At 32.0% G+C, this 254,148-nt stretch overlaps 4 protein-coding genes across 10 annotated transcripts; 1 reads left to right on the forward strand and 3 right to left on the reverse strand.

The window, feature by feature from the left end:
* Positions 1 to 101,797: 101,797 nt before the first annotated feature.
* On the reverse strand, positions 101,798 to 131,187 carry LOC132741649 (protein FAM184A-like). The gene is made up of 17 exons (XM_060729872.1): positions 130,829 to 131,187; positions 120,324 to 121,196; positions 119,884 to 120,004; positions 118,462 to 118,643; positions 115,859 to 116,065; positions 115,408 to 115,530; positions 114,538 to 114,699; positions 113,851 to 113,972; positions 112,780 to 112,930; positions 112,090 to 112,302; positions 111,593 to 111,746; positions 110,801 to 110,928; positions 110,017 to 110,201; positions 109,435 to 109,581; positions 107,606 to 107,723; positions 106,427 to 106,534; positions 101,798 to 104,974 (listed from the first exon to the last, which is right to left on the reverse strand). The coding sequence occupies exons 1-17, from the start codon at positions 130,967 to 130,969 to the stop codon at positions 104,831 to 104,833; spliced, it is 3,279 nt and encodes a 1,092-aa protein (XP_060585855.1). The 5' UTR covers positions 130,970 to 131,187; the 3' UTR covers positions 101,798 to 104,830.
* LOC132741660 (uncharacterized) lies at positions 124,596 to 127,395 on the forward strand. Its single transcript, XM_060729883.1, has 4 exons — positions 124,596 to 125,169; positions 125,723 to 125,782; positions 126,228 to 126,406; positions 126,633 to 127,395. The coding sequence occupies exons 1-4, from the start codon at positions 125,119 to 125,121 to the stop codon at positions 126,670 to 126,672; spliced, it is 330 nt and encodes a 109-aa protein (XP_060585866.1). The 5' UTR covers positions 124,596 to 125,118; the 3' UTR covers positions 126,673 to 127,395.
* A 7,764-nt stretch (positions 131,188 to 138,951) lies between the features above and the next one.
* Positions 138,952 to 214,949, reverse strand: LOC132741669 (protein mono-ADP-ribosyltransferase PARP14-like). 7 transcript variants are annotated; one of them, XM_060729910.1, is made up of 26 exons: positions 214,666 to 214,945; positions 214,285 to 214,377; positions 213,053 to 213,280; positions 211,915 to 212,172; positions 211,193 to 211,501; positions 209,370 to 209,615; positions 208,736 to 208,969; positions 205,054 to 206,817; positions 203,948 to 204,203; positions 201,506 to 201,726; positions 199,639 to 199,749; positions 197,671 to 197,771; positions 196,313 to 196,549; positions 195,062 to 195,283; positions 193,938 to 194,043; positions 181,235 to 181,435; positions 180,990 to 181,055; positions 177,353 to 177,532; positions 175,236 to 175,436; positions 174,588 to 174,805; positions 173,249 to 173,373; positions 171,384 to 171,566; positions 167,466 to 167,569; positions 165,111 to 165,253; positions 146,501 to 146,678; positions 138,952 to 143,853 (listed from the first exon to the last, which is right to left on the reverse strand). In XM_060729910.1, the coding sequence occupies exons 1-26, from the start codon at positions 214,835 to 214,837 to the stop codon at positions 143,567 to 143,569; spliced, it is 6,444 nt and encodes a 2,147-aa protein (XP_060585893.1). In that variant the 5' UTR covers positions 214,838 to 214,945; the 3' UTR covers positions 138,952 to 143,566. The 7 variants fall into 7 exon arrangements, with proteins under 7 accessions (XP_060585893.1, XP_060585912.1, XP_060585886.1 ...); XM_060729929.1 differs by lacking the exons at positions 138,952 to 143,853; positions 146,501 to 146,678 and adding exons at positions 148,913 to 153,895; positions 155,752 to 155,929 and having other exon boundaries at positions 199,660 to 199,746; positions 214,666 to 214,944; XM_060729903.1 differs by lacking the exons at positions 138,952 to 143,853; positions 146,501 to 146,678 and adding exons at positions 148,913 to 153,895; positions 155,752 to 155,929 and having other exon boundaries at positions 199,639 to 199,746; positions 214,666 to 214,944.
* Positions 214,862 to 221,445, reverse strand: LOC132741638 (uncharacterized). The gene is made up of 4 exons (XM_060729862.1): positions 221,250 to 221,445; positions 217,521 to 217,642; positions 214,918 to 215,330; positions 214,862 to 214,871 (listed from the first exon to the last, which is right to left on the reverse strand). The coding sequence occupies exons 1-4, from the start codon at positions 221,443 to 221,445 to the stop codon at positions 214,862 to 214,864; spliced, it is 741 nt and encodes a 246-aa protein (XP_060585845.1).
* Positions 221,446 to 254,148: the final 32,703 nt, after the last annotated feature.

Genomic DNA, 254,148 nt, shown 5'->3' on the forward strand with positions numbered 1-254,148 from the left:
ATCCCCAAAACTGCTTACGCAGAATTAAATATTTAAACTGAGTTTTTTTGAAGCTTTATGGGTTTTCATAAGACTTTCATGTGTTAAAAATTTAATATATATTAAAATGCAAAAATAATCATTCAAAAAATCCAAAATCATTCCTTTGCAAGGAATATATAATCTAATTTAAAAATTAAATCAATACCCCTATAAAACCCCCCCAAATATATTTCGTTACAGCAACTATTGCCATTTAATGTTTACATTTGATGTTATTAACTTTGATTTATATAAATCAGTTGTATACCACACCCTTCGACCCTTTTAATGTTTTTAAAACTTTAATTGCAAATTGTAATTTTTACTCAAAAGCTGATTATACCGTATATTCTTTAAAAGTGTTTTTTCCTTTTGGCGATATATTTACAATAGTCCCTTACTAAAAAAATTTACAATTTTTGGATATAATATAATACACTAAAAAATTTTGAAAAATAGGGGCGAATTAAATCATTTTTGCATTATGTTTTTATATTTTGCTTTTATTATGTTTTTTATTTTATTTATGTTTTATATGATTTATAGTATGTTTAATACTATACTATGTTGTATAAATTATGTTTCTTATAACATATATAAGACTTTTTTATATTGTTTTGGTATTAAGTTTTTTGAATCATATTTTTATTTATATTAGGCTTTGTATGATTTAAAACCCTTGCCACCCTTTAAACAAAACATATTTACATACTGTATGAATTTCCTGTTAATCATGTTTTGTGGCAATTTTGAAATGTTTCTAAAAATTAAAAAAAAAACTTGGTATTAAAGTTGCATCCTAATCACATGATTTATAATACAATAACCATGAATAATTTATAAAATAATCGATTAATTATAATAAAATAAGCAGGCATTTGAAAGTGGATCTTTAATTCTCCAATCGCTACCGTTACATTGTCAAATAATGTGATGTCCTTTTTAACAGCTGCAAGTGTGGGCATAATTTCAGTTTTATAGCGAAAAAGTTTCAAAGATGCATTGCCGGAATGAAGGAGAATGCCAATTCGTCGAATATTACCCAGATAAGTTTTTCTTAGCGTTTAGTTTTTTCACAATTACTGCATTTAAGCTGTAAATTGTTTAACAGAAAAGTGCCTTAAAAATTTTGTTTATAGATTCGTAGGTAATTTAAACGTAGATTTAGATTTGGATCCTTACATAAGTTTCAAACTTATCACTATTTTTTTATTTCCAAAATGAATTAAATGACGTATTATCTATCTAGATGTATGGATTTATTTTTTAATTGTAGAGTTATTCAATTTTTACATCGTTCGGAATGAAAAAAGCCCTAGAATCTTTAATAAAAGCCCTAGAATCCCTTTATGTGCTTTATGTAAGCAAATAGGCAAAGATAAAAGCAACCATGTTTCAAAAATGAGCAGCATAAGAAATGTACTATTTACATGTTCAAATTTTGTCCTAAAAAAATAATGATAAAATAAACAAAACATGCCCCGTGCCAACAGGCTCCATTTATTTTGTTTAACATAGACCACGCCCCAGGAGTGTAATAAATAGAGGGTATTGAAGAGTGTAGGTTTTGTTAAAAAAAATTATTTCATTCATCGAGTTGATAAAATTTTGTGATAGCCAACATCAAATAAAATTTAATTATCAAATATCCAAAAAAATGACTGTTTAGGCTGTTTATTTTATAGCCAAAAGTCGTCAGTCAAAAGTATGCATCCTACATACCTTTTTTTCTCTGAGTTGCAAAAGGGGGCAAAAAATTTAATCAACGAGTATATTTCACTTCTGAAAATAAGTAATGCTCATAATATAAAACTGTCAATCAAAAAAAAGTTTTGGTTTTGAATGTAACTTTTAATTTTATAACTTTAATGAAAAAACATGTTATTGTACCTTTTTGTATAGTTTAGTTTAAACATATTTATTCTCAAGAATATGTACATAAAAACTTTGAAATATATACACATACAAATTTGACAATATTCAAAAGAAGAGGATTAGAATGAAAGACTAGGTCTTATAGAAATTCTTTCTCCGTTAGTTGTTAAATATATCGGTGTCGAACTGGTGATCTAAAAATTTTCTGAGAAAAAATATATTTACCAAATGTATAATAGAAACAAATATCACAGTCGCATTCTCAATATCAATTTACAAATAGATAAAAACGCTTTTCTACGCCAGGCATAATTCATCTTATTATGTGCTATATATTTTATCTAAAGCATCTGATCCATTAAAACATGTTTCCGTTTTTAATTAAATCGAGCAACAAAAAGTGGTCAACTTCATGATTTTAAAAAAATGTTTATCGCACAATAGTAAAAAAATAAACGTCGTACTGTCTCCATAAGAAAATGAAACTTTAAATCTTTAATGTTTTTCAATTGGTCTTTTATAAAACAATTGTTTGGTTTTTTTTTGTATCTCACGATGTCTTAGCGTAAATTTAACAGTGGAACATACTGAAAAACTGTGATAAAAAATGTAACAAATTGTTGTTTCTTCCTTTATTGATATAAAAGAACATGTAAAAAAGTGTATCAAGTATTGAATATTGCAATATGATTTGACCTTTGAAGAAATATTTGTTTTTTTCATCCCCATTTAAACTTTTAAAACGAATAGATTATAATTGTATACAATGCATCTCTTCGCACTTGTAAAGAAATCGACATGACTCATATGCCTAAATATGCAGCACAGTACAGCATTAACAAATTTCAAAAGTTGTAAATTAGATATCGAATGAAAACTTTACAAAAAATTGAATTGATTCACTACAGTTTAAAAATGATTTTAAAAGAGGGAACAATTCCCCTTTTTTTCCAATCGTAGATTGTTGTTCTTTAAATAATATTTAGCAAATGCGGGTTACTTTCGGGAAATTTTTGATTTTCATGCTATTTGATAATTGCCTTTATAACGGGGACATTTTCGGGAAATAAAACGAGGGGAAATTGCCTTTGTTTAAGATTTTGATGAAAAGGAACAAAAATTGAAAAAAAAACAAAACTTTTTTTTTTAAAAATTTTTCACAAATCTTTTTGTAAATCAAGCTGTTTTAACAAAAAAACAGCGTTTAAATTTAAATTTTAAGTCTTTAATATTTTTAAAGGGTACTTTTTAAAAAAGGAAAATTCATCACCCTTTTTTAGTGCTAATTTTTTTGGGAACGTTTCATCGAAAATATGCTGCGGAAAAATTGTTTTAGCTCCGACAAAATAAATCAAACGTAATGAACATATTTACTTTTATAGCATAAGTTCTCTGTAACATAATACAGCTAGGAATAGACATTTTAGTTATCATTAGTTCGATATTTGCGATTGAATATGAAATAGTTGGTCATAAAAGTACCAAAATATATAAGTACAAATTAACTTTAACTGTACAAATGGCCAAAACAACGACAGATGTAAAAGCGGTGGTTAAAGTTAATGACTAATGAGTAATTATTTGATCTATAAAGAATATAAAATTTAAAAAGCTTTTGAGGAAAAAAATTCTGAGACATGCTGTATTCGATTTTTTTTTCCACTAGTCAGTTTTGTTATACAATTAGTCGAAGTAACTTGCAGTATAAGCTGTATTTTCCAGTCTTAAATTCCGTGTCGCCATATGTGCAACGGAAGTTAAAGTTCCTAAAATATGAAAATGTCCCTTTTCATATTGCCTTGTATATCGGTGTAACCGTAAATGTTTCGTTAATGCTAAAATTAATTCACTTTTGCTCAAACTGAGACTTGTATTTATGGGGTTTGGAATAGGAAGGGCAGGATTTCAGATTGGAAATGGTAAAATTTAAAAATTTCTTGGGTGGATAAAATGGGAACTTTTTTAAGATAGCAAATGTCTTGAAAAAAATATAAAAAAATTTCAGTCTATCTTTAAAAATACAAATTTAAAATTAAAAAAAAGAAGGGAAAAGTTTTGCGGAGAATATGCAGCAATTTATTTTTTTCTTAAAAGGGTTTATGGAATATTTTTAAATACTTTTACACTTTCTAATAAAGTTTTTTAAAAATTAGATATGTTTGACATTGGGGAAAAAAAAGCAAAAAAAAACGGGGCCCCTTGCTGAGCATGTCCTTTTATTTTAAACTATCTGTTTATTTCACATACTAATGGGATTTGGGTTTTTGTTTTATATTATTCCCATATATTTTCAAAATCGTACCAAATACTGGATACATTTAAAGCATTTTTTTAAAAAAAAAAAAGAAGGGACTTTATTCCCGAAAAATTTACATTAATGTTTCCATGTTTATGAAAAGTATGGATGACAGGGCCAAAAAAAAAATTTTTTTTTTGAAAAAATTTGTTTGTTACAGAATTTTTTTTATACTTTTCTTAAAGATGAACTATTTTTCAAAAATTTTACATGATAATGAAAAGTTAAAGAAAAAAAGATCAATAATTTATCTTTTACACATTTCAATTTGATTATGATTTTGAAAACGCTTTTTCTTAAATTTAAAAAAAAAGCAGAAAAAATTTTTTCCATATTTGAAATTTTTACCAAATTTTAAACCTTTCATGGTATTGTTTCAGTAAATTTTCAATTATCAAGTTTTTTCAGGCAATACTATCACTGCATTGGTTTTTACACAACAAAGACTTGAAGAGATTGTAACAATTGTTTTTTTTATTTTGATATCTTTTTGAACACTTTTCACAAAAGTGCTCATCTTATTCCTTCCATCACTTTAGTTCCCATCTGAATATCAGATTGTCATCTTTAATACTGTCCTGGAAAATAATTATAAATTGATGAAAAAGCTTGATTTGCCTACGGGAACATAAAATACAACAGCAAAAATAAGATTCCAAATATAACACAGTCTTAAGAATTAATCTCAATATGATCTTGGTAGCCTAAAGTCTTGTAAATAATAATTATTCATGTTTGTTATAATTTTAATATATAGAGTACTTGTTGAAAATTGTACATTTCAGAAAAGAAGGTTTAGACCTGTTTAATGTTATTAGTTCATATTAGAGACCTGAAAGTAATGGAAACCAGCTTAATGAAATAATTGGAAAGTTGTGAATTGTATATAGATATGGCATTTTTAAACTTGAGAATGTGTGACGGGGTCCTTGAATGATCTTGTGCAAGTTATCATAAACATCAGTAATATGATTTAAAGCTTAACGCATTCATTTGGGACAATATAATGTTAAAGGATTAACGAAAAAACTGTACAAAAAATTATAACAGGACAAAGCATTGTTATTGTTCATCATGTGAAAATTGTTGGGTCGCAAATCGATTTAAAATATTCCACTTTCAACATGATGTATCCATATACCAACTGAGTTCAACAGAAACCATCTATTTGAATTAACTAAACTTTTAAACTGGACCGAGTAAACAAATGATGTCACTCGAAAAGTAAAGTTGCCAAAAACAGTTTTTAGTGAAGAAGACAAGAGGAAAGTTATGAAAAAAAAACAGTAATAGAAAATCTCAATAAATTCGACATACTGTCCACAAAAACGTTGAGTGTTAAAAATATATACATGTACATGTATAAAATATCACTCCACATAAACCTTCCAAGAAACAGTTTTTCTTTCCTTTTGATGGCTTAAAAATCGTGATAAATATAATCCATTTATATATCATGAAGACACAGTTCATTCTTAAATAGTCGAGACAGGTAATTTAAATTTAGGAATATTAATGTATTTAGTATGTGAAGATATGTCCATTTTATTTTAATTTTGAGTATTTTTTAATTATTATATTTAACCAATAATGAACAAACATTTAAATGTTTGTTTGACAATGCAAAGGACTTTAAATGAATATAATATACTATATGCATTTATATAAAGCGTTGTTATATATGTGTTCTCATAGACGCCAGGAAACCTAAACGTTTATCACTTTCTTACATTACGAATATAACCTCAGAATAATTGTTGAAGTATTGATGTACACAAATATTCAAGAAACGAGAGACGGTTCACCCCTTTTTTCTTCTGTTCATAAATTTTGTGAAGTAATTAAATGCGTTTGCTACAGTTTCGTGTAGATATAATTATAGGCTGACTGACAAATGTGGAAAAGAATTTATCTGAATCATAGAATTTAAATTTAATTGGGGTTGACCAAGTTTGTTTTCGAGTTATCGGCCATTGATTAGAATTTTGTTTGATATTTGAAAGGCAAATAACGTAAAAGTCTCTCGCAAACTTTATTTTTACAATAGGTTTTATGGTTTTCCGTTGATTTTCTTTGTCGAAATACAAAATGTCTGTAAGGGTATGAAAAGAAACCTTTGTATTTCATTTTTAGTTTGTGAAGAAAGACTGAACATTCTTTAAAACAACAACAACAACAACAATTTTTTAAGACAAACGGGGAATATTAAAAATAAAACCAAAGACTATTGACAAACATTTCAGTGAAGTTTAATTTAAGGGCAATAACTTAAAAACCTAATTGAAGACCCCAATACGTTCCGCTAAAACTATTTCTAATTATCATATTTTTTAGATTGTACTATTTCATTTATACAGTACCCCATATATAGTTTGAATACTGAACGTTTATAACGACGTTATTTGATTTCGAATCATATTTCTTTCCCCCAACTTATGGTTAACCATTTGATGATAATTAACAAAATGTTTTATTACATCAGCAATTCGTTATTTTTTTAGTTTAATTACAACAATTGAAACGCGTCGCTCCATAACAACACGCTACTACCTAAACAATATTTCAAGTCGAACCTTTTAATTGCTGTTTATTTGCACCCCAGAAGATTTAAAAAAACTGTTTTTGCTGATAAAACAATAACCTGGATCAATTTTGAAAAACACATTCGTGGTTATTACCAATAAAATCATTTTAATGATTGCAAGAAACGTGCTGTATAATTTTAAATCATGCTTTTAACACAGTTTGTTTCTTTTTTTTATTTACATTATTCTGAAGTTCAGGTTTTCACATTAAAAGAAAAAAAACAACATCATGGGAAGAAAAGTGAATTCATGCTTATGATTGATGTGTTTTGATGTTTGTAGAATGTTAAAATGTCATATTATAGGTTTTATTAAATTAAACAAAATTGTAGGTCCAATACGTTTCATGTAGTATATGCATCAAAGAATTTAAACAATAGACGGATTTTTCTAATTTAGATGTTGTAACATCTAAAGTCTTATCGTAATTATTTTATGCCTTTTTTGTTATGAAATTGAAAAGTGTTTTTCAGAAATTGCAATGTAGGGGAATTCAAAATCTTAGAGATCTTTGGACACTATTTGTAACGGGGAATGTTTTTATAATGATTTTATAGGTTCTTTGCAACATATAACAAAAAAATGAAACTACTTACTTTTTTATTTATAAGGAAATGCCCGGTTTTATGGCTTCTTAAACACAAATTAGAAATTAAATTAATCGAGTAACGGTAACAAAACTGACTGTACATAGTTGTAACTTCGAAACATTCCAATGCTCTTAAATAACGGCATAAAAGTAAACGTGCTGATTCTATTATATATTTTGAAAGACAATATAATATGGAATTTTTCTAAAGCAGTCAATGATAAACATTTACCCGGGCAACTGTTGTACTTCCTTCATTTTCAGTTCTGATGATTAAAAATTACTGCACTGTTCAAATGTTCAAATTTGTTGCAGCTATAAACATACTTTACCAGAATAGTTTGAGAAAAGTTTGAAATATTGTACTAGATACAAGACAGATTAACACGAAATTTCCGCTTGTCTTTTTTAACGCAATCAATGACTATATGCATTACAAATTTAAAATCTGGCATATAGGAGCAGAAAATGGAATTTGAAATACATATATTCTGTAAAACAAATTGATTGAATTAGTCTGTTGATCCATACATACGGAAAGTTCTAATGCCCTGACGATACGCGTAAATGTTATTGTAAATACGTCAATATGCTTTAAATTCAATGCAGAACTGATTTAACTGATCGACGTTTGAGTGGTGGATGTAAATTATTCAAATTGCATCCACACGACTTTGTAGACTACTTGAACGGGCGAGAATATGATGCGTGTGAATGTCAGCTATGCTTACTTGATTATTTAATGCTCTGAATCTGAATTTACTGAATTTACAGAATATATACATATTGTGTCTCCTGTAGTCATCCTAATGACCGAATCTATTACACGTTTCTAAAAATATACCTTTGTAAAATAACTGTGTGATTGAATTCGGATATTTTTATTTTAGTCATGTATCACATTCCCTTTACAAAGAAATTTGGATTTTGTTGGAAAAATACACCGATGTATGCTCTTTCAAAATTAAACAAGGACAATTGTTGCGATTTGATGAATGTTTTGAATAATATATAAGGTTACATAAGAAGCAATGGTCCAAAAGGCAAGATGGAAAATCAAATATATAGTATGGTTTTACTTCTGACATTAAAGTTTGATAGTTCAGGAATGTTTTTACATAACTGTTTCTGTATTTAATTTACAGTAATCAAAAATGCAAATAATAAATACAAGCGTATGATTAAAAGCTATGAAATATATAATTATATATAAATGATGCTCTGCAACGTTAATTAATATATATTAAATATACTGTAAAGAAAAGTGAAATATGTAAAGAACGCCAAAAGCGATAAAATGAAAATGTTGCTAGCTCGATTTGATTGTTTAACCTGTGGACACTTGATATAAGAAAATATAGACTAATTTATTAGTACAAAAATTAATTCCAAATTCTATTTCAATCTTATATTTAGTGTACTACTAGTAATCTACTTTTCTATAATGTTTGCTTAATTTTCTTACAACCACAAATGCATTCATGTCATTATTTTGTCCTCTGACACTTCTCTTTAGAGTTGATTTGACAAAAAACAATTTACTGATTCGATACCGTCCAAAATACCTTCCTTATTTCTTTTAACTTCATATTGAGGTTGATATTTATAAACTAAAATATTATTCACTAACGAAAATTAAAGTGTCTCATGCTTCGTTTTAAACAAAATATGTACTATAAAGATTTGGACAAAGTAAAGTTGGGCTGACTATCTCACTAATCCATAACGTATTGTATTTAAGAATTTTTTTTTTCAAAGCAATTACAGACCGTGCATACAGTGTGCTCTGTCATTTCAGGAAAGGAGAGTGTGAATTGGTAAATTGGTAAATCATAACAAGAGATTGAATATCATTTTAGAACAGCTCTTATTTACCAAAAATATTTTGTAACTTTCGTGAACTTTATATTTGTAGTAGGCTCTGTGATATCATATAGATTTGATCTTCAACAATACTTAAGTGTTTAATTATGGCATGTATTTAACTGCAAAATGTTCCGTAATGCCATCTATTCAAAAACGTATAAACATGTCATGGACGAAAGATGATTAAGCTCTGACAACAAATGAATTAAACGTAATCGATATATTTGTTTTTTATAGCATAGGTTACTTAACTTTTTGCCGTTTTTGACTTCTAGGATTCCTATTTTCTCTTTTTCATCAGCTTTGTTTGTTCCGTTGAGGTCGTAATAAGTCGCCCGAATATTCAATCAGAGATGTTTATATTTCCTATCCTTGAAGCTCGTTCAGCACGACAATATTGATGTGTTTGCGGTACATTTAAGTTCTTTACTTTTCGGGCATTTTTCTACTTAGGTGGTTCCAATATTCCTACTTGAAAAATGTTTAATCACCATTAGGATTTGATGCCTGCTTTTTATATTTGTCTTTGGACGTCTGTCTGTGATATGCGGGCTTCATAACCTCAGTTCCCTTTCTTAATTCCATTCTATTTAGTTCCGCCCATTGTTTTTCTCGTTTAGGGCACACGCATTCTTTTGCTTTTGGACCATATGCCGTTTTCATTGAATGGTACGAAACGTGCCACATTGAAGGTTCCATGATAACCGCCATAATTATGAACACATCTGTGGATGTTTCAAAATTCAAAATTTTACCAGTTCATGTTAAATGTTGAATTCTGCTTAAGCAGGTGCTAGGATTGTGGACGGTAGTTTGTACCAGACAGGACTGTCCATGAACAGACTCAATCAAACCGAGTATGCAACATTTTCAATTTTGCCGTTTTTGCACTTTAGGGATTCCTATTTTGTCTAGTATTTTAAACATGTAAAGATGTATGAAATTTTATGACCTCTCATTCATATATTCATTCTGTTGTATGTGTACGACAAAAATACATAAACTAACTACAATACTGACACAAACTGTTTTTAAAGTGTTCTATCTATATGTCTTGAAAAGACGTTTCAATATACAGGAAAATACTAAAAAATGCCCAGCAATTCTGTAAATGTACGCCTGTTGGAACTTTTATAAATGCGTATACTGCTGATCTAAATGATCTGGTTGACATTTAAATGTCAACTTCTAGTAGTTTCTTACACATGTAAACAGTTATGACTATTCAAAAATATTTTTCTACGAATCATCACTCAATGACTTGCATTTTTAGTTCTAATGTATAACCACCTAAAATTGTTTGACAAAAACAGGAAATGTCAAAGTCATATGAAATTTAGACAGAAAAGATAAATCTGATCATAATAGTAAAGAGTAGTTTTTAAAATTATTATCATTTAAAGATCATCAAATGTCTGAAAAGATAATATTTGCTCGTGTTAATTACGTTGTACTTTACTAATCAACTGTGTTATACAATAAGTTCGCAGTGTCAGCGTTTTGTGTAGCTGTATTTTCCAGTCTTTAAATCGATATCGCCATGTTTGCAACGGAATGAACACTTGTACTTGTTATTAATGAGTAACCATGAATGTTTCGTTAATGTGTTACTTACATCTCACTTCTGATCATCAGAGACTTGTATTTATGCATTCCGGAATAGGAATGTCAGGATTCAGGTTAGATTGGTAAATGAAATTGCTTCATGACATACAAATGACATATAAATTCTTGCCTCTGTAAGACACGTTAATGTCTCTCTAGCAAGAATTGATAAAAATATTTGCAGTCTACATTTAAAAGTAAAATGGCATGTTTTAATAAGAAGTAATATAACTGCAGAGAATATGCAGCAATAATTTCTTTCTTGATGGAATCTGTCACGTGCTTTTGTCAGTATTTGCCTTATGTCTGCTGTCACTTATTTGCATTGTTTCTATTTCAAACACATATCTAATATCAATTAGATATGTGTTTGAAATAGAAACAATGCAAATCAACGTGTATCTGATGTCAGTGCAATTGCATTGAAGCTGATCTGTTGATCTTATATACTTTATATACAAATGTGGCATAATTCTAATTGATATCCGTTTCGTTTTTGATGAAATTCGAGGCTTTTATTCAAAAGAAAGACAGGGTATATTTTTTCTACTCATCTTGCACATACAGTAATAAAAGAAAAGTAAAGTTAAAAGCGTGATATCTCTTTTCTTATGATAGCAATAGAAACGATATGATTTTTTATGTTTACAAATGAAAAATTATTTCTATCATTTCTTAAACATTGATGAGTTAGAGTAATTCAAATCGTGTTAAAGAACTTGTTACTAAACTGTTTATATTGTGAATGAAGTGGAAATTAGCTTGTGGCTTGTTTTGGAAAAAAAGAAATAGCAGTATTTTAGTCATTACAGTACATAATCCTTAGCATAGTAACTGTCATCATTTGATTGTTCAGACTTTTATCACAGAAGTTGCACACGGTCGCTCAGTGCGATTAGGAACGAGCGCAAGAATGTATACTAGGTGTTGAGACAATTATAATTGTTGAGCATTTTATTACAGAATTAACATAACTTGAAGAAATCTTTAAATCACTATTGGATCGTGAAGGGTTCATTATAGTTAGAAGCGTATTGCTTAAACTAATGGGTCCATTCCTGTTTGTTTTTATTTTCCTACTGTAACACACTTAACTGGCTGATAAAATAACGGATAAAGAAAATACATTAGGAGATTATTTTTCCCAACTTTCTGCAAAAGGTATTATTTAAGATTTTTATAATTGTCATTCATAAATTTTGTAGGAAGTTAAGATGGTTAGTTTAGAAGTTGAATAACAAATGAATGACTGGTTAGAGCACTACTGGAGTAAGATTTTGACCTGTTGATTGATAAATAATCATGATTATCAGACATAAGATTCACATATTAAGTAAACAAGAGTGTAAAGAATGATCCAGTGCATAAACAGTACATCTAGTTCAAACTTATCAGGAGAAATGTTATGTAATTAACGAGATAAATGAATATGAGTTGTGGTATTTCATACTTAAAATAGAAATGTAACCGTTTTAATAAGTATCTTTTTATAATGTTCACACTTTGGTGTGATGTTTTATAGACATCGGTACATGAATAAATGCTGGTATAGTTACAGTTCTAGTATGAAAGATGATACAACTTGATACCTTCCATACCCCGTAAACTACTTATTAATATTTCTGTTTTAGAACTTGCAGCAAGACTGGCGAATTCGCAACAGAGACAGTGATTCTGAAAAAAAAATTAATTTAAATATATAATTTGAACATTTTTACATGCATAATTACTGCAGACAAAAGACAAATTTAGAAGGCAGGCCACATATCCAACAGTATTCAAGTGAGGAATACTGGAACCACACAACAAGAAAATAAATAAATAATAAACAAAAATAAATAAATAAATAAGAAACCAAGCCAGCTTTCATATTCTTGCAGTCACTGTAAATTGTAAAAACTTAGGACTAAATTGTGCTGACCATTTGAGTATAGGTAAATGTTCCGATCCGATAAACTCATGCTTGATCGTGTTTGTCCGGGTTGTGTACCTTTGTCTGTATCCTACCCATAAATCTTCAAGTAAGGATCACAAAGGCCAAGCGAAGCGCTGTCAGATAATTTATTGCGTAAATCGGACAACGATTGAAAAACGGTTTATTTTAGATCACGTTTAACATTCGCTGATGTATTTGTTTAGTAAACACTTGTAAGAGCCGACTTTTGATCATAAAGATCGGATATAGATTATATTGTTTTACGGGTTGACGTTGAAATCGATAGCAAAGAAGTCATGTACAAGTTTGCACTTGGCCGGTGAATTGTGGCGGTTTCGTTCGGTTTGAACGTTTAATCTGATCGGATTGGCAATGTGAACACCTGTTTTTTTTATATGTATGCGAAACCTATACAACATGGCAACATTTAAAAATTTGTGTTTGTATGTAAGAAGTGAAATTCAAATGATGTTAAGTACTTCAATATTTTTATAATATATTCTTGTTATTAAGTAACTATGTGGACATTTAGCGTATGCAAATACTTATAAATCCTTCAAAAGGTTGTTGAATTATATCAATTGTAAGACGTAAGCACCACCCACTCCCCACCCTTAATTGCCAATTCCCCTTGTGAATAAACCAATGAAACTCCATTCAAAACAATTCTGGTCCATTTTTGTACAGACAGAGATGAAAAACAACATCCAGATAAACTTCATATAACCTTTTTTCTGTCATACAAAAACTGTAAATACTACAAAACTTGACAATCAATGGCGCTTTCAACATCTCGAGACTGAAAATTTTCCTTTAGGATATTGATATTTTTCTACTACAATAATTTTAAAATTTTATTTTGTCTAAGCCACCTATGGCATGAAAAAGATTCTTCCAACCTTTATAAAAAACAAACCAAAAAAAAGATATGTTTTTTGTATAAATTTTGTTTTCATTTTTACAACCTCACTCATTTGGAATAAAAAACAATTTTCCCAAATAGTCAAATTTTTAAAATAGAAGGCATCTGTATTATAAAAAAGGGGAAATCTTTTTTCAAATTCCTTTGTAATAAAAACCAAAATCTCATCTTTAAAATTGTCATTGAAACCTTAAAAAAACATTACCATAGCATTTTACGTTCATGGTCACTTAAAAAACTCTAATAAACATTTTTTTTACTTTTTAGTTTTTCAAGAGATTCTTTAAACCCCCTTAAACGATCCTGTATTAAAGTACAGAATGTTCTATTGATAAGCGTACCATACGGTGTATAAATGTACATATACATGTATCAATAAAAAGTTATGCGTTCAGTTTTAAGAATTATTTGTCTATCAATCAAGATTGGAATCTTCAAATATGGCATAATTTAAAATGTTGCATACTCGGTTTGGTCAAGCATGATATAATATGATGTGGTTAATGCAAGGTATCGTCCACGTCCGTTTAAACCCCCACCCCTCCGACTTGCAACTGCATTGTGGCTATCATGGGACCTTCAACGAGCAATTTAATAAAACAATCATAAAGTTATGACTATGACCAAATGCAAAAAATATAGTGTGACTAAATGAAAAATAAACGACGGACTGGATTAATTATAAAAATAAGGGAAATAGTGTTTATTAAGATCAAACATTGCGGCGATGATTTTGTTCTGCCTAACTTCGTTATTTTAAGAGTTAAATAGAGAAAAACGGAAATCTAAAGACGACCCAAAGCGACAATTTTCCAAAATTTAAAAAACGTTGCAGGCTCGGTTTGATGGACGTTACTGGAAAGTGCAATTCACATCCACATCCCCAAGCACATGCTTACGCAGAATTCAAAACAATTAAAACTTGACATTTGATTGAATCTTTATAGGATTACATAAAGACTTTCATCTGTGTTAAAAACTTAATATAATATTAAAAAACAATGCAAAATCACAATTGATTTATTAATACAATTACCCCCATGATTTAGTTATAAATAATTATGAGTTATAATAAAATAAGCAGGCATTGAAAGTGAATCTTTTAAATTTTTCCAATCGCTACCGTTACATTGTGAAAAATCGTGATGTACCTCACTCAGCAGCTGGCAAGTGGGCATCATTTACAGCTTTTATAGCGAAAATGTTTTAAAGATGCATTTGCAGAATACGGAGAATGACAATTCTCATATATAAAGATAATTAAGTAATCAGGCTTTCTTAGCGTTCTAGTTTCTTTCCCAATTACTGCACAATACCTTTTGTCCAAAAGTAAGTTATTAAGCTGTAAATTGATTAACAGAAAGTAGCCTTAAAATTATGTTTATAGATTAGTAGGTACAATTTACCATATATCATCTTGATAATGAACATCAAAGGGGAACAACAGATGACTTTGATTTGTAATTGTAAAAAAAAGAAGAATGATTATCGTAAAACTGTTGACCTTGGGTCGGTGCAGGAACTGTCAATCCAAAACAAGCTTTGCGTTTGAATGTAACATTTAAATTTTCTAAATTTTAGTGAAATACATGTTATTGTACTTTATTAATATAAATGAACCATTTAAAAAGAGTATCAGTTTGAAGTATGCAATAATGATTTGACCTTTGAAGAAATATTTGTTTTTTCCTTTCGTTTAACTAACCTTTACCCCATGAGCATATTGGCGAAAAATTGCCGTTTTCATTGAAAAGCCTCCTGTAACAAGTTAAAACTGCTATGAAACTATGAAAAATGCTTCAATACTGATGAAACTTAGCACAAATGTTGACTACACCATAGCCTCTATAACAGCATGCTCAATAGTAAATTTTCTGTTACCATGGCAACGGGGGCACGTCTCAAAATTGCCAAAAATCAATATTTTGCATTGGTTTTTTTTTTCACAAAAACTGATTTCAAAGTAAAGGGCTTTTCAGCGTCGGTTACTAGTTACCCTAAGATCGACCTGAGGCCATTTTAGCCTGTCAAATGTCCAAACTTTTCTTGGCGATGAGGGGGACTCCGCCCCCCCCCTTCAAACCCCATAACAGAAGGGGGGCACATCCCCCAAACTGGAAACCCCCTGATGTAACATTTGGATGGGGGACGGCGCCGAAAAAGTGGTCACTTTTTTAACAACATTTCTCAAACGAAAACCAGTGTTTGGGCCCAAAAAATAGGCATTTTTTCACTGTTTGAGCGCTCAAAGGGTGGGGGGGCAAAAAGCCCATCGAAACACGCTTATATAAGGAAAAGGTTAAAAAAAGAATAGCATGATAATTGTATACATATCATATCTCTAACTTTTAAAGAAAATACGACATAATCATATGCCCAAATATGCAGCACATTATAGCATAAACAAAATCCTACAAAAGTTGTAAAATAGATGTCGAATGAAGACTTTACAAAAAAATTGGAATATGATGTCACTACAGCTTAAGAAATGATTTAATAGAGGACAACAATTCCCTTCTTTTCCAATCGTAGATCTGTTGTTTATAAATAATATTCAGCGAATGCAGGTTACTTTCATGAATTTGACGTTCATGATATTGATAATTGCCTTTATAACAGACAGTTTCTGCAATAAAACGAGCGAAATTGCCTTTGTTTAAGATGATTGATGTAAGGAACAAAAACGAAAACAAAAACAAAACTATTATATTACAAATCTTCAAAGAACAGAACAGAACAGAACATTATTTTATTTCGACTTGTACATAGTACATAATCATAATAATACATAGTGTGATAATACATTGCAATACATTACAATACATTTTCAATACTAATTTCCAATGCATTAAAACAAACTTTAAAGACAATGTCACGTTACTTTAGTATTATTCTAGAATGTTATTTCAAATTAACAAAAATTGATATTATAGTGTTGAGGGATAAACTGTTTTAAACATAATTAAATATACATGTTTACATAGCAGACATATCTTCAGAAAAAATCTATACATAAAAATGTTGAATGGAATGTCTTTAATAAGACATATATATTCATAAATCAAATTTATCTGACAAAATTAACAATAGTATTTCTGTAATTTAATGACTCTTTTATATATTTTGCCAGATTAAATAATATATTCTTCTTATTGCTACATAGTAGTTCAATAAAACTTTATCATGGAAGGCCTTTTATAGTAGTATTTTTTAATAAACTTTTTCTAATTTCTAAGAAACATGGGCATATCAATATGAAATGGTACTCGTCCTCTATATCAACATTGTTACAGCAAAGACAATATCGTTCATTACGTGGCAATCTATTTTGACCATACCTTTCCAGTTTTGAATTCTCAGTGAATGAGCCGACATTCTCATTCTTGTAATAAAATATCTATAGTGTTTTGGTAAAATATCTAAATAATTTTCATATAATAGTGTTGTTTTACAACTTTTATAAAGATCCAATACTAAACTGTTTTCAATCGCTGTATTCCATTCTTGTCTATAATTATCCAACAGTCTTTGTTTAAACAATCTTGGAAACATTTTACAATCAACTTTATTAATATTAATAAAATAATCGGAAAACCCATACATATCAAGCATATTCTTAACATCAGTAACCCAATTATTACAACCTTTATGACAATCGTATAAACTTTGTTCATAAACCTTCTGTAAGATAATATTATCTGTAACTAACAATCTACACCAAAATTTTATAATTCTAACATATCTATTTATGAAAAGAGGATATCTACCTAAATCTCCGTATACGCTTGCGTTACATGTATTTTGTCTAACATTTAAAATTCTTTTACAAAATTTCATGTGTATACGTTCTATGTCTTTGGACTTATTATAGCCCCAAATCTCCGAAGAGTATGATAAAATTGATCCAACAAATGCATCAAAAAGCTGACACAATAATGTAGGCTTAAAATCAAAATCTTTACAATTATACAATAACATATTTAAAGCTTTTAAAGATTTACCAATCAAATGTTCCCTGTGCAACGAAAAATTACCAGTGTAGCTGAAAACTGTGCCAAGATAGTTAAAATGGTTTACAATTTCTATTTCTTGTCCGTTATAAAACCATTTTTCATTGTTAAAAATATTTCCCCTTTTTCTAAATATCATTATCTTGGTTTTTTCAATATTAACTTCTAATCCCCATTCTATACAATAAGTATACAATAAATCAAGGCTATTTTCACATATCATTGTGAATCAAGCTGATTTTAAGTCTGTCTTAACAGAAAACAGTGAAGCAGAGATTTGTGGTTACTAGCACTATGGATAGAAGGAAGCCCAGAAACCGCTTGTTTTTGGTTCCATAGTTCCTGATATTTCTGACTGATCAATTTCTTGGAAAGTGATCATCCGTCGTTTATGTAACCTTATATGAATATTACCCATGACCAATCCAAGGTCAAAGTTCAAGGTCAAAATCAAATTTGGTAAACTATTACTGTAGGATCAATAGCACAAAGCCTTTTAGGCTGAAATTGAGTAAGCACAAGGTCAACGGCGAGCAGATGACCCGTTTTGATTTAAAAGTCATTCTATTTAAGATCAATGACACAGATACTTTTTGTAAAATCCGTGTCCGATCAAGAAGATTGAGAAAAAATAATCTAAAGTTTTCTAAGAAGGGACGTTGCACCAACAACCAGTTATTAACTCTATTGATTTTGAATTTATTAAGTCAAAGGTCACAGTGGCACGTTATTAATATTACTTGTCTGATTATGATTGCTTGTCTGATTATGAACTTATGGAGTTTGATAAAAAAACCTTACCAGGGACCAAGAGGAACCTTCATTAATTTTCGCTCATATGTCAAAATGGAAGGTCACAATGCCAATTCGTGTAAAATCGTTTTGTGTTTTTACGATTAATAACTTCAAAAAAGATAACCTTAGTAGAATCATTGCCAATTGCAAGAAGATGTCACATCCTGAAAATCCTGGTCTAACGAATAACTTGGGTGTTTTCTGTCAGAGGGTATTTGAATCAAAGAATATTATAATTTTATACATGTATATATTTCTTATAAATATAGTTTAAGCACTTGACCTTCATAATATATATAAGCAACTTTGACAGGAAATAACGTGGGGAAATATGTGTCTTTACTTATATTATTATTTTGTACATTGAACGTAAAATATGAATTAACTGGACAAAGTGCAGATGTCAATCGAAAGAAATGTTGTTTTTTTTTTGTTGGGGGAGATTAAGTTGATCTGCAATCTCAATTCTAAATTAATATGAATATCAAAAGAAGATGGAAAGGTTTATATACCAAATTACCAATGAAGGCTGTTTCACCCCTGGCCACATGGCGTTTCTCATTGAATGCCAGATCATGCCAATCAGATATAAATTTCCTAAAATACAAGCTTGTATTGATTCACTTAACTTGACAAATGTCAATTGTAATGTTTTATAAGGAGACACAAATGACAATTTTTAATGAATTAAATTGTGAATGCTTTGGTATTGACACATTTTTAGATATGCACTCAATAAGAAACTTTTGTTTGTTTGTTTTGTTTTGGGTTTTACGTCACATCGACACAGTATAGGTCATATCGCGACGTTCCAGCTTTACGGGTGGAGGAAGACCTCAGGTGCCCTTCCGTGCATTATTTCAGGCACGAACGGGCACCTGAGTAGAACCACCGACGTTCCGTAAGCTAGCTGGATAGCTTTCTTACATGAAAGAATCCAAAGTCCCTGTCGGGATTCGAACCCACAGCGGTGAGGGGCAAGTGGTCAATAAGAAACTGTAAATAATGTAGGTACAACAGTACTTTAAATAGCACAATATATTGTTCTTTCAAAAATTATTCATTTTTTTATGGAACGAATTCAATCTTTTACATGATTTTTAAAATCACTTCAATAGATATCAAATTAAACTCTTCAAATTGGCCTTCTAATTTTAGTCATCTTTCAGAATGCTGAAGTTATAAGAGGACAAAAACTCCATTGTTGACGTTGCTAACTTAATTCTATTATTTAAAAGTGTGAAGCCAGACAACCGAAAGCAATTTATTTACTTTCTCAAGCTTAATGATACTTATTTTTGGCAGGGCAGACAGATTCATCTTTATAATTATTTACTGACTAGATTCCACAAAAACAACGATAAAACTACATACATGTCACCAACATCTAATGAACAGAAATAAATACAAACTTAAAGGATAAACTTACTTTGTATCATAGTTTGGGGACCTTTCTGTTGAAAAAGTGTCAGAGTTAAATCGTATACATATACATGCACAGTGCGGTAACTGGAGTGCAGGTATCATTTACCCGCACTCCAGATAATGCCCGTTGATTGGTTCATTTTTGCGGGGGTTTACTTATTGTGGCGCAGAGAAATGGAAAGGGGCAGAAATATCATATTTAAATGCCCGTTCATTGGTTAATTGTTTATGGGGTTTCATATTATGACAACAGGGAACGTGCTGTCATGTTTGACTATGATACAAAAGAGAAAGAACACCAAAACACTCGGCAATCTGATTTATACTCGGGGGCTACGCCCCCTCGTACAAATCAGATAGCCTCGTGTTTCGGTGCTCTTTCTATTACATGTCCTCTTGTTTTACATATACACTATCAATAAAATGTTGTTGATGTAATACAATTTTCATTACCTGATCGTATTGACTTCTAATTTTTATATTCGCAAATGCTATATATACAGTTTTATTGATAATGAAATTTCGAATCATTAAGAACGTTGCATATGTTTGCTCTTTAATCAATGGCATTGATTTATTTCAGCAATCAATGTTTACGTTACTTTCTTGATCAAAGGTTAAAAATAAAACAGCATTAACAACTGTTACTGTTTTTGTATTTAAAACTTCAGACTGTACATAGCTATTTTAGATTTTAATTAAATCGCATTGGGCATTTTGCAGCAACATATTATTTGAAATTTGATTGTTACCCTATGATCCGCTTTATGATCATGCCATTTGACCTTAGTCGTGTATTTTCGCAATGCATGTGATATACAACGATGTAGCATTCGTGTATTACTTTTGATTTTTCAGAAGACTTACAGGAGTACAAAAATATTTTTTCTTGAATACATTTCCTTTATGATCTAAAAGTGCTCTAACTAATCTTATATACACATTATGTATAAATTTATAAATTTTCTTCATGGTCTAACAGTGCTCTAAATAATCTAATATACACATTTTGTACAATGTGACCTACAATTGTATGATATTACAATAAATAATATATAACCAAATAATTCAGAATTTGCGTCGTCATTTAGTTCTGGGCCCCCGGAAATGAGTAGTGTTTTACTTATGCCAGAGAAAAACAAAACATAAAATTTATTATTTCATAGATCAAGGACTTCAGAGTTTCGTACTTTACAGTAGCAGGTGTGAAATGCCGTATAAAAGTTGTCACGTACTTCACGTAAGTGCTGTTATTTTCTTAGATATCAATGATTCCAGCACGTTAGTGTTGAAGACTGAATAACGCTCAAATCGGTGCTAGGGATCGTTAGATAAGTTACACATTTACATCATGAACAGTCAGAAACAAACCTAGTCTGCAAATTTCATTTCTTCCGATGGCTCAACCCTTTATCGGATTTTTGGCCGGGTTGCACTGGTGCAGTATGGTGAATGTCGGGCGGCGGGCGGTCGGGAAAAACTTTTCGTAACAGTTTTTCTAAGCAACTTATTATAACAGCCTCTTGATATTTAGCATACAACATTGACACGTGGTCCCATACAGTGAGATTCGATTTCAGGTTTGTTGCTCGTCTTCTTCCTGTTTATCGACTTAGTTAAATATACGTCATTGATGGTCAATGGTAGGCAATTTTCGTAACAGTTTTCTCAGCAACTACTTATCACAGCGTCTTGATATTTGGCATACATCATTGACACATGGTCCCTATACTGTGGGATTTGATTTCAGGTCTGTCGCTTATCGAGATCCAGTTTACCGACTTAGTTTAATTTTCGACATTAATGGTCAGTTGTAAATAAATTTCGTAACATCACAACATCATGATCTTTGGTATACAAATGCAACATTTTCTGTCTTTGACCCATTTTCTCTATATTGAGACAAAGAATTGTGCCATCAGCGAAAACTTGTATTGCATATTCTACACTTATTTCTGTCCATTTGCATTTTGTATTATGTATTTCTAAGTAATGTCTTAGTTAGCCAGAACTGTTATCTTTAGCTATATTCAAAAATAATGCCATTATGATCGGTATAATAATTCTTATTGCAGAAATGTCATTTTTGACATATCCAAAATAAATGCATTTATAATCGGTATTACAAATCTTTTATTGCAGGAATTCCATATTTGACATATCCGAGGATAATGGCATTATGATCGGTATAATAATTCTTATTGCAGGAATGTCATCTTTGATAAAACCGTTGAATATTGCCATGAATATCGTTTATTCAGCCTTTATGGTGCAAAGTAATATTCAACAAGAGTGGTTGCCGTTTTGTTGCCTGGAACAACAGTAAGGCTACCGATGTAAGAAAGTTATGTAAGATGAACCCTAAATACACAAATGTTCATTGGTAAAATAGTATTCCTAGCACATGTAAGTAACTGGTTAAGAGGTCCAAACAGAAACAATGACCTGAATAATTAAATATATATTGATAGAAAGATGCAGACAAGAGTGTAAAATACTGTGTATATACAGTGCAGCTTGTTAAATAAGCTAATTAAGAAAATTGTTGAATGAGATTTTTAATACTAAAGGCTTAAAACAAGCAACCGTTTAAATTTGATTTTTTATCATAGTACTGTAATCTGAAATTTTGTAGACATAGTTGTATAGTGGTATAGTAAGTAGATGTAAAATAAATTATAACTAACACTTAATTTAACATAATCATTGCCATGTTGATGTAAAGTTAAAATTATTAAATAAAAAAATACATTTGTTTTACATGTACATAATTTGTTGAGTATAATTTGTATTATTATTTCATATTAATTAAATATGTTAAAACAGATTGACAAATATAATTCATTAGTTTTGAATTATTATCTACTAGGAATAGTTAACATAATAAATGTTCCATTTATTTCTGAGTATATTGCTTTATAATCTTTTGCATATTTTTTGTTATAAGTGTCCCAACTTCAATTTTACATTTTTAAACTTTGAACCTTGCTCTGTGGCATCATACATATTTGATCTTAATTTCAATAAATATTTAAGTCATAATATGTAGTTAAGGTACGTTTTAATAACGTGTTCATCATCTCCTTAGTGCTATCTTTTTAGGAACGTGTCATCGGAAATATGCTGCGGACAAAATGATTTAGCTCCGACAAAAATAAATCAAACGTAATGAACATATTTACTTTTATAGCATAAGTTCTGTAACATATACAGCTAGATTAAATTTTATGACATTTTAGTTATCATTAGTTCCATATTTGCGATTGATATGAAATAGTTGGTCATAAAAGTACCAAAATATATAAGTACAAATTAACTTTAACTGTACAATGGCCAAAACAACGACAGATGTAAAATGTGGTTAAAGTAATGACTAATGAGTAATTATTTGATCTATAAAGAATACAAAATTTAAAAGCTTTTGAGGAAACAATTCTGAGGCATAATGGATCTTTAAGAAAGATTTCACTTCTAAAATGCTGTATACGATTATTTTTCCACTAGTCAGTTTTGTTATACAATTAGTTCGAATAACTTGCAGTATAAGCTGTATTTTCCAGTCTTAAATTCCGTATCGCCATATGTGCAACGGAAGTTAAAGTTCCTAAAACATGAAAATGTCCCTTTTCATATTGCCTTGTATATCGTGTATCTGTGAATGTTTCGTTAATGCGTAACTTATATCTTTTTTGCTCATGTGAGACTTGTATTTATGTGTTCTGGAATAAAACTGTCAGGATTTAGATTGGACTGGTAATTGAAATTACTTTATGGTATACAAATGGCACAGATATTTGTACTTTTGTAAGATACGCAAATGTCTTACAAGAAATGATAAAACAATTACAGTCTATCTTTAAAAGTACAATTATAACACATAAAATAAGAAAGAAACTTTACTGCGGAGAATATGCAGCAATGCTTTCTTTCTTTAATGTTGATGGAATATTACTAATACTTTCACACTTAAGTTTTTGAATTAATTTTTTACATTAGATATGTTTGACATGATAACGACGCAAATAAACGTGCCTCTTACTGTCCATGTCTTTGTATTTTAGCTGATCTGTTTATTTCACATACTGATGCATGGTTCTCATTGATATTATTCCGATATATTAGACAGTCGTTCAATAATACTGGATAAATTCAAAGCATTAAGTAATAAAGGACAGAAGTTATCTCATCCTGAACAATTTATCATTACCATGCTGATAAAATGTATGGAAATACAGGATCAAAAATGTTTTGTTTTTGAAATAAGTTTTGTTAGTTTCAGATCTGTTTGATACTTTACTTATGCAGGCGTCACACTGTCCCGAAATTGACACCAGATGGGCATACGAATATGATTTTTTTTTAATTTCGTGCGAAGATAGCCCCGAAATTGGTCGACAGTCTCTCAACAGCCGAAACAAGTACGATTCCTACAGAAGGTCACACGATCGCATCTGAGCCACACACGGTTCCTACCGAAGGTCATGCGATGGCATCCGATACACACACGAAGTCACCTCAAAGATGCAAGTTTGTACCAAGTAGTTTACCAGCAGGACACGCGAAGGTCACAGGATAGGTACACGACGTCTTATTTTGAGTACGATGCCTTCGTACGTTGTTACGAAGGTGTCAAGTGACCTTCACCTCCGGGTGGTATACAACCCACGGCCAGCAGCGGCAAATTTCAGTTGCAGATAGTATTGGGAGCTAATTAAACTACGTTTAAACTTTATTTTGGCTTTTCATATTACTATCAAATACAATTCTATTTGATATAAGTGAGAACTTTGATTATGGTATAGTAAACTATCTACATTTAGATGGAGACGTACCGCATGCAACATCTGACGGGGTATATGTATCTCAGTATATAAGATTCGCGAGAGCTTTTAGCAACGTGAAGGATTTTAACAAGCTAAATATTTTCATTACTAGTAAGCTACTCAAACAAGGCTACCGCTATTATAAATTACGTAAATATTTTACAAAATTTTACAATCGTAACTTTGATTTAATCTCAAAATTCAGTAGTGATTCAAAAATGATTTTAATGGAGATGTTATTAACAAACTTCGCAAGATCTTTGGTGATTGTAATTTTTCTGTTGCCTTTACTAAGATTATAAAACGTTTAACCAAAAGAGGTTTTGACCCTACTTCTTTAGATATGCCGCATGCTTAGTGTTCAACACTTTAACAATTGGTCCTTTCCTCTTTTGATTACATCTGACGGACCAACTATACCGCATGCTATGTGTTCAACCCTTTAACAGTTGGTCCTTTCCTCTTTTGAATACATCTGACGGACCAAGTGGGATACTCTATGATGCCCTTTGGGACTGAATTGCCTTAATGTTCGTCTTCTGCCTGCCCTTGTAGGTGATTTTTTGTTACTCTGTCTTCCTTTAAAATATTGAGTACTTTTGTTATGATCATATGGGTATTCCTTTATTCATTGTACATGATCATTTCGGTGTTTTACCATAACAACTGTTATAAATTTACCGGAACTTGGCGGGGATTCATTTTATTTACACCGTCTCGTTTATAGGAACATGATGGGCTAAGAGTGAGGTTTGGTGCACCATTAACCGGTTTTAACTGCCCAGTAGTACTAATGCTGCTGACCGGACCAAGGCGGCGCCCCTCTTTGTTCCTCATATGCATGTCTTTGTTATTTCATACTGTTTTGGTGACACTTTTGTCGGTGTCCCTTGTTGTTTTCTCGTCTACGGTAAGTATTTTCCCTTTTGCCCCTAGTTTTATTTATTGAATAAATCAATCATTTATTTTTTTCTTTGATTTCCTTGTCGTTTACCATTAATTCGTCTTATGTGTCATTTAAGTGATAGGCCTATCCGTGCTTTACCTTGCGCCCTGTCCGTTTTTCTGGGGGGTCCTCTTGTGTTACTTGGTTCTTGTTGCTGGGTCGTGTCGGGGTTGGGTTCATTGAATGCTGCCTTTCCTTGTTGATCTTGTTTATCATATTTGATAAAACTTTATCATGCTACCCAAGGTGGGCCTGTGGGCCTCATCATGTTTTCTAAGGTGTCTTAAAAGTAACAATGCTGCTGCCTTCTTTTTCTCGGTTGACTCATCACCAAAGCATGGAATTCTGTGGGAAATAAACTGAAAATAATTGTAAATTAATTGCAAATAATGGAAGCTATTGATGTCTCTGTAGACATGTGCAAGAGTGACAGATGAGGAAGATGGTCCACCATGATAAACATGCAACGCTTGAGCCACTAAAAAATGCTTTCTTCGGCCTCATCGTGGTCCCATCTCGATGACATCATACCAAAATACGATGGTGACACGACGGTATTGCGAGGGCTTCACGTAGTCGTGTTCCCTTTTAAAGACTATCGGGAATCTTCGTGTTTACTTCGTATTGTCTCCTTGAGGCTAAAAATGCCAGATTGCACCGATGATGACGAAAACAACACGATTTGACAAGATGGCTTCACGATGGCCTTGCGAAGGGCCAAATTGACATACGAATTCAACACGAAAATGAACCTTCGCAATGTCTTCGGGCAATTTTTAGGCATGTCAAAGATTTTGGAACCGCTCACAAAGTTGCTGCCGGAGCTGGTAATATTTAGCCGGGGATCATACGATAACAAAAGATGCCCTCACGAATGGCACGATGTTATTACGATCAGATCCGAATTTGAACATTTTCTTATTCGTGTGTCTATCTGGTGCCAAATTCGGGACAGTGTGACGCCTGCATTAAAGATGAACTATTTATCATCATAATACATGATAATGAAAAGTTAAAGAAAATTTATCAATTATTTATCTTGTTACACATTTATATTATTTGATTGAATCTCTATTTTTATTTTAGAACAAGCAGGAACGTTTGCATCATTTGATTTGTACAATTTAATCTTACATGGTATTGTCTTGGGTAAATTTTCAATTATTAAGTATTTTCAGGCAATACCATCAGAATGCATTGGCAAATTTACAACAAAGACTTTAAGAGATTGTAACAATTGTTTTTAATTTCGATATTTACTTTGAACACTTTTCCTTTGTTTTTGCAGAAGCTCATCGTATCCCTCTTTATCTTTCGATCTTGATATCAGATTGTCATCTTTAATACTGTCTGGAAAATAATTATACATTGATGAAAAAGCTTGATTTGCCTACGGAAATATAAAATACAACAGCAAAAATAAGATTCCAAATATAACACAGTCCTAAGAATTAATTCCAATATGATCTTGGTAGTCTAAAGTCTTGTCAATAATTATTTATGTTTGCTATAAATAGAGTGCAGTTTTCAAAATTGAGACATTTAGAAAAGAAGGTTTAAACCTGTTTATGTTTTATAAGAGAAAGTTATGGAAACCATCATAAGCATCAGTAGTATGATTTTAAGCTTAATGTATTCATAGGGACAATATAATGTTAAAGGATTAACAAGAAAAACTGTACAAAAATTATTACAGTACAAAGCATTGTTATTTTCATTATGTGAAAATGGTTGCCTTAAGATACTCTGGTCGCAAATTGTAGATTTACACGATTTAAAATATTCCACTTTCAAAATGATGTATCCATATAACAAATGAGTTCCAAAGAAACCAACTACTTGTGGAATTAACTAAACTTTTAAACTGGACTGAGTAAACAAGTGATGTCACTTGAAAATTAAAAGTTGCCAAAAAGCAGTATTTAGCGAAGAAGACAAGAAAAAAAATTATAGAAAATCTCAATAAATTCGAAATATTGTCCACAAAAAAGTTGAGTGTTAGAAATCTATACATGTACATGTATAAAATATCACACCACATTAAACTTCCAAGATACAGCTTTTCTTTTCGTTTAATTGATTAAAAGTCGTTATAATATAATCCATTTATATATCACGAAGACACAGTTTATTCTTAAATAGTCTAGACAGGTAATTAAAATTGAGTAATGTATTTAGTATGTGAAAATATGTCTATTTAATTTTAATTTTAGTATTTTTTAATTTATATATTTACCCAATTATGAACAAATATGTTAATGTCTGACAATGCAAAGTACTAGAAATGAGTATAATATATCACACGTATTTGCTATAAAGCGTTGTTAGATATGTCTTCTCATAGACGCCAGGAAACCTAAACGTTTATCACTGTCTTACATTACGTATATCACCTCAGAATAATTGTTAAAGTATTGATGTACACGAGTATTCCAGAGACGAGAGACGGTTCATCCCTTTTTTCTTCTTTTTAATCAATTGTTTTTTTTTATATTGCCAAATTGTCTTAAAAATTGTTGTTTTTTTAAAGAATTTTCAGTCTTTCTTCAAATTAAAAACATACATACGTTTCTTTTTATGCCTTACAGACATTTTGTATTTTGACAAAAAAAACATGACAAGTATTATGAAAATAAAGTTTGCGACTTTATTTGCTTTTCAAATAGCAAACGCAAATCTATTTAATAGCAGATAACTAAAAAAACAGTTTAACTTGGTTTCGTCTGAAATGTTTTTGTTACATGTGTATCAAATTCTAAGATCCTGCACATTTCAGATAAATTCTTTTTATATTTTTAGTCAGCCTATATATCTACACGAAACTACATGTAGCATACGCCTTTAATATTGACATAGATTTCGGTGAAGGGGAAATTTTATAAAAAAAAATTCTCTTAAATGGTCCCTGAAATTTTGCAAATTGACTTGTACGGAAGTTACATCAAAAGTTGAATGCATATAGCTTTTCTAACCTTATCTGCCCTTGAAAAAGAAAAAAGCTTAATTTAAGAGCAGATAACTCAAAACAGCTCGATGACCCCAATGTGTTCCTCTTAAACAGTATCAATTACAAGTATCATATTTTATGATTATACAAATTCATAAATACATATCCCTTATATATTTGTATACTAAAAGTTTTTAACGACGTTACATTGAATGACGAATCGTGTTTCTTTTCCCAACTAACGTTAACATTGATTATCATTAAGAAAATGTTTTTTCATATCAGCAAGCGTTCGTTATATTCTTTGGTTATTACAACAATTAAAAAGCTTCGCTCCCTAACAACACGCGTTTGAGCACAATATTTCATCTCAAACCTTAATTTGCTGTTTATTTGCACCCCAGATAACTTGCACCCCAGATAATTGTTTTGCTGATGAAATAAAATCCTGGAATAATTTGGAAAAGATATTTTGTTATTAGCCATAAAATCATTTAAAGGATTGCAAGAAGCGTGCTGTATAATTTTAAGTTATGCTTTTAACACAGTTTGTTTCTTTTTTCCATTTACATTATACTTATGTTCAGGTTTTCACATTAATTTAAAAGAAAAAGCGTCACTTCTTAAAACAACGTCATGGAATTATTAAAGTAAATATATGCTAATGATTGATGTGATTTGTTGTTTGTATAATGTTCAAATGTCTATAAACTGTAAGTATATTATTAGGTATTATTAAGTTATACAAGTTTGTCGATCCAATACGTTTCATGTAGTATATGCATCAAAGAATTTAAACAATAGACGGATTTTTCTAATTTAGATGTTGTAACATCTGAAGTCTTATCGTAATTATTTCATGCCTTTTTTGTTATGAAATTGAAAAGTGTTTTTTCACAAATTGCAATGTAGAGGAATTCAAAATCTTAGAGATCTTTGGAACACTATTTGTAACGGGGAATGTGTTTTGTTTTTCTGTTAAATGATTTCATAGGTTCTTTGAAACATATAACCAAAACATGAACTACTAAACTACTTACTTTTTAATTTATTAGGAAATGCGCAGTTTTATGGCTACTTAAACACAAAGCAGAAATTAAATTAATCGAGTCACGGTAACAAAACTGACTGTACATAGTTGTAACTTCGAAAAATTTCAATGCTCTTAAATAACGGCATAAAAGTAAACGTGCTGATTCTATTATATATTTTTAAAAGACAATATAATAATGATTTTTTCTACAGCAGTCAATGATAAACATTTACCCGGGCAACTGTTGTTCTTCCTTCATTTTCAGTTCTGATAATTAAAATATTACTGCACTGTTCAAATGTTCAAATTTGTTGCAGCTATAAACATACTTTACCAGAATAGTTTGAGAAAAGTTTGAAATATTGTACTAGATACAAGACAGCTTCACGAAATTACCGCTTGTCTTTCTTAACGCAATCAATGAAGTCAATATGCATTACAAATTTAAATCTTGGATATAGGAGTGGAAAATGGAATTTAAAATACATATGTTCTGTAAAGCAAATTGATTGAATTAGTCTATCGATCCATACATACGGAAAGTTCTAATACCCTGACGATACGCGTAAACGTTCTTGTACATACGTTAATATTCGTTACATTCAATGCAGAACTGATTTAACTGATCGACGTTTCAGTGGTGAAAGTATATTATTCAATTGCATCTACACGACTTTGTAGACTACATGAACGAACGATAATAATTAGCGTGTGAATGTCAGCTATGCTTACTTGATTATTTATATCTGAATTTACTGAATTTACAGAATCTATACATATTGTGTCTTCTGCAGTGATAATAATGACCAAATCTCTTACACGTTTGTAAAATACGTGTGGGATTGAATTCTAATGAATATATATATTCTTTATTTTTATAGCTATATGTGTATCACCTTTCCTTCACAAAGAAATTTGGATTTTGTTTAAAAAAAATGCACCGAATTGTTAAATATTGTATTATGTTTCATACTTTAACATCAAGGACAATTTTGCGATTCGATGAATGTTTTGAACAATATTAAGAGTGTATTTTTTTTTTCGTGAAATATGGAATATATTTTCACGAAACATGATAAAATGCCAAATATTTTAACGAACCTTTTTATTTAATTTCATTATGAAAGGAAAATGGTGACGAATCCCCTTGCTTGCTTGTACAGCGCGCAGTAATATATTGTTTTGACTGTTTTTGCACGCGACGTTTGAGCTACATTGTGACGTCACGTAAAAAACTCTTTAAACGTCTGTACAGCGATAAAGAATGAATTAAAGATATTGGTGTTCGGATTTATTTTCTTAGTTAGACCATTTTCTATCGTTCTAGACAGTTTTCAAAACAAAATTCAACAAAAGTTGTTTTTATTTTTTTATTCTTTTTTTATTCAAACAAAATGGCGAAACAAATATGTAATATATTTGACTGATATAGCACCATATTTCATGGGTAAAATAAAAAAAAATATTGTTACAGTCCAAAAAGCAAATCTATAATATTCTTTTATTTTTTGCATTAAAGTTTCATAGTTCAAGAATGTATTTTTGTTGATTGATATTACTGCTTCCCTTTTACAGAAATTTAACATGCAAATAATAAAGACGAGGGCATGTTTGAAATTTATGAAATATATGTCTAAATGGTGCGTTGTAACGTTAATATATCGTTAAAAAATACTGTAAAGAAGTGGAATCTGTAAATAACGCTAAAAGCGATAAAATGAAAATGTTGCTAGCTCGATTTGATTGTATAGCCTGAAGACACTTGATATAAGAAAATAGAGACTAATTTATTAGTACAAAAATTAATTCCAAATTCTATTTCAGTTTTATATTAAGTGTACTAACCTACTTTTCTATAATGTTTGCATTAATATTTTTAACCACAAATGCAGTCATGTCATTACTTTGGTCCCCTGGCACTTCTCTTTATAGTTGACAAATACAATTTAATGACACGATATCGTCCAGAATACCGTCTGTTTTTTCCTTTTACTTTATTTTGAGATTGATAGTCCTAAATTAGAGTACAGTTTACTTACTTATTTTAAAGTACTCATGATTTGTTTTGTACAAAATATGTACTTAAAGATTTTGACAAAATACAGTTCAGCTAGCTACCTCACTAATTCATAACATATGTTGAGAATGTCTTTTGCAAAGCAATGTTGTAATTTTTTTTATTATCACGGACCGTGCATACAGTGTGCTCTGACATTTCAGGAATATGTGTGAATTTTTAAATCTTTACAAGAAATTGATTTATTTTCAAATGTTCCAAATTTAACAATAATCCCTTTTTAGAACAGCTCGAATTTACCAAACAATATTTTGTAACTTTCGGAAAGTTCATATTTGTAGTAGACTCTGTGACATAATACTAAGGTAAAAAAAAAAAAAAAAAAAAAAAAAAAAAAATATCCCTCATAATGAAGGTATTGAATCTTGTATATATTTTTTACAGAAAGATAAAGGAAACAATAACATCAAAGCTAATGATATAAGGAAATTGTTAAATATTGTTTTACATAATAATTGCTTTGAGTTTAACGATCAGAGTTATTTACAAACCATGGGCACAGCAATGGGAAGCCCTATGGCACCTTCTTATGCTTCATTATTCATGGGTAGACTAGAAGAGCTGACGGTACTTTTAAGCAGTCTTTAGATACGTTAAATAGATATTTTTCTGATAGAAATTATCCTATATCTATTATTGAGAAAGCGTTTTCTAAAATTGAAGGCATGTCCCAAAATGATGCTCTAAGTCCTGTCGTTAAAAATACTAGTTCAATAATACCTTTTACTGTATGTTTTAATACATCTCTGCCTAATATTGGTGAAATCTTAAATAAATATTGGGATCTATTACTTTTGTCTGATAAGGTAAGCGTTAAAAATATACATAACAAGTTCAAACCTATTTTAGCATATAGACGTCCTAAAAACATTCGAGATTATCTTATTAGAAGTGCTTTACTTGATCGCACATTTTTATCTAGCCAATGTTTACGAAGTAGATGTTCACATTGTAACAATATAATTGTTGGTTCCCAATTTAATAGCAGCATAACAGGTAGTTCTTTTGATTGACACAATGATGTTAATTGTACTACGCGTAATGTAATTTACCTCATTACATGTAAAGGCTGTAAAAAGCAATACGTAGGTCAGACTAATCAAAATGTATCATGCAGAATGAATAAACATAGATTTGATATAAGAAATTGTGACGTTAATCCAGTTTCACATGTTGCGATCCATTTCGGATCAAACGATAATAAGTGTTCATTGTCAGATTTTTCATTTTTACCTATAGAAATTATAGACAACAACATGGACCGGTTATGTAAAGAATCTTTTTGGATTCATAAATTAAATACTATGATTCCAAATGGACTAAATAATAAAGTATTGTTTGATTTATAATAGGTTACATGAATATTAATATGTTTGTCTATTATCTTATTTTTATTAACACTGTCTAATAGACATCTGTATCACTGTTGATCCATTTTAATTCATGTACCAGCTTTATTTATAGCATAAATATTTGTTTCTACATGTTATCATAGTTTTGCCGCTAAACGCCATAACGTTTTTCGCGCGTTTAACGCGTGTTAAGTTATGACGTCGCTTCCGGTAATTTTATTATGTTTTGCACTGATGAAGGCATATAGCCGAAACGTTTGCAATTAAATTAAATTACTAAATGTTCGTGTTTGTGTGGCTTGTCTGATTATTTTATTCGTTTATACCACACAATGGCATCTCAAGAAGATCCACGACAAATTTTGAAGAAATTAGCGGTAAAACAGATGAAGAGCGCATTACATGCGCGTTTCTTACAAGACTGCATTAATGATGACATCGTACCGAAGGGTCTTCGTCTTTCTTTGAAGGTGAGCGTCGGACCAGATGGTAAAGAATTACAGGATGACATAAACAAGCTACTTCATAAAGTAAGTGTTGAAATTTGTGAACGTATTAAAGAGGACCATCTCCGTCACAATGACAAAACAGATAATATGATTGAAAATACGCGACGTTTATTGCAAAATAAACTTACTACTTCCGATTTCTCCAATCTTGAAAATGAAATTACAAGTTACACAGAAGACAAAAAGAATGACATTGTTATTAAACATGAAAGGAAACTGACATATTTGAGAGAAGAAATGAGTAAATCTAGATCTACTTTGAATAAAAACGGAAATCATTCCCCTGTCACCACTGATTCCATATCAACGTCGCCGCAAATTGTAAATTATAATAGTGAACAAGACTGGCAAACGGTAAAAAAGAAACAAAGATCATCTAAATCGACAAAGAAATTTACGGTTAACAAAAATGTCAATAATATTTCAACCAAAGCTGCAACAACTACAAAAACAGGTATAATCCAACCAACCTTAGAAAATCAGAAATCAAAAAACGTGAAAACCCCGGGCACCAAGAAAACATACAGGGAGGCCGTGATCAACGGGGAACCAAAGAATCTGAAAACAAATCAACTGCTACAAAAAATGGACATAGTGTTACAAGAAATAAAGGAAATCGCAATGATAACAACAAAGCAAAATCACGAAGGTTCAAAAAATTCCAGACACGAAATCAATATAAAAAATATAAAAAGCGGAAAAGTCAGATACAACAAGGTAAAAAAACAGTGTTGAACTTATCATCACGCCCAATGTCAGAAACTGAACTGATAGTGCTTGGAAAAGGGTTAGGATTTTGTCCACGATATAATTCGCATGATAAGGTTCGATTAGCGGAAGAAGTTTTTCATTTTTCAAGACGTTTAAGACTAAAAGAATACTTCAACGATTTGTATAAAAATGATAACAACGAAAGCGATGATAATAACCAAAAAAAAGAATATCAAAAATTTGCCGTTCTATAATAAAACATCATCTACCTTTACCCCACCTAGCGGGAGAGACATTTATTTGGATTTTTATATTGAGGCTATAAGTAATGAAATTATGCACTCTTCTAAACAAAAACGGTTTCGTCCTAATATATCCAAACAAGAACTCCAGTCGCTTAAAGACCTATCTCGTGATACAAATATTATTATCAAAAAGGCAGACAAATCCAATACCATCGTTATAATGGACAAACTGAAGTACATCGACGAAGTGAATCGACAACTGAACGATGAGCGATATTACAAAAAAGTAGAAAAGGAACAACATAATTTGACTAAGTTAAAAATAGAAGAATGTGTAAATGAAATACAGGAAAATAATGTAAGCATTACTAAACAATTTGACATGTTCCCGTCTACTATTCGTACACCTCAATTTTACATTTTACCGAAAACGCATAAATCATATGATGAGAAACTTCCTCTTGGATACCAGCATGTATCTCCAGTACTGAGAACATAGCGAAATATCTAGACTTTATTTTGAATCCTTACATGCAAAGTTTGCCTTCCTATATCAAGGATACCACCGACTTCATAAATAAGGTTCGTAATCTTAAATTAAACAAAGACACCTATCTAGTTACCCTTGATGTTCCATCATTATACACAAATATCCCTCATAATGAAGGTATTCAATCTTGTGTATATTTTTTACAGAAAGATAACGGAAATAATAATATCAAAGCTAATGATATAAGGAAATTGTTAAATATTGTAATTGCTTTGACTTTAACGATCAGAGTTATTTACAAACCATGGACACGACAATGGGAAGCCCTATGGCACCTTCTTATGCTTCATTATTCATTGGTACACTAGAAGAGCAATTTCTTAACTCACCTTATGTAAAGCCTGATGTCTGGTTACGTTTCCTAGATGATATTTTCATGATTTTGAATGATTCTTTGGAAACGCTAAACTTATTTATAGATTCCACCCGAATATTAAATTCACTTACAATATTTCTAAGTGTTCGGTACCTTTTCTTGATGTTTCTGTATCTAAAGACGTAACAGGAAAAATTGTTACCGATATATTTTGCAAACCTACAAATATGCATTTGTATTTAGATTTTACATCCTCTCATCCTTTATCATGTAAGCGTGGTATCCCGTTTAGTCAAGCTAAACGTTATAGACGTGTCATTTCCGATGACGGTACTTTTAAGCAGTCTTTAGATACGTTAAATAGATATTTTTCTGATAGAAATTATCCTATATCTATTATTGAGAAAGCGTTTTCTAAAATTGAAGGCATGTCCCAAAATGATGCTCTAAGTCCTGTCGTTAAAAATACTAGTTCAATAATACCTTTTACTGTATGTTTTAATACATCTCTGCCTAATATTGGTGAAATCTTAAATAAATATTGGGATCTATTACTTTTGTCTGATAAGGTAAGCGTTAAAAATATACATAACAAGTTCAAACCTATTTTAGCATATAGACGTCCTAAAAACATTCGAGATCATCTTATTAGAAGTGCTTTACTTGATCGCACATTTTTATCTAGCCAATGTTTACGAAGTAGATGTTCACATTGTAACAATATAATTGTTGGTTCCCAATTTAATAGCAGCATAACAGGTAGTTCTTTTGATTTACACAATGATGTTAATTGTACTACGCGTAATGTAATTTACCTCATTACATGTAAAGGCTGTAAAAAGCAATACGTAGGTCAGACTAATCAAAATGTATCATGCAGAATGAATAAACATAGATTTGATATAAGAAATTGTGACGTTAATCCAGTTTCACATGTTGCGATCCATTTCGGATCAAACGATAATAAGTGTTCATTGTCAGATTTTTCATTTTTACCTATAGAAATTATAGACAACAACATGGACCGGTTATGTAAAGAATCTTTTTGGATTCATAAATTAAATACTATGATTCCAAATGGACTAAATAATAAAGTATTGTTTGATTTATAATAGGTTACATGAATATTAATATGTTTGTCTATTATCTTATTTTTATTAACACTGTCTAATAGACATCTGTATCACTGTTGATCCATTTTAATTCATGTACCAGCTTTATTTATAGCATAAATATTTGTTTCTACATGTTATCATAGTTTTGCCGCTAAACGCCATAACGTTTTTCGCGCGTTTAACGCGTGTTAAGTTATGACGTCGCTTCCGGTAATTTTATTATGTTTTGCACTGATGAAGGCATATAGCCGAAACGTTTGCAATTAAATTAAATTACTAAATGTTCGTGTTTGTGTGGCTTGTCTGATTATAATACTAAGGTGGCATAAAAGTGACATGTGTGTGTGTTTTTACTTATCTCGTGGCTACGAGATACTATGTCGTGGTCACATATACAGGAAAATAGTAAAATGAAATACGCACCAATTCTGTAGATGTATGACTATTGGAATTTTTATAAATGCGTATGTTGACACGGATGATCTAATGATCTTGTTGACATTTAGATGTCAACAAGTTTGTAACATATGTTAACATTTATGACTTAACAAAATATTTTTCTAATAATCATCATTAATTTTAATGACTCGCATTTTAAGTACTACTGATAAATTGAACAACCACCTAAAATTTTTTGACAAAAACAAAAAAAAGGAAATGTCAAAGTTATATGAAGCATAGACAAAAAACGATAAACCTGATCAAAACAGTAAAGAGTAGACTTTTAAAGTATTATCATTTAAAGATCATCATGTATGTCTGTAAAGATCATCTTTGCTTGTGTTAATTATGTTGTACTTTACTAATCAACTGTGTTATACAATAAGTTCGCAGTGTCAGCGTTTTGTCCAGTCTTTAAATCGATATCGCCATATGTGCAACGGAATGAACACTTGTACTTGTTATTAATGAGTAACCATGAATGTTTCGTTATTGTATTACTTATTTCTCACTTCTGCTCATCAGAGACTTGTATTTATGCATTCTGGAATAGGAATGTCAGGATTCAGGTTAGATTGGTAAATGAAATTGCTTCATGACATACAAATGACATAGAAATGCTTGCCTCTATAAGATACGTAAAAAGTCTAACAAGAAATGATAAATATATTTGCTGTCTACATTTAAAAGTAAAATAGCATATTAAAATCAAAAAAAATTACTGCAGAGAATATGCGGCAATGATTTCTTTCTTGGTTGAATCGTTCACGTGCTTTTATCAGTATTTGAATTATGTCTGCTTTGTATTAGATATGTGTTTGAAATGGAAACAATGCAAATCAACGTGTACCAGCTGTCAGTGCAACTGCCTTGAAGCTGATCTGTTGATCTTATATACTTTATGCACAAATATGGCATGAATCTAATTGTCATTCCGTTTCATAATATTGATGAAATTACAAGCTTTTAGTCAATAGAAATACAGAATACATTTACTTTCTACTAATCATGCACATTCAATAATAAAAGAACGGTCAAGTGACAGCACTACAAACGGCACGATTTTTTTAACTGTACAAATAATAATTTATTTCTGCCATTACATGATCATTGACCATTTAGAGTAATTAAATTCGTATTACAGAACTTGTTACTTGTTACAGAATTGTTTATATTGTGCAAAAATGAATAAAGTGACTTGTTTTGAAAAATAAATGTGCAGTGCAGTGTTGTAGTCATTACAGTACATTATCCGTAGCATAGTAACTGTCATCATTTGATTTTTGCAGACTCTTATAACAGAAGGTGGACACGATCGTTCAGTGCTATAAGATACGAGTAGATGCTAAAGGAATTATAATTGTTGAGCATTTTATTACATAATTATCGTATCTTGCAGAAGTCCGCGAATCAATATTGGGTCGTGAAGGATTCATAATAGTTGGAAGTGTATTGACTTAATGCCATTTGCTACATAAAACTAATGAGTCCATTCCTGATTGTTTTTATTTTCCTCCTGTAACACACCTAACTGTCTCATTGAATAATAAAAACGTTCAGACTAACGGATAAAGAAAATATCAGGAAGAAATTCTTCCAAACTTTTTCCAAAAGGTATTATTCAAAATTAAGACGATTTTTATAATCGTTATTTATAAATTGTGTAAAAAGGTTAATATGGTTAATTAAGATGTCTTATAATGAATGAATGACTGGTTTGAGCACTATTTAAGTTAAGACTTTGACCTGTCGATTGAGACATAATCTGGATTATCAGACATAAGATTCACATATTAAGTAAACAAGAGTGTAAAGAATGGTCCAGTCCGTGCATAAACAGTACAGCTAGTTTAAACTTATCAGGGGAAATGTTATGTAATAAAGAAGATAAATAAATGTAAATGTTGGTACTTAAAATAGACATCTTACCGTTTTAATGAGTATCTTATTATAATGTTCACACTTTGGTTTGGTGTTTTATATACAACGTTACATGAAATAAATGCTGGTACAGTTACAGTTTTAGTATGAAAGATGTAACAACTTGATACCTTCCTTACCCGTAAGTTTTTTATTAAGGTAGACAATGGGTAATGGGCACTGTAAGGAACTGTAAAATTGACAACCTATGACAGTTGTATGTCTGAAAGGTCACTTGTATACAAAATTTGAATAACATTTACCGTGTGGTTTATGAGTTATGGATATATTTCTGAACTAAAACTTTGCTATAAGAATGGCTTTTTTCAGAAATGAGGAAACTCTATAATATCTATAATATCATCATTATGAAAAATGTGTTTCTATTGTTCATTGTTAAGAAACAAAAAATTTCATTCAGGTAACAAATTAAACGAGCAAAATGATTTTTTCTTAACAAAATGGTTTTCAAATGTATAAAAATGTTACCCTACCCCACCAACTTTAAACACTTATTTGACACTCCCTGTATAAAAAATCTCATTCAAAATATCCCTTTAATTTACCCAAAGTTTGCCTAAATTTTCTTAAAGGTATATTGGTTGAACATGCAAAATATAAAGTACTTTACCGTGTAGTTTTCATTTTATTAAACTTTGAAAATATTTCGTATCATATTGGCTATTAAATTTGGCATTTTTTAGCAAATAAATACTTACAATAATTATTTAATTAAAATCAAACACTTTTTTCTTCCATAAGGGGTCGGAGAGATACCAAAATAATGTTAAACAGAAAAAAAGTTGTCCCTTCTTGGGTTTGAATCAACGCCCCTCAATTTCATTGAAGTTCTAGCGTATTTGAATACTCTTCAGAGTGGAGGTAATTCATGACCCATTGTCTACCTTAATATTCTGCCATGATGAAGAAAAAGGACAAACGATTTATTTTATTACACATGTAAACTATGTGTTTAGGATTGGATAGCTATCTTTGTTTTAGAACTTGGATCATTTGATTTGTATAATTCAACCATATGGTATGGTTTAAAGTTAGTTTTTGATTCTTCTTGGCTATATGAACTTTAAGCAAAATTGTTAAACAAGATTCATTGACGAATGCACAACAGAGACAGTGATTTTAAAAATTGTTTTTTTTTTTAATTTAAATATTAAATTCGAACATTTTTACATGCATATTTACTTATCCCTCTTTATTTTCCATCACTTTACTTCTCATCTTGATCTCAGATTGTCATCTTTAATACTGTCTGGAAAATAATTGAAACATTGGTGAAAAAGCTTGATTTGCCAACGGGAATATGAAATACAACAGCAAAATAAGATTCTAAATATCACACAGTCTTAAGAATTAATCCCAAGATGATATTGTTAGCCTGAAGTCTTGTTAAATAATTATTCATGTTTGCTATATATAGATTATAGTTTTAGGAAATAAATTGTACGTTCAGTAGAGTAAAATTAAACCTGTGATGGAAAGCACTGAAAACCAGTAACATTAGAATTGAAAGTGGGACTGGTAAGTAGAAATGATATTTTTAAAATAGAAAGTGTGTGATGGAGATCTTCAAAATTGCAGAGAATGCGAACATTTTATAGGTAATTTATTTTTAATGATGTATACGCATCATCAGTACTATGATTTTTAGATCAATGTAATCACTGGAATAAAAAGAATTATAAAGAATACGAAAAAAATATTTCAAAACAAAGGAATTTTATTCCTATTATTTGAAAGGTGATACGACTACGACTGGATATATTTTTTTCTCACCAAATTCGATATGATTTGCACAGTAGGTATGGCACTGAGGTTTATCTTTTTACTAAATTCTGTCTCAAAGCTTATAACTTTCATTGGTAAATAGATATTGTGTGCCAATTTCTGACCAATTAGATATCTTGAATTTGAGTTTAAGTACAAAGAATTTCCTTATAAACTCAATCATGATGTTATTGTACTAGTACATCATGTATTTCTAAAATCCTTCTTATTAAAGCTCCCGATAAAAAGCTGTTCTTGTTGAATTTGTTTCGATTGAGGTTTAACACCCATTGTGCATTTTCTTTGAGTATTTAAATAAGGTAGGATTATTGTGAACTGCACTAAAACGGATGAACGTGGTCTCAAAAACTCAGAAGAATCGTCATTTTCTTACTTTTTGTTTTCTATACATCATTTATGTATCTCATATTCATTGAGGCCTTTATAGGTATTTGGCTAAAATATTAAATTGGATAACAAATCTAATAAAATCAAAACTACATGGTAAACCTTTTTATATTTGACATGACCAACCAATATATCTTAGAAAAATTCAGGCAAACTTTTAAAACATCAACTTAGTTTTGGTAAATTGTAGGGGAAATTTGAATACAAGTGTTGGGTGGGGAAGGGTAACATTTCTATACATATTTAAAAAAAAGATTTACAATAGATTCATGGCCGATGTAGTTCTTCTTTAACTTGCAAAAAATCATTTCGGACTATTGAGTCAATGAAGAAATTTAAGCTATGCCTGTTAATTGATTAAATATTGATATCAATTTCTTGTGCAAATTCAAACAATTATGCAACGATCTCAGTAGAGTTAGTCCAACAAACTGTACTACAAGCTGTTGTATTGTGCTACTTTATGTATGTGCGATATCTCCCCTCTACGGCGTAGAAGCAATATTCTAACGAAGCAATATTTTGACCCATAACGAAAAGTACACAGCATCTTTTATTTTATTATTTTTTATTTTTTTTTTGGTTCTAGGTCACATCGACACAGTATATGTCATATCGCGACGTTCCAGCTTAACTGGTGGAGGAAGACCTCAGGTGCCCTTCCGTGCATTATTTCAGGCACGAACGGGCACCTGAGTAGAACCACCGACGTTCCGTAAGCTAGCTGGATAGCTTCCTCACATGAAAGAATCCAAAGTCCCTGTCGGGATTTGAACCCACAGCGGTGAGGGGCAAGTCGTTTGAAGTCAACGACCTTAACCACTCGGCCACGGACGCCCCTACACAGAATCTAGCTTTGGGTGTTGAAATATTGAAGATCCTGAATCACTGTAGTCAGTTACTCTTCGACCAAAATTTTTCATAAGAATGTTATTATAGATTATTTAGATATTCGTCTATACGTCATTTCTGAAAAAGAGTTCTTCTATTATCCAAGCTTCAGTTAAAAGTTGTAAACCGTGTCGTAAATTTTGTTGAAATTTTGCATACAGGTGTCGTCTAAATCATGCATCTGACTACTGTTTTAACTTTTTAGTGCTTCTTAGTATCCATAAGCATGTAATGTAGTGCATTTAACTGTTTCTTTTATCCTATTTTAAAACAAAACAAAATAGTCGATATTTTTCGAAATCGCCCTTTCATACATTTTAAATCCTAAAAGATTTTAACGATGATGCATGCAGTGATAACCGAGTTTAGTTAATTGTTACATTAAGAACCATTAAGGATAATGTTGCATTAAATCAGCAAGCGTTGGTTATTACAACAATTGAAAAGTATTGCCACTAAACAACACGCTTTAGAGCTTTTAATTGCTGTTTATTTGCACCAACACTTTGAATGTCCTATTTACTTTAACAATAGTTTCGATAATTTGAACGCATGTGTAAAACTGGCAATGAAACTATTTTAAAAAATATGCAAGATACGTGCTGCATTTTAGGTCCTGCTTTAAAAACACACCTTTATTTTCTTTTTATATGCGCAAATTTTCTAAAGCAAAAAAATGCTTCTTTAATGAAAATCTGTTTAGATCTGCGCAGTTGTGAAAATTGATGTTAAAGTGAAAGATTTGCGACTTGTAAATTTCATTGCGTTCGTACTAGTACTCGCAATATATGAACGACAAAATCGTAAATCAGAGCAAAAAAGTAAAACTGAAAGTTTAAGATATTTCTGAACGATGAGCACTCCGCCCCCAACTTCACAAAATAGTTAGAACGTAATTGACTCTTTATTTGTGGGCGGGGACGACATGGGATTTTTATCCAGTATTTGTTCAAAATTATTAATATTGTGTCTTTAAAAGTTATAAAAAGATCAGTTCACCAGTTTTATTTTCTGTTTTCAGTCCGCCAAAGAGAAAAAGATATTAAATAACTAAAACGTTTAAATGTAAGAATTTTCTAAGCGGTTTTCGAGATCTCGAGAGACTTTTAAGTGTTAAAGTGGACAAAAGTAATTTTACTGTTGTAAAAGAAAAAGGCAAAGACGTTTGCCATATAACGATTTTAATATATTCAAAGAAATATAATAATGTTCACTTGGTTTTCATTTTCCTTTATTCATACAAACGATTTATTTATAAGTAAACTAAAGCAGGGTCAAACGTGTGCTTAACAGTTTGGTTAGATTCGGTAAGGGATTCGATGCCTGTAATTCCTTATCAACAAAGTATCAATAGCGGCTAGTTTCTAAAGGTTTTGTTATGAAGGGATAGAAAAATTCTAATGTTTAATGACAATGCAGTACAACAGCTCTAACACCTATGCATTTGTCCGATGCATACCAGTGCTCCTTCAAACAAAGCAATTGTTTACGCATGGTTTCATTTTAGCTTGGTTCCGCAAAAAGTTTTGTTAAACCCTTATTACAGAAAATCAGACAGTTGCACAGTCCATTATTTGTGTACGGAGATACACATAGAATAATGTCTTTCTAATTGAAAATGTAATTGATGTAATGCAACAAAGCAAGTCTTTTAAAATGGGTCCCGAAATGTTTAACTGGTATATGTGAACGCTTTTATGCCCTTGTGATTTTATTTAGGACTTGCGAAATATATTATGTCGTTTTGCACTTAATTATGCGTCTTATTAGACTCGGCTGCTTCATTTCAAGCCCCAATCTAATTAAAATCAGTTCTTAAATTACGCTACACATTAGGATCTAACATTCACCCATAGATGTCACCTTCTAGTGGTCTTTCAAACAACCACTCCACTGGCGAGCTTTCATAATTTTAAATGCGATTAGCAAGTGTCAGTTGAATTAACAAACACAACGGATACATATTAAGAAACACATAGGGGTACTGTCATTGAATAGTTAGCAGAGTTAAAGCACTAGTGAGGGTTTAAACCTATTAAAGTGCATTAAACCTCAAACTTAGTCCCCAAATGTTCCTATGAAAGGAGACAGTGTAAATAAGTAATTCCCCACTAAGTGAGATTATAACAATTGCCATGGTTACAATAGGTGTAATAAATAAAACACTGAAATGCTCTTGTAAATACAAATTAAACGAAATCTAATGTTAATAATAGTACTCAATGCCTAAAAAGAAGACAGAGGACCAAGAAAATTACCTACAAGTACGCGACTAAACAAGGCTTAAGATGATATAATTAAAACAATTCAGTCAAAGTGGGTTGCTCTAAGGCCTGTCTGTTAAAAGCGATGGTCAAAAAAGTAAAAGTGAAAACTTTGATGTATATTATTGTTTGTTGTTTTTATTTTTTTACTTTTTTTCATTTCATGGTTCAATAATATATTTAGATTAATTTGTTTTACTGTTTCTATATTGCAGAAATAAAAGAAAAGGAAATCTAATTTTAAAGCACTTAATTAACAAATCAATGCCAACTTATATTTCAGTCTTATATTTAGTGTACTAACCTACTTTTAAATTGATAATTTCATCACATCATTGATTTTGTACCCACCAAAATGACTCCATTTACAATTCAAATGTAGTCTATTTTATTGATTTTGTTCCTCAGGCAATTCCCTTTATAGTTGACAATAGACAATTTAATGACTCGATCTCGTCTAAAAAACATCTTCCTCTAAATATATTGTACAAAAAAGTACAATTCACTAACGAAATTAAAAAGTAAATTGCTCAATTTGCTGTATCAAACAAACGAAATTGAACAAAAAAAATTTAAGTAGAGTAAGGGTACTGCAAAACATAAAACTATTAAATCACTGAGTGTACTATAAAGTCTTTAACAAAAAGGTCAGTCACATGACAGATTGGCCTGAGCAATTGTACTTCTAGGTCAACTTTGTTATACAATTTATGCGAAAAACTTGCAATGACAGCATTTTTTGCCATTTGTGCAACGGAAGTAGAACATATGTCTGGAACATATAAAATGTCCCTGTACACATTGCCTAGTAAATTCGGTAAAAATGAATGTTTCGCTACTCTCAGTTCTGATCATCAGAGACTTGTATTTATGTATTCCGGACACAAACTGCCAGGATCCAGATTGAATTGGTAAATGAAATTGCTTTATGGCATACAAATGAATAGAAAGTCGTACTGTAGGATACATACATGTCTGACTGACTAGAAGTAAAAAATAAAATGACATATGAATATTAGAACGAAACATGATCAGGAGATGGAATCCTTGTCATACTTTTACAAAGTGTGTTTAAAAGGTTAACGATGCAAATCAATAGGTCTCTAGATTTAAATGCCTTTACTTTTTATCTTATAAAATGTATGTAGATATCAGACATGTCACTTTTTGGTATTGTTTCGTTATTTAGGACAAATTTGAAATATGAATTCAATATCAAGTCTAAGACATATTTTGTCATGCAATATTTTCTGAAAACCTTTAATATTCACAAATAAATACGTCAAGTTAAAAACATGCTTTTCTCTGTACTGAATATTAAATAACAGCACTTCAGACTAGGACTTTTATCCTTATAAATGACAATTCATTTCGCTTATAACTAATTCACTTTCGAGTTAGTGTTATTCATATCGTGCGTCAGGACTGTATATACTTTGCAAAAATGAATAAAATGAAAATTTTCTTGCGCTTGTTTTGAATATTGAAATAGTATTGTGATAGTCACAACCGTTAAGTAAATTATCCTTAGCAAAGTCACTGTTTCAGACTTTTACCGTAGCCTGAAAAAGAACGTTCACTACAATTAGGAACGAAGAATGTTGAGGTGTAATGGCAGTTGTTATTGTTTTGAATTTTATTCTAGAATTATCGTTTTTCGCAGAATTCTGCAAAATGATACTGTTTCATGAAGATCGTTACAATTAAAAGTTTATTGACTTAATGTTAAGTGTTTCATAAAACTAATGGATCAATGCCCGTTAGCTTTTAATGTCCTATTGTCACGAAATCAACTGGCTGATAAATTTATAAACATGCTGTTCAAGACAACGGTTAAAATATATAGGAGGTAATTGCGATAGTAATTCTTGCGAACTTTAGCAAATTTAAAGATATTTCACATCTATTTTTTTCAGATCATCTTATAATTTTAACGTATAGATTCTTTTTTTAAAGATCAGGTGGTTAGTTTTAATATCTGATGATGAATTAATCATTGGTAAGAGCCCTCATTGAGAAAGGATTTGACGTGTTCATTGTTTCTGAAAGAACACATTAAACTAAAATTGAATGAAATCAGTTTAGTAATGTATGAAATAGTAGATCACTTAAATTGATTTATGGTTCGTTCTAGTTAATTGTTGTGTTGAGCTTGATTGTTTCATTTTAACTATCATACATTGTATTACTATTTAATTATCGATACCCTTAATATTCGATACAATAAAGTGTGTTTAATTTCTTAAAATTTAAGATATCTACATTTATAGAACAATTACGTGTCATCTGGCCCGGCTTTCACTAACGTTTTTAAAGTCAAAATCTCAGCTCAAATCTGAGATTTTTATCAACTCAGAAATTGAGATTGAGATTTTTCTCAGTTTGGCTTTCACTAAAAAAAATTGAGAAAAATCTCAACTTAATATTTGAGATTTTTCTCAGATATATTAAGACAAGGTTTTGCTGTCTCAGAGTATGTCTCAGTGAAGCTAAATTATTATTCTCAGGAGTATTTTTACTTTCTGCACGGTTTTTTTTTTTGGATAAAAAAACATAATTTGACTTTTTTGCAAATAAAGGTGCATCAAACCTCAAACTTAGTCCCCAATAAATCATAATCATAAAGTTGTGAATCTATTAAAGTCGGAAATACTATTGCGTTATACAAATAAATGTTAACACTCCTCAAAATCAGTCCCCCTTCCTTTCTTCGCCCTTGTGTCCTCTTCCCCCTTTTTGCAAACTTATTGTCAATCAATTTGGATAACTTGTCTAGGAACCTGCACTTATTATCATTTCTAAACACTGTTTCGTTTTACTGCTATATATGCTATTGTGTTTCAGGTAGATATGTCAATGTGATAAATTGCATTAAAATATATACTTATAGATGTGGGCGTCTGCTTCATATTCGAAGTATGCTACGTTGTATTCAGCAATTATGTCAAATTTTGATCGGTGAATTGGACAAGATGAAACAATTTGCATTATGGCATACATACATGTATATTCTTTACTTATCATTTTCCTGTGCAATTGTGCAATATTTTCAATATAATAAAGCCTACATAAATGCTAGTTATTTTGTTGTTTGGGTATAACAAGTTATTTGCTACCAACATTTTAATCACATATGGCGTAAAGGTTTTTATAGAAATGCTGAAGTAGGTGACAACAAAAAGTTACGCAAATTAATACAAGAATATCAATTTACTGAGACAAAACAATTATTACAATTGTAATGTTTATTGAAAAACATTTAGCTTAAATCGTATTAATAATGTTTTGTTTTGTTTAATATAGTATCACACTTGTTTTAGAACTATCGGTCTCATTGGACGATATGCATATTTTTAAGAATTAATTATTTTCATGTTATAAAGAAACGTTAAGAAGAAACTAATGAGATGAATGAAAATGACATAATAGTTGTTGTTTTTTTATTGACGTTGCTATAATTATTAAGCCTCATGTACATTGCAGTGATAAAGAGAAAGATATTGGTACAGGACACGTGCTCTTCCTTTTCAAAAGTGTGTCACATATCCTCGTGAAAAACAGATTTATTCAAAAGGACGTAGAGGAAGTATTTGTTGAATTAAGATGCATTAAAACTGTGCAATTTTCTGAAGTTTGATATGACGTCCATTAATTTTTCTCGAATAACTGTAAATTATCAATTGTTACCCCATTACCTCTGAAAAAACACTCCGTCTAATTAGAAATTTAAGTACTGATATCAATGTTGTTAAAATCTTTAATAAAATTGTTAAAAACACATGGGTTTTCTCAACTTGTGTGAAGTGTCTCTTTCAAAATATCGGACAAAAAACTTGGCTTTCTTTTAGAGGAAATCTGTCTTCATGATAAATAAACAGTACGAATCAAATGAAGTATTACAATATTGTTTTATTCAAGTTAATCGTAAGTTGTGAAAACAAGCATAATTAGTGATTTACAAGATTATATTGTATGCTACAAAACAAATTCCTTAACATCCATGTGTCTAGAAATGCAATATTAAAAGATAGTTTTCATAAGTTTGTTTGTATAAACATGTTCAGAAAATATCTCATGTTTCTCAAGTTAAAGAACTTGATGTCCAGTAGAAGTCTTGTGAGATTTACATCCCTAAGAGAATAAAGACTTTACTTTGGTCATCAACTTGCTTCAAGTGCTTTCCATTTTCTATGCTCTTCATAAAAATAGGACTAGCAGAAGGAAGAAAATTAGAACATGTAAAAGAAACATTTGCTATTCTAAACAGATAAGATGATGGCATGTTTTTTGTCAATTTACCCCTGAAATCATACATCATCATATGATCATAATCATACAAAACTAAAATTAAATAGGAAATCTTTGGATTGCGTCCAATGTAAAAGAAACATTTGCTATTCTAAACAGATAAGATGATGGCATGTTTTTTTCTTGTCAATTAATCCCTGAAAACAGTTCATTATACAAAGCTAAAATTAAATAGGAAATCTTTACATTGCATTCAACTATAAACTGTTAGGTTCTGTTTGCCATTTTCATTATATTATTATTATTATTTATTATTTCACCATTTATTGATATGGATGTTGAAGCAATGCTTTCAATAGTGTCGTTCATGTTGAACATTTAAATAATGTGTTGTTTCTGAATGTCAAATATTGTATCAGCTTAACCATGACAACTTGTAGAATATTTAGGATCATTTCTTATCTTTTTTTCGTTTTTGTATTCATTAAGTAACGTACTTATGAGCTAACAACGGGGAAGTGAATGCTCTCATTAATGATTTAGATATTCGTTGATTCAGTTACTGTACCTTTTCAATGAAAATGTAACAGTTTTTCAATGACTTTGCTAAATACGTAAAATTATTATTATTTATGATGAAGTCTGAAATTACATGCATTTTACGCTGAAATATAAATTTTGCTGTTACTTATTAGGTGTTAAATTTAAGTTGTAACTTATCAGAATAACAAGCAATAATTAAAAGTGGTATGTGTTGTTTAGACAAAAAAAGAATAGTTTCATATTTACTCATTGCGTCAGTGTTGATCGTATATCGCTCCATTAGTTTCTTCAAAACAGTCAAAGTCTTTAGTAATATTCTTAGATGTTCTTTGATTCAGTTAGCACACATTATCAATGAAAATGTTACATTTGTTGAATGCATCTACTAAACATGTAAATGTAACTTTATTTATAACGAAATCTGACATTATATGCATTTAACGCTGAAATTTAAATACAAATTTTATGTGTAACTAATTAGAATAACAAGCAATAAATTGATATGTGGTGTTAAAAAAATTGTTTTTGCAGAATAGTTTCTTATCATATTCTTTGCGTCAATGTTTGTCGTATATATCTCTCCATCAAAGTCCTCAAAACAGTGGACGAAATGTTTATAATCTCATTGAAAAAAAGTCCAATACAAATGTCAGTTTAAAAAAACATGTCGTTGTTGTGGACATATAATGGTTTCCTATCAATTATAATTATTTAGCAGAACTACTTTCATAAATGGTGATAGAAATGTTGTTCTGTGTAAATGACACAAACTGTTACTGACAGCAAACGATGTTGTTGTAAATAAACTGTCACAAATGTAAATGTTATGGTAATTGATATAAATGTTTTGAATAAAGATTTAACCAGTGGGAGTGAAGTTAAATGCTTGCGTGTCATCACATTACAAAAATTGGTTTCTTTGTATATTACAGCTTATGATTTAGTTGCTTCACAATTTTACATCAATCAAATTTCATTAATCATTTACATATGTTAATTCTTAGTTAGGTTCAATAACTGTCATAAATCATTACTTGATTTTCAATATAAATAAGGTTATATTTTTCTGGTCCTTCTGAATCATTGATTCCAATAATTTTCAGTGTTGACAATTGAGTACCGCTCAAGCCGTTGCTAGGTGGCGTAAGGTATGTTGTACTTTTCATTATCATTCATGTACAACCTCATATCAAACTGACTTGCAATTTACATGTAATTTTGTTGTAATTAGTGCTTCCGATGAATCACACTTTATACAGTTTGTTGTTGTTGCTGAGATCGGATCAAGTGCGTTTTGATAAACCTTCTTAAGTAAGTTACAATATCTGTGAAATTTCATAATTCTAAAATAGATTCTAATGGTGTATGTTATTCTATTCTGTTTTATTACAGGATGTATGAGGGATTTTGGGATGAAATACAATAAAATCAGATATATCTGAGTCAGTTCTGATTTTTCTATCCGTGAAATTAATGGATCAATCCGCAAATGCTTTTAGTGTCTTACTGATGTTTGAAAGACACTGACAAAAGAAAACATGATATTCACACTCAGGGATAAAGTAAATATCGGGTAATTGTGGTGAATTTAAAGGTCGTTATATTAAAAGAAACTATTTAGCCGCGTCTTTGAATAAGATTATTCCATTATTACTATTTATAGTTTTTTAAGGATGTTCACATATAAAGATTTCAGAGGGAGTGACTACCTGTTAGGTTAAAGCGTGTCCACAAATGTGAAAGGTTATGTTAAGTCCGGAAAGTAGTTCGACATCTAGTTAGTTAGTAAAGTTGGAAAAAAAGATTCATAATATGGCTGATATAAAAATGTTTTACAATAAGTAGGTTCCATATATTAATTATGCTGAAACAGAAAAGTATATCTATATGTTTTTATCATGACTAACTTGTTTTTTATAATTATGCATTTACCAACATTTAAATAATGTTGGTTTTTTTTAAGTTTTTGTAATAGTATAATTTTGTTTTTGAAAATATGTGTTGTCTTTACAATGATATATTTCTTGTGAATAAATTGTGTTAAAACGAATGAAATATAGATCGCACTAGACTAAATAAAACTTTTAACTAATCTACACGCATTCATAATAAAGTTGTCTCTCCGTGCAGAGCATAAATCTATAAGTACATAAATTTATACAAAGTAATATTAACACAAAAATAGTTTCTTATATTAAATACAGTGCATCTCCCCTGAAGGTATTTGACACAATATGGACAAATTCTGTGACTGTTGCCTTATATTAAATATAGCGTCGAAAGATTTAACCTTAAGATATTTTGCTTCGAGTCTTACCTAATGTGACACATTTTAATATTGTTAATGAATATGAATCTTCATTCTGTAATTTAAAGCTATATCTGGGTGCTGTTTATAGATTTAGGAGTATAATGCACTTTTACTTTAGAACTTAGCACACTTTTTATCATATATATCAATATCATGTATTCCATTTTCAATGGTTTCAATTCATAAATATTTCAAGAAGGATATGTTAAGAACGCAGTAAAATGTTGTTTAAATTTGTAGGATTTTCTTTATTATTATTTTGTCATTCTTTTGTCTGAATAGGAGTGTTTTTATACATGGTATTTTGTTGCACTAAATGTTATTATATTGTATTATATTCTTATCGTTTTTTTAAAAGTATATTGTAGATAAAACGAGGGTTGCCCAGGAACATTTTTAAGGAAACAAACAAACACATCAAAGAAAATAAGTATAGTATGTTATAAGTATGTTATAGGTCTTGAATAATAAAATTATTTAACAAATATGGTGTAGAAATAGTTCCAATATTATGAAAAACAAATATGTTACTAACAATCAACCGAAGTACACCGACAGATTTTTCGACGTTCCACGTCAAACAACTCTTTACAAGCTAAAAGTCTGATTCACATTCTGAAAGAAGTAACCACCAACTGCAAGACAATAAAGATATATTTGAATCCATGTGTTTAAAGTGCAAATACATCACGTATCTTCAAAATCAGCAAAGACGTTTTGTGCGAGTTTTAAAGTTCACACGATGATGATTCAAAGTGATGGTCGCGTTGTAAGTTTTAAAGAGACATTATGCCCATCCAAGAGCAAATGATGACTGCATAGTTATATGTCAAAATAACTTAATATTTTGGCATAATTATGCTCATATATGTATTTTACTGTTTAAAAAATAATCAATTATCCATGTGACCCCGAACATTTCTAAACATATCGTTAAGAATATATTGGTAATGTTTAATTTTTAGAGATGGGCAGTCATTTTATGATGAAGGTAGTTTTTGTATTTTATCCAAAACAATTTTCAGTACCAATTTTTATCAAAAGGAAAGTTCAGTATGGATTCTTCAAATTTGGGTATAAAAGGAAAAGCAAAATCAAACTATGTCACCATCTTAAAAAATGTTTTTTAATTTTGGGTTTAATTTTTTTTAATTGTTTGTTTAGGGTAATTTGGAAAGTCCCAAACAAACTTTTTTTTATATAAAACTTTAAAAGTATTTTTACGCAAAAATAAATCGGTGTTTTTCGGCATTTATTGATTTAAAAAGTTGCTTTTGATTTCAAGACAGGAACATGCCTTTTTTAAAGCTTCTTAAAAAACCCTAGACGGAAAGATTTTAATTTTTTCTATAAAAACATATAGTAGCTCCCGTTCGTTGTGAAATTTAAAAAAGAAAAAAGACTAACTGGTTCGACTGGGGTAAAGGGGGGAAGCAGGGCTGTACATTTCAAAAAGACACTATTTTCCATCTTTGCCAATTGGTTTTTCAGAAAAAATTTAAAAACCTTGACCCTTGGGGTGCCTATGGATGATATTAAAGTATCGCTACTTTATGTACGCAGACGATATAGTTTTTGATCTCAGATTCTGAAGAAAAATTACAGACAATGTTAAACACTATTCATGACTGGTGTAAGAAATGGCGCGTTCTAATAAATACTAGTAAATCAAAATGTATTCACTTCAGAAAAGGACGGGCGCAACGAACAGATTTCACATTCAGAATTTGTGACAACGAGCTAGAAACCGTCGAGGCTTACAAATACCTAGGCGTAATATTCCACGAAAAAACATGATTTTTCTAACAACTTTTTTTGTGATGCTTTAGCAAAAGGAGCCGGTCGTGCATTAGGTAGCATTATAAACAAAATACACAACTACAAAGAGTTCGGATTTAAATCTTTTGAAAAACTTTACAACTCACGTGTTATACCAATACTTGACTACTGTGCGTCTGTTTTGGGGAATAAACATTTCCAACAGATAGATAATATCCAAAATCGCGCAATGAGATATTTCATGGGCGTTCATAGATTCACACCCGTACTTTGCCATGCTTGGAGACACAGGCTGGTTACCCAGCCGTTACCGTAGATGGACCTCTATGTTACGCCTCTGGAATCGATTAGTGTGTATGGATACTAACAGACTGACATACAAATTGTTTGAAACAGACTATAGACAGACAGTGCTCAAATAATTGGTGCAGTGATTTAAAAACAGTTATGTACACACTTGGATTGAATGGATAACTTTGACCATTTATTCCCGGTCAATCTCTCTCAAGCAAAAACTCGCATTAATAGTTTATTATTCAAACATATGGGCTCGAGACATTCAAAACTTACCAAAATTAAGAACATACAGACTGTTCAAAAGGGAATTTTAAAACTGATGGGAATATTTATTATTAAACTTAAAGAAAAATGAAAGGTCATTATTAGCTCAATTCAGGACTGGCATTTTTACCTTTACGGATAGAGACAGGTCGATATGTCGGCGAATCTGTAGAAGATAGAACACTGTACACTGTGTAAATTCCGGAGCCATAAAAACAGAGACACATTTCTTACTAGAATGCAGTTTATATTCAAATGTTAGAAATACTGTATTTGACAACTTATTAACAGACATTTCATTTGTAAACCTAGGTGACCGAACACAAACTCGAACACTTAATGACAAAATATCCTCGTAAAATGTCTAAATATATTGTTGCTGCCTTTATGTGTAGGCGAAACCGAATTTATTCATAACAAAATCAAAAAACTGTGAATATCCAAAAATAATGACAATGATAATAATAAAAAGTTCCATATAGAACGTTAAACGTTTGAAGCCCTTGAAATATTGTTTGTAAGCATTAACCAGAATCAGGTTACACTTTATATTTGTTTATACCATGATTTATACATTCTATGTTTTATGTGATGCAATATGAAATCATTACATTGGTGACTTATAGGCCCATTGGGCCGGGTGCTATAATTGTACACATATACGATTGTTATTTGTATTTGACTATGCACATGTCACAATAATAAATAATTTACTTATAATCAGTCATGATTACAAAGGTAAACATTTTTTAATTGTACAAGCATTTATGTTCATATTGTTGACACTTTAATAACGGTGCAATTATTATAAACGTTTTTTTATCTCCATATTAAAATCAGTCTGGTATATTTTGTTTTCATAGTGTATCGATATAACATCTTTATGCTTATTAGTTTTCGTGACAACTCAAACTGTGAGGTAAAGTATTAAATAATAATATAGATTTTTATTGATTGCTATCCTTAAATTTCTTCAAATATTGTATAATTTCTGTTATAAAGTATTTTGCCAAGAAAAGCGGTTAAACTATCATGAATAAATGAGACGCTTTACTTTGCAAGATTAATAACTATACGCCTAATATTCAAACGATGTCCAGCTTGTTCTTTATTCAGACTAAAGCAATTACCAAGGAACGCAGAATGACAGCTGATAGTTTAAGAAATTAGCGGATATATATAAATGTCAGACATTGACTAAAAAGAACATGTTTGGGTTTCTTATTATTGAAATGTCAATATCACAAAGTTTTGACTTATACGTACTCAATATGCCACCAGTCGAGTTCTTCTATAAAAGGGTACAGGTTTATCGATTTGAAAAACTTGTATTACTACAAAGAAAAAAATGACCTTTAAACAAGATAATCATTTCACATTAAAACAATTACGAAAACACAAATACAGTATATTTAATATACTTTTGCCAGTGAAAGCTTTGCACTACTAATATAAGAATGAGTAAATAGGGAAACACGTTTCTTTTATAAGAGAGGGAAAGAGTCTTTTACATCTTTAATTTGTTTAAACAGTTTTGAGGAACAGACATCTAAATTTGACTATGCGCATCACAATTTTTAAATGTTAATGTCAAATGATTATTTACTTAATAATTTTCACGACAGGTAGGCAAAAATATTTATTAATATCAGAAAACTATGTGTGACCTTGATTAATATCAGTTTGGTCTAATTCATGCTGTAAGCAATAATCGTCAATGTTGCTAATATCAGTTATATTATAGAGGAAAAATAGCTCAAAAGATACATCTCATAAGGCAAATATTTGCATTCCTTCATATAATAAGACATGCATCGAATGTAAGAATTAAGTCTATGAAGCAATATCTGCTGACTCTTTTTTGCAAAATCATAATAATTCAAAAATATTGGTTAGAAAGAAAAAATATGCGTACGCTTGAAATCAAAATGAGGCATGCGCAAATTTATTGCTTTTTACATCATAGCAGCATATTATTTTTATTTCTTAACGTTCATTCTGTTTATGAAGTACAATAGTTAGATGTGTAAAAAAATAACACAGAGATTCAGTTTAACAAATCTGTCAAGAATTGACCATGGAAAAAACATAATTTAACCATGATATTTTTTATTTTATTTTGGAAAAAGGTCATTAGCTACATACCTATATACCTTAAAAATGTACTAATCCTGCGTGAATTTTGTTTTCAAATATAAGTACGTTTGATGCACATAAAAATGCTTTTACATTAGATTTATACTTCGATCATACTTTGACTCACAATTCATCTTTTCAGTATGAACTAAAACCACTTATTTCTTAGATATTAAGATAACAGCCAAAATCATAAATATATACATGGATACTTAGTGTGTACCAATAAATCAGGATATGACTTTGCTATTCATTATTACACTATTCAATTAATAAATTGCATTGTTTCGGGGCTGCTCACGACTTAAATTGTCAATTAAAGTATGTCAGGTGCTTTAAAATGGAATATTAGCTTTGATCCGATTCATTCAAACCCTGCAACACCGTGTCGGTATGATTTATAATATATCAGTTGATGAAAAACATTATCTGCACAAATGATTCAAATTAGTTAAATTCATAATCCTTTTACTTTATAAACAATTACATAAAATAAAATATACGGATTGATTAGGAAGGTTAACAAACTTTTTAAAAAAGCTCTCATCGTTATTCAATATAAAGGTTATTTTAAAAAATATATACAATAGCAGTTGTTTTAAATATTATACATGTACGTGTTTGTACTATAACACCTGACAACATCTGGAATATCATTTCTGATATTTAAGGAAAGGTCAGTACATTCCCACTTCCATAGTGCGACCAAGTTTTACAAATATTTCTTCCTTCATGCAAACCGGAAGTATTGAGTATTTTATACCGCTTCCTTATGCTAATAGTGTAATAGATATCCCTTAAGAATAATAAAAATAGAAAAATATATGTGAAATCTGCGAACTTGCTTTGGTTAAATCTGTTCAACGGAGATAAAAGAAAGTCAGGCGGTATGATAATAACATTTTCAGAAGCCATATGACACCAAAAGATCAGAAAAAAACAACTTACGTGGCAGCTTTAAACAACTGTCAATTAGCTTTTGAAACTAATATACGTGTAAACAAGTTACTCTTACATTTAAGTGCATTCTAAAATAATATGGCTTTTATATAGATGTCATATAGTGTTATAAGGAATGCTTAAAAGCTTGCGATATACATGTAGTAAAATTTATTGCTGTTTAATATTAAATTGTTATAGGAAAACAACCTACATTGTTATAGATTGTTATAGATATAAGCTTTAACATCTTATATTATGTAACTTTATTTGATAGGAAAATATGAAAAATATTAATTTAAATGTCATAAGTAAATTGTTTTGCATGCTTCATTATTATATCAATAAAACTTAAATCATGTCTATTTAATGGTTTAAGATATAGGTTACGGAGAACTAAGTCGATTTTCGGTGGTAAAATATGCCATGTTTTGTTTTTAAGTAATGTTGTTTTCATCTTTATCATGCACTTAAGAAACACGAGATAATATATTAGTGGCTATATCACTTCTATAGAAATACACATGAAACCTTTCAAACGACGTGTTTAGTGTTCTGTCAATATCATACAATTTTCCTTAAAAGCTTAAATGTTAGATTCTTATTATTTAAGAATTTTCCGTACCCACCAACAGCTTTTTTAATTTATTCATAAAAGGAATGACCCAATCGGAACATCTCGGTTATTATTCATAATCTTTACCCGAGGACTGACGGAAAAGGCCGAAAAGTTGGGAATGACGCTGTTATTGTTGTAGTTATATTATCATGAAGTTTGATACCGTTTGAAACAAAGCTAGTCAGTATGACAGGTCTTGTTTTGTACTGACTTTTCTACAGCTAAAAACTAACCTTAAGTTTATAGATTTAGAAATACTGGCAGACTTCATTAAAGATAATATATGAAGGTATGAACGAAGAATAATTAATTTATTTAATTATCTTGATCAATTGTAATAATTTAGGTGGATACACTTTTGACTCAAAATTTAAGATTTGTTTTGCTTAAAACACGTTTTCCTATCAAAGTAAAACAAATCGGTTACTAAATATATGCTTAGTAATCATAAAACTGTTTTGCAAAATAGATATATTATATTAGTGATAACAGTTTCATTACGTCATTTGTAAGTATTGACTTTATGAAAAGAATAGACTGTATACAAGCTTTGAATTTTGTTTTTGACATTTCATATACATAATCATGTTACATAACATTTTCAGATAAAAAGATATAAAAAGAAAAGAGCTTCTGAAATTGTGTCTTTAATAGAAACGAAGTTCGACTCAGGATGTTGCACTCATTCATTATCCCTCATGTACAGACTCAATCAAACCGAGTCTGCAATTCTTATGTAATTTTGTTGTGATTAATGCTTCCGAATATTTGTGACACTGGCGAATATTCTTTTGTTGCATGCTGTTAGCAATATACATTTTATGTTTTAGGCAAATTCAGTATTTCATTACATTATAAAGATCTGACTAAAGGTTTATATCGAAAAAACAATGTTCTCCTGGAAATCATTCTTCTTCAATTTACCACATTTTAGCATCTTTGGTTAAATTATTGATGAATTATGTGTTCTATAATTAGATTCGTAATGAAGAACAACTGAGTGACATAAGTATATATAAATGTATACGTTAAGATCGATTAGTATAACTAATACATTCTTGCCGGTATGTATTCTCGACTAGTATGATTGATACGATTTTTCTCTGTTCTTGATATGTTTGACTGTTGGTGACATATCCATCAAACTAATTCCTATGCTATTGATGGTACCTCCATGGCCGAGTTGCGTAGGGTGCAACCGTTGCAGCTCGAATCCTATAAGAGATTAAGTATTAAGTATGAACGCATCAGTGGACGTTTCTAAATTCAAAGCTTTACCATTACAAGATTAAATGCTGAATACTGCTAAAGCCGGTGCTAAGGGGAGTTGACAGCAACTTTTAAGTTCTACGAGTAGTATTGTCCATGAACAGGCTTATTTAAACTGAGCCCGCAACATTTGCAATTTTGCTTTTGTACTTTCTTAAATGATTCCATTTCTCTGTGAACCTTAGATCATGCTGTAAAGTTGCCATATGGCGTTTACCAGTACCGATGTAACTTGAAACTCCAGAAAACAAAAATCATTAAATTGAATTTATTTACATAAATATATATATACTTACTGTTCCTTTTCTACTTTATACACACAAGATTTACTAGCTTTGAAAAAGACATCGCCTGTGCTTTAGTGTCCCAATAATTGTCCCTAATTGCCTACGATTGTAATTTGCTATCTAATGAGACATAATCACTTCTGCGTTTCATCTAGAAGTAAGAAAGGCATGAAAAGACTGTGTGGTAATTGTGACAGTCTGTAAAGGGATTCGAATAATTTCATTACATATATTGACAAAATGATAAAATGGCAAATGTAAGACTTTGTGTCGTGTCTCAACTCGCTGTGCACAAATGGAAAAATATAAAGATAAAGAAAGTTGCACTTATAGATCTCAATAATAAACTAATTGTCTCAGCAAATCAATGGGCTGGTGTTGTAAAAAACAAGTTAAGTCACGAAAGAAAACACATAAACAATTGCCAAACGACATGACTTAGATAGATTTCCAATTTACAGTTGGAACCCATGGCAAAAATATTTAACCACCATAAATAAAATAAATGTTCGTAAGGGAAACTATTTTTCATGTTATCAATCGTGTGTGATTTTAATTCATATGGCTTTGTCATTTAAAGATGTACAACTCCTATCTTTGAAGTGACATTATGCTCATATTTTCATAGTCGAATTGAGCTGAATTGACTTTATATTTCAAAAGATTAGCTGACAAAACAGTTGATATTGGAAAATGTTTTGAGTAAAATTATAAATTTGGCTAAAATCTAAAAAGACTGCCCCACTCTTTTTATAAACTAAGCGATACATGTAAATTCTAATGGATATGTACAGAAATTTCGTTGGGATCTCTGCGTTATTTATTGTTTATGCGAACTTAATTATTAAATAAAAAGGAATTATGGCAAAATGAAAACTTATTTTGATATTCACCCGTTTACTCATTATATACCTTAGAATGGGCATAATGTCACTTTAAGTGAAATACTTTTCTTGTAGAAACATAATGAAATTTCTGAAATTCTTTTTTGAAAATTTTTATTTGAAAAAATGGAATACATCTTCAACTTAGCGGTGTAATACATTTGAAATAGATTCTCTAATTGGTGTTTTGTTTTCATTGAAGAAATAACAATCATAATACTATTTTATTGAAGTCCCAACTGCGTTGTAATATTGAGAGGTCATTTTTTGTAAACGAAAACAATATGTATTTCTCAGTAATAAAAATATTAGTTGCAATTTAGAAACTGAAAGTTTTTTTAGTTTATATACATATGTAGTTTAATTTCATATTCTATAAAAAAAAATGACTGAAATGTTTACACGTTTGGTGCGAATTTTTACTGTGGCTGTGCTTGAAATGCAGCAAATAATTACAGTTAGTAATTTAAATTCAATACAATTTTGCCCATTCAAAGCAGCACGCCTCCAGATTCATGTTAATTTTCATGAAAAATTTGGAAATGTATTTAAAAGTAAAATAGTGTGAGGTGAACAAAAAAAGCAATTTATTTATTGCAATCGGCACTTGCAAACCATGTAAATAAGCAAAAAGAGGTCATGATATACAAAAACATCCCTTACTGCGTAAGTAACGCAGTAGAAATATGGTGATAAAATACTACAAAATCAGTCTTAAACCGCCCATAACATGTAAAATATAATTTGATCTTGAATATTTTACATTTCTAAAAAGTTTAGTACACTTTTTTCAACATTTATTTTCTTAATATAATTTGCTTATCTGGAGGCGTGCAGCTTTAAAATGACCGATACATATTTGTTTAATACATTGCGTCTGTTTAATACGTATGTATTATTTCAAAGTTTTGTTAAAAACATCAAATTTTTATGCATATCTTTTAACATGTTTTACTTCTTTACATACACCCGATCAGTGATTTACAAACATTTTAGTTGATTGCCTTATCAAAGGTAATGTATTTTTGGGATTTATTCAGAATTTGACTGGTATAATCGTAAAGGTTGGACTGTTGATATTAAAAGGCCAACAGGGAAACGTTCTGTTGATTTACAAAAGAATGCTATCTTACTTAATAATTAAGCTAATGCTTGTATTTGTGGTCAAAACATATGTTTCATAAATATTGATTTACATATATCGAAACACCATGAACCGATAATGGCTGTATGAAGATTTCAGTATCTAAGTATTCTCCGTTGTTTCTTAAATATACGAAATTGACTTTAAGTATTGTCCTAATCATGACAAACATTTAATAAATGCAAAATGACAAAGTCCTAAAATTCCTTATTTGCTATCTTAGAGATATCTTTAATTTTAAAAAATTAAAATCAAAATCAAGTCTTCTTGACACAATGCAAATATTTGTAATTTTAAATTGTATTTGCCATTTTTAACTGTTTTCTCGGTCACAACTGGAATGTTGTATGATGAATAAATCATGTAAAAATATGATATTATTATGTACGTATAAACTTTAGCCGCGCCTGACACTGTCTATGTATAATTATTAGTATAAACAAATTACCAGTACATTCTCCTCTGAGATAGTTAAAAACCAGAACAAACTGCTATGAGCAGGTTTGGTCTGAAAATGACTTACTTGTGGACATGATAAATATAGGGAACAGTCTGATCTTTAGAGAAAGTAGTCACATCTAGAGAATTTAACGAAAAATCCTTACTTGTTGAGATGTGTGATGAATATAAAAATATAACAGTTACTAAATCTTTCACCTCATGATTTTGTAATACAAATAGCGTCGCAGTTGAGATTTAACAACCTTTTTAAAAACCTAAATATGAATCTAAATAACCTTTTTACAATTGATTTGCAATTGTATCAGTTTAACATTCATATTACATTTAATATTGAAAATATTTATGTTGTTATAAAAAAATGTTCAACGAGGTATGAAATATAATCCTTAACTTATGTTTTCAACTTTTATATGCGCCATCTAGCCTGCCGTTAACAATTTAATTATCCTCTTACGCTTTTGTGTGTTGAGAAGAAGTATCAGACGAATATGCCTGTGCTTAAATTAATATATAAAATATTTTGATCTAAGAATGTCTATAATGGGTCTTTTCAAATTTTCTGTAGTTTGAGATCTTAGTATGAACTCTAGTAGATGTTTAGTGTCATGCTTGTAAACCGAATCAGACCTTATAATTTAGTGGATATGTTAAAATCGGACAAAGTTTGTGAAGTCTATTCCAGTAGGTATAAAATATTGTGATATACAAATAAAAGTTTGCAGCTGCTCAAAATCAGCCAACTCCCCCCCCTTACCCACTTTTTGTAAATCTAATATGTCATTAAATTGGATAACTTGTCTAGAAACCTTCAATAACAATGATTTCTAAAACACTGTTTCATTTCACCTTTGCTGTGTTTAAGGTAGATATGTCAATGTGATAAAGTGCATTAGAATATTTCCTAATAGTTGTCGCGTCTGCTTTATATTCGAAGTATTCTACATTGTATATAGCAATTGTCAACTTTTGGTGAACTGGACAAGATGAAACAATTTGCATTATGGCAGACATACATTCTTCATTTATAATTTCCCTGAGCAGTTATGCAGTATTTTCAATACAATAAAGTCTGCCTAATTGCTAATAAAAAATTAATAAAAAATAAGTGAAACAAAGCCATAGTGACAATTGCAATGTTTATTGAAAAAAAACATTTAGCTGGAATCATATAAATATTGTTTTGTTTTGTTTAAAATTGTATCATTCTTGTTTCTAAATTATCGATCTTATTTAGAATATATTCCCTCCTTGTGGCTGAGGACTTGCCTTAAAGGTTGAGTTATCTGCGCAACCGTTCCACACTTCTGCACGCATCATAAGATGCTGACTTAATGGGCTTCAATTGCTGCCCAGCGTGTATTCTCAAGCTCAAGCTCGAGATGGTTTTGACTCCCGGTGTTAATTTAACACCTGAGGAAAGTAAAGATCACCTTTCCTGTTATCATTGCTTATTAACCTAAATTGTGCTGGTGTGCCGTAAAACCAAACTAAATAAAACAAACAAAACGTAGGAATATATGCCAAGTTTTCAAGTAATTAGTGACATAATATTTACTTTTTTATTGACATTGCTGAAATTATTAAGCCTCATGTACATTGAAGTGATATGGAGAAAGATATTGGTACAGGATACGTGCGCTTCCTTATCAAAAGTATGTCACAGATCCTCATTTCAAAAAAACACATCGATTTAAAAGTGTGTAAGAGGACGTATTTGTTGAATTAAGATGCATTAAAACTGTGCAATATTCTTTAGTTTGATATGAAGTCCATTAATTTTTCTCGAATAATTGTAAATTATCAATAATTATCCCATCATCTCTCCAAAACACTCCGTCTAATTAGAAATTTAAATACTGATATCATTTTTTTTTGTTGAAATCTTTAATACAATTATTCAAAACAACGTGGGTTTTCTCAACTTGTGTGAAGTGGCTCTTTCAAAATATCGGACAAAAAAACTTGACAATGCTAGAAAACTAGTCTTTCTTTTAGAGAGAAATCTGTCTTAACTTTATGATAAATAAACAGTAAGAATAAAATGAAGTATTACAATATTGTTTATTCAAGTTAATTTAAGGTTGTGGAAACAAGCATAATAAGTAATATACAAGACGGATTATATTGTATGCTGCAAAACAAATACATCAACATCGATGTATCTTGAAATCTATGAAAGGGGAGATCCCTTGACAGCAACGGAAACAATGTTTATAGGTGAAATTGCAGATTTTGATTTGGTTTAGTCTGATCATGAGAGATTATTAGTGTAATATATATCATGCTTCTAGCACCGGCTAATGAAGTATTCGGTATTATATTCGTTTACCGTACTTACATACTATCTTTTTTATAAATTATATACGTTTCAAAAAATTCAGAAGCTAAATCTACATCTGTTTCAACATCTCATTCCAATTTCAAGTTATTGAGTGTATATCTTTTCATTATTTTCTCGCCGCCCTATTGACCATGACCGTGTGTGAAGAATAATAAAAAACAATATTTAATAAGGGTTTTCATAACGCTATTTGCATACTTATGTTCGGACAAGCTTCTAAAGTTAATTAGATCATTTTCTGTTCCTAAGTTATAGCGATAGGTGTCATAAATTCATGAAGTCCAGAAGAAGTCATTACTAGTTATTTACTTTCCTAAGAGTATAAAGACATCATTTAAATTTCATTTCATAGGTATTCAACTTGGTTTAAGTGCTTTCAATTTTCTATGCTCTTCATAAAATAGGACTAGCAGATGGAAGAAAATTAGAACATGTAAAAGAAACATTTGATTCTCTAGATATATCAGATGATGGCATGTCCTTTCTGTCCGAAAATAGTTCATTATACAAAACTAAAATTAAATAGGGAATCTTAGGATTGTATACAACTATAAACTGTTAAGTTATGTTTGCCACTTTCATTATTTTGTTGTTGTTGTGTTGTTTTTCTTTCACGATTTATTGTTTTGGATATTGAAGCAATGCTTTCAATAATGTCGTTCATTCATTATGAACATATAAAAATGTGTTGTTTCTAAATGTCAAATATTATTTACTTCTTGACTATTTACCCGTTGCAACTTGATTAATGTTTAGGTTTAATTTCCCAAGATAATTTCTCATTTTCTTTCGTTTTTTTTTGTTTTTTTTTATTTTTATTCATTAAGTAAAGTATCTATGAGCTAAAAGACCGTGAAGTGAATGCCCTAATTAATGATCATAGATATTTGTTGATTCAGTTACTGTTCCTTTTCAAAGAAAATGTAACAGTTGTTCAATAAATTTGCTAAATACGTAAAATTATCATTTTTTATGATAAAGTCTGAAATTACATGCATTTTACGGTGAAATGTAATTTTTAGTTGTAACTTATGAGTTGTTAAATTTTAGTTTTAACTTATCGGAATAACAAGCAATAATTAAAAGGGTTATGTGCTGTTTAGACAAAAAAAGATAGTTTCATATTTACTGATTGCGTCATTGTTGATAAACCTTCCAATACGAATGTGAGTTTAAACAAAATAGTTTGGTTTTGTCGTTGTTGTGGACATATAATGATTTTCTATCAATTATAATTATGTTGCTGAACTACTTTCATTAATGTCGATCCAAATGTTGTTCTGTATAAATGACACAAACTGTTACTGACATCAAACGATGTTGTTGTAAATAAACTGTTACAAATGTAAATGTTATGGTAATTGATAATGAAGATTTAAACCAGTGGGAGTGAAGTTAAATGCTTGCGTGACATCACAATACTTTTCAGTGTTCACAATTGAGTACCGCTCAAGCCGTTGCTAGGTGGCGTAAGGTATGTTGTACTTTTTCATTATCATTCATGTACAACCTCATATCAAACTGACTTGCAATTTACATGTAATTTTGTTGTAATTAGTGCTTCCGATGAATCAAATTTTATACAGTTTGTTGTTGTTGCTGAGATCGAATCAAGTGCGTTTTGATAAACCTTCTTAAGTAAGTTACAATATCTGTGAAATTTCAATAATTCTAAAATAGATTCTAATGGTGTATGTTACTCTATTCTGTTTTATCACATGATGTAAGAGGGACTTTATATGAAGTACAATAGCAATTAAGAAGAAATTGTACCTACGGACATGACATCGTGAAACAGACTACATAACAAATATATTCTATAGTTTATGATACATGAATAGAATTTATTGAGATGAAATATACTTCAGAATTGTGAGATCTGTGGGGGAAAAAATTATCCGCTAAATTGAATATTCATTATGTGTCCCGTTTTTTTTTCTAGACTTCAAATAAAAATCCAGTCAACCCATGATCATATATATTGTCTTACATGTTCATCAGTTTATATCAATTTATTTTGGACGTTATAAGCTTACTGAAACACTCGAATCCATTCCCGGAACCAACCAGTACTAAATGATTGTAAAGTTTCTTGCTCACGGAAGCAACGGCTTGCCTTTGACTCGGTTTGAACCCAAGCGACCAGCAGACCTTAGATTACTAGTCGCCACTGTATGTTCTTTTATGGCACGGCATCAACTAGATATACTAGCAATTAAGCTTTTGTCATATTAGTTTAAACATATTTTATTTCGAACATTTTACACATACAAGTTTGACATACAATGGTGATATAATACAAAACAATGCTGAAAAAGGATCAGATCCGAAAGCATAAAATGCTTATAAAGGCCTTTTCCTGACATAAGATTAATTACTATAAATATGACGGGTTTTGAAAATGTTTGAAATATTGAAGTTTATGTAAAAAGTAATTGTTGATACTAGTAGATAACAAAAATGAAGAAGATTTGTTACTGTCGTCACTAAGTCAAATTAGCGACCTAGAAACAAAAAGGGGCGTTGAGTAGAAGTTTCAATCTGAAAGATGAATGAATAGGGACTTAATAGATTAGACGCAATAATTGTCTGTTTATAAATGTATAAAGTTTAGAATTTCATAATTTAAGATACACAAAGAAACTTAATTTAATACGTAGAAGAAAAGAGGAGGATCTATTCGGTGAGTAAATTGGAGGGGTAATATAGCATAGACTATGAAAATCGTTTGCTGTCTCGGAAAAACATTTGAACTGCCTGAAATATGCTGATATTGATATCGTCACTTAAGTTTGTATAGCCGTTAAGTAGTGTGTGGCATTATAGTAGGCTGAAAGAGTTTGGAAAAGGCTGTGTCTGATAGTCATGTATTGGTTGCATTCAAAGAAAAAATGATGGTTAGTTTCTAGCAATCCACATTGACATACAGGTGAGTTAACAATATTTTTTCTGTATGGATGGTAGTTTAAAGATCTGCACTCTGTTCTTAGACGTGCATGATATATTTGCCATTTTCGAACACCTGTATAGAAAAATTTTGGACATTTTATTATGTTTCTATTCAAACGACACTTAAAAGCAGATAATGTTGGTGCATTTTGTACATCGATTGGTAGTTCATACCATTCTCTGAGAGCTGAAGGAAGAAAAGCGTTATAGTATAAAGATGTTCTTGTGTGAATGCCTTGTATATCGTTCGAATTTCTTAAATTATAACGTGTGGTTTCACCTACAGACGGAGGGACAGTAGTTGATAGGTAGACAGGAGAGAGTCCATTTTTCATCTTATAAAGAAGAATCAATTAATGTTTCCTTCTTCGGCTGTCCAGAGGTTCCCAGGGGACCTCTCGTTGAAGCTCATGAAGAGACACAAGTTTAGTAGCACCAGATACAATTCTAGAAGCTTCATGTTGGATTTTATCTAGTTCAGCTTTTTCATATTGAGTACAATTGATGTAAACAACATCGGCATATTCTAGAATTGGCCTGATGTAGGATAAGTAGATTATTTCTATAGATTTTCGATCAAGTTGAAATTTTAATTTGCGCATTATATGTATACGTTTCCGTGCCCTTTCCTTAACATGATTAATGTGAATATGCTAGGAACCATCGTCAGAAAAGTGTAAGCCTAAGTGTTTGTGAGATGTCACTGAAGATATGGTCTGGTTTTGCATAAGGAGGGGGTGGGGTGGAACTGTTGTGATGTTTTACGCGTGATTAACATGGTTTCAGATTTGGAAGGATTAAACTTGACTAGCCATTTGTCAGCCCATAAAGAAATCTTGTTTATGTCAGTTTGAAGAATGTCAGCCGTAGTAACTGGATGATCAACGATCAAATACAAACTGGTATCGTCGGCAAAAAGATTTACAGAGGACCTGCAGTCAACAACTATATCATTGATATCAACATATCATTTTTGTCATATTATTGTTGCAATGTTAAGCAAATGTATAAGCTTTAATGTAGGTAAAGCTGCGATCAGATATATCTGAGTCAGTGCTGATTTTTCTATCCGTGAAATTAATGGATCAATCCGCAAATGCTTTAAGTGTCTTACTGATGTTTGAAAGACACTGACAAAAGAAAACATGATATTCACACTCAGGGATGAAGTAAATATCGAGTAATTGTCGTGAATTTAAAGGTCGTTATATTAAAAGAAACTATTTAGCCGCGTCTTTGAATAAGATTATTCCATTATTACCGTTTATAGTTTTTTTAAGGATGTTCACATATAAAGATTTCAGAGGGAGTGACTACCTTGTAGGTTAAAGCGTGTCCTTAAATGTGAAAGGTTATGTTAAGTCCGGAAAGTAGTTCGACATCTAGTTAGTTAGTAGTGTTGGAAAAAAAGATTCATAATATGGCTGATATAAAAATGTTTTACAATAAGTAGGTTCCATATATTAATTATGCTGAAACAGAATAGTATATCTGTATGTATTTATCATGACTAACTTGTTTTTTATAATTAATGTATTTACCAACATTTAAATAATGTTGTTTTTTTAAGGTTTTGTAGTAGTATAATTTTGTTTTTGAAAATATGTGTTGTCTTTACAATGATATATTTCTTGTGAATAAATTGTGTTAAAACGAATGAAATATAGATCGCACTAGACTAAATAAAACTTTTAACTAATCTACACGCATTCATAATAAAGTTGTCTCTCCGTGCAGAGCATAAATCTATAAGTACATAAATTTATACAAAGTAATATTAACACAAAAATAGTTTCTTATATTAAATACAGTGCATCTCCCCTGAAGGTATTTGACACAATATGGACAAATTCTGAGACTGTTGCCTTATATTAAATATAGCGTGGAAAGATTTAACCTTAAGATATTTTGCTTCAAGTCTTACCTAATGTGACACATTTAAATACTGTTAATGAATATGAATCTTCATTCTGTAATTTAAAGCTATATATGGGTGTTGTTTATAGATTTAGGAGTATAATGCACTTTTACTTTAGAACTTAGCACACTTTTTATCATATACATGTATATCATGTATTCCATTTTCAATGGTTTCAATTCATAAATATTTCAAGAAGGATATGTTAAGAACGCAGTAAATGTTGTTTAAATTTGTAGGATTTTCTTTATTACTATTTTGTCATTCTTTTGTCTGAATAGGAGTGTTTTTATACATGGTATTTTGTTGCACTAAATGTTATTATATTGTATTATATTCTTATCGTTTTTTTAAAGTATATTGTAGATAAAACGAGGGTTGCCCAGGAACATTTTTAAGGAAACAAACAAACACATCAAAGAAAATAAGAATGGTATAAGTATGTTATAGGTCTTGAATAATAAAATTATTTAACAAATATGGTATAGAAATAGTTCAAATATTATGAAAAACAAATATGTTACTAACAATCAACCGAAGTACACCGACAGATTTTTCAACGTTCCACGTCAAACAACTCTTTACAAGCTAAAAGTCTGATTCACATTCTGAAAGAAGTAACCACCAACTGCAAGACAATAAAGATATATTTGAATCCATGTGTTTAAAGTGGAAATACATCACGTATCTTCAAAATCAGCAACGACGTTTTGTGCGAGTTTTAAAGTTCACACGATGATGATTCAAAGTGATGGTCGCGTTGTAAGTTCATAACCTCTGATCCCCTTTCAAAATTCCATTTTATTTAGTTCCGCCCATTGTTTTCTCGTTTAGGGCACACGCTTTTTATTACTTGGGGACCATACGCCGCTTTTCATGAATGGCACGGAAGTGTCACATTGAAGTGTTCCATGCATAACCGCCGTATGAACACATCTGCGGATGTTTCTAAATTCAAAAAATTTTACTATTCACGTTTAAATGTGTTGAATTCTGCTTGAAGCCCCGGTGCTAGGGGCGTGGACGTAATTTGCACTTTCCAGTACCGTCCATGAACAGGCTCAATTCAAACCGAGCCTTGCAACATTTTCAATTTTGCCGTGTTGGGCTTTCTTTAGGGATTCTGTATTTATCTATTTAAAGAGACATTATGCCCATCCAAGAGCAAATGATGACTGCATAGTTATATGTCAAAATAACTTAATATTTTGGCATAATTATGCTCATATATGTATTTTACTGTTAAAAAATAATCAATTATCCATGTGACCCCGAACATTTCTAAACATATCGTTAAGAATATATTGGTTACGTTTAATTTTTAGAGATGGGCAGTCATTTTATAATGAAAGTAGTTTTTGTATTTTATCCAAAACATTTTTCAGTACCAATTTTTATTAAAAGGAAAGTTCAGTATGGATTCTTCAAATTGGATATAAAAGGAAATGCAATATCAAACATATGTCACCATCTTAAAAGCATGTCCTTTAATGTGGGTACATTTATTTAATTGTTTGTCAGCAGAATAGGAAAGTCACAAACAAACATTTATGTATCATAAACCATTATTATTTTTATTTGATAAACTATAATCAGTGATAATTTTGTATCATGATTACAAAGGTAAACATTTTTTAATTGTACAAGCATTTATGTTCATATTGTTGACACTTTAATAACGGTGCAATTATTTTAAACGTTTTTTTTTATCTCCATATTAAAATCAGTCTGGTATATTTTGTTTTCATAGTGTATCGATATAACATCTTTATGCTTATTAGTTTTCATGACAACTCAAACTGTGAGGTAAAGTATTAAATAATATAGATTTTTATTGATTGCTATCCTTAAATTTCTTCAAATATTGTATAATTTCTGTTATAAAGTATTTTGCCAAGAAAAGCGGTTAAACTATCATGAATAAATGAGACGCTTTACTTTGCAAGATTAATAACTATACGCCTAATATTCAAACGATGTCCAGCTTGTTCTTTATTCAGACTAAAGCAATTACCAAGGAACGCAGAATGACAGCTGATAGTTTAAGAAATTAGCGGGATATATATAAATGTCAGACATTGACTAAAAAGAACATGTTTGGGTTTCTTATTATTGAAATGTCAATATCACAAAGTTTGACTTATACGTACTCAATATGCCACCAGTCGAGTTCTTCTATAAAAGGGTACAGGTTTATCGATTTGAAAAACTTGTATTACTACAAAGAAAAAAATGACCTTAAAACAAGATAATCATTTCACATTAAAACAATTACGAAAACACAAATACAGTATATTAATATACTTTGCCAGTGAAAGCTTTGCACTACTAATATAAGAATGAGTAAATAGGGAAACACGTTTCTTTATAAGAGAGGGAAAGAGTCTTTTACATCTTTAATTTGTTTAAACAGTTTGAGGAACAGACATCTAAATTTGACTATGCGAATCACAATTTTTAAATGTTAATGTCAAATGATTATTTACTTAATATTTTCACGACAGGTAGGCAAAATATTTATTAATATCAGAAACTATGTGTGACCTTGATTAATATCAGTTTGGTCTAATTCATGCTGTAAGCAATAATCGTCAATGTTGCTGATATCAGTTATATTATAGAGGAAAAATAGCTCAAAAGATACATCTCATACGGCAAATATTTGCATTCCTTCATATAATAAGACATACATCGAATGTAAGAATTAAAGTCTATGAAGCAATATCTGCTGACTCTCGTTTGCAAAATCATAATAATTCAAAAATATTGGTTAGAAAGAAAAAATATGCGTACGCTTGAAATCAAATGAGGCATGCGCAAATTTATTGCTTTTTACATCATAGCAGCATATTATTTTATTTCTTAACGTTCTATTCTGTTTATGAAGTACAATAGTTAGATGTGTAAAAAATAACACAGAGATTCAGTTTAACAAATCTGTCAAGAAATGACCATGGAAAAAACGTAATTTAACCATTGATATTTTTTATTTTATTTTGGAAAAAGGTCATTAGCTACATACCTATATACCTTAAAAAATGTACTAATCCAGCGTGAATTTTGTTTTCAAATATAAGTACGTTTGATGCACATAAAAATGCTTTTACATTAGATTTATACTTCGATCATACTCTGACTCACAATTCATCTTTCAGTATGAACTAAACCACTTATTTCTTAGATATTAAGATAACAGCCAAAATCATAAATATATACATCAATACTTAGTGTGTACAATAAATCAGGATATGACTTTGCTATTCATTATTACACTATTCAATTTAATAAATTGCATTGTCTTCGGGTGCTCACGGACTTAAATTGTCAATTAAAGTATGTCAGGTGCTTTAAAATGGAATATTAGCTTTGATCCGATTCATTCAAACCCTGCAACACCGTGTCGGTATGATTTATAGGTCAACAAAGAAAAATAAATTGCAATCACACAGAAAGGGTGAACTTTTATGGATATATCAGTTGATGAAAAACATTCTCTGCACAAATGATTCAAATTAGTTAAATTCATAATCCTTTTACTTTATAAACAATTACATAAAATAAAATATACGGATTGATAAGGAAGCTTAACAAACTTTCTAAAAAAAAGCTCTCATCGTAATTCAATATAAAGGTTATTGTAAAATATATATACAATAGCAGTTGTTTTAAATATTATACATGTACGTGTTTGTACTATAATACCTGACAACATCTGGAATATCATTTGTGACATTTAAGGAAAAGTCAGTACATTCCCACTTCCATAGTGCGACCAAGTTTTACAAATATTTTTTCCTTCATGCAAACCGGAAGTATTGAGTATTTTATACCGCTTCACAAAATATTTAGCATATGCTTATAGTGTAATAGATATCCCTTAAGAATAATGAAAATAGAACAAATATGTGAAATTTGTGGACTTGCTTTGGTTAAATCTGTTCAATGGAGATAAAAGAAAGTCAGGCGGTATAATGATAAAATTTTCAGAAGCCATATGATACCAAAAGATTAGAAAAATACAACTTACGTGGCAACTTTTAACAACTGTCACATAGCCCTTGAAACCTATATACGTGTATACAAGTTACTCGTACATTTAAATGCATTCTTAAATAATATGGCTTTTATATAGATGTTATATATTGTTATAAGTAATGCTCAAAACCTTGCGGTATAGTGTAGTTTATTGCTAACTAAAATTAAATTGTTATAGGAAAACAACCTACATTGTTATGAACAACTATCGTAGATATAAGCTTTAACATCTAATATTATGTAACGTTATTTGAGAGGAAAATGTGCAAAATATTAATTTAAATGTCATTAGGTATATTGTTTTGCATGCTTCATTATTATATCAATAAAGTTTAAATCATGTCTGTTTAATGGTTTAAGATATAGGTAACGGGGAACTAAGTCGAGTTTCGGTGGTAAAATATGCCATGTTTTTTTAAGTAATGTTGTTTTCATCTTCATCATGCACTTAAGAAACTAGACATAATATATTAGTGGCTATATCACTTCTATAATGAAAATTAAAATGTCACACATGAAACCTTTCAAACGACGAGTTTACTGTTCTGTCAATATCATACAATTTTCCTAAAAAGCTTAAATGTTAGAATCTTATTATTTTAGAATGTTCCGTACCCACCAACAACTTTTTTAATTTATTCATAAAAGGAATGACCCAATCGGAACATCTCGGTTATTATCCATAATCTTTATCCGAAGACTGACGGAAAGGGCCGAAAAGTTGCGATTGGGAATGACACTGTTATTGTTGTAGTTATATTATCATGAAGTTTGATACCGTTTGAAACAAAGGTAGTCAGTATGACAGGTCTTGTTGTGTACTGACTTTTCTACAGCTAAAAACTAACCTTAAGTTTATAGATTTAGAAATACTGGCAGACTTCATTAAAGATAATATATGAAGGTATGAACGAAAAATAATTTAATATACTTAATAATCTTTATCAATAGTAATGATTTAAGTGGATACACTTTTGAAAGTCACTTTTGACTCAAAATTTAAGATTTTTAAATTGCTTAAAACACGTTTTTCTATCAAAGTAAAACAAATCGGTTACTAAATATGCTAAACAATCATAAAACTGTGATAACAGTTTCATTTAGTCATTTTCATTTAGTCATTTGTAAGTATTGACTTTCTGAAAAGAATAGACTATATACAAGCTTTGAATTTTGTTTTTAACATTTCAAATACATTATGTTACAAAAAGGAGAAGAGCTTCTGAAATTGTGTCTTTAATAGAAACGAAGTTCCGACTCAGGATGTTGCACTCATTCATTATCCCTCATGTACAGACTCAATCAAACCGAGTCTGCAATTCTTATACTTCACAACAGCAGGTGTCAAGTGCCGTGTGGCAGCTGTAAAAAGTTGCCCCGTACTTCACTTCAGTGTTGTATTTTTCTGGTCCTTCGGGATCATTGATACCAGCACTATTAAGTGTTGTGAATTGAGTACCGCTCAAGCCGGTGATAGGGGGCGTGAGGGATGTTGCACCCATTCATTATCCCTCATGTACAGACTCAATCAAACTGTGTCTGCAATTCTTATGTAATTTTGTTGTGATTAATGCTTCCGAGGGATCACTTTGTTTCCAGATTTTCAGAATTGAAAGTAATAACATTGTCGATGCAAAACTTTGTAATGTGAATTTACGTCCTTTTCAAGTGTAAATGTCAAACCAATTTTCTCCAAAGGTTGCGCCCCAGGAAATCAGCAATTCTATTAATGTCGTCTATAAAATATTTGTGACACTAGCGAATATTCTTTTGTTGCATGCTGTTAGCAATATACATTCTATGTTTTAGGCAAATTCAGTATTTCATTACATTATAAAGATCTGACTAAAGGTTTGTTATTTGTGCCGTGTAGCGGCTGTAAAAAGTCTCCCCGTACATTTAATCAATGATGATATATTTTCGATCCTTGAAGATCGTTCAGCACGACATTATTGTTGTGCTTGTGGTACTTTTAGTTTCAACTTTTCGGCATTTTCTAGTTGGGTGGTTCCAATATTCCTACTTGAATAATGTTGAATCACCCTTAGGATATGTTGCCTGCTTTTTAATTTTGTGTTTTGACGTCTTATCTGTGATACGCAGGCTTCATAACCTCTGATCCCCTTTCAAAATTCCATTTTATTTAGTTCCGCCCATTGTTTTCTCGTTTAAATTTAGGGCACACGCTTTTTATTACTTTATTACGGAAGTGTCGCATTGAAGGTTCCATGATAACCGCCGTATGAACACATCTGCGGATGTTTCTAAATTCAAAATTTTACTATTTCATGTTTAAATGTTGAATTCTGCTTAAGCCGGTGCTAGGGGGCGTGGACGTAAACTTGCACTTTCCAGTACCGTCCATGAACAGACTCAATCAAACCGAGCCTGCAACATTTTCAATTTTGCCGTGTTGGGCTTTCTTTAGGGATTCTGTAAAAATCGTTTCCGCACTACTTCTCTGCAACTACTGGCTGGAATTCAATGAAACTGTATGGGAACCTTCATTTCCAAGAGGAGATGGGCATATCGTCGCCTTGTTCCGGTCAGACTTTTTAACTCAGAGTTATGGCCCTTGATTAGTTATGCAGTATGCATATAGAGCAAAAATAATTTCCGCGCTACTTCTCTGCAACTACTGGCTGGAATTCAATGAAACTTTATTGGAACCTTCAATACCAAGAGAAGATGGGCATATCATTGCCTTGTTAGGGTCAGACATTTTAACTCAGAGTTATGGCCCTTGATTAGTTATGCAGTATGCATATATAAAAATATTCGTTTCTGCGCTACTTCTCTGCAACTACTGGCTGGAATTCACTGAAACTTTATTGGAACCTTCAATACCAAGAGGAGATGGGCATATCGTCGCCCGTCAGACATTATAACTTAGAGTTGTTGTAATGAAGAACAACTGAGTGACTTTAGTATATATAAATGTATACGTTAAGATCGATTAGTATAACTAATAAATTCTTGCCGGTATGTATTCTTGACTAGTATAATTGATACGATTTTTCTCAGTTCTTGATATGTTTGACTGTTGGTGACATATCCATCAAACTATTTCCTATGCTATTGATGGTACCTCCGTGGCCGAGTTGCGTAAGGTGCAACCGTTGCAGCTCGAATCCTATAAGAGATTAAGTATTAAGTATGAACGCATCAGTGGACGTTTCTAAATTCAAAGCTTTACCATTACAAGATTAAATGCTGAATACTGCTTAAGCCGGTGCTAAGGGGAGTTGACAGCAACTTTTAAGTTCTACGAGTAGTATTGTCCATGAACAGGCTTATTTAAACTGAGCCCGCAACATTTGCAATTTTGCTTTTGTACTTTCTTAAATGATTCCATTTCTCGGTGAACCTTAAATCATGCTGTAAAGTCGCCATATGGCGTTTACCAGTACCGATGTAACTTGAAACTCCAGAAAACAAAAATCATTAAATTGAATTTATTTACATAAATATATATACTTACTGTTCCCTTTCTACTTTATACACACAAGATTTACTAGCTTTGAAAAAGACATCGCCTGTGCTTTATTGTCCCAATAATTGTCCCTAATTGCCTACGATTGTAATTTGCTATCTAATGAGACATTATCACTTCTGCGTTTTATCTAGAAATAAGAAAGGCATGAAAAGACTGTGTGGTAATTGTGAAAGTCTGTAAAGGGATTCGAATAATTTCATTACATATATTGACAAAATGATAAAATGGCAAATGTAAGACTTTGTGTCGTGTCTCAACTCACTGTGCACAAATGGAAAAATATAAAGATAAAGAAAGTTGCACTTAAAGATCTCAATAATAAACTAATTGTCTCAGCAAATCAATGGGCTGGTGTTGTAAAAAACAAGTGAAGTCACTAAAGAAAACACATAAACAATTGCCAAACGACATTACTTAGATGGATTTCAAATTTACAGTTGGAACCCATGGCAAAAATATTTAACCATGTATTGTCAAGCACCATAAAGAAAATAAATGTTCGTAAAGGAAACTATTTTTCATGTTATCAATCGTGTGTGATTTTAATCCATATGGCTTTTTCATTTAAAGATGTACTATTCCTATCTTTAAGTGAAATACTTTTCTTTTAGAAACGTAATGAAATTTCTGAAATTCTTTTTTGATACTTTTTATTTGAAAAAAGGGAATACATTATAGCGGTGTAATACATTTGAAATAGATTCTCTAATTGGTGTTTTGTTTTCATTGAAGAAATAACAATCATAATACATTTTTTTTTAAGTCCCAACTGCGTTGTAATATTGAGAGGTCATTTTTTTTAAACGAAAACAATAGGTATTTCTCAGTAATAAAAATATAAGTTGCAATTAAGAAACTGAAAGTTTTTTAGTTTATATACATATGTAGTTTACTTTCATATTCTTTTTAAAAAAATGACTGAAATGTTTACACGTTTGGTGCGAATTTTTACTGTGGCTGTGCTTGAAATGCAGCAAATAATTACAGTTAGTAGTTTAAATTCAATACAATTTTGCCCATTCAAAGCAGCACGTCTCCAGATTCATGTTTATTTTCATGAAAAATTTTGAAATGTATTTAAAAGTAAAATAGTGTGAGGTGAACAAAAAAAGCAATTTATGTATTGCAATCGGCACTTGCAAACCAAGTAAATCAGCAAAATGTGGTCATGATATACAAAAACATCCCTTACTGTGTAAGTAACGCAGTAGAAATATGGTGATAAAATACTACAAAATCAGTCTTAAACCGCCCATAACATGTAAAATATAATTTGATCTTGAATATTTTACATTTCTAAAAAGTTTAGTACACTTTTCTCAACATTTATTTTCTTAATATAATTTGCTTATCTGGAGGCGTGCAGCTTTAAAATGACCGATACATATTTGTTTAATACATTGCGCCTGTTTAACACGTATGTATATTTTAAAACATCAAATTTTTATGCATGTCTTTTAACATGTTTTACTTCTTTACATACACCCGATCAGTGATTTACAAACATTTTAGATGATTGCCTTATCAAATGTAATGTATTTTTGGGATTTATTCAGAATTTGACTGGTACAATCGTAAAGGTTGGACTGTTGATAATTGAAGAATTGCCAATTTGTCTTAATAGGCCAACAAGGAAACGTTCTGTTGATTTTCAAAAGAATGCTATAGAATAGCAAGATGCTATCTTTGATAATAATTAAGCTAATGCTTGCATTTCTGATCAAAACATACGTATGTTTCATAAATATTGATTTACATATATCGAAACATCATGAACCGATAATGGCTGTATGAAGATTTCAGTATCTAAGTATTCTCCGTTGTTTCTGAAATATACGAAATTGACTTTAAGTATTGTCCTAATCATGACAAACATTTAATAAATGAAAATGTACAAAGTCTTATGCTATCTTAGATATCTTTAATTTAAAGAATAAAACAAAAGCAAGTTTGCTTGACACATGCAAATATGAAATTTTAAATTGTATTTGCCATTTTTAACTGTTTTCTCAGTCACAACTGGAATGTTGTATGATGAATAAATCATGTAAAAATATGACATTATTATGTACTTATAAACTTTAGCCGCGCCTGACACTGTCTAGCGTATAATTATTAGTATAAACAAATTACCAGTACATTGTTAAAAACCAGAACAAACTGCTATGGACAGGCTTGGTCTGAAAATGACTTACTTGTAGACATGTTAAATATAGGGTACAGTCTGATCTTTAGAGAAAGTGGTCATATCTAGGGAATTTAACGAAAAATCCTTACTTGTTGAGATGTGTGGTGAATATAAAATTATAACAGTTACTAAATATTTCACCTCATGATTTTGTAATACAAATAGCGTCGCAGTTGAGATTTAACAACCTTACTTTAAAAACCTAAATATGAATCTAAATAACCTTTTTACAATTGATTTGCAATTGTATCAGTTTAACATTCATATTGGTTTAATATTGAAAATATTTATGTTGTTATAAAAAAATGTTCAACGAGGTATAAATATAATTTAACTAGTTTTAAACTTTATGCGCAGCGCGTATAAAATAAATTAGTAGTGGGTCAGCATCCTGCTTAAGTTATATTAAAATTTTGCATCTAAAAAATGGACAAGGTTTCCAATTATTTGAACTAATAGCTCATTTGTTTTTTTGTTTTCACTTGTAAACCGTCGACCTTTATTGAATGTTTAAAATCACAAAGTTGTGAAGCTATTCAAGTAGGAAAAAAATATTGTGTTATACAAATAAAGGTTTACACTGCTCAAAATCAGCCAACCCCCCCCCTTCCCACTTTTTGTAAATTAATTGTCATTAAATTTGGATAACTTGTCTAGAAACCTTCAATAACAATGATTTCTAAAACACTGTTTCATTTCACCTTTGCTGTGTTTAAGGTAGATATGTCAATGTGATAAAGTGCATTAGAATATTTCCTAATAGTTGTCGCGTCTGCTTTATATTCGAAGTATTCTACATTGTATATAGCAATTGTCAACTTTTGGTGAACTGGACAAGATGAAACAATTTGCATTATGGCAGACATACATTCTTCATTTCTAATTTCCCTGAGCAGTTATGCAGTATTTTCAATACAATAAAGTCTGCCTAATTGCTAATAAAAAAATAATAAAAAATAAAAATTAAGTGAAACAAAGCCATAGTGACAATTGCAATGTTTATTGAAAAAAAAACATTTAGCTGGAATCATATAAATATTGTTTTGTTTAAAATTGTATCATTCTTGTTTCTAAATTATCGATCTTATCTAGAATATATGCCCCCTCGTGGCTGAGGAGTGGCCTTAAAGGTTGAGTTATCTGCAGCAACCGTTCACCTCTGCACGATCATAAGATGTGACTTAATGGGTTCCAATTGCTGCAGTCTGTGTATTCTCAAGCTCAAGCTCGAGATGGTTTTGACTCCCGGTGTTAATTTAACACCTGAGGAAAGTAAAGATCACCTTTCCTGTTATCATTGCTTATTAACCTAAATTGTGTTTGTGTGCTGTAAAACCAAACTAAATAAAACAAACAAAACATAGGAATATATGCCATATTTTCAAGTAATAAGTGACATAATATTACCTTTTTTATTGGCATTGCTGAAATTATTAAGCCTCATGTACATTGAAGTGATATGGAGAAAGATATTGGTACAGGATACGTGCGCTTCCTTTTCGAAAGTATGTAACATATCCTCATTTAAAAAAGACACATCGATTTAAAAGAGTGTAAGAGGAAGTATTTGTTGAATTAAGATGCATTAAAACTGTGCAATATTCTTTAGTTTGATATGAAGTCCATTAATTTTTCTAGAATAATTGTAAATTATCAATAATTATCCCATCATCTCTTCAAAACACTCTGTCTAATTAGAAATTTAAATACTGATATAAAAAAAATTTGTTGAAATCTTTAATACAATTATTCAAAACAACGTGGGTTTTCTTAACTTGTGTGAAGTGGTTCTTTCAAAATAGCAGACAAAAAAACTTGGCAATGCTAGAAAACCAGGCTCTCTTTTAGAGGAAATCTGTCTTCATGATAAATAAACAGTAGAATCAAATGAAGAATTACAATATTGTTTTATTTAAGTTAATTTAAAGTTGTGGAAACAAGCTTAATTAGTGATGTACAAGACGGATTATATTGTATGCTGCAAAACAAATACACCAACAACCATGTATCTTGAAATCTGGAAAAGGGGAAATCCCTTGAGAGCAACGAAAACTAAGTTTATTGGAAAATAGTAGATTTTGATTTGGTTTAGTCTGATCATGAGAGATGATTGAGATTGTAACATATCTCATGCATCTAGCACCGACTACAGAAGTATTCAGTGTTAAATTCGTTTACCGTACTTTCATACAATATTTTAATAAATTATATACGTTCCAAAAACACCCAGAAGCTAGATCTACATATGTTTCAACATCTCATTGCAAATTCAAGATATTGAGCATTTATCATTTTATTATTGTCTTGCCGCCCTATTGACCATGACCGTGTGTAAAGAATAATAAAAAAACAATATTTAATAAGGGTTTTCATATCGCTATTTGCATACTTATGTTCGGACAAGCTTCTAAAGTTAATTAGATCATTTTCTGTTGCTAAGTTATAGCGATAGGTGTAATAAATTCATGAAGTCCAGTAGAATGCATTAGTTATTTATTTTCCTAAGAGTATAAAGACATCATTTGAATTTTATTTACATAGGTATTCAACTTCCTTTAAGTGCTTTCAATTTTCTATGCAGTTCATAAAATAGGACTAGCCGATGGAAGAAAATTAGAACATGTAAAAGAAACCTTTGATTATCTAGATATATCAGATGATGGCATGTCCTTTTTGTCCGAAAACAGTTCATTATGCAAAACTAAAATTAAATAGGGAATCTTAGCATTGTATACAACTATAAACTGTTACGTTATGTTTGCCACTTTCATTATTTAGTTTGTTTTTTTTTCATCATTTATTGTTTTGGTTATTGAAGCAATGCTTTCAATAATGTCGTTCATTCATTATGAACATATAAAAATGTGTTGTTTCTAAATGTCAAATATTATTTACTTCTTGACTATTTACCCGTTGCAACTTGATTAATGTTTAGGTTTAATTTCCCAAGATAATTTCTCATTTTCTTTTCGTTTTTTTTTTGTTTTTTTTTATTTTTATTCATTAAGTAAAGTATCTATGAGCTAAAAGACCGTGAAGTGAATGCCCTAATTAATGATCATAGATATTTGTTGATTCAGTTACTGTTCCTTTTCAAAGAAAATGTAACAGTTGTTCAATAAATTTGCTAAATACGTAAAATTACTTTTTTATGAAAGTCTAAATAAATGCTGTTACGCTGAAAAAAATTTTTAGTTGAGGTTAATATTGGTTGTCCCTGGGGCATTATGCGATAATACCCCCAAAAATGGAAAATTGTTTGGGGGCCGCAGGTCCAAAGGACATTATGGACTCGGGGCCCTTATCGCAAATGGCCGAGAGCCCCAAAGTTTTAAAACGTTTTTAATACCCGTCCAAAAACCATTTAGACATCGCCGCTAATCTTGGTTGTCGCCCTTTCTAGGAAACGGACAGTTGTCAATGTAAACAAATATTAATCTGATTAATACCTTTGAAAACATGACAAACAAAATAAATATGAGACAATGTTGTTTTATTATTGTTTATATTGATATATACTCTATAAATTATATTTTTGTGAGAAAAACATTTAATGCCAGTTTTTCATGAACTTAAGTGCCTTCAACAACGGTTTCCGAGATTGATGTCTAGCTCTATAAATTTTGCCATCGATCCGATCTTTTTTTCTACCGTCTAACTGAAATCATTTTTGGAAGTTCTGACGGTCATGTTTTGTCTTGGGTACAGTTATTGTTTTTTTCTTGAGTTCATAAATCTTCAATGTTAAGCTTTGTTGATTGAGATTGATTACGTCATTTAAACTTAAAATTGTATATGCAATTGCCATTCATACAGTTCAACGTCAGCAGCCATCTTGAAAGTCACTGAGAAGTGATTACGTCATTTTGCACGTGCGCTCATATTCACTCGCCCATTTATGAAAAATAATGCCGAGTAGCAAGGCGGCCGAAATTGCATAATGACCCAGATCTTGCATAATGGCCCTGAAATACCCTAGACTTTTGTTTAGAGGTTAATACTTGGTTGCTGCTCGGCATTATGCAATAATGGCCGAAGATGTGCATAATGGCCTAGGGCCGCAGGCCCGAAGGACATTATGGACTCGAGGGTCATTATCGCATAATGCCGAGCAGCAACCAAGTATTTAACGTCTTTAATACCTATTCCGAAATACGGCATTTAGACATCGCCGCTAATCTTGGTTGTCGCCCTTTCTAAGAACGGCAGTTGTCAATGTAAACAAAAATATGTCATTTAGTTTTTTAACCCTCTTATTAATACATTTTGAAAAACATGATAAAAAACAAAATAAATATGAGACAATGTTTGTCAACTGAAATCATTTTTTTGGAAATTCTGCAGGTTTATATTTTGTTCTTTGTAGAATTATTGTATTCTTTTTTGAGTTTATAAATCTCTTCAATGTTAAGCTTTGTTTTGATTGAGACTTGATTACGTCATTTAAACTGAAAGTTGTTTGTGCAAGTGACTACAGTTCATTCAACGTCAGCAGCCACTCTTGAAAGTCACTGAGAGTTGATAACGACATTTTTTGCACCGTGCGCTCGATTCACTCGCCCATTATGGAAAAATAATGCCGAGTAGCAAGGCGGCCTAAATTGCATAATGACCTAGATCTTGCCATAATGGCCCTGAAATACCCTAGATTTTGTTACTATATATAGTAACATAGGTATTAATACTATATATAGTAACATAGGTATTAATTGTTATTTATTAGTTGTTACATTTTAGTTTTAACTTATCAGAATAACAAGCAATAATTAAAAGGGTTATCTGCTGTTTAGACAAAAAATGATAGTTTCATATTTACTCATACATGTCATATATCGTATATCTCTACATAAGCTTCTTCAAAACAGTGGCCGAAATGTTTATAATATTATTGAAAAAAACCCTTTCCAATAACAAATGTGAAGTTTAAAACAAATAGTTTGGTTGTCGTTGTTTGTGGACAATAAGGCTTTTCTATCAATTATAATTATTTTGCTGAACTACTTTCATTAATATCGATCCAAATGTTGTTCTGTGTAAATGACACAAACTGTTACTGACAGCAATCGATGTTGTTGTAAATAAACTGTCACAAATGTAAATGTTATGGTAATTGATATAAATGTATTGAATGAAGGGAGTGAAGTTAAATGCTTGCGTGACATCACATTACAAAAATTAATAACTTTGTATATTACAGCTTATGATTTAGTTGCTTCACAATTTAACATCAAATCAAATTTCATTAATCATTTACATCAGTTAATTCTTAGTTACGTTATGAAAATAACTGTCAATAACTGTCATAAATCATTATTTGATTTTCAATATAAATAAGGTTATATTTTTCTGGTCCTTCTGAATCACTTATTCCAATACTTTTCAGTGTTGACAATTGAGTACCACTCAAGCCGTTGCTAGGTGGCGTAAGGTATGTTGTACTTTTTCATTATCACTCATGTACAACCTCATATTAAACTGGTTTGCAATTTTCATGTAATTTTGTTGTAATTAGTGCTGATGAATCACACTTTATACAGTTTGTTGTTTTTGTTGTTGATGATGATGTTGTTGTTGTTGTTGTTGTTGTTGTTGTTACAAAACTATTAAATTCAATGAAACTACTTGAAAGCAAACTTATAAACATATAAATAAACATAATCTTTAAATTAAAAATTATGAAGCTGAGATCGGATCAAGTGCGTTTTGATAAACCTTCTTAAGTAAGTTACAATATCTGTGAAATTTCAATAATTCTAAAATAGATGCAAATGGTGTATGCTAAAATTCTATTTTGTTTTATTACAGGATGTACGAGGGATTTTGGGATGAAATACAATAAATAAATCAGTCGATATCGTACCCACGGACATGACAGCGTAAAACAGATTACATAACAACTATAATATTATTCTTTAGATCATCATACATGAATAGAATTTATTCAGATGAAATATACTTCAGATTTGTGAGATCTGTTGGGGAAAAAATTATCAGCTAAATTGAATGTTCATTATGTTTCCTGTTTTTTCAGGACTTCAAATAAAAATCCAATCAACGCATGTTTATATATTCTCTTACATGTTCATCAGTGTATATGAATTTATTTAGTTTGATTGAGTTGGACGCTATAGGCTTACTGAAACACTCTTGAATCCATGCGTGGAACCAACCAGTACTTAACAATGAGTGTAAAGTTTCTAGCTTACGGAATCAAACGGCTTGCCTTTGATTCGGTTTGACCCCAAGCGACCAGAAACCTGTAGATTACTTGTCGTCACTGTATGTTCTTTGATAGCAAGATAACAACTAGATATACTAGCAATAAAGCTTTTGTCATATTATTGTTGCGATGTGAAGCAAATCTATAAGCTTTAATGTAGGTAAAGCTGCGATCTGATATATCTTAGTCAGTGCTGATTTTTCTATCCGTGAAATTAATGGATCAATCCACAAATGCTTTTAGTGTCTTACTGATGTCGGAAAGGCACTGACGACAGAAAACATGATATTCACACTCAGAGATAAAGTAAATATCGGGTAATCATGGTGAATTTAAAGGTCGTTATATTAAAAGAAACTATTTAGCCGCGTCTTTGAATGAGATCATTCCATTATTATAGTTTATTTAAGGATGTTCACATATAAAGATTTCAGAGGGAGTGACTACCTGGTAGGTTAAAGCGTGTCCACAAATGTGAAAGATTATGTTAAGTCCGGAAAGTAGTTCGACATCTAGTTAATTAGTAAATTTGGGAAAAAAAAGATTCATAATATGGCTTATATAAAAATGTTTTACAACTAATAGGTTCCATATATTAATTATGCTGAAACAGAATAGTATATCTGTATGTATTTATCATGACTAACTTGTTTTTTTTTATAATTAATGCATTTACCAACATTTAAATAATGTTGTCTTTGTTAAAGTTTTTGTAATAGTATAATGTTTTTTTGAAAATATGTGTTGTCTTTACAATGATATATTTCTTGTGAATAAACTGTGTTAATACTGTAATGAAATATAGATCGCACTAGACTTAATAAAACTTTTAACTAATCTACACGCAATCATAATAAAGTTGTCTCTCCGTTGAGAGCATTATTCTATAAGTACATAAGTAAATTTATACAAAGTAATATTAACACACAAATAGTTTCTTATATTAAATACAGTGCATCTCCCCTGAAGGTATTTGACACAATATGGACAGATTCTGAGACCGTTGCCTTATATTAAATATAGCGTGGACAGATTTAACCTTAAGGTATTTTGCTTCGAGTCTTACCTTATGTGACACATTTTAATATTTCTTAATGAATATGAATCTTCATCCTGTAATTTAAAGTTATATCTGGATGCCGTTAATAGATTAAGGAGTATTATGCACTTTTACTTTAGAACTTAGCACACTTTTTATCATATATATCATGTATTCCATTTTCAATGGTTTCAATTCATAAATGTTTCAAGAAGGATATGATCAAGACCGCAGTAAAATGTTGTTTAAATTTGGAGGATTTTTTTATTATTATTTTGTCTTTCTTTTATCTGAATAGGAAATACATTGTATGAGTGTTTTAACATATGGTATAGTATTTGGTTGCACTAAATGTTATTATATTGTATTATATTCTTATCGTTTTTTTATCTTTTTGAAGAAGTTAAAAGTATATTGTATATAAAACGAGGCCCAGGAACATATTTTAAGTAAACAAACATACACATCAAAGAAAATAAGTATGTTATAGGTCTTGGAAAATAATTCCAATACTATAAAAAACAAATATGTTACTAACGATAACGTGAAGCACACCGACATATTTTGCGACGTTCCACTTCAAAAAACTCTATACAAGCTCAAAATCCAATTCACATTCTCAAAGAAGCAACCACCAACTGCAAGACATTGAAGAAATATTTGAATCCATGTGACATCACGTATCTTCAAAATCAGCAGCAATGTGTTGTTTGAGTTCACGCGATGATGATACAAAGAAATGGTCGCTTTGAAAGCTTTAAAGAGACATTATACCCATCCAAGTGCAAATAATGACATTTTTTTATAAATCAAAATAACTTTATATTTTGGCATAATTATGTTGAACTATGTAAAAAATAATCAATTATCCAGTTGACCCACGAGCAATTCCAAATTATCGTTTAAAATATATTGGTTACGTTTAATTTTAAATAGAGATGGGCAGTCTTTTTATATTGAAGGTAGTTTTTTGTATTATATAATATTATATAAAAAAAAACATTTTTCAGTACCAATTGTTATGAAAGAACAGTTCAACATGGATTAGTCAATATAACAATAAATGCAATATCAAACATATGTCATCATCTTATGTCCTTTAATATGGGTACATTAATTGTTTGTCTGTAGAATATGAAAGGCACTATTAAACATTTATGTATCATAAAACATTATTGCTTAACTTGATAAACTATAATCAGTGATAATTTTGTAGCATGACTACAAAGGTAAACATATTTTAATTGTACAAGCATTTATGTTCATATTGTTGACACTTTAATAACGGACCTACATAACGGTGCAATTATTTTAGACGTTTTTTATCTACGACAAAGAAAATGTCTCCATATTAACACCAGCCTGGTATCTTTTGTTTTGCAAAGTGTATCGATATATCATCTGTATGCTTATTAGTTTTCATGACAACTCAAACTGTGAGGTAAAGTATTAAATAATATGGTTTTAATTGATTGCTATCCTTAAATTTCTTAAAATATTGTATAATTTTGTTATATAGTATTTTGCAAAGAAAAGCGGTTAAACTATCATGAATAAATGAGACTAAAGATTAATAACTATACGCCTAATATTCAAACGATGTCCAGCTTGTTCTTTATTCAGACTAAAGCAATTACCAAGGAACGCGCAATGACGGCTGAAGAAATTAGCGGGATGTATATAAATGTCAGACACTGACTGAAAAGAACATTTTTGGCCTCCTAATTATTGAAATGTCAATATCACAAAGTTTGACTTATACGTACTCAATATGCCACCAGTCGAGTTCTTCTATAAAAGGGTATAGGTTTATCGATTTGAGAAACTTTAATTACTACATAGAAAAAAATACCATAAATTAAGATTAACATTTCACATTAAAACAATTACGAAAACACAAATACAGTATATTAATATACTTTGCCAGGGAAGGCTTTGCACTATTAATATAAGAATGACAAAATAGGGAAACACGTTTCCTTATAAGAGAGAGAGAGAAAGAGTATTAACATCGTTAATTCGTTTTTAGAAAGGTTGAGGAATAAACATCTGAATTTGCCTATGCCCATCACAATTTTCAAGTGTAAAAGTCAAATGATCCATTCCTAAATTATTTGCACGACAGGAAAGCAAAATATTTATTAATTCATCCAGAAACTATTTGTGACCCTCGGTTAATATCAGTTTGGTCTACTGTATGCTGCAAGCTAGTATCTTCAATGTTGCAGACAAGACTTTAGTGAAGAGTTCCGGTGGGTGAACAGGGTAGACGCCATTTTTTTACCGAGAAAATTTGAAACTAAAACTTTGGATATAAAATTTATTCGGACTTATAAAACGGACTATGTGTGCTCAAAAGGATTCGTTATTAGAGGATGAAAACCTGAATATGATGGGGTCCAGATTTACACCCTTGAGAGATGATTTTCACGAAGTCAGGTATGATAGAAAACGTCCACGTCACCACACGGGCACCCCACCCACATCAGACCATCCGAACTTTGATAAATTTTATAAAGCATGGCCTACCCTGAATGACTTTAAATCGCTATCAAATGATGAAAAATTAACTTCAATTTATGATGTTATGTCAACTCATCTTGCACCATTGAAAATGAGAGTGGACGGTGTTGAATCGCACATGTATATGAATACGGCCAGGTTGGACATTGTAGATAACCGGTTACGGTTACTTGAATATAAATCTATTGAACATGAGGTGCGTGTGAGATCCAGTAACCTAGTTTTCGCGGGTATTCACGAAAATCATGATGAAAATTGTGTCATTAAGATTAGACAATTGTTACGAGAAAAACTGTACCTAGACACGGATGAGGTAGTTATCAGACGCGCGTTTCGAGTTGGCAGACGCAAATATATACAGGGCCGCGAAATACCAAGGCAAATTGTCGTCACGTTTGCTGACCCGCACGACGTCGAATTGGTTATTGAAAAAGCTCCAAATCTCAAAGGTACAAAACCGAATATCAGTATTAACAGAGATTACCCTGCAGAAATATCCGAGGCAAGGAAAGAACTTTGGCCGCTTTATAAAAGGGCGAGGGAAACTCACGGTGTTAAAAATGTCAAGTTCAAATTCCCGGCGGCAATCGAAGTGAAAGGGTCCATAACACATGACAAATTCCCTGACTGGTACCCGGTATTAAGAGGATCGCGACATGAGAACGTCCAGGAGCAGTGTCTCTCTCACTTAAGGCCAATATAGAAAAATATACCGAATTCTGGTCCGGCCATATGAAACCTACTTATCAAGCAACAAATACGCCCACGAACAACATTAACACTTCAAATGTCGAAATAATCGAATCGGAACCAGCGCAGACCACATCTCAGCAAAATATCGACGCAACCGTACCGTGTCGATCACGCAGTAGCATTTCACCCATGTCATCGCACGATGCGGAGATCGAACCCCGTCGTGCTTCAAAACACTCGGGGAAAACTTCAGCAGCAAAATCGTCTACAGTGGACAAACATCACAACCCAGCATCAAAAGATGGGTTGTTACCTAATCAACCCAATTACGTTACGTTTAGCGGATCGGGCTCCGACAGTGACAATGAGTACAATAGGGGGAAACAACCATGGAATGGTTCAGTGAACACTAATTCAAATTCGTATAAAGTGAACATTAATACTAGTTCAGATAGAGCTCTTAAAATAGGAACTTTAAATGTATGTGGATTGAAATCCCGGATAAGATACACAGAGGTAATTGATTTGATTAACATGTTTGATTTTTTCTGTGTAACAGAAACAAAATTAGTCACTACTGATATTATTTCTATACCAAACTATGAATTCATTTCAAAACCTAGAGAACAGTCACATTTACGGAAATCCGGCGGAATTGGTGTTTTTGTGCATACTGACTTTATAAACTATGTAGAAATTTTGAAAACAAATTGTGAATATGTTTTATGGGTAAAAATTAGTAAATCAGCATTATCGATTGATAACGATTTAATATTGGCTATAATTTATGTACCACCCGAACAATCACGATTTTTTAGTAATGATTTATTCTCGCTTATGGAACAAGAAATTGTTGAATTTTGTAGCAAGTATCCCTATGTATTTTTGACTGGTGATACGAACGCCCACACGGCATGCTTGCCAGATTTTCTTGAAACAGATAATTTTCTTGCCGACTATTTTGATTTTGATTCGGAATTACTAAAATTTTTTGATGCATATAATAAATTATTTGAGCTAGATATACCATTAAATAGAAAATCCAAAGATAATAAGAAAAACCAGATTGGCTACAAGTTACTTGATATGTGTATTAACAATAACCTATTTATTTGTAATGGCAGAATAGGGAAAGACGCAAATTTAGGTAAATATACATTTAGAGAAACTTCGGTTATTGACTATAACATTTCAAGTGTAGAACTTTTGGCATACATACAAGATTTTGAAATTATTGATTTGGACAGCCTATTTTCGGATGGTCACTCTCTATTGTCAACTAAGATTAATATTATAAAAGGTGTTCCGATTGAGTATGACAGCGCTCGTAACTATAAACGTACAAAATGGCAGGAAAATAAAAGAGATCAATTTGTAACTAACATTAATCCACGCGATATATCCGATATTAAGGAAATTTTAGAAAACTGTGCATCCGAAAATGCCGGCCAAAATTTAAATTTAGCATCTAGTAAAATAACAGAAATGTTCCAGTCTGCCGCGGATAAAACTTTTAGCAAAAACAATCTAACTTATCAACACAATAAGAAAGATTCTACACCCCCCAGACCCCAGAAAATTAAACCCAGCCAACCATGGTTTGGACCGATATGTAGGAATGCACGTTTAAAATATAATCAAGCGCGCAAAAAATATAATAGTAATAAAACAACATTGAATAAAATTAACCTTAATGAATCAAGTAAACATTATAAGAAAACGATGAATCGATTTATACAGAAAAATAAAAATGAAAACGAGAAAAAACTAAGAGACTTGCATTCTAAACACCCTAAAGACTACTGGAAGATATTAAACAGTATTAAGCCTAAGAATAAAAATAAATACCCCCCTTTATCTGATCTATACGACTTTTTCAAAAACATAAACTCATCAAATGAAGACGATCAGTCAAATGACTTACCATCTGATTTTTCACTACCCGACGACGACAAAATCTTAAACTCTCGAATAACTAAGGAAGAAATCGAAAAAATGATATCTAGGACAAATAATGGGAAATCGCCGGCAGATGACCTTATTATTAATGAGTACCTTAAAAGCACTAAAGAATTAATGTCGCCCATTTATGTCCAGCTATTTAATAAAATTCTCGACACAGGTATACTCCCGGATAAATGGCTTCAAGGGACCATCAAACCAATTTTTAAAAATAAAGGTAGTAAGTCCGATCCTTCGAATTATCGCCCCATAACACTGTTAAGTTGCTTAGGAAAAGTTTTCAGTGCAATTCTTAACGATAGGCTAACACGATACGTTGATGAGCATTTTATCTTAAACGAAAATCAAGCAGGCTTCAGGTCAAAATATAGTACAACTGATCATATGTTTTCTTTATATTATCTTTTAGAAATAATGAAAAAAAGTAAAAGTAAACTTTTTGTTACGTATGTTGATTTCTCAAAAGCGTTCGATTCTCTTTGGCGAGTAGGACTTTGGAAAAAATTAATACAAAATGAAATAAATGGAAAGTTTTTTAGGATTATCTTTAACATGTATAAACACATCAAGTCGTGTGTCTCAGTAAATAACGATAACTCTGCTTTTTTTGCCTGCGAAAAGGGCGTTCGTCAGGGAGACCATTTATCTCCCCTGATTTTCAGTATTTATCTTAATGACTTAGAACAATTTTTAATATCGAAAGGCAATGAGGGTATAAAAGTGATATCTACAGGGGAGGTACAATTTTTATTTTAAGATTTTGGTCCTTTTATATGCAGACGATACCGTTTTATTCGCAAACGACAAAATTTCCCTACAAAAATGCTTAGATGATTTTAATGACTATTGTAAACTTTGGAAGTTAGATATTAACACCGAAAAAACAAAAGTAATGATATTCGGAAGCAGAAAAATACAAACGTATTCATTTCACATTGGAAATAATGAACTAGAAATCGTTAAAAGCTATAAATATCTCGGATTGTATTTTTCCAGTAATGGCAGTTTCGCTACTGCACGTGTACATATTGCAAATCAAGCAAACAAGGCAATGCATCTATTATTACAAAGAATAAACAATCTAGACATACCTATTGACCTTCAATTGAAATTATTTGACAGCACTATACTACCAATTTTGACGTACGGTTGCGAAATATTTGGCTTTGAAAATTTAAACACTTTGGAACGCATACACTCTAATTTTTTACGAAAAATAACTAAAACTAGGAAAAGTACCCCATTATATATGCTTTACGGCGAATTAGGTCGCTATCCTATAGAAATAACAATTAAATCGAGAATGATCACATTTTGGAATAAACTTATTACGCAAAAAGATAATAAAATATCATCGTTATGCTATGAAGCAATGTTATACGCAGATGATTTTAAGGCCTTTAAATGGATGAAACATGTTTACACTATTTTTAACGAGACAGGTTACTCATACTTGTGGCTGCAACAGAGAACTATTACTAGCAATAGCATAGCAAAAATTATTAAAGAAATATTATTAAATCAATATTTTCAAAAGTGGTCGTCAGAACTGCAGAACTCATCAAAGGGAAAAAAAATATGCCCTTTTCAAAACGGAACTAACATTTGAAAAATATCTAAATATTTTACCAATGAACCAAGGTCTGAAACTATTGAAATTAAGAACAGCAAATCATAAACTTCCCATCGAAACTGGCCGTTGGAGGAATAGCTATGTCAATTATAATGATAGGAAATGTCTAAATTGTTTTTCTGATTTAGGTGACGAATTCCATACTCTCCTCGTATGCAAACGTTTTAAACAATCGAGGGAAAATAATATAGATTCATATTTCTATTCCAGACCAAATATCATCAAATATAGTCAATTACTGAACTCAAATAATGAAGTCGCACTAAAGGGTCTTTGTAGGTTAATATCATACATATTAAAAGTAACAAATACTCAGTAGTTTGTAATTGATAGAAAAATAAAATAAAACAAAAACTCACCAGTGAAAGATATTCTGATTAAATAGATATAAATACATGTAGATTTGTAACACTGCCCTTGTTCACACGACAGGACTTGTAGCCAATGAAAGTTTAGTAATAAATATGTTCCCGCTAATAATCATGCTTCCCGTGGGATTTATCCCATTCATAAAAACTGTCATACCGTTAATTTACTACAAATGTAGTAAACACTGTTTCTAAATTTAGAACCTTAAATTTCTATATTTTGCACCCTGTCGATTAGTCTAGCATTTTTCTGATAGTCTCCCCCTTATGTTAGGAAAACAATTGTAATAACTATATAATTATGAGATTATTTAACTTATAATAATGTTGACTCAATCCACATGTTTATCAAATACCCTGTTTTCCACCAGTTTTGTAAAATATGTATGTTTGTATTTTCACATCATGTTGTTATATGTAACACATGTAACCTGATGATCAATAAAGGTATCTGTCTGTCTGTCTGTCTGTCTGATAGTATGTGAAGGTATGGACGAAAAATAATTAGATATATTTAATTATGTTGATCAATAGTAATGATTGATATACTTTTGAAAGTCACTTAACATCAAAATTTAAGAATTTTAAATTGTTTAAAACACGTTTTACTATCAAAGTAAAACAAATCAGGTACTAAATAAATGCCTAATAATAATAAAACTGTTTTGCAAAATATCATAACAGTGTTTACAGTTTCATTTCGTCATTAGTAAGTATTGTCTTTCTGAAAAGAATAGACTATATTTTGTTTTTGACATTTCAAATACGTTATGTTACATACTATTTTCAGAAGAAAAAAATGATAAAAAAGGAGAAGAGCTTCTGAAATTGTGTCTTTAATGGAAACGAAGTTCGACTCAGAATTAAAGTAATGACAATGTCGATACAATATGTTTGTAATACGAATTTACGTCTTTTCAAGTGTAAATGTCAAACCAATTTTCTCCAAAGGTTGCGCCCAGGGAAATGAGCGATTCTATTAATGTCTTCTATAAAAGTTTTGTGATACTGGCGAATATTCTTTTGTTGCATGCTGTTAGCAATATACATTCTATGTTAGAGACAAATTCAGGATTTCGTTACATTATAAAGATCTGACTGAGGGTTTATATCGAAATAACAATGTGCTCCTGGAAATCATTTCTTCTTAAATCTTTGGTTAAATTTTTGATGAATTATGTTTCCTATATTTCGTTTAAATATGAGGAACAACTGAGTGACATTAATATATATGAATGTATATTACGTTAAGATCTGATATTTTTATCGATTAGTATAATTCATAAATTCTTGTCGGTATGTACTCTCGACAAGTATCATTGATAAAATCTTTGTCTGTTCTTGATATGTATGACTGCCAGTGACATTTCCATCAAACTATATGTCATGCCTATGCTTTTAATAACAAATGATTCGAATAAATATTCAAATATTATTTACAAAATAATGATTCAAAGCGACGAGACTTACAGATGGCTTAAAAGATATTTTAAACAATACTGGTTTCCTCTATCTATTCTTGAACCAAGAAGATATCACTATGAAAAATACCCACTTACTAATAAAGCAAATGCTGGTATATCAATTTATAGCAGATTGGAATGGAAAATTACAAGCCTCAAACAAAGGAAAACTATATTATTTGTATAAACAAGAACATAAAAAAGAGAATTATTTAACAATATTACCGAGAAACTTGTACATACCAATTCTTAAATTTCGCACAGCTAATCACGGACTTTCGGTAGAAATGCTAAAATATAACAGTACCCCGTACAACGAGTGTATCTGCGAAGAGTGCCGAACACTTGGAGACGAATTTCACGCAATTATGTCTTATAAACGTTTTACTGTCATACGGAAAAAATATATCATAACATCCAAATGTAATCAAGTATATAGAGGATATTTGTTAAGTGCAGTGTAAGATCGGAAATTATTTTACCGAGTGAGCACCAAAAGGTATATTTCACGAGTGGCGCAGCCACGAGTGAAATATGAACTTTTGGTGTTCACGAGGTCAAATATATTTCGATCTTACATAATTAAACTAAACAATTTTTCTTTTTATTATATGCAAAGAAACGTTTAAAAGGACATTTTAACCTAGTACTAAATGAAAAGGGCGCCAAATAATAATACAACGTGACGTCATTTACGACGTCACGTCATTAAGTTGGTTTCGAGTACTGTGAACCCTTGTATTTCACTGCAACAACGTACCAGGCTCAAATATTCACAACAGTGAAGTTATCAAATTGATAATTTCACTGTTTAAAATCATAGTGAGATTATCAGTTTTTATTTCACAGATATATTTCTATAAACCACCGAAAAGCATGTAATAAAATGAATTGTTAAATAGTACCGACTGTGCTACCTTGAAATATTTAAGTATGTTTGTTTTATATATTTTGAAACAATAAGTTGCTTTCTTCTTTTTAATAAAATGAAACAACTCGCCATGTATACTTTACTCTGATTGGTCAACGCTACGACTAAATCCACATTTTTATGAATGAAATTCCTAGACTGACATGATTTCTACAAAGTAATCGTGCAACTAGGCAATAAATCGTGCCTTTATATATATATATATATATATATATATATATATATATATATATATATATATATATATATATATATATATATATATATATATATATATATATATATATATATATATATATATACAGTTATTTGAGATTATTACGAACTAATCGATACTGTTAAGCTTTATTCTAATGTCTCCAATTTTTATAGTATAGAACTGCTAGATATAAAAAACTAGTTGTGGGAAATTGACTTGTATAAATATTCTAAATATAACTCATTTGTGCCCAGTTTTTTACTGTTCCCCTCTTGAAAGCTATTTAGTCAAAACTTTCATAACATTACACACGTTGCTTTTATAAACTGCTGCTGTTTGCATGTCTTGTTCTGAACAAGTTGTTAAATACACCCAGTGACACATATGTTTCATAATGGTATTTTTATTTGTAAATTGTCTGTTGTTACATTATATGTAATCTTGACTAAATAAAGAAATATCGTATTGTATTGTATTGTATTGCTATTGATGGCACTTCTGTGGCCGTTACGGGTGAAGCCGTTGCAACTCGAATCACATTAGGGATTAATTATTAAGCATGAACACATCTATGGACGTATCTAAATTCAAAGCTTTACCAGAACAAGTTAAAATTTTGAATATTTTTTAAGCCGGTGCTAAGGGGAGTTGACAGTAGCTTGCACGTTCTACGAGTAGTATTGTCCATGAACAGGCTAAATTAAACCGAACCTGCAACATTTTCAAATTTGCAGTTTTGGGTTTTCTTAAAGAATTCCATTTCTCTTCTCTGTACTCTAAAATAATGTACGAAGGAGCACCTAAGGTAATCACCACAAGTATAGCTTTAAAGTCGCCATATGACTTTTACAGTACCGGTGAAACTTGAAACCCCAGAAAACAAAAATCATTTCATTGATTTTATTTACATATATATATATATATATATATATATATATATATATATATATATATATATATATATATATATATATATATATATATATATATATATATATATATATATATATGTATATATATATATGTACTTACTGTTCCCTTTCTACTTTATACACACAAGATTTGCTAGCTTTGAAAAAGACATCGCTAGTGTTTTAGTGTCCAAATAATTGTCCCTAATTGCCTACGATTGTAATTTGCTAACTATTGAGACATACTCAATTCTGCGTTTATCTAGAATTAAGAAAGACATGAAAAGACTGTGTGGTAATTGTAAAATTCTTTTGTTCTACTTGTGAAAGTCTGTATAGTGATTCTAATAATTTCATTAGATATATTGACAAAATGTATACGTATAAAAAGATGTGACAAATATAAGACATTGTGACGTGCCTCAACCCACTGTGTACAAATAGAAAAGCATAAAGCTAATGAACGGGGCGCTTAATAATTTTAATTATCAACTATTTTTCTCAGCAGATAATGAACTGGTGTCGTAAAAAACAGATAGTCATGAAAAAAACACATCAACAATTGCCAAGCTATGATAGATCCCAATTTTTCAGTTAGAACTCATGGCAACATTATGTAACCACGTATTGTCACTATTAAAATATAAGTTGTTTTTTAAGGAAAATTGTTCTTATTTTAATACTTTTGGCTATGAACGACCTTGACTTATAAATGACCTGGGCCTATAAGGTCAAATGTTTGAATGTTGCTTGATTCCTGCTCTAATAGGCTATCACTTTGTTATTCATTCTTAGACACAACAGTCCATGGACAAGACCTTCATGAAAACCAAACTGATGATGACCTTTACTCATCAATGACCTTGACCATGAACGTCAAATTAATGAATTTTGCTTGATTTTTGCTATAATCATTTTGTTGGACCGTCAACGTCAATTATTGAAATATGCTTAAATTGTCATCACTTTGTTATCTTTTATTAACAGATATGTTTCTTTTGTGAATAAGTTAAACTTGAACACAAAACTCAATTTGATACGCTAGTTTTTCGAAAATTTGAAATAAAAAATACAAAATCAAGAAACGTTAAATGAAAGCTTCATTTAATAATTCAATCCCACTTTGCACGATTTTGAAAATCATGAAAAATATAAAATAGTCAGTTTTTAGACCAATCCTTTATCCCCTGTTTTATGCAAAACGCAAATGGGAAAAAAACTTAACAGCAGAAATACAGACATACCGACATTTTAAACTTGGTATTTTTCCTATTGATGTATCTAATGCTATTTTATTTAATAATACTAGCGAACACATGAACGGACAGACTTATTCAGCATACGTGGTACTAGGGATAAGTCGAACACATATAAATGTACTTGAAATGGGAGAAGAACAGTTTATACCAGTTGAATTATTATGCTGAAAATACTAATAATTGCTATACAGTCTCTAGAGAAAATTTGTTATAAAATTGTTTTAAACTCGACACACTATAGGTTAACACAGCATTAGTACATGATGTCGTTACAAAAGACCGGACCATATTTATATGACCAGTAGAAAAGCAGCTTCCCAAACATAGTTTTTTGCATGCCCTTTTTCAAGTTAGACATATTCAGAACGTATTTTCTAGATTTCATCAAGCTATACTGATGGAGATTACCTCAGGTACATATACTCCTTTGTATTTTTTTTCAGACAAAAGTGTTCCCTCAATAGGACTAACAACATGTCTGAAACTTGCTGGATAGCATCAACAAAAATAGAAAGAAATAGAATCCTTTGAGACAGTTCAAAACGGCTAGATTGAAAATGTTGCAGGCTCGGTTTTATTGAGCCTGTTCAGGGACAATAATGGAAAACGTGCAAGCTAATGTCCACTCCCCTTAGCACCAGCTTAAGCAGTATTCGATCAACATTTAATCTTGTCATGGTAAAATTTTAAATAAAGCAACTCCACATATGTGTTCATACTTGATACTTAAACCCAATGAGATTTAACTTGCAACGGTGACGGGCAATTGCCCGCAGCCTTACGCACTCGACAATTGAGATCCCATCAATATCTTAGTTTGATAGAAATGTCACTAGGAGTAATACATATCAAGAACAGACAGGAAGAATTGTATCAATTATACTGAACGAAAAAAACATCTGATCTCAACGTCTATATTAATATGCATTTACTTATGTCACTTAGTTGCTCCTTCAACTACGAAACTGAATATAGGAAACATGATTCATCAATAATTTAACCGAGGATGCTAAATTTATAAAGAAATGATTTCCAGGAGCATATTGTTATTTCTATATAAACCCTTAGTCAGATTTTCATAATGTAACGAAATACTGAATTTGTCTCCAACATAGAATGTATATTGCTAACAGCATGCAACAAAAGAATATTCGCCAGTATCACAAAACTTTTATAGAAGACATTAATAGAATCGCTGATTTCCTGAGGCGCAACCTTTGGAGAAAATTGGTTTGACATTTACACTTGAAAAGGACGTAAATTCGTATTACAAACATTTTGCATCGACAATATCATTACTTTTAATTCTGAGCCGAACTTCATTTCCTTTAAAGACACAATTTTAGAAGTTCTTCCCCTTTTTATCTGAAGATGTTATGTAACATAATACATTGTATATCTGAAATGTACATGTATAAAACAAAATCTAAAGCTTGAATATAGTCTATTCTTTCAGAAAGACAGTACTTGATTTATTGTCTTTGGTGATTTTCAAAATCGTGCAAAGTGGTATTGAATTATTTAGATGAAGCTTTCATTTAATGTTTCTTGATTTTACTTTTTTCAAATTTTCGAAAAAAAAAACAACATATTTGGTCAAATCGAGTTTCATCTTCAAGTTCAGCTTATGCACAAAAGAAGCCCTGGTTATTAATTTTGAATTACTAGTAAAATAAAACAAATTTAGGTAATAAAATTATTGATTCATTACTAGAATCATCTCAAAAATAATATCGGAATCGACCTAATACTTTCATAATTATGTATATCTCAGTATCAAAGAGTCGTTTGTCAACTTAAAAAAAAAATAAATAAAAATTGATAAATAAAAATTATAATTGTTGTTTTGTTTCCATGTTATGCTAAAATTTCTAATTCCTAACCCATTTCGACAAGCATTTAAACAGTGGTAAAAATTGCATCATAATTAAGATTTGACAGAAACATGTACTCGTAATGTAACGAGAGAATAAAGCATAAAAAGTTGTAATGCTCTTGAATCAATTTAGTAAGTTCCATACTGATTACTTTTAAATACAGTTAAAGACAAGAGAGCGTTAGTTAAATAAAAGCTCGAGCCTTCGTGTATTACTAAAATGCATACAACTTGGCAAAAATGATAACATGAATAAAATAATTTATTTTTGAAAATGAGTCTTAACAAGCAGACCGGATAGGAAAATCATTTATCATCTACAGCAATATATCAGAGTCGTAGCTTATTCATGCTAATTTTCATGAACATTTTTAAAATGTATTTTAAAGTAAAATATTGTGAAGTGAACAAAGATATTAATTCACACATTGCAAACGGCGTGAATAACCAATAACCAAAAAGAGGTCAAACTATGCAAAAGAAGTATATTGCTTTAGTGATTAAAGCAGTAGAAACATAGTGATAAATACAGCAACTATAAATCAGTCATTATTTGCGCATTATATGTAAATTATTAAATATACTAGTACTTGAAACTTTTTACTTTTCTAAACATCTTAGCACTTTTTTTCAAGTTTGTTTGTCTTGAAATAAATTGGTTAATCTGGAGACATGCGACTTTAAGGTACCCTAACATATACTACACCAATGAAGGACAAAAAGTGCAAATTTTCTTTACATTAGAAAGAGACGAACTCGGATAATAACTAATTTTATGTAATTATGGTTCCTTTAAACGAGGAAATAATCTTCTAAAGCGTCAAATAAAGTTGAAAATGCATTTAATTGTCAATTATCAAATTTGAAAATGTTCTCAAAAATTACTTTCTCCTTAAAATTCCAGTTATTCTTTTTTTTTTTTCATAAAAAAGACAAAATGGAATTCCTGATGGTTGATCAACACAGCTTAACAGAGAATAATTGCAGTCTCATTCTCATTTTGTTTTATTTTGTTTATAACGGGCTATGCTAGATACAAGCTGCCGTTGAAGCACTTTAGCACGAGCTTGAGGAGAACTCAATATTCTAACATGAAAATTGTGTTTTATTCAGAACTGAAACAAACCAATTAAAGTTAAAAGGATTTATTGATTGACTTGTACATATTCTTACTGGCAATGAATCATATTTGGAAATGAACATTGATTTAACAAATTTTGTCACCATTTATGAGCTTCATTCCAAATGTGTGTAAACTCCGATACAATCAATATATTGCAATCACTATCACAACGAAAATTTTTTATGTAAATGATTTTGAAAATTTGTTTGTTGTTTCATAGAGATAAATTGACAAAAGCCTTATTATCTGCAAAAAAATCGTATTTTCTTCTTTTATAAATCTCTCAAATTAAGATATGGCATTGAAAATCTTTTGTTGATCAAAATGACTGGAATTTCTGGTATATATAGAATACCCTTTTCATGACCTAAGCACATCAAACATTTAATATAAGGCGCATTCAAGTAAGGAAACAAAGCTTCAAAAAATTCAAATTAAAGACAAAACACGGAAATTCATTGAACTGATATCCCGGCGTACGATACAAATCATTTCAGTGAAGATTCTAGAATTATGTATCTCTTGAGTACAACTATCAAACAAAATTCACAAAACTGAGCAGGACATATTAAATAACAGCATTAAAGCATCATTTTGACATTATGTAAAGTCATATGGTCATTAATTGGAAATAAAGTAAACTTCGCTTATAACGATATTCAGATGCCTGCCAAATTTATATCGTTTTTACCAGGTATCGTTATATCCGAGAGGCAACCAATTTGAAAACAATAATCGGGACATCGGCAACATGCATCGTTGTAAGCGGTATATCGTTATAAGCGATACCGTTATAAGTGGAGTTTACTGTTTGTTGATAAAAATAATTATTAAGAAGGTAATACTGTGTTGCTGCTCGCCATTATGGGATAATGCCCTAAGATGTCCATAATGACCCGAGTATCGAAATTGCATAGTGACCATAATGGCCCTGAAATACCCTAAATTGTGTTACTATATATAGTAACATAGGTATTAATATGTAGTATTAATACCTTCAAGACTTTTAAAGTAATATTCTGAACAAACTAATGCTTAAAAAATTATTTTGTACTGCATTTTTGCAATATCAGCTATCCATTAAAAATGTATGAACTTTCTATGATATTTAAAAACCAATAATATAAATTGTACATTTTATGACATTTTTAAGTTGTTCCAACATTTCTTTTTTAATTTTCATAAATCTGAGGATGATAAAATATCGATAGAAATAACATAAACACTGCAAACATTTTAAATATTTATTTCAATATGAAGATCAGCAGTTTCTAGCATCTATCACAGAAACAAAAATATTAAAACAAAATACTGTAAATTGTACATAACTTATTCAAAACATTTTATTCATGGCTTTTGTACCTGTTACAAGCTTTTCATTCCTATCAAAGTAAGCAGATATTTGTTTAGAGGAATCATTGCAAAAACAGCATACTTTACTACCAGCAAATATATCACAATGTTTGCTGAATTGGGTATTTAAAGGGTAAGTAATTTCTTACTTAAAAAAAAACCTGGTCATCATTATCTCAAATTCTAAAATACAAATGTAGATAAGATATGAAAGTTATACTTTTTCAGTCATTTGAAAACTTACCTACATTCAACAATCAATTTGAATTATTTTTGGAAACAAAAACGCTAATATGAATATAGATATTTTAAGTAATGAATAAAACTCCTGTCTTTTTTAATGAAGTAATACGACTGCCTGAAGTTGAATGAGAGCAAATTTAATTTTCATAAGCTCATGCTATTTATTTTTTTTTACATCTACAATCTCTACACCTTTTACTCAGATCAAATATACAGATATTTCATGAACTGTCTTCAAATTGGTCTGTTGACAACAAACATTTAAAAAATCATCACAACTGTTACATCATTTGAACAAATACATTATACGTTTTATATATGTATGTATCACAGAAGTGCTTAACAGTTTTATACACAGAATAGAATAAGTCTTAAAATTGCTTAATGAAACCATAACAAACAAGAAATTAACACCCTAAATTTAAAAGTCAATAATACTTTTACTGTTAATACATTAAACAAATCTCTATTCAACACTGAACAGACAAAGTGCAAAAAGATCGAATTTAAAAAAAGACTCTTCTACTTACAACATGATTTTAAACAATTGAAAAAAAAATCAAAACTGGGTAAGTTTTAAGAATACTTTCTAAAATTTATTTAAGTTCAAGCAGTATCACAAAATTCACTTTTACTCCCCTAAAATTCTTTAAAAAACAATTCTGAACTCTTGATTCTACCCACACAACAAGTGCAAACAAAAATTAGCCAGCAAATCCATGCCATCTGATCATAGTCCGCACTTTTTACTATTCAGTCAATACATGTTTTTAATTTGTGGTTTTGTCTAAATGGAAAAGTCAGTTGTAGATATCAAGTGTAGTCAGAGTCAAAATACACAAACATGATCAAAGTAATATGGTGATTTTTCAGCTTCAGTGCTAGAGGAAACTCTCAGGTACATTTCTGTGGGTTATTTCAGTCATGAGCAGGCACCATACTTGAACCACTGACCTTTTGTAAGCTACCCTGATTTTAAGGCCTTTTACACAACTGAGCATTTGTTCACTTGTAATAGTTTGTGCATCTATAACTTATCTATGTCCAATCTATCATTGCACATGTCAACAGTATATAAAGAACCTTAATTAGATTGGTTCCAAGTTTTAATTAGCTTTAAACTTTGAACTGGTTTTAGAAAAAAACAAAAACAAAAAAACAAATGGATAGATAAAAAAAATACTGGTTCAAACACAATAAGTGAAAATAGTGTGACTAATAAGTGATTATAGTGTCGTTACAACTGACTTAAATGCAACCTTGGCTATAAAACTCACAAACAAATATACTCCAAAACTGTTCAGTATTCATATACTGTATAAAAAAATTGGAAACAAAGCTGAAGTGACCTCAATTGTATCTTATTCTCAAAGAAATAAAAATTAAGACTCTTAACTTTTTTTAAGATACCATTCCCACAGAAAAACAGGACTATAGGACTTCAATCAGTCAGTGAAGGTTTATTAACATACGAGTGCTTTGCCACCCACTCTAGCATATATCATGTGCATACAAAATGACCTTATTTTGAATAAAAAAAGTCCATTTCAAAACATCAACAAAACCCTCGTTTTGGTTTTCATACACTATATACCCCCAATAAAAGTTTGAGTGTAATAGAGGACAATTGATATGACAATTATCTTGTACAGAAAAAATACAAAAGACAACTACCGGAGTTAAATATTGTATGCATATCTGTGCATTTAAGTACAATGAAAAAAAACACAAAGCATGTATGTGTTCTATATAACGACCAAAGAACCACACAAATTCAAAGTTATATGGCGACTTTAGTAACTTTATTTTCTATTCATAGGGAAAAAGGCAGAAAGCATATTTTTAACTATTCGGGAGTCTGCTAACCTGAACTATTTACTACTAGTAACCAGGACTGATTTCAGTTAAGGAAGAAAGGTAATGACCCTAGTTAGGCTCAATCTAACAACTGCTTAAGGGCATACATTCGGTAATAAGCCAGTAACTTTGTACAACTTTTAACATAGGTATTAAAGATAAATAAAAAATAGCTAGTTTTTTGGTAATAAATAAAAGATAAAAATTGCTACTTTGGTAACTTTTAACAACAACTTAGGCATAGGCAATAATGTATCAAAGATAAAAAAAATAGTCGGTAATTGATAAAAGATAAAAATTACTAGTTCTGATAATAAATACTACAGAATGGTGTGTTTTTGTCAATGAATATAGCACTTATGATAAATAAATATAAATCAATGTGTACTTCATATAATAACATCTTTTGGTTTATTTGCTGCAAATCCATTTTATAACTATTACACTTATTTGTGATATACACGCTCAACTTATAAACACAAATTTTACCTTTGATTTGTATTTATAATATGGCAAATAACAAAAACAAAACAAACTAAGAAGAATTGTTAATTCAATGCTGACACTATTTATATACTAAATGAGTTAAACCATGATAATTTTATGACTGAAAAGCAAACAATATGTCCATAACATTTGATGTTATCAATCTTCTATTAAGACCACCTCCAGAATACAATAACTTCTAAATTACAAATTAAAGTTATAAGCAGTGTTCCTTTACAAAGGTCTGTTTTTATATATCAGTTGGTAAAAACATTTTTCCTGAGCATTGGATGGATCCTGTTTAGTAAATAACGCTAATTATTATCATTTCACAAACTTCTTTGTGAAAGATGGCAACGGTCTTGATGGGTTCAACTGACCATGATGTATTGGAGAGTTGGGTAAAGGGTCCAGCCTTCCACTTAAGTTTGGTGCAGAGTTGTTTCCCTTTCCTTTAGAACCTCGTTTCTGCAAAATCATAGTTCACAGTTCAATGAAAAGAGCAAAGTAAAAAATATATATAATTACTGATACATGACTAGAAATTTATATTATAAGTCATTAAGATTTTTAACAGGTTATATGGTCCTATATTTACAACCCGAGCCGCTAGACGAGAGTTATATTGCAAACAACTGTTTTTATATGGCCATATAACCTGTCAGGAATATTTATAATGAATTAATAATACTGGGAACTTCCTTTTTTGGAGAAAAAAAGAGATTTATCTATGAATTGACAGCAGTCGTGTATATAAAACTATATAAACGATAAGATTATTAAATGAAAAGTGATGTTACAAACTTGCAGTATCATAAAATGTCTCATGAGAGAACATAGTCATATTAGTTTGAATAGAAAAAATTAGAACATTATAGTTGATGATGGTGCAAGCTATTTCCTAGGATTCTTGTAGGAAATAGGCTTTCCGATGGATTCATTTAAGTACATGCCATCACACTAGTATTTTAACAAGTTAAGAATCAAATACTGTAGGTCCCTGTTACCCTCAAATATAATACATGTACCATTAACAAGAAAGCATCAAAACCTATAACAACTCATGCATGTTCATAATTTTCTTTTTCATTCATTGCCAGAAAAAAAAGTTTAATAAAAATCCCCAGCATACGGACAGTGTCATTCAATTGACCTCAAAGTTTTTTCTTATCCATCAGTGGCTTTAGTTTGATTGTCAGTTTCTTGTAATATTTAAAGTGACATTGTGCCCATCACAGTGTAAATGACGACTGATCAGGTAAAATTCAAAATAACTTTACATTTTGTCATACATTGTCTACATATTTGTTTTCAATTTCATTATAAACGTCCCCTGAATAATCAATAACCACCGTGACCCACATAAATATCTACAAGTATCCTGCGGAAGTTATCAGTATACTTCAATTTATAAAAAAAAGTGGGACAGTTTTTTATATTTCAGGTTGTTTTAATATTTTACTGTAAACATTTGTCATTATCAATTATTGTGTAATCACCATTGTTTAAAGTCAATCTTTTGAAATATGCAATTGATTTATTTTTGCCTGACAGGTAAAAAATGAGCATTATGTCACTTAAAGCAGTTAACAGCCACCAGATATCTTAAACAATTTCTAAATTCTGTAATAAATATAATTTTCTATCATCCCCAAACAGCTGCCACATTTTTTATGTCAAGGACCCAATAAACAAAGAAGAACAAATATAAATGGCACACAATAAGTGCTTTTAAACAAATAACAGATTAATAATGTGTGTTGTATATAGACAAATAACTTTCAAGCCAAAGTCCATTTACCTTTTTACACTAATGTCATGCCTTAAGTGCATTGTCAATTTCATTATTATTCTATCTTTGAAGACAAGAGGTAAAAAATCCTTTGATAGAAAGTCTAGGGAAGATTTCAAATTATTTACCTTTGCATCTAAAGGATTAAGAACTCCTACATTTGGACTTGCACTGAATACTTTATTAAAATTGGTTTCCCTATTTACAAGTTCCATCTGAAAGAACTTCTTCTCTTCCTGAAAAATAAAGTGAAAATAATTACATTTTACGAAACAAAATGAACAAACCAACGTAATGCATTTGCGACCAGCATGGATCCAGACCAGCCTGCGCATCCGCGCAGTCTGATCTGAATCCATGCTGTTCGCTATCAGTTTCTCTGTATTTGTAATAGAGTTTGTAAGCAAACAGCATGGATCCTGATCAGACTGGGCAGATGCAAACGCATTATGTTGGTTTTGTCATGACGCTGCTCATTTTATGAAACAAATGAACAAAAAAAGCCACACCAATATGAACTACAGTTATCTTATGTTAACTGTAAATGTTTCAGCTAGTACATGTAGCCTTCATCAGTGCAAAACATTTTATTGAAATACGATATTTACCACTTGGAAATGTAAGAATTTGAGACAACTGAAATAACTACTAAAGTGTCATCTTCAAAAGAAAAGCAAATAACTCAACATGTTTTGTCTAAACTGAGACATGATCAAATTAATTTAAACTCAAAAACACTTTAATCAAAGGTTTAATTGAAAATGTGTCATGTTGTGTTAATGTAACAAACTTAAGAAAGTGCATTTATTCAGTACATTGTACCTATTAAAGTTCACCATGGTTCTTTGCTTTAAAGTCACAATATAACAGTATAAGCATCACACCTAGCCCTTAAAGGCCCATTATGCCTCAGAAATGCTAATGTTTTTGTTTTCCAAATTTTTGGTGTCCTATTAATAATATATTACACATTGGCCAATTTCCTGAACAACCTTTGATTCTGTTGCTATTTGGCACAGTAATAGTGATTTAGTATTTTGTATGGAAGTCAAAAACAACATTGTTTACATTTTCTACTTTTTTGACAAATAATTTCCCATTCCATTCTATATCCTACAGGTTACAGGTGAAAAGCATCTTACATGCTCTAAAACCACTACTTAAATGTTATGAAACTCTTATCTGTACTAAAGAATTAATTATATTTGTGTCTGAGACATAATGTGCCTTTAACATGTAAATTTTGTGTAATTAAGCAGGTTAAAGTTTAAGAGGTAACCAAATAATCACAACAAATAACAACATACTATAAGAGCATGCACTCTTTCTTCTTTTTCCCGAACTCTTTCTCTGAGCTGGTCAATCAGTTCTAAATCTTCTGGCCGGGAATCACGATTCTCATACCTATCTTCTGCCTCTTGTAACCTAAATTAAACCATACATAAATTAAAACATTTGTTGACAATTAAAATTCGCATTAAAGAAGCTCCACAAGCCTAAAAACATAATATTAGAAACTCTGGAATAGATTAAAAGGTGCTCTTTAAACAAGAAAATATGAGAAAGATAGTAAAGAAGAATACTAAGAATAGAATTGAAAATTGAATTCATTAACATAGTAAAGAAATATGATCTGAAATTTAGCACACAAGTTATTGGTACATATCTACATCAAATGGTATAAAAACCTCAAAAAAGGTTCCAGTCCTGTCATATTGATAAATCAAAAAAATCAGTGGAGTCCTTTTAAAACAAATCAAGATAAAATTAAACTTAATATACAGACATTCCTTCTATATGGACACTTATAATCCACAAAAATTACCATAAAGATGTCAAAATATGCAAAAAATACCCTAACTGTGTTAGTCACAAAGTGGAAATATGGCGATAAATACTGCAAAATCATTAATCACACTAACATGTAAATTATTACTTCAATTTCTTTACTTTCCTTAAACTTTAATAAATTTTTATTTTGGCTCATCTGGAGGCATGACACTAGTTGACCTGCCTCTTGTAATTTAATGGACTAAATCTGTATTTCTTGATTTAAAAATGTGCTAATACTGCAATAGCCTTGGAACTGCTAATTAATCTCCAGCTGTTTTGTTGAAGGCACAGGAAATGAACATGGATATGAAATGAACATATATTTATAGAACCTTGGAGATACATGAGTGGTACTGATACCTGAATTACTAAACATTCCCATGAACCATTAATTAGAATTATGACAAAATTACCTAACACAGTGTAAGTCAAAAGAAAATAATGTCCAATTAAACAAGAAATTGAACAAGAGCTGTAGATAGGACAGCAACGCTCGACTATTCTTAGTACTTGACAGTTAAAGAGCCTTGATAATGAAAAATCTTGTTAACAAAAGGGCAAAATTTTTCTTTAAATCCATGTTACAGTTATAGGCCTTGGATAGAGTCCTATTATGCTCTCAAAAAAGAGTAGATTATGAAGATATCTGAGGTGGTATGCAAACTTAAATGTAAATTCTAAGTTGAAAAAGGGGCATTATTTTGTCAATTAGCTTGATACAGTTACCTCCTTCTGTCTACAGGTTGAGGTCATGATGGTGAACAAGTGTGCAAAGTTTCAAAGCCATACGTCGATGGTCTTTGAAAATATTTGAGGTATTATAAAAACTTTAATGTATATTAGTAGAAAAAGGGGCATAATTCTGTCAAAATGCTAGATACAGTTACCACCTCCTGTCTACAGGTTGGGGTCATGATGGTGAACAAGTGTGCAAAGTTTTAAAGCCATATGTCAATGGACTTTGAAAATATTTGAGGTATTTCAGAAACTTTAACATAAGTGGTTATGCCGACGCCAATGCCGACGCTCGGGTGACAATACAATAGCTCTACTTATTCTTATCGAATAGTCCAGTTTAAAAGAACAATGAAAATATGATCGTCTCTGATTTTTTGTCTTTTCTTTTTTAAATTACTCTGTGAATGTGAAGGCCTAAACTATTTTTCCTTAAGTATTTTGTGAAGATCTAATCTATTTTGTACATGACAATTGCTTTCATAAAATAAATTATATATATACAATAAACATACACATTCTAGTCCAAAAAAAGTCAAAACAATCTTCTCAAATGCATGAAACTTACATGATCTGGAGTTCTGAGATTTTATCTTTGAGTATTTCTTGAGCCTCATTAAACTGTCTCACAAGTTCCTGTGAGTCACGTAGATGATCCGCTTGTAGATTCTCCATCTCTCTCTCCATTTTCTCCAACATCTTCTTTTCTACCAACCTATTATATATATGTCAATAAATCTAGATAATAGTACAAATATTCCCATACACACATGTCAACTCAACTAGTCAGAAATAATCAAATCTTCAAGACAAGGGAGCTAACTCATTCAGATGTACATTATCTATTCATGACGGAGTTACAATAATATCAAAGTAATATGACACATAACATTTGGCCAATCTTAGATCAGAATAAAATAATTATCTTTATTATCAAATTCATTGTTTTAGGCACCTGCGGGCACCGGAGTAGAACTACAGACCTTATACATCTAGCTTGATAGCTTCATCACAGGAAACAGTTAAAAGTCTCTGGTGGGATTTCAATACAAAGCAGTAAGGTACAAGTCATTCAAAATCAGTAACCTTAACAAGTAAGCTCTGTAGGTCCCCTATCCCCCTACAAAATTATAATATTAATGTACTTTACCTAATTTGGTTTTGAGTTTCACTCTTTATTTTCTGAATTTCTTGCCGTTTGAAGTCTATCTCTTTGTTCAAATGATTTATACTTGTCTGTAGCTTGGATGAATCTTCTTTCAGGTTTGTGATATGTCTTTCTCTCTGAGTGATCTCCCCTTGGAGATCTTCTACACGAAGAGCATGATCTCTTTCCTGTGAAAAATAATTAAACTGATAAAATCGTGTTCTAAAGTATGTTTAATAGTAGCTGCGGCACAAAGACTATAGCCTAGACAGCCTACCTACCCCATAGAAGTCCCATTATGATTTTAACCTGTTATAAACAAAATGTTGTACTTTGTTCTTATAAAGTTATGTTCATAATAGTGTATAATTTAGAAATAATTTAATGGAAGATCAAACACAATACTGCCAATACAACAAAGACTAAACACTCACTATTATTATCTTTAGAATCTGGAGTAGATATGAAGTTACACCTACATTATTATGACTAAATAACAACTTTAAATAGAAGTAAAATGTTTTGCATGCTTCATTTTGCATTGTCTCAGTCTCAGGGTAGGATACTCAAAAGACTCACAAATAATGCGGAAAAGGCCTGTCAGATTCTCTTTTACTACTTGAACTTATCAGTACTACCATTTTTATGTAGTAAGTGAAGGAAACCAGTCAGGGTAATCAAATAATAACAATAACCTGAAAGATCAAAAGACATGAATTTTTCCTAGTTTTCTTCGATTTTCTTATGAAAAAAATTCAGTATATAAAATGAGTTTATAAAATTTTACCTTCTGTTTAGAGATTTCAACTGCCCTTTCAAGTTCCATTCTAGCTGCCTGCATGTGTGCCTCATGCTCTTTGGATTTTTTGTCCAGTTCCTGCATATGACGTTGATACATATCATCACGTAGACTGTCTGTAATATATTTGTATCTATGATAATGATATTATATAAACAATTAAATGTTCATGTCATGTAATGTAGGAGCAAGTGTTTCTTTATAAATTGTTATAATAGCATAGTTCTTATAAATGCACCGAAATAGTTCTAACAATGACTGTCGGCATGAGAAAATAGCCCTTAATTTCATTTTTTTTGTTTTTTTGACATACTGAATTCTTAAATAAATTCAATTCTATAGCTCTTGAAATAAATAAAAACAACTTTTGACATTTGCTTATTGTTACCTATTCATATTTATCTTTAACATATCAAGACTACTTCACTATTTTTTAGGTCATTGAAAATGTTAACGTTTTTTGACATCATTTGTAAAATGCCAATAAGGGTCACTTCCTTATGCTGGTGTTCATTTTATTATAGTATCAAATGTTGTATACATCAAAATATATATTATATACAACATAACTATGCTGTTAATCATTGAATACAAGAATATGAAGTGAAAAAATCATTTATTATTTTCATCTGAAAATATCTGTCACAGTGAAAATTCTTTAATATTTCAAGCACTACCCAGGAAAGTTTTTAAATTTTCAGAAATATACCTCTAGACTTACTTCTCTTAAAGCAAAGAAACATAAACCTAGCAATTTATATATGTAAATTTCTTGCAAACCTTTTTCTTTCTCCAATTTAGCCCTGAGAGCATCAAGTTCTGCCTGTCTCTCGCGGTCAGCTTGATCTTTTAGGCTGTCTACAGTTACTTTATGAGCTGACATTTGTGCTTGCATGTCTTCTAGATGCTTCTCTGATAATTGTTTCTTTAAATCCTGTATTCATTGGGAAAATGTTATATCATTCTGACTAAAAAGCTAAATTGCACTGCAAACTGTAAATTTCAAGTACTTTAAAGAAATGGATAAAAACCGTGCAAAATGCATTTCTAAATGAATAAGGTAAAAAACAACAACAGAAGTTCTTGTTGAAAATACCCATTTACCGTATCATCAGGCCTTTCTTTAACTCTTAAAAAATAAGTGAAAAAATAAAGCTTTCTTCTAGTTAAAACTATTTCTTGTAGAGAAAACATGAATGTTTCCATAAAATTTTAAATAAATCTTAATATCCTCAAATTAATAAATCTATTTTATGTAAGAAAAAAATGACACACACCTCTAGGTCTTTTTGGTTTTCTTCCTTCAATTTACTGATGTTTTCTTCATGTATAGCTTCTAGAGCCTGTATCTTAACCATGTACTCATCAGCAGCCTTCAGTAGATCCTGTTCCAGGCGCCGCCGCTCTTCCTCAGCTTCCAGCCTCATCTTCTCCTGCTCTTCTAACAACTTGGAGTTGTTTGTGGCCATACTTTCTTTCAAAGATGCAATCTACAGACAAAGAGGGAAATTTCAGGGGGGTTCAATTTAAACCACCTAGACAATATACTGATGTTGAACCAATTAAGGCAAAAATTAGCTATAAAGGAAGAGAAAAGCCCCAAACATCTCTCTGAATAAAGTACTTAACACAAAGAAGTATTTGGACAAAACCACCACCCTTTTGTCAGCTAGCTGGTCACAACTTCGAAAAAGAATTCAATATTACAAGCTGGATTTTCCCCAGATATAAAACACATCAATGTGAGGTTGATGTTCACCACAGACATAAAGCACGCAGAAATTTAAGACCCACACAATTACCCTATAGAAATAATTTCTTAATATATGTTTTTTCCAGCACAAAAGAGCATCTGATTTGATCCACCTACTTCATGTTAAAATCCTTTCTTCGAAGGATTATTCAATACTGACATAGCTGTCACAATAAACATGGTAAGATATTGACAATAAAATAATTATTATTACCTGCTTGGTAAGATCAGCAACTTTATTTTCCCAGCCTGATCGAGTGGCCATTATTTCTTCATCTTTCATCTTTGATAATTGTTCTAAAGCTGCTCTCATCTCACTGTCTTTTTGTTCCGTAATTTCTTCACGTAGTTTACCACATTCTCGTCTGTAGAAACAACAATGAACATATATAGGATATTTGTTTGTTTTGCATGTAAGATCGAAATATATTTCACTGAGTGGACACCAGATGCAATATTTTCACAAGTGGCATAGCAAAATTTAAATACGACGGAACTTATTTCTGTTGATAATTCCATTCAGTTATGAAATATTATTTTCATCCGCATTCAGACCTAGTCTGGCTGCAGTAAAAATTATCAAATATAATTTCACTGTGAAAATTACGAAATATATCTTCATTTTCCACTGCAAAGCATGTACATTTAACAATTAATTTAAACCTCAAATTTACTGGTGGTAGGAGGATTATATCTTATTAACATGGATAAGGGCAAGTAACAACTCCCATAATAATTGATGGGGGAAGCTCCTCCATTTATTATTATTACACACCACTTGGCACCCGAGTAAAAATACTGATATTAAGGTAACTAACTGGCTAGCTTCCTAACATGATAAAGGCTATGTTTCTGGCAAAATTTAGAGGTCATTTAGGGGTCGGAAACAAGTGACAGACTGGAAGTCTCTCATAATTACCACAGAGATCTCTACATGTTACATTAAAACCATTTTCTATTCAAAAAGAGACATACATGTAGGGAACAGTTCATTGGGGGTTTTTGTGTTGTTTTTTTGTTGTTTTTTTTGGTTTTTTTCAGGTTAAGTATTTTCAGTTTTTGTTTTATCTAATTCTGCTGTTTTTCATGATTCTTTTTGTGTCAGCAAGCTTTTGATGTATTTAGGCACAACGGCATTACAAAAATGGTTACAATTAAAACTAAATTATATCCTGAAATACCACTTAATAAATTAAGTGAAAGAAACATATTCATCTTAAAAATGTGTGCAAAAAGTTGTTATCATCCACTATAAAACCTAGATTGTAAAATGTTGATAAAATACCTGAGATAGTCCTGCCATTTTATATCAAGTTCAGATTTTGTCTGCTCTATTTTCTCCTGGAATTCTATCTTGGCTTTTTTCATGTCAGCTTCATATTGAAGTCTCAACTTATCCAGCTCAGTCTGAATTAAAAAACATTTATTTCATGCTTATAAAATACAACATATCATCACCTTAGTGCAATAAATGATTAACTTCTATTAAATTTAGAAGGACTTAACCTGTAACTGAGCTAAAGTGACGATATAATCAATGAGATATAAGCTATATCATTCACTGTATATCATATACTTTCATTTCTTCCCATTCATTCTCATTCTCATAAATATAGATGAGAAAACTTGAAAGTTTTGATTGAAGCTAGATTTATCTCAATAAAAAGTGAAAATAATGATAAATAAATTCTCAACTGCAATGGTCTTACTGTAATGGACTTGAATTTGTTCTCGCTTTTTCATGACAAGTTAAATATTCACTCAAAGGGAAGAGATATCCTCAAATTATTATGACATATAATGTTTACTGGTTTACAATTAAAGATCACAGTCATGGTCCATGGGAAGTAAAAGCAATGCTAAACAAATAAAAAGTATACAAATGTGAACTGTTACACAAAGTTTTGTACATTCACAAAAATTTGGCACTGGATTTCAGCATCCTACAGAACATTGATAATAAGACAATTACCTGCAGTGCAGATGCTCGATTTTTCTCAGCTTTATGTTCCAGTCTAGATTTCTCTAGTTGTTGTTGTAGTTGAGTGTTTGCATCACGTAGACTGTTTATCATACCAGTGGCTGATCCTAGACCCTGCTCTTTGTTTTGTAATAGCCCATTCACCCTTGCAACCTGAAAATAACCACTTTCATTTCAGCAACTTAGAATTAAACATTTTTTTCTCAAGCAAATACTACTGAGCAATCTAAAATTTATCAATTAGCCTCACAAACTGAAAATGACCACTGTATTTTAAGCAATTTGGAAATCCTAACACCTATAATTTATTCATTTATCTTGAATATTTTTCCAAATCTGTCAAAAATAATCTTAGCTATTTGATTTTAGATAAAGTAAAACTTGTCAACAGTCATATAGATATACAGACATAGTAACATATTGAAAAATTAACTGGAGGCATCCACGATAGTGTTTTGAAAATGTTTGAGACACTTTTGGCCCGAACTGTGCAATAGAATATATCCATGAATCTTATAACAAAACTGTAGCCTAAAAGTCAACAATGATATAAACAAACAAGTCAAATTGAATATAAAAGTTCCTTATACATTACACAGTCTGCTTCAATTTAAAATGACTCTTTTAGTCATTGCAGGCCTTATAATCTTATATCCTTATTCTATGACAGGTATAAATCATAGGCCACTTACTTTTAAAAACTTTATGTCAAATCATATGGACTCATCGTTTCTACAATTGGTTTTATGTCACGTTTTCAGTTTATTCCTTAAATACATTCTAGGTGATTTAACTCATAACAACATTGCACTGAGCTACACATCAATGAAAATATTCAGACTTGTAAATAAATAATTATACCTCATCCTCTGCAGACTTTAGTCTACTGGTCAGCTCTGACCTCAAGTTGTCAAGCTCTGTTTGTACAGTGTCACGTTTCTTAGTAATGTCAGTGACCTCTGTTTCACGCTGCTCGTTCAACTCCTGAAATAAATGCCATATATAAATTATTATAACATCAAACAGATAAATAATATTATATATTCATAATAACAGAAGTCACTAATAACAGGTTTTGCACCAGTCCATAACTATTCAAAGTAACTGTCTGTCAACTAAACTTATAGACATCCTTGTATTTAATCATATTGCTTTGAACAAAATTCACGATGAAACAATATGTGGTGTTAAACTTACAATTTAACATCTGCATCAAGTGTGCCCTTGCAGCTTGCTTGCTCTTGCACAGAAAAATAATAATAAATTGTCATTAAAAGCATATCTCATCAGCTTCACATAAAATATAACAAACCTGTTTTGTCTGTTCTAAAAGTTTCTCAGCCTGTTGTTTTTGAGCAGCAAGTTCGGACATTAACTTTTCCCGTAATTTCTCCAATTCTGCTGTATGCTGAGAATGGAGTTCCTTCTCAGACTTGCTGGAGTTGTTGCGTAATGACTCGATCTCACGCTCATATCTTTCCTTCATTGTTTGTTTCTCTATTGATAAATCTTCCAGCGACTGAAACATTGAAGAGTTTTAACCTTTATAAAATTTGTAACATTAAACAATCTGTTCAGGGCCTTTTCCAGCTGTTCTTGAAAAAGGTCTCTGACTTGGGTTAGAAAAAAATGTGTTTTTTTTTAGAAAAATTTGAGAAATTTTAATTTTTAAAAACTTCCTTTAAGCAAAATCAATGCTTGAGTTATGGGTCTTGGACAATTATCTTGAATTATAAACCTGAAGTCAGCAGTTAAGTTTCAAGAGTACTCCTAGATAGATCTTTCTACATAACTTTAACCAGGGATTTTCTAGTTCATGTAAGGGCAATAACTCAATTAAAATCCATACTAGGGTTATGGATCTGAAACAATTAACTCAAATTATGATCTTAACGACATGTGTGAAGTTTCAAGAAAATACTTTTAGCGGTGGATGAGAAATAATGTTATGAAGTTAAAATAAACTTCAACCAAATTTATTTCAGGCACACAGAAGAGAAGAATAGCCCCAATATTCTTTGAACAGTCAAGCTTAACTGCATTTCAGAATGCATAAAATGTTGTCTATCTGTCTTTTTTTTTTTAATTTAAAAAAAAATGATGAAAAAAAAACAGTCATTGACCCTATCTCATTTTTTTGAAAAGGAAACCAAACTGTGGACATTCTATATTTTGGCCTTCAATAATAGGATACAAATGTATAGAAAATTTTAAACAAGAGGGCCATGATGGCCCTGAGGTCGATCACCTGTATATAGCCCCCCCAACCATCCCCCCAACCTTGCAGGGCCAATTTAACCCAAGGGCTTTTATTTGCACAAACTTGGTAGACACCCATAAGAAGATGTTTCATGCTAAACATCTAAGCTCTAGCTCATAGGGCTTTTTAAAAAAAGATTTTTTTTAAGTTTTTACTATACACATATAGTTAAAAACAATGACACCCCTGGGGCCGGGCCAGTTTTGACCCCAGGGCTTTTATTTGAACAAACTTTGCAGACACTTACTAGAAGATGTTTCATGCTTAATATCTGAACTCTAGCTATTTGGGTTTTTTCAAAGAAGATTTTAAGTTTTTCCTATACACATATAAAGAAAATCAATGACCCCCGGGGTGGGGCCAATTTTGACCCCAGGTCTTTTATTTGAACAAACTTTGTAGACACTCACTAAAAGATGTTTCATGCTTAATATCTTAACTCTAGCTATTTGGGTTTTTTCAAAGAAGATTTTTTAAGTTTTTGTTATACACGTATAAGGAAAATCAATGACCCCCGGGGCGGTGCCAATTTTGACCCCACGGCTTTTATTTGAACAAACTTGGTAGACACCTATTAGAACATGTTTGATGCTAAATATCTTAGCCATAGCTCTTTGAGTTCTTTAAAAGAAGATTTTTTAAGTTTTTACTATATGCATATAGGGAAAATCAATGACCCCCCCGGGGCGGGGCCAATTTTGACCCCAGGGCTTTTATTTGAACAAACTTGGTAGACACTTATTAGAACATGTTTCATGCTAAATATCTTAGCTCTAACTCTTTTGGTTCTTTAAAAGAAGATTTTTTAAGTTTTTACTATATGCATATAGGGAAAATCAATGGCCCCCTGGGGCGGGGCCAATTTTGACCCCAGGGCTTTTATTTGAACAAACTTGGTAGACACCTATTAGAACATGTTAGATGCTCAATATCTTAGCCATAGCTCTTTGAGTTCTTTAAAAGAAGATTTTTTAAGTTTTTACTATATGCATATAGGAAAAATCAATGACCCCCCGGGGCGGGGCCAATTTTGACCCCAGGGCTTTTATTTGAACAAACTTGGTAGACACCCATTAGAACATGTTTCATGCTAAATATCTTAGCTCTAGCTCTTTGGGTTCTTTAAAAGAAGATTTTTTAAGTTTTTACTATATGCATATAGGGAAAATCAATGACCCCCCGGGGCGGGGCCAATTTTGACCCCAGGGCTTTTAATTGAACAAACTTGGTAGACACTCACTAGAAGATGTTTCATGCCAAATATCTAAGCTCTAGCTCTTATGGTTTTTTAAAAGAAGATATTTAAAGTTTTTTCTTTCGGTTGCCATGGCAACCAGAGTTCTGCATGGAATTAAATTCTTTGAACAATTTTTAAAGGTGACCACCAAAGGAACATTCCTGTGAAGTTTGGATGAAATTGGCTTAGTGGTTTATGAGGAGATGTCATTTAAAGTAAAAGTTTACGGACGGACTGACGGACGGACGACGGACGGACGCCGGACGAAAAGCGATCACAAAAGCTCACCCTGTCACTTTGTGACAGGTGAGCTAAAAATACACATTTCGAAATGGTAAAAGAATTATTTCCAAGCTTCTTAAATCAAATTATGATATTCATCTTTAAATCTTACAAGACACACTTCAAGATGGCATACCTTTTCTAATGATTTCAATTGAGACATTTGGTTTTGAGTGAGACTCGACTTTTGTCGTTCAAGGTTCATTCGTTCCTTCTCTAACCATGCAAGTTTATCCTTCAGTTTGTTTATTTCACCTTCTAAATCTTGTATTGTAGATTCATTCTGTAGTTTTGTGGCTTCAAGATTTCCAATGGTGGCTGAAATACAAAAGTTGTACACAAATTCAAGTATGCTTTAACCTTTTCCCTTATATAAGCGTGTTTCGACGGCTTTTTGCCCCCCCCCCCCCCTTTTTTTGAGGCCTCAAACAGTGAAAAAATGTCCTATTTAGACCCCAAACACTGTTTTTCGTTTGAGAAATGTTGTTAAAAAGAGTGACCATTTTTTCGGCACCGTCCCCCATCCAAATAATACATCAGGGGGTTGCCAGAAGGGGGATGTGCCCCCTTCTGTTTGGGGGGTTTGAAGCGGGGCGGAGTCCCCCTCATCGCCAAGAAAATTTTGATCTTGTCAGAGGCTTAAAATGACCCTAGGTTGATCATAAGGTAACGTGTAACCAACGCTGAAAAGCCTTTGACTCTATCTCAATCCCTTGAGAAGTTGCAGCACTTTGAAATAAATTTTGATGGAAAAAATCGAGGCAAAAAAGTGATTTTTGGCAATTTTGAGATGTCCCCTCGTTGCCATGGTCACAGAAAATTTTAGCCTGAGCATGTTGTTGCAAGGGCAATGGTCCAGTCAACATTTGTGCCAAGTTTGATTAGTGTTGAAGCATTTTTCATAGTTTCATAGCAGTTTGAACTTGTAAGAGGAGGCTTTTCAGTGAAAATGGCCATTTTTCACAATATGCTCATGGGGGAAAGGGTTAAGATAAACTTGTGTCCCAGTTTAGAACTCTTCACTAAACAGGGGAAAAAAATATATTTTTAGGAGGCCAGATGGCTCAGTTAGTAGATCTGGCTCAGTGAGCCACCAAGCCGTGTTTCATATTTACCAGGTTGAAGCCTAAGTTAGCCTGCACATTTTTCTCACCCTGTCACATTTTGTGACATACAGGGAACCGTGACGATTTATAGCTCCAGAGGTTTTGAGAAGTGTTCTTGTACCCATACGAAATTCAAAAAACATGTTCAATATAGTGGAGTGGGTGTGTCAATAGGTAGAGAAAAAATGTGTAAAGGGATAGATAGCTCTATCAGATATCTGTATGGTTGTGTAATGATATTCCAAGGATCTTGGGTTTGAGTCCTGGTCAGACTGGGCATTTTTCTTTGTTTTGAGGTTGACTCTATTTCAAATGTAACATTGCCACTTGTACAAGTACTAGTGTAACAGATTAGTAAGTTTTTGCTGAAATAGATGTAAAGGTCAAATGGTACATTTACATGTATAGGCTAGATATGACTAAATCATTAATTTAGCTATATACATGTATACCTGACTTTTTCACCATTTCCTCTTCCTGTCTACTGCAACGTTCTTTCATTACAGCTAGTTCATTCTCTGTATCTCTCAGTTTAGCAAGATTGGCATTGTTTTCATCATGGGCACTTTGTAACTGTAAAGCAAAGAAACCAAATCAAGAAAATGTTGACATTCATGATACTGTAAAGATAAATTAGTTTTTTTATTGTTTTTTTTTCAAGAACTTAAAATACTTAATTGTTATACTGTTATAAATGTTATTGTGATAATGTTTTATATTGTTATTTTGATTCAATCTACAAAATAATTATTCACAAAACCAGTAAACCACCAAAGGACATCAAGTACACTTTTTTGCAGCAAAGTATGAATGAAAGACCTAGGGAAATTTTCAAAAGGACCTGGTATCATACTCAAATATAAAGAGAAGACTATCTTCTATATCTCCTTACCTGTTTTAAAAGATCATGTGAACTACCATCTTTTTCTTGTAGATTATTTTCTAAATTTTTTAATGTTTCATTTAGTTTGTCCACCTCATCTTCTTTATCAGTTAATTGACTAAGTACACTGTTTATTTGTTTTTTAAGTTCAGCTTCCTGAGCTGCAAAGTCTTTGCTTAGTTTGTCTTTTTCTTCTTGTAACATCCTATTAGCTTCTTCAGAAGAAATATTATTCATTTTCATAACAGCTTCTAGTTCCTTTTCATAGAATAGACGTGCCTTTTCAAGTTTGGCTTCATATTCCTCTTTCATTTGAAGTTTTTGCTCTTCCATTTCTTTAAATTTAGCATGCAATGTTTCTAATTCTGCCTTATATTTATCTTCAACCTTTTTAACTTCATTTAACCAGTCATTACTCTGATCTTTGCTCAGATTTCTAACTGCCTCAATTTCTTTTTCATGGCTTAATTTCAGTTCTCCTATTTTTCTTTCATTATCATCATTAACGCCTTCTTTCCAAGCTTCAAATTGTCTTAACTTTTCTTCAAAATCCTTTTTTGTGTGAAGCACATCTTGAGACAGTTCAAGCATCTTTTGTGCATGTTCTGATTTAAGCCTCATTTCTCTTTCTTCAGCTTCTCTTTTAAATGAATCAAACTGGTTTAAATGCCTGCTCTTAAGAGATTCATGTTCAACTAAACTTTTCTCTAGATATTCCAGTCTTTTATTCTGCGAGGTTTCAGCATTTATCTTCTCTTTAAACTGGGCAATTTTTTCTTTTGTTTCCTTGAGTAGCTGCTGTAATTCTTCCTCATGTTGTTCTTTGATTTGTTGGAGCACAGCTTCATGTTCATCATTTTTAGTATTCAGCGCATAGATAACCTACAATAAAATCAACATGGTTACTTTTATATTAAAGATAAAGTATTTGTAAATGTGGCCAAATATACTCAATAAATATACCCGTCCCTAGATTTGCCACTACTTGCCAGCTATTTCCACTGAAAAGGGTGGCATTAAGTGTAAAAAGGTGGCATTAACTGGAAAATGACAAAATTCCACTCTTTTTCCACTGTAGTGGCAAAATTGCCACCAAATGCCACTATCCTTTGGTGGCATTTAGGTGGCATTGAGTGGAAAGTTGAACATAGACTTTTTTTATGGTGGCAAAAGGGTGGAAATTGGTGAAAAATGAAACTTAGTTTATTTTGAAGGTGGAAAATGAGTGGCTTTTAGTGGAAAAGTGAAACTCTAACTATTTTCTGGGTGGCAAAATAGTGGAAAAAAACTTAGAAAATTTTGTGAATAACTTTTAGTCGAAACGGGAAACTCTTAACTATTTTCTGGGTTGTATAAAAATTAGTGAAAAAAACTGAGAAATCTAATAACTGTGCATTACAGGGTTTAAGATTTATTTAAGTCAAAGCTCCAAACTGAAATAAATCTGTTTATAGTTTGTACTCTACCAAAGCATCAAGTGAACTTTTTATCAAAAATATAATTTATTGAAGTTGAACAGTTAGAAAATTTTATCAGAAACTCTTATTTCTTAAACATACTAGAATGCTATGAACACAATTCTGATACAAAAGCACTGCCTCACAGTAATGGTATGATAATTCCAGCTGTAAAGTAGCAGGAAAAGACACAGAAATTGGACGTAAAATCACTTTTCCAGGCGTTAAACACATATAATTATGATCAGGAAAAATTAGAAAAAGTATGGGGTTACTTAACTTCCCATTTTTTATGGCAGTGCACTTTTCTTTAGGATCATGTAAAATTTGACTTTCAAGTCAAAATGTTTATGTTCCATTCTATGCTTGTAAAACTAGAAATGTGTCATCATGCCACGGATGCCCCCGCATGCATCCAAAATTTCAGATGTTATAATATTTAGTTCCAAATTTGTTTGCACAAATTATTGTTTTCATTTAAAGTTCAAAGCCCTTAAAACTTTTCAATGTTAACACAAACCATTTCCATACAATGTTCAAGGCACTGAAATTATTCAGTCGTAACCTTTTGAAAATAGCATATTTCATATTTGTAGCCAAAATAATGGCTACATACATTTCCACAAAAGTATGAGTGCTGAAACTGAAAGTTCAAAATTTTTTCCAATATTCAAGAAAGATAAGTTTGTCCACAATCATTGAACCACGACCAAATTCAAACTTAAACTGCCTATTCCTAAGATGTATCTATATTATTTTCAAAGTGAAAGGGACATAACTCTGCCAAAAAATCATCGAACCATGACCAAATTCCAACTTGACCTGCCCATTCCTTTGACATATCCATATGTCAAATTTGAGTTGAATATGTAACACTGTTGGGTAGATAATGAACAGAAACTGTAAATTTCATATTTTTTTCAAAGTGAAAAGGGCATTACTCTGCCAAAAATTATTGAACCATGACCAAATTCGAACTTGACCTTGGCATTCCAAAAAAATATCCATATGTCAAATTTGAGTTGAATGTGTTGTACGATTGGGGAGATAATAAACAGAAACTGAAAATTTCATATTATTTTCAAAGTAAAAGGAGCATAACTCTGCCAAAAATCATCGAACCATGACCAAATTCAAACTTGACCTGTATTTTCTCATGACATATCCATATGTCAAATTTGAGTTGAATGTGTTGTACCGTTGGGAAGATAATGAACGGAAACTGAAAATTTCGTATTATTTTCAAAGTAAAAGGGGCATAACTCTGCCAAAAATCATCGAATCATGACCAAATTCGAACTTGCCCTGTATTTTCTCATGACATATCCATATGTCAAATTTGAGTTGAATGTGTTGTACGGTTGGGGAGATAATGAACGGAAACTGAAAATTTCGTATTATTTTCAAAGTAAAAGGGGCATAACTCTGCCAAAAATCATCGAACCATGACCAAATTTGAACTTGACCTGCGCATTCCTTTGACGTATCAATATGTCAAATTTGAGTTGAATGTGTTGTACGATTGGGGAGATAATGAACGGAAACTGAAAATTTCATATTATTTTCAAAGTAAAAGGAGCATAACTCTGCCAAAAATCATCGAACCATGACCAAATTCCAACTTGACCTGTATTTTCTCATGACATATCCATATGTCAAATTTGAGTTGAATGTGTTGTACCGTTGGGGAGATAATGAACGGAAACTGAAAATTTCATATTATTTTCAAAGTAAAAGGGGCATAACTCTGCCAAAAATCATCGAACCATGACCAAATTGTAACTTGACCTGTATTTTCTCATGACATATCCATATGTCAAATTTGAGTTGAATGTGTTGTTCCGTTGGGGAGATAATGAACGGAAGCTGAAAATTTCATATTATTTTCAAAGTAAAAGGGACATAACTCTGCCAAAAATCATCGAACCATGACCAAATTCGAACTTGACCTGTATTTTCTCACGACATATCCATATGTCAAATTTGAGTTGAATATGTGCAACCGTTACTGAGATAATGAACGGAAACTGATGATGACGGAATGACAGAATGACGGAAGGACGGAAGGATGGAATGACGGAAGGACGGAAGGACGGAAACAGGGTAACACTATATGCCCCGGCCATTACATGGCGGGGGCATAATAAAATTACGGCTTTTAAAGTGTACTTTGTTCTTTAGTTATAATCTGTACATTAATTAAATAGTTGAAATGTTCTTCTATGCCCAGAAAATGCATATCTCTGCATAAAGTTTGTTGCTTCTTCTATGATATTTAATGTCAATCTTGAATAAAGTTTGACTTTTGTCTTTTCTTCTAATTGACAAAATAAATTGTCTCTTCAATATTGATATCTGGTGAGTACTAACAATTTTCATGTAATGCTAACAATAATTAAAGTGAAAAATGCAAAGGGCAATAACTCCAAAAGTAGGCAAAGAGTTATGGTTCTTAAACACAGCACATTGCTAAAAAAGATCTATATCTGTGAAGTTTCAAATTAATATCTCCAGTACTTTTTAAGCTTAATGATCAAGACAAAAATTAAGCATAGAGAAGTAAAAAATGGCAATAAACCCCAAATCATGCAATAAAAAGTTATGGTTCCTTGGCATTGTAACTTCTCATAAATGAGATTTAGTTATATGTGGAGTTTAAAATTATTGTCTCTAACATCTTTTGTGCTATGCTTTCAGATTAGCTTTATAAATCTATTGTAAAAATTAATGTGTGAAAAGTAAATAAGTCATAATGTCTGATAAATTTCTTACAATCAGGATAAGTAAATACTATCTAGTAAATACTACATCCTCTAAGATTTAACAACACAGCAAGTATTACATCTCAGATCTGATAAAACTACTGCCCTCTTATCTAGTAATCTATGAATGGGGGTTAATAGTTTACTCATGCTGACCAGAATGTTCCATTTGATTATTTTGGGAGAGGCAACATTATACATGTTTTTATGTAGAATTTGTCTTAAAATAGCATGCTAAATTATCTTTCAAAAGCTTATTTCTACTCAATCTATTTAGGTATTAGATATAGTTATACATTCAAATGAATGTAAAAAATAAAATGATGGGTGCTTGGTTTTTGGAAAATCCCTCACAATTTAAAATTATAATGGACTGGCCATGCAGTTACACCGTTGTAAAGTTTGAATTCAAAGGAATTGAGGTCAGTTAAAGCTTGCAAACACAAAGGAAATTATTGATATTGTAGCAATTCTGGAGATATTTTGTTTAAAATGTAAGGGTGCATATTTTTGATTTCTCAAAGAAAACATTTAAAGTCTTATTAGTGTGGTAATTAGAAATGAGAAGTTTTAACTGAAGTGTGAATGTGTAGACAAGAAGATAAACAGCAGAATCATTCCCAGTCAAAGTTTCAGGTAAACAACTTTTACATACAATAATTATTGTTATTTATGCCGAAACTGTTTAGTTTTTTGACAGTAAAAATATGAAGTGGTATTGTATAAAATTGTTTTTTTATATTTGTTTTGTTTGTAACTTGACTAAAAAGAAAGCTGCATGTACAATGTACATATAAAGAATGTAGGAATATAAAGAATGTAGGAAGATCTTCATCATTTCTTAAATACAATATGTTAGAAATTTTAAGTTTGAGAAAAAAATTATAGAAATTAATCAGTAAGTACAATATCATTATGTACAATATTACATCAATCAAACTATAGATAACCTGAGGTACCTATTACTACAACTTTCATGCTATAAACAATTTTCCTTCTGTGTCACATGTGGAGCAGATTAACAGTAACTGATTTATTAGTAAGTTTCATTCCTTCATTTTTGTAATTCAGCTTTCATGGTGCAGTAGATAATTATATAACCATAACTAGACAGTCTAGAGTAACATGCTATTAGGAGAATGACAGTTCATAACAGAAACAGCATTAAATAAGAATTATTATTTTGCAGACACAAAGCAATGAGGAGCAGCCTGGAGCAACACATTTGATCTTCAGTGGCTTTACAAAGGTATCTTGTTAATTCAAAGTTATTTTAGAATTAATAGGAAAGAAGTGTCCCAGTACCCAATAAGACACTTTTCAGTTCTTGATAAATATAGCTATTAGTCACTATTTACAAACCTACTTTAATTCAAACTCTTTATGACACTTTAATTTGCATTTACATTTTGTTTTACAAATTTTAGAGTTTTTGTACATTTTAGCTTGAAAATTTTATCAAATATTTATCCTGATGAAGGTTCGTTAAGAACTGAAACTGGAAGATTATTAATGACTCAACCTGCACTGGTGTTGATGTGTTGTATTTCTTTATTTCTTTCTTATTTTAAAATTTTAGAGTTGTATACATATACCAAGGTCTTATAAAAGTGTTTCATTTTCTGTCTTTACATATTAGATATTGATAATCATTTTCTGTCTTTACTTATTTGATATTGTTTATCATATTTTAGGACCAAGTGATGGCAGAACTGAAGCCATATGCCTCAAAAGAGAAAGGTACAGCAAAGCTCTTCAGAATGCTATTCAATATAGAAGAGATTAAAGGCCGCTCATTGTTTAGTATGAGGAAAGGGAACAAAGAGTCTGACGCCAGACCTTCTTGTGCAGACAAGGCAAAAGTTCTTGGAAGGTAACTAATGAACTGAATGAAAATATCATTTTTGATTCTGCGTATATTTTCTGCCTTGGAGTAAATAAGAAAAGTCTGATTCTTCCACGTCTGCAGTGCTGTTTTTAAAGTGTTTTAATCATATCTATGCACTCAAATTGAATATAGAAATATCCAATAGTCATATAAAAATGTAAGCTTATGTTTTTAATTATTGCATTAATCATTCATAATTTTTTTGTTTTAGATTGTGCGCTCGAAAAGTTGCCGACAACCTAAAGGACTGAACTCAAACTGTCCAGGAATAGCAAGATAAACTGAAGAAAATAAATGGACTAATGTTTTGCTATTTTTTGAGACAATATATGATTTCATATGGAAACATTAAAAAGGATTATTTTGAAAATTTGTTTGTTTCCGATTTAGGGTACAGGGTGACTTTCAAGCAGTTTCCAGCTATTGCCACCCACAAGGTGGAAAATTTCTGAAAGGGTGAAAATAGGTGGCATTTAGTGGAAACTGAATTTGCCACTATCTGGTGGCAAAATGGTGGAAAAGTGTCTAAATACTCCACCAATTTTCCACCCTTATGGTGGCAAAAGGTGGAAATAAGTGGCATTTGGTGGAAAATAAGTTTGCCACTCAATGGTGGCATAATGGTGGAAATTCGTCTAAATACTCCACCAATTTTCCACCATTATGGTGGCAATAAGTGGAAACAAGTGGCATCTAGTGGAAAATGAGTTTGCCACCCAAAGGTGGCATAATGGTGGCATTATGGTGAAAGTTTGTCTAAATACTCCACCAATTTTCCACTCATTGGTGGCATTTAGTGTAAAAAAGGTGGAATTAACTGGAAAATTATATAACATCAGTCCTGCTCAAATTTTTCACCATTTTCATGATTTGGGTGGCGTTTTGGTGGCGTTTTGGTGGCATTATTGGTGGAAAATTGTCTAAATACTCCACCATTGAAAAGGGTGGCATTTTAGTGGCAAATCTAGGGACGGGTAGGTACGTTTTAAACATAAAATTACAAACAGACATTTGAAACAAAACAGACTAAGTAAATATGACTGACTGTGACAAACAATAAATAATGAATGTCTATCATCAAGTTTGGCAAAACTGAATCTTCTTTGTATGGGTAGAAAACTGGACTCCTTATCCAGAGGTTACTGGTTCAAATCTTATTAAAGGTGAGATTAACTTTCTAAGTTATTGACATCTATTTGTTTTCCCATTAAAGCCAAACCCCTCTTGGGGAACTTAAACAAATAGATGTCAATAACTTAGAACAAACTGAAATTATCACAAAGCCATATAGCACTTTGTCTTGACTTGAAATTATGTACTAGATTTTCTGTTTAGGCTATCTACTTCCAGTTGGTAAAAATTAAGGAAGTAGCTAGCCGTACGGCTAGCTAAAAGTTCTAGCCGTATGTGAGTCACGTACGACTAGCAAGGACTCACTGTATTGGCTAGCCGTACGGCATTTTCAAAATTATATGGAAGTCATAAATGCATATGTTATTTTATGACTTTAAGCGAGGATTTTAACCAAGAAACAGCAATTGTCTTCGTATGTTTACTTTTTAGAGATAAATCGCCTTGTTGGCTACAGTAAAAAAAGTATAATTATCGATCTTTGTGAAATTGTCATCTCAAGACGTCGAGAAAAAATAGCGTTTGGTCGAAGTTAAATAACAACAATTGAAATAGTTTAGAAATTTTGATGATAGTCCTTTTTTGTTTCATTAAGTTTAATTTTCGACACCTTTAAATGAAACAAAAAAACGAAACTTATTGACCTTTTCGAAAACCTAGCTAAACACCGTTTTCCGGTACATTATGGATTTAGCTCTGCCAGGGGAATTACACCAAATGAAGTACATAACACAGTTACATGATATTTCATTTTTCTATCATTATTTCACCATTTAAGGTGAAAAAAAAATTGATGTATTTGAAAATTATCAATATTCCTTTAATATTTATTGCAAATTTTTCAAAAAAAAAAATTGTTTATAATGAAAATCAATAACATTAAAACAGACGTAGTGGAATCTTCCAGAATAAATAAGGTTATTTTCTGTGTAAACTTGTGTATTTACTTTATTTTTTATGGAATTATTCATACAATGATATTTAATTATTTTCTTATAAAGATAAAAATGTTTTTATTTCAATTTAATTTTAAAAAAAGGCCGAAAACATCATATTCGCAATTACACTCCATTAGGTGAATTCCCCAGAGCTATGTACAGAAAGTACCGGAAAATGGTGTTTAGCTAGGTTTTCGAATTCGTGAATTGTTGTTGGGCTTTGATAATTGCGTCAATTACCGACGGTATAGAAGTTTGTCCATCATTAAGGAAAGTTTGCATGTTCCGTGAAACACATTTTAAAATTCTATTGTCAGTCCCTTGGTAGGCTTTAATTAAGGCTAATTAATTGATTGTGCTTTTATGTTCGATATCTATCTACTTTTTTTGAAAATTATACAATTATTTTTGCATTTCACCGTTTATTTTTTCAATGTTCTTTTTATTTATCCACTCATTATCTGATCATTATTTATTCGAATTAGTAACGATTCGCCACACTAACGATTCGCCACATAACGATGCGCCACAGAGTAATAACGATTCGCCACAGTTAAATAACGATTCGCCACAGTATGATTATAGATCTAACAATGGTTTTTTTTATAGTTATCAACAAACTTTTTCCTTTTGTTTTAATAATTTGACAATGACAATAATTTAATAATGTTTCTTAATACAAGTAACATGAACTTAAAGCCCCCATCGCGGATTTTCAATTTATCAAAGTAACATTATTACAGGAGTACATTTACAAGAAAGTAATTATATGTTTAAATAAATATTGAATTAATCATAAACATAAATGTCAATTAATATTTATATATATAAATATATGTTTCATATATTATATATATGTCAAATATTTAAAAAAAAGATATTGCAAAAACATGTGATCATTACGAAAATTGATTTAGGATAATTGATTAAAGAACGCATATCTAAAACATTTGTCACACCTTTAATTTTAATAAACCAATCACCTTAAGCTTGTTGTAGAAATATTTAATTGACGCCGAAATAATCCTTTAATTATCTGACAATCATGTGATCAGATTTCAAAACAATGCGGCAATTAAGCTTATTTATGTAAATTTTGTAATAAAATATGTTAGTTATATAAATGTGTATAAATTAGTAGAGTTACTACAATCAGATAATAAAGCTATACTTGTAAATTTAGGAAAATATATAGATGAAGCTAATAAAAAGCGACAAGAATTGTTACCACCCGTTGTTAATTCATAACACATTTTGAAATGTTAATTGTTTCAACTTATTATCGTTAAAAAGATACATGTAATACTATACTTTTGACGCTGTCATTGTCACGTCTTTTCTGTTTTTTAGTGTTCTCTTCTTACTGGAACTTTTTATTTCTATGAATGATAATGAAATTGTGATGTTCTTTGTTCCTTTATTTGCAGCTGTCTGTTCTCCGTTAGAATGTCATCAGTTAAAACTTTTTATGTTCTTCTTAATATTTTTTTCTTTGCTTTTGTCATGTGACCACAGAATTATTATCTTTGTAATTATTGTATGTAACGAGATATTGTAAATGTATAAGTTACCGAAATAAACTATTTCTACTTGTTCTAAAAATAACTTATCTTAAATGTGTAATGTTATTTTGGTAATAAAATATTCATGTGTCTTAATTTATTTAAAAAAAGTTGTTTTTGTATAATTTTCCAGTTTATATAAATAACGAAGTTTTTCTCATCTACAGTTAATGTGTGATGTAATTTTGGTAATAAAATATATTTATTTTCATGTGTTTTTATTCTATAAAAGTTGTTAGTATATTTTTCCAGTTTATATAAATAACAAAGTTATAAAATGTGTTACGTAATTTTGTTAATAAAATATTTGGTTTTCGTGTGTTTTTTTATTCAATAAAAGCTGTATTCAGTGTAATTAATTTATGTAATTAACAAATGAAATATAAAATGGAAAAAAAATTTCCATCAACAATTTGAAAACAGGTGTGAAAAACTTTGTATTTGAACACGTGGCGAATCGTTATTTAACTGTGGCGAATCGTTATTACTCTGTGTCGAATCGTTATGTGGCGAATCGTTAGTGTGGCGAATCGTTACATTACCATTTATTCGATCCATGTACAAAAACCTTTCATACAAATAAAACAACAAATCATAAGGCACAAAATAACATATGCACTTTCAACTTCCATATAATTTTGAAAGTGCTGTACGGCTAGACAATACAGTGAGTCCTGGCTAGTCGTATGAACTCACGTACGTCTAGAACTTTTGGCTAGCCACTTCCAAAAATTAAATTTATGATGTGAAAATCTAATTTAATCTTCATGTAATACCTTTGTCAGCTGTGCAATCTTTTTTGACATCTTAAGGTGCATATCCTGTGTAACCTCCATATCGTTGTTTGTATTCTGTGGCAATGTACCGTACTTTCCATTTTGATAATGATTAAACGACATTTTGGCACTGGCCGCCATGTTGTTTGTTTTTGTCCAGATTTATTTCGCACGGTATTTCAGTTATAATGTTATTACATGAAGTATACATATTATTTAAACATATTAAACATGTTTAACTTAATGCCATGGCACAAAAATAAATATTTAGCCCGTTCTATGAGTTCAATAATAAAAAAAAATCTCAGAGGAAGTTTACATGTTTCCTTGACACAACGGGCAGTAACTCTCGAATAAAATTTAACGAATCAATTATAAAATTAGCGTTGTCGGCACACCAAAATTTGGGCCTGTCTAAAACGCGGACGCTTTAAGCTTACTTTCAATTAACACAAAGAATTCTGTATTAGGTGATGAGTTTCATTACATTTTCCAGTGTCCTTATTTGACATTTATCGTAGAAAGTACTTGCATATTAATTTACGAAGAGGTAACATGTTTAATTTTAAACAATTATTTCAAAATACTGACAGAACTGTGTTAATCAAACTGTCTGTTTTTACACAAAGAATAATGTCTATTGTGAAATAATGTTTTAACCACCTTCTAGTCAGTATCTATTGCCAACACAAGTATTGTCTTGATTTTCATTATTTACTTCATCTATTTTTATGTATTTTATTTAATTTTTTATTATTATTTTTTCATCTTTAAGGTCTCATGACATTTGTAATCGCATTGTGACACTTCCTATTTAATTTGTGTGGAACTAATTGTACCGGCGTGGTGTGGTTGCTATGTGGGGCTTCATGGGCCCCATGTTGTGGTTACACCATGTCGCTGCATCACTTCATTTGTGTTTTGGTCAGGAACTTTCATTGTGCGGTTCCATTAAGATAAGATAAGATAAGATAAGATAAGATAATCTTTATTTAAAGTCGGTTTCATAAAAACATATAAACATTAGCTATATAAGCTATTTTCCGACAAAACTTATTATCCTATAACAATTCAAACAAACAATCTGTATAAAAGAAAATATATAAAAGTATTAAGAAGATCAATGTACATTTATGAAAGACTCTGTAAAACAGTTAAGATTTATCAGCACATATAAATATGGGTAAGAAAGCATTAATGATTAAAAGCAAATATACATTACAATCAAACATCACATAAAATTACATCATACAAGAGTTCTATTTATGTACACAACCCTAAAATCAGAAAAAGGATTAGAATTTTTTAAAAAATTTAAATTTTTAAAATAAATTAAAGTACAGTAAATGATTCAATTTTATTTTATTTAAATATAGTTAACCTAATTTCAAGTATGATGCTTGAGCACATATCAGTAGCAGCATCTGATATGTACTCAGTCATGAAACTATGGGTGTAACTAGAACATGTACAAGTATCATAATAATAAAACTTAAAATGTTGAAATGTTTGTGTAACAGATGCTGATCTGAGTTGGCCTAGATAAATTCATGGTCTAAGTTAATTACTTAATTAATTAGAACAAAAATAAAATAAAAGTAGAAATAAAAAGGTAAAAATAGACTTAAAGAAGCTATTGTCCCCTTTATGGGATATATGAAAAGCTGATCAGCAGCTGTCACATATACAAACACTAACATGCACTGACAAATGACTATACAAATATACACACAAGAAGCACATGAAAAGCATTACATGATAAAACAGGTCTTATACAGCATTACTCTATGGCAGACAGAAATACAGGAAAAACAAAAGAAGAAACAAAAGAAGCATGCAGATTCATTTGATTCACATTTCAAAACTCAACAAAAAACATAACACTTAGGCACACATAGAACATTTGCATTTGAAGCCACTCCAGGTTTGGATAAGCCTCCGAAATTCACCGTAATCAGTTTCTGTTCTTAGTTCATTCGGGAGGCTATTCCAGACCTGGGTGGCCTCATAGCGAAAGCTTTTCTTACCATAAGTCTCTGTATTTACTCTAGGAACTTCAAGTGTGTTGTTATTTCTAAAAGAGTAATAAGAGGAATTTACTTTAATTAGTTCTTGAACATATTTTGGTGATATATTTTGCAAACATTTAAAAACTTCAATAGCTAATTGTCTTAATCTACTGATATGTAAAGTTGGCATATTAGCTTTACTTAAAAGAAATTCATATGATGAGCTGTAATCCTCAAAAACTATCTTCAATGATCTATGTTGTAACTTTTCAAGTTTTTCAGTATTTTGTTTACTACAAAAATGCCAAACTAAAGGACAATAGTTAAAATTTGAACGAACAAAGGATTTGTAGATTAACAATCTAGTATTTTGATTTAAGAATTTACTCAGTCTAGCAAGAATGTTGATTTGTTTTGCAGCCTTTTTGCAAATGTTAGATACATGTAAGTCAAAGTTTAGTAAAGAGTCTATTTCAACACCAAGAAGTTTCACGCTTTTTTCACAGACAATTTCTGTACTATTAAGACAAAAAGAGGTTAATTTACTAGTTGCTTGTTTTCCAATACAAATTGCCTGAAATTTGTCCGGATTGGCTTGCATTAGATTATTATCAAACCATTTTATCATAGATAAACTTTCATTTTCCAGTATAGATTGTAAAGAGTCAATATTGGTATCACAGTAAGATAATGTGTTGTCATCAGCATAATTGTACACAGTGGCTAATTTAATAAAGTAAAAGATGTCGTTAATAAAGATGTTAAAAATAAGAGGCCCTAGAATGGATCCCTGGGGAACTCCCTTATTTATTGACATCCAGTCACTGCATGCTTTACCAAGCTTAACCCTTTGTTTTCTATTTGACAGGTAGTTGTGCATAAGTTCTGCGGCTGTGTCAGATAAGCCATAGGCCTTAAGTTTCAATACGATCAAGTCATGTGGGAGACAGTCAAATGCCTTTGACAGATCCATGAGTATTGCTGCTACATACTCATGTCTATCCAAGGCATTTTTCCAGTCTTCTATTAGCCGTAAAAGAGTAGTTTGACATCCAAATTTAGATCTAAAAGCTGCCAGAAAATTATGAAAAATGTTGTCAAAGTATGAAACTAGTTGCTTATTTATTGATTGTTCAAAAATCTTCGAGAAAGTGGGCAGAATACTTACAGGCCTATAATTTTTCTTTTGAAAAGGATCTTCTTTTTTATAAACTGGAGTAACCTGAGCCATTTTCAGGGACTCCGGAAAAGTATTATTAATAAAGCATTTATTTATTATACATTTTATAGGCTCCGCAAGAGATTCAGCACCTGCTTTTATAATTTTTGGAGGTAGGTTATCAATACCTGTGGCCTTCTTACCATCCACACTGTGCAGAAGCTTATGCACTTCCTGAGATGTAACAGGTTTAAATACAAAATTATTATTGCTTTGGATTTTATCAGAGATAGCCTGTACACTAGGGTGTTGTTCATTAATCATTATATCACTGTTGATACCAATATTTTGAGCTATATTAACATAAAAATGTAACATTATGTCTCATTCTAGTCACCTATTTGTAAAGTCATTCATATATAGGTATCTCTAATCTTATTTTTGTATTTATCATGCAAATTATTTTGTCTCAAGCTTTATTTACACATCTGTATTATTTTTTTGCTAATGCTCATTTGTTTGTGAAATTTTACTGTTTATAAAACTGATGTCCATATGGGCCTAGTTGAAATAAAAAACGTGAAACTTGAAACATATAGAAACAAACTTTTTAAAGATGGGCTATACACTATAATAAGATCTTATATATACATAATAAAGACAGATTATGTAAAATATTTGATTATGTGACTAGCGCCTGTGCATAAATTGGGTATTTCTATGCCATGTTTGTATTATTATTTGTTGTATTGTTTGTTTGTTCACTCTTATGCCCTTAAGGACCATGAGTTTTTGTTTACAATTAAATTTAAAAAAAAGAAATAAATAAATAAAAGGAAAACTCTGACAATAGCTGGTATAGCAGATATGACGAAATAGACATATAGTTTGATTAAACTCACTGGCATCAATGAAGGTCCATCAATGAACTGATAAAAATGGTACATAATTAATTGACTTGAAGTCTTGTATACATTAAGAATTAAATTTTTTTAGTTACTAGCAATTTGAATAAAATATAAAAGTATCTTACGATGGTAGTTCATTGAAGTTTTAAATTTCGTTTTGTGACACCCTTTTTGTATGTATATATGAAAAATAAAAATTAAAAACCAAAAATTCAAATCTTTACTTTCTTTCTTAAGATGTACACCGAAGAGAAAGTCAGAAAATGGAATAAAATGGTGAAAATGTAAGTAAGTTTTAATATAGTTTAATTGGGGTTTATTTAATTGTTGTTTATATAATGGATCAGAAAATAAGTGAATGGATATCAAAAGGATTGACCTTAGCTATATAGTTCAATGTACGTGTGCTGGATTTTGTCCAATTTTAAAAAGATTTACCTATTTCAGCAAAAATGGATCATTTGATTATGGTTTTCTTTGCATCTTCATATCTCATCAATGATACGTCTATTTCAGAATAATCATTGCATATGACTTTATCCCAGTCACATAACCGTTTTTGGCATATAAATTTCCTATTAAAGGTATTCTACCTCCACAACTACACTTAAAGCAACACTTGTCATTTGTGTAATAATGATTGGGAACTGACCAATGGTCATAACTCTAGCCTGGACTTTGTCAAGAGTCATAACCCTTATAATGAGGTTAGTTTATTTGTGTCTAGAACTGTTGTGAATATTAATTTGAAACCAGGGTATGTAATAAAAATATTCCTGTTGAAACATAACTCGATCTCTGACATATAGATTCTTGTTGGTCACTATCCACGTCACTTTTAAAACCCCTGCATACATTTTCACTGAATTATTCCCCTTTATAAACTTAACAAAATTCTGCTTTGTTAAGACTGTTTCTTTGCTAATTAAACATGACTTTGTTAAGTTAAATATCTACTGCCTGTATATTTAATAAAAATTATTGTGCCAATTTTGAAAATGAATAATCCATAAATACTTGTTTGTGTGAAGTATGTTTATATGAAGAGCAAATGTAGCATGCACACAATCATTGATAAACCTAATAAAAACATACTTTAGATCAGGTCTCGACACTAACTTTTTCAGCAGGCGGTATGCCGGACCACTGGATCCAAAATTCAGGTGGTCCTTTCTGAACAAAGGTGGTCTATCTTTTTTTTACTCATTTGTTTTTAAGGAAACTCCAGATTTAGAAGAACTACACTTAAAATTGGTGACAGAGACATATTTATTATTTATAACAACTGAAGAAAACATGTATAATTTCTATCTCAATTTAAGATCAGATAGTAAGTCATTGTAATCCTATTAAGTATTTATTATCTCAGTGAAAAATACATGACAGTACTCATACTTCGGTTAAGTGACTTCTTCCGCAACTCAAGTTAATGAATAGTGAAACCATTTGTGTATGACTTAATTATTTCCTTACTGTTATTCAAATACTCATTACTGTTTCCTGGTACATCTGATAAGAATAATAATTGCTTTTTATATATTAACATTTTTAATTCAACTATTAAGTTATTATTTTCTTGTCTTTTAAACAATGAAATATTATTGATAAACAGAAAAATTCCTACATTATGATTGAGCTTATCTTCCTCACAGATTTATTATACATGCTTGTTTGTTGAAATTTATTTATTTTTGACAAAGTATTTATAACCTTTTAAAGTACTTTAAATAAGAAAAAATGGATCTCCGATTGTTTAAAAAAGTAGCCAAAGATTACTAGATATTTAATTTTTCCTTTGCCTTTGTTTGCACCATTATTCATGTGTTTATCGGATATCCCATAGTGATACGATGTTATAAATTCAATGCAGTACAAGAGACATTTGAATGAACTTTATACTTTAATTATTAAAATAATTTTCTACTTTTTTAACTACACTGTTAGCGAGTTAATAAAAGGTTATGGATGTCTTAAGATCTTTTTGAACTTATGAGATGAATGAACATATACCTGTACATCGGAGAAATGGTTTAAAACGACAATTATAGAACACGTTTTTCGACCAAATAACCATTCTCCTAGATGAGCCCTGCACCATTTAGAAAATTCAAGTGGTCTAACGGACCAGTTGCCTGTAAAATTAGGTGATCCTTGAAAAAATCAGGTGGTCTCGGACCAATGGACCACCGCTAATGTCGAGGCCTGCTTTAGATACAATTGACCAAGCAATATATTTTTTATCGAAAAATTTTATTTTGTTTTCATACATGTATACAGTATTTGTGAGTCTTAAAAATAGAAACACAATCTACATGTTATATACAACTCTTTCAAGAATTGACCAAACGATAATTGAAACGACAGTTTTATCTGTATAAAAATATCTAATTTAAAAAATAGCTGTATATCCTTTAACATTAAATCCTGGAAATTGAATTGCTGGTGACTTTAAAAAAATTATTTGACAAAAGTCTTTAGCTCACTTCATTGGCATATGGAGTTGTGTATCTTCACGTTTTCATTCATTTTGATTATAGTTTTAATTTTACGCGAAAAATTAAAATATAGATGAATTTTATTTTGCAAATTCATGCAGTTGGATGTTGCGGAATACTTACTATTGGTAGGATGAGCCTGGTGTTAAATATTTCATAATATAGTTCGAAGCATTCAATTAGTTATTAATCACCTTCCGCATAGCAGAAAGGGGATTGTAGGAATGGCCTCCGTCTGTCCGTCCGTTACACTTTTGTGCCCACTCCATAACTTTTAAAGTGATCATCATAATGAGACGATGTATAGAGCACAATTTGCTATATCCAAGGTCAAGGTCACACTTAAAGGTCAAATTTTTTAAAATGTTTTCATTTCATAAAAAAGTCTACATTTCATAACCGCTGAATTTTTTTTAAATAACTTGGCACAAGTGATCCATTATGAGACGATGTGCAGAGCAAAAAAATTGGGTTGCTACCCACAAGGTCAAGGTCACACTTAAATGTCAAATGTTAAAAAGTTTTCATTTCATAATAAAAAGTCTACATTTCGTGTCTGCTCAATAACTTTTTAACCGCTGAACATTTTTTGAAATTACTTGGCACAAGAAATCACCATAATGCGACGATGTGCAATGCACAAAAATTGGGTTGTTAACCCCAAGGTCAAGGTCACACTTAAATGTCAAATGTTAAAAAGTTTTCATTTCATAATAAAAAATCTACATTTGGTGTCCGCTCTATAACTTGTAAACCGTTGAACATTTTTAGAAATTACTTGGCATAAGAAATCACCATAATGAGACGATGTGCAGAGCACAACAATTTTGTATGGAACTTGAATTTATGCCTAACCATAATGTATACACGAGCTCGTAAGGTCATAGAACAAATACATCGTCGTTTTAACGCATGTTTTTGTGGCAAGTACGAGTCATGTTGAGGTAGGCACAATCTTTTGTAAACACTATTTCTTCGAAGTCTGTATTTTTTTGTGAATTGTGTTGTGCTAGATTAACGATAAATTGTTTCAGAAATTCGATGGAGTACTTAAACAATTGGAATAATTTTGCAATGCCAAGCAGTAAGATATTTTGTAAGCTATTACCTGCAATTTGGTTATCCCGCCATTAATATTTTGTCCAGAAATATACGGTGTCTCGGTCAGAAGTATAATATTTTGACGTTGCGCGGAAATTTGTGGTAAACGCCCCATCACCGTGTAAAAGGTCAAGAAGTACACATTCATGTTCACAGCGGAAGGGGATTTAGCTGTCCGTCAGATTGCCTTGTGTATTAACCAATAACCTGTTGGAACCAAACTTGGTGAGTCTTTGCCACAATTATATACCCAGCTCAGCCTTGCATATCCATACAGTATGATTAGGCAAAAGATACTGGCTGACAAACTTCAAATTTTTGTCTCTCTACATTTGATAATGGACAGCTCCAAAAATAAAAGCTAGACATGTCCATTTAAGAAATTCACCAACTTATGGGTTAACTACTATCATTATACAAATTATGGAAGCATAATCAAGAAACATCAAAATGTTTTATATAACTTTATTTTTAGATTAGAATGTATTAAGTACAAGCAAGGCAAATTGAAAATCAAAATTTTTGATAAGTTGGGCAAAAAGATGCCATTTTGGTGTGGAGTATACACAGTGTATAATTTATGGTAAAATTGTTGGTGTTTTTTTTATCTTAATTTCTTATTTTTGCAACCAAATTGACTTCTTTTAAATGGTATTAAGTACCCATATTCCGTTGTTCAACCAATGGAAAGGCTTTATTGAAACAGCCCTGATTTTATGACATTGATTGACCAAAAATGATATTTAAACATTGTGTATGTAAATATAAAAATTATACACCTTATTGGTATCTTACCGCCCAACACATCATAATAAGTTTATGTATAAAAATAATTATGTGCATATACAGAAATCAAAGGTAATCATACATTGTATATCAACAACTAACAAAGTAACAAGTGGAACAGCCAAATGTCATCTGTGTCCTCTCTGAACATGTACATGTATATACATGTATATCAAAACAAGGCTTAAATCATAGACCAATCACTAATTAAGCACTTATTATTAGTAATTATAAAGAACAGTTTACATTGTATATAAATAAGATTAGCTTAAAATATAGCCTGAAAAGAGATATTTTAAACAAGGTGATGATGTATTCTTAAGCACTAAAAACAGCTGAAAAAACAAAGATGTCTGAATGATTATGCATCCCCCTGGATTACTGTGCAGTGACAATATGGTGTTACTGTTGTTAAGTTGAAATCATCACAGAAATCATGGAGGAACAATAAAGGTGTTAAGGATATAAATAAGAAATCAAAAGCGCAGAGTCAACATTGCAATTCTAGGTGTGACCTTCAACTTCCAAAAGATATGCCTAAAAACAACAGATTCTACTCAGAAAGGTCAATCATCATATAAAAATTGAAGGCTTAAAGTTTGAAGACTTTGTGTCAAAATTATTAAAATTACTGCAGTTCATGGGTAGAAAGGATCTTACTATTCAAGGCCAAAGTGACTGAGGGGAAACAGTCATCAAGTTCAAGGAAACGGTAACTTTTATCGTCCAAATATGTAAAATGTCTTTCAATCAATATGAGTATTCATCTTATGAAGTCTGCACTCAGAGTGAAAACAAAGTAGTCTACAAACTGACTAATATATGGAAGATCATTAATCTTCTTCTAAAGAGTGTATAATCGCATGAAAAACAATACTAGGCTCAACAAATAATATTTGACATTAAGTTAACAAAAAATTAGCAAGTTCAAAAAGAACAAATCAAACTGGAACGGCCCTGTTGTTAATGATAGTTGTTATAGACAATGTAAGAATTACAAGCTAAAGAGAAGAAAAAACACACACATGCAAGAAAACAAAAAACAAGATACTGTTATAAAAGTGTTGACTTATGCCTTTCCAACAATAGAGGACATAGCTATCGTGAAGTTTGTTACATTATATAATCTGTGAATATGGAAAATAAAGGTTTACGACTATACATCAAAAGACACTAAATGATAGAATACAACAATTAAAAGAAGGGACATACTTTAGAATGGACAAATGATAGAGTCAGTGACTTATGGTCAAAAATATTTAAACCTACAACACCTGACAGAATAGCGTATTATTTCGATATAGTGTCGCAAACTCCTCACAGTGATTACCTCCCTTGTTTTTTTTTACAAGTTCTAGGGGTTCAAAAAAGTTAACTTTAATAAAACTGTGTATCATAACACAGTAAAGATAAAAGTGAGGAGAAGTTGGGGGAAATATATTGGAAGTTGCGTACAAATTTCAATACTGAATAAATATTGAAATAAAGAATATTGGAAAACAATTTGATTATACATCAGAATGAACTAGAATAAATTACGAATCAAACTGCACCCATTTACTTCTGTCCAATTTTGTTTTAATATATTCCTGTACTTTTGAAGGGTTTTCAATATAAATTCAACATCTTTTTGACAATATTAGACATATTTTTTCTATCAAATTTCAATTCTATATGTCGTATTCGACCATTTGTCTTATCTTTTAATTGTAGTATTATACCAAATGTCTTTTGACGTAATTTTGTGCACCTAAAATAACAGAGGTCATCAGAATCTATAATCTGAGCATAATGTTTTGTAGTTAATACGTGTGACTTTATGATACGATAATTCATCATTACTTTATATATACGTATATATGTCATAGACTATCCTATTTCTACTAATGAAAAATAGTATAATCAGTATAAAAACAGCAAAATAATGCTATCTAAAAGTTAGATAGCATAATGTTTTTGCCTGACATGTATACAAAATAAAGTATTGACATTTCATCATAAACTCTACCAGTGGTTCTCCATCATAGTTTGTCACAGAAGATCTCCAATTAAAATTCTGTCTATGCCAATCATATTCATAAAGAACAATAAATGTATGTATAGATTTGATTCATGTTACACCTTATTGTTTCCATTTAACGCCCCAGGGGCTTGCATGTTATCAAAAATGGGGTGCTCATAAGAACTGTAAAAATGTGTTTTAAAAAAAAGTTTATTAAAAATACAATTCAATTATTCATTTAAGAAATAACATTGGCCTAAGAGGTGTATATCGGCTATTTAACACTGGTTTAGAGTTTTGATGGGTAGGAATTGACCAGAAAGGCCGCAGGCCTGAGTGGTTTAAATTTTGTCCCATCAAAACGACAAAACCGGTGTTAAATAGCCGATATACACCTCTCCGGCCGATGTTATTTCGATTCTAACACGATAAAATAAGGAAAATCACTTATGTTATTTTTCAAGCAGAAATAACTTCCGGTGCGGATTTTCGTATAATGCTGTTCGATTTTCGCACCCTACTGTTGCCCAGATATAGAAATTATAAAACAAAATAAATAATAAGGAAAAAACGTTATTTTATCAAGTTTTCAGCAATAAAAACTTTCGTCGTATTGTGTTTACATCAGTGCCCCATTTATCATTCTTTTATGTATGAAATAACGTCAGCTTGTTTATGAATGAGTTGTTTACTTAGGATGACGTCAGATTGGCGCCGTTTTGTCAAAATATTTATGAACTGAGATATTATTTCGATATTTTATGAAAAGAAAACATTATACGAACTGAAAATATAAATAAAATGCTTTTTATTGTTGCTTTAAAATGCTTTGTAAACTATACAATCGAGGGTGAAAACATAACAGTGCATACATACAAGTAGTCCCTAACCGGTGTTTATTGGCAGTTTAACACCAGTTTTTTTCCTTCTTTGTCTATAGTGACAAAATCACATGAGTGTTAGAATGTGTTATAAATCTACAAGATAAGATTGTTTTCTTGTACCAAATGTGGTAGGGGCACTAATTAGAGAGGAAGCTTTAAATGAAAACAATACAATAAGTTATTATCCATGATAGCAGCATGCAACCAGTCAAGCAAGCACATGTTCAATACAGAGTTTTCTGAAAGTAATGTTTCAATCCACAATCTTACATTCTACAACTTTAAAAAAAATGATTATTATTATTTTAGCATTTATCTTCTTAAACTTCATTATTTACATTTTAATCACTTTTTCAACAGGCATCTGATTTTTAATCAATAGAATTTGAGTATTATCATTGTAAGTTAAACAGCTTTGTTCATAACTTGGACATACAATAACTTCATACTTTGTCACAGTTTAAAACTAACATAATTTATGATCTTTAAATAACAAAATTCACTTGTTTATAATGGAGCAAACCTTTCCAACATGTACAATTCAGATTCTCAAGAAACAATTTTAAAATTACATTTATGATACACAATGACAGTGTTGTTTTCCCTTTTCTTTAGACAAAATAAAAAAGGAACCATGGGGAAAAAATAAACTTAGTTTACCCAAAATATTTTCAAATTTTCCTCATTTTGTTAAAACTTATTTTTTGCTTTAAAATTCCATAAATGATATATAATGTCTATTCAAAAATTTACAGACAATTTCTACAATCTTTTAACAATTTCTAAGATAGTTTTTCAAATTAATATTTGCATTTTTATTTCATTCTAACACTTTTTGAACATTGTAAAAGTTGCTTGTATTATAAGTCAATCACAAGATAAAATTAATCCTTAGAATGTAAATTATTTCATCTAGGAATTCTGCACATACAAACTTATTACATTGTATAATGAATAAAAAAAAAATCACAAATAATTTTGTTATTAAATTCAGGAAACATTATAATTATGATAACTAAACAGGTTTCCCCACTCTGATTGTAACACACATATGAAACATAATCATTCTTATCAATATTAATTTGACTGTATATTAAAGTGTAATAAAAGCAATTTATTTCTATTTTTTCTGAAAGTCTCTATAGACACATGTTAAATAATAAACTTGTTTCCTTCTGTTAAGTATAATACTAAAAACACTAAATAAAGCACAAAGTCAAACAGTAAGGTTTCCTTTCTCTTTACATTTCGAAAAACATTCTACTGAAAACATTTAATATCATCAAATGATTTCATATTCATCTCCTTGATATTTATATATTACATTATCATATTGTTTAATAGAAACCTATTTAAATTTCACACTCAAATTGTTTGTTGTAGATTTTACATTGTTATTTAAATGAAACCAGATACTCTGGATAAGCCTGAGTATCGTGGAATATAATAAACATTGCTGGTGAATTTATATTATTAGCCACCGAATCATACAAAGCAGTGTTTCCTGCTCCACCTTTGCTAGGTGGTACACGCATTCCCGACCTGCCTTGAGTAAATTCCCCTGTTAACACCCTGCAGTAATACAATCTCTTTATGCCTGCCGGATCTGGACGAGAATACTGAGTCTGGCAAGAATAATTTGCATTGACTGCAAAATATACACCATCTCCATATGCAGTGGCTGCAATTATAATGAAAATGAAACAGTTTTTCTCTATTGAAAGTTTTTAACAAAACAATCACTAAGCTCTATTGAAAGTTTTCAACAGAAGTTTAAAACAAAACAATTTAATCTCTAAGGTAACAGTCTGACTATGACTGTCATGTTAACAAGAGCTGTCAGTAGGACAGCAACGCTCGACTATTCTTAGTGCTTGATAGTAAAAAAAATTCTTGATACAGTTACCTCCTCCTGTTTACAGGTTGGGGTCATGATGTTGAACAAGTGTGCAAAGTTTCAAAGCCATATGTCAATGGACTTTGAAAATATTTGAACTATTACAAAAACTTTAACGTAAATTCTAAGTCGAAAAAGGGGCATAATTCTGTCAAAATGCTTGATAGAGTTACCTCCTCCTGTCTACAGGTTAGGGTCATGATGGTGAACAAGTGTGCAAAGTTTCAAAGCCATATGTCTATGGACTTTGAAAATATTTGAACTATTACAAAAACTTTAACGTAAATTCTAAGTCGGAAAAGGGCATAATTCTGTCAAAATGCTTGATAGAGTTACCTTCTCCTGTCTACAGGTTGGGGTCATGATGTGAACAAGTGTGCAAAGTTTCAAAGCCATATGTCAATGGACTTTGAAAATATTTGAACTATTACAAAAACTTTAACGTAAATTCTAAGTCGAAAAAGGGGCATAATTCTGTCAAAATGCTTGATAGAGTTACCTCCTCCTGTTTACAGGTTGGGGTCATGATGTTGAACAAGTGTGCAAAAGTTTCAAAGCCATATGTCAATGGACTTTGAAAATATTTGAACTATTACAAAAACTTTAACAGTAAATTCTAAGTCGAAAAAGGGCATAATTCTGTCAAAATGCTTGATAGAGTTACCTCCTCCTGTCTACAGGTTAGGGTCATGATGGTGAACAAGTGTGGCAAAGTTTCAAAGCCATATGTCTATGGACTTTGAAATATTTGAACTATTACAAAAACTTTAACGTAAATTCTAAGTCGAAAAAGGGGCATAATTCTGTCAAAATGCTTGATAGAGTTACCTTCTCCTGTCTACAGGTTGGGGTCATGATGGTGAACAAGTGTGCAAAGTTTCAAAGCCATATGTCAATGGACTTTGAAAATATTTGAACTATTACAAAAACTTTAACATAAGTGGTTACGCCGACGCCGACGCTTGGGTGACTGCAATAGCTCTACTTATTCTTATCGAATAGTCGAGCTAAAAATGGCAGCATTAATATACTTTGTATATAATCCAATAGTAGTTTATCTAACATCAAAGTTTAACTTGTGATATAAAAGTTCTTCTTTTTCTTATTAGATATGGTATGTGCTCTAAAGTTTTATATGATAATATACAACTGTATACTTCTAGTGTTTACGTTTTCTGACTTCAAAGGTCAGTTGTCTCTACTCAGGAGTCACAGTTAAGCTTAACAAGAGCTGTTGGTAGGACAGCAACGCTAGACTATCCTTAGTGCTTGATAGTAAAAAACCCTTATAATGCAAAATTTTCTAAGTTAACAAAAGGGAATTTTTTTTCCTTTAAATCCATGTTACAGATATAGGCCCAATGAGAGAGTCCTATTATGCTCTCAAAGAAGAGTATAAAATTTTAACTTGTTTTAAAGCCTGATGTCAATAGAATATGAAAATATCTGAGGTAGTATGCAAACTTAAATGTAAATTCTAAGTTAAAAAAGGTAAAAAAGGGGCATTATTCTGCCAAATGCTTCATAGAGTTACCACCACCTGTCTACAGGTTGGGGTCAACATTAGGATGGTGAACAAATGTGCAAAGTTTCAAAGTCATATGTCAATGGACTTTGAAAATATTTGAGATGTTACAAAAACTTTAACATAACCCCTTTTTCGTTGTCCGTGCGTATTTATTGCTTCGTTAAAAATTGCGCTCAAGTTTCTAAAAAAAAAGGTGAGTCAACAGCCACTGTGTGGAAACCGAAGTCGAAAAGGGGCATAATTCTGTCAGAATGCTTGATACAGTTACCCCCTCCTGTCTACATGTTGGGGTCATAATGGTGAACAAGTGTGCAAAGTTTCAAAGCCATATGTCAATGGACTTTGAAAATATTTGAGGTATTACAAAAACTTTAACGTAAATTATGTCCAAAAAGGGGCATAATTCTGTCAAAATGCTTAATACAGTTACCTCCACCGGTCTACATGTTTGGGTCATAATGGTGAAAAAGTGTGCAAAGTTTCAAAGCCATATGTCTATGGACTTTGAAAATATTTGAGGTATTCCAAAAACTTTAACGTAAATTCTGTTGAAAAAGGGGCATAATTCTGTCAAAATGCTTAATACAGTTACCCCCTCTTGTATACAGGTTGGGGTCATGAAGGTGAACAAGTGTGCAAAGTTTCAAAGCCATATGTCAATGGACTTTGAACATATTTGAGGTATTACAAAAACATTAACATAAGTGGTTACGCCGGCGACAGGTGACAATAGCTTTTCTCAGTCTTATCGAATAGTCAAGCTAAAAATGCACAAAGGGGCACCTGAGGTTTTCCTCCAATGATTAAGCTGGAAAGATGCTGCATAACCTTTTGTTGAGGGTAATTGTTACTTAAAAATCTAATAAAACAATTAAATAAACAATTAGGTATACTTAAACATACCATTTTTACCACAATAACTCCTGTTAAATCCATGAGCGTTGATATTGTCAACTGTTTCCGCTGCTGTACCATGCCATAACAATCTCTCATTTGTTGTATTAGGTGGATTCTGATCTTCCAGTTGTTTTTTCTTTGCCTCGTACTGTGACCATAATGTCCTGTTCTGAATACGCTCAATCTGTAAAATCAAAATGTCATCACAAATTAAAGAAACATTATACAATGTCTTTGATTTTTTTAATTACATCTTTTAAGCTATGCAGATGTTCTTTTTATGTCAAACAAATGAATGAATGAAAATGCCATACATCATTCAAATTATAAGGCAATGCAAATACGATTTGCTTGATTAATACAATTGCTTCAGAACAACTTTGAAGTAATGTCAACATTTGATTTCTTACAAGTTGATTTAAGAATAAGACAATTAATTGGAACATTCCAACCATTATGGCCTCATTACCTATGAAGACCATTTATTTTGTGGAGACAAGCTCAGGCAATGTTAATGTTTTAAGTCTCAATATATACTCATGGGTTCACGATAGGAAATTATATGCTTTTTCATTGAATATAAATAACCATTGTATTGCCTCAGAGACATCGATCTATATCTCTGATTGCCTGAAAGATGTTTCCAATTAAAACATAATATAATATTGTATTTGACAAGTAATTTCTTTTGTCTCAAAAAGCCCACCCTGAAACATCAGATGTGGCAAGCTTCATTGTTGTAAAGAGTTATTACACTGCTCTCTAATATCACGGCTTTAATAACAAGCCATAAAGGGCCATAACTGCTAATATCATGGCTTTAATTGCTAATATCACGGCTTTAATTACAAGCCATAAAGGGCCATAACTGCTAATATCATGGCTTTAATTAAAAGCCATAAAGGGCTATAACTGCTATTATCACGGCTTTAATTACAAGCCATAAAGGGCTATAACTGCTACTATCATGGCTTTAATTACAAGCCATAGAGGGTCATTACTGCTAAATATCATGGCTTTAATTACAAGCCATAAAAGGCTATAACTGCTATTATCAACGGCTGTATTAGCAAGCCTTAAAGGGCTATAACTGCTAATATCATGGCTTTAATTAAAAGCCATAGAAGGGCTATAACTGCCTATAATCACGGCTGTAATTACAAGCCATAAAGGGCCATAACTGCTAATATTATGGCTTTAATTACCAAGCCATAAAGGCCATAACTGCTTTTATCACGGCTTGTAATTACAAGCCATAAAGGGCTATAACTGCTAATATCAGAGCTTTAATTACAATCCATAAAGGGCCATAACTGCTAATATCATGGCTTTAATTACAAGCCATAAAGGGCTATAACTGCTATTATCACGGCTTTAATTACAAGCCATAAAGGGCTGTAACTGTTATTATCACGGCTTTAATTACAAGCCATAAAGGGCTATAACTGCTTATATCATGGCTTTAATTACAAGCCATCATAAAGGGCTATAACTGCCAATATCACGGCTATAATTACAAGCCATAAAGGGCTATAACTGCTAATATCACAGCTTTCATAACAAGCCATAAAGGGCCATAACTGCTAATATCATGGATTTAATTACAAGCCATTAAGGGCTATAACTGCTTATATCATGGCTTTAATTACAACCCATAAAGGGCTATAATTGCTAATATCATGGCTTTAATTACAAGCCATAAAGGGCCATAACTGCTAATATCATGGCTTTAATTACAAGCCATAAAGGGCCATAACTGCTAATATCATGGCTTTTAAATTACAAGCCATAAAGGGCTATAACTGCTTATATCATGGCTTTAATTACAAGCCATAAAGGGCTGTAACTGCTTATATCATGGCTTTAATTACAAGCCATAAAGGGCCATAACTGCTTATATCATGGCTTTAATTACAAGTCATAGAGAGCCATTATATCACTCATAACAGTTTACAAGAAGATAACAAAGTTGCCCAATAATTGTTTTCTCTGTAGACATATAACATGTATAATGAAACACAATCTTGCTACCCTACAGACCTTGGTTACGTTTCATAGAGTCTTAAATAAAGCCCTTACATATCTGGATAAGCTGATCATTAGACTCTTTCATCAATCTTGATGATAATAATAATAATGAAGAAAGATATTTTCAAGTGTCCTTAGGTGAACTGATTTAAAGCGCTCTGGTGTTTTATTAATGAACTAACTTCTAAATTTATATTTCTTCAATACACATCATCGCCACTGACACATAATAATGCATCTGTTTCTTTGCCTAAATGCTGTCTTAAAATAGCCTCAGCTGATATTAAATCAATTCTGATTCACATACTTTAAACATATAACCACGAACAAGAATGTCATATCATCATGTTCAGATTCACATGCTTTAAACATATAACACAAACAAACAAATCAAATCATAATGTTTATTAATATTATATCATACATCACATCTATGACAGTTTTCTCTGTCGATCACTATAAACTGCTGAATTTAGTGCCAGTTTTATTTGCTAAACTATGATATACAAAAATCACTGAGACATTTTTTGATCCTTAAAGCTTAATACTTAATACAATTCACAAAGAGCACTGATATAAAATAGATTAAATTAATAGTATTATCAAACTTTCAAGCATCACTTACAGAACAAAGTTACATTATCAATTTTAGCTTCTATGAAATAACAACAAAATAAATTTATCATAATTCTGTATATAAAATAAATACACTATCTTTATTTGTAACAACAAATATACATGTATCTATACATATATTGCATATCAACATTAGATTCAAATATTTAAGAAGCCTAGTAGAGTCTTTTTTGCAATAATGCATAGACAAGTAGTAAGTTGATTATAATTCAATTATAATTAAGTCACAACATAACTTTAAAGGATATAAAATACTTATCAACTTTTACTGGCAGAGGCAGACCAAAAGGGTAATTTAATCATAACTATAAATATTGCAATGTATAATGCAATTAATAATTGTAACATTACTGGTCGGAGACCATCAACCGGACACTTTTGCAACATTTTTAACCAAGAGACCAAAAAATTTGACACAGTTCAGCTAGGTTCTTCTCCTAACTAACAAACTAGTTTGTTTATTTCTGATTGTATTGACACTTAATCTGAGGCTCGACAAACAGGGAATCAAAATTACCTAAATTGTCTACACTACAGTACCATGTGTCCGGACAGATATGTACATGACATGATTTATTTCAGATAAAAGCTTGGGTGTTTTTATTTTTTATTTTTAACATGATACACAATATTTCAGCAACAAATCCTGAAGTTTTGGATATTCTATTATTCACTCTGCAAATGATTATAGCTGGTATATGAGGTCAGGCATTGTTTTCTTGACCCCCAAATTTCAACGTCAATATTCTTGAAGTAGACATTAAAATATTACCATTGACGGAGGTTGAAATAATTTTATTTACTTAATTTTAAAAGAAACATGCACTTATTGTTGATAAAATAGTGACTGACAACCACTGAACAAAGAAAAAACTAAATCAAGCATTATCGGGGCCGTCCGGGTTTGGTGGTTGTCCGGTTTTGGTGGTCCCCAACCAGTACAGACAGAAGAGATAATTTAGCGAGAATCCCAAACCTATCATGGGCTTCTAAGAAAGCCACTGAATTAAATGCATTCAATGACTTTTGCCAGCTTAAATTCAACAGTGCTGAATGGCATTTTTAATAGGGACTCCACTGAGGTTTCTGGCATGAAGGGATCAATATATTTTTTTCAAGACTGATATTTTCTCTTGACCTCCAAAATTTCCAAAGATAATTAAATAATAATAAGTTTCATTGCGCAAATTTACCCCAAATTGAAAAGCATTGTAATGCTTTTCACTCAAATCCACTGGAAAAATTGCAAAAACAGTTGATTTACAAGTATACCAAGTATATTTTTATATTATCATCTATTGCAAAGTTTTCTATATTAAGTGCAAAGGTTGATTTATGACAGAATTTCGAATTTTTATGATATCAGGCTATATTTTAAGACTTTGGTGGAGTTCCTTTAAGTCTGTAACTTTTTTTTATCATAACTGGATGACCATTTTATTTAAAATTTGTGCATGATAAAATTGTATACACATAGGAGTACAGTGCATTAACTGAAGTGTGCAGGTAATAAAAGTTTGCTCTCAAGTAACTGCATTGTCTATTTAGACCAAAAAAAAAACAAGAGCTGACGGAAGACAGTATTGGCTCGACTATTCAAAAATTGTCACAAGGGTGTTTTATTGAGTATAATAATGCTAATTACCTATGAATACATAAAGTTGACCGAAAAGGTACAAAGGATTGTTATTAAGATGTTTTATCAAGTAAATCACTGCTTTATTATTATGAATGCATAAAAATGTCCCAAAAAAAAGGCACAAACTCTTTAGTAGTTATGGAGATAACAGCTTACAAGAAAAACTTTACCATGAATTTCTAAGTTATAAAAGGGGAGAAAAATCAGCCTAAATGCAAGATAGAATTATGGATCTTGGTCAGTGACCTACAATTATGATTCTAAATGCATAATATTATGTGAAGTTTTAAATAAGTATCTTTAATAGTTATTGAGATATGTAAAACTTGCATGTAAACATTAACCAAGAGACTAAGTAGAAAAGGGGAGATGAATCAGCCTAAATGCGAGTAGAGTTATGGAACTTGGTCAGTGACATACAATTATGACTCTCCAATTATGAATGACCGTAAGTACATGTGTAAAGTTTCAAGTAAATATCTTTGAAGACCTTTAACCAAAATTTCTAAGTTAAAAAGGGGCAGATAATTCTGCAAATATTGCAGGCAGAGTTATGCAATTTTGCAAACTGATGTACATTGTTACTATAAAAAAGTATTGTAAATTTCAATTGAATATCTCAAGCAATAATTGAGACAGGGCTGCAGATAACATGCATATTTGCGTTATTACCCAATTAAAATGTCTAAAAACCCAAAAGAAACAATAACTAAGGGTAAGAAAAAGTAAATGAATTCTTACTTATGCAAACTACATTTGAACTGGTGCGTAATGACGTAAATTATTACTCAACGCGTACATCAGGCAGATCATACTGTTTCAGACTGTTTTAACCTTTAAATTATATCAGGCAACTTGGAAATCTCCTAAGCCAATAAACCATAAAGCAAAGTAGTAAGTAGCTTTTTTATAACAATACAAAACCTACAACAGTCTACAATGAAGGTCAGAAATTTTGGGTAAAATACATGAACTCGTGCTTTATAACTCAAATTGGTTAGAAGGGGTAGGGTAAAAAATACAGAAATAACTCTAAGAAAATAGAAAAAACCAAATAGATCACAAAACAAAGGGTAATTACCCAATATGCACAAAATGTTATCTGTAGCCTTGATTGAGATACATGTATTTGACTTTACAAAAAAACTTTAACCAAGATTTCTAAGTTAAAAAGGGGCATAATTCTGTCAATATTGTAGGCAGAGTTATCCAACTTGTCAATCTGATGAACATTGTTACTATAAATAAGTATTGTAAGTTTCAATTGAATATCTCAAGCAATAATTGAGATATTTGACTTAACAAAAAAACTTTAACCAAAATTTCTAAGTTAAAAAGGGGCATAATTCTGTCAATATTGTAGGCAGAGTTATCTAACTTGTCAATCTGATGTACATTGTTACTATAAATAAGTATTGTAAGTTTCAATTGAGTATCTCAAGCAATAATTGAGATATTTGAATTTACAAAAAAATTTAACCAACGCAGACACAGACGCGAACGCTGACGTCGACTACAATAGCTCTCATATTCTTCGAATAGTCGAGCTAAAAAGGAAGCAAGCAACCTTATGAGTCTACAAACCATGTTTTATTGAAATTTTCATGTTTATTACATGTATCTGAAATCAAATGAAATTTAGCAAAAAATATAAGTTTTTACTACTAAGAATCAATTTTGGTATTTCATAAGTTTTCATGTTTACATGTTTACTGTTTACATGCTAGCATATTGGTTACATTTTTCCAGGGTTTACATATCATGATGACATGGAAAGTGTTTTGTTCAATGGGCTATATATAAAAGAGAATGAACATCAAATAGACTTCAGCCCTTTCATTCAAATCAGATAACCTTATGTTCCTTTCAATTCTCTTTACATTACCTATCTTTATAACTAAAAAAAATGCACTCATTAGCTGAAATAACAATAAAACAATTCATATTTGGGAAGGAAATAACATTAATGTCACATATAGCAAGTTTGACTGCAATTTACATTGTTTCTTTGGCTTTAAAGTTTATGTAACACTGAACAATTTAAATGTAGTGAGAGAATTTCTAGCTTTTATGATGGAGATGTCCCACCCTTAATTATTACAGGCATTAAAGGGCAGCCAAATAAAACCACCACACCACAATATCCTGGCTGGTTATCTTCCTCACAAAAAAAGAATCCCGGGTGGAATTTTAAACCACCGCAGTGAGGGCAAATGATTTCAAGTCGGAGACCTTTACCACTGAAACAAGTAGGGAACCAATTTGCAATTAAGAAGAAAATAAACGTTACATATACAGTATATATGAAGGAAATCTGTAAAAAATATTCAACATAATTACATATATTATCATGTAACAATTCATATAGATTACAGAATTTAAGCTGATGTAATATATATAGCAGAATTTTAAGTTGTATGATATTAAAGAAGGTCCTTAATACACTTAAATGTCATAATTATAGAATTGTATATCAATTTGTATTGATAAAAAGCAATAACAATTAAATTGGCAAGGAGCACTGATATAACTTAAATTAATAACTAACTTAATAATAAAATGTCACATCAATATACACATATTGATTTGTAATGATAAAGAAACTCACACAAAAATGTAACATTCAACAGTATCAACATTTTTATTCAAGGAACATACGGAAAAGTAAAATATTAAATAACAGTCTTATCAATTCTATTTATCGAAGGCACTGACACTAGTATGACACATATAACTAGTACGACACATATAACTAACTGTTCAATATTGATTGAAATATATCACTGTAATGTCATAAATAACAGTTATTTACTTTGGCTTAAAAGATATAAGATATTCCGGATAGGCTTGTGTGTCATGGAAAATAATAAACATCCCTGGGGTAGCTTGTCTGTCCACAACAGAGTCGAATATAGCAGTGCTACCAGTACCACCCTTTGTAGGTGCTACACGCATTCCTCTGGTACCCTGGGTAAATTCTCCAGTAAGTACACGGCAATAATACATCCTCTTTACACCACTTGCAGGCCGGGAATAAGTATCACTACATGAATAACTTGCATTGACAGCAAAGTAAACACCATCCCCAAAGACGGTTGCTGAAAATAGAAGAGAGACAGAATTTCAATATAATTTTTGATATCACTTTTTCCATTTTCTTTTTATTGGATGTTACATCTCACCAACAAAAAAGAACTTCAGTAAAACCACCGACATTCTATAAGCTAGTTTGATAGCTTCTCAACATGAAAGATTCCAAAGTCCCTTGCACGATTCAAACCCATAGTGGTAAGGGGTAAGTGGTTTGAAGCCAATGACCTTAACTACTCAGCCACAGACTTTTGACATTTTAACTTGGGGACGATATGCCGCTTTTCATGGAATGGCACTTACGTGTCAGATTGAAGGTTCCATGATAACCACCATATGAATACATCTGCAGATGTTTCAAAATTCGAAATTGTACCTGTTCATAGTAAATGTTGAATTCTGCTTAAGCCGGTGCTAGGGGGCGTGGACGGTAGTTTGCACTTAACAGTACCGTCCATGAACAGGCTCAATCAAACCGAGCCTGCAACATTTTCAATTATGCCGTGTTGGGCTTTCTTTAGAGATTCTTATTTTCTCTATTTTGAGTTCATATGAATTTAACTTAAAATTTGAAATTAAAAATGTTTGAAAATTATCAGCAAAATGGCATACAACTTCATTGCTTCATTAACAATATGAATTTTATTAATTTCACCATGAGCAAATTTTCCAGTTCTTCCGAAGTAAACATTTTATTTTAAAGCTACAAAAAATTTAAATTCCAGATGCGTTAACTTATATATGTATGAATGGATAATACTTGAATGGATAATACTTAAAACCTGTTAAGGATTTTTATTGGACCTTATAATGTCAACAATAAGATATCCAGACTACAACATATTTGGATTAAAGTTCAAAGACATTCCAGCACATAAGTTGTTGGTCACTGATACAATGCTAACAAAGGTCACAAATCTTCAATTTTTATATAAAAAGTAAGTAATTAGGCCATATTGTGTGTGTCTTTTTTACCCTGGCTGCATAATTCATTAAAGATATGAAGGGTTCAAGAAGGCAATGCTGCATGTCTAATATGCAATCCTTGGACATTGTAGTGTAACACTATATACATATCTATATAACTAAGAAAGTCTGGGGCTGACAATTTTGACAATAAGGACATGAATTATATAACCTTTGTAAGAGATTACAAGGTGATACTATATGCCAAATATCTATGCTCTTGGCATTGTAGTTTAGGTTAGAATTCATAAAGACTTTACAAGTCTGTATAAACTGACCAACTGGACATGATTTAAATAACTATTGTACAGGTCAAACAAGCAACTCTTCATGCCAAATACCTAAACCCTGAGCACTTGATTATTTACTACACAAGTCATCCCATCCCACAAATTTGAGCACTGGAGCATAATTGGTATCACTTTTGAGAGGCCTACAAGGCAAAACTACAACCATATAAATATGAGTTCTTGGCAGAAAGAGACAAAAGAAGAAAGTCAATGTAAATTAAATGAATCCCAAGGCTTTGCCAATCAATCTTGACCCTTAAGGGGCGTGATCTATGCAATTTTTTGTAGAATACCACAAGCTATAATAAAAACCTAAGCCCTGGTAAGGAGATTCTCAAAGTATTTATTTCTTAAGTCTATTTTTTAACCTCTGACCTACTTGTGTATCAGACAGGAACTGTTTATATAACTTCTGTAGAGGGCCACCAAAAGTAGGGCTAGATACTGCTGGATATCATAATACAAGTTATACTGCTAATTACCATCATAAACAAACACTTTTACTAAATGTTGTATACAGATCATGCAATCACACTTTATGCTCAAGTGAGTTAAAGAGGGAATAAAACACAGTTGAAAAATGATAATATGATTGATAAGGTACACACCATTTTTGCCACAATAACTCCTGTTAAATCCATGAGCATTGATTTTATCAACAGCTTCAACAGCAGTACCATGCCATAACAATCTCTCATTTGTTGTATTAGGTGGATTCTGATCCTCTAGTTGTTTTTTCTTTGCTGCATACTGTGACCATAAGGTCTTGTTCTGAATGCGCTCTATCTGTAAAAAACAACTGAATAAATAAACAAATCACCCAATCCAATTTTACAGTGACTCAACATAAGCAAGAGGGGTGTCGTGGCTCTGGATTGGTCACCTGAAATCCATTGCTAGAAAATGCTAAACAATTAAGCTGTAGGCATTCTAGTATCTGAGTAAAATAATTTCAATATTATTTTCTTAAACAAGGGCAACATTGATGCAATATACGCCCATCACAGAAGCTTTTGACAGAGATGTGGCCATTACAGATATGCATATAGGAAATATGCTCAAGGCAATATCTGGATATACTATCATTTCTAGTGATTTTTTTATCTGAACTTTGACCCCTTTGTGTGACCTTGACCTAATAGCTGCAGAGACCTTAATTTTGCGTGCAACACTCTACCTCACAATAGTGAACATTTGTGCCAAGTTACCATATAAGTGTTTTTTTCTGCGGGCTCCAAATTCTGCGTTTTTTTTCCAAATTTTGGCATGTTTCTTATTTCTGCGGACTTTTTTTCTGCAACACATTTGTTGAACAAAACATGTTTAAAATTCTGAGGCTCATCTTATCACAGTCTAAGTCACATTATTCTGCCTATTTTGTTTGCATGTACATATTTGCTTTTGTTTAACGTCATCACCGCAAAACTGTGCAGTAATTACAAACAAATTAATTGTTTGCGTAGAAACAAAAAATAATGCGCAACAATAGAAAAGTATGCATCTTTTGATGAGCGTGACATAACATGTGAAAAATATACCCCGGTAGTATCATAAATTTAAGAAAATTGATATAAATTTAACATAATTCAGATAACAATAAAAGAATACGTCGATTATTTAGCAGTATAAGGGTTAAAATGGTTTGAATGATTTAGTGGTAAAAAAAACAATTTTTCAGCGTCCTGGCAAACACTTTATTCATGTAATTTAAAAATATTTATTCACAAATTGGCATAATTAACAATAAGCACATCCTTACAAACACAGATACATACTTAGCCGACAGCAATTTTATAAAACCCGCTAACCGTTATAATTGGTTAGTCGTTATTACTTAAGACGAAACATGTCATAATGTAGGACACATATCTTAACAGGTTAAAAAACAAAACATGGAGAAATATACTGTGGTTTTTATTTCTGCGGTGCTGATATTGACCACAGAATACACAGAAATAAAGTCACCGCAGAAAAAACCACTTATACTGTATATTGTAATCCTTCTATGCGTGTGGAACTTTTGCTCTGGACAAGCCTTTTTCAATGACCTCTAAGTGTGACCTTGACCTTTAACCTAGAGACCTGATTCATGCACGGAACACAGCTTCTCATAGTGGTGAACATTTGTATGAAGTTTCATTACAATCTCTCCATATGTGTAGAAGATATGCTCTGGACAAAATCTCTATATTTTATCATTTTTAGTGACCTTGGGAATCATCTTTAATGACCTTGACCTTGCATATATTAATCCAAATTACATGTTTCACACCAGTAGTCATGAAAATGACCATTTGTGTTTCAATCCCTCAATAAATGATGACTAAATGGTCCCAATACACATTTTAATATTTTTATCTGAATTTTGAACCCTATGTGTGACCTTGACCTTGGCCGCCGGGACCTTAATTTTGTACGCGACACTCTGCCTCACAATAGTGAACATTTGTGCCACGTTATATTTAAATCCCTCTATGCATGTAGAAGTTTTGCTCCGGACAAGCATTTTTCAATGACCTCTAAGTGTGACCTTGACCTTTGACCTAAAGGCCTGGTTCATATGCACGACACAGCTTCTGATAGTGGTGAACATTTCTATGAATTTCATGAATATTCCTCCATTGGTGTAGGAATAAAATAACTTTAATGGTTAGTCGTTATTACTTAAGACGAAACATGTCATAATGTAGGACACATATCGTAACAGGTTAAATAACTTAATAATCATAAATATTATGATAATAATATTATTATAATAATCATAAACATATATTTTATGTGTTGTTTTGGTGTATTTTAACTGATCCATTAGTGTAGGAGATATGCTCCGGACAAAAATTGGACACTGCAGATCATTGTAGGTAAAACATTTCTTTCTATAACCCTCAGCTGGATGTAATATTTATAAAATGACACATAAACCTTACCAGGTGATATGTTGTATATTACACATTAAGTAAAGGCCAAAGTTTTTAACATTCAATTTCAGTTTAACATCAGATTAAAGTAAGGGAAAATTCCCTTTTTTTAAAATACATTCTGGGAATACTAACCAAAGCATGTGTTGACACCTGCATCACTTGATCTTCAATGGAAAAATAAAATCGCATTTACGCACTAAGCAAAATTACTTCCCTCAGACTTTTAACAGACAAGAAACATGGCAATGCCATGAAACCAGGTTTTCAATTATCACCATTGTAGATAAATATGTTGTATTTGAAATACAAATACAAGCAACAAACAATGTAACTATGTGCAATGTAAAACATGAATAATCTAGGAGGAATTGCCACTGAAGAAGTGTTCACTATAATATTATGTATAAGGAAAAAAACAAAGGGCCATAATTAGGTCAAAAACTATCCAATCACAAAACCCCGACAATATGTGCCATGGTGCTTGATGACAAAGCTTCTGTAAAAGTTTGAACAAAATCCGTTGAGAAATGTAGGACGAGTTCAGCACAGAAGAATTTGTTCACTATAATTATATTGATAATTCTGTATAATGAAAAACAAGTTACAAAGTAGACATGAAATAATATATCATATCTTTTTTAAATTACCTCCAAAGATGATATGACCTTTGACTGCCAAATCAAGTTAAAATCATGTAAACAGGATTTTCAATGTTAATGTCACTGTGACCTTGACCTTGGAGCCAGCCATGCGGAACATGCGTTCTGCACGTCATCTTGATGTGGTAAACATTTGTCTGAAGTTTCATCAAAATTCTTCAAAGGGTTGAAGAGTTACAGAGCGGACAGGATTTTCAATGTTAATGTCACTGTGACCTTGACCTTGGAGCCAGCCATGCGGAACATGCGTTCTGCACGTCATCTTGATGTGGTAAACATTTGTCTGAAGTTTCATCAAAATTCTTCAAAGGGTTGAAGAGTTACAGAGCGGACACAATTTCGTTTGACGCCCGAAGTTAAAATCATGTAAACAGGATTTTCAATGTTAATGTCACTGTGACCTTGACCTTGGAGCCAGCCATGCGGAACATGCGTTCTGCACGTCATCTTGATGTGGTAAACATTTGTCTGAAGTTTCATCAAAATTCTTCAAAGGGTTGAAGAGTTACAGAGCGGACAGGATTTTCAATGTTAATGTCACTGTGACCTTGACCTTGGAGCCAGCCATGCGGAACATGCGTTCTGCACGTCATCTTGATGTGGTAAACATTTGTCTGAAGTTTCATCAAAATTCTTCAAAGGGTTGAAGAGTTACAGAGCGGACACAATTTCGTTTGACGCCCAAAGTTAAAATCATGTAAACAGGATTTTCAATGTTAATGTCACTGTGACCTTGACCTTGGAGCCAGCCATGCGGAACATGCGTTCTGCACGTCATCTTGATGTGGTAAACATTTGTCTGAAGTTTCATCAAAATTCTTCAAAGGGTTGAAGAGTTACAGAGCGGACAGGATTTTCAATGTTAATGTCACTGTGACCTTGACCTTGGAGCCAGCCATGCGGAACATGCGTTCTGCACGTCATCTTGATGTGGTAAACATTTGTCTGAAGTTTCATCAAAATTCTTCAAAGGGTTGAAGAGTTACAGAGCGGACACAATTTCGTTTGACGCCCGAAGTTAAAATCATGTAAACAGGATTTTCAATGTTAATGTCACTGTGACCTTGACCTTGGAGCCAGCCATGGCGGAACATGCGTTCTGCACGTCATCTTGATGTGGTAAACATTTGTCTGAAGTTTCATCAAAATTCTTCAAAGGGTTGAAGAGTTACAGAGCGGACAGGATTTTCAATGTTAATGTCACTGTGACCTTGACCTTGGAGCCAGCCATGCGGAACATGCGTTCTGCACGTCATCTTGATGTGGTAAACATTTGTCTGAAGTTTCATCAAAATTCTTCAAAGGGTTGAAGAGTTACAGAGCGGACACAATTTCGTTTGACGCCCGCCCATCCGCCCAGCCGCCCATCCGCCCATCCGCCCGCCATACCCCAATCTAATAACCAGGATTTTCAAAATTGAAAACCTGGTTAATAAGAGATGAAGACCATGCTAATTATATGACACACAAGGGGAACACACTAAAGTCGACATACTAACCAGCTCCTCAAAGCAACACAAGTATTGAAATTTGGGCTTATATTCCTTTCTTTCACATAAAAAAAAAACCGCAAACGATTCCGCATGTAAACGTACAAGCATCATAATTGTATAATAGACATAAAGTAGTAGAAGAGATGCGTAACAGGCAAAAATCTTATTTTAATTTTTTTTTTACAGAAATCCGAAAACTTAAAACAATTGGCACCCTAAATGCTGAGGATATATACATTGTATATTACATGACCCTTAACACTTCTGATCAAGTGAGCAAAAATGATAACCTACCATACTAGTATATTATTTGATATTTTGTCATGTATAAAAAGTTTGCAAAAACCAAATTTCAGTAGTTTTTAGACATTTTGTGTGTTGAGATTTAAGCAAATACCTAATCCTTCTTCGCATAAAATCTACTTGCTACAAACGTCACAAAATTCCCAGGAATATTTTTATATCATATTTATCACTTAAAGTCAGTATCTGATAGGCATGTTATAAAGGCCTATTATGCTGTTGCTTTTTTTCTTCTTTTTTTTTAAATTCAACATAATTACTGTAAAATTCCTAATAAACGCCCCTCCCCTAATAAAAGCCCCCCAGGCTATTTGATATGGAAAAATATCTGCTCATCAGTAGTGAACTCTTGAATAAATCCATAATCTTATTCAGATCCTTCAGAATCCATTTTATTTCATAGTAAACACAAAAATGTATCACACGAACTTTAAAATCTAAACACATTTTAATGTTATTACCAACACTTGTTAACACTAAATGTATTTTCAATGATTTTTGGATTTAGGAAAAAACATGTTGTAAAAATAGCCCCCCTTTTTGGAAAATGTTTAGCCCCCCGGGCCGTTTAATAGGAATTTTACAGTATATTAAATATTTGATGCAAATAAAATAAGTTGCCTGTAAGCTAGCTAGACATGATAACTGCATTTACGTTTAATATAAAATGAAATTTTACCTTGATTAAAATTTAAAAACATTACAAAATACACTGCAGCCCTGTGATAATGCTCAAGTTGGGGTCTAAAGGTCCAACACTGCCATATAATGAGGTTCATATTTACATATATAGCTCTAATCGCAAAATTACCTCATTACTACCACCCACTGCCAATCCATATAACAACAACGATTTTAACATACTGTTTAATGAATATCGGCATTACTATTTTTCTAAAACAATTTAACAATGTAAACATAATATATTGTCAAATAATACTAATTATATTTAAAAGCAACAGAAAATTTTTAAAAGAAAAACATAAATCAAGAATGTAAAGCCATTACAGTTTGAGTAAAAGCGTTATAGATGTTACGACATGTTATACATCTAGATGAAACTAGAACTCCACGAGTTGGATGTGTCGCCTTGTGAACAATATAGTTTAGGAGAAATGGCCAGGACAAAAATGAAATATGAAAATTAACAAAGGGCAATAACTAACAAGAGCTGTCGGTAGGACATCACGCTCGACTATTCTAAGTGCTTGATAGTAAAAGAGCTTTGATACTGTTAAATTTTTTAAGTTCACAAAAGGGCTAATTTTTTTTTATAAATTCATGTTATAGGCCTTAGAGAGGGTCTAATTATACAATATTGGCTTGACTATTCGGAAGGAAATGTCACAAGGGTGTTTTATTGAGTATAATAATATTAATTACCTATGAATACATAAATTTGACAGAAAAGGTACAAAGGCTTGTTATTAAGATGTTTTATCAAGTAAATCACTGCTTTATTATCATGAATGCATAAAATTGTCCCAAAAAAGGCACAAACCCTTCAGAAGTTGTTGATATAACAGCTTACAAGCAAAACTTTACCATGAATTTCTAAGTTGAAAGAAGGGGAGAAAAATCCGCCTAAATGCAAGACAGAATTATGGATCTTTGTCAGTGACCTACAATTATGACCCTAAATCATATGTAAAGTTTTAAATAAATATCTTTAAAAGTTATTGAGATATGTAAAACTTGCATGTAAACATTAACCAAGAGACTAAGTAGAAAAGGGGATATGAATCAGCCTTAATGCAAGATAGAGTTATGGAACTTGGTCAGTGACATACAATTATGACATTTCAATTATGAACCTAAGTGCATGTGTAAAGTTTCAAGTAAATATCTTTGAAAACCTTTAACCTTTAACCAAATTTCTAAGTTTCAAAGGGGCAAATAATTCTGCAAATATTGCAGGCAGAGTAATGCAATTTTGCAAACTGATGAACATTGTTACTAAAAAAAAGTGTTTTAAATTTCAATTTAATATCTCAAGCAATAATTGAGATATTTGACTTTACAAAAAAACTTTAACCAAAATTCTAAGTTCCAAAGGGGCATAATTTTGTCAATATTGTAGACAGAGTTATCCAACTTGTCAATCTGATGTACCTTGTTACTATAAATAAGTATTGTAAGTTTCAATTGAATATCTCAAGCAATAATAGAGATATTTAACTTTACAAAAAACTTTAACCAAAATTTCTAAGTTAAAAAGGGGCATAATTCTGTCAATATTGTAGGCAGAGTTATCCAACTTGTCAATCTGATGTACCTTGTTACTATAAATAAGTATTGTAAGTTTCAATTGAATATCTCAAGCAATAATTGAGATATTTGACTTTACAAAAAACTTTAACCAAAATTTTTTAAGTTAAAAAGGGGCATAATTCTGTCAATATTGTAGGCAGAGTTATCCAACTTGTCAATCTGATGTACCTTGTTACTATAAATAAGTATTGTAAGTTTCAATTGAATATCTCAAGCAATAATTGAGATATTTGACTTTACAAAAAACTTTAACCAAAATTTTCTAAGTTAAAAAGGGGCATAATTCTGTCAATATTGTAGGCAGAGTTATCCAACTTGTCAATCTTATGTACCTTGTTACTATAAATAAGTATTGTAAGTTTCAATTGAATATCTCAAGTAATAATTGAGATATTTGACTTTACAAAAAACTTTAACCAACGCAGACGCCGACGCGGACGCCGACGCCGGGGCGACTACAATAGCTCTCATATTCTTCGAATAGTCGAGCTAAAAAAATAAGAAGTATAGAGCAGAAGTTTCTGTGCACTGCACTTCTTATCAATAAGATCTATCATTCTATAAAGTTTCGAGTCCATAGCTTTTATAATTTATGAGAAATGGCCTGGACAAAAATAAAGTATGAAAATTAATAAAGGGTAATAACTCAAAAATATGAAATGCAGAGTACCATTTCTTGTACAATGCACTTTTTCTTAATAAGATCTATCATCCTATGAAGTTTCATGTCCATAGCTTTCATACTTGAGGAGAAATGACCTGGACAAAAATAAAGTATGAAAATTAACAAAGGGCAATAACTCAAAAAATAAGAAATGCAGAGTACCAGTTCTCGTGCACTGCACTTAATTTTTATGATATCTATCATCCGACAAAGTTTCAAGTTTATAGCTTTTATACTTTTGGAGAAATAGCCCGGACAAAAATAAAGTATGAAAATTAACAAAGGGCTAAACTCAAAAAATAAGAAATGCAGAGTACCGGTTCTTGTGCACTGCACCTCTTCTTAACAAGATCTATCATCCTATGAAGTTTCAAGTCCATAGCTTTTATAGTTGAAGAGAAATGGCCTGGACAAAATTAAAGTATGAAAATTTACAAAGGGCAATAACTCAAAAATTAAGAAGTGCAGAGTACCGGTCCTTGTGCATTGCACTTCAGGTTATTGAAAGAAGCATGCATACCAAGTTTGAAGTCAATCCGACTTAAAGTGACTGAGTTATGCTCCGGACAAGCTTTAGGGGACGCTGACAATGCCGCCGACGCCGCCGACAAAAGTAACCCCTATATGTCGCCTTTTCAAGGCGAAACAAAAAAGTATAATCAGCCAAAAATCTTGTTTGGGAGTCAAGGCTTTTGAGTTTATTACTGAAGTTAGCATTATAACAGGGCACGTTATAACGGGGTTGCAGTGTAATAATAATGAATCCCAAATGATTTAACTTAAATATTCTTTCATTCAAACTATCATATCCTATGTTTTTTCTCTGTAAATGAGAGATATAAGATATTTTTCCTTGAATTCATTTAGTCATAGAAAGAAAAAAGAAAAAAAACAAGCATAAAGTTTCATCTCTAAAGTACTCAGACTACTTTTGGAAACAAGTTTATCAGGTCATTATGTACATTACATTACCTGTCACTTTTAATCAGCAATTAAACAGACTTTGTATCATGTTTACCATAGTTGGTAATAGATACTCCTTGTAGAAGATACTATATTAAAAGGATACCTGTTTATATTATGACATGTGTTATTGGGGCGACAGGGGGAGTTCTAGACAATAATTGGACTGAATTATTACACCAAGGTTTTAATTGCTTTGTTTTCGTTTCTGATAAACAGACAAATGAATATGTTGAAAACAGACAAAGCAGTACATGAGGACAGACATCTAGGATAGCTTGTAAAATATCTCTTTTTTCATTTAAATAAGAAATGCCTAACTAACAAATGTTAAGCCACTCCGGTCAGGTGCCTGCTTGTTGAGTTGGCCACTGCTGCCTTGGTGTGAAAGGAGTACATGTACCGGTATTTTAGTTAAGTCCATTTATAAAGGAAATATGTTTGGCAGACTGAAATAAGGTCAGGTAAGACAGGAAGTGGTTTAATTTAGGGAGTTGCTCTAATAGTCTTGAAGGAATCTTTTGAGAATAGTCTTTTGCACTATTTGTGCATACATAACTACAGAAATCCATGCACTGTGATATGGACAATATTTCTAGAGCTTCATAGAAATAGGTGCCCTATTCAGATGTTAAATGCATGAAAAAGTGGTGAAGTCATTGTAAACATATTTATGTTACTGCATATACATACCTTGACAACTGTAAAAGTGCCACCAGAAGAAGTAGTGAACTTTTGTGCAATATCAGTATACTCTGGACATGTCGGCTGTAAAACAACAACTCTTAGATTTCCAGTCATATCTGCCCAAAGTGCTGGTGCTTCAAATGCGCCCTCTGTAACAATTTAACAACATCATAATACACTTGTTTGATCACAAAAATGTATGTCATTCCATAAAAGTGCTGTCTTTTAACTATTCTAGGAGTTTATTAGCAAATATTATGATTATAAAATATAGCATTTTATAAAAGTTTCTCATCATCTCAAAATGTTTATTTAGCAATATGAATATCTCAAGTAAACATGCTATATGTCATATATGAAGGCCTTGGCACCAAAGGATCGCGTGAATTGACCTACATCCATGAAAATTGAAAGTTGTTCATGCAAAGACTTCTGCTTTAAAACCGCAATAAATATGTGATTATTTGAGGCCACTGTGACCTTGACCTTTGATCCTGTGATTGGTAAAATTCATGAAGTTGCATTTACATAAGAAGTTATCATGCTTCAGATGGAAGTACATTTGTCTTATGATTTAGGTAATTCATGGCAATTTAATTTCATTCAATTATTATGAACCCCGTGACCTTTTAAATGCAAGTCCACATGCCGAGAACTATTCTTAGAAAGTTTTATTGCTTTTTATAAATTACAGACAAATCACAAACTGCAGTCTATGAACAAACAGCATGAAGGACGGACATCTATATTTTTTACCTTTGACCTCTGAATGGTACCACAAAGACCCTAATTTAGACCCTAATTTTGCAAACATTTGTGATGTTATCTTTAAATTAAAGACTACAAAATTGTCTGTACACACATTTTTAAATTTTGATCTGACAATATTTTGAATTCAGCTTGTGACCTTAACCTTGGCAACAGAAACTTGAATTTTGTGTGCCATATTTCACCTGAAAATGGTAAACATTGTGCCAAGTTTGATTTAAATCTCTCATTGCATGTTTAAATTTTGCTCCAGACAAGTGCTCTTCTGACCTTTAAGTGTGACTTTGACCTTTGACAAAGGTGCATGACATGTCTCATGGAAATTAATATCTGTATAATCTATGCTTGCATGCAGAAGATCCTCCTGACAAAGTATGGATATTTCATCATCTTTGGTGACCTTGACCTTGCATATATTGACCTACACTCAGTCTAAGGATTGTGAACATTTGTGGTAATTAACCCGTAAATTTAAATTGTTCATAAACACACTTTCATATTATAATTTAACCTTTGAGCTTTACATGTGACAGGTACCTTAATTTTGGGTAAATCAAAATTACCATTGTATCATTGTGCGGCAATCAACCTTACAATGATTTACATCTGTGACTAATTACATGTAAATTAAAATCCTTCAATGCAAGTAGAAATGTTGCTCCAGACAAATGTTTACCTCTGACATCTAAGTGTGACCTAGTCAGACCTTTAACCTTGAGACCTAGATCATGTGGCCAAAACTATATCTCAAGGGGGTGACCATTTATATAAAGTAATGATTATATCCCCCCTGTGCATAAACTCCAAAAACTGGACACCACATGCCCACCAGGATCTTTTTTTTTCAAATGGCATATGAAACTTTTGAACAAACTATCAATGTTTATAAAAAAAAATACCTGAAAAGCTGCCATTTAATACAACACATGCATATGAAAATTGATTTTTAAAAATCATTTGAAATCACAATGCAACAAATTTCTTTAACTAAGACACTAAATAGAGTGTATTAAATTTTAATTTAAGTATGTAATAAATTGATTTAAACATTAAGTACTATTTTTACTATCACCAACAATTATAATTAAGTGTATAAATGTTTATCTGAACTGAAAATATATATTTTGTCATTCAGTATTCCAACAGCAAATTTGCTGGTTTTCAGATTTTCATTGCCAGTGGTCTACTATACAGGTCTGGCTGCATGTAAATTAATAACCAAATATTACTTAAATATATTTCATATCATACGATGAATGAATCCTGTATTTAAAGAAAAAACTTGAATTTTCTATTATATACTTTTTCTCTTTTTGACCTTATAACTCTGAAGTCTGTGTATAGACTGTATTAAGAAGAAAGTAGTCCGGCAGGACACCAGTGAAAATACAGAAAATATGTTTCACTGCTGTGAAAAATAAAATTTTTACAGTGAAAAAATGGTAAATGAAAATAAACATTATTTCTCAAAATTTCATTTATAAGTATATAATAAAAATTTATTTATATACCTTCAAATGTTTGACTATCATGTCTGTATGATAAATAAATTTCAAATAATGATGCATTAAGTCTGAAGCAGTATTTACTCACGTTTCACGAGATCCCTGCGTATCACAGTTACAGTATCATTTTGGTCATCTTCAGGATATTCCTCCATTTTTGAAAAGTCGAGAACATAGTTAATTTTATCTGCCCTACAATTAAAAATGGTAAAAATATTATGAAAACTTCCAAAACCCAAACCTTTCGACAGCGATGGCAACAAGTACCGATTTCAACATTTCAGTTTTTCTTCTGATATCAAGTATGACGTTACTTGGAAGATATCTTTGGACTTTCAAAAAACTTATGTGCAACCATAATCAACCTATTTCCTACATGTATGTCAGATAAATCTCTCAAGAGGAGGAAAGAAGAATGAAACTGTCAACAAACCTCTTTAAAAAATTTCGTTTTCTATTTTGATACATAAAATTGACTACTACTGGAAATGCAAGGATTATGTACCTTGGAAATTAAAACAATAATTTTGATTCAAGGGTCTAAATTATAGATCAAATCTAATACTATTGGAAGCTATGAACTCTTTAAAGCAGTTTTCAAGTACCTCACAACAAATTTTGTAATGACACTAGTGATGTAATGTAATAAGAATCCAAAAATGATATACACACCATAATTGTTGTTTATTGCATATACTATTTGTACCTAAAACAAGAGGGCCATAATGGCCCTGAAGTCGCTCACCAGAGTGGGGCCAGTTTAAACCCAAGGACTTTTATTTGAACAAACTTTGTAGACACCCATTAGAAGATGTTTCATGCTAAACATCTAAGGTCTAGCTCGTTGAGTTTTTAAAAAAAAAGAAGATTTTTTAAGTTTTAACTATACACACATAGTTAAAAGCAATGACACCCCCCGGGCTGGGCCAGTTTTGACCCAAGGGCTTTTATTTGAACAACTTTGAAGACACTCACTAGAAGATGTTTCTTGCTTAATATCTAAACTCTAGCTATTTGGTTTTTTTTCAAAGAAGTTTTTGCTATACACATAAATAAAAATCAATGACCCCCGGGGCGGGGCCAATTTTGACCCAAAGGCTTTTATTTGAACAAACTTTGTAGACAGTCACTAGAAGATGTTTCATGCTTAGTATCGAAACTCTAGTGATTTGAGTTTTTCAAAGAAGATTTTTTAAAAAGTTTTTACTAATTTACACATATAAGGAAAATCAATGACCCACGGGGCAGGGCCAATTTCGACCCAAGGGCTCTTATTTGAACAAATTTGGTAGACACTCATTAGAAGATGTTTCATGCTAAATATCTTAGCTCTAGCTCTTTGGGTTCTTTAAAAGAAGATTTTATAAGTTTTTACTATATATGCATATAGGGAAAATCAATGACCCCTTGGGGCGGGGCCAATTTTGACCCCAGGGCTTTTATTTGAACAAACTTGATAGACACTCATTAGAAGATGTTTCATGCTTAGTATCTAAACTCTAGTGATTTGGGTTTTTCAAAGAAGATTTTTTAAAAAGTTTTTACTAATTTACACATATAAGGAAAATCAATGACCCACGGGGCGGGGCCAATTTTGACCCCAGGGCTTTTATTTAAACAAACTTGGTAGACACCCATTACAAGATGTTTCATGCTAAATATCTTAGCCCTAGCTCTTTTGGTTCTTTAAAAGAAGATTTTTTAAGTTTTTACTATATGCATATAGTGAAAATCAATGACCCCCGGGGCGGGGCCAATTTTGACCCCAGGGCTTTTATTTGAACAAATATCTAAGCTCTACCTCATTGGGTTTTTTAAAAGAAGATATTTTAAGTTTTTTCTATCGGTTGCCATGGCAACCAGAGTTCTGCATGGAATTAAATTCTTTGAACAATTTTTAAAGGTGACCACCAAAGGAATTCATGTGAAGTTTGGATGAAATTGGCTCAGCTGTTTATGAGGAGATGTCATTTAAAGTAAGAGTTTACGGACGCCGGACGGACGCCGGACGAAAAGCGATCACAAAAGCTCACTCTGTCACTTTGTGACAGGTGAGCTAAAAATTGTTCGCCTCATTAAAGCAATTACCATTATGAATTTGGGAAAACATTTTCCACACCTCTTGCACAATGATTAAATCCAAATAATCTAAATGTTTCTTATAATAGAGGACATTATATTTTAGAAATTCTAAATAATTACATTTCACTATAATATTCTTATATTTCATTATAATAATATTTACAACAGAAAAATGAGGTGTTTCTTTTTTACACTGAGTACTTGAGTATCAACAATCAGATATTTCATTGAGTACTTGATTATCCGGTTGCTCATTGCATGCCGTTTATCCAGTTACTCACATTGCCATTTCTTCCCACAAGTATTTGAATTTCAGAAGTTGCACATTATTTTGATAATGATCAATCCTTTGTTACATTTGAAGAAGTCTTTAAAAGGTTTTTATATTTTGATCTCAGACAATTTTAATCTTTATCTGTAGCAGATAATAAAAGGGATCAGCATAATAAGTAGGCCTCCGCTGCTTATTTGAATAAATTAATTATTAACCTGTTAGGATTTAAACAAAGACATGTAGACATCACTTCATATTGATTTGAGAAGATTCTTAATAAAAAGTTTCTTTTCTTTATAGGAGTCTAAGGTCAATGCAGTAACATTTTACAGACCCTAAAAACAACCCATATGCCTCATATTGAAGAAATTCTTGGCCTGAATGTTTAACAGAGTCTATGTAATAAGTGACCCCTAAGGTGGGCCATTTATTATCAAAAGGCATCATTTACATTTGTCAAGGGCCACAAGGCAACTTATCGAGCCAAATAGCATCTTACCTATAAGCTTTGTACGGTCAGTTGATATTTTAATAACATCCTTGAAAGAAATGACCTGAATGGCGGGGGTTAAATGTGATGCTACATAATTTATTCTGAGCTTAAGTTCTTGGTAACTTTAAAAGGAGAAGATTATTTTCTCAAATTATTTATCTGTTTCAAATTATGATTTACTAATCACATTTTCAAAAAGTATTTTATGATAAAATATTAATCAAAAAGCACCGCAATGCGACGAAAACCAGGTTTTCAACAACCAAGTTTTGATGTGACAGCAATCAATAGGTCAAAGTGCACAGAAGTTATTGAGTAGAAGCTGAAAATTCTATTGTAAGCAAATGACCTTGAACTTGCTCCCAGATATCTAAGTGGCAATCCAAAGCTGCCACTCAGCAAGTTTGGTGAAAGGTCAAAGCAAACTCAAGTTATAACATGAAAACTAAATACATTAACCTTGATCACAGACACATGGGTAGCAATCCCAAGCTGCCTCTTGATATAAGCTTCCCATTCATCAAGTTTGGTGTCAATAGGCCAAAGCAAAGTCAAGTTATTGAGCGGAAACTGAATTTCTATTTTTAGTAACAGTGACCTTGACCTTGATCACAGACACCTGGATAGCAATCCCAAGCTGCCTCTTGATATAAGCTATCCATACACCAAGTTTGGTGTCAATAGGCCAAAGCAAACTCAAGTTATTGAGCGGACACTGAATTACTATTTTTAGTAACAGTGACCTTGACCTTGATCAATCCCAATCTGTCTCTTGATATAAGCTACCTACACACCAAGTTTAATGTCAATAGGCCAAAGCAAACTCAAGTTATTGACCGGAAACCAAAAGTTGACGCCCGTCCGCCCGCCCACCCGACAATTTCGGCATTACAATAACCCGGTTTTCGTTGAAAACCTGGTTAAAAATTGTACCTAATAATTTCTTATTATGTCTACCAATAAATGCTTTATGTTTCTAAAAAATATCCAAGACTATTGTTGCATAGTATATTATTTTAGACACAGTCACATCTTCAACCTTCCCAAAATAGCTAGATATTTTCCTCAAATGAAAGACATAAAACTACCCCCTACAGCCTTAAAGCTTAATCACACAGGGCAAATAAACCAGCTTAAACGATCTAGAAAATATCTACCTGAATTTAACGCAATCAGCTTTTGAAAGGTAAGCAGACTCTATCTTGTAATTCAGCTCTTTATCATATGGTTTCAAAGTCTGTCCAGTGTCCTCATTTTCAATGTAACTCCACTGGACTAGGTTAATCATCAAATCCGCTGTTTTCCTTTCTTGTTCGACAGTTACAGCGTGTCGCAAAATCCTGTCAAATAATTATAATTATGAAGGATGTCTGTTGAAAAATTACGATTAATTTTTTAATTCTTTTCAGTGAACTATAAACAAGAGGGCCAAGATGGCCCTAGATCACTCACCTGACCCATCAAACTCATCTGAGCAATTACTTAGACAAGCATCCTGACCAAGTTTGATGACAATTGAGTCAAAAATGTGACCCTTAGAGTGTTAACAAGGTTTTCTATATTTGGGCAGTGTGACCTAGTTTTTGACCCCAGGTGACCCATATTCGAACTTAACCTAAAAATCAGGAAAACAACTTTCAGATCAATTTCAAGGAAATTTGAATAATAACAATAACCATTAGAGAGTTAACAAGATTTTTCTATTTTTAGCTTCTGTAACCTAGTTTTTCATCAGCGATGACCCATGTTCGAACACCTTTAAGCAAAAACTAGACAAACATCCTGACCAAGTTTGATGATAATTGAGTCAAAAATGTCACCATTAAGATGTTAACAAGGTTTTTCCATATTTGGCCGGTGTGACATAGTTTTTGACCCTAGGTGACCCATATTCAAACTTGACCTTGAAATTATCAAAACAACCTTCATGACCTATTTCAAGAATATTTGGATCAAAACTGTAGCCACTAGCTCTTGTGACCTAGTTTTTGACCAGAAATGACCCATATTCTAACTTCACCTAAATATCATCAAAACAACCTTCATCATCAATTTCCAGGATATTTGGATCAAAACTGCAGCCACTGGAGTAAACAAAATATTTCTATTTTTAGCTCCTGGGACCTAGTTTTTCTCCAGAGATGACCCATATTCGATCTTGACCTAGAAATCATCAAAACAACCTTCATGACCAATTTCAAGAATATTTGGATCAAAACTTTAGCCACTTAAGTATTAACAAGATTTTTCTATTTTTAGCTCCTGTGACCCAGTTTTTGACCGGAGATGACCCATATCCTTTCTTTACCTTGAAATCATCAAAACAACCTTTTTCCAAGACACTTGGATAAAAACTGCAGTATTAACAAGATTTTTCCATTTTTAGCTCCTGGGACCTAGTTTGTGACCAAGATGACCCATATTTGAACTTGACCTGACGAAGTTTGATTATGATCCAATCAAAACTGTGACTGCTAGTGTTAAAAACCCAAACGAGGGATGCCGAATATAGCCCCATCACTTTACCTCACCTCGACCACTTCGTGGTCAGGGGAGCTAAAAATATAAATTTTTGGAAACATTATTAAAAAATTTTTAAGTTACAGTGACCTTGACCCCAGGGGATTCAAAAGCCATTTCATATATGGTTGCTTTATACCAAGTTTGTTTACTATAACTCATTCTGGACTCTAGTTATCATCTGGAAACCATAAAGTGGACCAAATAACAGACTGACTGATCAACAAACTGACTGCTTCATACTCCCCTAAACTTTGTCTGTGGTGTTATAATAAGAGCAATAAAGAATATATAGTGTAGTTCCTTGGCTCCTGCCTCCAGAATGAGGACTTCAAAATGGCTAAAACTACATGCTATAAGCACTATATCCTGTGATGGTTGAAGTTAACAAACTCAACATCTATGTTGACTGCCACATGTTTTGTGATAATAATACAAGTTAATATTTCCGATGATGTCATGCAATAAAGTATACTATCCTCTAGTTATAAAATTAATATACCTATGTATATTATCCGCAGCTTTACTGACATTTGCAGAAATTCCTGATATTTGTATGATTCCTTTAGAGGACTCCACCTTTATGTCCAGATGATGTTTCGTTGCAACATTTTTTATTTCCATAATCTGATGGTAGAAATATGATTATACACTTTATATTTCCATAGTCTGGTAGAAATAACATTATAATAAGGTGAAATCAGACTAATTGCACAAAATAGATATTTGAACAATTTATTACATGCTTTTCGGTGGTTTATAGAAATATATCAGTGATATAAAACTGGTAATTTCACTGTTTGAAACAGTGAAATAACCACTTTGATAATTTCACTGTTTTGAATTTAATTAAGCCCCTTACGTTGTTTCAGTGAAATACCAGGGTGCACAGTACTGGGTACCAACTTAATGACGTGACATCGTAAATGAGGTCACGTTGTATTATTTGGCGCGCTTTTCATTCAGTACTAGGTTAAATGTCTTTTTAAAACGTTTCTTTGCATGTAATAAAAAGAAAATTTGTTTAGTTTAGTGTAAAATTGAAATACATTTCACCTTGTGAACACCAAAAGTTCATATTTCATTTGTGGCTGCGCCACTCTTGAAATATTCCTTTTGGTGCTCACTCGGTGAAATATATTCCGATCTTACACTGAACTAAACAAATATCCTCTATGTAATTCTAGGCAATTTCCTTTGTTACCCTTTATAGAGTTATCTTTGAAGTGCTTCACATGATCTGTGCAAGAATTTCAATTTTCATTTAAGGCTTTTTGACCTCAATTTAAGCTGTTCGTAAGATACAGTGCATACACAAAATTTTGAAATTTATACATACTGACTAATACCTTACCCCATTCTTAACTTGGTCACTTGCATATTGTCTCATTATGATTAACACTTCTTCCAAGAAGTTTCAATTTTATTACACTGGTTTAAAAGTTGACACAAAATTGCAAGCAGATGGACACATGACCATGTACATAACATAATATTATTAGGACAAAATGTTTTTCTTTTTTGTTAAGTTTTATGTGACACCAACACAGTATAGATTGTATGGCAACTTTCCAGCTTAACTGGTGGAGGAAGACCTCGGTTGCCCTTCTGTGCATTATTGTAGGTATAAAGAAGAACCATCCTAAGCCAACTGGATAGTTTTAGTTTCCACACATTAAAGTATCTAAAGTCTCTGTCCAGATTTGAAGCCACAGCCATGAAGGGGCAAGCGATTAGAAGTTGGCTCAGCCTTAACCACTTGGCCATGGTTGCCACTTCAAAACTTTTTTCATGCATAATTAAAGTATTAGAATATGTAGATATATGACAAGTGTCCTTACCTGTTGATCATTCATATTCTTTATGATACTATCATTAAAATTGCTAGATGTTATTTCCTTATCTAGACAACTTTCCAACTTTGATATAGCTTGTTCAATGATATTCTCAGACATTGCCAGAATGATAAATGTAACTTTATTAGCATCTTTGTTCTTGGCAGGTTTCTTCTTGGTCTGTTGTCTGCTGGTCTGTTCTTGTTCCCCACCACCAAACCAGTCTTTAAAAATAAGATTATTGCTAGTGAAGACAGGCAAGTTTTAACCTAATACAAATGTAGTTTCAAAATTAGAGCTATGACTCCATTTTTGTTTTTTAAATATCCATTTTAATGTCGGACAATCAGTCTAATTTTGTATTTTTATTTTTTTATTTCAAGCTGATTTTAACCCATATTTCATCAGTCCATCTAGTAGGCTATTCTTGATTATTTACCAGTAACAACCAATTTCTCCGCAATTGACCCATATGATTTCTTAACGACCAGTGACAGACAAATGACTATTAGACTTGATGTCTAGAATTAACAGTTACAGAGAAATTTTGCCTTTTCCAAGGATCAACTAGTGACCCCAGGATTACAAATTCCATTCTCTTCCTATTAAGCTAAAAAAGCATTGAATGTTAGTTTAATAATCTGTCGTACATACCTTTTACACTTCTTACGAGTTTGCCACCCCAACCTTCATTAGGTTTGCCTGCCTTTGATATAGCTTTATCAAAATCTTCCACCATTTGTTTCTGAAATATCACCAATCTGACCTCTTGTAAGTGTTTAGGATCAGTTTTAGCAAAGTTCATTATTGCTTTGGCCATTGTTGTGGCTATAATTGATGCATCCATCTGGATTCCTGAAATAAATCATGAAATAAATAATTAACTGAATCAATATATCAATCTTATTTAAAAGTTAGCCTTTCTTAATTTATATCCATTTTTAACCAAACTGAGCTATTTTAAATACTTGTTTTTGTTAAGCAATAAATTCACTGTAATTTCATCTGCAACATGGAAACCCAAACTAGAACATTTTGAAATCATTTCAATCACAAATTGTCAAAACATTTATGAATACACATCTTTTGTTGCTGTTAGGTTTTACATTACTAAGAATTTTAGCTTTGCTGGTGGAGAAAACCCTCAGGTGCCCCTCCATACATTATTTCAGGCACAAGCAGTCACCTAAGTAGAACTACCAATTTTCCTTAAGCTAACTGGATAGCTTCATCACATGAAAGTAAACAAAGTTCCCTGCAGGATAAAAACCCAAACCCAAAGGAGTGAATGCCAAGTGGTTTGAAGTCAATGACACATTTACATGCATTATATACATTTCTGTTATCTAACTGGAAAGCTTCTTCATGTAAAAAGAATTCTTCATGCCACAGGAGTGAAAAAACTAGTAGCAATTATTTTCCAATCAAGTTCCTGAAACTAACCAATATTAATGTCATCAAAGACAATATTTTTATTGCCCAAGTAGGGCTTAAACATACTCATAATCTCCAGTTTGAAAGGTGTCTTAACAAACAAGGCCTTATAATAATGAGAAATTGAAAGAAAAAACAGTATTGCTTGTGCAAGTTTTAATTTTTTATTCATCTCTATGTTTTTCCGTATCTCATCAAAGAAGAAAGTAGTTACAGTCAACTATCATTATCTCGACATCGCTTTTCTCGATATTTCGTTATCTCAATTACATTTTGAAAGTCCTGATTTTCTTCCTTCTTTATCTACATATATTGGAAATATTTGTTTATCTCGATATTTTTATTTCGATATTTTCAGTATCTCAAAGTAAAATTTCGGCCCCGACAGTAATTTTCACGCTATTAATTCCTTTCTTTATCTCAACTAATAGTTGTTCTCTCTCCCCTGCAGAGGTGTGAAAAACACAAACCAGACGATAATCACTAAATAGCATGTGCCATAATGATGACTCTGTTTGTAACAAGTCAAGCTTTGTTTATAAAAGTTTACCTATTAATGTATTGATTGACTTATGTTCAAAATGAGTGAATCTTCCGCTATTTATAAAATATTTGAACACTGTAGAACTATCTCGAGAATGGTCCGATAACCAACCCGGGAGGATATCTGGATCGACCACGCTAAAAAAGTTTTCACTATAGTGGTGTATTACTGAGTAAACCTCACTATGTGCTTTAATCACAGACTCCTGTATTTCCGCTGGTAAACATCCCCTAATTTAACTTTGTTAAATATCAACTTTGGAATATTAGGCACAAGAGAACAAGACATGGAGATATCATACTTTTAATTTATTTGACTTAAGGTATGCACATCAGCAGCGTTTGTAATTAAATCAGTTACTGCCTTGTTCAAACCTTATACGTTTATCACGACATTAAAGTTATCTCGATATTTTTTGGACGGTGCCGATGACTTTGAGATAACGAGAGTCGACTGTACTAAATGAGTACCAAGTTTTCTTTGTGATCTACATTATGAAAGGGTCATGTGAAGAAGCTATCCAGCCAGTTTACGGAACATGTATGGCTCTACTCAGGTGCCAGTTTGAGTCTGAAATACTGCAGGGAGTGGCACTTGAGGTCTTCCTACACCAGTAAAGTTTAAATGTCATCAAATGACCTTTACAATGTTGATGCAGCCCAAAACCAACTCCTCCGTTTCAAATTTTTACCCCAACACTGTAACATATCTAAAATAAATATAACAATACATATGAGAAAGAATATCTTGTGTGAACCTTTTCAGTTCAACTGATAAAAATCAAGTATGTAACCTGTTCCTAGGGCAGGGAAAGCAATATCTTTCATGTGTTCCTTATCAGCCTTAAAAAGGCATTTTTCTATGATGTCTTGCCACTCTTGTGCTGTTTCCTTAGCAACAACATGTATGATCTTCTGACAACTCATTCCAGGTGCTGATGTTACAACAAGATGTTCCTTTTTCATTTTCTTTCCTAAATTATAAGCATTCATTTTTATTTGAATACAACATTTATGCACCTTAAATAATAAAATAACAAACAAGAGGGCCATGATGGCCCTGAGTCACTCACCTGAAACAACTGCTTTTCAGTGTTGGAATGTCAATATATTCTTACTAAATTTGAGCATAGAATATGTTTAAACAATAATTTGAAGAAATGCCATGACCTGGGGCATTAAAGCTTTAGCTTAAACAGGGCTAATCAAATTAATATGAGCAAACTTGATAAACGACTACCTAAGAAGGTTACAGACTTATTTTGTTGATCATCTATCAATTTTTTCAGTAGGAAATAATGCTCATAGGTTTTTCTAATTTTAGCTTTAGTGGTCTCTAAAAGGGGTGCCAATCAAATTAGTATGAGCATACTTGATAAAAGACTACCCAAGAATGCTACTGACAAAAATTGGTGATCATCTATCAATTGGTTCTGAAGTAGGAGATGTTTAAAGGTTTTTCTATTTTTAGCTTTAGCGACCCCTAAAAGGGGCCAATCAAATTAATATATGCAAACTTGATAAAAGACTACCCAACATTGCTACAGACAAAGTTTGGTGATCATCCATCAATTAGTTCTGTGAAAATAGACGTTTAAAAGTATTTCTAATTTTAGCTTTAGCGGCCCCTAAAAGGGGCCAATCAAATTAATATGAGCAAACTTGATAAAACACTACCCAAGAATGCTACAGACAAAGTTTGGTGATCATCCATCCATTAGTTCTGTAGAAGATGTTTAAAGGTTTTTCTATTTTTAGCTCTGCTGACTCCTAAAAGGGGCCAATTGGAATGACATGAGCAAATTCAAGTGTGACTGTCACAAGGATGCTACAGACCAAATTTGAAGTAAATCTGCCCAGTAGTTTCAGAGAAGAAGATGATTGTTGACGCATGACGATTGACGACGGACGCCGGAGCATCCCCCTTTGATACTAATAGCTCACCCTGAGCCTTCGGCTCTGGTGAGCTAAAAAACAAGCAAATTGTTGAACTGATAAACACGGCTGCATGATACAAATCTTCTGATTGAAGCTTCTTTGTGTTACATACCTCAAAATCATTTTAATATGAGTACAACTAAATAATAAACTTATATGACAGGACAGATCATTAGATTATTGGCCTTTCACTCAAGATGGAAACAATCATAGGCAAAACCGCCTAATTACACCATGACCAAGGTTTATCAAGATAATCAAGGCCTATTACTCAATATCCCAAAGTTAACCAAGATAATTAAAGGCTCATTTCTTAATATCCCAAGGTTAACCAGATAATTAAAGGCCTATTTCTCAATATCCTAAGGTTAACTAGATAATCAAAGGCCTATTTCTTAATATCCCAAGGTTAACCAGATAATCTAAGGCCTATTACTCAATATCCCAAGGTTAACCAGATAATCAAAGGCCTATTACTCAATATCCCAAGGTTAACCAGATAATCAAAGGCCTATTTCTCAATATCCCAAGGTTTATTAAGATAATCAAAGGCCTATTACTCAATATCCCAAGGTTAACCAAGATAATCAAAGGCCTGGGTTCGACACATCAACTTGTTGCGGTGAACATCTGAGCCATGATTGAAGGGTATAGGATTTATAGAGTGGACTTTTTCTGTGATCAATAGATTGCCGACAACTTGTCATTGGTTGCTTTAATATGATAGTGGCCAATTGACATTTATAATTACTCATCGGCTGTTGATCAGTTGTCGGACCCTTTTGATTGGTCACCAGTCTGATATTGTGACTGGTCAATTCGTGACCAGTCAGAGTCAGGTGACCAATAGCCTTCGATCTGAAGGTAACACTGTTCTAAAAATAGATTTTACCTAATCACCACTACATCACCTGTACTGACTTTAGGGATTAGGGAGAACACATTATACATGATGTTAATCAGCGTATATTTACTGTGCTTACATGCAATATTTCAAGAAATTGTAGAATACAAACAAGTTGGAAATGGAATTTAGTGTGAAAAGATAAGAGACAACTACACACTTTACTTTTTTAAAGTTAAATTTAAACGTGTGTCACAATCTGCTCTGGCCTCTATATACATCTTTACACCTTGTCAATAAGATAAAGTTTAAAAAATGCACCAGTAATTGGCGATGATTTTAACAACAAATATTTTGTGTGAGACATAAAATAAAAAACAAATGTATTTTATTGTCTATACATAAATAGTGTATTGTAAATCACGGACCTCAATTGTCATATACATGCAAGCATGCATGTACGTATACATTATTTCTGATAAAATCCCTGTACTAGAATCGGCATTTTTTATTAGGTAAAATAGGAAAAATGCAGAGTTTTGCTTATTCTAAAATTATTAAAGAATTAAGATATTAATCATTAATCTAATACTCGTAGCACTTTGGTGGATAGATTCATGACTTCTCCAATCTGCGTATTTTACATAGAAACAAAATTTTGTGCGGTATACCTGGGACAGAAAGATACTCTTTCATTTTTAGTCCCAATTTCATACCATATCATATCACCATTTCTAATTTTGATAAACAGTGAAACAAAAACAAATTGCCAAGCGCCGGCATTTTTCTCAATATTGACATGCAGGGGAAAGTATTGCCCCGAAAGTTATTTCTTTTTCACCATATCATCTTTATTTTCCTGATGGTTTTAAACCATCTCAATCATGCTTTAGGAACATCATTACCATTGAGAGAAATGTGAATAAAAGTATTCTTAACTATTACATGTTGTATAATCTACATGTAGATTAACCAGTTTCCTTGTCCGAAAGTTATCTTGCGGCTATTTTTAGAACAGATCTCTTATCAGTGACGTATACGATGCTTATCTCAGATCTTTCACTATTGGGGATCCACTGTCTATATAAAAATTACTAGCCCTTTTACAGATTTTTAAAAGCAGACGTGAAATCGTCTGACATTTGACCTTTAATGCTGACCTTTACCTTGTATCTTAAGATGAATATTTGAGACCAGTAAGAAAATACTTCAAGAGATTTAGAATTTATATTATAACTAAGCTGACATGAAATTGTCTGACATTTGACATTAAGTGTGACTTTGACCTTGAGCCATGGATTTGGCAAATTGCCCAGTTAAGATGAACTTTTGAGCCACCCATCACCCACACTTATGTGATGGGGTATATCATAGGGATAAAGGGATCATAACTTTCCATATTGAGCCAAGCTGGCTTATAAACAGAATTAACAGCTCTCAAAATAAACAGAAGGTGCACTCAACAAATTTAGCATTGACAAAAACCTGTTTTTCAACATGAAATGGGTACTTTGAAAATGAACATTTTATTGTATTCAATAAAACTGCATGGAGGTACACATTAATTATACAATACCTTTAAATAATCACTGAGTCTATAAACTGAGTTTAATTGCACAATATCTTACAGAATGTTTGTATTAACTTACTTTTGTCATTCACTTCCTTTTCTAAAGTTTGGCCTCCTTTCTTCAAAATAGCCTGAGAGACATTACCTGAAATAAATTAAAGATACATGTACATCATTTTGAGCAGAAAGATCCCAGTCGAATACCATCATTGAGAAGTCTGGTTTGAATATGTTGGAAAACATAAAATATACTTTCAGCCAATGAAAGAAGGTTTAATATTTTTTTAATGAATTTGATAAAACAACAATCAATGTCAAGCTTACCTCGACTTAAATCAAGCGCTTCATTAGAGCTATTAACTATACATTCTGTATTTTGTGCTGTGATGTCACCTTGTTGCACCAAGATTTTCAGACTTCCAAACTTGTATGCACCATCATCATTCTTAGATCCATCAACATCATCCAATGACTCGTATAAGTTCTCCTCATCCTCATTCTCGGAGCCAGCCGATGGTTTACGAGCTGTAAGAACAAAATATAGTTTCTTCTGAATGTGATAGATAGACTATAGTCAAAAGTATTCTTCTAACCTCCTCAAAATATTATTATTTAAAGACTGACAATAAACAAAGTATTTTATCAATCACAATGCATTATGCATTTATACCTACATGTTTGTCACTAAATATAGTAAAAAAATTTAGGGTATGTAAAACCCTTTATGGCAGGATCAATTTCAGCTGTCTTGCTATTCAGCACTATTTTTCAAAGTATTTTATCAATCATAATGCGTTAAGCATTTATACCTTAGGCTACATAGGCTACATGTTTGTCACTAAATATAGTAACAAAATTTAGGGCATGCAAAAACGTTCATGGCAGGATCTAAGTCAGTATACAATTTCAGCTTCCTAAATGCTTAACTCAGCAATATTTTCCTATACAGGCATGGGAATGAGCGCACGTGCATAGGGTGAGGTAAACAACTCTCAAGTGATCATTGACTTTAAGATGGCTGCTGCCGTTGAATGAACTCTAATCACTTACAAACAAAATTTTTGATTAAGATGACAAAATCAGGTGACATAAATAAAGTTTAACATAGTCAGCAGATCTATAAACTCATGACAAAAACCCAATAACACAGGCTTTCTACTGCCTCTACCAAAAAAACTAGGGAAAAAGTAGGGCATTTTTTTACCAAAAAGTAGGGCAAAGTAGGGATTTCTGATGTTAAAAACTAGGGATAAAGTAGGAATTTCTTACTATTTTAGTTAAGAATTAGCAAAACATACCATCACCAAGACCACATCAGGCTGTGTGTATCTTCAGTTCAGTCCATGCTTGAAAGACAGGCACCTCATAGGCAGAATGTTGCTGAATGTTTTGCCAAGACACCATGAGCAGAGCTGCATCAGTACTAAGGGTGTAGTACTTAAGTACCAGTACCAGTACTTGCCAAGTTTTGCAGTACCATTTCCAGTACTAGTACTTGATTTTAGCTTGGTACTGCAGTACCAGTACTTTTTTGGGGGAAGTAATTAAGTACCAGTACTAATACTTTTATATATTCATCAAAGTTTGAATAAATACACAGTGTGTCATTCAAAATAATTGCAAACATTATTCAACAAAGAATAAAATCATTTACTTTAAAGTTGACATTACATTTTTACAACTTAAATGAACAAACATACTTTTTACAAACAATAATCATCATATATTCATGTCATATGTTATTGTTTTGTAACCAGTAAACTGTAATACAATGCAATAATCTTACATTTTAAACCCACCAGTCTTTTTGTTGCCTTTTACACCTCCACACCTCTGTTCAATTTATACCAAGTAAATAACTTTTTATGGTGCTAACAATATCACTTGAAATATGATTATTTAGAATAGCAGTAATTAATTAGTGTTTATTTTGCTCTTTTTTTTACTAGTAAATACAAAGTAATAAGATTGCAATAAGGATATTTTACCAGTAAAGAGTTATTGACTCTGTTTATCTCAATTTAATTTTACTTTAAGTCTTTGGTGCTTTTTTATGATGAATACTATGTTAACATTTGAAGGAATATTGCAGCAAATTATTTATAGATTTGATAACTTACTTTTTCACAAAAATAAAATAATACATGGAATTTACAGCTTTACTTTATGAGTAAAAATAATGACATTTTTATCAAAACCAAAAATACTGCCTAGTAATGCAGTAGCAGTACCACTTTTTTAAGACAGTAATGCAGTACCAGTACCTGAGTAGTAGCAAAATTTTGTAAGAGTAATTCAGTATCAGTACCAGTACTTGCAAAATTGCTCCAGTATATACTGCAGTACCAGTACCAGTAATGCAGCTCTGACCATGAGTCTTTCAAGGATGGACATCACAAGGAGACACTAACACACCTTAACTACTCATCAATTGCAACTGAAAATACAACTGAAATACCATTTAAAATATCTTCTTTTTTTTCATTTCATTTCAAAATGAAAAAGTAGGGATAATAGGGCTACTTCAGAAAAAAGTAGGGCAAAGTAGGGATCAAAAGAAAAAAGTAGGGAAAAGTAGGAAAAGTAGGGACCAGTAGAAAGCCTGAATAACACTGCCAAAGCTAGACTCCAGATTGATGGTTGATCTGTAGACAAACATGAAGACAAAAGAAAAACAAGATTGCATTTGTGAAAAATGCTATGCCACCACAGTAATACAACACTAAATAGTAATGTAGGAACAGAATTTTTTTGTTTCTATACAATTGAAGATAGCCATAATGCATAGATCACTGACCTATCTAATTCTTATTATCAGATTAGTGGTTAAATCTATTGATATTCAAATAAAAGATCAGAGAAGGAATCTGTCAATGCAGTAGAGTTTAGTGAATTTGGTGGTGAAGGTTATATTTCACATGGCCAAAATTCCATGACTGTACATCAAAGGACAACACAGTAAGACACTTTGTCAAAATTTAGGTCAGCTGATATCAAAGTTCACTTTACATTTTAATCTCAGTGCACATGGTTCAAATTTCATAGCTGTACATCAAAGGACAAGAAAGTAGGTCACACCATCAACATCTAGGTCACCTGATATCAAAGTTCAATTTTACAACTAAAACTGTGCACAATTGGTCAAAATTTCATTGCTGTACATCAAAGGACAAGAAAGTAGGTCACTGTCCCCTTGGGCAAGGCAAAATTTTGACCCAAGGGTTTAATTCAAAACAATCTTGATACAGGTCCACCAAACAACATTTCAAGTCAAATATCTAAGGTGTAGCTTTCTCCCATTCAGAAAACATTTGTTCTATTTTCTGTTTTTACTATGTGTACATAATGAGAATCACTGCCCCCAGGCAGGGCCAATTTTAACACCAGGGGAAAAATTTGAACAACTTTGGTAGAGGATCTATAGATGATATTATATAGCAAACATCAAAGCTCTTATAATGCCTTGTACCTTCAGACAAAAATATTTTTTATTTTTTTACTAAATTATATGTACATAGTGAAAATCAATGACCCCCGGGGGCGGAACTCATTTTGACCCCAGGGCTATAATTTGAACAATCTTGGTAGAGGTTCACTTCGCAAAGTCTCATGCCATATATTTAACCTCTTGCCTTTGTCAATTCAGAGAAGAAATTTTTCAAGTTTTTACTTTATTACATATATGGAAAACTATCGCCTCTGGGGCAGGGCAATTTTAACACTAGGGGCATAATTAAAACAATTTTAGTAGAAGACCCATAGATGATATTATATACCAAATATCAAAGCTCTAAGCCTTGTACCTTCAGACAAGAAGATTTTTTAATTTTTTACTATATGTACATAGTGAAAATCAGTGACCCTTGGGGTTGGGCCAATTTTGACCTCAGGGCTATAATTTGTACAATCTTGCTAGAGGTTCACTACACAATGTTTCATGCAAAATATCTTAACTCTAGCCTTTGTAAATTTAGAGAAGATGATTTTTTAAGTTTTAACTATATACATATAAGGAAAACCTATGGCCCCCGCGGCGGGGCTAATTTTGACACTAGAGGCAAAATTTGAACAACTTTGGTAGAGTACCTATAGATGATATCATTTAACAAATATTGAAGCTCTAAGCCTTGTACCTTCAGACAATAAGATTTTTTGATTTTTTACTATATGTATATATTGAAAATCAATGACTCCCGGGGCGGGGGCAATTTTGAACCCAGGGCTATAATTTGAACAATCTTGCTAGAGGTTCACTACACAATGTTTCATGCAAAATATCTAAACTCTAGCATTTGTCAATTGCTAGAAGAATTTTTTTTTATGTTTTTACTATAACTTTTTACTATATACATATAAGGAAAACCAATGACCCTGGGGTGGGGAAAGGGAAAAAAAAACACAGAGAAAACTTGTCAAACAATCACTGTTTATTCAAACATTTTAAGGTTTTTTAAAATATTCAAAATCTCTTTATAAAGAATGATTAATAAAGAGCAAACATGCAACAGTATTGCTTTTAGTATATTAAGTTTCAATTTAACACAAGATAAATAAAATCTACTTTATCAATTTATTACATTTCTTTACAATGAACACAGTGATTTTAATATACCATTTATATATAATTGTTTACAAATGTCACATTGCCCTAAATTGCTCACCCGAAATCCATTGCAATCAAAGGTCATAATTCTTCCATGCAGAAATAGTTGCAAGTGTCACATCTTGGTCCAGTAACATTTGACCCTGGGACCATGATTTGTTTAGATTTCAACTGAATTTATGCTCAGATGAGCAAAAGATGTTTCATTCATAATCACTTGAATAACTCAAAAACAAAAACTATGTTTCTAGAGACTACAACAAAAGTATTCTTTTACATATATATCACTATATAGCATACTAATTAAAATATGACAAAAGTAAATATTGACCAACATACCAATTTTCAAAACATTTTGGGTATTCCATAACAAACCAATCAACATTTTCAAAAAGAAGAAAAAAGACTACCTATGGTATAGCACAACACAAACCATTCAAAATGGTTAAAACAACATAAATGCTTGGCACCTATATCACAGCTTAAAAGACAATAAAAGTTCACTAAATTATATATACAACATTTGTGATTACCAAAAACAATGGCAAAGAATTATGGTTAGAACAAATATGTATAAAAGAAAAGGGATCGTGCCAGTACATAATTGTAATGTTTTTTTCTTAACAGTACACACAAAGTAATCTTTTTATACCAGTACACAATGTAATGTTTTTTTCATACCAGTACACAAAGTAATATTTTCTAAAATCAGTACACAATGTAATATTTTTTTTCATACAAGTACACAATATAATGTTTTTTCACACCAGTACACATAGTATTTTTATCATACAAGTACACTATGTAATGTTTTACATACCTGTACACAATGTAATATTTTTACATACGTGTTCAAAATGTAAAGCTGTTGTTTTGTTTTGTTTTTTGTTTAAAGAGGTGTATCCAGTATGTGGTTTGAATTTTAAAAGCATTAGATTTATAATGGCTGGAAATATGGCTTCAACTTAAGCCAATTAAAACATTAAAATATTACACTTAACAAATATGCAAATTATTTAAATCAACAAATATGCAAATTATTTATATTAGAGTTTACAATTAAAATAAAATTATGCAAAATGAGTTAATTACTGTAACATTGAAATTCAGGTAGATTAAGTTTGGATCATCATTTTGAAATGAGTTAAAAAGTACTATTTACAATTATGGAAATAATCAAGATTACGGAATGATATTATGCACAACAAATATGCAAATGAGATTATCACCTTCATTTACATATATATATTTGCAAAATTTATAAACATAATATATAAATCAACTGCAGTTACAATTTATGAGCATGCCAATCAAATGCCATAATTGTTTAACAAATTGCAAATTAGCTGATCCATTATTATGTTTTACAAAATACACTTCTTAACTATATGCAAATGAGATTATCTTGAAGCAAATGAATTAATTTAAATTAACAGAATAAGCAAAGGCATTGAACATTAGCTGATCATGATTTACAAAATACACTTTTTATTAATATGCAAATGAGATGATCTTCATGATTCAGAAAGATGCAAATGAATTAATTAACATAATAAGCAAAGGCATTGAACATAAGCTGATCATGCTTTACAAAATACACTTTTTTATTAATATGCAAATGAGATGATCTTCAGGATTCAGAAAAATGCAAATCAAATGATTAACATAATGAGCAAAGGCATTCAATAGCTTAATAATATCATGATTGACAAATTTGCATTTTGGATTTATTAACATCCAGATAAGTAGATCATTACAATTCACAAACATGTCCTAAAGTTTATCATCATGATTTACTTATATGCAAATTACATATTGTATCTTTTTAAATTATTTTTCTTTCATTTTAAGTTCACTGTTTTATAAGTCACATCTGCACTGAACTGCTCATATTAAAACTTTTCAGTTTCACTAGTGTTTAAGGAAAATCTAAGATACCAATCTGCATTATCTATACAAACAGCCACCTGTGTAGAACCACCAACCTCCCATAATAAAGCTAAATAGCTTCCATGCCAGTAACAATTCAGCGAAAGAGCCAAAAGTGGTAAGGAGCAAATGATTGGACATCAGCAACAATAACCACTCAGCCTTTTAGGTTCCCTAATATATTTAATAGGCCAGACAATCAAATACTTAAAGATATCATAACTAAGCTCAAATTTGAAATTAACTAGAAATGTGTCCATAGGACACGGGTGCCCCCACCGCGCCACTGTTCTGTCAATCTTTTTACTAAGTCAAGGGAATTAACTCTACAAATACTGGATAAATCCACAAGCGAAACCCCAGGTGCAAATCTAAATATGCTGAGCAACCGGCCCATAAGGTTTAATGACTATGTCAAATCCTTTTTGAGTAACTTGCGACACAAGTTGAAAACTGCAAAAATTTTCTAAATGAAGGGCAATAACTCTAAAAATACTAAATAAATCCCGACGAAAATACCTGGTGCATAACTGCACATGCTGATCAATATTCCTGTAAAGTTACATGACTCTAGGTCAAATACTTTTTGAGTTACGTGCAACACATGTTGAAAATTGCAAAATTTTACTAAGTCAAGGGCAATAACTCTGAAAATACTAAAAATATCCAGACGAAAATACCCAGGTGCACAACTACACATGCTGATCAACATTCCTGTAAAGTTTCATGACTCTAGGTCAAATACTTTTTGAGTTACGTGCGACACAAAAGTGAACGGACGGACAAGGGTAAATCTAAATGCCCGCCACTAACGTGGGGGCACAAAAATGAGATAATTGCTACACAGTCTCTTTGAGATAATTGCTACACAGTCTCTTTGTATTTGTATAGTATTGTATTATAAATATAAAGTGAATATGTTTTGACTTCATACAAAGTAGCTATGTACTGACTTACTAAACACACTATAGGTGGATACAATATAAATATACAGTAAACTCCAACTGTATCGATATCGCTTGTAATGATATATCGGTTATATCGATACGTTTGTCTTGGTCCCTGCCAACTTCCATTATAACCTAACGGAAGCATCCTCGCATATATCGATATCGCATGTATCGATATTTTGGATATATCGATGTGGATTTTCAACCCCAACGCACATATATTACCTCTTAAAACGATAATTGGCTGCACAAGTTTGTTGTGGAAGAGCGGTCTCGGTCCGCTTGTTTTAATGCATAAATATCTGCTCGATTAAATACAATGACGCGGAACATGTTCTGTGCGTACGTAACTACCGTTTTGTTCTCAATACAGGTGAATTCATCTCAAAAAATAAAAGCATGGTTTTGTCCTTTTATTGTTTCCTTTCAATAACAATTTTCGGTGTAAATAAGTTATACATGTACATGTAGCTAAAACAGTGAACATGTCAGAAAAACGAAAAAGAAAAATTTTGGATATTGAAACTAAATATAAATTAATTCAAGAGATTAATCTTGGTAAACGTAAAAAACAGGACATTGCAAACGATTTTGGCAACAAACGGATTTATTGAAAGATTCAAAAATCGTCATGGCATATCGAGCAAAACATTATCCGGTGAAGGTGCTTCCGTCGATAATTCACAAACTGAAAATTGGATGCAGTCAAAACTTCCAAGTTTGATCAAGGACTATGAACCAAAAAATGTCTACAATATCGATGAAACTGGCGTTTTTTATAAAATGACCCCAAATAAAACACTAGAGGTAAAAGGAACAAAATGTTTTGGAGGCAAACAAAGCAAGGACAGAATCACAGTGCTTATCGGCGCAAATATGGACGGTTCTGATAAACTTAAACTTTTGATAATCTGAAAATTCAAAAATCCTAGATGTTTTAAAAATGTTAAAAGTTTGCCGGTAGATTACGAAGCTAATCGTCGTGCTTGGATGAACTCAGAAATATTTATCAGTTGGGTGAAAAAACTTGACAAACGTATGACACGTGAGAAAAGATCTATTCTATTGTTTGTTGATAATTGCCCGGCCCATCAGAAAAATGAGGGATTAAAAGCTGTAAAGCTGTTGTTTTTCCCACCTAACACTACATCTAAGTTACAGCCCTGTGATCAAGGGATTATCTTTTCATTCAAAAGGCATTACAGGTCACGTGTCCTTGACCATATTATTTCGAGTCTAGACAAACATATTGATAAACAGATTAACATTCTAAAAGCCATACAATGGTTTTATGCGGCATGGAAAGATGTAACACCGACGTGTATCCAGAATTGTTTTAGAAAGGCTGGATTTATGAATCAAGCACAGCATGAAATTAATGCCACCCCGCAGGGGCATGTTTCCGATTCGTCTGACACAGACGAGTTCGAGGACGATGACATTCCACTGGCTGAATTGGCATCGAAATGGAATCGCCTTAGAGTATTCAGTGACATAGACAAAAACATTTCTTTTGATGATAACATAAATGCCGATGAGAATGTTGTCTCCGTTGAGCAGAAGTCCGATAGAAAATTGAAACCCGCTGACTCTGAGACTGTTGATGACCCCCCACCCACCATGAATGAGTTTCTTAATGCTATAGACACTTGCAGACGCTTTGTTCTTTCTAAGTCTGATTCGTGTGATTCTGTTTTCGGATGTTTACATGAACTTGAGAAATTTTCAGTTGAAATAGGGAAAGCCAAAAAGCAGACAAAATTAACTGATTTTTTCCGACAGTGAATGTCTTTGTACATGAACAAAACTTAAACAAGATTTACCCATGAGTGTAAATAGTTAAAAAAGCAATTTAATTTTGACGTTTTTTTTTTCCAGTGTATAAATTTAAGCCAATGTAAGGTTACCAGTACCTGTGTACATATTACTTTCGGTTTATGTCAGTTTTGTGTTTATTTTGATGTGCAACTGATTTTTTATGCATTCAACATTGATATGCATAAAAAGAATAAAGTTTTGTCGTAAGTACATGATTGTCACATGTCTAGTATATAATGCTACTGCTTATACATGTTGAACGATGCAGTGCATCGTCAGTAAGCTACACACCGTACAGAAATTCGGTTGTAACGATATTCGGATATATCGATATAGTTTTGTATGTCCCCTGAATATCGTTATAAGCGGAGTTTACTGTATAGTGTAATTAAATAAACTGGCAGTTTTTAACGAATGGCCAAACTATACTTGACCCTTACAGACAGCTTTCCATACATAGTTAAGTTTGTACATTCTTTTATTCAAATTAGAAATATTCAGTAAAAATTTCAAAGATTTCAATAAATTTCTGCGACTAAAGTATTTTACTCCAAAAGGACCATAGCATAACCAAAATTTGGGTCAATTTTGATACTAAATTTTAAATGATGTTACAGATTATGTGATATTAATTTCCATCATTAACATATTATAAATGAAAATCATCATGAGGCAAAGTTCTTATTAAAAGCTGATATCATATCTAAAGTTAATGTGAAGTGGCAAAAGATTTGAAAAGTATATACACAACAAATATAATTATATCTTGTAATTTAAAGACATCTTTTCACTTACATCATGCCTTTTCATATTCAATTCAACTATAAATTTGAGTATAACAACTCACACATAAATCCATATCATTATATTTCATAGAACAAGAATTTAAACTATTATCCCTAGGGGTATGGCAAAATCTTGCACAACTCTGACATTGTAACACTGTTTGTCCTCCAGCCCGATTGAGCAAATCTCCACAATGACAGCAAACAGCCACATTATACACTTTCTTTTTCTGTGACGTTACAGTGCCCGGATAGTCAGGAAATGGTATTAAAGCTTTTGCTTGAATACAGCTCAATAAATGTAATCGCATCTTTTCCAAATCATAGCGATCGTTGGACGGATCCTGCCGACCAGCGAGACTAAATGCAGCCGCTATTGCAAAAAGGCCACAGTCGGCTTTGTTCCTTTGTCTCTGAAACTGCGCTAATTCAACAATTATTTCTCCCGTTTCATCCACTGGCGACATTTTGATGATTTGTTTCACACAATGTCTGTCAAAGTCACGATACATACTGTCGTAAACTTTAATAACATTGGTGTCACATCCAATCGTAGTTGCTGTTATCCAATGATGCCCATGAGAATGTAGGATTTGTAGATACTCTCCAGAACACTTCTTTGCTTGTCCCGCACTAATAACACAAACTTGCTCTAACCCACTTATATCGGAGTTAGTGTTTTTTATGATTTTACTTGCCATGTCAATATTCTCGTCTTCCAGCCAATATTTTGGGTCACAAATACGTTGTAAACCAGTATATGGTGTTACGTAGTCCGCCTCCTTCCTTTTCTCTCTCCGGGTTTTCCTATTATGTTCCATTGTGTCATATCCGTTGCCAAATGTGTCGGAGTCAGAGTCGGAGCCATCATCTACCAAGCAGAAGAGATGACGTGTGGTAAATGTACTTAGTAATTCAGAATTAAAAAAAAAATATTACGACAGTAGGATACGTTCTGTATAAACAACTGAATTAACAATTTAAATATTGCTCTTAAGAAGAAGTTGTTTGCATTAATATTTTCCTATATCTTATACCAATTGTAATACACTGTTTTTTGTTTTGTTTTTTTTAATGGTGAGCTTAATATTGTAAAATATGGCAGATAAACACAGCTGAATACGAACATTTTCCACAATACATATCCCTTCTGCTTGGTTTATTTCATGTACAATATATCATTCATTTACTTTCTCCAAACTGATAAAAATAGGTAATATTTGATAGAAAACAAGATAAATATCTTACAGGAAATAAGTCTGACAGGAAACAAGGTAAATATCTTACAGGAAACAAGTCTGACTGGAAACAAGGTAAGTATCTGACAGGAAACAAGTCTGACAGGAAACAAAGTAAATATCTTACAGGAAACAAGTCTGACAGGAAACAAGTCTAACAGGAAACAAGGTAAATATCTGATTGGTAAAAGCTTAATTTCTGATTGGTAATAAAGTAAAATTGTGATTGATAACAAACTGAATATCTGATCTGTAACAAGCTTAATATCTGATTGGTAACAAGGTTAATATGTGATTTGTAACAAGCTTAATATGTGATTGTATGAGATTGGTAACAAGCTTATAACTGACTGGTAACAAGCTTAATATGTGATTGGTAACAAACTTAATAACTGACTGGTAACAGGCTTTATATGTGATTGGCCACTAGCTTAATATGTGATTGGTAACAAGCTTAATATGTGATTGGTAACAAGCTTAATAACTGACTGGTAACAAGCTTCATATGTGATTAGCAACAAACTGAATACCTGAATGGTAACAAAGGACTGAAAAGTGCAGTTGGCTTTCTGGTATAACTGGTGTGCATATATAACTGGGTCCAAATTTTATAAAGTTAAAGTGAAAACAATAGGAAACAAGGTAACGATTTATCAACAGAAACAATCCGATTAGAAAATAATCTACCAAAAACATTTAGCACACATTTTCTTCCATTGAAATTAAAACCAACACTGTGGCTATGTATAAACAATCCTCTATGTTACAGTAATGAAAGAATCTAAAGTCCCTGTTGGGATATGAACCCACGGTGATGTGAAGCAAGTGGATTGATGTCAACGACCTTACTTACTTGGCCACCTACACCATCTAATTTTCGAAGATCATCAATGATACAAAAATGACACAGAATGTTTCAATCTTAAATAATCATGATGTCAATTATAAAGGCTTAATCATTATTCATCATAAAACAAATTTTGTGGGAATTCTTATTTCAATAATTCTAATGATAGCTTCCTGTCGTAAGTCTATAAGGTTGAAAGCATCAACAAAATCAGATGTTACTAGTCAAATAACAATTCAACACATTGCTGTTTTATCTATAATTAAAATTATTTCAAATTTAATGCCAAAAGGCAAATAATTAAAGTTTGTATCCTCAAGTTAGTGATTACCCAATCATACAGTAATTAATAATATTATAAAAAACAGTTCAATACAATATATGATTATTATTTATGTATAAAATTAAAGTTATGGGCTTTATGGTGTAAACAGTCTGTGCAAAACTATTATATTTCAAGACATTTTTACTGATGTCAGTGGTACTGATATCATTAAATTGTTTAAGACCATATATTAACATAAGACCTTGTACATGTGACCTTGACTTTTGAACAAAATACTTATATGGTTCTATATTTCCATGATAAAATATTTAATATAATTCCAAGATTTCAACATATTTTTTGTAATAACATGTTTAATTGGAACAGACTGATAGATCTACAGCTCTTGTGGGGACCATATTCTGATTAGCACTGTTTGGCGTTATTAAAAATATAAAAAGAAATTCACAATCCTAGATGAACAGCCCATACCATGCAAACTGGGAAGTTTTTACTTAAAGTAAAACATATAAAAGGGAGGTGAGACATTAAACAAACATTAAAGCAATAGAAATTTTCAAAAATAACCTACGGAATCTCCCTTGTAAATCTTGGTACAGATCATATTGCCGGCCTTCTCTTCCTCCAGTTGCGCCCCTTTTCCCTGTTGACCATCTTCTCGCCTCATTTTCAAAAGCCTAAAAACCATGGAAACACAATTGATTTGATCCTAACTAGTGAAATGTTTTGTGAAATAAAACCCATATCACTCATAGTTCATGTGTATTGCTTACACTGTGACTGATATACTCACTGACAATTTTTTTTTTTTGGGGTATATGGTTTTCTATTTTTTTGGTATATGGTTTTCTATTTTTTTTTTTTTGGTATATGGTTTTCTATTTTTTTGGTATATGGTTTTCTATTTTTTTTTTGGTATATGGTTTTCTATTTTTTTGGTATATGGTTTTCTATATACATTTGTAAAGTTACTTAGATAGTAACTGGTACATGTACATGTTGATTTTTAAAGCGCATTTCCCAATTCATAGTTCATTATTTTTCTTAAAAACTGCAAAGTATAAGTAGGTGGTGTTGAACATCTGGCCGTGTGTTCACAAACAAAGATATCTGAATCAAATGATCCTGATTTTTTTATTGCTTTATGAATATGATCATATCAGGCTAAATTAATACTGTACAAACAGTCACAAGATTACTGATTTGCAAGGAAACAAACCTTTTTTTGAATAAAATTGATATTTCTATTTATTTAATTTGTTGGGTTTCATGCCACACCAACACAGTATAGGTCATATGGCAACTTTCCAGCTTTACTGTAGGAGGAAGACCTAGTGCCCTTCCATGCATTATTTCAGGTATGAATGGGCACCTAAGTAGAACCACCAACATTCCACTAGCTAGCAAGATAGCTTGCTCACATGAAATAATTCAAAGTTCCTGTGAGAAAGTGATTTGACGTCAATAAACTTAAACACTCAACCACTGACGTCCCACTATAAAAAATTTGATAAAAAACTATTCAAAATACAAGAATAACTGGATCAAAATAACTATATAATAATTACTAAATATACTTCACAACTTGGAATTGTTTGTTTTCCTATAACAAATAAAGAACAAAATTGGAATCTCTTCCTTCTTGAGCAAAAATATAATAAATCAAGATTGAAAGTAGATTTCTAATATAACTACCTGAATAGTTTGAAAATCTTTTTGATAAACTATGAAACTGACTTCACGCAGACTAGATGAAGGGTTACTATCGGAAAACTTTGACACAGCTGAAAACATCTCAGTTGCTACGATGTCACGCGGAAATCCGAGGTTACCTGTACCAATGGCTGGAAAAGCTATACTGGTCTTGCCTTGATTCTCGGCCTCGTCCATGCAGTCTTTCATAAGTTTATGTAATGCCTGCACAACAAAATAGGATTTTTATTATCTCAAAATAAACAAGTCATAGAATTGTTTGGATACTCACGATACCTACCAACATCTATTTATTTTCACTAGTAACCCTCTAAGATGTTAAAGATCAGATTTGACCTACTTTCCCATTGGTAAACCTAGTGTTACCAAATATAGTTCGTCAATTATTCGAATGTCAGACATAATCCCCTTTGGACAAAATCCCCTTTGCCTACCCGGACAAAATCCCCTTCATGGGTGGACATAATCCCCTTCATTTTTTTGCAAGGCCGGACAAAATCCCCTTCACTACCCGGACAAAATCCCCTTGTTTCATAGGTTTCTAATGTATTATTATGCTCCACAAAAATGGATGAATAATGTATTATTATATTCCCTAAAAATTGATGAATAATGAACTCTTTTTTTTTTTTTTATAATTATGTATCAATAGTTAACCTTTATTTAGTTTAGAAGCTTTCATTAAAATTAAGGTAAATTATCAACTGCATAACACATTTTTCATTAGGCAATTTCTTTAATTAATTTTTTTGTATGAAAAACATTTTTATTAGCCAATAATTGTTTTATTGATTGTATAAGGGGATTTTGTCCACTTCAAAATTTCACACATGAAGGGGATTATGTCCACCCATGGAGGGGATTATGTCCAGATATACAAAAATACATGAAGGGGATTTTGTCCAAAGGGGATTATGTCCGTGCACCCAATTATTCTTCGCATGAATTTGTACATTGACAGTTTGACATAATTTGAAAGTTTTAAAAAAATTTTCCTAAAAATTTTCATAGCCATGCTATTTTGACTTTTATGTAGAACTTTATTCAGAACCTCTTGTATTTCAAGTGTGCCAATGAGTTAACTTGAGATTATTTTCTAAGATGAAAGACTTCTGGATGTCCTTCTGAAGGGAATAATTTTGTTTTTAACCATCTGATAAAAAAACAAAACAAAACAAAAACGGTTCACAAGTTCTTTCAAGCAAAAAGAAACAAACCCTTTAACAGGCATACCTGTTTACATTGAGCATCTTTTTTCCCGTCCCAGTTTGCCAAAGAACTATGTACAACAATATCACACCTAAGACTCTGACCAGAAGTTACAGCTATTTCACCATCCTTTATACCATTGGGATACTTTTTGGTCACTTCTTGCTGCAGTTCCATACCACCTGTTTTCAATAAGGAGGCAGAAACAGCGCCATTCTTCAAATCCAAATTTTTAGCCGTAGTGTTCACTATTACATCAACCTTTAAGGATAGAAGTGCTTTTTAAATCAACATCAATTTTCAACTAGACTTTACTTTTGAAACAAAAACATTTTTTCTTCCACCCCAACAAGTTCTTAAATTTACTCTAGAAACTTAAAAAAGAACCAATGGTCGCAAGTTCTTGAAAAATACCTGATTCTCGAAAACAGTTGTAACATATTAGGTCTCTGTTATTTAATACACATGAATATTGTATGTAAACAGAATATGTTCCAGAACAAATTCTAATGTTGCTATTTTAAGTAGTTTTTACCATTCAGCAACAATTTCATGCATGAACCATTTTGCTTTACAAACTTATTTCTATCAATTACAAGTTTTTTGGGCATTTTTCTTCGTTAAAAGTAAAATAAAATATTTTTTTACATACAGACAGCAGATATAAAGCTTTATACACTTTATGACAAGAATTTTGTTTTTTTGTGTTGTTCTTTTTTAATTCAGGTTATTGCTTGCAAGAACAAATTCCTACTACTGATAAAGTCTTGTGAAGAATCAAGTAAAATGAAAAAATAAAATTTACAAACCATCTTTAGAAAGCAAAAAATAATACTGCACGTTTGTAATGTCGCTTTTCGTTGGTTAATCGAGGCCTTTATATAGTTTTAAATACACGACTGCTGTCGTTTTATAAAGAAATCTCGCTTTATCCCTCTAAAAATGGTGCTTGCTGTATTATAAATTCTTTATAAATATTTCTGACAGGTTATATGGCTCTATATAACGTTGTTTTTTTTCTCAATAAAACCCTCGCCGAGCAGCTCGGGTTATATTTATAAATAACTGTTTATATAGGGCCATATAACCTGTCAAAAATCTTTATAACTAATAATATATGCCTATATAGGTCACTCTGGTTTGTGGGCAAAGCTCTTTGTGAGAAACCTACAGAATGTATAGGCTCAGTTCAAGTTTGCTCTACATCAAATCATAATGAAATTGTGCAGATATGAGAAAATATTGAATCAGGCCCATAGAGTAGACTTACTTCTATCAAGCGGTCACAAAAAACTTCATAACAATAAGGGACTCAGGCTAGCCACAATTGTGGTTATTACACATGTACATGCATTAAACGAAATAAACAAAAGTTTAATTACTTTTTGTTTCGCAATTTCTCCCTTTACCACAGATACGGAAATATTTCCTATTTTAGTTGTTTTTTGTGGTGGTCTACCCTTTGGCAAAGGTGGTGCTTTTCCTGAAAGTAACCAAAGTAACTGTAAGTACACAGGGTAAATAAATAATACATGCATGTATATTTTTTAAAACCACCTATTTGACTTATTAATAAGCATGTTGTATAGTGACCAAAACAATTAAAAATCTTGAAGGTTATAATTTGAAATATTTTCCGGTCGTCAATTTCTTCCTGAACTATTGAAAGTGTACTGATCAGGCTCTATACTGTTGGTAGCTCAACTTTTGCATCCCTTACGATCCATATTCAAAAGATCCATTAAATAAATTCAAGAAATAAAGGTTAGTACCAAATTAAAACACAGCAAATCTATTACACAAATTCAAGACATTTAGGTTAGTTCCAAATTAAAAACAGTAAATGTATTACACAAAAAGTCAAGTAATTAAGGTTAGTTCCAAATTCAAAACAGAGTAAATCTATTACATTAAGTCAACAAATTAAGGTTTTATAAGCATATACAAAATTATTGAGTGAGGACTAAAAAGTGTTGGAGCACAACACTAAATACCATATTCCGGTATATACCAGAAAAGTCGCTTGAACTACTAAATGCTAAAATCTTGCATTTAAAATGGCCCATATACACTTCACAACATCTTATTAATTATCTATCTCTTCACACCAATTGATATATGATAATTAAAGAAAAATTCAAGAATTAGCTAAAACAAGAGGGCCATGATGGCCCTGAGGTCGCTCACCTGTATATAGGCCCCCCCCCCAACCAACCCCACCTCCCCCCCAACGTTGCAGGGCCAATTTAACCCAAGGGCTTTGATTTTGCACAAACTTGATAGACACCCATAAGAAGATGTTTCATGCTAAACATCTAAGCTCTAGCACAATGGGCTTTTTAAAAGAAGATTTTTTTTAAGTTTTTACTATACTTATATAGTTAAAAACAATGACACCACTGGCGCCGGGCCAGTTTTGACCCCAGGGCTTTTATTTGAACAAACTTTGTAGACACTCACTAGAAGATGTTTCATGCTTAATATCTAAACTCTAGCTATTTGGGTTTTTTCAAAGAAGATTTTAAGTTTTTGCTATACACATATAAAGAAAACCAATGACCCCGGGGGCGGGGCCAATTTTGACCCCAGGTCTGTTATTTGAACAAACTTTGTAGACACTCACTAAAAGATGTTTCATGCTTAATATCTTAACTCTAGCTATTTCGGTTTTTTCAAAGAAGATTTTTTAAGTTTTTGCTATACACATATAAGGAAAATCAATGACCCCCGGGGCGGTGCCAATTTTGACCCCAGGGCTTTTATTTGAACAAACTTGGTAGACACCTATTAGAACATGTTTGATGCTAAATATCTTAGCCATAGCTCTTTGAGTTCTTTAAAAGAAGATTTTTTAAATTTTTACTATATGCATATAGGGAAAATCAATGACCCCCGCGGCGGAGCCAATTTTGACCCCAGGGCTTTTATTTGAACAAACTTGGTAGACTCTCACCAGAAGATGTTTTATGCCAAATATCTAAGCTCTAGCTCTTATGGTTTTTTAAAAGAAGATATTTAAAGTTTTTTCTTTCAGTTGCCATGGCAACCAGAGTTCTGCATGGAATTAAATTCTTTGAACAATTTTTAAAGGTGACCATCAAAGGAACATTCCTGTGAAGTTTGGATGAAATTGGCTTAGTGGTTTATGAGGTGATGTCATTTAAAGTAAAAGTTTACGGACGGACGGACGCCGGACGGACGCCGGACGAAAAGCGATCACAAAAGCTCACCCTGTCACTTTGTGACAGGTGAGCTAAAAAGTAATATTTTTCTAAGTTGTGATTATTATTTCTGCAAGCGTTGAGAGGGTCTGCTCCAACACTATAGTGAGTTAAATCCAATATAATTACCACTAGGTGGCGCCAAATTACTTGAGCTTTGGTAGTAGTCATCATCCTCTTGGTCTGTGTCCAATATATATGGTTTAATATAGGGATTTTCATCATCCGAGTCAGCTCCTGCTAGTCACAAAACAAACATTCAAGATATAACACAGTAACAATAGTTTTAAAGCGGCACACCTCAAGATTCGTGCTTAAATTTTCATGAAAATTTAGAAAAATGCATTAAAAAGTAAAATATTGTGAAATGAACAAAAGAATATATTTTTCACACTTCAAACAGCACCTACAACCATGTAAACAAACAATTGTCATAGTATAATTTGCAAGCAATCCATAAGTCCCCTACAGGTTAGAACCCCAGCAACATTCTGAAGGGCCATTGGCCATTCACTAGTGTTTCAATTTTTGTCTATCTTAAGTAAATTTGTTGGAAAAGTTCTTTATAAGTGATTACAAAAAACAGTTTTTATGAACAGACAGACGGACTAAAGGACACTCTAAAGTAAATTTTTGAAACATCCCCGTTACCAAAATATAACATTTTTAGAAGCGAAATTCTTATAAAGAGGAGATAACTCTTGAAATAAAGATGCAAGACGTCACACATGATGTAGTGTTAACAAAGAACAATTAGTAATGAAGCTGTTGATAATGAATGTTTATTTTGAATTTGAAGTAATAGAAAGTTAAAAGAATGAATAGGAAAAATTCAAAGTTTAAGGAGGAGATAATTCTGGAATTATGGATGCTAGATTTATAAACCTTGTCATACTATTATGATGTGGGAATTTGAAGTAAATCCTATTATGTAATGAAGAAGTTGGAGTAAAACATACCAATTTCTCGAAAAAAAAATCTAAGTTCAAGGGGGACATAATTCTGGAAATAGTCTTGCAAGAGTATTGAACCTTCTCACAAATGATTTGAGTGATAATAAGAAACATATATATGAAGTTCAAAGAAGATACATTAAGCAATAAAGAAGTTTAAAAAAAAAAAAATTCATGAAAATTCTAAATTCAAAGGAGGCAATTATGATAATTTTTGTGCTAGAGTTGTAAACTTTGTAACATATGATGTTGTTGATGACTAGAAAGTTATATTTGAAGTTTGAAATAAATACCTTAAGAAATTAAGAACTTATAGTGAAAAAGCCGAAAAACTAGAATCAGAAATCTTGACTAGGTTGACGTTTGTTAAGTATGATAGCTCTCAATATACTCCCTATCGTCAAGATTAAAATGATGTGTATAATATCCATACTACCATTTATCCATATTTTAAGTTTCAGAAAAATTTTCAGCTCTTTTTGACTAATCATAAGTATTGTTACATTTGCCATGTTTTAAGCCTATTTGTTGCCATGGCAACCAATTTTTTCAAAAAAGGAAGAAAAGAAAAAGACATGCATAATCTCCAGACTGCCATCTACCCATATTCAAAGTTTCATAAAAATATTTTCAGTACTTTTCGCATTATCACTAGATCCAGTTTATGTGTACAATCTGCCATATTTTCAGACTTTTTGTTGCCATAGCAACAAGAATTTTCAACATAGGAAGAAAAGAAAAAGACGTGCATAATCTCACTATTCATTACAACTTCCTCATTGCATTAAAATCTTTTATATTTATATCCAAATTACATAGAAAATGGAAGAAATGTCTGTATAAGTGGATATTTCCGTCAAAAAATTAGTGAATTTAAAATTCCAGGAATATTAGCAAATAGTGCATGGGTCGAATTTATTGACAGGTTGGTTGATAAAAACGCTGGGGGATATTTCAGTAATTTTAATCAATTCATGAAATTTTCCAATACTTTTATGTCATAACTTAATCACTTACACAGTAAACTTTGAAATCTCACTCACTTGAAAATCTCCTAGATGGTTGCCTTATTGAATCCAGATTGTCAATGTACTTCTTCACATTCGTTGCACCAAATTCATTGCTCATAGCTTCATTGAATGCTTCAACTGTATTTGACTTCATGTCACACAAGTATATATCCGTCACAGTGCTTTCTTGAACTTCACGGAAGAAGTTCTTCACAGCTGCCACTATTACAGTGGTAGCCTTTCTCACAGGGTATCTAGAATATAATTCTACTTCTTCAGTAATGTAACAAAATTTCTAGCATATCAAACAGGATTATCTACTGTTTACATTGGTGCTAGAAAACCTGTCTTATAAAAGTCATGTGCTTTAAATGATGCCATGACTTTTTTGAATGAATTGCAATCTTTTTGGATGACAATATGAAGGAAGATGTAAATTCATACGCTGCTATAAGAAAATAGTTTTTAATGATAATATTATTTTTTGTAACTTCTTTCCAAAGTATAATTAATATGTAACAGTAAAATGACAGGAAAAAAACAAGCAAATTTGTTGAATTTATATCCCCTGCCGAGTATTGGTTATTACTAACACACCAACTGAAGACATAAGGCTTTATTTATATATTTTTAATGGCATAAACAGTAATATTCTTTGAACTTGATAAATATTCAGGGCAATAACAGAGCCATAACTCTGTGTTAAATAGTAATATCTGGAAATGGCAATGAGATGTATGCATACTGTATAACTAATCAAGGGCCATAAATCTGAGTTATAACTGTCTGACCGGAACAAGGCAACTTTATGCACATCACCTCTTCGTATCCCATAAAGTTTCATTGAATTCCAGCCAGTAGTTACAGAGAAGTAGCACGGAAACGATTATTGCTCTGGTTGTATACTGCATAAGTTATCAAGGGTGATAACTCTGAGTTAAAATGTCTGACCCTAACAAGGCAATGATATGCGCATTTTCTCTTGGTATTGAAAGTTCCCATAAAGTTTTGTTGAATTCCAACCAGCAGTTGCAGAGAACTACTCCGGAAACGAAATTCCAAAAGTAGCGTGGAAACGATTTTTGCTCTATATGCATACTGCATGACTAATCAAGAGCCATAACTCTGAGTTGAAGTGTCTGATCCAAACAAGGTGACGATATGCCCATCTCCTCTTGGTATTGAAGGTTCCCATTAAGTTTAATTGAATTCCAGCCAGTAGTTGCAGAGAAGTAGAGCGGAAATGTTTTTTGCTCTATATGCATACTGCTTAACTAATCAAAGGCCATAACTCTAGAGTTAAAGTGTCTGACCGGAACAAGGCTTACGATATGCGCTTCTCCTCTTGGTATTGAAGGTTCCCATTAAGTTTCGTTGAATTCCAGCCAGTAGTTTCAGAGAAGTAGCACGGAAACGATTTTTACTCTATATGCATACTGCATAACTAATCAAGGGCCATAACTCTGAGTTAAAGTGTCTGACCGGAACAAGGCGATGATATGCGCATCTCCCCTTGGTATTGAAGGTTCCCATAAAGTTTCATTGAATCTCAGCCAGTAGTTGCAGAGAAGTAGCGTGGAAACGATTTTTACTCTGTATGCATACTGCATAACTAATCAAGGGCCATAACTCTGAGTTAAAGTGTCCGACCTGAACAAGCCAACGATGTGCGCATCCCCTCTTGAAATTGAAGGTTCCCATAAATTTACGTTGAATTCCAGCCAGTAGTTGCAGAGAAGTAGCGTGGAAACGATTTTTACTCTGTATGCATACTGCATAACTAATCAAGGGCCATAACTCTTGAGTTAAAGTGTCGGACCAGAACAAGCCGACGATATGCACATTTGGTTTATACAGAATTTATTTTAGTTCGATTGTGTAGGAAGCTATTAGCTTATAAACACACTTTCGAATCCGTTCCTGGAACCAACCAGTACTGAGCAATGAGTGTAAAGTTTCTTGCTCAAGGAAACAACGACTTGCCCCTGTCAGGGTTTGAACCCATGCGGCTAGCGATATGCACATTTCCTTTTGATATTGAAGGTTCCCAGAAAGTTTTGTGGAATTCCAGCCACTAGTTGCAGGGAAGTAGTGCGGAAACGAAATTCCGATGGAAGGACTGACAGAAGGATGGACGGAGGAATGACGCCAAAACAATATCCCCCTCCCGATTCCATCGGCGGGGAAAAAATTACATGCACAGTAAAGTAATTCCAGTAAAGCCATGCCACATTATGTAGTGGGAATTATAATTGAGAAAATAAATAATCTAACAAGTCAGATCTTTTTGTTTAAAGAAGCTCTATGACAGATTTTTGACTGTGAATAAAATAAAACAAATAGTAAGTATCTTCTACAAAACCATATAATCTATGTTCTCATGATAAACTAAATAAGTTCAAAGGTTGGTCTTAAGACAGAAACCAGTAGATGGATACTGGTGTAATGAATTGATAACATTAAACAGATTCTCACCCGTATGTGCCACAACTTAAGGCAGGTATGGCAACTGATGTCAGATCTCTAGTAGTAGCCTGCTGCAGGCATTTAAATATAGCATCTGTTAGCATCTCATCTTCCTGCTTCATGCCACCTCGCCAAACCGGCCCTCTTACATGTACAATAGCACTTGCCTTAAGCGATCCAGCAGTACTAACAAATGCATCCCCGTCATCTAACCTATCATTATCTCTAATATAGTCAGCACATTCTTTTTGGATATTCTTACCACCTGTGGTTTAGGGAAAATAAGCAATCATGTAGACCTTTTACAAAGCATTTTACAAATACTGTCTGACTCAACTTTGTTTCTATATTTCTTTAATAAAACAGCTGTGGTTAGTAAGATATATATATATATGATATAGTAGTACATTTTCTATGTTTGGAGACCTAAAATCGAAGTTGGACATCTTAGGCAGGTCCTACAGTTTCTTAAAATTGGCATATTGGCATATTTAATTTAAATGAACTAGGAAAATGTAATTCTTAAGCAACTTATTCACTCTTTCACCATTGAAACTTGTTTAATATCTTATTACACTGGGCTGAAAACTTTCACATGAAATTTATTCACAAGGGAGCAAATCTCCTACAATTACTTTTTGATTAAACTCCTTGCTATTCCTATCTATTAAATGAACTCTCTAGGAAAATATATAACATACAGTATGTTTTAGTTCTCTACAGTAACTACAGTAACTACCTTTAAAGATGAGTGGTCTACAAAAGGCAAATTATCATAGGTGTACAAATACATGTATTGATTAAACCACAAGAAATGTATCTCTTCAATATTTTGTATTGGATCTTTTACCACTCAATATTCATATACATAATTCATTTGGTTTTTGTTCTTGTCAAAGATACTAAATACTATCTGTAGTATCATTAAATTTTTCAGCATTACAGATTTTCCATTATTGACCTAATTCACTTTAAAATGTATTCAATACCTGACAATAAAGGTTAAAGTTTTGGTATAACAGACCTTCCATTCACCTTTAAGTGTAAGTCATATGTGACAACACTTTCTGAATATCTATAAAAATCTTAAATATATATTGAAATATAAAACCAACCTTTCTTGACAATAGCATTTCCTAGTCCTCCAGTCAAGCTAAGTTTATCATCTGCTGAATTCACTATCATATCCACAGTTAGTTCTGTCATATCCCCCAGCATCGTATATACATTTCTACAATCATACACTTTACTGTAGGCCACAATCTTCACTCCTTTTACTCCAATGTTATCCTTGACATCACTACCAAAAGGAACTGTATCATACGGATTGTCAGTTATTTCACCCTCATCGTTATCACCTTTCACTGCCACTACACATTGGTGCATACTCTCTATAGTATTAAGGTTGTCTTTTCCTTTCGGTGTTTGCATGTGCTTACTTAAACCAGGTTTAGTCATAATATGTTCTTTCTGTTTTACTTTCAGTAGTAGTTGATGAAGTTGTTGCACAGCTTGATGTAAGCCATCTTCTGTCCCACGAACTTCGAAACCCCCATATTCTGCAACTGAAGATATCTGTACATTGTAATTTGTCAAACCCTTAGCTATGTTGGAAATTTCATTTTTGTGATGCCTCTCAATCAGACGATGGACATTTTTTGTGCACGGAACTTTGGCTTCAACGACTGTGTTTTGACGTAGGAAAATTTTAACATTATCTAAAATTTCATTGGCTATGTCGTCTGTTGCACAAATCTGAACTTTACAAGAATCATCAGAAACTTTTATAAAACATTTTCCTGCATGGTATCCATGCAATTCATCAACTTTAGTTTGCCACTTTTCAGAATTAACCACAGTTTTGGCAGCTTTTTTTAAGGCTACGGTATGTTCTATAATACATGATCGAATGACATTGACACAAAGCTGGATCTGATCTTGGGATGTGCAGTAAACTTCTAAATATCCGTCAACTGTGTCCCAAACTGCTGTGACACGAGAAGCTTTAAGCTTTTTTACCACATGTTCTTTGGTCTGTTTCAGTATAAGCAATCCTGCGGCAAGTTCTGATATTTTCTCAGAGCGATCTACAGCAAAACGCGTCTTCAATTCATACATCTTCAATTTAGCATCTCGAACCTGCCCTAGTGGCCCTTCAAAGACAATTTCATTTTTGTTCTGATTTATCTTAACTTTCAGGTCTGGGAACTGTTTTTCCACGTCTGTGGGAAATTTATCAGCTAAAAGCATTCTAGTTTCAATATTTTTCAACGTTGTGATGGTTTCTTTTATTTTTTCACGCTCTTTTTCTACTTCTGCCATAACTTCTCTTGTCATATTTTCAATCTTTGTTGAAAGATCTTCAGCAACATTCTTATTTCCGACCACTGTTATAACACTTTCATTCTTATCAACAAATATAGCAACTGCTTCAGGGTTTTCTATATTGAACTTTTGTAGTTCCTCAATCACTTTTCCCCATATATCCTGCAGTATCTGCACCTTTTTTACTATGATGAGTTTCATAAAGTCTTCAAAGTTTTCCACTGCTGTGTTTTTCCATGTTTTTATTAATTTGAAGCAGTCTTTGATCTCATTTGTCAATGTGCATTTTATAATAACTTCTCCACCATCTTCTGGCCAAACAATCGTAGCATAACAAGAGTCAAGTTGTTTTTCTATTCCCATACGATTAACTTTGGAATGTTTCAAAAACTTTAATTTCTGGGCATCAACATTTTTAAGAACAATGTCTTCAGGAATGCGTAATACTCTTTCTGCTACTTCTCCCTCAGGACGACCAAGGCATTCCTGATATCTCTTTACATCAAGCAGCTGTTTACTGAGCGTATGTTCTTTTTCTAACACGTCATCAATCACTGGAATATAATTGTTGAAAAAAGCTCTATGTCATGGAAAAAGTACAGAACAACATCTGCTTAAAGCAGCCCGCCTCCAGATTCATGCTAATTTTCATGAAAATTTTGAAAATGTATTTAAAAGTGTTATTTAGTGAATTAACCAAACGGAAGCAATTTACACATTATAAATGGCACTTACAACCCACCTAAACTACTAACAAGAGGGCCATAATGGCCCTGAGGTCGCTCAAATGTATATAGGCCCTGCCTTCACCCCCCCACCCAACTCCCTCCTCCGCCCCCCCCCCCCGGCAGGGCCAATTTTAACCCAAGGCTTTTATTTGAACACACTTGGTAGACACCCATAAGAATATGTTTCATGCTAAACATTTAAGCTCTAGCTCATTGGGTTTTTTAAAAGAAGATTTTTTAAAGTTTTTACTATACACATATAGTTAAAAACAATGACACCCCTGGGGCGGGGCCAGTTTTGACCCCAGGGCTTTTTATTTGAACAAAGTTTCTAGACACTCACTAGAAGATGTTTCATGCTTAATATTTAAACTCTAGCAATTTGGGTTTTTCAAAGAAGATTTTTAAGTTTTTGCTATACACATATAAGAAAAACCACTAACCCCCGGGGCGGGCCTATTTTGATCCAAGAGCATTTATTTGAACAAACTTTGTAGACACTCACTAGAAGGTGTTTCATGCTTAATATTTAAACTCTAGCTATTTGGGTTTTTTCCAAGAAGTTTTTACTATATACATATAAGGAAAATCAATGACCCCGGGGCAAGGCCAATTTTGACCCCAGGGCTTTTATTTGAACAAACTTGGTAGACACCAAATAGAACATGTTTCATGCTAAATATCTTTGCTCTAGCTCTTTGAGTTCATTAAAAGAAGATTTTTAAGTTTTTACTATATGCATATAGGGAAAATCAATGACCCCCTGGGGCGGGGCCAATTTTGACCCCAGGGCTTTTATTTTAACAAACTTGGTAGACACTGATTAGAAGATGTTTCATGCTAAATATCTTAGCTCTAGCTCTTTGGGTTCTTTAACAGTTTTTACTATATGCATATAGGGAAAATCAATGATCCCCTGGGGCGGGGCCAATTTTGACCCAAGGGCTTTTATTTAAATACACTTGGTAGACACTCACTAGAATATGTTTCATGCCAAATATCTAAGCTCTAGCTCTTAGGGTTTTTTAAAAGAAGATATTTAAAGATTTTTCTTTTGGTTGCCATGGCAACCAGAGTTCTGCATGGAATTAAATTCTTTGAACAATTTTTAAAGGTGACCACCAAAGGAACATTCCTGTGTAGTTTGGATGAAATTGGCTTAGTGGTTTATAAGGAGATGTCATTTAAAGTAAAAGTTTACGGACGGACGAAAAGCCATCACAAAAGCTCACCCTGTCACTTTGTGACAGGTGAGCTAAATATAGGACAAAATATGCAAAAATAGCCCTACTGCGTTAGTAACGGAGTAGAAATATAGTTATAAATACTGAAAAATCAGTCATTAATCGCCAAAAACATGTAAAATATTACTTGAATCTTGAATATTTTTGCATTTCCTAAAATCTTAGCACATTTTTCTCAAGTTTGATTTTATTGAAATATTTATGCTCATCTGGAGGCATGCAGCTTTAACAACACCTTTTGGAAGATAAAGACTGAGTATTACTATGATGTGTTTCTTTACAGAGGTTGAATTTGTTATGAAGTCTGTCATTGCTCTAAAAAGGGTCACTCAGCAGAGTTTGCAATGTACATTTAAAAAAAGCAAAATGAAGCCTTAGATCTAGTAATTTTAAAGAATCAATGACTTAAGTAAAAGGTAAATAACTAATTTTACAGACTGAATCTGAATAGAAATAAGAAATTTGTGACATTGAAACTATAACTGTATAGAAATACTTACCCATGTAATCAGAAAAGTATACAAGACACGTGTCATCCTCATTCATCACAACTTTATCAACTTGTCCACCACCACTCTTTCTTTTGTTTTCAAAGTAAAACTCAATGGTGTCTTTGGTGACTTCAGAGGCCAGATTTGCCACAATAATACAGTTTGATATTGGTACAGGACATATCTTCAGTGACGCTCCTTCCAGTTTATATTTATCAAAGGCACTCTCCAATTTTTTAAAGTCTACAAGAAAGATAAATAAGTAAAATAAACATAAATAATTAAACGTGATGTGTACAAATTACCCGGTCGGTACTTTTCATTTATATACAGAAGGTCAGAACTGTATTGTCTAGCAATTTGTTATTCTTGTTTAAGCTTCCACACATTAAAAAATCATCAAAAAGTATTTCAGCCTTTGCCACCAGTATAGAGCCAGGACAGTCTGCACATCCATTCATTCTCACCAGGCTCTATATTATGGCTGGATTTCTGTGAATTTTTATCTTGATATGCCCAAAATAGAAAACGGACAGTTCCAACTTTGCAAGTTGGACAAGTCTATTTAGGAAAATCAGCAGGTTAAGAGTAATTTGAACAAATAAATATTTTCTCAAATATCTGAAACTCATAGTTTTCATACCTGGTGTTTCACTAAAGGTAACCATAGCAACATCCTCTTGTTCAGAATGATAGTCCATTGTTTCTGGCAAACATCCAGATTTCGCCTCGATAAAGTTGAACAAACAATCTTGAGTTGTACTGGCTTGCAATCCTTTAAGCAGAATTTTATTGTCGTACGATGGAGGTGCTACAGGGGGCACATACAGGGAAACATTTAATGATTTTCCTTCCAGTTTGTGAGTTCTCTCCAATACACTTTCAGCCACTGAAAAAGTAAATAAGCAATAAATACCCGTTTTGAATAAAGTCAAAGTTCAGTTTTATAATAATGATTACATTTGAATCATTTAATCTACCAATTCTAGTTTGAACATGATGCTTATAAATTGTTTCATCACAGAATACAATTAGGACGCTTCAGCAATACAGGGCCATTGCTTGAAGTGCTAAATACTGTGAGAGATAAAGTAAAATATCAATTTTGACAAACTCCTTGCAATATTATTATTGACGTTTTAATAACTTCAAATCAACATCTGATATGGATAGAATATATCAGCTTTTTGAATCAAATAATTGTGACTTTCACAATATGTGTGAAAACGGCTATATTCACTAGGGAAAAATGATATCATCACTTTTGAAAATTGATACCTTCACCCATCAAAACTGACATCGTCACATATGAAAACTGATATCTTCATTCGTGACAAAAAAGATATCTTTACTCATGAAAACTGATATCTTCACTTTTGAAAAATGATATCTTCATGAAAACTGATATTTTTACTAGTAAAAACTGATATCTTCATGGAAGAGAAAATGCATTACAGTGGAACCTGTCTAATCCGAACTCGTCCGGACCAGAAGAAAAGTTCGGATTAAAGAGGTTTCCGGATTAGAAAGGTTACCGAATTAGAAGGTTCTTTTACATGTTTTTTCATGTTACATGTATTTGCAAAATAGTTTAGGGAAAGAAAACGGGAATGCATTTGAAATTGCAATTTAGATATTTTATTTTTGCAGTCTCTTATCGTTCATTCTAATACATGTGAATACAAAAATAAAGAAATGAAAATAAATAAATAAGCAAAAAAATATTATGTCCTCAAGGGTAAGTTCACCTACGATGTAAAACAGGAGGCGGAGGCATAATCAAATATTCGTACCAGCATTTGTCAATTGTTGTTTACTCTTATCCGATTCAGCGACTATCCGAATTCACTGACATTTTTTATTATTTTTATTGCTTAATCACGTATCATTGAATCCATTACAAAGGATTAAAAGATATCTTTATTGCATTATATCAAAATATTTATTGAAGGTGACGAAAAACAATCAATTTAGCAATTATAGAAGATATGAAGGCAAGCTAAGTGTAATTTTCACACCTTCGCAGATCATACGTTTCACCCATTAATCAAGTGAAATAACACATCAGTTTGGTGTATGTTTACACCTGCAAGATGTGCGATTATTTGTTATTTTGAATGAAGGTATGACATTTGGCAAACTCTGTTCGGATCCGAGAGGTAAATTTTAGAGTAAAATAAGAACAAAAATCGAAAAAATCGTCCGGAATTCGGAGAAGACAGGTTCCGGATCCGAAAGGTTTTTTACTATTGAAAATAGAACGAATAAAATCGGGATCGGACACTTCGTTCGGATAAGAATGGATTCCGGATTAGAAGGGTTCGGATTAGCAAGGCTCCACTGTACTACATAGGGTGCGCGTGCAACCATATGAAATAAATTCAGACCTCAGTGACAAACTCTCATTAGCATTCAAAAAGCCCTGGTGAGGATGATGCTTAAAAATAATCTTTTAAAAAGTATTACCCTCGGTTGATTTAAACGTGATATAAAGGACATCTTCATCCTCGTCATCACTTTTAATGGTCTCTATTTCACCTCCTCCTGATCGCCGGGAATTCTCAAAATAAAACTCGACTGTATCTCTCGATGCAGATTTGTTAATGCCTTTTACTTTGATTGTATTAGATGGCTTAGTCTCTTCCTCCTCCTCCTCTTGCTTTTCCTCTTCCACGTCATCTGGTTTTTTAGACTTTTTGGACGGAATGTGCACTTTAACATTGAGTTTCTCATTCTTTATAACATGCCTTCCTTTCTCTGCAACCTTCTGTGCAACTAGATGGGTGAAGAAGATTACAAGCCATGATTATATCATCATAATCATTTTTTAACTCTTTGCATGTTGGAAAAAAAAAAATGTCAGCTAAAAATATTGCCAACTTAATGTCTAAATTTTATCCAAATTTCTTAAAATTCAGCTGCGTATTGACTAAATGTTAAACAGATTTGCACACAAATCAGGTTCTGTATCAAGAGAAGGAAAATATGGAGCAAATAACATTCAAAAGATTACTGTGTGCTAAGTTTTACAAAACTGACAAATGATATATATCAATATTAAGAAAATCAAATTAAATACACGCATTCCATCTTACTGTATCAGTAATAGAAACATATATTGAAATATTTATTAATACAGACCAAATTTAAAATTTTGTATAACTGTTGTAAATATTGTATATAGTTACCGTCTTCACTTTCAAATGTGACAAGGACCATGTTATTTACTGTATCAAACTCAATATCAACAACGTCACCACCTCCGGATCGTTTTGAATTTTCAAAGTACATTTCTAGCATCTCAAGATGATCTTCGCTTACCAAACTACACGGTCCGGTCACTTCTACGGTGCATAATAAAACCGGTGGAGGTGGCTCGAACTTTGATATTTCAACTTCTCGTCCCATCATCTTTAGTGGACATTTGCTCAGGACAATATCTACAGCTATAGAAGGGAAAAAATTCTTATAAGATCACTGTGGAAATATCTTAAATTGTCATCCATTTTTTGGTTTTTACTTATTATCTTTTTATATATTCTTGAAATTCACTTATATTGCAAAAATATGGCACAAAACTAGAAAGTATTTAAATGCCTAGGTCCACATCACTTAAATAGAAGAATTATTTTTATTTGCTTTAAAAAAGCGTATGTTCAGATTCATGCTTTTAGAAAGATTTCAAAATAATGTCAACTGTACTCTTAAAGTAAATAGAGGATATTGAATGAGTGTAGTTTAATACTAAATACTGGCGAGCATAATATTGTTTTATTCAACGAGTTCGATAAATTTAGTACTGAATCTACACGAATATAATATTCTATTTATCACATATATAAAATAAGAACAGTAAACTGTTAAAATGAGTAATTTTTCAATGACGCGTCTATAGCGTAACGCTAACATTAGCGCGCTTTAACGCTATGTTTCTATATAGCGCAAATGACGTCACGTCAAAGTGTTATTACACTAGTGTAATATCGTTTTTATTAAATGGCTTTATTACACTCCTGCGCGGCGGTTTATGTGATAATTAAGTTTATCAATCCGCTAAAATCATCTATAATGCATCAAAATATGATATGTGATGATAGCCCTTAATTCATAAGTTATGAGAAGGTATGGGGAGGGGGTGCACATGGGGGCAGATGAGTAGAGGGAAATATGGTGAGAGATATTATAAATATTTATTCATTTTATTAATACATCAATAAAATGCTCAAGATATTTTTCTGACCTCGATCTTTTAAAATTGGCTTAATCCAACACCTGGATGTATTCAATATTAAATTTTCAAAGGAATAAATACTAGAAATTATTTACCCTCTGGTGTCTCAAACTCAATAATGGCTGATGTCCCGTCTTCATCCATTTCAACACTATAAACATCACATCCTTTGAACTTCCGTTTATTCTCAAAAAACATCTGTAAGTATTCATCATGGGCTGTTGATGGTAGATTGCTTACAACTATTTTTGTTTGGTTCTCCTCGGGCGTTTCTGGTTCAGATGGTTCCCTGTTTTCAGGCTCGGGGTCTGCTGGTTCCTCTTCTGAAATACATGTAATAAATTCAATTAGAATATGGTAATGTAGGGTACAGCAGAACTTAATTTTCTGGCAAACTGTTTTAATATAGACAGTCATTTATTTATAGGAGTTAATTCATTTATTTATTTTATCTTTAATTTTGCATTTTCATAATCAAACTGCACACAGCTATCAAAATTTTGTCAATGATGTAAATCAAATTAGGTCAAACTAACATGTTAATAAGCGGCACTCTTAAACCAAAACGGCATTTGTCCAGTTAATCATTATTTAAGTGAGCAAAAAACCTAGGGAAACAAATAATAAAGAATCATTATTTTCAATGAATGGCATTAAAGGGCATTGAGGTTTAAAATAATCAAATTTGAATTTATTACATAAATCAGCTGGGGCACTTAAAACAGAAAGATATGCCAAGTTAGTTAAGAAATATAATTAGATATATATTGAAAATCATATTGTTGTGCAATCTTGGAGGCCATCTTGGATTTCTCAAAACATACCATGATTTCACATATGTAGCATAACTTTTTGAAAACTTCAAACATATAGTTTTATATTGATATAACATTTATCTATGGACCTTTCTAGCACACAATGGTCCCCAGGGACTGTGGACTGACGGACTGTACTAGAACTTTTTCTTAGCCTGATTTAGGGTCATTTTTAACAATTTGAATTATTATTTTGAAAAATGGAGTGAGCAAATGATCTGAAATTTTGCACAACTGTTTTTGGTCTAGACCTACATCAAATAAAACATTTATTTAATGAAAAGTAAAATAACCTCAGTGGAGTCCCCTTAACATACAAATTTACATTACCGTACACAGGTCAACCAAAAATGATCAGAGCAAACAATGTACATAATTCAAAGTAGACCTAAGTCTTTAAGTATTGTGATGTTAAAATTCCTACAGTATTACTAAATTCAATGCAGGGCGTGTCAATTAGATATTAGATCAGCATTATGAAACATATTTTAGAAAAAATATCTTGTAGTCACCTTCATTATTCATGGACTGTTGTTCTCTGTTACGTTTAGCCTGAATTTTTTCATACTCAAAATCCTGGTCTGCTACAGCCTGACTTCCTTCACCTGGAAGAAATTTAAATAAATTCAACAGAACATTCACATTTTCTTCTACATAGAATTATTGAATGTTATACATGTACATTGTGATCATGTTTTATCCAAAAGCCCAGTTGGTACTTGAAAGGCCAGAATTGAAAATACATTGGCAACCTGTCATCATACTCAAGTTGCTTTACTTTAGTTATTTTACCAAAATTGTCAACTTCAAGCAAAATATTACTTTCTTTAAATGATTTTAAGATGAAACTCAAATAACAAGATAAAAGTGCTGAAAATATCAAAATCATTTACCATCATTATGGTCACCTCTGGGTGACTTGACCTCTGTTGATTGTTGTCCATTGTATGGTGGAGGAGGTCCGCGCTGATTTCCTGGTGAATGTCTATGTGATTCTGGAGGCAGTTGCATTCCTGGAAATCCTGGAGCTTGGAAATACTGTCCTGACTGAGGGTCAAACATCATAGGAATCCTGGCATAAAAGGCATATTATGTCCACCTTGGGATTATTTTGATCCGGAGTTGGCATGCGAAACATTGGATACCCAGGAGGAAAACCATGAGGCATCTGTCCAGGTCCACCAGGTCCAAATGGAAATCTCATCCCTTGACCATGACCTTGACCTCTCAGTGGATCATGACCTTGACCAGGATGTGGTGCATGACCTTGTTGAGGACCATGTGGTGCATGACCTTGTTGTGGACCATGACCTTGCTGTTGCTCATTACCAGGCATAGGTTGTTGACCTGGAAAATGACCCTGCATACCACCTTGATTCATATTTGGATCCCCACTACCAGGAATATTATGATAAAATCCTGACACTGCTCCATAGGGGCCAGAAGGCCAAGCATACTGTTGTGAATTTTGATGACCTGGTACTGGTATCTGTTGTAATTTTGGTGGTTCTGGGCCTCCTGTATGCTGTGGGTCTTGCTTACTACCTTGTTCTTGTATCTAAATATAGATGTACATGTACATGTAATGTACACACATTCAAAACTGTAATTAATGACAAATGATCAATAAAATCTGCATATAAAATACCTATATGAATTACAAACAACAGTTTTCCAACTACATACAATAATAATGTTTACATCACTAGACTTTTAAATATCCAAAGAAAAATATTTTATTACATTTTTTGTAATAATGTAAGGGATTTCAGTATAAAAATTCTACACCTAGCAATGCACAGCCTGTTTAGATTACACAAACTACTAGTTGTATACAATAAACATATTCTGGGTCATCATCTCTTAGATGCTACAATAATTAGTAGCCTTTACCCAAAGTATAGAGTTGGACCAGTTGGACACATATTCATTGTATTGAAACCAACTGTATCATTTACTGGATATTGTGATGTTAATTAGATTTAATCTATTAAAATTGATAGTTTTTTCAAGTTGTAATTTTGAGTTAATTAGCCCAAATATGAAGTGATTATACCCTAATCAGTAGTTTTAAGACAAATTTGGAGTTTCTTAGTGCTAACTATGAGATAACTTAGTCCTTTGTAATTAGGAGTTTATAAAGGCCTGATTGTTTTTTATAATTCCTTATTAGGACTCCTAGGACCATCATAGTCTTCATTTGAGTTTTAAAAGCCTTTCTCCATGGATCTCTCAAGTCTGAATTGCCAGATTTTTTTTATACTTTTTTTTTATAACATCAAAATTTGACAAAAGAAAAATGCTAATAACTGAATCATAAGATTGGATTTATTGATCATAGATTTTATCAAGGTTAACTTATAGCTTAATCAGTGTCTATGCTATGTTTCTATATATAGATTTGTATTTTATATGCTGTTCAATATCACAAATAGAACTTCACAATGTACTATTATCTAGTTATTGATCAACTTAAATTTGTTTTTATACAAAGCTCAGAAAGCTGAATTTTTTCCATATGTTTTCAGTATGTCAAATGATATTCAATGTTAGAGATTAAAAGAAACCACAATTTAAAATCCCTTAATTAACTGATACAGAAAGATCACTGCATTTTTAGGGGAAATATACCTATTTTAGGATATATGAAAAACAGCCTTTATTCAGCTGGGGTCATAGCCAGTGAAGTTCAGAACAAGCAAATTATCCCATAATAATACTTAGAAACTCTGATTATTTGTTTGCTCATAGTAATATAAATAAAAAAGTAGAAGAATATTATGTTTTTCCCCCCCACCCCCCCCCCCCCCCCCCCCGTGATCAACAAGAAAGATCAATTACCTCACAATTTCTAGTAGATGACACAGTTTTAATCTATACAAGTATTGAATTGAAAGTGTTAAACTTATGGCTGTCATTGATGGAATCGATGTATTGATATATCAACAGACAAATATTGATGATATATATCGATATATCAACTCTGACAGTAGAAACAATGAGAAACATTTAAATATGTGTTATAAATTGGGATCATGGTGTTATGCATGCTTGTATAGACACAGACATTGCAAATACTACAAACTAACAAAAGTAAGAGTTGTGTTGTTGTTGTTGTTGTTTTTTTTGTCACTGACATTTGAAAATGGAGTTAAAGTTGTTAACAAGAAATACATAAATTTTAGATTGTAGGGATATTTGAAAGTGTGTATCGTCATAATCGATATTGTATCGGATGATGGATATCGATGACATATCAATATTGCCATATTGAATGACAGCCCTAGTTAATCTACTGTGGACTGTTCAATATTATATCACCCTAGGTTAAGTCTTCTAAATTGAATAGGAGTTAAACAGTTATTGCATTAAGGTGATGATTATAGCCCCTTAAAAGTACGGAAAAGGTTAATGTACCAGTCATAATTACATAATTTTTATGTATCTACTGTTTGATATTAAAGCCCCTTAAATAAAGTACAGACAGTTTTTCAATATAATGTAGGGCAAGTTAATTACACAAATTCTGAGAAGATAAACCCTTAAGATACTAGTTACAATACACTTAAAGCTATTACTGAGACCTTAACAAATGGAATCACAGGTTGTCTTGGATAGGTGGTCTACATTATCTTTACCATATGATATCTATTAGTAACTGCAGCAGCAGTGGGCATCATTATTAAATAGGCAATTATTTAGAGACAAGCTTGGACGCAGGTACAACTGATATTTCAAAGGAATTTACCTGATAATGTTCCCACCTCTCTGGCAGTTCACATGCAACAGATGTCTGATATTTCACAGTAAATCTTTTTCCTTCAAGGTCTATTTCTTCCTCTTTCACTTCTTTACACATGTGATCAACATCTGTTTAATAAGAATATTTTTTTGTTCAGCAAATGAATATTTGATTTAAAATTAATTAGTCATATGAAAATTATGGATTGGTTTGCTCTATAAAGAAATCAAAAGCTTTGTTCTCCTTTTACATTATTAAAAAAAAAAATTAGCCATGATATAAAAATAGAATTTTATTGGGTTTCCTTATTTGATTTCACCACAAAATTTACTATTTTTAGATTTCAGGAAAATACCAAACTGGTCTTGTTTGAAATATTCTATGAGGCTCCACTTCCTTGAAAAATAATTATAAACCTTAGAGTATTTGTAATAACTCTGCAAAACTGTGACAGCTGTATTAAAAGCAGATGCAATAACAAAACTTATCAATATGACACCTGAATAATATTTCTAAAAATAGTTTTTTGGGAAACCATGATCTAGTTTCTAATTTCATCATTGTTTATCTACGTGCTACTTTTCTGATAAAAAGAGATTTTTCTGAGTATGTTGATTACACTACAATGAAACAATGATAACAATATCTCATATGACATGAAAAAGTTACCTCACTACTGGTTGGGGACCACCAAAACCTGACAACCACCAAACCCGGACGGCCCCGAAAATGCTTAATTTAGTATTTTCTATGTTCAGTGGTTGTCAGTCACTTTTTTATCAACAATAGGTGCATGTTTCTTTTAAAATTAAGTAAATAAATTTATCTCAACCTCCGTAAATGGTAATATTTTAATGTCTATTTCAAGAATGTTGACGTTGAAATATGGGGGTCAAGAAAGCAATGCTGACCTCATATACCAGCTATAATCATTTGCAGTGAATAATAGAATATCCAAAACTTCAGCATTAATTTTGTTGCTGACATATTGTATATCATGTTACAAATACAAAATCCAATCTAATAAAAACATATTTATCTCATATCCGTAGATTTTCGATACACAATATGTGTGTAAACTCTAGCTAGCTTGATACTAACCGAAATTGGGAAATTTTCAAATAGCCACTTTCGCATGTGACACCCCGTGCTCAATAAATGGAACGCAATAGAATGTGAACAAAAGTGCTATACATTCACCAAGTGATTACACAGTTTAAATCACCATTGACATTTGATGGTACCAAAATGCCAAGTTTATCAGAGACCGAAAGAAATCAGGCTGTCCGTATGCTTCAAACTGGCGTATCTGCCCTTGGCGTTAGCAGGACATTTAACTGTTGTCGCAACGCAGTGCATGAGCATGTCAGGCGCTTTAGGCTAACAGGTGATGTGCATGATTGTCCTAGGTCAGGTAAACCAAGAGCAACTAGCCAACAGCAGGCACATTTACGCTTGGAGCATTAACATCGTCGTTGGCGTAGACGAGACTGGAAAAGAGTCTTGTTTTCAGATGAATCCAAATTCAACTTGAGTAACGCTGATGATCTTCAACGTGTCTATCGTAGACAGGGTGAAAGATTTACTCTAGCTTGTGTCAGAGAACATGATTGTTTCGGGGGTGGGGGAGTTATGGTTTGGGGTGGTATTATAGGGGGACAAAAGACTAGACTCTTAAGTCATTCGAGGCAACTTAAATATATATAGGTATATAAATGAAGTTTTGAAGGCAGAAGCCATTCCTTTCATGCAAAGGAATGCCCCAGTTGTGTTTCAGCAGAACAATGCACGCCCGCATGTTGCAAGGATCACGCAAGCTCGCCTTGCAGCGGCTAACGTAAACGTCATGCATTGGCCAGCAAATTCTCTTGGGATGAACTGAGGGGACGTGTTTGTCGTCATGCACCTCGCACTGTAAATGAACTAGCAAATACCCTTGTCAGGGAGAGGACAACCTCTCTAATCAGCTGGTACAACAATACGTAAACTCTATAAGAAGATGTATTGAAGCACTCATTAGAGCCAGAGGTGGTCATAACAGGTACTAGGGTTCATTAGGACTTGGATTATTAGACAAACTCGCAAGAAATTTCAAGTTATCACCACTGAAAAGCAACCTAATGATATGCCAAAATCAGTTTTGCCCCTACCTTACATTCCACGTCATTTAACATTTTGATGCATGCCCTAGATAAATCATATTGCACAAGTTCTTCAGGAAGACATTGCAGTTTAATGTCCCATCTTTGGTTTGACTCTATCCCGATCATATGTTCAGAAATTTAATAAATAACATATTGTTAGGTTTCTTTTTCGGTTGAGTATATATATCTTTTCGGGGAATAAAAAAAAAAAAAAAAAAAAGAGATGAAAATAGACACTTTTAAGTGGGGTATGAATAATTTAATAGTCTTGTTATTTATGTTGGCTGAACTGCAATTACTAGAAAATATTCTCAAAAAAGAACATGTAAATGTATAACTATCTGTTTTAATAATAGTAATTTTATTTTTTTTTACAATTATCACTGAATATCAATCTTTTTATCTGTCTAAATATAATACAAAATGCATTATATAAATTATGCAAAATATAACTTAAGCACATACATTTTTAAAAGCAAATGATTGAAAAACATGTAAATATATATACAAGTCAGTTTCTTCCAGCTCAAATTTTTTGGGGGTCATTTCTGACCCCCTGCATCAGATTTTAGGGGGTCACTTGAAATTTTTTAGGGTCATGCCAAAACATCTATTTTATTTACCAAGAAAAAAATAGGAGAATCTAATTGTTAGAACCACTGAAATTTTTGTCTGTTTCCTGCAGAAACATTCACAATTCTACTTGTTGTTGATTTTGATTATATTATATTAAATTTTTTTTTATTATTTTGAGTTTGTTACTCATCAGCTATTTCAACAGCCATCCTAAAACAACATTTTCAATTTGTAATTTACGGCAGAAGTTACCGTTGTTGATGAAACTTTTTGAAGACAGAGTTGACTGGTATTTATTTGACATGAACAAAATAGATCTAAGGTTGGTCAATATCTTCTTTAATAAATTCTTTGCATCACCGGGAACTTGTTACCAATCAGGTCATTGATATTTTTAACTTTTTGAAATTTTATTCGGACATGAGGACTGACGGAAAGGAAATTTTTCTCGGACGGCATGATTTTTTCTCAGCCAGGACCGACGGACTTTTGCACAGACTGCCAAAACATCTCCCGGTGATCGAAACCACGCCAGAAAGGTAACTGGATTAGAAGTCATTGATTCTAACCCCTTGACCACGGAGGGGGTATACCATATTGTCAAACCTGTATCTTTAAATGTTATTTTATGACAATAATGAACAATAAGTTTTCCTCTAACAAAATGTCTTATCATTGTATATACCAGGAAGAAAATGAAAAACTTTCACTTCCTGAAAATAAAGTGTTTAAAAATACTACTTGTGCTGGGATACAAGAAATACAAGTTATCCAAAAGACGTTTAATCATTTAACATATAAAAATAAAAAGTTTACTTTTGTTTTTCTTTTCCTATCACTCACCCAAATTTCCGAAATTTACATCAATTTTCCGGAAAAAAATCTACTTTCGTTTTCGAAATCGAAAGTAAAATAATTTAAGCATAAAATTCAACAGTAATTACATGTTTTCAAAACAATTATTTTTGCAGAAATTAATAAAATAAAATAAAGAAAATGTATCATAAAGTAAAACCTTCCAATGCTGTACAAAGAAGAACTAGTCGAGTTAAATGATGGCCACTTTCGATTCCGTCGACTCTGTCAGTGTCCACAATCCCGCCTCCCTGAAACTGCCGTTTAATGTGTTCTACTATGAACTCTCGTGAAACATCGACAGGAACTTGACAAACAGATATACATTGTTTACTTAATTCTTCTAAAGTTGGCATTTTCTTTGGTGAACAAACATTTGTATTTATCAGAATTCACATGACATTACTTCGTCTCACTATCTCGATGATCTTCTAAACCCGTCTGTAACGCAGCGATTGATTGGGCAATATCTTTCATAAATCTTATGTGGATTGGTTTAAACTTTCAGAACAGATTACGGTCCCGTTCACGTTACAAACCGCAAATAAGCTGCGTGCCAGGCAAAAAAAATAAATAAACATAATAAAAATTGTCCTTTTATGTCTTTGATTTAATTGACAAACTCACAACCAAACTATAATGTCTTATCAATGGACTTTGGCATCTGAGGCTGATTTACAAATTACATGTATACGGCCAATGACTATGTGTTCATTGATGATCTGCATGGGTAACTAGCTGTTCAAAATGTGTCAGTAACCCAGTTGGTAAAATTTGAGCTATCGATCAATCTTGTAAAGTTTCATTGAAATTGCATTAGTGGTATAACAGGAGTATTCCAGACAAATTTCAAAATTAAAATCATGAAAGGGCAAAAACCAATGAACCGAAAATGTTGATGAGATGCACAACTAGACATGGTCCCTAAAATTTTGATGAAATTGCACCAGCAGTTTCTGAGGATCGAGTAGTCCAGACAACACAAAAAAGACCCTTTTTATTCAAAGGCAATAACTCAGCCAAAAATCATTCAAGCGAAAAACTGTATATTATGCAAAAGTACTGGTCTACATGTAATTAATCCTGTAAAGTATCATTGAATTTGCATTAATATAGTATATGAGGAGTAGTCTGGACAAATTTTATTATTTCAAGGGCCATAACTAGGCAAAAATCATTCAAACGGAAACACACGTAATATGCGCAAGTGATTGAAAGAAGATGACCCCTATTGATTTTGGGGTTACTAGGTCAAAGGTCAAGGTCACAGGGGCCTTAAATGTCATAATGGTTCCCGCTCATTATCTTTGTTACAATTCATCACAAAGTCTTCTTATTTCACATATTGATTATGACTCCAATTGATATTGGGGTCACTAGGTTAAAGGTCAAGGTCACAGGAGCATTAAATGTCAGAATGGTTTCCGCTGATTATCATGAAAAGTATTCATCATGAAGTTTTTTTTATTTCACATGGTGATTAGTCATAAATAGTGCATGACCCCTCTTGATTTTGGGGTCACTAGATCAAAGGTCAAGGTCACAGGGGCCTTAAATATCAGAATGGTTTCCGCTCATCATCTTGGTTACAATTCATCACAGTCTTCTAATTTCACATATTGAATGACCATAACTAGTAGATGGCCCCTATTGATTTTGGGGTCACTAGGTCAAAGTTCAAGGTCACGGGGCCCTTAAATGTCAGAATAGTTTCTGCTGATTATCTTGAAAAGTATTTATCACAAAGTCTTCATATTTCACATAGTGTTTGGTCATAACTAGTAGATGTCCCCTCTTGATTTTGGGGTCACTAGGTCAAAGGTCAAGGTCTAAGGGGCCTTAAAAGTCAGAATAGTTTCCACTCATTATCTTGGTTACAATTCATCAAAATGTCTTCATATTTAACATATCGATTGGTCATAACTAGTAGATTACCCCTATTGATTTTTGGGTTACTAGATCAAAGGTCAAGGACACAGGGGCCTTGAATGGTAGTATGATTTCCACATATTATCTTTGTTACTTTTTTATCACAAAGTCTTTATATTTCACATATTGATTGGTCATAACTAGTAGATGACCCCTATTGATTTTGGGATGACCAGGTCAAAGGTCAATTTTGAGGTCTCAGGGGCCTGAATGGTAGTATGATTTCAGCTCATTCCGTAATAATAATCTTAAAAGATAATTATCACAAAGTCTTCATATTTCACATAGTGATTGGTCATATCAAGCAGATGACCCTTATTGCTTTTGGGGTCATTAGTTGAAAGGTCATGGTCAGAGGGGTCTTAAATGTCAGAATGGTTTCCGCTTATTGAAAACTATTTATCACAAGGTCGTCATTATTTTTATTTTTTCCATAAATGAACACTTCCATGTACCCATTTTTGGCAAGTTTCTATAACAAAATTGCCAATAATGTGAGTCAAGGGCTAGGAAGGGGGGTTTATTTCCCTTCCAGATTTTTCCGCCTTTTTGATTGGATATTGATCACCCGAAAGAAATTGATATTGACGAGCCAGACGGGTAATATACACACTAAATTTCCCCGTTGGGTACCCCACGTTGTAAACAACATGCACTGAGGTGATGCGCGTACGGTTCGATTTTACGCGGTGTAAATTCCGATTTACAAGCACTTTTTACCTGTCAAATGATAAATATTTACCAAAGTAGAGTAATGATACATATTCTCATCAATATTGAAAACAAATATGACCTTGTGAAAGCTTGATATTAATTACAAAGAAGAGCCTCACGGCCATCATGGCCCTGAAGTCGCTCACCTGTATATAGGCCCCCCGGAGCGGGGCCAGTTTAAACCCCAGGGCTTTTCTTTGAACAAACTTGGTAGACACCCATTAGAAGATATTTCATGGTAAACATCTAAGGTTTGGCTCGTTGAGTTTTTTAAAAAAATATTTTTTAAGATTTAACTATACACATATAGTTAAAAGCAATGACACCCCTGGGGCGGGGCCAGTTTTGACCCCATTTGACACTCACTAGATCTACAAGATGTTTCATGCTTAATATCTAAACTCGAAGCTATTTGGTTTTTTTTTTAAATCAGATTTCTAAGTTTTTGCTGTACACATATAAGGAAAATCAATGTCCCCCGGGGCAGGGCCAATTTTGACCCTAGGGCTTTTATTTGAACAAACTTTGAAGACACTAACTGGAAGATATTTGGTTTTTTTTAAAGAAGTTTTTTTAAGTTTTTGCTATACACATAGATAAAATCAATGACCACCGGGGCCAGGCCAATTTTGACCCAAGGGCTTTTATATGAACAAACTTTGTAGACACTCTCTAAAAAGATGTTTCATGCTTAGTAACAAAATTCTAGCTATTTGTTGTTTTTTTTAAAGAAGATCTTTTTTTTAAAGTTTTTGCTTTACACATATAAGGAAAATCAATGACCCCCCGGGCAGGGCAAATTTTGACCCCAGGGCTCTTATTTGAACAAATTTGGTAGAACATGTTTCATGCTAAATATCTAAGCTCTAGCTCTTTGGGTTCTTTAAAAGAAGAATTTTATAAGTTTTTACTATATGCATATAGGGAAAATCAATGACCCCTGGGGCGGGGCCAATTTGACCCCAGGGCTTTATTTGAACAAACTTGATAGACACTCATTAGAAGATGTTTCATGCTAAATATCTTAGCTCTAGCTCTTTGGGTTCTTTAAAAGAAGATTTCATAAGTTTTTACTATATATGCATATAGGGAAAATCAATGACCCCCTTGGGCGGGGCCAATTTTGACCCAGGGCTTTTATTTGAACAAACTTGGTAGACACCCATTAGAAGATATTTCATGCTAAATATCTTAGCTCTAGCTTTTTGGGTTCTTTAAAAGAAGATTTTTAAGTTTTTACTATATGCATATAGGGAAAATCAATGACCCCCGGGCGGGGCCAATTTTGACCCCAGGGTTTTTATTTGAACAAACTTGATAGACACTCACTAGAAAATGTTTCATGCCAAATATCTAAGCTCTACCTTTTGGGTTTTTTAAAAAAAGATATTTTAAGTTTTTTCTATCGGTTGCCATGGCAACCAGAGTTCTGCATGGAATTAAATTTTTTGAACAATTTTTAAAGGTGACCTCCAAAGGAACATTCCTGAGAAGTTTGGATGAAATTTGCTCAGCGGTTAATGAGGAGATGTCATTTAAAGTAAAAGTTTACGGACACCGGACTAAAGCGATTATTATGATGTGCCTTTTTTGTTATATAAAATTATGTAATACATCATAATTAATAATCATAAAAATATAAATAGGTAAAATGTTTTAAAAGTACATTTTGTTAAATTTTAACTTAAATAGTTAAAATTAATATCAAAATTTTTGTCTTTAAACATAGATTTTAAATATTTCAGTTTTATTTTTGCTTTTTGAACTTTGTTCCAAAAAATGTTATTTGGTTGTATTTAAGTATAAATTTTCTTAAATAAGCTTTAGAATTCTAAACATTTGCAATTGTTAGTTTTGGCAAACGGCTTCCATAAGCACCTTTTGTTCTGTAAAGGATGTTTGTCATTGTGTTAACTTGTTGGCTTTTAATAAGCTGATAGGTTATCACCTTGTTTAGAATTAACATAAAATTACTACAAAAACACCAAAGCTGAGAGATTTCTCAGTCCAAATGGCACCTCCCACTCTTAACTTTGTGACAATCTTGATTGCTGGACCAATCATCAAAAACCGGGTTCCGAAAGAACCAATCGTATGTTATACCAGAATTGAAGACAAGTTTTAAAATAAGGAAATTTTGGAGGCCAAAGTATGATTCTTATGCAATACTTTGGACTTAATAAATTTGTTTTTAATTGAAATACTGTCTTCGTCATTTCCAGGTATGTACAACATAATATAGTTTTTATGTTATAATGTAATTTTCTTTGTACTTATAAATGATAAATGTAAAACTATTTGAAGCAATAATCAAAACTTTACTTTTGATCAATTAAGTAATGACATTTTTTATGTAAGAAATATATCTATTCTTACATTTTTGTGAAATTGTACTCTATCTTAAATTTTGTAAAATTATATAACAGAAATGTTTTAAGTCATTTTATTTCATAAATATATTAACTTGTTTAAAAGTAATAATGTGAGTCTTTATAAATAATAAAATAGGAAAGCTAAGGGCTAAGCTATTTAGTATTAAAAACAAAGACTCACTTTGCTAAATTGTTCAAGTAAATATAAAAAGAAATGCTTCTATCATTTTTAAGTAACTATAGAAATCTATTTCTATGTTAATCTATAGTATTTTTCATATAAATGGTACCTCTCATAATGCAAAGCTTAATTCCCCATTTTGCCTTGTATTATTTTAAATAAGTACCAATCTGTTAACATGATATATAAAATACATGTAACTTGACATTATCATTATGTATTATTTGATATGCATTATAAACTTTGTGTTAAAAATTAGTATATGTTTACAACATTTGTTATTATGCATGGATCATTCTTATGCAATACTTTGGACTTAATAAATTTGTTTTTAATTGAAATACTGTCTTCGTCATTTCCAGGCAAAAAATCGACTCCGACCTATATAGGTACCGCCCGGGCTCATTGTCGGCCCAGTTGCTTGCGAGCGTAGTAAAAACGCTTCATAAAATTCTGGTGGAGGTAAGATCCATGTCTACACCTCAAAATAGCAACTTTGGGCATTTCCTGAGGAGTCCAACCAGGAAGGAAGACCAGAGTAAACTGACGCAGTTACACAACACAGACCTCAAAGTCAAAAGGAAGAAGAAATATTAAAGCTGCTGACCAGGAACCATCACCTGTGAATCCTTTGCTGGAAACTACAGCCTTTATTGAAGAAGAAGTAAGTGAGGTTTTCCATATCTGAACAAATAGAAATAGCAGAAATGAGTCACCCACACATCACAATAGCAGACATTTAGTGAAAAACCTGGAGGCAGAGGAGACCAGTGTTAAAGACATACACAAACATTTGTAAGTCATTTTATAATTACAATGATGAAAAAGGTTAAAGCTACGTTCCCCTGTCATCTAACAGGACAGGCTAAAAAGTGGTACAGGTCATTGTCTGATGATGTGACAAATGATGCTGATGAACTAATACGCCAGTTCAAGGCCAGATTTGATGGTTCTGATGGAGGATTTCCTTGGGAATGGTTCGCCAACTACCAAGCGAAAGTGTGCATGAATACACTACACGTTATCCAAAACAGTAGATTGGTTAGGACATCCAGACAAAGGATAATTCCACTACTTTGATGCGTTTATTCATCCTACGTCCGTATAGTGAAACCACGAATTATTGTCACTTGATGCTGCACGACGCGCTGCCCTTAGAGCCGAGAATAGTGAGTCGGACAATGTAAGTGTTAGTGCTTATTTCCGCATCAGAGACTGATCGAAAACTTGACACTCTCATTGAGTTAATTACTCATCAGATGCAAATAAGTTTGGAACACGAACAGCAAAAGCTATAAACCAGCCTCAGAAACCTCACAGAAGCCAGATAAGAAGACAAGAAGCAACAGATTTCGCTGAGAAAGGTAGGAATCCTTATGCTTCACGTAAACAAATTAATCATAAATGTAGGATATGCTGTGAGACAGGTCATTATGAACAAAATTGTTCCAACTCTGAAGAAAGCTAGAAAAAATATATTTTAATTCAAAATCTAATAAATAGGGACTCGCGCCTGTTCATGGGCAATGTCTATGAATGGGCACAAAGGGAAAACTTGACAAAGGATCTGATAAGCCTGAAACTGTTTCAAAGGTTCCATGTCAAACTAAGCAGAATCTGCCTGATCTAACACGTCAAATTTGAAAAAAAATTCAAATTAGGTGAAGAATGCAAACCACGTCCATATAATTAAAGGCAGCTCCCTTTACATAAAACACTACAAGAAGGTATTAAGTCTAAAACTCAAGCTTAGTTGATAACATGGCACTGGATTTCATTGTCTCTAAAGTTTATAAACAAAGCTAACCTTAACTTAAGCTCTGAACCGTCTAATCTTAAGAAAGTCACTGTGTAGTGTACATATTGGATGTTTAGGCCAAATTGAACTTCAATTGTATAGGTGGTTCCTATTTTCCATTAAAATTTCATGTCAGGATCTGCTCACAAAATTCACTGCAATAATGCATGGATTTTCTTTCAAAAAAATGAATGCACTGTTAACTAGGAAAATGGTCGTTTATATTTGAAAGAAAATCTAAGTTCAGTCAAAATTTAACTTTAAGCTCTGGGTGTGCTAAAACAAGCCAATCAGTATGTATCCACTAGAGAAGAAATTGATATCCCTGTCTCTATAACTAGGGCTTTCAAAAATGAAATAGTGCCTACTGAACCAGTTCCAACAGATTAAGGAATTTAGGGCGGCAAGATGTCTGGTTAAAACCAAAACATCAAAGAACTCAAAATCAAAACATCAAAGTGCTAAAATAAGGCTACTGAATTCAACAAATGAAGAATATTTATTTACCAATAAATTATACTTTGGCTTCTGTAAGTAAAGTTGATGTCACAAAATGTTTTTTGCCTTGGATGCAAACAATTTCTGAAGAGGTCAATGTATCTCAGATGAGTCAGGCAATGCAAATAAAAGAAGAAATTGAGTTTCACATTTCTAAACTCAAATCTTACATCTGAACAATGCTGTAGACTCAAGAACTTTTTTGAATAACAATAAAGATACATTCTCAAAATCAATGTCAACTTTAGGCAAACAACTATTTTCACTCACAGAAATTGAAACAGAACTAGTGCTACAACCTGTACACATGAATTACTACAGAACTGGGCCCAGGACAAAAGAAAGAAATTTCTCGTCAAACTAAAGATTTTGTTGAAAATGGTATTGCAAGTCCCTCATCATCTGTTTGGAACAGTCCGGTGGTCCTTGTCAAGAACCCAAAAAGATAATACTTGGCGCTTTGCAATTGACGTACCGAAATCTAAACAACGATCAACCAAAATCAATGTCACACCCCTTACCTAGGTTAGACAGAATGTTTTGATAGTATAGGGGAATCTCGGCCACTATTTTTTCTACTTAGACCTTAATTCGGCATACTTTCAGATGGAGCTGATCCATAGAAACAAAACATAAATCAGCATTCATAAACTCACCACGAAGGCGTTTCGAATTTATCGAATGCCGTTCGGTTTAAAAAATGCACCAATGTCTTTTCAAAATGTTAAGTCTCGAAGTTTTTATCGGGTCTACATTGGAAATTGGTCTTATGTTATATAAGATGCACTTAATAGTATGGAGTCGAAACTTTGAGGAACATGTTGACCCATTTAAATCAATGTCTTTTCAAAACTACGAGAAGCCAAACTTTAAACTTTAAAGCCTCATACAAATGTGTAATTTGCAGTTGACAATGTTTGTTTCTGGCGACATTTTCTGTCTAAAGATGGTGTCTACTGTAGACCCAGCTACACAAACTGAAAAAGTACAAAATTTTTCCTGTACCAAAGTCTATAAAACTGAATTGAAAAGTTTTCTAGGCTTATGCAGATTATTATACGGAGATTTGTTAAGGCTTTCATATATCAACTGCCTCTGAACCAATACTAAATCGGAGAGAAAAAGAGAAGATTAAAACATGGGGAATGGACCGATGAACACCAAAAAGGCCCTTTCAAAACTTAAAAATGCACTAACGTCCTGCCCCATATTGGTTTTCCCAACATGGAAAATGAATTCTTTCTCTCAAGCGATGCAAGTGGTAGTGCGCTTGTTATTTTTGGGCCAAAAAGGACTGAAACAGGAAAGGATTTGTTATAGCTATGGGGGTCGAGCACTTTCTCGTGATGAAGCCGCAAGTGTCCTGTGACAGAATCAAGAATGTTATGGCACTTATTGAGGGTATCAAAGCGTACCGTCATTATTGTCACACAAAAAATTCGTAGTCTACACAGATCACAAGGCACTATCATATTAAACAGCATTAAAGAATCCAAAGGGCGAGGTTAGCTCGAAAGATTATGTTTTCTTCGAAGGCTATAATTTCTGATATTATACACAGGCCTGGAACCCAAACAGAAATGCTCGATGCCAATATCAGAATTCCTATGACTGCTAATACTGAACCATGCATAATGTGAATAATATTCTTCCCTAATCAGAATCATAGTGTTCAATTTTCGAAATATAACTGTGTCAATTGTAAATTCTAGATTTAAGAAAGAAATGCAATCACCTCATTAGATAATAAAATGTAAAAGCCAATTGGAAAATTCTAAAAACAAAAGGAATACTTCAGATCCAAGTTATCCTTGGCAATCCAGTGTGTATTCGAAGTCGAACTTTGAATATGACATGAACGTCTTTTGTTTAAATTGACAATGTTTGAACAAACCAACAGATTCCGATATGGCGAACTTCCAAGAACTGTCCGAACTCAATTTCCTCATTGAATATTAGAAAATAGACAATGCCTAATGATGAACAAGAAACAAAAAATGTCATTAAAGCAAGAACAGTTAGCAGCAATTGTTTGAAAAGATCGCCTCGTTGTACCATTATTATTCTAACCAAAACTTTAAGGGTAACAATAGACCCAAAGGTCATTATTTCTTTCAAATAGCCTACAAATGTAAAATTAGTGATGTTCTCTTTCACTACCATGACTAGTTAGCTGGTGTTGCCATTTTGGTAGTTACAAGAACTCTTTAAGTAGGCAAGTACGGTATTCCCAAAAATTCACCAGGAAATAAAAAGTTTATGTTAAATGCATGTAACTCAATGCCAACGCACTAAAACAATAGGCGCCACAGCCACCTCCTTTGAAACCCATTACCTTTAGGAAACTACTATATCCCGTCATTCATATTGATATTACTGTGTACGCTTCCAAGAACTAAAAGATGGCTTCAGTACATATAACTCATAATCTGATAGTTTTTTCTAAATGTCATAAGCTTTCCACATTGCTAAGGTCAGAATGCACATGAATGCTAATTCTATCTACAGAGTTCATATGACGGTACTGTGCCCCCGCGTTCTAATATTGTCTGATAAGAGGAAAGAATTTTAAATGTCGAAATTGGTAAATCACTCTGTGAACTCTTCTATCAAAATATATTTCCACCAATTTCTATCATCACAGACCATGCTAACTGTGAACATCTAATTCACTCTTGCCAAAACTTGGCTGCATATGTGGATGACAACTGCAACAAACTTGGCCCAAACTTCCTAGTGCTGCTATGTCATTTAAGTCTACTCCTCCAAGAGTCTACTGGTGCTCGCCTTTTCAGTTGGCTCTTGGCAAGAAATGCCTTCTACCTAGTAGATTCGATTTACTTCCAAATCTCTCTTGCCTCGACATACCTAAGAATTCTTTGATGATCTTTTGGAGTCACTTAAAATTTTCCAGAGACATTGCCAAATCAAGAAATCCACTTATGAGGAAAAAACAAAAATAAGGTTTGAACTAAAAAATGCTAAAAGCACCTGACTTTCAAACGTAAAATGACAAGGTTATCTTAAGAAAAAATGCTGTCAAACCAGGGTAATCTCACAAACTATGTCCAAAATGGAGTGACCTTATGTCATTACTGAACTTGCGGCCAACTTCATTATCAAAATAAAAATTGCCAAGACAGATAAAACTCATAGCCTTTTGTTAATGCAAGCAGATTAAGCATTATCAAGTGTAGAATATTGGACCAGATTTAGATGGTCCCAAGAACACAACTGCTAATGAATGATCCGCATGGCTGAGTCTAACTAGAGCTGCAAGCACACTCTAATGAGCAAAACGCCAGCAACACCTCTGACTCGGTCTGACGTAAACCCACAGTGCTGTAGACAGGCGTAATGGTCCTCGGCCAATTCATCCAAAGTCCGTAGAGTCCAGTTGCCCTAGTCTGCAACCCCTCCCTAATGAAGCAACGAACAAACACCTCAAAGTATAAATGAAAATCCAAAGATTTCAAATTCTGAGTCTGTAAATAAATTCATTAGGCCAAAACGTATATTTAAAGTCTGTAGGTACAAAGGTGAAAGGTGGTTTAGATGTTACATAGAAGGTTGCAAGTTTTCCAAGTGGTATCGTGAATGTGACATTGACCCAGATTTCCTCTGTGAATATTGGGAATCTTACACGAAATCAGGTCGCAGACGCAAGCGAAAAGATAAATCGCTTGTGTTTTGGAGGAAGACTCAACCAGAAGAGTAAGTTGATGGGTAAACAGCAGGGCCTGTGTGAATTTGTCACCAAGTCCTAACTGGCCAAGTTAGGTACTTTAGGATGGTACCTCTAAATTCAAATTCTTTTTTCTGACAGTGTTGTTGCTGTGGAGTATTCTGATCAAATATTCTACTTTCTATCCAACTCGCTATCAGCCTTTCTTTTTTGCTTTTCAGATGGATTCATGCTGATAGCCCTCCTGACTCTGTTACTTTTCTTTTGTGTTGTGCCTACTGCAGCTGCTTCCAACATCCTTCCCAGGCTCAATTATGGGGTGGTGTTCCAAAATGAGGCTAAGATTTCTTTATCTCGTGAATATTGGCTTCACACATATGAGATCACTCTGCCTGAATATGTCAACATTCCTCCACTTGGTTCATGCCACCAAGATAATAATACTTGCCTTTTGATATCACATGTGCTCTCTATACTAAATACAATTCGATTGGAGACTGAAGCTCAACTCAACAACACTCTGGAAACTGTTCATAAACTTGTACCCCACGCTAGTTTTGTTCACAAATCAAGATCAAAACGTGCTCTTCTTAGTTTTATAGGCAAGTTTTCAAAAACTCTGTTTGGTACAGCAACTGTTGATGATGTTAATATCCTAGCTAAACATATAAATGCCTTAACTAAAAGAACAAGAACCTTGAGTAATGCACTTGTACAGCACGACCAGCATATGAGCTCATTCATGCAACGTGCAAATGAAAGAATGGACAATCTTATGCAAGGTATTAAAGAAAATAATATGGCCATTCACTATGTAACAACTCAATTGAAAAGATCTGAAACTTCATTGCAAAGAACTTTTGAGGATATTACCACATTACTTGTACATCAATTAAAAAATGCTAATGCATTGAATCATCAACTAGATGAACTAAAATTAGGGATTGTAGATTTAGCAAATGGAAAATTATCTCCTCTTATCCTTCCTTTAGACACAATTCAATCTACATTAAATGATGTGCAGTCCATTTTATCAAAAACATATCCTGGTTTTTTTGTTGCGACTAAAGCAGCCTCAGTAATGCATCAAAATTCTAAATTTCTATACACAAGGAATAACTCTGTCTTATATATAACCTTAAAGATACCAGTTACAAATTCTGAGCATGCTTTAGATTTGTATAAAATCATCTCTAAACCAGTTCCAATTAATGACACTTCAAAGCATGCAACTCAATTGTTGGATTTACCAGACTACTTTGCTATTAGCTACAACCAACAATTCTATGTACTTATGTCACAATCACAAGTAGATGTATGCAAAGGGGCTCATCATAAATATTGTCATTTAAATTTACCTTTAATACCTATTTTAAAAGAATCATGCTCTCTAGTTTTATTTGCAAATTCTAGAAATAAAATACATAACCTCTGTCAGTTCAGATTTATTCAACAAGCAATTAAGCCTGAACTATTTGAACTTAACTACAACCAAGTATTGTTGTATCAAACACCTGTTCTGTCAATGGAGTGTAATGGTGAGCACAAACTAGTAGAATGTTGTAATTTTTGCATTTTTGATCTCCCATGTCAATGCTCTTTAAGTTCTACTGATTTTTATTTTCCTCCAAGACTAATATCTTGTAAAAATAGTTCACAAAACCATTTAGATAAACTACATCCTGTCAATTTAGTCTTATTACAAAAATTCTTTGACAATAGTGACTTTCAACATATTTTTGCAGATTCTGTTTTTAAAAACCCTCTTAATGTGTCACTTCCAGAATTTAAGGTTTACCAACACAGAATGTCTAATGTTTTAACTGCAGACGAACAAAACCATTTGAATCTCTCTAAAATGGTTGAAATAGCTAAAAAAGATGGAATGGTGTTCCAAACCTTAGCAGAACCAATCCTAGAAGGTCATATTGCAATCCAGTCTCAATGGCCAGATTTAAATGGTATACTGGTACTAATTGCAGTTTGCCTAGCTGGGCTTACCATGTTTCTTTTAATATATTTGTTTTGTAAAGTGCGCAAAATGTCTGCAGCTTTAATATTGTTACAGCAAACTGTTAAAGTAAAGGCCTTGCCTTCTACATTACCTTCCTTCATATATAAAAATGAAAAAACTTCAACTGATACCAAATTCAATTTAGAAATCCCATTGTCTTGGGAACATACAAACTTCATATTTTTGTTTTTGAACTTTTTGATCCTAATGATAATTCTTATCAAATTATTTAAATATAGGAAAACACCGACTCTGGTGTTAGAAGTTACAAATATGAAACAGTGTGTATTTGTTCCAATCATGAGACTCCCTTTGTGTCCATCCCATTCTAACCTTTAGGTTCCAGATAATATTTCAAATCTTAAAGTTTCTGGACCATTTTTCAAACCTAAACTCCACATTACATGGTCGAATTTCACTGTACAAGATACACTGACCGAAAAAACTGCTCAAGTGCCAGAGAAAGTTGGGCTTACAATTTTTCAAGGCAGAAAACTTGCTGCAATTCTGCGAACCCTTTTTTTTGTACATATCCATAGTGAACACAATGGGTACCTGTCTCCAGTATCATTCGACAATTATGACCCTTAAAGATGTGTGAAGCATGGTGATTCCTACCTGCAAATCAGACTTTACATATACAATGTATATTGTTAAAAAAATAACATCAACAACATGATAAATGGAGAAAAAAATTTTCTCTGAATTATTACTTATCTATAATTACCAAAGGTTGACATTTGTCCCTATCGTAAACAAAAACAAAACTTTGCAAAGTTAGATTAATACTTTTGTGCACACATTTTGTATATATGTATATATGTTGAATTTGTTTCTTGTTTTTGTTTTTTTTTACATGTTGAATTGTTGTCATTGTAAAAAAAAAATAATTTGTATTGTATGATGTGCCTTTTTATAAAAATAACTTTGGGGTCCAAAGTTAAAGAAGTTGGGAGGAATTATTATGATGTGCCTTTTTTCTTATATAAAATTATGTAATACATCATAATTAATAATCATATAAATATAAATAGGTAAAATGTTTTAAAAGTACATTTTGTTAAATTTTAACTTAAATAGTTAAAATTAATATCAAAATTTTTGTCTTTAAACATAGATTTTAAATATTTCAGTTTTATTTTTGCTTTTTGAACTTTGTTCCAAAAAATGTTATTTGGTTGTATTTAAGTATAAATTTTCTTAAATAAGCTTTAGAATTCTAAACATTTGCAATTGTTATTTTTGGCAAATGGCTTCCATTAGCACCTTTTGTTCTGTAAAGGATGTTTGTCATTGTGTTAACTTGTTGGCTTTTAATAAGCTGATAGGTTATCACCTTGTTTAGCATTAACATGAAATTACTACAAAAACACCAAAGCTGAGAGATTTCTCAGTCCAAATGGCACCTCCCGCTCTTAACTTTGTGACAATCTTGATTGCTGGACCAATCATCAAAAACCGGGTTCCGAAAGAACCAATCGTATGTTATACCAGAATTGAAGACAAGTTTTAAAATAAGGAAATTTTGGAGCCAAAGTATGATTCTTATGCAATACTTTGGACTTAATAAATTTGTTTTTAATTGAAATACTGTCTTCGTCATTTCCAGGTATGTACAACATAATATAGTTTTTATTGTTATAATGTAATTTTCTTTGTACTTATAAATGATAAATGTAAAACTATTTGAAGCAATAATCAAAACTTTACTTTTGATCAATTAAGTAATGACATTTTTATGTAAGAAATATATCTTATTCTTACATTTTTTGTGAAATTGTACTCTATCTTAAATTTTGTAAAATTATATAACAGAAATGTTTTAAGTCATTTTATTTCATAAAATATTTACTTGTTTTAAAAGTAATAATGTGAGTCTTTATAAATAATAAAATAGGAAAGCTAAGGGCTAAGCTATTTAGTATTAAAAACAAAGACTCACTTTGCTAAATTGTTCAAGTAAATATAAAAAGAAATGCTTCTATCAATTTTTAAGTAACTATAGAAATCTATTTCTATGTTAATCTATAGTATTTTTCATATAAATGGTACCTCTCATATGCAAAGCTTAATTCCCCATTTTGCCTTGTATTATTTTAAATAAGTACCAATCTGTTAACATGATATATAAAATACATGTAACTTGACATTATCATTATGTATTATTTGATATGCATTGTAAACTTTTGTGTTAAAAATTAGTATATGTTTACAACATTTGTTATAATGCATGAATCATTCTTATGCAATACTTTGGACTTAATAAATTTGTTTTTAATTGAAATACTGTCTTCGTCATTTCCAGGGCAAAAATCGACTCCGACCTATATAGGTACCGCCCCGGGCTCATTGTCGGCCCAGTTGCTTGCGAGCGTAGTAAAAACGCTTCATAAAACGATCACAAAAGCTCACCCTGTCACTTTGTGACAGGTGAGCTAAAAACCTATGACCCCCCAGGGCGGGGCCAAGTTTGATACTAGGGACAAAATTTGATCAACTTTGGTATTGGACCTTCAGTTAATACAATTTACCAAATATCAAAGCTCTAGGCCATTTACTTTCAGACCAGAAGATTTTTCAAGTTTTCACTATATGTATATAATGAAAATCAATGACCCCCCGGGGCAGGGCCAATTTTGACCCTAGGGCCATTATTTGAACAATCTTGGTAGAGGTCAACTTTACATTGTTTCATGCCAAATATCTAACCTGTAGCCTTTACAAATTCAGAGAAGTAGATTTTTTTTAGGTTTTACAATATACATATAAGGAAAAAGCTATGACCCCGAGGGCGGGGCTGATTTTAATTCTAGGAACAAAATTTGAACAACTTTGGTTTTGGACCTATAGATGATACTATACAAAGTTCTAGGCCATTTACTTTGAGACCAGATTTAGATTTTTCAAGTTTTCACTATATGTATATAATGAAAATCAATGACCCCCCGAGGGCGGGGCAATTTTTGACCCGAGGACCATTATTTGAACAATCTTGGTAGAGGTCTACCATACAATGTTTCATGCCAAATATCTTACCTGTAGCCTTTGCCAATTCAGAGAAGAAGATTTTTTTATGTTTTACTATATACATATTAGAAAAACCTATGACCCCCCGGGGTGGGGCCAATTTTGACACTAGGGACAAAATTTGTACAACTTTGGTATTGGACCTTCAGATGATACCATAGACCAAATATCAAAGCTCTAGGGCATTAACTTTCAGTCCAGCAGATTTTTCAAGTTCTCACTATATGTATGTAATGAAAATCAATGACCCCGGGGCGGGGCCAATTTTGACCCTAGGGCCATTATTTGAACAATCTTGATAGATAGATGTCTACTACACAATGTTTCATGCCAAATATCTAATCTGTAGCCTTTGCCAAATCAGAGAAGAAGATGTTTTAGATGTTACTATATATTATATAAGGAAAAACCTATGACCCCCGGGGCGGGGCCAATTTTGACACTGGGGACACAATTTGAAAAACTTTGGTAGATGACCCATAGATGATACCATATACCAAAAATCAAAGCTCTGGCCCATGTACTTTCAGACAAGAAGGTTTTTAATTTTGTGTTTTTTGAAATCCTTTTCTGGGCCTATGACCTACATATGCAACAGACCGGAACCATTTGAACAACTTTGAAAGGGGACCACCCAAGGATCATTTCTGTAAAGTTTGGTTGATGTGCAGTCATTGGTTTCAGAGGAGATGTTGTAAATGTTCAAAAGTTGACGACGCACGACGACGCACGACGGACACAGGGCCATCACAATAGCTCACCATGAGCATTGCTCAGGTGAGCTAAAAAGTGTGTTCAATAGACTACTCCTTTTCTCTTGTTTACATTCGTTAGGTACAGGAAAAAATACGTCACGTATTTATGTGACGTCATGTTGTGATGAAGGGATGCCCTTAAGGGAATCTTATTTTGATGTTTCATTTGAAACAGCAATGATTTGTTAAAAAAATCGTCTAAACTCGACAGGGGAAGGGTAATAAAATTATTATTTTGGTTTGATAGATGATATTTTATCTTGGCAGGTAATATATCCACATATATCACTCCAAAACCAAAATAACATATAATATGTGCTGTTCGACATTTCTTGTTATTTTTAAAGTTTGTCCGGACTACTATACCACTTATTCAATTTCAATGGCACTTTACAGGTTTGATCTGTAGCTCAAGTCCTTGCGCATATTGCACGGGTTTTCTGGTTGAATGATTTTTGGCCAAGTTATGGCCCTTTAATAAACAAGAGGGCCATGATGGCCCTAGATCGCTCACCTGAATTATCAAACTCATCCAAACAATTACCTAGACAAGCATTCTGACCAAGTCTCATGACAGGTGAGTCAAAAATGTGACCACTACAGTGTTAACAAGGATTATCCATATTTGAGCAGTGCGACCTAGTTTTTTACCCAGGTGACACATATTCAAACTTGACCTAGAAATCATCAAAACAAACTTTCAGACCAATTTCCAGGATACTTGGATCAAAACAGTAGCAACTAGAGTGTTAACAAGATTTTTCTAATTTTTAGCTCCGGTGACCTAGTTTCACATGCGATTTCGAACTCATCCAAGCAATTACCTAGACAAACATCCTGACCAAGTTTGATGATAATGAGTCGAAAATGTGACCACTAGAATGTTAACAAGGTTTTTCCATATTTGGGCGGTGTGACCTAGTTTTTCATCCAAGATGACCCATGTTCGATCTTGACTTAGAAATCATCAAAACAAACTTTCAGACCAATTAACAGAATATTTGGATACAACAGTAGCCACTAGAGTGTTAACAAGATTTTTTCTATTTTTAGCTCCTGTGACCTAGTTTTTCATCCGAAATGTCCCATGTTCGATTTATTCCCAGCAATGACCTAGACAAAGTTTCCTGACCAAGTTTTGATGACAATTGAGTCAAAATTGTGACCACTAGAGTGTTAACAAGGTTTTTTCTATTTTTAGCTCCTGTGACCTAGTTTTTCATCCGAGATGACCCCATGTTCGAACTCATCCGAGCTATCACCTAGACAAGCATCTTGATCAAGTTTGATGATGATTGATGCAAAAATGTGACCGCTAAAGTGTTAACAAGGTTTTTCTATTTTTAGCTCTGGTGACCTACTTTTTCATCCGAGATGACCCATGTTCGAACTCATCCAAGCTATCAACTAGATAAGCATCCTGACCAAGTTTGATGATGATTGATGCAAAAATGTGACCACTAGAGTGTTCACAAGGTTTTTTCTATTATAGCTCCGGTGACCTAGTTTTTCATCCGAGATGACCCATATTCGAACTCATCCGAGCTATTATCTAAACAAGCATCCTGACAAAGTTTGATGATGATTGGGTCAAAAATGTGACCACTAGAGTGTTCACAAGGTTTTTCTATTTTTAGCTCCTGTGACCTAGTTTTTCATCAGAGATGACCCATGTTCGAACTCATCCAAGCAATTGACTAGACAAGCATTCTGACCAAGTTTGATGATGATTGGTTCAAAAATGTGACCACTAGAGTGTTCACAAGGTTTTTTCTATTTATAGCTCCTGTGACCTACTTTTTTCATCCGAGATGACCCATGTTCGAAACTCATCCAAGCTATCACCTAGACAAAACATCCTGACCAAGTTTGATGATGATTGGGTCAAAAATGTGACCTCTAGAGTGTTCACAAGGTTTATCTATTTTTAGCTCTTGTGACCGTAGTTTTTTCATTCCGAGATGACCCATGTTCGAACTCATCCGAGCTTTCAACTAGATAAGCATCCTGACCAAGTTTGATGATGATTGAGGCAAAAATGCGACCGCTAGAGTGTTCACAAGTAATTGTGGACGGCCGGACGGACCGACGGACGACGGACGACGGACGACGGACATTCACCGATCCTAAAAGCTCACCCTGAGCAAGCTCAGGTGAGCTAAAAAGGTGTTGCCAGATACACAAAAGCTTGTCTACTACTTCTTAAAAAAAATGGCGCAATTTCATCCAAACTTTTCAGGAATGATCGAGTACCAAGTGTAGTTGTTCATATCATCGACTTTGTATGATTCAATGAATTTGGTCAGAGTTATGGCCCCCTTTAATATTTTTTTTTTTTAAGTTTGTCCAGACCACTTCTCATATAGACTACCACTAAAAGCAATTTCAATGAAACTTTACAGAATTGATTTGTAAGTCAAGCACTTGCGCATATTACACGGGTTTTCCGCTTGAATGATTTTTAGCCTAGTTATGGCCCTTGAAATAATAAAATTGGTCCAGACTACTGCTCATATACCATTAATGCAATTTCAATGAAACTTTACAGGACTAATTACATGTAGGTCAAGTACTTGTGCATAATATACACATTTTTTGCTTGATTTTTTTTGGCTGGGTTATCACTGCGGTATACCGTACCCCGGATATTGCTCGATATTATGAGGACTTTCATCCCATTTCGCGACTTTCAACGAGGAAAGAAGGTAAATTCAGTGGCGATATATAGTCATTTTGAATTGGTTTCATATAAATTTTGTAGAAAAACAAATAGTTCGATAATTTCTCTAGTTACTGGAAACCCAAAAAAGTTGAGAAATAGCTTTGAAATGTAATTATGAGATGAAATTCGTCTCTTTGCTCACGTGACAAATGAGCTAGGATCAGTCAAATTTGATGTTTTGTGCATTTAGTTCCTTAAAAGAAAAACTTGAATGGAGTGAAATGTGATAATGATGATAATGTTTATGTTGTAAATGTTCAATCAACAATAGAACCTCAGGTGACGGTGCATTTTGAGAATAAATACACATGTCAGTGTACCGAGTATTGCATTGGAGTTGCCCGCCGGTGTCACGAGTATTGCTTTTTAGTGTAACGAGTATTGGTTATCAATATAAAGTAAATGCAAGTAGTAAAAACAGAGTATTTACTACATTTAATTTTAAATATTTCTTATTGTGTATACTTATATTTACACTATATGTGCAGACTATGCAGAGTTCGACGGTTTTTTTACTGGAATAATCCAGATTTTCATTCCTACTCATGAAAAATCTCAGTCGAACGAAGTTCTCGTTGCTATCGAAGGATCAACCTTTCGAGAATTTGTTAATAAATATTGCATATCTTACTTTAAATAGTAAAAAAATGCATCGAAAGTGCATTAATGCTGCCTCAAGATTGTCAATATTGGACGGTATTGAGCAAGTGTGCCAATATCTATTATCAACCGACTTCCTAATAATTATGCCAAAAATCCATATAAAGGTAACTTTCGGTCATTATGCAACTGCCGAGCGGTTACAGCTAAAAAAAACGAATAATACATTTTGATTAGATAATGGGCAGCAGATGCAAAAAAAGTAATGTTCCTCATAACCTTTTACCTCATAAAGGCGTGTTTAGAAAGCTTTACATCCCACACCTTTTGGAGCCTCAAATAGTGTAAAACATGCGCTATTTAGGCCACAAACACTGTTTTTTCGTTTGAGAAATGTTGTTCAAAAGAGTGATCACCTTTTTGGCGCCACCCCCATTAAAAAGGTATATCAAGGGGGTGCCACAGGGGGATGTGCCCCTTCTGTTTGGGGGTTTGAAGTAGCCCCTCTAATCGCCGAGAAGATTTGGGACTTGTGGGGGCTAAAATGGCATCCGGTCGATTTAAAGGTATCGTGTAATCAACGCGAAAACCTTGGACTTTATCTCAATCAATTGAGAAGTTGCTGCACCTTGAAATCAGTTTTGATGGGGAAAAAACGCAAAGTAGAGATTTTTGGCAATTGTGAGACGTCCCCCGTTGCCATGGTAACTGAAAATTTAAAATTGAGCATGCTATTCTACAGGCTGTGGTCCAGCCACATTTGTGCCTAGTTTGATCAGTATTGAAGCATTTTTTTATAGTTTCATAGCAGTTTGAACTTGTAACAAGAGACTCAACTCAATGAAAACAGCAATTTTTCGCAATATGCTCATGCAATAAAAGGTTAAGACCATAACGGCATGCTTGGACGGCATCGGCCCTCGGGCCAATATTTAAGTAAGAGTGTCGATATGTTTCTTAAGGCAAACTTGCCCTGTAAAAACTAATTATTAATGTCATCTAAATATGTTTTTTTATTCTTCTCCTTTTCAGAGATGGGTCTCCTTGATCACGTGTATTTAAAGCTTTTTTTATCGTCAATTTTGATGGTATACCCTGCTCCCGACCCTGATTCCGACCCTGCACACACTTCATTTCATCCATAGTGTGATTTTCAATCAAGTGGGAAATTAAATCTCTGTATTTGCCTGTAGGAAAAGAACAGTAATAACACTGAAAATGCATTGTTGAATCTGAAATATTTGAATAAATATCATTTAAACAGTACATTATTAGCAAAATGAAATGGAATCGAAAAACAGACGTGAAAATTAGACAAAAATATCGATTTTCCATACTAATGTGCTCATTCTGTTTTGCAATACACTGTACACTAAAGTTAGGCTATTTTGCAATACTCTGTACACTTATAATCAATACTCGGTACACTTTCTTGTATCTTTTTTGGCCTGTATCTTTCTTTACTTTCACTCTTTTTGCCTGAAATTTGGACAAAGCATACTTGAATTGTGAATAAAAAAATTGCTCGATTCATTTTTTTATATTGGTAATATAATAATTTCTAACGATTCTAAAGTATCGCGGTCAGTATTTTCTAGTGAGCAGCGGATCGTTAAGGGGTAGTTTATAATCAATTTCACAAATACCTGTAATACTTTTACGTCTTCTAGAGTTACAAAAATATCTCTAGATATATTAAACACGTTGAGATAAATGAAATAGCCATTAGTTTTGAAAATATCGTCGCTGAACTTACCTTCCTTCCCCGTTCAAAGTCGCGAAATGGGATGAAAGTCCTCATAATGTCGAGCAATATCCGGGGTACGGTATACCGCAGTGGTTATTGCCCTTGAATAAAAGATTTCTTTTTTGTGTTGCCAGCTACACAGAAGTTTGTCTGGAACTACTCCTCAGAAAACTGCTGCCGTGCAATTTCATTCCAACATTTTAGGACAATGGTCTGGTTGTGCATCTCATCATTTTTCGGTTCATTGATTTTTTTATTTGTTTGGGGTCGTCAGACCAAACAAATAATGGTAGCGAAATTTCAGAGCCTAATGCTGTTAATTGCAAATGCCTAAAGTAGTCCACTTTTTGAAGTGGTTACTTCCCTTTATATGTACACTAACGCCGAAAAATTCAGGGGAGATTCAATGCGTAAGATTGCCACAATTACAGGCGCATTTAATTTTTCAAGCAAAGTAGTTCCTGAATGGTCAAAAGATTAACTAATATTGTTTCATTTTTATATAGATATACATGCTTACAGTTAGCTCCATGATTATTTTACCATCTGTGTTTAGCGTCGAAATAATAAGAGTTACAAACCCTAATTAAGAATAATATGGTTTTTTTCTTCAGGTTGTAACTTATAAATTTCACCGTGGCCGAGCGGTTTGCACACTCGCTTATGAATCAAGAGGTCTCGAGTTCAAATCCCCAGTTGAGGCAACTCATTTTTTTTTTTTAATTTTATTAAGTCAAATAAACATTGAATTGACTATCAGTGTTGCAATTAGTCCAATTAGTCTTATAGCCAATTTACTACAGTCGTATAATATAAACACTGGAAAGCATTGGTGGCACTATGTTCTCAATATAGCCTCTAGATAGTCACGAAATACCTGGATATCACTTCCTTCTTCCAAAAATTTTCTCGGGGGACTATGCCCCCGAACCCCCCTATTTAAGGAGTATATATCAAAATAGCTCATTTATGCCCCTGCTAAGTCAACGATTTTTATTGTTTTCTACAGTGAATTTCAACTTAAATGCATGTCCCTCATATATTGAACAGATACGTTACCACACTTAAAGGTAAACATGAGTAAGAGTAATATGAACTTGTAAACATATTAATAGTTTGCTATTGAACTCAAGTTTTATCATATTTCATAATTCAAAAATAATTTTGACTACAATATACATGCTAGAACCACAATGACTTTGCAATGATGAGGCAATTTGGATTATACTTTAAAGTGAAACAGATACGTTACCATGATATCCTACTGAGAAACATTTACTATTACCAGCACTTTAAAGTAGGATCTCATTTATGCATTATTCAAATATATGCTATATAAAACTTAATATTTGATCTATTTGGCAAACATATGTGTATATCTGATATATTTTAGATTTTTGACCAACAGATACGTTACCAATATTTATTGTTTGAATCTTAATTGGCGTTTTTGCTCAGTTTTGAAATGGTTTCATGTTAATAATCACAGCATAACGTACGTTTAGCCGATAATTGATGCATTGATCTCGATTTTATTGGAAAACTGAAAATGTGAATCAGGAATTTGAAATTCGAGGATTAGTTGAGTTTTCTAGAAAATAAAATGTTGAAAAACAGGAAAGAAACAATTATAAAGATTTACTGTTTTATTTTCTGGAATAAATATATGTTGATATCTTTTTGGTTTGCAAAATTTATATTAAAAATAAAATGTAGAGGAGTCTGTATAAACTTCTGGTAACGTATCTGTTTATCATTGTAAACGTATCTGTTTAGAAAGAGATTTGAGTACTGTTTAATATATATAACTAAATCGTCAACAAAACTTTGGTTTAAATTAGTAATATATGGTTAGGCAATATATAACAGCACTGTAACGTAATGAAAAAAACAACATATTAAAGTATTTTTTAATGAATGCCCGTTAGTTTCAAAATTTTAGTCAGCGTCGTATCATGATAGTCTGTCTATGGTAGGAATGGACTAATTTGGATATAGATCAAAATCTTGGAGGTGCACATAAATATGGATTGATTATAATACTAAGTTGGTTTTATTTAAGCGGTACCATTGTTTCTGATATAATTTTGTTAAATGTAGATAAGCATATACATGTAGGCTTACTCTTATCACCAAGTATGACACAATCAAAGATCGAGATTGTACCAGTATATATAAAGCACAATTGAACAGCAGATGAACCAAAAAGACAAACGAAATTACAGAATGTCAATTCAAACATATGAAACACTTCAGATTAATCTAGCTTTTACATAATTATTCAAATAGATTGGTGTCTTCATTTAAATGTTCTTGTTAAAGTCACAATGTTATTTGACTATTTGAAGCTACAGTCAGTAAACAATAAAACCTAACAAGAGCTGTCGGTAGGACAGCAACGCTCGACTATTCTTAGTGCTTCATAGATTGTAAGTCGAAATTGTAAGTCGAAAAAGGGGCATAATTCTGTCAAAATGCTTGATAGAGTTACCTTCTCCTGTCTACAGGTTGGGGTCATGATGGTGAACAAGTGTGCAAAGTTTCAAAGCCATAAGTCAATGGACTTTGAAAATATTTGAGGTAATACAAAAACTTTAACGTAAATTCTAAGTCGAAAAAGGGGCATTATTCTGTCAAAATGCTTGATAGAGTTACCTCCTCCTGTCTACAGGTTAAGGTCATGATGGTGAACAAGTGTGCAAAGTTTCAAAGCCATATGTCAATGGACTTTGAAAATATTTGAACTATTAAAAAAAACTTTAACATAAGTGGTTACGCCGACGCCGACGCTCGGGTGACTGCAATAGCTCTACTTATTCTTATCGAATAGTCGAGCTAAAAAAGTTATAATAAAAAATAACATTTTTCTTGTAAAAAAATCTAAGTTTATGGGGAGATAATTCTTGCAATATTGGGGCTAGAGTTATGAACCTTGTCACATAAGATGCGGATGATGATAACGTAAATATATTTGAAGTATGAAGTTGATCCCTTTAGAAATAAATAAGAAACAGTAAAAATTATATTTTTTATGGAAAATTCTTAGTTCAAAGGGAGATAAATCTGAAAATATTGGTGCTAGAGTTATGAACCTTGTCACATAAGATGGGGATGATGATAACGTAAATATATTTGAAGTATGAGGTTGATCCCTTAAGAAATAAAGAAGAAACAGTAAAAAATAGTATTTTTTAAGGAAAATTCTAAGTTCAAGGGGAGATTAATCTGAAAATATTGGTGCTAGAGTTATGAACCTTGTCACATAAGATGTGGTTGATGATAAGGAACATAGATTTGAAGTTTGAAGTTGATACCTTAAGAAATGACAAAGTTATAGTGAAAAATATTTTACTGCAACAAAACTTTAATCTAAAATCTGGACGCGGACGCGGACGCCGGGGCGAGTAGGACGGCTCTCCATATACTTCGTATAGTCGAGCTAAAAACTGGAAAAGATTTTGTGTGTTCTATTTAATATTAAAAGTACTGGTTCAGACATATTATTTATTGGTCAGTTGTTTAAATTTTTTTATGAATATCTATCTACGTGTTCAGGGTTTTTCATAATTTTGTTCATAGTAGAACGATGAAACAGATACGTTACTATGATTTAATATTCATTTCCACCTAGCAGAATAAATTTATACTATTAAGTAAATCCGAGCCACATTATGTCAATAGATAAGTATGGACCATCGGTATTTTTATTGACCTAAAATGCTTTTATAAGTAAATCATGTATTTGGAATAAAAAAGTCTGATTAATAAGTAACATTTTCATCAGCTTCAGTTCGACGTGGATTTTTTTAAAAATGCATATTGATGCATAATATTTTGTAATTTATACTGGTGCTATATTGTTGAAAGAATGATAATAAATTTCTAAATTGTGTATATTCATACTTAGTATTTTTATCTAGTCTCTGAAAGCAATTGGAAAAATGGTAACGTATCTGTTTTTTGCACCAATCTCGAATTCTTGATGTCTATCTCCTATTAACTAATATTAATTAACAATGTATATTTAGCATTCTAACCCTATCGGAAATTTTTCTATATAAACAAAGGAGGCCCGAAGCGTGCATTATTCTACAACAATGCACTCGCCGTTCTTATTATCTCCCTGTGTATTTTCACATTGAGGGCGCCATTTTGTTTGAAAAATCTGATAAATAAAAAACATTTTTTGTCGAATTTTGTTGTGAAAACTATCTAGAATGAAACATTTATTTCACTTTTAATAATTTGTATTTCGCTTGAAAAATCGTAGAGTGAAATAAAATAAACAAACAAAGTTTTATCAACGTTTTCAAAATTCATTATTCTCCAAAATGTTTTTTACACACGGTAGATTTAACGACAGTTTTTTTCCAACCCACTGGAACAGCCTTTAAAGAACGTTTCTATTGGAAACTCTTAGGCGAAAACAAATTAAACCACCAAACATAAAGTCCAACTTTATAATGATAATCATATTTTTTCTTGAAGTGTTAGAATGGAAATAGATATAAATACTTTGTGCATTATATCACTACGCATTTGAACTCAAACCGTGCATTATTCTACAACAATGCACTCAGAATTGATATCTATTTCCTAATTAGATTGCCATACACATACATATATTTGTGCAACTACATAAAGTACAACATGTTGTTTATATCTGAACATGTCTTTAATATATCAAAAGAAGGTAGATATAAGCTTAAATAAACAATTTCTAATAAAGTTTTTTTAAAGTAAAAGAAGATTAAACATATTAAACTTATTATTTTTCATGGAGGAGGCGCGTACTGTAGGGAGTAAAATGACTATAAATTACCTAGTTAATATTGAGATATATAGAAAATAATAATATTATTAACGTATGAACCGCGTTATGACAAAACCTTGCGACCAGCATGGAACCAGACAAGCCAGCGCATCCGTTCAGTCCAATCAGGATCCATGCTGTTTGCTTCCAAACCCTATAACAAGTAGAGATACTGATAGCGAACAGCATGGATCCTGATCGGACTGCGCGGATGCGCTGGCTTGTCTGGATCCATGCTGGTCGCAAACACTCTATGTTGGTTTTGTCATGACGCGGCTCAAATATTTAAGGTTTAAAGTATGGTCTGGCACCCAGTTAACAAATAATTTATATCAGGGTTCAACATTTATCATAGTATGTTTAATTTCTCTTCTGACATCTTATAAGTGTTATTTAACCCTTTACCACATATATACGCGAAACAACGCACTTTCGACCCCCCCCCCCCCTTTTTTAGGCCTCAAATAGTAAAAAATGTCCTATTTGGGCCCCAAACATAAGTTTTCGTTTGAGAAATGTTGCTTTAAAAATTGAGCACTTTTTCGGCGCCGCCCCCCATCCAAAAGATACATCAGGGGGTTGCCAGAAGGGGGATGTGCCCCCTTCTGTTAGGGGGATTTGAAGGGGGGCGGAGTCCCCCTCATCGCCAAGAAAATTTTGGACTTGTGAGAGGCTAAAAATGACCCCAGGTCGATCATAATGTAACGTTTAACCAACGCTGAAAAGCCTTTGACTCTACCTCAATCCCTTGAGTAGTTGCTGCACTTTGAAATAAATTTTGATGGAAAAAAATCGAGGCAAAATAGTGATTTTTGGCAATTTTGAGATGTCCCCTCGTTGCCATGGTAACAGGAAATTTAAGACGGAGCATGTCGTTACAAAGGCAACATTTGTGCCAAGTTTGATTAGTATTGGAGCATTTTTCATAGTTTCATAGCAGTTTGAACTTGTAACAGGAGGCTTTTCAGTGAAACGGCCATTTTTCACAATATGCTCATGGGGGAAAGGGTTAAGGAGTGAATAATCATTAAATAAAGTAGTTTAAGGACATTTTCTAGAATTTATTAACATAATGTATCACAGCACTTTTCATATGATTATATTTACACAAACTAAGTTAAGTTTAAAACATATCACAGTGTCATATAAGTCATATATGTATTTGTTATAAAGGGGAGAGCAGATAACACCTGCTATTTAGTGGTATTTTCGTTTATTGGCTATAAAAGTTTCTTTTTTTTCCTATATTATCAAAGAAACTTATGTTGTAATTGGTTAGATTAACTCTTTTAAACTCTCAATAAGTTGTTTTCAATTATATTGGATATATCTTGTGTGTATAGAACTACTTATTCAGTTAATTTAATTTGCATGCTGAAAAATCAGTGCAAGGTCCATTTTCACAGTTCTCTCCCTTGGACTGTAAATGGCCATTATAATTGATTATGTCATAACTTATTTTGTTTCCGATGGAATTTGATGGGGTTTTCTTCTCCAAGTCAGTTAAATATTGTTGTTAATAGATATTATTATATCAAATTAATAAACTATAGACCTTTTCTTGTAGAAGTTAAATTAGGGTAAAATAACCTCATTTATTGTTGGATTGACTTCGTTAGGCTATATAGGATAATCATTGTAAGGCCATTATTTTTTGATATTTCGGTTTACAGACCCGCCGACTCTGTATTTTGGGAAAATGAAAAAAAAAAAAAAAAATCTGCCCCCCCCCCTAGTCCAACTAATTAGACTTGTCAAAGAGACACCGAGATAATTTTGGACGGGCGCTGTCTTTTTCCAAGTCCAACCACGAACTGCATTTTTATGCACGGACGCTTCCCAATTAGAAGTTGTTGGGAGCGAAAACTAGAAAAGTTTCAAAGAAACGGTATACATTACCTGAACGAGAATCGTTTTTTATGCAAGGTTCCAAATTATCATACTTCAAAGTCGAACAGAAGTCTAAATATTCCACTTTAATTTTTAATCGTTGAATGTTATTGGTAGCGGCCATATAGGAAAGCGGTGTCATGGTAAAATCCATGGTGTAACACAGGTATCGGCGGCGATCGATTGTATTTGCCAAGCTTTATTATACAATTTGTTTATGTTATTTATATGAATTATTGCAGGAATAACTCTTTTATTCACACACAAAATATTTCAGCATTAAAAAGAGAATGTTGAAAAGAAAATTCTGATAACCTTACTTACAAATTAAATAGTTTATTGATGTCAGATCATACTGCATTTAAGTCCGTTTAAATTGTCAAATTAGATATTATTAAGTTGGATTTTTTTAACATCTGTGATCATTTAGGTGAAATTTCTGAACTACCTTTTTATTTTATAACCCTGCATGATTTCCCACATACGAAAATACAATGTAATTGTAGGTACATCTTAATGAATTATAATTATTATTATACTATACATGATGAAGCAAAGAATAATTTCAATTTATATTACACTCCATATCAATTTCTAGTTAATTATCTTTAAAAGAAATTGAGGACGGTTGTGAAGGGGGAGAAGTTCAAAAACAACCAAAATAACTTTAAAATTCCGAAAAAAAAATCTTAAATTTCAAAACTATAAAATGGAATTTCAGACAGTCCTCAGTAAAATACAATTGTCGCACAGATTTGACGGGGGTTTATGATAAAAACGCAGCAAGAGGAAATTTAGTGACCGTTATTTTAGCGTTGAATAGCATAACAATGTTAGACAGATGGGAGAAATGTTAGAACGACTGTCGCAAAAGGACACCAAAACCTCTGATACCCATTAAAAATTCCATGTTGTCTAGTTCCCGTTGAACGGCACCTCGAATGTGTCACATTGAAAGTTCCATGATTACCGCCGTATTATGTACACATTTGTGGATGTTGATTAAAAATTTCAACATTATTATGTTTAAGTGGTCAATTCTGTTTTAAACCGGCGAAAGGGAGCACTTGCACCTACCAGAGCCGTCTTTGGCACTCCTGTGTTATTTATGTTTCGATTTTTGCAGTTTCAGGCGTTTTGGTGGGTTTTTTTTTTTCGAGGGTGGATACATGAAATGTGATAAGTTTTTTCTGTTTCTTTATATTTCTTTGCTTGCTTGCCGAACCTTGTATTGATAATCATTATCTGTTTGTTACGGTTCGGTATACATGTATACAATATGATAAACAAGATGAAACAAGGAAAGGCGGCGTTCAATGAACGCAACTCCCACACGACCCAGGAACATGAACCATTGGCAAGGAGCCCAGGATGATTCTAAATTAAAACGGGACAGGGCGCAAGGGAGAGCACGGTCAGGCTTATCACTAAAATGTAACCGAGAAGGAAATCAAAAGAAAAAAATAAATGAATGATTAATAGGACACTAAGTTAACGAGCACAGGGGAAGGGGATAGGAAATTCGGGGAGGGGCGAAATAAAAAAATAAAACAAGGGCAAAGGGAAGATACTTACCAAAGACGAGAAAACAACAAGGGACACAAAACAAAAGTGTCACAAAAACAGTATGAAACAGGACCACTAAGTTAACAGGCACAGGGGAAGGGGATAGGAATTCGGGGGGGGGCGAAAATAAAGAAATAAAACTAGGGGCAAAGGGAAGATACTTACCATAGACGAGAAAACAACAAGGGACACAAACAAAAGTGTCACCAAAACAGTATGAAACCTCAAGACATACAACTTATACATTTATAAGTCTTAATCTGTTCATTTGAAAATCTGATCTTCTCCAATGACTTTTTTTAAATATCCTATATAAAAAGATTTATTTCAATTAAAATATGTGACCCTTCCTTAATAGTTACACAGCATATGGCTGGATCACAATAAAAGTTCCTTTTTAGTAAATTAAATAAGTATGTCAAGAAGACATTTAACTTGATCAATAGGTTTAATACGGTTATTATACATCGGCAATCGGTGAAAAAAGAGCTCTTGAAATATTATTTGTACAAATACTGAATAATTTGAAGTGTATTTCAAATAGTTTCCTTCAATATTTCTTTACGTTCTTAATTGTCATATAAATATGCATGTATAAATAAAGTCCAGTATTTATCCGAGAGTGACATTTGGCAGTCATTAGCAGTAAACAAGAAGGCAAACCACCAATTGATAAATGTTGAGTGCATGTATTAAAATATTTAAAAAATATTAAACAACAGGACCATTGCATTTTAGGTTAAATACAATGATACTTTTCAATAGTATTTAATAATGCACACATTTATTAAAAAATGATGAATAGATTTATTTCCCCGATATTTTGTTTAATTTAATATTCATGCGTAACCCACACTTACCTGCTAGACACACTGGTAGCTACTACCAGCTTTCACGAATCGATTTTTTACGATGACGTCATAACATGTCCGCCGAAGATAGAGTAGACAGTACAAATTTGAAATAAATCGCATGTATGCGTTAAGACAGGTACAATCTAATATTTTTTCTAGGAGAAGTTAGTACTAAAATTTATATTCTATTGATCTTTAGAGGTAATTGAAGTTACTTTTAGGTTTAAGCAGTAAAAATCAGTCCAAACTATCGATAGTGTTACCGGTAGATTTTCCGTGCGTAAAAATGACAGTTAAAATTAGGCGTAACGGTTTGACAGTAAGAAAAAAAGTCTGTAAAATGGGTCAAACCGATCACGCCGAATTAATTAGGCTAACCACATGCCAGACTATTTTACCTACGATTTATACAGTGAGATATGTAACCGGTTTTTTTTTTACTCGAGAATAGCCTGTCGTCTGCTAGTTGGGCAAAGTGTTTATTGGTGTATTATGAAAGAATGTTTGTTAAATGGGGTCAAGCCATTCTCACAGAATTATAATTAGGCTTTGATCATATTTCATCAATGCATTGAAGGTCGAAATGCGTAAAAATGTAAAACAACCAAAAAACCAAAAAAAAAAAAAAAAAAAACACGCCAAATTACGTAAGCAATTACATTTAAGGACAGAGCGAGAGAAATTTCTGCAATTGACAAGATCAGTATTTTCAGATTTAACCAAAAAAATTAGTCTTTAAAAGCAGATTGAATACAGGTTTCAAACAAACAAAATAAAAAAAAATGCCCGCACTTACTTTTAATAAATTGACCCGCTAATTATCCGATAAAAATATTTCACAATGGGCAAAAATTGAACATGACTTTGTGTAATCTTTTCTTGACAGTTTTTTTTTAACATCTGATCTATAAAGAAATGAGTGCAAGTCAGCTGAGTTTCGGCACCTTTGATGATTTCAGATTACACAGCAGTGTGTAAACATCAAAGAATGACAGATTCTTTTGAAGGGCTGGCTTGCCACTTGTCATAAGTCATCGTGTGTAGATTCATGTGTGTTTTTTAAACAATGGCAATATGAGCAAAAAGTTTTTTTTTTGTGTATTTTAGACACATCTTTGGAATAGACAATCGGCGATTTATTTAATTTCATTGCTCTAGTAAGTACTATGTATATGTATGCACCACATTTATAGTTATGAAAACTTTTTTCTTTTTTTTCCCGCCGCCGACTCTACCTTTTTTTGGAAAAAATCAGTAAACCAAAATATAAAAAAAAATTGGCCTAACTTTTATACAAGTTCAAAGAATTTCATAGGATTTTTTGGTTTGGACCCTTAAAGATGTTTGTTAATAATTATCATACAAGTGTATGGATTTTTATAACTGTTTTGGTTATTTTTGGGATTTATTAAGCCTAATCTTATTAAATTAGGGTTATTTCACTAAATATTTTCTATTTTTAGGAGAATCTTAATGAATTTGGTTATTTAAGTAAAAACATGATTGACTTATTGATTTAATTTATAGGGAATATCTATAGATTAATTTGGCACTTCTATAGTTTATAGGTTATTAGGTGATATTTAATGCAAAAAAACTAATCTGGTATGATACAACTTACAAATTATATGAAATAAACAGGTGTCAAAAAGTAAAAAAAGGACTAAAGTAAACAAACTGGTCCCATAAACACCTGTTTTAAGTGATAGATAGATATATGATGGTGAAACATTGCAATAAATAGAGTTTTGATGATATCTTCAGTTTAATGTCAGAAGGGAATAGGAAATGCATGTTACTCTTAAAGACCTGTCATGACTTTTTAATACTATAGGTACTACTGGGGATCTTTACCAAAATTATATCTAAATAAACAATTTAAGAGCTTAAATGG

Source organism: Ruditapes philippinarum, unplaced genomic scaffold, assembly GCF_026571515.1.
Source record: "Ruditapes philippinarum isolate M1 unplaced genomic scaffold, ASM2657151v2 ctg1713_1_1_1_1, whole genome shotgun sequence".
NCBI lineage: Eukaryota > Metazoa > Mollusca > Bivalvia > Venerida > Veneridae > Ruditapes > Ruditapes philippinarum.

Bases quoted from the DNA above. Each gene is read 5' to 3' on its own strand.
- LOC132741660 (XM_060729883.1), top strand. From the start codon at position 125,119: ATGTGTAGACAAGAAGATAAACAGCAGAATCATTCCCAGTCAAAGTTT. The intron at 125,170-125,722 runs GTAAACAACTTT...ATTATTTTGCAG, and splicing joins ATTCCCAGTCAAAGTTTCAG to ACACAAAGCAATGAGGAGCA. The intron at 126,407-126,632 runs GTAACTAATGAA...TTTTTGTTTTAG, and splicing joins AAGGCAAAAGTTCTTGGAAG to ATTGTGCGCTCGAAAAGTTG.
- LOC132741649 (XM_060729872.1), bottom strand. From the start codon at position 130,969: ATGGCGGCCAGTGCCAAAATGTCGTTTAATCATTATCAAAATGGAAAG. The intron at 120,005-120,323 runs GTAAGGAGATAT...TTTGCTTTACAG, and splicing joins CACATGATCTTTTAAAACAG to TTACAAAGTGCCCATGATGA. The intron at 112,303-112,779 runs GTAATAATAATT...CTTTGTCTGTAG, and splicing joins TTGCTGATCTTACCAAGCAG to ATTGCATCTTTGAAAGAAAG.
- LOC132741669 (XM_060729893.1), bottom strand. From the start codon at position 214,837: ATGATGTTTGACCCTCAGTCAGGACAGTATTTCCAAGCTCCAGGATTT. The intron at 199,750-201,505 runs GTGAGTGAGATT...TTTTGTGACTAG, and splicing joins ACCATCTAGGAGATTTTCAA to CAGGAGCTGACTCGGATGAT. The intron at 194,044-195,061 runs GTAGTTATATTA...CATGGTTTTTAG, and splicing joins AAGATTTTCAAACTATTCAG to GCTTTTGAAAATGAGGCGAG.
- LOC132741638 (XM_060729862.1), bottom strand. From the start codon at position 221,445: ATGCCAACTTTAGAAGAATTAAGTAAACAATGTATATCTGTTTGTCAA. The intron at 217,643-221,249 runs GTTTTACTTTAT...CTTATTAAACAG, and splicing joins TCTTTGTACAGCATTGGAAG to ATGTTGATCACATGTGTAAA. The intron at 215,331-217,520 runs GTAAATTCCTTT...ATCTATATTTAG, and splicing joins AGAGGTGGGAACATTATCAG to ATACAAGAACAAGGTAGTAA.